The following is a 288,358-nucleotide window of genomic DNA, read 5'->3' as shown; positions in this document are numbered from 1 at the left end:
CAACATCTAAACGTCTTTTAAAGACCTCCAGGGGTGGTGACTCAACCACTTCCCTGGGCAGCCCATTCCAATGCCTAGCAACCCTTTCAGTAAAGAAGTTCTTCCTAATATCCAACCTAAACCTCCCCTGGCACAACTTTAGCCCATTCCCCCTCGTCCTGTCAGCAGGCACGTGGGAAAATAGACCAATACCCACCTTGCTACAGCCTCCTTTAAGGTACCTGTAGAGTGCGATAAGGTCACCCCTGAGCCTTCTCTTCTCCAGGCTGAACAACCCCAGCTCTTTCAGCCACTTCTCATAAGACTTGTTCTCCAGACCCCTCACCAGCTTCGTTGCCCTTCTCTGGACTTGCTGGAGCACCTCCATGTCCTTCTTGTAGTGAGGGGCTGAAAACTGAACACAGTACTCGAGATGCGGCCTCACCAGAACCGAGTACAGGGGGACAATCACCTCCCTAGACCTGCTGGCCACACTGCTTCTTATGCCAGCCAGGATGCTGTTGGCTCTCTTGGCCACCTGAGCACACTGCTGGCTCATATTCAGCCAACTATCAACCAATACTCCCAGGTCTTTCTCTGCCAGGCAGCTTTCCAACCACTCATCTCCCAGCCTTTAGCTCTGCTTGGGGTTGTTGCGCCCCTGGTGCAGGACCCGGTGCTTGGCCTTGTTGAACTTCATACAGTTGGCCTCAGCCCATCGGTCCAGCCTATCCAGATCCTTCTGCAGAGACTTCTTACCCTCGAGCAGATCGACACATGCACCTAACTTGGTGTCATCTGCAAAATTACTGTGTGTGCACTTGATCCCCTCATCCAGATCATCAGTAAAGATATTAAAGAGGACTGGCCCCAGTACTGAGCCCTGGGGGATGCCACTAGTGACCGGCCTCCAACTGGATAAGACTCCATTCACCACAACTCTTTGGGCCCGGCTATCCAGCCAGTTTTTAACCCAACAAAACGTACGCCAGTCCAAGCCATGAGCAGCCAGTTTCTCGAGGAGAATGCTGTGGGAAACGGTGTCAAAAGCCTTGCTGAAGTAGAGGTAGACCACATCCACAGCCTTTCCCTCATCCACTAAGCATGTCACTTTATCACAGAAGGAGATCAGGTTCGTCAGGCAGGACCTGCCTTTCATAAACCCATGCTGACTGGGCCTGATCGCCTGGTTGCCCTGCAAGTGCCGTGTGATGACACTCAAGATAATCTGCTCCATGAGCTTCCCTGGCACTGAGGTCAAACTAACAGGCCTATAGTTCCCCGGGTCTACCCTCCGGCCCTTCTTGTAGATGGGTGTCACGTTTGCTAGCCAGTCGACTGGGACCTCCCCTGATAGCCAGGACTGCCGATAAATGATGGAAAGCGGCTTGGCCAGCTCCTCTGCCAGTTCTCTCAGTACCCTCGGGTGGATCCCATCTGGCCCCATCGACTTGCATACATCCAAGTGCTGTAGCAGATCGCCAACCATTTCCTCGTGGATAGGATGTCCTGGTGCAAATCAGACAGTACTTCTGGAGACCCCTCCACCTGCAGCCCATGTTGAAGGACGTCTTTGGCAGAGGGTCCATGAAAAACAGACAGAGGACATTCATGATTTAGACCAGATATTTGCAGCCAGAAGCTGTGTAGCTGGAAGGATGCTGGCAGTTCTCCTGTGTGCTTAGTGACAACACAGAAAGTCTATGGAAACTTGTTAAAATAATGGCTTTCCCTGGTCTTCACTTCAGTGTTCAGCTTTGGAGCTCTCTCCTCTGAACTGCCCACAGGGACTGTTTCCAAGTGTGTATGAGTAAAAAAAGCAGTAAGAGCACAGATGTAGCTTCATTAATCACAGTCTAGTGGTGGAGTTACAACTGGCTAAGACCTAATCTGGGGAAATTTCAAAATTTAGGAGAAAAAATTACAATGCTCCATTTCAGAAGAAAAGTAAAAACCTATAAAATTTCCTAAGTGCAGAAAAATGAAAGAGAAGAAGAAGAAGAAAAAAGGCAGAAATAAGCAAATGTTTGACTATTTCCCACTATCAATCGTGGCTCCTAATGTTTCTCCATATCTTCATATAGAAATCCTATGATATTTGAAGGCCTGACCAAATCCAGATTTTTAGAGTTGGAAAAAGCAGCTGCTGACTTTTGAGACATGTGAAGAGAAGTCTGGAAGAGTCAGTGCCTCAGCATAGGCAGAGATGGTCAGATTTTCCAGAATCCCAGGAGCACACTGGTGTGATGAGCTCCGTGACCTGGTGGGATGCCAGCTCCGTTTCACTGTCTCTGTGGTGGTTTAGTATCAAAGAACCTAGAAACCATAGAAAACTTGGGTTTTGGACTTTCTCCTTGATATATGTGCTCTAGGACTATATTTTCTGGGAGTCTGAACTCCCCACTAGCATCCAGCAAGCAGAGAAGAGACTACATGGCTTTAACATACCTCCTTGGTCAACACCTGTGAATTGAATATCTAATTACTCCTTATAATTTTTCCTGCTTTTCTTCCTAATAAGCCTGTGGAGACCTGGAGAAAGCAAAGAGTCACACACTGTAAGCTTCTACTCCCCACAAATCCAAAGGAATACCCAGACTCAAGTGCTGTAATATTGGAGTCAAACCCCGTCTCCACTATAGGTTTGTTGTGTGGCTTTGGGGTGATGATAACACTGCCTTGCCTAAGATTCCTCAAAAACATGAAGATGTCTGATCTACCACCTGTAAAACACTCTGACAACATACACTACCGAGCCAGTGTAAAGAATTACTCCTACAAGTTAAGTTTTGCAACGTTGGACTTATAAGCAGTTCTTGCGAATTTCATTTGTAAGTGGGTTTCATGTGTATATTTTCCCACAGAAGTGTTTCTTTTGGTGGTTGTGTGTAACTCAAAACTGGCAGGTTTGTTTTCATGTGTTGTGCAGAAAGCAAGAGTAGATTGAGTGTTCTATAAATCTTAAAATAAATCTTTACAACAAATCTTTATTGACCAGACCATGAATTTGCATTACACTTGAGCAGGCATTTCTCCTGGTTTTCTGTAGAGAAAGTGAGACGAAAAATAACTTTTGTTCTCTGGTGATGTTTTAATTTATGTCCTAACATTCTTTGGGTTTCCTGTAAATGGGAAACCAAACATGAAGAGGAAAAAATAAATAAATAAATAAATAATCAAGCTGGCATTTAAAAGAAACACAAACTTAGATTTTTATCAAAGCATCTCACATTTCTGGTGCTTTTCAGCAGCACATATTTAATGTGATACGTCATCAGATGGGAGTGAAGAGGCAAATTACATAAATAAAGCAGTTCACAAAAATGTATTGCATCTGGAATAGGCCTGCAGGATGGATTAAGAAACAAAGTCTCTAGTATGAGCCTGAAGGTTCATAAGTATAAGGTTTCTCCGATGAAGAAAGGCTGAGAGAGCTGTGACTGTTCAGCCTAAAGAAGAGAAGTCTATGGGGTGACATTATAAAAGCTTTTCAGTACTTAAAGGGGGCTTATAAAAAAGATGGAGAGCAACTTTTTACTAAAATGGCATATAATGACAGAAAAAGGGGGAATGGTTTTAAATTCAATAGGGTAGATCTAGATTAGATATTTGGAGGAAATTCTTCGCTCAGAGTGGTGAGGCACTGGAACAGGTTCCCCAGAGAAGCTGTGGATGCCTCATCCCTGGAGGTGTTCAAGGCCAGGTTGGATGAGGCCCTAGGCAACCTGGTATAGTGGGTGGCATCACTGCCAGGGTTGGGGGGGGTAGAACTAGATGACCTTTAAGGTCTTTTCCAACCTAAGCCATTCTAATACTAATACTTCTAATAGAAAAGTAACTAATGTCAGTTCATTAAAAGGAGATACCTGAAAAGTCTTCACTTCCAAAATGTAGTAAATTCTCAGGGATTGCTGGAAGAGGAACCTCTTTCAAAGGCAGACGTGGAAAACAAAAAGTAAATTAAAGCCCGTGAGATTTAGGTACATAAGTAATTTTGAATATCTAAGTCTTAACTGCTCCAGGCTTCAAAGTCCCAATATTCTGGGGATAAAATCTAGGCCTGATTCCCAGAGAAAAAGCTTCTGGAAGTACAACCAGAAGGCACTGAAAACATCACATTACTCTTGCTACAGGAAGAGATATTTAGGACTCAATGGATGTCCCTTTCAATACTGAGACGATTAAAATAAAAAGAAAAAATCCAAGCTGTGCAGTGCTGATTAAAATTTCCTAGTTAATGAATGTCAGTAGATATTTGCTATATTTTCTGTCTGAGGAATGAAAAATATGAAATATGAAAAATAGAGCATGCTTTATTCACTTCATATAGTATTTCAGCATCATTTCTAGGATTTTGGTACTCTTTGGTAACCTTCTATTTCTTGTATCCTATCAAAATTAAAAGAAGCACCAAATTCAGGAGAAAGGGATGGTAAAAAAGTTAAATACCTGTAATCATAACATCCCATTGCACTTACCTCAATATCATAGCAGGCAGCCACCAAAAGTTGTCCAAGTTTAGCCTGCTCCCACCCCCAGCTACCTTGCGTCAGATCTAACAATCACCTTGAAGAATCTTGTCTGTTTGCTAAACCAGCAGAAAATAAATGGTTTTTTTTTTGTGTGTGTGTTTTTTTTTTCACTTGTGTGGTTAGTTTCCATGTCAACTCACCACATATTCGCATGATCACTAGACGCTACTTGAGGGAGGGGCAGGAATATGTGAGTGAGAGCAGAAAGAGGAAAGTAGGTTACATCAGATGAAATTGAACACAAAACTGCACCCCAAATCCCCAGTGACACATCTAAGTGTACCCATGCAGTCATCACAAGTCTGAATGGGATGCTGAATTACGTGATAATCCATGAAGGCTCATAGCAATATTAAATACTAAACAAAACCTGGAGGCTCTTGGAGTTTTAGCTAAAAGTTTCAGACTATAGGAGACACCAGAGAATTAACAGCACAAACACAAGAATAAAATTAATAAACCATTAATACTTAATGGTTTATTTTAACAGCAAAGATCATTTCATTCCAAGAATAATAGTAATCAACCTGCAGTATATAAATATTTAAAGATTGAAATGGTGTTAAATTAGAAAGTAAGAATGCTATATCATCAATAGACCCTGTAAGATATCCCCATGGTTAGGATTAAGTTTTAATTAAACTTGTAAAGTGAATGTTTGACAACTCTGTGATACTGTAGTAACGTACTATTTTTACCAGTTATATGAAAAGGACATAGTGTTACATGGACTACCTAGCCTATAGGCACAATTCATAAAGCACATGTAATTTGGATGATTTGGAGACTTTTTAAGAAAATTAATGTGTGTATTTGTTAGTTAGAGGAGACGGTAAAAAGATCTCTAATAACACTATAGATCTTGCTTTTCAGAGTCTGAGAACAAACTTAAAACCTCCAAGTGTTTCTGTGAAGGTTGCAATTAGGAGTAACAAGGGGTGTTTACCTTGTAATTTGTCATTTGTACTATATAAGCAAACAACAATTCTATAATCATCCAAAGACCTTCCACATGACAACAGAAAGTTGAACCTTACTAAAAAGTGGCCTATATTCATCTCTATCGTTATAAATATTATACAATATTAATTAGAGCTTAGAAAGCATTACAGTAATATACACAGCATTGCTGATAACTTTGCTAGAATATAAAGTTCAGTCATCATATACATTTTCAAAAAGGATTTTGATAAATGTCAGTTCAGAAAATAGCTAAGAGGATAATGTGCTTTATCAGATAGATTTGTCAGAATCATGGTATATGCAGAGAGTCTGAACTAGTTTTAGCAATTAGTTCAGGTATCGATTTTGAAGCCTACGCTGAAACATGGTAATTTCTGCCTGTGCCTATGCTAGCCCAATTACAGGCAGCTTGAGTGCCTCTGCAGATGTACACAGCTGCACTCTAGGCTAAGCCATAATGACTTCTTAAGCTAAAGCCAGCAACATGACCTTACTTCAACAAAGCACGTAAACCCTACAAACATTGAAGTCAATGGGACAGGAAAAAAGTGTATAATTAAAAATGTAGTTTGCAGAATCAGGGCTCATGAGATGCACTAGAACTATCAAATGCTCTGCAGATGACCAGAAGTCCATAGATATTTTGGAACTGACCCTCTGAGGGTCAGCCTGCATTCACAGCTCCGTAACTGAACAACACTTGGTCATGTAATGACTTTTTTGAATTTTTCATCTGTCAGAGGGGACTCATATTGGCCCAGACATTCACGTTGCAAAACTGCTTGCCCTTTTCCAGGCTCTCACACTTAGAGGTACGCCAAGCTTATGCTACTAGTCAGACAGGGCCTTGATGCCTGGACATGGTGTTCACTAATGAAAACTGGGCCATTCTGGCTGAATCTGATAGATAACATTTATGAAAGGTGTGAGGAACTCATTTGTTATGTCTGATATTAGTAGATTGCTTCTGACTGACATGAGTAATTAATTAAAAATCCACTAAATTGCTTCTCATGGACAGAATACAGATGGGGGGGGGGGGGGGGGGGGGGCGTTGTCCAAGGTAAATCCCTGTTTCTCCTACCAGCAGATGGTAGTGGAATGCTGCTGCTGGAGGATTGCATTCCCTCCCTGCTAATTCACACCTTTGTGAGTCTGCTTTGAAAAATGCAGAATCGCCACGATGCAAATAAGAAGGATTTGTCCTTTGGCAACGCACTCATTACAAAGTGCTGGTTCAGCACAGCAGAAGAAGAAACAGAGGACATGACTACTGCTAAGACAGTACTTCCTCCTCATTTTCCAGTAAAAGTTTGGCATTAAAAACCAGTTCCTCCATACAGTAGTTGTTTCATTTAACAGAATTATGCACGTGCAAAAGCTAAAACATTTGCTGAAGCTTCTAAAAGTGAAGCAATTCCATTGAGGACGAAAAGTTGCCCATAAACCATACAGTTGTTGAAAAAAGTCCTCTGTGTTTAGAACACAGATTAAGTCCGTGTTTAACCTTTGTGTCACAGTTGGATCTGGAGACCTTAAAAGTGTTATATCCTTTAATTTATGGTGTGCCAAAGGAACTGAGAGGTGAAGTGATTTGGTTAGAGGAAATAATGATTTGGTAGCACTGCTGACAGGTAGGTGAAGTCAACACAAGAGACTTGTGTTGCTCAGTGCTAACTAGCATTGCCAGACTTTGTTAGCAAGCCCATGTTCTGTATCAGCGTGAACACTCTTCTCCTACCCCAGTCTTTCCTTTTGACAAAACTTATTTCTTTGAGGTAAACAAAAGCATACTTCAAAACTTTTCTAGTGCATCTTCTGTGGGAGAAACTGTCACTGCATCCAGCCCATAAATCCTTTCCACTTTATAGAGACTATTTGCTGTGAATTTCAAAAAGTATTTATAATATTGACTTTATGTAGGCATTACTCCCACCAATTTCTGATGATTTAGTCCTATGAGTTTTATTTTTCCAAGGTAAAGCAGAAATGGTAGTCTTTAACTTCTTAATTTGAACACTATGATTTGTTACTTAGTGTGATATCACTAATTGTGTAGCACCAAGAACTCACTGAGATCCTTTAGGCATCATCTATGCCAATAAATTGAATAATGCTGGAGTAAGTCCCAGGCAAGGAAATTTGAATATCACCACTGTTGACAGTCCCTGGTGTAGTTTGGGTTCATATATTTTCTCAAAAAATAAAAAAGAAAAAAAAAAATCCCTAGGCACAATACAGAAGCTAGCATGGACCAAAGACCATTCCCAATATATGACTTGGATGCTGGGTCTGGAGCCAACCCATTTGGTATGATAAAACAGATTAGCTGTAAGAAAAGGGGCACAAGGACCCAGTGCTAGATAATTGTCCTGCATACAATTACTTGCCTGGACACATGTCCAAAGAGCTTTTCAAGCCCTGAGTAAGGGAAGAACAAGGCAATTGGTTAGTGGTTTTAAAACCATACTCATCAGTGCCCTACTCAGACTCATAAATAAAGGCACGGGATGTTGCTATCATTAAGTATCCTGATGCCAAGTCCCTATGAATATGTCTATACTAAGTAAAAAGGCCAGGGGCTGTCCCAGGATGGGATGACTGATGCCCAAACAGCTAGATGCCCCCTTTACTCTTAGAAGTACCTCTTGGTCAGCCTGCCTGTTGCAAAAACATTGGCATGATCTGTCTCTGAACCAAGCCAGAAAACTCTCCAGGAAGGCTATCCTGGGTAGGCTTTATGGACGATGGTGTGACTGGGCTTGACCTCAGGTGCTGACCCTTTACATTAGTGGTTCATACATAACTCTGTATTCTGGAGCCCTCTTAAAACACAGACAGTACAGCAGGATGAACACAGATTTTTATTGAATACTTGCAACACAGTAGATTTTCTTCCCCATTTTCTTCACCCTCAAACCAAAGCATCATCTCAGCAACTTGCCATGAGGTCTGTGCATCTCTGCCTTGTAATGAAACTCCCACCTAGTGAACGGTGTGGGTAGAAACAGTCTGGGGCTCCAACAGAAAAATACCTTCTATGGAAATCTGTAGGCAGAGGTGCCCAGCCATGGATCATTTTTATGTTGATTCAGCAATATGGAAACTATTTCTGTCTTAGTTCAAGGGATTCAGATATATATATTTTTTTAACATCTTTAAGTGCAGAGCTGAAAAGTAGGTCAGGTAGAATAAGTGTAGCAAGACAGGCTGCTCCTGGGGAGGTGGAAAGTTCAGCTATTATAAGTACAGTCATGACAAGTTTAGATTTGGCATTCACTGATCAGGATCTCTCAAACGTCTAATAACTTCAACCTTCTCCTTAAAGGACAGTATGGCTGTGTTTCTCCTTAAAACATTTTGTGAAATTAACAGTAGAAAGGGAAGGATGTATTTTTAAGGGCTGGATATTCCATTAAATAAGCAATTCCAAGGTACTTAGGACAGCATAATACAGTAGCTTCAGAAATTACACTTAACATTACATAGTCAGTTATAGGGTAATTCTTTTTTAACCACAGTGTGTTAATGAGAGGAATCTGATTAACAATGAACCTAACAACTGTGTGTGACATGATCCATGCCTATGAAGATGTATTAATGTAATGTAATGAAACATTTTCAAATCATAACCTTATTTATTATGTAAAAATGACCTAAATTTAATTTTCATTCAATAAAAAAAAAAAAGCAATAGTGCTGTTATTTGCTATTTTGCTAACAGCATAGCTACCATCATTCAGAGGGATCTCAATAAAAAAATAATTATAATAAAACCATAATTTTAAAGCTGGCTCTTTAATATTCATACCAATGAAGCTGGAAATCTTGTACAATTTATAATACAAGGATAGCTACAAAAGCCAATTCAAACTCCAAATTCTAACCATAACAATTACAAGCCTGACCAGTTAAAAGTTAATGGATGTTAACATAGAGTCTGCTCATATATTTCTGCAGTCTTCATACCAGACCCCCTTCCAACATGTAGAGAGACACATGCATCCAGCTCAGCTATCACTCACAGCACAGATCAACTCCAGCAAGGCAGACACAGCCTGATGTTCCCACTATAATATACCACTATAATATACCATTACCACCAAGATTAACAATAGGAGGAAAGTTGATTAGTGGGACACTAACACAAAATTTTGAAGATGTCAATTCTTTCCCCTCCTGAGTCACAAGCTCTGCATCATGGAACATCTGTATTTAAAACTTCATGTTCCCCTTCCCACTGGGGAAGGGAGGAGGAACAAACAAGATGCTCAGGTGCACCGGTGATGAGGGTCACACAAACACGCTCAGCGATTCAATTCTTTTTGTTACCACCATAAGTCTCTTTCAACTTTCGTGTACTTTTTACCAGAGTGCTAACTACAGTGTTGATCTACAAGTTTTGGGTGGCCTCAAAACAATCTAACAATTCATTTGAAACATATCAACCTGTCTACTATGTGTACTAAAAGTCTGTAAAATTCCTGGTGATTTTTTTTTCTCTCTTTTCCACAAATCCCAAAAGCCTGTCATGTTTAAAGGAGAGCCAAAGAGATTCTTCTTTAAACGGGTTTCAGCCTGTTGTGTGAACTCTCTGCTAGTGCCACCATGCTACTGAAAACCCTTGTCTGATGACCTACCACTAGATCCAGCTTACATGCCACCACTCACTTCCCTGAAGCACAAAGACAGCATAGTATTGGTAGCACTTCATTTTGGTTATGCTCAAGCCAGGTTAAGTTTCAGAGATAAAAAAAAACAAACTTTCAATCTCACTTACATGTCCGCATTATACACAGCTTGCTGTGATGCTCAGAGCCATGAGACTCCCTTGGGAACAGACTTTTCATGCAAATTTCCCCACACGTGCACTGCTTGCAAAGGAAGCATAGAAATATGATAAATTGTGCAGTTAGTAAAATTACCAAGGTTTTTTAGAATTATTTGGTCATTGCTTTGCACGTTCTGGGATCAATAGCTGGGTAAAGTGAGAGTAAAATACTTTTCCAATTAGATAGGCTACATTTTTCACTTCACAGTCACCCTGGCATCATTAACTGTTACACTTCATATTCTTCATATTTTCTAGTGTACATTAATAATAATCTGATATTTTGAGTTCCTTTTCACAAGGAAAATATGACACATCTCTCCTACAGCCATCAAAACTTTTGTGAGATACCATAATTTTTGGAATTTCCTAGTTTTTCAATGCTTCATCTCACACGCGTCAGACAGTGCAAATACTGGGGGATTTTAAGGGTGACACGAGGTGACAGGGTTCTGCTTTTGTTTTGGCCTCTTCTTTTGAGGTGAAGATTTGTTAATTCTTGTTTTGCATATAAGTTTGTAAGTATTTTTAAGCACAGAATAAGGAAACAAGAAAATCTAGCGCAGTGTCTACATTCTATTTCTTCTGAGTTTCTAAAAATGTTATTCTGTACTAACGCAGTGGGTAGGCTTCTCTCTGTGGGTTTCTCCAGCTCTCACCTGGAATCCTTCATACATGGAGAGTCTTACTTCCTTTCCTTTAAAGATTTTTTTTCCTTTAGCCTATGATGTCATTTGACTTTCCCGCTTTTTTGTTCCTCTTTGAAATGATCAGCATAGCAATAAGCCACGCACACAAGTCACCGCACACACATTTAGAGTTCAGTGGAGCTCTCGTGAAACAGCAGTGAAGCTCACATGCTATAAATGTGTGCTGTGCTCTAATTCAGTGGGGCATCACATGCACTAGCCCATATTTATCCATCTAAAGCTGTGTTAAAACAGCATGTAAAATCCAGTCCTTTCACAGAAAAGTGGAAGTGTTTACTGTCTTTGTGCCCTGTCCCTTAGTCGCCCCATCGTTTCATCTGCAAGCAGCATTTGAACGGGTCAGTTTTGTACAAGAGCAAAACCAAAGCTGAGCCAGGCCAAAGTAAATGTCCTTACAGAGACTTAGGAGATATCGAGGTTCTTCAGGGCTAGTATTCAGCTCACAAGATTTAATATCTAATGAAAACTTGGTCAGAATGATTTTATAGAAAAGCCTTCTATTCTTCACTTCATTTTGCTCATACACTAGGGATGTCCACTCCATGAGATCAACAATACAGACACACCTGAATCATTAGAAACATCATGCAGCATTTACCTGTTCATGGGTAAAATTAGTTCCCAAAACATATTAGGCTTGATATAGAAGACATTTACAACCAGATACAGTGTAATTAAGACATATACATTCACTCCATTCCTGGGGCAGTTGAGGTTGCCACTGAGTTGTACCCCACCAAGTAGATACGCTGGCTAAATCTTTACACATTCCTGTCTCACTCCAAGGGCAAAAATGTCCAGAAGTATCGAGCAGGAGTTTCCAAAATCAGTTTACAACTGGCGGGATGTGAGTTGCTCTGAGCTGCACTGCAGCATGGTCCAAAACCAGGAGATGCCACAACAATACCACCTGTGCCTGGCAGCAGAATTTGGAAACCTCTAGCTTACAGACACTGGAAATAGGCTTATCTTCTTGTCAAGTCCCATCTCAGCAAATCTGATGCCAAGACAGGAATGCCTCTAATAGCTGTAGGCTTAGGTACAAAAGAGGGTCTTTCTGAACAACGTCTCAGTACCGTCTTTCTTGGGGAACTGTAGGCTTCTTTTTTTTCAAGCAAGGTATTAGGATTTTTGGAGTAAAATTTGGTGTGGGATTTTTTTTGTTGTTGTTTTGCATGTGTGTGTGTGTGTGTGTGTGTGTGTGTGTTTAGGCCACTGGTAGCATGTGATTTCATTAGACATGTGAGTAAAATTGTGAGTTTTGTGTCTTCCTCCTGTGAACTCCCCTCCCACCTACCCCACTGCTTCCGAGAAAGAGAAGCTGAAAATGGCTACTCGAGATTTTCCTTTCTGTCGAACTGAAAATGAGAGAAAAGCTAAGACTTTCTGAGTGCAGCTGTACTTTCCCAATCAATAACAACTGATCAAGAGCCTGAAAAGCTCTGCACACAGCTACAGTCTTGCATTTCCTGTCAGTGCCTGAGATGAAACCTTCCATTGCCTAGTGCGATGATTCATTTCCAAAACTTCAGTTAAGTTATCACAACGGCAGGTGACCTCTGATTTTCACCCATGTCTTTTCCCCACCCTTGCTTTCTTTTATTCTGTTTCAATTAAAATGTGAGTCATTGTGACGGAATTTTGGCAGAGTCCATTAAACCTTGATCTTCTTCCTCCCCAAACCCTGTTCCTAATACATCTGTCACAAACAGGTGTTTTAAGTCTTGTTTGGTGTTGTGATTTTATTCGATATGCCTGTAGCTTCCACAAGCTGAATTCAGAAGGGCTCTGTGTGCCATGTGGTGTACAAATATAAAAAGACCTTCCCCCAAGAGCTATATTTTAAAAAATTCATCCAGGACCGTTACTCCTTCTCTCTTTATTTCTTTCTGTTTCTCAAGCTATTTCTGGGGATCTCATGAAAACAGTAACCTGGCTGCACATTTGCCTTTTGCTATCACTACAGAAAACTGGATTGTTTTATTGGAGATGTTAGAACTACTCTAGATTTACATTCTGGGCAACGGACAGCAGGACATCACCACCCCACCCAACCCCCTTCTTTCACTCTTCAAAAGTCAGTCATAATGAAATGCTGTGATAGGTGCAATAGAAAAGTCCTTTGAGGTTAGAGATCCAATAAACCTTTTTTTTTTTTTTTATTTCATGTGATATTACCTGCTCTAAGAGATTTTTAATTACTAATTATCTACGCTGCTCATTTGTTATGTTATATTCATTCCTGTTTTCTGCTGGGATTTCAGCATCTGTTAGAGAGGAAATCTTGGGAAAAGGCCAAAAAAAAATGCAGCAGGAGGTGTCAGCAATGTTCTTTTCATGTCAGAACTGGACTTCTGCCCCCATTTGATGGTAGCTACTCCAGCATCATACTGTCTTGGACCACATCCTGGGAATGTGCTCATCAGAGCCTGGAAGTCCTAACAGTGTACTGCAGTGCAGTACGACAAAGGCAAAATTCAAGTGTCTAAGTGAAAAGGAAAATTTAAAGAAAAAAAAAAAAAGGAAAGAAAAAAGCATTTTCTTATAAATTGTCCTATCTAATGAAGACACTACCAGGAAACCCTTAACTCAAGCAGCACCCTTAGGTGGACTCATAAAAAGAACCTACCACTTTCCCTATCAAAAATTATCTTCACTTCAAGAGATAGTAGGCAACAACCTGGCGTACAGACAGCCACATTCTCATTGTGGAGCTAATTGATGCAAATGGCTCCAGGGTACTTTGCACCTGAAAATCTCAAGAGGATCTTCGCTGTCCTCATCCTCCTGGATATGCCTCTGTTAAAGAAATATGCTACCTTCATAAAACTTTCCCAGAAAGGAGAATCTAAACCACAATGAGAATTTAGCACCAAACACTAGTACTCAGTATTTGAAAATTGAAGGTAGGTAACTTTATCTTTAGTCTCTTAGACACCTAATAATAGGTTTTCCCGCATAAAAGGGTAAATGATCCTGTGTATCAGAGGTTATACCTCCACTTCAGAATTAACTCAGAAGAAGCTGTTGTCTCTTCCTTCTTCTGGTTCATAGAGAGACTCAAATCTGGGTGTGTGTTTTCCATTCACAGCAGGATTACTGACTGAAGCTCAGGATTTGTTTTCAGAAGGACTGTTAATCTCATTTCTGAGGAAGTCGTCACTGCATTTGAATGCTGAGTTCCCCAACACTTTCCCACAGCTCTGTGAACCCAAAAAAATCACTGCAGTTTGCATACATTGACCTGGCTGGGATATAGCTGCACTATCATCTCACTCTCGGTCTCACCCTTGGTCTTGATTCCCTGATCCTCTTTTTTGCATAAACATGAATTCATACCCATGATATTTTTGGAGTGTACTAGGTAGCTACTCTGAAACAAACCCAAAGTGTTTTGTCTTAGATATTCTACTCTGGAAATATCTCCCAGCAGAGAGTATGGACAAGAATGTACCAGGATTGTTTTGTTCTGTTCTGCAGAGTCCTCCAGCATCTTCCCTTCAGGCTTTGAATACCCAGGTACCTCAGTTTTTTCATGACTTTTATAAAGGACCAAAATATAGAATCTCAGCTTCATGATAAAAAACCAGTCAGCACAGCTACACTGCTGTCACGGAGACTAGCCTGCCTAGTGGGGATGCAACCACTGCTGGATACATTCATCAGGGTAGATGTAACCAGAGTAGCCCTGTTTAGTGCAGTAAAAAGAATTATAGGACATTGCATTGATGGGTTCAATGACACACACAAACTCATGCAATCCCATTGTAAAAATGATGAGTGTGGAATATGGCCAAGGTTTGCTAATTTGAGGTTAGATCCATGATGAATTCACCCACATTTTTGCAACAAAGGTCTGTGATTGGTAATGGTCCTACTAAAGTATTCATTGGCCCCCAAATTGAAACTCTGTCATGAGTAAAAGTATGACAGATTCCTCAGATTATGATTTTGCTGAAGAGAAAGGCCAGTGGTACACCCTCATGAATCAGAGTTTTTATGACACTGTTCTTCACCTGTGAAGTTTTGTCTGGTGAGTTATATAGACCGTGAACTTTGCAAACAGCAGCAGCCAGGGAGGTCTATTACATGGATAATTGAACCTAGTCTTGGTTTGAATGTGGATTTCCTTCCTGGATGCTCTTACACTCAAGGAGTGTATGCATTGTGGCTTGATTAACACTTGGAGACTAACCTTAATTGAAGACCTCCTACCTGCAATGAAAACAAAAACATCAACAGCTGTCAATCTATACTACTTGAAAAATAAGCTACCTGCTAGGCTGTGTCAAAGACCATGCCATAACTGGTTCCCACAGCCAGGAGCTCCCCAACCAATGTTGAGATCCTTATTCAAGAAGAGCCAAGAGGTCCAAATCTAGGGAAAATCTGAGTAATTAGCTGTGGTGTTCTGTATCGTGACAGAAGGAGACACTTTGCAAGTGTGGACAAAGGCTGTCATCACTGCCCTAGTCTAAAAGTATAAAGTAGTCTTGTGTATGTCTACACAGGTGGGAAGGGGTGGAAGATCTCTATCCTCACTCTAACTGAGGATCCTGTAGGCAAAGATGTGTGCCTTTAGTGCAAGACAATTACACTAACTGCACTATTTCTAAGGACTTTCTACAGACATGATATTATCTGTGGATGCACTGGAGGGATAAATTGGGAAATTTGCTCCAGTTTAGAGACACAGAATTCACTGTGCTTTTATCTGCTTTATTCAAAAACCTTGTGTCTGCACATTTGTCTTGGAAGTCTCAGAAGCACAAATATTTGCATAAGATTTCTTCTGATTTTTACTTCCAGAAAAGCCAGAAATAGTATAAGAATATCAAGAATGACCTCCTTACTTCTGTTTTGGGTTCCCTGTAGAAGGAGGAAGTACAAATCTCCCAATGTGCTCTGTTCAACATCAGTTTTTCTGGGTTTATTTGTCAAAGTATTTCCTCGAGCTCTAGCTGTGGAGAAACTACAAAACCCTGGAATGAAAGAGCAAAGATACACAGCAAAGTTGGGTGGAAGAGTAATCACCTGTCCTGTGATTACGCAGAGGGAGCATGATATTGATGGAAGACTCGAGACCTTCTTTTATTCTGGACTCACTGCATTGCACTGACTCACAGACCTATTTATTACATGGTATATATTTTTGCAGGCAAAAGGGAGAGATGAAAAAATCTCTTCCCAAGTCTGCCAAAAGCCTTGTTTCAATAGCAAAATGTTGACAGATTTTAGATCTATGCAATCATCTTGTTTAAATACAAGTTCTCCCAGACCACTTCAAGCAATCTGGAAGAAAACATCGCAGTAATTGGCAGCACTGTGCCTCCCCTGTGCCTGAGCACACACGAGAAGGGCCAGGCAGCTTCATTTAGGACAAAGAAACATTTACAGCTGTTTTCCTCAGTGGTTTGTGTCTGCTCTCTCATGCGATGTCAGTGACTCTTTTTCCTTTTCACCAGAAAAGCAGTTCAATCTGCTTGATGCAGCATTACTGGAATGTGACTTTTAGTGTTGACGGTATTGTGCCATGGGTAGCTGGAAATCTGCACTGCAAATAAGGCAGGAGATAAGGAACTTCTTCACATCTGGGGTGGCCTGCATATCTCTTTTACACTGGCAAAGTAAGCAAACGTCTTTGCTAAATGACAGCTGTTGAATTCGACAAACTATTGGCTCCATCCCTTTTCGCATACTGTAAATATCCATATCAGAAAACCCACAAACACCTATCTGTATTGAAACCTGGGAAGATAAAAATCAAAGGAGAGATACTGAAGTCTGATGTCTTCATCCAAAGCTGACTGAAGTCAATCTCTCAAATGGTTTGGCATTTATAGCTATCCCTAAATTACCTTTCATTCTTGGGGAGGGTAGCAGAGGTCAAAATCTCCCCAAAACAGGCTTAAGAAACGTTAATGTGGTACTATAAAAAGTTTGTTGCTTTTCTCACACTATGCCCATAAAACCCATAGGACAAGCTGGAGCCTGCACATGTATTGTCAATTTTAAAAATACAAGCTTATTATAAAATAAATAAATAAATAAAAATAAAAGCCTTCCTAGTTAAACTGCCCCTTTCGAATCCACACTGGCGACAGAAACCCTATTACCAATCACGTATTAAGTGTGCTGATGTGAGCACTGTACATCATTTCTAACATGAGTTACTGCCCATTTTCTGTGGCTTGTGCAATCAGTGGGTTTTCTAACTGCTTTGGGGATTAATAACGCAATAGGAGGCCATTTCACATTGGTTGACAATTATTTTATCCAACTGTATAAAGAACAGGTGATAAATTAATAAATTATAATCAGTCAGTTATTAAAGCTTAATGGCAGATGGCTGTAACATGAATAAAGAGAGCCTGAGCTTCACAAAATGGTATTTTGATAGTATTTTTCAATGCATTTTTAATGAGAGACATATAAAATGCATAAAAATTATAAATCATTTATAGAAGAACAAACTACAGAGTTGAATGGTCCAGTTATAATGCTGTCATTATATTATTAATATCACAAGATCACACGGCAGCCTGCAAATCTGACTGGCAGCTCATCGTGTCAGGTGCTGCACAAACAGACAGTGCTGCCCCGGCGCCCAGGGGCCGTACAGCTGGGCCTGGAAGGATGCACAGATGGAGAATGACCTGCCAATGTTGTGGGAAGGTCCTGGGACTAAAGCTCACCCATCTGCAGAAGTTTTGCATTCAAGGCCTTAGCAACTGTTAGACCAAGTCTAGGCCTCCAGAATTTTAACCCAAACGTGCATGTATTTCTAATGTGTTTTGGGGTGCAGACCATGCTGAGCTGTGAGATCAGAAGACATCCCACATGCAGGTGGAGGAGTGGAAGTGCAACACCTTGTTTGTTTCTTTGTTTGTAGACATATGTTTTTTCACAACACAAATTCACATACTTGCACCCTTTTTGGTATAACAGTCTGAAAACATGGTCAATGGTCAGTGCTTTCCTGCACTGCCTTCTCTCACTTTCTTGGAGGCAATAACTAACACGCATATGCATTTTATCATTTCTGTATATTTGGATTAAATTGTGGCCTATTGTAGGCTGGTAGTAAAACACTTTTTGACTATAGTTGAGCCAGGATTTTAAAGATTGGCTCTATTTTCTGGGTTAGAGGCCTACAGAGTATGATTTCTTCCACTGTATTCACACAACTCCTGGCTAAATTGCACCTTGGAGTCCTAGTCCAATACATATGTTAAGTGATAATAGTCTCTGAACCTTTTTGGCTTGTAAGTGGCTGGCTCAATCACTTATAATTTAGGGTTTTCTCCATGGGCAGTTTGATGCTAGGAGGACACTGCTTAAGGGGCACTGATGCACATCTGTAGATGCATACAAGAGTTCAAGCTCCTCCAGCTCAAAGATCACTTGACATGCAATTTGCCCTAATTCCTCCCTGATGAAGGTTAGCTGCTGATTTAGGCAAAATTAATTTAATATTCCAGCTCCCCAAAGCCAGATGTGTTCCTCACAGAACAGAAATCATGGGTAATATTCCCAGTGGTCACATTAAGCCAGAGATCAAGAACTAAATAACCTCTGGAGATTAAATTATGCTTCTTGTCCTGGAGGTAAAAGCTTGGCTCCATAAGAGTCTAAAAATGTGATTGACAGCCAAGTAGTCATCCCAGAACATGGCCTGTCATGGTCACCAGCTCTGTCTTGTGGTTCTCCACGGTTCTTTCCCTCCCTTTTCTGGCCAGCATTGCTGTTTCTTGCTCCTGTCTCAAGCCCACATCCGAGGCTCTGCAGGAGGTGTCTCTCTGTGTTTTCAGAGTTTGTACAGCCCTTGGAGTCATGGGGAGAGTCTGGTCCTTGAAAAGGGCCCTTTCCATGGCACAAATTAGAAACCAAAGACAAACCTTCAAGAAGTCACTTGGCTACGTTTCCCTTACACTGCACTTGCTATAACCAGCCCACAGCTGAGAACAGGAGCACCAGTCTGGCACCTTTTGCAAGCAATGACATTCATGCTGCTTTGGTGGTTTTATGCGCAGACAAGGGAGAAAAAGGAGAGGAAAAAAAAAAAAAAGTGGCTTTTCTAAACCTGTGCTGGCAGATGGTTTGAGGGAGCAGAAGGGCAGCAAGAGACCCTTGCCAGACCTTGAGGGGCAGGGGCAGCCCTAGGGATGGCCTGGGTCCAGGCTGGGAGCTGTCTCTGCATGGCTAAGGAGATGGGAAGATGCTCAAGGTGGGTTTGACCCAGCTCTCATCCATGATCAGCCCACATGCAGCACAGCTATGTTGCTTCTCCTGGCTTCTGCCTGGTGCTTCACAGGCATGTTTTCACCTCCAAGTGCCCATCCTCTTTTGACTGAAGAGTGATGTGTGCCCAGCCTCAAGCCAAACTGTAAAGAGGTGGTGTTGAAAGAGAGATACTAGTGAGATACCTTCAAAGCTCATCAAATTTCATACATATTAATAGAAAAGCAAGGATTTCCCTACTTTCTTCTGCTCTGGTACCTGCTTTCCTCTTCTAATACATATCTCTTTGCTCAGAAGGGAGCAAAACCTCCTGTGAGTCACAAGACTGTTTCTCAGCCCCCTCATATGAGCTCTCAGTGTCCAGATTGTTTCTTGTAACTGCAGGGACATACCTGGTTTTACCAAGCAAGCAACATGGAATTACTGGTCATGTAGAAAATAAAAGGACTAATATTTTTGCAAGCTCTGAAGAGCACATATAGGTCAAAACCATGCAGTTTTGCTGGCTGTGAAGGAATCTCCAGGTGGCTGAGAGCTTGTAAGAACAACACCCTTCCTCCCAGCAGATGGGCATGCAGTGTGGTTCCCAGGGATTGCAGGTGGAGAGCACCGCACTCAGCTGGTCCTGCAGCCCTTTGGATGGCCAAGCAGCCAGGTGAGCAGCCAAACTGGTCTTGTGCCATCCCCTGGGCCAAAAAAAAAAAAAAAAGTGTTCAGAAAACCTCTTTGGTTCCACATCCCCACCAACGCCAGTCCCACACCCCAGCCCTGCCTCCACCACAAGCTCTCCCTATCCCTTTGCTACAAGCCCTGCTCCTGCTGCACTGAGAAGCTTTCACTTGAAACTCTACTCTTCCCTAGACAAAATATACGTGTTTCTCCTTTTTCAAGTCACTTTTCTCTCCCAAGGATAATTAAGCATTTTAGACTCAGTTTCTGTAGAGACCAGGGAACTACATCTCCCACAACTCCCACAATAAAGCTGTCGATTCAGAGGAACTCTCCACCCACCCTGCCTTTTCCCTCTCCTGGTTCTAGGGTCGTTGGCTTATTGTAGTGATGTTACATTTATCTGACCTTTATTGGATATGCCATCTGCCATGCTAGAAACTTTAAAAAACATCTAACTCCATCTGTACCTAATTGCAATTTTCCTCATTGCCCTCCAAACTTAGCACAGTATCATCTGCAAATGATGTGGCTTTGGATTCAGATGAATCACAAAAGCCAATTATATCAATAATAATATATTTTTTATTTTTTTTTAAAGAAAAGATTAAAAAACAAGAATGCACCCAGGATTTCAAGAGCTAAGGAACAGCTACACTCCCTGAAGGTTTAACTAACAGGTAATTCCATCTTATTTTTTTACCCACTCCAAAATGTAGATATCAAACCCAGACTTTCCTAACTGGTTTATTCTCCCCCAGCCCACCGAGGTGCACAATGCTCACAGTGAGCTGCCTTTTTTTTCAGTCTCCCTCAGCAGCAATATCCTCAAAGTGTTCCAGCCAGTTAATGAGGCATGCCCTTCCCTTCCTGAAACCATATTAGATATCCTTAATTAGGCCATGCTTTTCTAACTGTTCCTCCCTTAGTATCTCAAAAGAGGAGCTGAAGACTTTCAACTGCACAGATCTACAGCTTCCCGGTGCATCCCCAGGCCCTTTATAAAAATAGAAAAAGAGATCACATTACCTCCCCCTCCACCCTAAGATATCTCTCCCCTGAAGGAAGCAAACTTGTAAAAATAGCAACTACGGCTTCTCCAGTTTCCCATCAAGAGCAATAGCAGCCTCAATAGATGTGTATTTTTCTTTCCTTGGCAAGGATGAACCTCAGAAAGGTTGGAAATGTGTTTCAGATGAGCATGGGAAAGCAAGGGAGCACATTCCCCTGCTTGTCCCGAGCTCGTGTTTCTGTTGTTTATTCTGTTCACCTGAAACTTTACAAGATAATTTTATGATGTTCTAAGACTGAAGTTTCTTCTGGTTTTCTTGTTTAGGGTTCTCATTGCTAACCAGAACTGAAACATACCTCTTCAGACATGTAAAAAATTTGGTCTTGCAGTGAAAATACCAGAAGCTTCTGGAATTTCTTCATTTTTTATTTTTATAAAGATGGGCCCAACACAGACACGTGAAATTATCTTGATTTGGAGAAGCTGAGTTAGAAATAAAGTTTGCAGACTGTAACCTAATTGACAAATTCTACCAAAACAAATAATCATAGTTCATTCTCCTCCTCCTCTTCTGGAGTTGCTGACAGAAATCAGTCATTTTGGGATTGGTTTTGAAAAATAAGCCCAAATCTGACCCTTTTCTGTTTACAATTACAGCACCACCCAGCCCTTCCCCTTCACTTTTGAAAAATCTGTTTTTCTTGTTTAACTAACAGGGAAAATAATTTCTTGTAAAGATCCTTTTCTTGTCTCCTCCACACCCATCCCCTAACTATACATTTTAATGTGTATATAATGAGAGGGCATCTTTTTCAATAAATATGGCTTGATGTTTTTTGTTTGTTTGTTTTGGGGTTTTGGTTTTGTTTTCTTGCTTGGTACGACTAAGGATGAATGTAAGATTAATCCCATACAGACCAACCCAAAACCCAGAAGAGACGGAGGTTCACCATCAGGCAGATGATGCAGCACCCAAGCAGAGCCCAGGTCTAAGGTGCACAAGCTAGCTCGTCTGACTTCAAAACTGAATGGGCTCCACTGCAGTTGTGGAAATGAACATCTGGTGCCCAGAGAAGACCACACAGACCTATAGGACTGGGGATTAGATGGTATGAAAGACAGTACTAGCAACTCAAATGTGATGCTGCAGAGGAGAAAGCTGAGCTCAGCACTGAGGTTGTGACACTTGGAGCAGCGGTGGAAACAGGACAGCTGCCTCAGGGGCAGGGTAGAGTTTCTGTCAAAAGAAGCGTCCTCTTTACTGAAGCCTAACACTGTTTTATGCAAATTACACCAATACGACTAAAAGAGTAATTTCTGCAATCAATATCTGTACCATAAAAATTATTGTCCCAAAGGGCTCCAGATTCTGCTGTCGCTCAGGAGGTGGGTGATGATATCTGTCTGGGGAAAGTCTTGGACATAACTCAGGAATTTTTTGATCACATGGAGAGGAGTTACTTCCAGTACTGTGAAAACTTTAAGAAATTATTTACTTTTTAAAAATAAACTCACAATTAACCTTGATCACTTTTAATATTAGTGACTGTCCAAGTGAGAGAAGAGATGAGAAACATCCAGAGGTCACAGCTTTCCAGCATTTTTACGGGCCTCTGAAGTACAAGCTGATATCTCAAATCCCATAGAAAAACATGGTTTACTGGGTTAACCCTTAAGACACCAAAAACCTCTAGCTAGCAATTAATTGCGTAATGATGGTCTACTAAAAAAGAAAAATAAACAAACAAACAAAAACAGATATTATTTGTGACCTTTGAGAAATAACCAGTGTGTTTGAAGCCTGTGAATACATACCACAATTAAAGGCAGTCACAGATATGTCTGTTCCTATGTGGGAGACATTCATGTTTACTTCTACTTGTTACAATCACGATCATCAAAAATATCTCTCAATTGTGTTCCTACATCAAGAAAAATGTTCTTTCCCCCACCCGTTTTCATTTCTTGTGATCAGCGTGAGAGAAATGTAAAAACTTTCTGTAAACTAAACATGTATCTTATCTCCAACACGCTCGCTTCTCTGTTTCTTCTTTTGTTGAGGACAATACTGGGCTTATCTTCATATCTCTGTGGCTAATAACAATTTGTGCGTTTCTTTAGGGAAACACATACAAGGCACCATGATGTAAAAACACGGCGCAGTCAAAGTATTTCAGTTTTACCTCAAGGTAAATTCATAAAGGTCAATAACAAATGTGTGTATGAACCTGACCCTGGGTAAGTCAGTCTTACATTTAAGCTGAAGTGCCTTCTGTTTCTTTTGTGTGCATACATCCTATGTGCCTGAGAGGTGCTGAGTGCCCATCTCTATGTGCCAGAGAAGTGCTGGGTACCCAGCTCTACAGGACTGCTTGCTCTCTAGCCTGCTATCCATTCAATCCAATGAAATTCAGCCTTTTGCAGAGGACATTCCCTGAGTTTGCATGTCAGACAAAGCCCAATATTCAGAATTTTTAAATCGGTGTGCATACAGGAGTCTGACATGAGGTGCAAAACTGAATGTTGTCCCTACAGTTGTATCCCCACATCCCTTGCTGATCATGGTTCTACTGTTTCTGGATCAATGAGTGCACACGGAGAGCCCTCACCCTGCTGCTTGTGTTTGGCCACGGTCTGGGGGAGCTTTTTAGTTCCCATTTCCCGTGCTGCACCCTAACTCTTGCCATTGTTCATTCCTCTTTCTTTGCTGTGGAAGGACGCTTTTTCACTGCAGATCTGGCCATACCAGAGGCAGATAACACCATGGGAAGCAGCTGGAGGTGTGACTCCTCCTTGGAGGTCACCCTGCTTTGCAGAGAGGGGGCATTATTGTCTCACCTTCCTCCTTGATTGAGCTTCCCCACTGTGCCAAGCAGTGCTGCCTGTCAGTCTTGCCTGCCCTCCCTGCCACCACTGCCTCTGCTCCTTGCTTTCATCACCCCAAGGAGAACATCAGAGGTCAAAGAGACCTTCAAGACCAAAATCAAAGCAGGGCTCACTTTGGTGTGCTGCTGGTCAGCCAGCTGGCTACCCAGTCATCAGACATAAGTCCGATGGCCCTATCCCTTCACTTTTTAAATCTAAGCATTTGCAGCACCCTCATCATCTCACTACCAATGGATTTACCATCACAAGACTTCACAACATTAGAGAAGCCTCTCTTTTTATAGATGAAAACTGAGAGTCTATTAATTCAAACCTCCTAAATCCCACCAAGAATTTTGGATCTACTATATCCTACTGACTTGTCCTATACTACAAAGACAGCCGTCGAATGGGAAGCCCCAAACACACACACAGAATAAACACCATCAGAATACATCCCTGGTCAAATTTGCCAAACTATAAATTAATTCATAGAAGAGCACAGATGGGACTCAAGCGTCCACACCACTTCCTTCCCACCCCATTCTTCCTCTCTACCTCAACTGTTAAAAGTGTTGCAATAGCAGAAGTAGTAAAAATTAACCAATTTAGAAGAACCACTGTGGCACATAACAGGCACTCTGTGTTGGATCCCTCAAAAGCCCATAAGCCATTCATCAAGAAAGAGTGCCGTTATCTCAGTGATAAGCACTTATGAAAATTCCACTGTAAAATCAAATTAGAAAAAGCATTATGCTTTCCCTTTCTGCTGTATTCTGGAAATAAAACTATTTCCTTTGATATGTCACAAGCAATTCCTTGGGGAAAAAAAAAAATTGTGGGATACTCCACTTCAGACTGAAAATGTATAGTAATAAATAGTCTTCTGAGGACAATTTACATCATGAAAAAAAAACACAGTGCCATGTGAACATTGGATGAAATCTGGCTCTTTTCCCTGAGTATATCCGTGATTTGGAAACTCAGACAAGTATGTTGAAAAAGAGTTTGAATAAAAAAATGTTAAGTTCTTACATGTAATATTATCAATATTAGAAGTAAAACTAGGTGCAGAATATTAAAACTGCAATGCATCCTTCTAAGAAATTGCCCAACAGAAGAAGTTCCATGGTAATTCAAATACTGAGTGCTGGAAGTTAGGTTGGGGATGAGATAGAGGTTTTTAAATCACTGTTGTTAAATCTTTTGTGTTGTGAAGACATTTTGAGATATCTAAACACATGAAGACCTCATAAGAGTTTAAACTGTAATATCCAGCCATGGTTTAGCATGAATGTAAAGGCCTAAGGATGTAGGATGTTTGTGCAACAACCTGAGCCTAACTGCAGAGATGAGGATGTGTCATTTATGTCACACCTGGTCTTATTACGTCACTGCTGTTGTAAAACTGGCCCTTATACCTGTGCAAAATACCCTTCAAGGGGAATAGCTACACAAAATAAAACAAAAACTGCACCAAAGTAGACAACCTCTCCCCCAAAATAATGTTATGCCTGCAGATAAAGTGGACTGTAGAGCCCATTTGCGCCTGCTGGGGTTTGGTTACAGCTGGGGTTGCATTTGCTTTTGCAGCCTAAGACTCACTGTGGTTATGGAGACACAGAAAACAACAAGAGCCACTAAAGCAAATGGCAACTGTCTCCCTTATGAATTGACAGCATCGTGCTTTATACAGATTTTATAGCCTTGGGTTTGCTGCAAAGGGTCCTGACCCCTTTATATGAGTTCTTACTCCTTTTCATGATTTTTAGGCCACAATAAAGCCACAATCACTAGATGGGATCACAAAGATGTACAATCACAGTAACAAAACCGTAAAACCAGACCCTGCAGTTTTTTTGTTTGTTGGTTTTGTTTTTTGTTTGTTTGTTTTGTTTTGTTTTTGACTAACATAAGAAAAGGGGAAAAATTTCCTTTTCTGTAGAGGATGAAATTCCTTTAAAGTCATTGGGAATTCACATGCAAAAATAAGACAAAAAGATAATTCTGTAGATTAATTAAAAATAAACTTTCTGAAATTCTCCTGTTTCCTGTTTAACTTTAGAACTTTCCATGCAGAGAACATCCAGCCGTGGTATAGCTAAGACCATGATGTTATTTTAATTACCAAAACACAACTTCAACAGTTACCCTTTGTCTCCCTTGGTATGAAATCCAGAGTGCAAAAGAAACAATCCAGTGAAGTAACCCTTTTTCCTGTTTTGTGTTTCAAATGTCCTGTAGTTGCACACATTACAGCCAAAGGAATTGCTTCTCATTTACACTTTTTTTTTTCCTTGCAAACCATAAACAGCCCTTTAATTGATTCAAAAGTTGTACAGATGGGTAGGGATTAGCAGAATCAAAGTCAGATAGGAGTGGAAGATTTTTTTTAAGACTTCCAGTGGCAAATACAGGCAAAGGGGTAATGCAAACACAATTAAACTCTTCTGATGCAAAGGAAGTAAATGCTCGTATTGTGACTTGCAACAGAATGAGTCAAGAAAATAAGACAATCAGGCTATGTCATGTTTTAGCTCACAGTCACTATAAAGTCTGGGGTTATAAACTCTTTCCTTTCAGACAGGCAAACAGTGAGAGCTCTGTTCTGTTTTCAAGGGATGGATGTTATCACTCAGACAAGATCCTAACTCCCAGTGGGTGATAAAAGCTTATCACCCCCATGAACAACACAGCCCAGTAACTGGTGGGCGCCTCTATCTCACAGCTCCAGCTGCTGGCTTCCTCTGCCTTGAAGTGAGGGAAACATAAATAAAACAGTCACCATATGGGTATTGCATTATGTAAATGACAGTGGCTGTAAGAAATGCAGCTTCGTACAGTATTAGCAAAGGACTGAATTCATCACTGGCGGTTCGGGGTATGTCGAGCTGAGAGAAACATTTCTTGGGCAAGTTCCTCCAGCAGCAAGGCACAGCTGAGCATTATCTTCAGGACACAGTCTTCCTGGCTAGCTGACACGGGGACAGCATCTGTAATTAATAGGAGGTGGCTAGGATGAATGACTCATATGAATGGCTTGAAATGAACAGGACTTGGTACCAGTGAATGAAAGGGCTGCTTCTTGCTTCTAGTTGCACAAGTTGTTACCACGTAGCATCAGTTTCCAGTGTGCTCATGCAGCAAAGGGTGGTTTGGAACAAAGAGCTTCAGGAAACTTCATCCTGGGCCTGATTCTCTCTCCTAGTTAAAATCAATGATAATAACACAGAAGGATGTAAGACAATCATGCACTGTGACTCCCAGACTGCAGCAAAAAGGGTCTTTATATTGTGCTTTAGCATGAAAAAAGGCCTTCCTAAGCCTTCCTCCATCTCAGTTTTCATTTTGTTGGGGCTGATTTGCTGCTGTTCACATCCATTTCCAGCCAAAGTCTGTTATTCAGTTAAACCAATGCAAATCAGGAGCAGCCTAAGATGAAGCTTGTGAGGTTTCTCCTGACTTACATGGGTGTATGAGCCAGCAGATTTCAGTCTTCTGTGGTCAGTGTTTATTACCGTAAGCAGGGAGTTGCTCAGCTCTGGACAAAGAGCCAAGACCATGCTGTTAGTCCCCAAAACACGCCAAGAGCAACCCCTCAGAAGGATAGCCAAGGACAGAAGCTTAAACCTCACATGTTTTTTAATGATTTCAGCACCAGCTTTGAATCATCACTGGCAAGCTAGAAGCAGTTCAGGATTTAGGAATCTAGAATGGGACTGAAGCTGAGCTTAGGTACTGAGATGTCAAAAGGAGAGCAGCACCATCCATATGTGAAATTTCTTCAAAAGATCTGTGGGTACTCAACACTGTCCCAGGCTTGACTCATGCCCTGCAGGGTCAGGGCTGTCCTCTAGCCACAGCCCGGGGCTTGGATCTGTGGGTACATTCAAAGCATACACAACACGTCCTGAGAGGTAAATGGCTGAACAATTTTAAGTTCTATTCCAAGGGCTAAAAACAGGGAATTGCAGAGCTCTGCACCTGCTATCAGACCCGGCCCTTCATCAGGGCTAAAAACAGGGAATTGCAGAGCTCTGCACCTGCTATCAGACCCGGCCCTTCATCAGGGCTAAAAACAGGGAATTGCAGAGCTCTGCACCTGCTATCAGACCCGGCCCTTCATCTCTGTGCCTGGCCGCCAGCACAGGTGTGAATTTCAGCCTAAAACAACTTGAGCAACTTCATTTAAATAAGCGGCCAGCCTGAGTTCCCTTTAATCTCTGTGATAGGGGTTTTTTTTGCTTGTATGTTCTGTGGTTGTAAGAATGAAAAATGAGTGGTCAGACCGGTAGTTTGCAGTTATATTGGCTGTTTCCTTTTCTAAAGATAATTTTTTTTTTTTTTACTCAATGAGTTGGTTTTCTTAATGACTTGCAGTGAGGTTGTTTTTTTTTTAACTTTCATTGTTAATAATAACTTTGAAGTAGTCTACACACATTTTTGCAGAAGAATGAATGCTCTGCTATGAACCCCAAGCAAACAGATTACAGCCCCTAAAAGAGATATTCATGTCTTAGAAGTGATAGAGCAAAATGAGTAAACCTGCTAACACAAACACCACATGGACTAAGAGGCAGCAATTGCTCACTGTGCTTTTGTTGTACTTAAGCAGAAGAACCTAATACAAAGCAATAGACTCCTAAAAGCTCCTACCAGTTATGAGACTTGAAGAAAGCCATCCCCCTTGTTCAGTGCAGGAAATTCATTCCACAGCCAAGGGAAGTTATCTTGTGATAAAGTTAGGAAGTACACAGTAATAGCAGTGACCATCCAGGGTATTTAGAAGCAAACAAATTTCTGGGGTCCTTCCCATCTGTTACAAGTGCTACTGAAAATAGTCATTTTGCCCATTATGAGTGATTTATGAATATTCACCTTCCTTTCTTCTCCAACAAAGTCAACACTAATAAATTTGAGATCAGAGGCAGCAGGGCCTCAGCTATAAATGTGATCCTAATGCCTATTGTTCTCTGTAGAGGATATGTTGTCTTGAAGACTGGGAATAGGAGGGGAAAAAATCCTGTGATCCTCAGGTTACACCTAGCAGCAGTATGTATGTATATGTATGTATGTATATATATATATACTTCTTTTAATAAACCTACAGAAGATATGAAGCTTCCCCCATCTAGGTCCTGACAGGGTGCCACAATGTAGGGCATAGAGACAAGCCTCTGAGATCAGTTTATTGAATTGTACCTGTCCAAAGACATTAAGGATGGGATTTCTGCAAGTCAAAGGATGAACAGAAATAAACATTTCACACTTCAGAGTATTTTCTGATTATCAGTACTTATCATTCCAGTGTTTACAGTTTATATTTTCAACATTTTTCTTTTTATTAACAGAAGATAAAAACAACTTTTGGAGAGGAGATCTGATCCTTCCTGTCAACAGAGTCTGATGGGGTCTACAAGTCTGCAGATGACTAGAGGTGTGGGGCCACTTGACTGTGCAAATAGACCACCTTTATAGACATTATCACATCACTCTCTCTCCTGTCTCTGTTTTCAACCCTATCACACTTTGCTTTGCTTGCCTCCGGTCCTTGCACAAGTTATTAGCTTGGAACATCACCCTGTCCTTTAGATGAAAAGTCACAAGATGCATATAGCTTAGATCATTTTTTGCATTACCCATAGGCCCTTTGAGGTGATGCCTATCCAGGGACTTACAATTTAGCATTTGTCAGACACACCCACAAAAAGAACCACCTTCTTCCTCCACAGGCCTTTTTTCTCTTGCCAGCACTTACACTTTCTCTTCCATAAGTAAGAATGTGGTTCCTGGATTACTCACGAAGTATGTCTAATCTGTAGTCATTACTGGTAGTTCAGATGCACAGCATGGGATTCATTTAAGGATTCAGACTGGCCTGAGCAAAGTAAATAACCATGCAATTAGTCCGCACAAAGATGCTTGTTGCAATACTGACTTAACTTAGAACACATGAGCTAGCTTTGTTCAAGCTAACTCAGAGATGCCAACAAGATACAGCTGAGAAACAAGTAGTTTCCTAGAGTGTTCGTATTAAATTCTTTCTTACTAATGAGATCCCTTTATTTTTCCCCCCACTGGAGAGTAAGTGCTCTTGAGTTAAACACAACAAGCTCAGCAGAATTTTAGTCTCGGTTTTCACAGCACAGGGGAGAGCAATGTGGCCTTAAGAGGTGTGGATTTAACCACCAAGCCTTCTGGAAGGATTTGCATCTCTTTGTGTTGCTGCTTTGCTTGATTTCAAGTTTTGAAGCCTCTAGCAGTTGCAGTGCTTTTGCGTGCATATCAACAGCAAGGAGGATTTCCAGAAAACGTCATAAGCTGCCTGTCTTCGTTATTGCTACATGCTGCTGAGCATACAAAACTATGTAGTTACTCTTTTCAGAGTCTGATAAGGGATTTCTTACTTTCATCCTTCAGCAGAAGAATGAATTAAAATAACCAGTAAAATTTCTTCCCATATATAGATCTCCTAGGCTGGCTGAATGTTTTTAGTTCTCTATATGATTAGGTCAGTGTATGAAACCATGAGTGGCAAAGAGTAGATGATTAGGAAACAATTATTCATTCTTTCCCCTAAAACCAGAACTAGAAGGGTAGCAATGAACTGTCAAGGTAGAAGATCTAAACCAAAGAAAGTACCTTTTCACGCAATGCATACTTAAACAAATGGAACCCATTGCTGCAGGAAGTTGTAGGTGCCAGGAGTTTAGATGAATTCAAAAAACACTTAAATTTGTGGAGTGAAAAACTATGAGTGATGATGAAAAATAAATATGCACCTCCTTCCTTTACCAGAAGCTGCTGGGAAGAGATGCTGGGGGAAGTGAAACTGGAGGCTTGGCTTGTTTTTATACCTTGTCCTTGAACATCACAGCAAAGCCATGCCAGAAACAGAAATCCTGTGGTACCTGGATCTTAAATATAGATCTGTTCTTCCACTTCTGTGCTTAAACGGTATTACCATTCCTCAACTGCTGGCAACCCAGTTTCTTCTTGAGCCAATTCTTCCAGCACCTTGTCTTTACAACTAGCAAGTTCCCACTGTCATAATTACTAGGCTAGGGTTACTATTTGTTTCTTACATGCTGTAACTTCAGTTGCTAGCAATCTCCTAATTGCCAGAAGTGGCTGACATTTCATGTTTAGTTTAGATATCAATAGACATCTTACAGAGCTGTTGGGAACGCTTGCCCTATACAATTTCTTATAGTGACACTTTCACCTGAGTTAAAAATTTTGACTGAAAATGTGTGATCGTGACAGTGTGGCCTTCCAGTGTCTATGGAACATAGCTAACTATATACAATATTAGTGAAGTTACTTGGTTTTCCACTTCCATAGTCATGTCAAGGTAGTTTCAGGGAAATTCAAATAAACAGCTGCATCAACGTTCCAGGAGATAGAAAGAGTCTGGATTTCCTTTATGGTGTAACATACCTTACAAAAAGCACCTTTAAAAGTCATTTCTATAATATTGCTCTGCCTGTGTTCTTCTGGTGTTAAGATGCTGTTTTTTTGTGGTTTTCTTTTGTTGTTTTTTTTTTTTTTTTTTTTTTTTGCACTACGTAAAGGATACCAAAGTATCCACCCTTGCAGTTGCTCCTAATTGTCTCACACAAATACCTCATGATATGACTTTCTGAAAAAGACCGATGGCAAATCCTTCAAGCAGTCTTGTGAATTTTATCATTTATTGTTGCATCGGAATATGGCCCAGGAGTAAAATCTGCCCCTGATATGAAGCTTCTTACACTTGAAATCTGTCCTCAGAGTGGATTGGCTTTTCCTTTTGTTTTCCAAAACTGTTCCAGCAACACCTGGGACTGACAGGAAGACGCACTGGTAGAGAGATGTGATAATTGCAGCCACAAACACTCACCTCCCAACCCCTGACAAAGATAAAGTTGCACATTCCTCTTGGGATGTCCCCAGGAACTCTGCTCTTCATTTAGGGAACAGACTGGAAAAATCTTCTCCGAGCTTTTCATTTGTTCAAAAAGAAATAGCAATTTGAGGGTAAGCATCAACTTCACATGTCTACCTAATGAAAGCACAAACATCTAAAGAATAAATCAGAAGAGGGGATTAACTGCAGAGGTATCGAGCATAGTTGCTTTTTGGCTGCCAGTGAAGGTAATTAATTTTTCCTCTTCAAGGAGAAAATATAATTACAAAGGTCCACACAATACTGTGGACTAAAGGCTTCAGCCTGCAGTCACATCCCTCTCCCAGGCAGTGCAATCTTTCTGTAGGTTATTCTCTGGAGAGCTGGGTACAAGTCAACAGTGCCCAAAGTCCCTGGGAATGGCCCATAAATGCTGATTTAACTCTGGAGCTGGCTGTTCTGCACAGGTGCAAAATTTGCCCTTGACAAATACAAACAACATAACAGAGACAGAAGCAATGACTTTGGTGACCCCTCTCAGATGATTTGCATCTGAAAAGAGACATTTTTGGAAACAGAACAGTTTTGTCTCAATGTCTTGAAAATAAAATGATTTGACTTTTAGATTCAAATTGACTTTTAATTCTGAAACTTCATTCAATGTTCAGGTATTAAAGTCCTGGGCTTTTTTAAAAGGTTAAACTCCAGAAGGATTTTTTTTTTCTTTTGATTTTTCAACCAGCTCTGACTTAAGAGCAAATTGCCAGAAGGGAATCAATCAAACTGAGTTATGAACAGTTGTGTCAAAGTGAAATAACGGTGAGCTTATCACAAAAGGTGTTGCCCACAAAATTTCTAGAGCTTTGCTCAAATCACAGGGTCATTTTTGCACATTTTGAAACTATTCTTTAAATGTGTGGACAGCAATACTGACATATTAAGAATTAGCAGCTGAGCCTACAAAGAAAGCTGTGTCCCTGCAGAATTCTGTCCCAGCAAACTCACTGTAGCACTGGGCCTTTGATATCCATGGAAATGTGGATTCCCAGGAATTGTAAGTAACCCTGTGGGCACATTTATCTTACAACACTTGGGAAAAATAAAAGGCATCTAGCATGAGGTCATCACTTCCTACTGGGGAAACAATTGGCAAGATGTAGTTTAAAGAGGCAGAATTCACTTGAAATCCCTCTACATCTGGAGCTTACTTCTCATGTTACAGAAGTCACAAATGTTCAACCATTAGTGGCTGAAGGAGCAGCAAAACATCTGTATAATGCATGAAATGTCTGGAAGTGTCTGACTCTCTGGGAATCAGCTGAAGTTTTCAATTGATGCTTTAATGGTGGTAATTGAAGTTTGCAGCACTGGCACATCCTAGCTCAGTAATTAGATGGATTACAATCTTTCTAGTTTGGCAGCATTCTTTAAACAAGCTTCAACTTTTCATATAGTCAACACTCTAGCAGAGATAAATGTCACATCAGTTCAGAGTGAAAAGTAATTTAAGGAAAGACTCAAATTTATCTTCACTGAGTACCAAACAGGAGATATTTCAAAGACAGGACAATGGCCCTTTCTATCTTAAAAGAATGGCCCATTTCTCACATATAAAAGCTGGCTTGTGAGTGGGAATCTATGGGTGTGCCTTCCCTGAAATCACCGAAGTTAAACCTGCTTATAATATTTCAGAATCCAGTCTATATATTAATGAATGGGTGAAATTCTGATAAATAAAAGTGTGTAGGAGAAAAGGGAGAATCCCAAGGGAGAAAAATATATTGCCTATCACGTAGCAAGATAGAATTCATCACTGTGATTGGTAACTGTATGACCAAAGGGGGGGAAAAAAAGAAAAAAAACGATGAAAAAAGCTCTGTGTTGGAATTTTTTGAAGTAAAATTATATAAAGGCAGGAGCCATCAGAAACTATCCTCCACCCATAGAGGAACGGAAGACATGCTCTTCAGTCACTTATATCCAAACCCTGCTTCTATAAATAATTTTCATTCTTAGCCTTAAAATAGCAGTATCTAGATTGTGCTTGTTTTACAACTACTAGCACGTTTCATTTACCCATCATTCTATCAGCATCCTTTGCAATTTCAGAAACAAGGTTTTGAAACCAGCTCCATTCCTAGTGCTCGTATAGATTTTCTTCTACCTGTATGTTTTAGTTGGATGATATGAAAGCTTAGAAACATCAGTAGATTTGTTTGTCTAAAGAACTGAGCAGCTTTAGGATTTCACTTAACGAATCCATGTAGCTATGTCCTCGGAACTGTCCTTGTGTCACCACCTTGACAGAAGCAGACCTCCAAAGCAGAACAGATAGGCATGGATGATCTTATTGTGGTCACATTATCACCTAAGTTTGCTTTACTGCATCTTTCACCCCTTTCCTTGGGCTTAAACAAAACCAATCACACAAATTTCATCTGGAGATAGTTTAGAATCTGCCGCAGTCATTACTCCTTTATTACAGATTTAACATCATGTTTGGTACCCCCACAACTGGACATGGTTTTGCAGTACGTCTCCCCAGTCTTTTGCAGTAATAGCTTGAAACAAGACCTTGCTACATGAAGTAGTGGGGTCTATTTGGGGGAAATTCATTAAGTACATACAGACTGAAATCTGAATCATTGAAACCTCTACCTTGTACTCACTTTTATTCACAAAGGACCCCACTCACTGACAGTAACAGCCAGGCCCTCACTCAGGGGCAAAAAAAAAATAAAAAATGTGCGAGAAGAAAAAAAGGGAGAATTTAAAAAAAAAAAAAAGCATCCTGCAGGACATGCTTCATTTTCTCTATAATTTCCAAGGTACACAGATAATTTGGTGATCAACCCAGAACAAATAAACAGAAAAAGAGTGAGCAAAACAGAGACATAACAGAGACATAAGGAGATGACTGACAGAGATTTTCTCTTGCTGCAGCAAATCACTCAAAGTCTGGGTTAAATTTCCAGCTTTGCCACAAGCTGATGTCTGATCTTTGGAAAGTCCCTTGAAGGCCATTTTCATTCTGAAAACTGTCTACCTGAAAATAACACCACCTTACTCAGCAGATCTACTTTCTTGAGTACTGCCTTAATTTCATGAAATAATAATAAAAATAAAAGATTTTGTTTTTTCTTCTGTTAAGACCTGAAAAGGCAACACAGTTTGAAGAGCTGAACTCAGATTCGGGTCGTCTTGTGCTTGCTCAACAGGAAAAAAAAAAATATATCCCTGCAACCTCAACATCACAAGATGTTCAAGCCTGGTCCCTGTGGACCCATTGGCTTGCACAATGTCCAGTCAAAATATGCTTTCAAAATACGCTTGTATTTCCAATAAAAAATTAGTCTAAACTCATGTTGATGTGCAGCACCTATAAACACCAGGGCAGTAGTTCATCAGAAAACGCTTCAAGACCATTTGGGTATAAGACGTATTAACTACAAGACTGAGTTTAATCAGTTCATAAAAGGGATTATATAATGCGATTGCCTGCACACAAGAGACCCCTTCCAGGCCTGCACTCCTTAACCACAGAATATATCTTAAGGATAAGAGATCAATCGATGGTAAGGACCCTTCAGAGATTTGTCCATGTATGGGAGGCATATTTTAAATGTAAGTGCTTCAGCTGTGCATCCATTCCCATCTTACAACATATTCAGTAATATAACATTTAGGCGGATTATGATAAATTGGCAGTGTAATGATGGGGCTGGGATGTCCTGGGGAAAAGGAAACCCTGGATAATGCTGGTGGCAGAAATGGTTTGAGTAGGGTTAAATCCTTAAACATTTTGGAGTTCTCCAATGCAAATTGGTGCAAAAGAACAGCATCACCTGGACTGGAGATACAACAAAGAGCACAGAGCCAAAACCAGCTACTTTGGGACCCAGTGGAGATGATGGACAAAGCCCCCACAATGACCTTGCAGGAGCGACCCCACCTTCAGAGGCATATAAATCCTCTGACCAACACACGATGGTTTCCACATACCTCAGCTACTTCTGAACCCGCACAACAGAAGAACCTCAAGAGCTGACTTAAACTAATTGGGCTTATAAACTTGAACTCAGTGCTACATAAGTATAGCTCCACTCCTTTGAGACTGGCTGTGAGAGCAGCACACATACATATACTTGGCACTGGGCCTACACCAATAAATGATGACATGAGTGGTTCAGGGCTGGATCTCTCAGCACCTACTGCACAGTTTATGGGCAAAACCTATCCATGGATAATGGTGAATTGACTGCTTTGCTAAATAACTTCTGCTCCCACGCTCACGGTATCAAACAAATGGCCACACATACAGAAACTGAAATCTCCACACGGAGGCGAGATAGAATTGCGGCTGCAATCACTGCTGCCCAATGCAGAAAAATCACAAGTAGCTGCCATTCACCTGTCCACAGTCAGCTGCTGTTAAGCTTTACAAAGATGATCTTTATGCCCGTATCAACAGCTTGGCACTATAGTTCATAGTCACACTTTCCTCATGCTCCAGGCTAGAACTTTGATCAATGAAATTTGTGAAAAAGCATTTCAAAGTTATTCCTCAAAGCACGGGATCCCACCATACATGAACATGTTAGGGGATTATTCAGGGTGACAGTGACTACCTGCAGAATATAGCAGGTGTAAAGAATTACGATGACTCCTTCATCAAGTGTAGAGCATAGACTGGATGCTGAATAGTTACCATTACCCCTTGATTCAGGGGATTTGGAAAAGGTGACATATATAGGCTGATATTTTTGATTTACTGAAGTTTTCTGTGGAAAAAATATTATAGAGCATATTCACCAAAACATTCAACTTCCCATGTCTCACTCCAGTGGCACAAAAACTATACAGACTTGCAATACCCTGGAGGTCAGACTGCAACTTTTGGAGATCTGCAAACAGCACAGACTGGATACAGCAGGATCGCACCAACAGGTGATGCTCCTTGTGAGACAACTACTAATTGGGTCCTCTAATCTGAGGAAGGGTGGCTAGAGACTTGCTGTAACCCCTGTACAACATTATACTTTCTTTATATTCTACAGAAATGTACTGCAGCATTTTCTTTCTTCTTTGGGGTTTGCCTTGTGCCATCACACAAATAACAGGTTTGCTACTTACATATATGTCTATATCCTTCATATATAAATTTGAATATGTTTGTTGTATTTCTTTGTGAATACTTAATATCCATGTACCTCACACATGCTTGTGTGGCACAGATATAAGTCTGATTAAGGCAGGAAAGAAAATATACATATTTCAATTTTAGCTCAAAGAAATACAAGAAAATAAAAAATAATAATTTAGAGAGCGTTTTCAAATTGACACAGTTTTATTCATTGCTGTCCACAGAATTCAAGTGGAGAAGAGAAGGTCAGTCACATAGCAGAAAAACTAATCACTGTGAGTAGAAGTAATTTTATCTGAGATTAGCCATCTAAAAGCCTACCATCTAATCTAAGACAGTTTTATAAGCTCTATGCTCAACAAAGATTGAAGGCAACGCCTAGTATTGGCAGGATCAGCAACCCTCTGAGGCAGCTCTTTCTTCTGATGACATAGAGAGTTTGGACTTCTGGGTTGCTTAAAATTCCTGGGTTTTATGCAGCTGAGGTTCTGAGACTCAAAACCTCCTCTAAGCATTTTGTACCTGCAGTATTCAGAAATAACACACAGCATGCCATTTTGCTTGGGTTATTGCTCCAATTTCATATGTTTTCTGCCAAGTTTAGAATATACCAGATCACACAGGAGTAAAGAGGGTGTTACCTTTGTGTTTCTCTAAATAATGTACATATATAACAGGGCTATTCCGTTAATCTATAAGAAATTCATTAGTTTTTAACACATTCAAGAGGGGAAAAAATCCTTAGTTCAAAGGGATGTTCCCCAATGACTGAATCTGCAATAGTCAAGAAATGTGTATTTTTTGGTAAAAGCCTTGCTTAAGAGACTAGGAATAAGAACCGTAAAGCAAGCAGACGCTCTTGGACTTTTGTATCCTTAGACGCATGACTGAAAAGCAGTGACTGGTTCAGTGCACTATTGTTCAAAGATTAAGGCAAACAGAACAAAGAAGCAGCAAGGTCATCCAGTCCATCAGAGAAGACATGCTTTCCACAGTGTCTTTTGAGCATTTTGTCCAGTCTCTTTTTAAAAGTCTCATGCTGTGGGGGTTATGCCAGCTCTTTTGGGAACTTTTCTAATAATAGACCTTCCTCTAAGAAAGAATTCCTTGGTATTTGCCCTGTTATTCTTTGCACAGTATTATGTTGCTACAATCACCTCTTTGATAACTGAACAATCTCTCCTTCATTTTAGGGCCTTCATGCACTTATATATGAGCCTCACTTAATTGTTATAGATAACAGTGCTTAGACCTTCAGTGCTTGGAAGACTGTGAAGGCAATGAACTTACAGTGTCTTGATGCAAAACTGGAGATGTGAATTCAAGCTCAAGTGAATATAATAGATGCATAGATTTCTGCTCTGGATGAGTATCAATGTCTTCTTCCCATCCACAGAGCTACACATGAACAGTATCCAGGGCAGCCTGAGGTACCTCCAGCTATGGAAACCTCACATGATTTATTTGATCAAGTTAATCCACTGTACTCAGGATCTTCTCTACATCTTGACTCATACAATCTTTCCTGAATATCTTTCTGTTGGCAACATTGTTTTGGTATAACGCATGTCCAACTTTGAATATTTTATCATATATTTATGGGAAACCAAAGACCCTGTTCCCATGAATATCATTAATGTTGTTGTAGAACCTAGAAGCTTTGGTATCATCAAACAAATTGCTGTAAATGAGAACAGGGTCCCTGTCTCATAATTAAAAATGATACAGTTGCATATGGGACTGTAAGACAACACATCACACTGATTTTGATTAACTTGTTGATGACTCCCTCATTTTGGCTTCATGTTCTCATCAGACATCAATTATTGCAATGTTTTCAGTTGAAAAGGGTCCAAGTATTGAAAACCAAATCAAATCTAATTTAAACAAAATAGGAAAACACTTTCTATCTCAAAACAACAACAAAAAATGTTACAGGAGTGACAAAAGTTTGTTGTGTTTTTTTGTTTTTGTTGTTAATATTATATTTACAGTCAAAAACAGAAGCAATATTTCAGATGAAGAATAAAATAACACTGGTTTTCATTAAAAATAATATTTTCTCTAAGTGGAAGCAATGGAAAGCAAACTTGAAAAGCAGTCTGAGAGAGGTTTTAAATACCAGGTACAATGAAAGAGAAATAGAAATTCAAGTAGGGAAACAAAACCAGAACACTTTTCATTTGAAGCTTGTATTCATATGAATGCATTTAACACAATACTTTGCACCGTAAGAGACTACTTACAAAAAAGTTGCCACCAGCAGGGAAAATAATCATAGGAGGAAGTATATGGTAGGTTTAGAAATTCACACACCCACATGTTCTTCCTCTGTCCCTCCACCCTAGTTGTGTTTGTCATTTTTCTCATATAACTTATTTTGCTTTCTTGACCTATATCTTGTCATGATCTTGGCTGGGGTAAATCTCAGTCTAGCTTTGTTTTGGTGCATTCACTATGCTGGGAGCAGATGTGTCCCACTCAGGAGCTTGCCAGCATGAAGGAATTGATCAGTGCTTAACTCATTCTAAATTCATCCGCCTTCCTAATCTTAGACTTTTTTTTTTAATTCCACAATCCACCATGTCCTGCTTTCCTTTTCCATCACAGGACTTTTTTCTCCTCTTCCTTATTCTCGTATTTGAGAACAGGCTCTCATGTGCTCAGAGCGGCTATGTCTTGTGTATGGCCTTGTATATGTCTTTTATTGACAATTTGTCCTGGTGCCACTCTTCTTGTGATATGGGGGGAGATAAGGCTCTTGGTGCCAATCAGTTACTCTACAAACGAGATGCAACATTCCTCTGGCAAATATTTGACTAGCCTTTCTCTTGGTTTACTCCCAGCCATATATCTCAGAGAACCACAATAAAATCCTGTGGCCTACCAGACCCACGTGGGATTTCAGGGAGAGGACTTACCGGAAATTTTAAAGAGGGAGGGAGAGGGGGGGAGAGAGAAGAAAAGAAAACCAAATTATGAGCTAGAATTTCAGCTGGTATGTATTAACAAAGCTTCACTGAAATCAAGTGCTATATCATTTTCCTTTGGGTAAGAATTAGGTCACAGAAGTGAATCTCTCCTGGTATAAAGTTTTACTATTGGAAATTATTTCAGTCAGGCAATGATTTGTCATCAAGTTCAGCCACTTAATGGGTTCAGTATAGAAAAAGTTATATGTAAAAGGTCAGATGAAGCCAATGCACACCAATGTTTCCCAAGGATGTAATGCAATTCCTTCATCTTTGGCAAAGACCCGAGTTTTTGACCAAAGATGCAAAGACCAGCTCTTCACTCAATTCTCATGAATATCATAGTGTCTGTTTAATCAGTAATCTTTTGTAAAGAGAACACTCTTGGAGGATGAAAGAAAAGGAAACTTTTTTTTTTTTCCTCAAACCAAAAGAGGTGGGCAGGGAACCAGCTGATGGGATGACCTGAACAGATGAATGAAATGGATATGCCTTCACTAAGAACCACCAAACAGCCCACAGCGACCAGTGTCTAGAGCAGCATATAAACTGGGATAGTGCTGCTTGATAGCCACACAGCTGAAACTCTGGTGACAGCCAACATTTTTGGCACATTCCTAGAACATTAACACTGTGATGGTAAGCAAGACTTAGGATTTAGGCAATGAGGCACCAAGGTATGCAAGGTGTGGGGAAGGGCTTGAATGCAGAGAACAGCCAGAAAGCACTGAACACACACAAGTCTGGCTCAAAAATCAGCTGCCCTCACCGTACTTTGGCTGTGACAAGTGCCTGTGGCTGGGATGCAGTGACAATGCAGATCTGAAGCGAGAGGAACTGGCCAAAGCTGCAGAGAAGGAACTGACTAACAGGGAGATGACAGCAGCCACTGCACAAAGGGGAACTGATGGGCTGCGGAGAGTATTTTTGGAGTTCCTCAAGGATTGGTCTCAGGACTGATGTGACTTAATAATTTCATTAATAACCTTACCACACCAAAAAAAAAAAAAAAAGGACTGCTGTAAAAGGAATTTGCTGATGAGAAGCTTAAAATATCCGGTATTACTGAGGAGGAGAAGGATGAGGAAGTCATACAGAAAGCACCAGATAGTGTCAGTGATGGGAGTAAGGGAAAGGGAATGACTTTCAACAGGGAGAGCAAATTTAGCACTTCCCTTACTAGTCAAAAAAAAAAAAGTGTGGATCAGTGGTGTGATTATACTAACACAAACCTGCAATAACATGAATCCTGTAAAATTGCTTGCTCTCCAGTCCAAAGAAATGGATCAGAAGAGCTAGCCTCAGCACTGGCATCTCTCTTAAGGGCTGACTCTGACTTGTAAAATCATTGTTAGGAAAAAGAATTTGGGATGAGTACCCTATGTCTATCCAAGCATTTCTGAACATTTCTGAGCGTTTCAGAGATGTTGTAAGGAACATTTTATATGAAGAAGCACTCTCAGTGACATGAAGCATGTCATTACTGGGGCTCGTCCCTCCTGTGCTGATGACCTTTTGGCCTTAAACAATTCATGTAATACTTCATTCCTTTTTCAGTATTGTTTTAGTGAAATATAGGCAATAGGCACAGGGCAGGGCCTGCTGGGGAAGTTTCTGTCGTCCAGGCGCTTGAGAAGGACACTGCAACTGGAGGCTTCCACTCCTCAGACAGCCTGGGACAAGTTCACAGGTACGGGGGAAGGAACAAGACACCTGGGGACAGACAGACAAATTTCCCTGACCCACACTGTCTGATGCCCCAGCAAGGTAACACAGCACAGCCAATGAGTCAGAATGGAAAAAAACAATGCTCCAGAGATAGGGATGTGAATCAGACTGTGTGAGCCTGCCTCCAAAAAACACAGCTAAGGCTGTAAAGAGGCTAAACCCCAGAAATATCACATAGGTTCCCACTGCAAGTCCCCTCTGACTAAACTGCTATATACCCAACGGCAGCCTCACAGGGGTCAAAAATCAGGAATTTGGCCTAGAAGCAGGCACAGCCCAGGGCACCCACCTGAACCACATGTGCTGCAGTGATGGACATCTTGGAAATGCCTGTCATACCACCCAGAATATTCGTTTGAGGTGCAAGAGCCACACACATGAAGGCACTGCCTGGGAGAAATGCAGTTCTGCGAGGTGTACAGGAGCCTCTGCCCCAGGTCAGAGACACAGTGCCATGCTTGCAGTTTCCCATCAGGCAGAAAACATCGCAGCTTTGCAGCATAGCCCTTGGGCATTAGTACAAGCTAGCAGATTCAGTCCTAGAATAATTCCCCCTGAAGGTTATAAAACACAGAGGGGTTGCTTTCTGCTCTACAAGCTGTTTTTTTGGCACCAGCATTGGAACCCTCCTTGCTCAAATCATTTAAAATGTGATTTTTGAGGGGTGACTCACATCAGGCTTTTCAGAGACTTTGTGCCAATACCTCTTCAGTAAGAAATTGGAGGCATTATGATCTACAGGCTGAATTTTGCAGAATGAAGTGGGGGGAAATCACGACTATCATTTAGACTCGAGGGAAATTAAGCCAAGGTCCATAGATTTCCCACTCTCCACTGCTTCTCATGAAGAAAAATACGCCTGAGCAGTTAACATCTCACTACTTGAATAAGTGAAATCACACCTTAAAAGCCTAAAGGTTCCATTAAGAGACAGAAAGTGTTAAAAAGGAGAAAAAAAATAAAACTACTGCTGACACAAATACTGAGACTTACTTGGCTCAGGATTTTCAGTCAATCAATTAAATCAATACAGACACACTTGCAAGTTCCTATTTAGCCACACAGCCTCAATCTTAAGATATTCAAACATAGAAGTTTGGTTCAGACCATTCCCAGTAAAGATGTTATCAAAACTAAAAATGTCTTACTCTGCTGGTAAATTCATTACTCAGAGAGACTACTTGTCTGGTTTCTTGTCAGCCTACAGAGGCTTTTTTTTTTTGACAGCATAGTAACATTTTCTTTCTTCAATGCTTCATTACCTCATCTTACTCATACAATTTTCCCCATTTTATTTCATGTAAATCAAATTACTCATCAGCTCGGCAATGCCATCAGTGTACAAAGAGCCTTCTATAAAAAAAAAATAATAATAAAAGAACCTACCTATTATATCCCCAAAACAGTACTTATGCAGGTAGCATAATTTGTTGGAGAAATTTTCATAAAAGGTATATAAACTTCAATGCTCTTATAAGGGTAGAAGGACGTGGGAGAAATTATAACACAATTAGACTCTCCAGTACGTGGCTGATGTAAGGTGGTCGGGAAATATTTTCCCAAACCAGGGGATTTTTGCCTTACTACATTTTTTTTTTTTTTTTTTTTTTACAAGTATGTTTAATGGTACTCATACTTCACAGCCTTGATTCATCTGCTAAGCATTCCCCTCTTACAAAGACAGGTCATAAGCAGAACATGCTCTTTATTCATCAAAATAGGTAAGTACACTGCAAGCAGCTTACAACTTCGCATGCAAGCGTTTTCTCATCCCCTGCAAGATCAAAAATAACAGCAGAAGCAGGCAGCAGACTTGTATTTGACTGTGAGAGGGAGGTTTTGCTGAGAGGTTTGCTCTTGCTCACAGCTATAGGCAATGAGTACACACAGGTTGGGTGAGGAGGTGGCAAAGGCCCAGAAGCAGGGTGCTAGGACAGGGCTTGGGGCAACCAAGCTGTGCCCTCTCAGAGGTTCCCCTTGTGGCCTGGGTATGCAGCCACATCTCCCTACAGAGGACAAGCTCTTCTGCAGGGGAATGTTGCAGGGAAAAGGGGTGGAATGCAGGAACAGGTGAGGATTGGTGCACTGAAGGTGCTGACCCACTTGTAAATGGCCATCACAGTGTCAGTAAAAAACTATTCATTTAGAAAAACATTTTTTCAGTTCTTAATCCTCTGATCTCCACTCCTTATATGTCAAGCGACTGATGTTCAGGTGCAGGAGCACTTCTGCATATGCACACAATTCATTATTTTAAAGTGTCTCATTTTACCAAAGCTTTTTGTCCTGTCATTAAGGTACAACCAAAGATTTACATGCAAACAGCCCCCTGCAACTGACAGCATCAAAGCAGCATGAAAGCAAATGGCTGAATGCTGAGTGAGCAGGCAAGAGAAAACTGTAAATTGTAGCTAGCAAACTGCCCTAGGGGTCTTACCCAAGCACGATCAATAACAGGCTCCTGATCACAAGGAATTTCTTCTGGCGCAGACAGACAGCATCTGACATTTGTCTCTCAGTCTCTCATAGATGGAACATATAGAAAAAGCTTTCCAAATATCACTAGATTTCCAGCAAAAATGACTGCTTAGAGGACTGTCTCATATATACTGAAAGTGATGAGAGAGGGGTCTTGTCATGAGCAGGCCAACCCAAGGAGTGAACGTTGAGGAGGTATCAGTATGATGAGACACAAGGAGGCACATCTGTGAGAATCTTTCACCTGCAACTAATGCCAATGCTTGCAAAAGCCTTTTGGTTTGTCGCAGAGAAAGCAAGCTGGACTTTGAAAAGATCACTGCTCATGGCAGGGAAAGCACTAATTAGCCAGGTAATTACCCTGGGGAGTAGATCTGTGTATAGTTGCGAAGCTCAACATTTATTTATTTATTTATTTGTTTGTTTGTTTGTCAGGCTGAAGCAAGGCAGGATACATAGCCAGAAGCATTCTCTTTGCACAGTGTCACTGCTTTCAGCTCTGGTTGGAGTTGAGATGGAAAACGAGTTAAAAATTACCTTCCTTTTTTTTTTTTACCACAAAGTTTAATTTTCCCTCTCAATCTGTGTTGCATTTCCAGCAATTTAGCCAGTAATGAAACCAGCTGGAGATAGAGCACTATCTAGGGCTAGCAAGCCTTCAGCATGGTTCATTTCTCCAGCCTTTGCTCCCAAAGACTTCACTGAAGGAAGAAGAATGGGGAGATTTCAACTTCTTCTACCCTGTTTTTTTGCCTGTGATTGCTCCTTGAAATGCACACACCAGCATAATGCTAATCCGGAGCCAAGCACACGACACATCTCTAATTAGCATTGTTCTTGCTGTTTTACTTGGGATTTTTTCCCCTGTGAAATCCTTCTTTTTGAGTCAGAACACACTTTGCATCTTAAAACGGTTTCTGCGGCATTTGTTCAGGATTGTTCCTACCTGATCGCATCTGAAAACGTTTGCAATGGATGGCAGTGTATGTTCTTTCAACCCAGAGGAAACCTCCAGAAAAACAGGAATTTACTGAAAAATGTTACCCTTTGCTCCTCTTACTCATCCTTTTACATGATTGCAGCTGACTAGGGTGGAAATTCACAGAAGGTAAATGCTGAGCAAAGCTGTCTCCTTGCACTAAATTCATTTTCACAAGAGAAATATTTCTGCACCTTTAGCAGACACTTTATGATTTGATGGTGTGCTTTCAGCTTCTTGTACCCTGTCAGGCCAGAACCTCCCCTGTAACAACCTGATCCTACACCAATATCAGCCCCTAGGAACCATACCTACCCCTGAGGCCCTACACAATGGAGCTGTTGTTTCCAACAGCTCTGTGAAATATGAGTACCTTACAAGCACAAGACATGGATTAACCCTGTGAACAAGTATTTTGGAGCTCTGGGAGGGGTCTCCATGCACAGGGAACCTTGGAGAAAGCCCTGGTTTCAGCATCGCTACCAGACTGGGAAGAAAGTGGGGACATGGCAAGGGATGAAGACAAGACCAAATTGCTATAAAAAGCCAAGCTTGGCTATAAAAAAGGTTGGGGTCTCTCCATACCAACATGCTGATGCTAGGCCTTTCTTTGCTCCTGGAACAGAGACTTCTCCACTAGCCTCCACTGAGATGGTTTGGAGCTATCTCACCACAGCTGGGGCCTGGCTCTGGAAATGAAGATCCTCCTGTCCAGAGCTGCACAGAAGCAGGCCGTTTGCTACCTGTTGCTACCAACCCCTTTTGCTCCATCAGCTGGGAACAGAGTAGCAACCTCAACAGAGCGGCAAGAGAGGGCTCTGCTGCAGCACCTTGTAGAGTGAGAAGGCACCTGGATTAATGGGGAGTCAGAAAGCAGCACAGGCTCAAGAGAAGCCGTTGAGGAAGAATGGCCTTTTAACCACTCAAACCCCAATTAAAGAAGTTTTTTGTTGTTGTTTTGTTTTTTCTTGTCTCCAACAGTATGTATCTGTCTGCAAGCAGAGCGGGGAAGAGTATGAGTGCTTTTGCTGAGCGATGGAGCTTGCATTAAGACTGAGAGCACCTTGCTGGGGCCTTGATGGTGAGTGATGTTCAAAATCCATTTTAGAAGAGGGAGAACAGGAGCTTGCAGCACAGGCTGCCTTCCTGCTTCACACACATCGGTGATTTTGGGTCAGTAACCCTGGGAGTGCTGAGGTTGTATTAGGTTTCTAAGATTTCTAAGAAGTTGGTAGAAGAAACTAGAGGAAAACAAGCCCATTTCCTCTAGACTTTAACTTCCTACACAGGGATCCTCACTCTGATGGAAAAGTAAGAGGAATCACTGCATGGAAATGGACTGAAAGCTGCAATGACACCCTGCAGCATGAGATACAGGGCAGGGAATTTGCTGAGTTTTCAATGCCTACTCTACAGAAGGGAGAGAGTATTTTTACAGTGTGTTACTGAGTCTCAGCTAGAGTTTCACCCTTGGTTTCCCCTTGTGATTTCTTTCCTCCCCCTTGACATCACCTCCAGCTGTGTCTGCTACACTTCCCTCAGCACCATGCTCTGCATTGTCTTCACAAAGAGCCACCAGACGAAGGCAGCCCGAGGGCCAAACCCAGCACCTCTTTCTGCATATAGATTACGTGGCTGAAGGCACAGGGAGAGGTTTACGCAGGCAGCCCTCCTGCGTCAGGAGGCTCGGGAGGCTGTATGTGGTGCCATGCAGTACAGAGGTCACTGACACTTCTCCCGAGACAGTGCCAATTTGGCTTTGTGCAGGAGTGGCTAATGAAGGTCTTGGAACAGATCAGTGCAGGGCTATTGCACAAGGACCGACAGTTCCTTCTTGTCAGAGCTGTTTGCTTCCTCCTATCTCTCCTCTTTCTTCTGGGTTGCATTAACAGGAATCAGGCTCCAGAATGTTGTAGGTGACATTTTGTGCTTTTGCTGCTACTGTGGGGCAAGCTTTGAGATTTCTGCGCAGCAGGAGGACAGCCAGCATTGCACCATCCCAAATAATCCCTGGCTCCAGCAGTGCACTGGGAATGTGCCCTGACCATCCCCTGATGCAGCAACAGCTCCAAGAGGGTCACTGAGGTGAGATTGCTCTGGTTTGCTTCAGCAAGTCAAATTATCCAACTAGTGCAGAGATCTGGAAGATGCAGGCATGTGAGCTTCCCTAAACTAGCCAGTCTTCACAGGTATTGGCTATAGTGGGATAACTGAATCCTGAAGTCTACAATACCTATAGGTATTGTAAAGAATATTTCAGACTGCTTTTGAACTCAATGCAAGAGTAAGTTTTGAAGACAAAAATGCTGAGATATGCTCTTTTTTTTTCTTTTTTTCTTTTTTTTCTTTTTTTCTTTCTTTTTTTTTTTTTTTCTGGAACTCTGCAGGTTAACCTTAGGTCCTTGGGTGACTAAGGAGGGCAGGAAAGCTCCCCTCCAAGAGCTGAGAAATCAGAGGTGCTCTTCCTCCTGACCTCTCTCACCTCCCTGTCTCCTCATCACATTTCTCAGCACTGCTCCTTATTCAAATGTGCCTTCGTACTGACTCACCCAGGAGGGCAAAGATTGGGCTCCCCAGCAAAGGTTGGGCTCCCTATAAGGATTCAGTGAGATATACAACTGAGGCCACAAGAAAAGAGGACATGCTGCTTTTTCTTCTTGACTCCAGTGGCGTCCAGACCAGTATACGAGCACCACAAGAGAGCTTTGACACTAGTTGCAAGTCCTTTTCCCCTGATAGATCCCTGTACCCATGGTGTGATTCCTCAGTTATTTTAAATCTGATCAGTGGGCTTCATGAAGATTTGATGAAAGATTAAATTGCCATCTATAATGCAGAAATTTAAATTAAATAAGACGTATTAGATCAGACTGTACATTTTCTTTTTACAGAAGAAGTCTTCCCAACCAGGCACGGTGCAGTGTTTTTTTTTCAGCTGATTTTTAAATAGAAAATAAAACATGAATCTGTTGATTCATAGAATCATAGAATTGTTTGGGTAGGAAAGGATCTTAAAGCCCATCTAATTCCAACCCCCCTGCCATGGGCAGGGACACGTCCCCCCAGCCCAGGTTACCCAAAGCCGCATCCAGCCTGGCCTTGAGCACTTCCAGGGATGGGGCAGCCACAGCTTCTCTGGGCAACCTGTTCCAGTGCCTCACCACCCTCAGAGTACAGAATTTCTTCCTGATGTCTAATCTAAATCAACCCATTTTTAGTTTAAAGCCATTCCCCCTTGTCCTGTCACTATACCCCCTGACAAAGAGTCCCTCCCCAGCTTTTCTGTAGGCCCCCTTTAGGTACTGGAAGGCCGCTGTAAGGTCTGCCTGGAGCCTTCTCTTCTCCAGGCTGAACAACTCCAAATCCCTCAACCTCTCTTCATAGAAGAAAGTGACAGTTTGGGGGCTATCCTAGATCAGCCCACATTTCTGTTAAATCTCCATCACTGCCCCATATCCCAACTCACTTCCCCTTCATTCATCTTGAGCCCCTATAATTTTTTTTCATAAGTGTTTACCACCTTCATATGTATGTAGATGGCTCTGGTTTTATCACTACCTTTGTTATCTTTGTGCCAAGTCTGTTTCTCCCCTCATTTACCCCTACTTGATATGTGGGTAAGATACCCCATTTCACACCTCCTCCTTTAGCATGAATCTCCTATTTGATACTTTGAAAGGCTGATGAAGTGATTGTACGTAGAAAGAAAGGATAACTCCAGTACCCACCAAGTCTATAATATTCAAATCTGTGAATTTTAATTATCCACATTTCCTTGACTCAGATAACATCTTTTAGGTATCAGGAGGCTCAGAACAGCATGAAGCTCACTCAGTTCAGGCTCACCTTTGCAAGGCAGGGGTGATTTGTCAAGTCTATAACCTCTACCGAAGTGGACTCTGAGTCACAATGTCATTAATGAGAGTTTGGTAGCACGACACACAGCAAGTAACTTTTAATAGCCCATCTGTTGCCACACTTCATAAAATATTTTCTCTTTATTTCTCCTTCCTGTTCTACACCTAAGAAGCAAGACAACCCTTGGTGGATGTGTAACTGCCAGAATCATATTTGCAAATAAAGGAGAAGAAATATAGTTGTTGCCTTTCCCTCTACCCCCAAATGTCTGCTATCTCTTATCATTCCTGCTGACATTTTAACAATGCCTGCTGATGTGGGGGATCAGCACTGAGATTCTTAGTCACAAGCCAGGGCCTTATTTTACCAGGCACTGTAAAGACATAGCACAAAGACTGCACCCCAAATGGTTGCAGGCTAAGTACATTGACTCAGCAATTCCCTTCTCACTCAACATGGATTACCTCATGGGACCAACCTCCCAGTTCTTGCCACTGCCTTTAACTAGCCTTTATGGTGACCTGCTCTTTCTGAATTCCTATTTCCTCATTCTTTTTCTTTATCTGCATACCCAAAACTAAGTTAAAAACATTTCAGTAGATGTGTTATTTTATGGCTGTCCCTTCCCTTCCCTTCCCTTCCCTTCCCTTCCCTTCCCTTCCCTTCCCTTCCCTTCCCTTCCCTTCCCTTCCCTTCCCTTCCCTTCCCTTCCCTTCCCTTCCCTTCCCTTCCCTTCCCTTCCCTTCCCTTCCCTTCCCTTCCCTTCCCTTCCCTTCCCTTCCCTTCCCTTCCCTTCCCTTCCCTTCCCTTCCCTTCCCTTCCCTTCCCTTCCCTTCCCTTCCCTTCCCTTCCCTTCCCTTCCCTTCCCTTCCCTTCCCTTCCCTTCCCTTCCCTTCCCTTCCCTTCCCTTCCCTTCCCTTCCCTTCCCTTCCCTTCCCTTCCCTTCCCTTCCCTTCCCTTCCCTTCCCTTCCCTTCATCTTTCATAAATGTCTTGCATTTCTAAACTGAAACATCCTTTAATAAACTCTCTTTATCTTGCCCTTTTTGTGTGATGTGAGTCACACAAATCATTTTGAAATTTAGTATCTCCATTTTTTATTTTATTTTATTTTTTTTTCCCTAGAGGATCTGGAAGGCGACAGGCAGAAGAGGTTATTATGAATGAACAGATCATTTTTTGAACTCATTAAATATGCCAGCAGTTATTAATAATTAATGGCAACTGGGGTACATTCCCCCCTCCCCAAGAAGCCAAGAATGCTTTCTAATAGCTGTAAAACAATCCTTTGAAAATAGACAATGAATCTGTTCCTTGGGGGTAACAGTAAATGACCTGGATTGATGCCTTCCATTCCTTTTCCTCTGTAGCTTGCATTTAACAAGAACTTTAAAGAGAAGGGATTTGCTTTCTAGTCAGTTAATATTATGCTTACTTCATCTCCGCAAATGCCTTGAAGTCTAAGCAACAGATGTCACACACAACATCCTCTGCAGAAACCTTTTTGCCCACTTCAGCACCACGATGAAGCTGTATTGCAAATGCCAAGAGCTTTCCACTGAAGAAGTCTTCAGAGACACCAACCCTTGAAACCTCCTCGCAGCTAGAAAACATCCTTTCCCTCCTATAGAAGAGAAAGATGAAGCAGAAAGAGCAGCCTGCAGGAAACTGCAGGAGCTTCAGTGTCACAGGATGAGAAGGAAGACGAAGGCAACCAGATTCCTGACATCTCAGACTTCCTCCCAATGGTTGGACAGCACCGATCTTGGTGGCAATGGTCATGTACTCCACACCTCCTTCTTCATCTCCGGACCAAATCAGTCCATCTTGGCACACCGCTGAGAGAAACACATTCAATTTTTGATCACTGTTGAGTGACACAGCCACAGCAAAGGAGGAATCTGAAGTACAGGATGGAGCAATCTCACTTTGAGCACATGAGACTTGGAAGGTCTGTTATACATTCATTGCAATCAATACTGCTTGTTTCGATCTTATACAACTAAGCTGTTTACACACAGGCATGCGTTAAAGCTCTCTGGTCATGAAAATAAAAGCAAAACAAGTGAGAGAAGAAAACAAAAAGAAAAAAATAGCTAACGATTGGTACATTTTTACAGAAAGTCAGAGATTTGTGTGAGAACTAGTTACTCTTTATGTCAGATGAAGTATTTAGACTGCAGGTTAATAACATTAATGAATTTTAACAGATTTTTAATTCAGTGCAGATAGAGGCTGCTCATCCTTTCAGTTCCAGTAACAGAGGATGTGTTTATGCAAAAAATTAAGGATATGGACCTTAGCCTATGACCGGAACAATGTCAGATCAGGTCTTGCATGTATAAGCCAGTTCTTCTGTCCTTGGCTTCTTGTACTGCAGTTTATACCTTTTAAAAAACAATACATAAATAGATTTATCTTTCCTTTCTTTATTCCTGTGCAAAACAAACGCAAAACTGGACCATTATAGTGATATAGAAAAAAAAAGAAAGAAAAAAAATTAAGGACAAAATAATATTCGTTGTATTTGTTTGACAAACAAAGTTATGGCTTCACCTGTAAGTAAAGAGGAAGAAGAGGATGATTTACTTTAACTGAAAATATTTCCAGCTAAAATATCAAATAATTTCTGGTCAGTGGTGCAAATAGGACTTACATATTCATTTATTTATTATTTTATTTTATTTTTAAGAGACAGACTTAGTGGAATTACCTAAATGTGTCCTCCAAAAGAGGCAATGTTGATTCTAAAAGCAACTTTACCCCATTGAATAAACTGACAAAGAGGAAGGAAATGTTCATCTAGAGAAGTAACAGCAAAAAATGATGAAGATTTTGACTTGAGGTATGGAGAAATAAAAACATGCTGTTGTAAAAAGAGAAGGTGAAGGCAGTTGTGATCCTCTATACCTCAGCTTTGCAGGAACAAAATAAAACCACGTCTTTCTAAAGGACAATCAAAAGGGAGAAGCACTCAGCAATGTCTGGTGCCCATGTTCCAGACTGAGGGGAGCAGATTGGGAAGGCCTCAGGTTAACACTAGTGGACCTGAGGTCTGGGTGTCCTGCTGCTCATGTTGAGCAGTTGGAGAATGTTGAAATTAACAGCAAATCAGCCCAATCCCCACCTTGTGACAATTGTACAAAGCAGAGGATATGAGCCCTGTGGCAGCTCTGTGGGAAATGCTCTTCCCAAACCACTTCCACTTTTAAGATTTCTCCTGTTTCACATCAGGACAAATCTGTGACCTCTAGAAGATTCTCTCAGGCCTCTGGGAGCCACCCATCCCAGATGGGTCAATAATCTAGTGGGCAGGACTTCTACGATGGACAAAGATTACCAAAGTTCAAGTCCCTTGTTGATCTAGGTTCTGGGCTGGATCTCGGGTTTTCCATGTGCCAAGCATGTCCTATAAATACCAATCTGTTGGCTGTTCTGGGCAAGGAAAGATTAGTTAATTAAAGAATATGACCTCAAATTTAGTCTTCATGTGAAAAGCACAGAAGATTAAAACCTTGGGGAGCTAGTAGAAAAATTAGTGCAGCTAGGAGAGATTCTAGTCTGGGGAGACTTTCTTTTATGGACTGATGAAACAAATTGCATTTGTACAACCCACATGAGCTTCGTGGGGAAGTAAGTTATGTGTGAACAAAAAATCACATGAAACGGTCTGAGAGAAAAGGAGGCAGCTCCAGGAAAATGGGAAGAAAGGAAAATAATATGAGATATATACTGGAAAACTCCAGAGTGAAGGGAAGTAATATGAAAAGAAATCAAAAAGAGATAGAATATGCAGCTTTGGAATTAATGGGAAAAAAAATTAAAATTATGAAAGATGTCTCCAAATGCAAATGGGCAGAGGAGGTGACTTAGGGGAAGTTCAGAGGATTTAATCTGTAAACAAATGTAAGAGATTTCAGAAAGCAAATACGGAACTAATAGTAGCAGCAGGAGGTACACAGAGAGGAGTGTTTCAACACCATGGACATAACCAAATCAGAGCAAGGAAGTGAAAGTCAGGGAGGATGGGTGATGAGGGAGGGGACGATGCAGTAGCTAATGAAACAAGCATTGAGTTTTGAGCCTGAAAAAAATGAGAGATTGGGCCCCTGAAGAAAAATTTAAGTTCATTTTCATGACAGATCTGTCCATGGCAAGCACCACTCTCGTTGTTACCCCAAACTTACACCAGAGCAAACACAACAATTCATGGTAACCAAAAACCTGCCCCCAGGATCCCAGGGCTTGTCTCCACATACCCTGCCTGGGAAAACTGTTGTCAACTTATAAAAACAGCTAATTACCAAAAACAAAGTTAGAAGGAGTCTTAGGAAGTTATCTAGTTCATTCTCCTGCACAAGACAAAGGTTTTTGCACCATAATTCTTTACAGAAGTTCATCTGGTCCATATAAGTTTCCTTACATATTTGCATCCAAATTAAAGCAGTGCAGTCATGAGACTGCATCAAATTTTAATAAATATATCTGTTCTAAACCTACATCTAGCTCTGCCCAGAAAGTTGTCATCTCTACTGGCTGAGTGAGAAGTCAAGTCCCCCTCTGGGCTGCAGGTGACTGACACCTACTTTGTGGATGAAGGTAAAGCTGTATTTATTAAACTGTGTTAAATACAGTTTGGTTCCTTGCAGCATACATGTAAATCACATACACACACATGCAGCATGCAAAGGAAAAATTGAAGGTCTCTGTGCTTTTTAAAATAAATAAATAAAAATTAAAAATGTAAATATTGGCTTAAATGTATTCCAATTAAATCTGAATGTGAGTGTCAACGGTGCTACACCATGCAGTTTCTCCTCCAACCTCCAACGGATGCACTGTCCGCACCTCTCCTGCTTTGACCCACTGGCACTTTCAAGTCCCTCCAAACCCTCTGCTTATCCCCTTACAAGGGTTGTGGGACATATTTCCATGGGATGCCACAGCTGACGTGGGCCTGGACAGTGTCAGCATGGAGTCAGGCAAGGCTCCGTAGCATGAGTCAGCCCCGCTGGTGTGGCTACCCCAGCTCACCGCACTTTCACCAGTACTGTCCCACAGCAGCAGCTCTTCAACTGATCCGGTGCTAGGGCTTGTGTAACCAGCCACAGAACAAAAAGTTCACACTGAGCAACACCACACCGCCAGTTTCCAAATGTTTATCGTACAAGCCTGGGCTAACCATAAAGGGAACCCAGCTCGGCCGAAGCTGAAACAAAAAGATGCTAGGTTTTGGATGGAAGTCAAGTTGATTATTTTGTAAACAAGCTTGGTATTCATCCTAAAATAGATCCTCATTTGATGTAAATCAGTATGGTTTAAACTGTTCTCAAAGAGCAGGTCAGGGGAAGCAGCCAAGCTCTGAAAGTCACATTATAATGGCTGCTCTGGTTGTCAAGTCCTGTTCAGAAGAGACAACCTCCCTAGTGTCTTTGCCTTTCCTGACTGCAGGACAAGTCCTGTACTGGGATACCAGCATTCCCATTCCTGCCGCTGACTTTAACAGCAAGCTATCAATTGCGATGCATTAGCAAAATGTTTAAAAAGGCTCAAGACTTCTGTCGTGGGAGGAATGCCCCAACAGGCGATTAACAGCCTTCTGTGAGGTTTGCTGCTTTACTCACAGCAGCAGAAAAAACAAGATAGGAAGGCGAACATCAGAGGAGATGGCCCTCCTCAAGCTGCTCCTGAAGGCCACCAGGGAGGTGGCAGGAGCTGGAAAGGGCCTCAGATGCCCGGTGGGGTGGCAGGCAGGAGAAGGAGGCAGGGGAGCCAAGCTGTTGTTCTGACGTGACTCATTTGTTTTCCACTTGAGTTTGTGATTGTTCTTAGAGGAAAAAAATAAATGGAAAAAAAAAAAAAAAGCAGGACAAGCAGGACTGTTTTTTATTTTAAAAATCTCTGGCACAAACAGAGGTTTTCTTCATCTTTTCTGGTTCTTCACCTGATGTTTCATGTCTTAGCATGGGAGAGATGGTATTTCTTTTCTGTTTTTATTTTTATTTTTTTTAATTTCTTTTCTAATAGCTACAGAGAATTCAGCAACACTGGTTCGCGTTTATGCAAAAAATAGTGACAAAAAACAGTGATTTTTATTCCTATTATGTTACAAATGTGGAATTTGAACTAAACCACACTGTGGGAGGAAGACATCGTCTCAAAGTCTTGCCCTTCTAATTCACATTTAGGGCATTTGAGTGCATTTACTTGAGTTCAAGTAGTTTGTTTTAAGTCTTTTACTTTTTTTTTTTTTTTAATAATATCACTGAGATAGGAAGTTATGCATTATGTTAAGAAAAATAAACAAATACTCTAGTAATCTGCTTTAACTGTGGTCTTTTACATTTCTTTAGACTTTTATTTAGTTATCAGAAGAAATGTTATACCAGAGCCCATTTTTTCCTTTTCTGTATAAACCAATATTTTATATACCTTTATTACATCCATTTATCTTCACCTCCTCTTTAAGCCAAGCAGCCCTGCTCTGCTGACTCTCTCCTCTCCTTCAGGTCTTGCCTGGCTTTCAGACTTGCCCATTTCTCTCTATGGAGCTGTTCTGCTTCTGCAGCATTTGAGAGAGTCCCTGGCAAATGCCTGTTACTTTTATTAAATTCTCACCCCTTCCTGACTAAAGATTGATATGGCTTTTTACCTCTTCCATACAAAACTGCCTTTTATACGTGTTTTTCTCAGACACATGGCAAAAGGCTGTGTTTATTTCTGTAAATGGGGATCTGAACTTCTGTCAAAAGGAAAAAATAGCAAAGAAACACACACACATACATATGCACACACACACAACCAAAGGATTAATTTCTGCAAGAGCAGAGGGAAAACCTGGCAGATGGAGTTTTCCTCCCTCTGAGGCATTTTAGCTAATTTACATCCTTATTTCAGAGCTAAAGGCTCCCACTGAAAGGCAGCCATGTGTTCCTTTTAAACAGGTAGATTTGATTAAAGGCTGGACTTCTGGGGCATGATCCTGCCACCTCCGTGCAATTAGCCCTACCAAGGATAATGAGATTACTTGCAGGAGTAAAGCACTGCAGAACCGAACCCTGGAGTCTCAACGATTAATAGGGGAACATTCTCCTCTTTTCCCTTCCGCCCCTTTCTTCATTGCCATTAAAATGCCAGGGGAGCTTCAGAGTTATAGCAATTATTGTTATGGAGAACAGGGCATAAAATGAACTGTTATTGCCTTTAAAAGAGCTGGAATCTCTTTACCTTTCAAGAGTAGGGCATAAAAATCTGTATGCAAATGAATAAATATAAATGCAAATATAATCTACACCAGGAAAAGCTGTTTTTCCCTGAGCTAAGGAAGCAGAACGATAATCATGCTCCCAACTGTAAACGGTGCTCAGCGTTTTGCAGGGATTGTGGAACAATGAGATGAGGGCTTAATCCACTTTCTCCTCTAGTTGGAGGAAACAGGTGTGGCTTCATTTGTAGGTAGCTTGTTACTTTTCTTGAATATATTACAGGCACTCTTTATGTGTTTCAAGAGGTGGCAGATTTTGCTGTTTCTGCTAACAGCAGGAGTACTCGCTGGCTACAGAACAGCACAGACTGACTAAGAGGCTTAACTCTGCTGCTCTGCCCAATTTTGATGGCTTCCGTAGATTCTGAAGAGTCAGTAAAACATCCTTTGGTAAACAAAGGCCTCCAAATGGTTGGAAGATAACAGCATCCTTTGTCTGCCAAAAGACAAACAAGAGGGGGGCTAAAAGACAAGATTTCTTATCAAAGGCCCCAGGGTGCAACAAGTTCCAGTGTGGAGAGCTTCCAGATGCTTGTCCCCATCCCACATGAGACAAGTGGGGTTCACATGGTCGGACTCACAGCTGGGACCTTCTCAGCAGTGGAGCTCCCTGAAAGAACATTTGCAACAATTTGCAGTTCAGCACTGAATTCACAGAGACAGCATCCACTGTGTGGCTGGGCTGAGGCACATGGGCAGAAGTACAGGCACTGGGGTGAGTGCTGGATCAAGAACCACGTTAGTCCAGGAAAAATGGAGAAAAGTTATTAGGATGAGTGCTACAATTTTACATGTTCTTGGTTCCCATGGCCCAGAATAACTGTGCTGTAACAAAAATACTAAATACCACTGATAACCGTGACCTCAACTTGGGGAGAAAAAGAAATGAAGTACAATATACTCGTATCTGGGACAGAAAGGGGGAATGTGGAACAACCTGGAGAAAAGCTGATGACCCCATGGGAAACAGAGACAGGGGAGGGAAGTGTTAAATGACTCCAAGTGTGTGTTTTGTCCCAGAGTTCAGCTTGGTACCTGTGGCATGTTGATGGGCATGAAGTCAGCTTAATGAGCAAGAAAGTGAGGAAAGCAAGAGACATGAAAAATAAAGACAGTAGGTCACATGGAGAGAAAGGGAATCAAAATGACTCAGAGGACACCAAACTTCTTAAAATGCTAAACGAAAAGACCAGTAAAATTCAGTTTTAGACAACAGTCTGGGAGAAAACAAGAGTTCAGTGAAGGAGACAGGTTGAAATCCTCCCAGGATGTGACACAGTTTATTGGCAGAACAGAGAAGACATTAAAAAGTCCCTGGTGGAACTAAAATTAAAGGGGATTATTTTGCTGCAACGTTCACAAAAAGACAACAGGGAAACAAATACACATTTCCCATGGGTTGCAAAGGTCAGAAAAGAGACATGAACAGATGAACAAGAAATAGAAACTGCTAGAGACTTGATTGTAGTGATGGGATTGTTGCCAGCCTTGAGAAGAATGGCAAACTTGTAAGAAGAAAAAAACTGACAATAAATTAATGAGTCATGAGAGAGTAACGAAAGTAGGACACAATGATGACCTTGACTTCAATATCAGGTGGGGGAAAGGCAAGGCACAAGATATTTTAATCTGGCACAGAGTATTGTACCATCAGGCCAACGTTTAATTTGGAAATAGGTGAAAACATTAAACATAACTGAAAGCCAAGAAAGAAACACAAAAAAATTCTTCAAATCTAATGGACATGTTAGCAAAGATATATAATGGGGAAGAGAGATGGATGAATGAAGGCAAATGGTCCTGACATTTACTAGTTCTACCAAATCTCAGCTAGAAGTGTGTCAGGGAACCAAGAGGGAGGACAGCCAGAAAAGAAAAAAAAAAAAAAGGAAAAGATTGCCAGGAGACTGAAGAAAAAATAAATAAATAAAATGGAGGGATACAAGTGGCCTGAAAAAGAGCAACTGTAAAGAAAGTTTTGAGAGCATGTGTAAGAGGGAAACGTCCTGGGAACTGAAAAGTCTCAGCATGGCTCTGTGCACATGTCGATAAGCCTCTTGTGGCTGAAGCAGGTGGAGAATGGTGCATGTCCACAGCAAGGGAACCAGCTGAGACACCACAGGCAGGGTGCATTGGCAACGGGAACCGTTCCAAGGCACACAGGAAACCACTGCAAAGAGATGTGCAGCTGGCAAACAGATCTCATACGAAATTGCCTAGAAGCCTGGAAGAAACAATCAATAAATTGGGGTAAGCAAGACCAAGATCGTTATCGAGTGTGACATATGAAAAGAGGCCCTAATGTTTTGAATTGTTCTGCCTGGGCAGGCCCCTAGACACACTCAAAACACTTCTGATTTCACTGATGCTCCATATCTCTGCTGGCATCAGTCACAAACAAGCAGGATGAGCCGGAAGGTGCTTACACACTTCAGTACCCTACTGTTCCCTGCAGTGGGCCAGGATCCAAAACAAAAAGAGCAGCTCTCCATGGGCTCTCATTTAAAATCCTGACCAGGGTACAGATGAGTGGTTGGGTATGGGGGAAATCAGAATGAAAACCCCAAAATTATCAGAAGAGTTTTCAAGAGTAGTTGGAGAAATTACTCACTGGTGATTCACAAATTCTATGGTCAGAAGGGACCATAGATCATCCCATCTGACTTCCTGCAAGACAGGCAACTAAAGCTTCACTTTGCATCAGGCTCATCAGCTCTGGTTGCTCTGCAGCATGTCAACGGGGTTGAGTTCAAAACCTTCAGGGACAGAAATAATCTACCTGCATGGGGCTGTCTGCGGTGTCACCCGATGGTCCCTTTACAGTCATTGGGGATAATGTGGTCAATATAGTCAAAGGAATTTTGGAGCTTCCTACACTCCTTAAATTTGGTGCCTGACTTTGGGTGAATCATGCCCTAAATGACATTTGCTCTGCGGACTGGAATGTTCGTCACATGGAAAACAGACACAGAGCTGAGACGTAAATGCATTGTAGGCACCAAAAGCCGGGTGAGATAAATCCTGGCCAAGGATCCAAGGGTCCAAAACATCCTTAAATTTGTTCCAGTCGGGTAATGCCCTTCAATCTGTGTAGATAAATCACACTAGAAATGAGGTATAATTCTTCTGTTTTCAGCTTCCAATCATTGACTTTTGTAACGTCATTGCCTACTTAACTGAAGAGCTGTTCACAATTAAATTCCTCTGCTCTCCTTTTTTCTGGATCAACAGAGCTCATTACAGGCTAGATATTATCACTAAAGTCTAGGTGATGAATGATGCTGGATCAGATCAAATGTTTCTATTAAACAGGAAAGAAGGATCTAAAAGAATCTGTGAATCAAATGCTATAGCAGGGCTTGATTTGGCACTTCTCTACCTTTTACACTCCCTTAAAGAAAAATAAATAAATAAATTCCTAGCTTCTACTTCCAAAACAATTATAAAAATAGATAAATGTTGATACTGGTACATAAAGCAACAGTTTCAGTCACAGGGGAAGAAAAGTGTAAGAAGCAAGGACCATGACGGAAGAATTTCCATTACTTGTTTACCCTCGTGGACTTCCTAGTGGACGGCATAAAAGGTGTCCTGATCATAGCGCAATGGAGTGCAAACACATCTCAAAGGGGACAGGCATCAGGTGCCATTTTTCTCCCAACCTCAGAGCACATTTGTTTTCCCAACGATGAGCCTTAAATGAGCCAGACCCATTGCATCTTGATCACAGAAAAAAATTCTGAGGAATAAATTGTGAAACCTACCCCTGAAAGTTCAAGTTCTACTGTCACACAAACCTACTGCACATTCGAGGAGAAAACTGCCATTCTGAATGTTGTATTCATGCATAACTCATCTGGAAATGTGCAGCTTTCTGTTTTATTCATGTGCAACCTTCCTTTTCCACTAAAACTGTTTTTATTCCAGAAATATTTTTTTCTCATTTCTGTTTCACAAGCAGAACCCTAAGCCAGAAGGGGGGGGGGGGGGGGGGGGGGGTGGAACATATGTTGCAAGAAAAGTGATACATCGTGTTTCACCCTGGTGAAGGATAAAATGAGCAGTTCAGAAAACACAAGGTTAGCCTTGGTGCATCTGCACAGTTTGCTTTATAAAACTGATGTCTACTTTGCAGTTTCTCTTCCCCATTTCAGCTAGCTGGAACGTAGGCCCACATTTCTCAGAGCAGGCTCCTGTTGTTAATGATAACCTCTGAAATACAGCGCTGGCAGAAACTTCAGGAGAACATCCAGCTCATTCCCTGGGAAGATCAGCGACACCTAAACCATCTCTGATGAATTCTGAGAGCAGATGCCTCAACAGAATTTTGATGCTGAAGGCTGTGCCAGAATCAGGAGACTGGGTCACGCAAGTGTTTGTAGGACACAGTTCCTGCCAGCCCTGAGGACACCGGGAACTAAATATTATCCTTACAGCCTAAGGGCTTCCCTTACTGCCACCAGCTGATCCACTCCAGGAGCTCTAAAGGGAAAGGGAAACTAACTACATCTCCCCACAGGGTTTTCCCAGCATGTACAAAGCTTTCAAGGTAGAGAGGAAAGCCAAGCTCCCCCTCTGACCCTCACAGACCTAGAGCTGGGGGATAGTTAGGATGGAGGGAAGGGAACATGCCTAAGGGTTGGCTGGTAAATATTCGTCTTGAGCTCTTTTGAGTTGTTTCCACCGTGTTTGCTGTTCCTCCTTTACTGTTTTAGGCCCTGGGGGTGAACCTAGTCATTATAAAATCAAAGCAAGAATCCAGAACATTCAAAGCATGGCTGCATCCTGGAGGCAAGACATATCCCTGAAGCCTCCTTTCCCTTCTCACTGGCAAATCCCTTCTCCATAAAGCTCATATTTTAAGGCATGCCCGGGATGTTTATGTGAGTCTGTCAGGCAGGAGCAGGTTAACTCTGCTCGAGACTTCCTTCTAGCTTTATGCCCCCATGTCCCTATAATGATTGGGATCTACACCAGGGGTACACAGAACTTCTGGGATGAAGGGTACATCATGCATAAATCTTTTCAAATCCAAGTTACGTGGGCAGCCACCCTGAGCTTTAATACTCCATGCAGGCAGATATATGACAGACTGTGGAAAAGATAGAATAAGTAGAAAACATTTGAGTTCCATTGAAAATACCACAGAGATAAAGATTGAAAATTGAATGTCATGAGGAAAAAATATATATATATATATATATTTTCTGTTAATAATAGTATAGGATGGCTTCATTGCATTTTGATGACATTTTCATCAAAATTGCTCCCATGAGAAAAAGACACACTGATGCTTTTGATCTGATACTTTGGATCTGAATTCCGCCAGCCACATAAAAAAAATCTCCCTCCCAATAAATAATGACAGAAATAAACTCAAGGGCAAAAATCTGGACAAAAATAGATTTTAACTAATGACTGTGGACAATTTGGATGAATTTAAATGTAAGACCACAATAAGCTATCTCTTCCAGTATTTTTTTTTTTTTAATTAATCATCAACATGGAGAGGTGAACTCTCTTCTTCTTTGTGTATGTCACTTTTGTGGTCCCTTCTCTTGGAAGAACAATCTATTCGACTGTCTCTGAAAGCTGCTGTCACCCACATCTCTCCCCATTTCCCTGCAAGAACCAAACTAGTTTCCTGAACTGCAAGACTGGAATGACCATTTTTGTAGCGAGCTTCCACTAAATAACCTTTTAGATACAATCTATAAGTAATTCCTGCCCTACTTTCATTTCAACAGTTCAAGTGCCTCTACTCAAGCTCAGGCATTCTGTGAGTTATTCTTCTGCCTCTGAAAAATGCTCTTACCCGACTGCAGTTTCTTCTTGTCTCAATAAAGTATTCTAATTGTAATCACCTGCCTTTAGTCCACTGCAAAGCTTACTATGAGGAGCGATGTTGCAGATATGCAAGCATGGAGGCTGGTTTGGAAAGCAGAAAGGCATACAATTTGCATGTGAGCAGGTAGAATTACCTTTCCGTTTAGTGATATCTCAAGCTTCCTAAGCAACACCAGGCCCTTCTCTGATTTTAAGCCAACATTATTTTAATTCGGTTATTTGTATTCAGTTATAGCCTTTGTTCTGGGAACACAGCCAACTGGAGTGCTGAATGCTTAGTGAGTATAATTAGAGAGGTAAGAAGTTCTAAAAAGGAAAGAAATCAACAAACACACACACAGATACAGAGCCATTATACGGGATGCATGAGGAGAAAGTTGAGGAGTAGAGGCCAAAGACTTGGACACACACAATAAAGCCCCCACACCCTAAGCAATCCATCTCTACAAAACTGACATCTCTGTCAAATGAACTCCATTCCCCTGATAATTTGGAGAAATGTTTGTTTGTGGAGTGGGTGGGTTGGACTCATGACCTGTTTGCTGAAGCAACAAAAGCTCTTGAAAAAGAGCCTTCCTAAGATCTGACAGGCTTTGGCCTTCAGCAAACAACACATTCAAAATAAGCAAATAACGAGCAACCTTCATCGATGAACTGCCAGCACAGAATACCTTCAGATCTTGCAGAGCAGTTCTTGCTTGGCTGTTCTTCAGGTCTTTTTTCAGAGCTCCAAATAATTTTGTGGCTTTTTTTTTTTTTTCACCTTCTAGCATTCCCTTCAGCATTTGAGTCATTGCTACTCTTAACATTCCTTCATAAGGAAACAAGCTTATCCCTGACCAAATTATTCCAGGTATTTACTTCCTGCCTGGATCATGACAAAATAGGATTCCGGTACTTAAATATCTTTATGGATATGGACCACTTTTCCTCCTGAAATGTCTGTCCATCTTCTGTTCCTCCAGCAGAGTAAAAATGCTACTTTTCTACTAGTTTTATGACACAGACTTTCTGTTCACCCACAAACAAAGTTCTCCTCTGAGGAGCAGAGGTCTTACACCTAACTGGAATAGGCTGCAGTGACTAAAACTGGGATAGCATGGTCAAAGTCATAAGTGGCTGCAAGCACTCTACTTCTGGGTGTTTTACGTAAAAGGGCTTACTCAGATTGGCCTTTTGGAGCAGCTGTTAGGCTCTGCCTGAGTGCATCGGTCCAGTTCCTAAACCAAGGTGTCATCCACAGAGCTACACACCAGCTAACAGAAAGAAATTCAGTTTAGGTCTGCTGCAGAACCCACTGGAGGCTTTACAAAGATTTGCACTAACTTTGGTAAATTTTTCAATTAGCTGCTAACTGATCATTTTGTTGCCTGTCTAAATGGGGATTTCAAGCAGTGACAAAGTATGATGTATTAAAAGCAAACAAACAAGCAGAAAAACCCTTTCCCTCCAAAAGCAGGGTTGAAACCTTCTGGGTAAGGATTATTAAATGAAGATATTTGCATTATTACTTCCCACACTTTAGCACAAAAGTGACCCAAGAGTGTAGTCTCCAAGCCCCATCAGTGCAAGACATAAACCCACGAGCCAGCTTGGGTCTGCCTTTGTGCCTAGAGCTGTGAAAAGCCATTTTACAGTGCACACAACAAGCCCTCTCACAGCAACAGAATGTGCATGTCAGCGAGGAAATTCTGGGACCAGCCCATGTTCTCATTTGAAATCTCGCATTTGATTTTACAACCAAGAGATTTCAGCCTCCTAGAAAGCAAAGAGGATGAGGGGGTGTAATCTGAGCTCAGGTTAATGTTACTAATTTTTGCATGCCCAGCTTTACTAAATTTGGACTGACATAGCTGTCCTAACTCCAACAGAACAAAAGATGCACCACTATAACAGTGTTCTTTTAAATAGAATTTATGTTGTTAATGATCAGAGGATGGAGAAAAAAGGGCTAAATCACCAGCTAAAGCAGAGCTTCACCATGATAAACTGTGTTCACAATAGGAGATGTCTGTCATAAGCACCATACCTGGTAACATCTTCCACTGCTGATCTGGCCTGAGTGTTTTAAATGAATTCAGGTGTTGGCTTTACCTGAGCTGTAGGGTTTGTTTTTTCTGCCCCAGAGCTTACTCCCTAGAATTATCTCTCCATGGCTTCAAGTGCTCTTAAACTGCTGTGTGTGTCACAGCCTCCCAGTTGCTTTTCTAGTTTCACTCCATTTCCTTTGTTTGCTTTCACCTCCATCCATAAATAGTTTTGAACAAACCGAAATTCCCCCACCTAGTTTTAGCTTTTAGTTTTGCTCCTACCTATGAGAGCCCGTTATCCTGGGCCTGAAACGAAGCATTAAAGCTGGGCCAAATTCCAGCAAGCCCATGGCAGCCTCATTCAGCTTGGTGACCTTTCCGCTGGCTGAGGATCAGATCCAGGAATGACTCCTTCAAAACTATCACTAAGCTCAAGCTACTCCCCAAAAATCATACATTTTCAATGCGTGCCTTCGTACCAGCCTCCCCTTCAAATCCACAGTGTGTAAAGAGGGAGATGTGTTTGACCTTCCTAAGTGGTTGCAGTACAGGTACAATAAGTGCCAGCAGCATTTTCAGGATAAAGATCTCCATACAAGTACATAATCAATACACCTGTAACATTTTAAGCCCCATAGAAACCATTTTCACCCTCAACCTTTCCATTTGGTCAATATGGACCGGCGGATGCTGGAAAAGGCAGTTTTGTTATGTCAGTCTCCTGGCTAATATTTTAATCACTTAACCATCCCATTGCCTTTCAGTTGGAAGGGGAAGTTTATTCTTACTGTCCTGGTATTTCTGCACATTTCTACTTGATGCTGCATTTTTGTTATTCTAAGAGAGGGTTGTTGACAAATTTACCTTTGAACATCTGTCTATGAAGAGATTTGGGATCTTTCTGGCTGAAAGTGATTGTGTGTATCTGCCATCACTACCAATACTCTGATTTAAGACAAGATTTAACTTTATTACCAAGATCAAAAAAAAAAAAAAAAAAAAAAAAAAAAAAGAGAGAGAGAGAACAATTCTTGAGTTTACTTAGAGTACATGTGGATACTGTGCCTAGATTATAGAAAACAACACACCAAAACTCAGTGCACCTTTGTCACACTCTGTCATCACTTCTTTATTGTCATTGAGTTCTCCTCCACATCTTTCTGGTTAATTGTAATTTTGTATGGTATTTTTCTACTTATGAAGATGCTTTTTCTTGAACTAAGGTTAGTAATCATCTCTTTCAGCAAATTGGTTTTGATCAAACAGGCAGTTAGTGTTAGCCTCCTTATGTAGGTGACATCTCCCTGATATAAAGAAACTCATCAAGCTGTAGATCCGAATAACTTGCCCTCAGTTTTGTTCTTCTCTGTTAACTTCCTCACAGTTTTGGTCTTCTCTGTGTTGACTACAAAATATGTTTTTTTCACACAGGAACTAATTAAGGCACATTAGTCATCTCTTAAAAGCTAGGGACAGGGCAATACACTGCTATCACAATAGGTCTTCTCAACTGCATGACAAAGTTGTACTTAGAACTGTGGCAAGCCATGTTAGAGAAAGACCTGCCTAAAATTTGCTGCCTATAGAATCCCATGGGATCTCACTGCCCATTTAATTTCTTCTTCATAAAAGCTCCATAAAAACTTCATAAAAGCAATGAAGATATATTTTTTTCTTTTTCTTTTCTTTTTTTTATTCTTTTTTTCCAATAAGTGGGTGTGAAGGTGATGAAACATGAGTGTACAGTGAAGTCATTGTAGTTTTCTACTGCATTAGTGTTATATGTGATGTGATGTGATGTGATGCTAAGGCGCTAATTCCACCACAGATGATGCAGCAGCCCTGCTGGTGGGCAGATGGCTTCTGGTCTCAGCCATTATGATTGCTGTCTCAAACTTGGCCCTGTTTTTACCCCTTGTTAACAAATGACAGTGAAGACCTGCAAATCTGAAATATTAGAATTTCTACTACACTTCTGGAGACACAGCCTTCATGAATAAAAAGTCAATAAACAACACTTTCTCCCTTGTAAAAGACATGACCAGAGAGAAACTAATAGATGCTTGACTACCACTGAAATCTAGATTTCAGCAGGATTTATGTTGCTAGTGCTTATTTTGACACTGAGCATTCCATACTATTAAAGTTTGTGTGTATGCAAGTAGATGGATATGAAACAGCTTCATAGGACAACTTGGGACAGCTGATGATTTTAGTTTGTTATACACCACTGAAAGTTTCTGAAATGCTCAATGCAGGGCAATTCCATTGACTACAGGGCCTTGAGGACACATTGTCTAGAAGTTACACAAACAAGGGAGTCATTTCTTTATGACAAGGCTCTTCCTGAATGATAGACAAGAAAAGAAAGTCCACGAATAGGAAAAGACAACTTATACAGACAGTCTAAAAGAAGGAAGAGCTGAAAAGTGGAAAAGTCCCTGAGCAGAAAAACACAAACTTGAACTGGTGAAGGAAGAGTATTCAGCAACAAAGGAAGTTTGGGAGGTAGAGAGGAACCAGATGACTCAGTAGCTTAGCAGAAGTTAGCCTGTGAGACCAGGCAGGAAAGAAAAAAGTCTGCTTGGTAAAAAGAGAGGTTTTGATTTGGATCCATGTGCAGGAAAAGAGGATGTTTTCCTTAGAGGGCTCTAACTGCTAAATTTCAGGGGGAAAAGTGGAAATAAATATCTACAGAACACTGGAAAATGTGAAGAGTTTATGTTATTTTCTGTATGGCCTGGTGGGAAATAAAACCCACAGCTTAATGCAAAATCATTTTGCTATCTATAGACCTTTTAAAGGGCCAAATTCACTACTTTTTGCTATCTTGGGGTGCTCTTCCAATATTGGATGAGGCCTGGAAGAAGGAAAAACTGAGTTTTCTGCATGCACAGAGGAACAGAGGACATGGAATGGCACAAGAAAGAGGCAAACTAGCTGGTGTAAAGAAACTAAAACCAAACGCATTAAGTCAAAAAAAAAAAAAAAAAAGCCCTGGCTCTATCTACTTGAAATATGTTTCCAACTTCTACCTCCAGCTTCTTCCTCTAAACAGTATGTTCTGTGGATTTTACAAAAGTGCCTGTTTGTCTTGGAAAGTCCTTGGAACCTGATCGACTTGCCATCTCAAATGTGTAACGCTCACTAGCTTATAAATATGCAAAACTAATATAACACAGGCATGGTGCTCTGTTGCTGGCTGAAAACTTAGCCATACTCAAGGGTCATTCAATCTGCATTCATTGCTTCTGCAGGAACAATCCATTTGTCGGACGTTGTCCATGCTCACAATAACCTCTTAGAAACTGAAAATGAATTGCCATTGAACAGAGATGACTTCTTGGGAAGGTTTGCCAGTGTAGCTGTAATCATATAAGCAAAGCAGAACTATTGACCCTCCAAGAATCAATGCAGCTATAATAGAGCAAAATTATTTTTAATACTGCTGTTTAAGCCGTATCTACATCAAAGAGTTTGGAAAGCATCAGTTATGGGTGTGCTAGGCTGCAATGTGTGACAGACATAACTGAGTTGGCAAGTGTACCCAGCCTAAATTGGTTTCCAGATGGCTGTGATTTAACCTGCACAGCATACTCCACTAAGTTGCATAGATGAAAGAGGAGTTTTGCCCATATAATCTGCACCCCCTTTTCCATGTCAGCAATATGTCCTTGAAAAGACCTGACCCTATTCTGGTGTAAAACAATTTTTGACTAGTATAGGCCACGTTTGTCCTCCACTGCTGACATAAAAAAAAAAAAAATCATACAGGGTTGTGGAGGCATATTCTTTTGATCCCTGTGTGCAGGGCGATGACTTGTGTCTTCAGTTCCTTCCCTTCACCTTCTCAGGTCAGACAGAAGTGAGCTTAGGTGGCAGGTCTGCAGGCTCGAGGCCTTCAAACAGGGCTGAGTCTCAAGCAGGAACTGCTAGCATTCTGCAGGCACTTCTGCGTCAGGATAGATATATTGTGTGCTGATTTGAGACCCTACACCATTGTAAGTGGTAGATAAACCGGAGAGAATCCAAGCAAGGAGCACTAAGATGGTGAGCACACCAAAACTCATAATGTACAAGGGGAGCCTGGGTCAGCTAGATTTGTTCAGCTTGGAGAGGAGAAAGCCAAGGGCAGGAAGATCAAGTTGCTGTTTCCTACTGACTGATAAAAGGAAAATAGGGAAAATGCAGTCAGCCCCTTCTGAGAGATGGACAGCAAAAGGACAAGCTGCAACAATTGTAAAGCCTGACAGGGGCTAATCCTGCTGGACAAAAGAAAATGATTTCAGTGGGGTTCAGTGATGGAATAAGTCCTGAGAAGCTGGGGATTGTCTGTCTTTAAAGATTTACGAACTTGGCTGGATGAGGTCCCAAGGAACCTGATCTAAATCTAGAATTAGTCCATCTCTGATCAAGATGTTAGACTAGAAACCTCCAGAGAACTCTTCCCACCTAAACCATCCTAGAAGTCAGCTGTCATTAGACACCAGAGAATCCACACAAAAATTCAACCTCAAGATAAAAATCTAAAGGAAATGAAACTTCCTTGGCTTTGCTACTCATGGAACTATCTGAGCTTTTCTGTAGCGGTTTTCTCTTGGTTTGCCTTTATTAAGAGGAAGTTATATTAAAACAGTAGTGTGGAAAATAAAGAATGGAAATATGTGTTCAGATTTCTCTTCAATAGACAGAAAAAGAAAATGTATTTATCATACTGGGATCTGGTGGTTGTGGTTGACAGCAAGTTGAATATCAGCCAGCAGTGTGCCCTGGCAGCCAGGAGGGCCAACCGTATCCTGGGGTGCATCAAGCACGGCATTGCTAGTCGGTCGAGGGAGGTGATTGTCCTGCTCTACTCTGCGCTGGTGCGGCCTCACCTCGAGTACTGTGTGCAGTTCTGGGCACCACAGTACAAAAAGGACATTAAACTGTTGGAGAGTGTCCAGAGGAGGGCGACGAAGATGGTGAAGGGCCTAGAGGGGAAGATATATGAGGAGTGGCTGAGGTCACTGGGCCTGTTCAGCCTGGAGAAAAGGAGGCTGAGGGGGGACCTCATCGCAGTCTACAACTTCCTCGCGAGAGGGAGTGGAAAGGCAGGTGACCTGTTCTCCGTTATCACCAGTGACAGGACCCGTGGGAACGGTGTTAAGCTGAGGCATGGGAAATTTAGGCTGGACATCAGGAAGAGGTTCTTCACCGAGAGGGTGGTCGCACACTGGAACAGGCTCCCCAGTGAAGTAGTCACTGCACCAAGCCTGCCTGAATTTAAGAAGCAATTGGACTGTGCACTTAGTCACATGGTCTGAACTTTTGGGCAGACCTGTGCGGTGCCAGGAGTTGGACTTGATGATCCTTATGGGTCCCTTCCAACTCGGGATATTCTATGATTCTGTGATTCTATGATACTGAAAATCTGTTGCTTAAAAAATTAAAGGACCTTTATTCTACAGCTTTGAGTCCTGGGGACACTAGGCAAGCCTATGGAAAACTAAGTGTGTGTGACTCCACTTCCAGTGGAGGAAAGGAAACACCATAACAGCAAGGTATCAGACATTGCCAGGAATCCATGCCATATTTTTCCTCTTTCTGTCTCATCAGGTGGGCCCACTGCCTCAGTTACCCCTCTGAAAACATTGTCCTTAGATTTAGGTAATCTGAAATGTGATGCTGTAACTGGCTGTGGACAAACTATTATATTTCTTTTGCTCCAGTAAAGTTTGCACCAGTTTTGAATAAAAACCCTAAGCAAAATGCCTGACTTTACTTTTCCCCTGTTAGATAGACCTTTACTTACAGCAGGATGTCAGGTCCTAACCCATGATGGCACAGTGGGGCAAACCTGCATCCCTCCCTTTGCACTTCCAAATGAAAACAATGGCACTTAGCAGCTTGTGGGCTCTGTTGGAGTATCCAAAATCTCATAAGTCTAGAAAGAACAGGGTCACAATTTTAGGGAGCTTTCAAAAGCTAACTCAATAAAGTTCCAAGAAACCCCGTTTGACCTCAGCGTTCCCACTGCTTTCAGCAAGAGTCTGGACCTGAGACCTCCTGAGGTCCCTTCCAACCTGAACTGTCTTATGATCATTCAGATATTTATTTGAGATCCTTAAAAATACTCATCTTATGACAATCTATTCATCCTGCAGGTCTCCCTGCATTTACCAGCCTCAAAGGGAAAAAAATAATTAAAAAATCAAGGGTTTTTTTTGTTTTTCATTTATTTATTTTTTTAACAACTAAAAATATAACTTTGGATTGGGAACTTTTTTTTTTTTTTTTTTTAAAAGCTTTAAAGCTGTTACACTGAATCTGTTTAGTTTAAAAAAAGGATCCCCACTCTGGAACCATTTAATTTAGGCATTTTTATTGAGAAAAGACTTCATATTTAGACAAAATTTTCAACAGCCTTTAATTATTTTTAATTGAGAATGATTCAAAATTACTTTGTTTCATTTGTTTGGACCTAACAAGATGTTTTTAGCCTTCTCCCAAAGTTTGTTTATATTGCAAGGAGGATTACAGTCTTAAGGTGTTTGTTGGAGGTTGCTTGTCAGTTCACAAAAAATGCAGATGAACATAATTTTAGTCAGTTTGAAACAAATGTTGGTCCCAAAATTTGGAAAAGCCATCAAACCATGAAGTGGTTCTTCCTGTGCCCTGGGGAGCTTGTGCTTCCCCTGTGCCTCTTGACCTCCAACTTTCCAGAGGTCCTTCTCCCCACCTTGGTCATTTCGCCAGGGAAACTGCTCCTAGGCTGTGTCATCACAGTTTTCTGACAAAGCTCACCCAGGTAATTCACCTGGAGCAACTCAACAGCCTCTCCTAAGCCTCCAGATTTCCTCTCCCAGAAAGTCTCCTCATCAGGGAGGAAAAAAGTGTCTGCTGCTACTGCACACCATAACCCAGATCCTGACCAGGGCTAACGGCAGGACCACAACATACTGGGTTTATTACTGCTCTGAAAGAGACAAACCCTGAAATCCTGGTATAATCCCGTGGGGATGGCTAAACAAGGATGGTTACACAACATGCTGCAAAAATGTCAGCAGACTTCTAGGACACTGTCTGCACTAACTGTACTTCCATTGCCTCCCAAAGATATCAGCATCTGTCAGTCTGGGATAGGGAGAGGCCAAGTGTCTACAGGCCAAGAAGACCAAGTTTGTGTTGTTAGATAAGACTGGAACTTGCTCAAAGAAAGTCCCTCATATTGTTTTTCCTGCCCTGAGTAAGATGTTTTCATTAGGTGAGAGATTGGCCATAGCTATGCAGTTTGCAAAGGACAACAACTCCTAGGCAAGCAATCTGACTCCTTAAAATCTTGCTGAAAAAGCCACATATTTAAACCCAGTCAGCTGGTGTGCCTTCCCACCTAGAAAATAAACGTGAGCAATCTTATATAATTATAATAATTAGCATTTGCAGCATGATGATGCTTTGAGGCAACCCATTTTATGTGGCTTTTTATCATTGTTCTTTAATTAAAAAGATCTCCAGCTATTGAGATCAGCACAACTGCGTCACACCCAAATGAGTGAGAAAGCAACTTTACCCCAGATTCTAAAAATAAGGGTTATTCAGAATTTGGATACCCCTGAAGGTGGCAGTGCCTGTAGCTGGAATTTTAGTTCACTCTCATCTCTCTAGGTACTAGCCTCTGGCAGGTAAGGAAAAAAACAGAGAAGATTTCCTAAAGCCACAGCTGTATCTGGGATCCCCGGTGCTGGCCCCCAGATCCAACAGACCATGCACATTTCCTACTGTAGTACTTGCAGATGTAAAAGACTATGAAACAAGACAAATTTTTATTTTATTTTATTGTTGTTTTATTTTTGCCTTAACCTGATTTAAAAAAGAAAATCTATTAAAAGTATTGCTGTGTGGTGTATTCCAAAATGCATGGATTTTACAGCAGCTAGTGAGGTATGGTCATGGGACTGGAGAACGCAACAAGTGTTTGAAGGTGCTTAACATTCATTCCATCTTTGTTCTAATTTAATTAGTAAACATCTTCAAAGGGAACTGGCTGACTGCTCAGGCAAAGGGCACAAGCAGTCCGGCACCGCAACAAGCAAATAAATGTTTAAAGGAAGATATTTGGAACATATAAGAGCCTGGGGTTTGTCCATGCAGAAATGAGAAACAAAACCTCTCTGTGACTCACAACCCTAGTTAAAGACGAGGCAAATCTGTGCCTTATTCTGAAAGGAGCATTCTATGGAAATAGGGTTTTCATTTACAAAGAATTGTGTCTATATGCAGATTTGTGCTGAAATGCACTTGGGATTTGCAACTGCATTAACTACTGTCAATACTATTTTCCATGTAAACAGGTTTTTTGTTATCACTTATCATAACAATCTAAGAAATATTGACCCATTGGAAAATAGTGCCCTGAGGCTCACCAAAAGCAGTGAGCTGTTTCCAGGCTTCTGCAGAATACTTATGTGCACATCTAGTCATTAGCCCGGGTGAAGAAAGGGACAGAGAAAGCCATGACTCTGTACACCAGAGATGTCCTGAAACTGAAGTTTCTAAATAGGTAGAGATATCTGCTTACAGGACTACAGTGTCAGGCATCTGTAGAGTTAACTGCAGACTGCTTCTCTTCTCTTTGCCCAGATGTCCTGAGAAGACTGGTTTGCAGGCTTGCTGACTTGGCCCCAAATGCTCAGAGATCAGTGGAAGTCAGGCACGTAAATGTCCTTGTGGATCCCATCCTTGGCCTTTCCAAGTGTGCAACAAGGATATGGTCCAGCTCCTGCTCAGGGCTGGAGCAGGGTACTGATGGAGAAGCTGTTGTGAAGCCAGTCTGGAGAAAAGGAATCTGGACTGGGAAATGGACCAGCAGAAATGCTGGTACCTATTCGCCTGTGCCCACTCTGCTGGGGGCGGGCTGGGACTGGGTGACTATTGCTTAAATCATCCCAGAAACACTCAGCAGGGTCTTTTTAATCACTGCACCAAAAGAGACCAGAGGGCATTGCCCATAGTCATTGCCCAAATGAGGTAAAATCCTTTCCTCCAAATGTTATAGTTTGGCAAAACGTATCAAGACAAAATACTGAAGTAGAGAGAAAAAGGAGTATTGTTATTATGTCATCTGAATGTCATGGTAAATTCAGGTTTTGATGACCACAAACTTTCCCTAGGCACTTCAGTCCTTTCAATGCAATCTGGATTCACTCTGCAATTCATATTCTATAATTATTCCTCTTTGCCACCTGTCATTCACATCTGTTTTGAATATGAGCTCTTTTTTTGCAAAGACAAATTTACTACATAGGAAAGTGTAGACCTGCCACAACAGAATTACTGCCCCAACTGGAATGCCTATTTAGACTGAAATGCAGTTTTAAAAATAAATGGGTTTGTAAATGCTGTAAAAAGAACACTTAAGCAACCACAAGACTTTCTAGGATTCTTAGACACTGATGACTCAAGAATTAATCATCACTGATGAAGAACATTTTAGAAGACAAAATAATGGAGTAATAAAAATCCATTTTTTTTTCCTTTAAAATTATTATCATGTAGTCCTATTTCATGATCATATTAACATGGAGCACATAACCAGTATAGAATCTGAAAGCAGGGCTTATATCTGTAATTAAGTAACGTGAGTAAAACTGAGCCAGTAAATTTTGTGTCTCAAATGAAAAAGGCACAAATAGTTGTAGGGGATTTTTCAGTACCTCCTCCCCTGATGTAGACCTATGGCAAAACAAAAATTTTCAAATATTAAAAATGTGAAAAAGATGGGGATTTTTTTTTTTTTGGTGAGCTTTGTTCGTTTAATGGAACTTTCCCAAGATTAAAGGAAAAACAGAACAGTTACAAAGGTTTTCATAGGAAGTACTTATCATTTTCCAAATAGCCCTCATCTTCTTTGTCTTGATTCATACTTTAGATTGAAGTTGACTAAACTCTAAGTTCCCAAAATGTACGTAAGCATCAGGACAATACAGAAGCTAATAAAGTAGTGCTTGGTGGAGTATATGTAACGCTATGTGATTTACCGGCTAATACCTGTCCTGTTATTATTTTGTTTCTGTGGTTAAGCTGGTGACCTCAGGATGGCAGGGAATTCACTGAAATAATATTTTCCTCTCCGTGAGTTAAAAACCCTCTTCTTGAACATATGAACCAGAAATCTATTCAGCCTTTGTAGCCTTCTCTTTGCCATAAAAGGACTCCTCGCTCAGCAGCCACTGGAGTCCATTAGCTGGGAAAGCAGGCAGGTGTAAATGAAGTTCATGTTTAACCTCACTGGGTTTGAAAGCCAACACTGAAGTTTATCAGCTCACAGGCCCGTGAAGGGAGGAGGAAAGGCAGAGAATGGGATTTAGTCAAAGACTTACTCAGAGTTAACACAGGCCACTGGCGCTAATAAACAAACATTGCCAGACATCAAAAGGAAGTAAGTAAATCTGGGAAGGTTTAGTCCAAACAATGGCAGGGCAAGCTAAGCCTGTTGCAGGGTGGGCAGTGGGGTGGGTGACATTGAGATGTTAACCCTTGCCTGGGCCACAGAACTATCATAAAGGCGAGGGTCAGCCCCAAATTTGTTTTGGAGAAGCAAGAAATAATTCTCTCAAAAATTAGGAAAAACAACAACAACAACAAAAAACAACTCCAGTCTGAACTTCAAATTTCTCTGGTTCTCTGTTGTAAATTAATTGTCTTATATAAGCTCAGGAGTCAGCCCAGTGCATCCAAGAAGTTATTCAAACAGTGATTTGCCAAAATATTTGCAAAGATTGATGAATTCAACCTGATTTCCAAAGCTGAAACCTGTCAGGTTTCACACAGCAAATGGTCATCAAGAGGTGGGTGATGGCCTCACAGCAGAAGCCATGCTGCTCAGCACACCAGAGCATTGATGTGGTTTTCTGTATTTGAGAGACAACCTCTACTGCTTTCAGGCAGCGTGAAAGCACATGGAGCTTGGGGATGGAGAAATCCTGAAGATGCAGTAGTACTGCCTTGTGCAAGCATGGCCCTGAAGTTTCCAACAGTTCTTTGTGAAGCCCACAGACTGGCGTGGTTGCCAAATCTTCCTTGTTCAAATCTCTCTGCCCTAGGGGGGGTTGATTCAATACAACAAATCACATACCTCCACGCACAATTCAGAGGAGAGGCAAAAGTGTAATTTGATCATCTAAGGCTTCCTGATCTTCATTACTCCCTTACTATCTTTTTCTTCTTTCAGTTTCTATTCAAGTATCATTTTTGCTCTGCCCGTTGCATAGCGCCTCACGAACACAAATCCAAAGGCGGCTCCATGGGGGAGGACATATTCACACCAACCCTCAGAAACAGGCACTTCCTGAAGGGAAAGGCTTTGAGGAAGCAGATGGGAGCTGGACAAAAGGAAATCTCTTCTCCTCAGGTGACAGTGCTCGAACAATTTGGAGAGAGACAGCTCAAATCTGCGGGTGGCCATTAACCCATCCATTTTCTGCAGCGTCTCCTGAACCACCAGAGTTCAGGATGGGTTCTACCACACTCAGCCAAGGATATTCTTCCAAGCCTGAGGAGCAGGAGCTGCCACCTTGCACAGGATGCCCTAAGACTGGCTGTCTCTCTTCAAAGACATACCTCCTTCTGAGAACTCTGCAAAGCTGGGACCTTCTGCTTCTCACCGAGGCACAATCTTGCTTTTTCTGGAGGCATCATCTCCTGCTGAGAGGGACCAGAAGGCACACCGGCACAACAGTGAGTAGAGTATATGGCAGGCATTGCTGCTCCTTGCAACAGTCAGAGCTCACCTCCTTGGACTCTGGGTTCAGACGCTTCATCTGAAGTAGATCTCTCATCAGGTCCCGCTATGCATGTCCCCAACGTGACAAAACTCCCCAAAACAGATGATATTTGGAAAAAAAAAAAAAAAAAGACAAAAAAAAGACAAAAAATGAAAAAACAAACAAACCAAAAAAAGCCTCATGGCAGCTATGATCAAAATAGAGGTTTAAATAACATCATGCATAATACATTGCAAACTCCCACTTCCAAGTGAAGGAGGGATGGCTGAAAATAAGTATAAAAAGAGCCAAAAACAAAGCAAGGCTTTTTCCAAAAGCTGGCAAATCTGTAAAAGAGTGCAATCTGCTGTAGTGCAGGTTCTGTGAAGGCCAGGACGAAGCATGGCAAGCCAGAAAGGCCCCACTGCCTGAGGAATATCAACCTTTTATTTTTATTGTTATTCCTGCTTAATCAAGGCTCAGCTTGGCACCTCACGAACTCCCACCTGGTCCTGGGAGTGCAGGCACGGGCTATCCGACACAAAAAAGCCCCAGAATGTCACACAAGGGCCCTGTGCTGCTTTGGCCTGGCTCCTGCCTCCCCCTTGAGCTGCCATGCTGCGGTGCCAGGCCTTGTGTCACCTCAGCTCTCTCCTGCAGCCCTTCCTCTGTCAGGCAAGGGGACAAGATGACAGGGTGATGGGGAACGTGTCGATGTTGCTTGCACTGCCATCATACACCTGCTGTCACTTCAGATAAGGACTATCCGTTTCAAGTGGTTTTCTGCGAAGTCAACAGGGCCGTGTTTCTCCAAGAGGTCAAGAGATTTATCTGGAAGCTCCGAGTGTGTCTACGCAGACTTCTATCCTCTATCATAGCATGACTGGTTTCAATGCTTTATTTCAAGATCATGTTAGGTAAAAAAGAATCTAAAGCAGCCACAAGCTTCAGATCCAAAGTGCACAAGCACATATTTAACTTTGATTGAAAGGATTCCTCTAGACTCCAGTTTTATTACCCCTGTGCTTAAAGCTAAGCACTTGTCTTTTGTGGATCCTAACAGCATCAATAATTTACATCCTCGAAGCAGCTAGAGGCCCCATTTAAGCTGAGGCTGTTGTGCAAACAAAATAATTGACAGCCCCTGCCCTAAAAATCTTTCAGTCTGGAAAGTGAATCTGCAATTCTCTTTGTAGCTTGTTCTTCCCTGATTTATTTCTCCCTCATATTTAATCCAACTTAAACATTTCTGTGCAGCCACATCAGCATGTTATTTTTAAATTCAGCTTTTATTGACTAATGAGAAGAATTGACCCTTGTCTTTATTGTTCAAAGGGGGCAGCGGCAGCTGGGCTCAAACGCTGAAAGATTTACTGTAGAGTGACCAGTTCTGCTGAGACACCAACTGAGATATGAGCCTTGGATTAAGATGCTTCTGAAATATTTTTGTGAGCTTTCAGCACTAGCACAGCCTTCTTGTCAGATCAGTTGTTGGCCAGTCAAGACAATAAAAATCCTCCCTCTGGATTAATTCTTCCCTAAGGAGTTTGGTCTTAAACCACCCATGATGTTTTCTGTCTGTATTTGGCTACATATGAATCAGTATCAGCCCTCTTGTAATTTGGATCAGAAACAAAACCAAGATAATGAATGGAACCAAGCAGCTGGGACTCTATTTCTTGATGGATACCGCCTTGTATATTCAATGTAGTTTAGCAGTTCTCATCCAACACAGGGCAGGGCCCTGGAGACAGAGCATCTCTGATGATCAGGTGCCTTGTTGCAGAGTCTGAGTGTTTCTGTGTGTAATTGTCATGAGCTGTCCTTACTCACTTCTCTTCCTATCAGTCCAGTACCTCTCCTCTGCAAAAACAGATTCTCATTTTCCACATGCTGCTGTGGTCTCCTCTCCAGACAGTCACTCCATAACACGAAGCCCCAGTCTGAACCCTGTGGTCCAGCCACTGCTGAGGAAAGCAGAAAATTAAGTGTCTAGGTACTTTTTATTTTTATTTTTATTTTAGTTTTTGAAATAAACCCTGCACTGCCTGTAGCCCAGTGGAGCAGCTTCCTTTAGCACTGTGGTGTCTCACTGACTCATAGTCAATTTGACATCCTCTAAAATCCCCCAATACAATTCCATGATAGGAAAATAGTGGTTAGAAAACAGCCCATTTCCTCTTTCATAAGGAGACTGATGGAACTATTTAAAGTCTTTTACAGTAGTCATTGTTTTTTATAACACTTTTAGTGTGGATAAAGTTGATCACGTTCAATATTCTTCTTACTTAATAACTCTGTAGGTGTAACATAATAAGGGCTAAGAGAGTGAGCCAAAATAAAACAATAAATAAACAAATATTTTGAATAGATTTCAAGGTTTGTTTGGTTTTTTGGTTTTTTTTTTTGTTTTTTTGTTTTTTTTTTTTCCCCTGGGAAAAGGACAGGAGCCTGCAAAGCTTTATTCCAGATTCGCCAAAAACTCCTCCATGCTAGACCCATTGCTCTCCAGTAAGACACAGATGCCATCCCCAAAACTAACATCTTACTCAGCAGAAGAAAATGAAAAGAAATCTCTGTTCTTATTCATCAGCACTTCAGTAGCATCTGGAGGTTCCACTCAGAAGTCAGTGGCTTTGAGAGCTTGACACAGGTAACTCCTCTGCCATGTCTTGAAAAGGCCAGATTTATTCTCCAAAGGCCAGTCCCAGCAAAGATGCCTAGAATAACAGCCAAGATTTTCCCTAGCACAAGCAATATTCATTTTAGCAAATACTGAATTAAAAACATGAAGTCCTTGCTTTGGGGAGAAGAGGGAAATAACATACAGCCACACTCCTTCTCACAGTGCTACCACTCAAACCTCTTGTCCCCTCCTTATAGTAGCCCCTCTATACATTTTTTCACCCCAAGCAGAAGCTGAGTTTGCAGCTTTCCCAGCTTTCCCTCATCCACAGGAGTTCCTGTGTGCCCAGGATGCTCCAGAATTTCCAGCTAATCCTTGGCTCAGAACCACCCTCTATCCAAGACCCATCTGGCACCAAGAGGTACAGCTTGGACAGAGAACAGCTGAAGTTCAAGCTATCCCTCAGCAGCTGAGCCCATCCTCCTGGATCAACTGGAAGTGGCTGCCACTTCTACTGGCCACCCTTGGCCAGCAGTTCTCACAAGCTCTCCTCTTCATTAGTTGCTCCAGCAATGCTTTGCTCCATAGTGGATAGATCACACATAGTGTGATCTGTAGTGGAACATGTGATCTGTACATAAACCTTGACACAGAGGAGGCACCATGGAGCTTGGTATTCAGTCACCCACAAGCTTCGTCTCTTATTCCCTGCTCCCCATAAAGCCAACAAGGACCCTCTGCCTTTATCCTTTTTCATGCCTTTGGGAATTCTCAAGAGCAGCTGCTCTTTTAATTCATACCAGTGGCCTGCAGGCCAGAAATAATAAAAAGTTCTTTTTCCATAAAAAGACTTTTTTTCCAATAAAAATGAAAATAAAATCAGTCATTGCTGCTTCTAGAGAAAGATCTGAAACCTTTTTCCTTAGCTAGCAATGTCAGGATTCCTACAGATATTTGCTAATACTCATTCAGACTCTTGGCCCATATAGCCTTCCTAACATATATTAAGTAGTGAGGCCTGACTAGTTTTTTAGGTCTTTTATTGCAGCAAAGATGGCTAAAGTAAGGGTATAAGAAGGCAGCCCACCGTCATTCTGGAATCTGACCATGGAGCAAAGAGAGCAAGTTGCATGAAAAAGACTGCTTTATTTTCTGTGCTTTTATATTGAAACGTATTTAATAGAAAAGACTAGAAATCATACTATATCCCAGAGAAAATCTTTCCTTTGTTATCTCTTTCTTCCAGGATCAGCAACCCTCTAACAAATCTGTTTCAAGCAGAGCATCCAGGTGATACACTGAACTTATTTGATTTCTAACTTCCTGACACCAGCCTTCTAGGAATAACTTAAACCTGTGCCTTCTCATTTCAGAAAGGTGTGTGAGTCAGGGAGACAATCCAAAGCTGGCTGACAGCATTAAAAAGACTCCCCTCAAACTGAAGAGAACTTGGATCAGACCCAAAGCTAGCTGGTCTGAAAAATAGAAGGGCAGAATTAGAGTATTTCCCAAGTGTCAGAGACATAAGCAAGGCTGTATGTAATGGAAATAAGGAAAGGCTGGCTGATAAAGATAGCACAGCAGAAATTCCTTTCAAGCTTTTCTTTGTTCCTGTGATTTAGGATATGGTGGTTTCTGGCAGATTAGCAAGTATCCATTTTCCTTCTAACATTTCTAACATTCTAGAGAAGCTGCGGTGAGCATCAGCAAAGGCTGAATACACCACACTGCAGAGCAATGCTGCTGTCTGAGGTAATAGCATTTATGTAGCAAGGAGACCAGCCAGCTGGTCGTGAACAAGAGGTAGGCACACAGGCAACACACTGCGAGACACGCAGTTTTATTTGCAGTACACAGTTATCTGCAGTACCAAACAAGAGGTGCAATGAAATTTCTCTTGCCGTAATGCTGAGCAAAGGACACTGAGATATTCCAGACCCAGTGATAATCCAGTTGGCAATACATTCCCACTATTGGTACACAGGCAATAACCCCACCACAATCCACAGGTGACCTTACTGCTGGTGCTCTACAGCCCAACCTGTACAAACCCTTGAAAAATCCCATAATCCTGTTACAAGTATGAACACAGTATTCAGACAAAATTCCAGTTTTGATAATTATACGCTGCCTACCTACATCTTCCCCATTGCTATCCCCTGCAAAAACAAGACAGACCTCATCCTTGGTGGTGGTTGCATTTGTGTGCAAGGGAGGAATGAATCAATTACTGTTTATAAAATGCTTTCGGCTCCTAAAAGACTAGAAGTCCCTCTATAAACATACCACACTATCATAAGCTTTCCATTGGGCTCCAATGATTGATGAACTTTCAGGCCAGAAATGCCGTTTCAATCAACTAAGTCAACCCTGGGCACAACAGAGGCCAGAGTATTTCCTGTAGCAGTTCTCATAATCAGATTAAAACACCTGGTTATAGCCTGTGGCAACAGAGGTAGCAAACAAACAAGAGTGTTTCTGTTTTTCCCAGAGAAAGAACAGTGTATCTGCAAACAGGGAGTTATAGCATCAATAGCTCAGTGATTTTAATTGTGGAAAACATCATAAGTGTTTTACACTAAGTTTTCATTTGGGGAATATAGGTCTGCACTGCACGTTGTAACTGCTTCTGTGTAGGGTAGAAAGTTTTATTCCTTCTTCCCTTGCCCAAGAACCACAAAATATCTTTTCCTGGAATGGCTTGATTGAGTATAACTATAAATTAAAGATGAACTGTCCCTATATTGAAGTCCTGTTCAAGATCCACATCAAAATATGTTTATATCCCACATTTACAAAATGCATATTTGCCTCATGCTAAGAAAAACTGACATTTGCGAGTGGCTGTGTACTTTGTGTTTCACTGAAAAAACAGGTTTTAGCTGTGGTTTCTGAAAGGTGGGCTTCACTAACCAGAGGCACATACTTTCCCAGGAAGGAATACTGGTCTCATTAACTTCCAGTTGAAGATGAATTGCCCTGCTAAGAAGAATGTTTTGCAAGTTCGATATCTAAATTAATAACAATAATTACAACAACAACAACAACAGAAGTCCAAAATAACAAGACCTGTCCTTCGTGCACAAGTTTAACCTGGAAAGCTGAAGCAGGGTAGGTAGAAAGAATGAAAAAGAAAGGTGCCAGACAAAACTCTAAATGGGTTTTCCCACAGTGGCATCTGTCCACCTCTCACTACAATGGTGAGAGTGTCTTGATCATATCAATATTTTTCACAGGTTCTCCATGCCTACATAGCAAAAGTAATAGGAAAAAGTACAGGAAAAAAGTAATGCAGAAAAAAACTACCAGGGATGAAATTCAGATGTCTTAAAATCAATGGCAATTTTGCCACTGGTTTCAGCAGAGCAAGATTTCACATATAGCTAACAAAGCAGATCACCAATTTTCACTTCCAGATTTCGTGCATGGTAGATGCTCTTTATAAAGGGAGCTTTCACTTACCTTTCTAAAGTCCTAATTCAACCTGGTACTTAAATCCCTTGAGAGAGAGATTATTCACAGCTTTACTCTAAGTGCTTATCTTGTCCAACTGTGGCATAAGATTACTGTCTTCAGGGAAAATACACAAATGGAAAGGAAAGAATGTGTCCTCACCAGAAAGATGACAGGTCTGAGTTCTCCCTAACCCTTGCTCTCAAATGTATGTTTCTTTGAGGTATATGAGTGACTGAGTGACATTTTTAGTTTCTCCTCATTTCAGGAAAAAATAGTGTTTGTGGATCCTAGATAATGGTGGAACTCATGGAGGAAATATTTCCAAGTTCTCTGCTCTGTGTTGCATTTCTATTAGCTGTGATACCTATAGGGCCTGGCAGCAGACCTCATGCTTTAGGAGTCCCAAAGGTTTTTGAAATTCTTTGAAACCAGAGGCTAGCAGGTATGATCAGAGGCTGAAGTGAGCTTCAGAGTGGCCTTTTCCAGTCTTGCCAACTCTTTCCATTCTGAAGCAGCTGTCACTGGCAGATTAGTCTCTGAGGACACCTGACTTTACTCTCCATAGAGGCTCGAAAGACCTGAAACCTACCCTTTCCCCTCTAATCCCCTTCCTTCAAAAGAAAAAAAAATCCACAAACACACTCTTTTGAGTTAAAACACCTTGCTACATAAGACAGCATGTGCTCCACTTCCCGAGCTGAGGTGGTGTAGAAAAGGTCAGTCAACACCCGACAGAAGAGTAAGCTGTTCTTTTTCGGTATTTCCAGTTTTAGAAAGACCCAGCAAGTTCTCTGGACAGAGCACATGTTTAAGAAATTGGGCCAGAGAGTCCTCTACAGATGAGTCACAATGAGTGAATATCAGAGCGGAACAATGGAGCTGTTGTCCTATCAGGGCTGAGCCAAAAATAGTTGTTTTCATAAGCCTTTTACCTGATTCTCATTCTCATCCTCTCTGAACTCCAGTGGGGATGGGAGAACCAGTTTTACATCAACTCTAAACCTTTCAAGGTTTGCAGCAGATGTTATGTTACAGAAAAAGTATGTAGTAAATGGGATTGTTTGCAAATGACTGAAAAGTTGGCAGAAGAGTTGTCCTTAGAAGATGGTAAGCAGGACATTGCATAATTCTGGGTTTCTGCCTACCTAATAAGATGTTTTGATATTCATCATAAGTATTCTTCTTTCCATGTAAAAATCCCAGCACTTGGTTATTATCAGAAATGAAAAGCAGGCCCACTCCAGCCTGTCTTTTTATTTCATGCTTACACAGTCCTTTCATAAAGAGCAAAACCCACTGTCTTGGAGGAACAGATGAGAGTGTTATAACTATAGCACAAAACTTTCTTATATCCTTGCAGCCAAGATAGACAACATCCTATCTTGTTATTACTCTCACCTCCACACTGATCTGTGCTGAGTTAGGTTATGTGCCCAACCAAGACAAAACTGTGTCATGCCATGGCAGGGGTATTTGGCCTAAATTCAAAATGGGCCATGGTCTTAGGTTCCTGAATTGAGACACATTAAAAGAGTAGATTTTTGGAAGTTAAAAACATGTGCCCATAAAGAGAGAGAAGAAAAAAAAAAAAGAAAGAAAAAAAAAACAGTTTTCAATTTGAATAACAAAAAACCAAAACAAAACAAAACACTGATCTAAATTAAGTCTCTGACACAAAGAGTCCTTAAATAAGCCACACAACACTCAAAAATGTCAGAGAGACAGTAAAGCATTACAGATCAACTGGCTGGCATAGAGAAATCAAATAATTTCTTCAAAACTGCTGTGGAGGTGAGGGCAGAGCCCAGAAGTTAGATATTTCTAGCAGTGACCACACATCCCTCCCCTGAAAGTTGGCAGCTCATTCTCTGTGCATTTTTTAAAAACCATTATGGAAGTTGTCACGTTCTGTGACATGTTGATCAAGGTTCCCCATCCAAGCAAGGGGCTTTGCTCAAACTCAGACCTGCTTTTGAGTTGTGCACATTTCCAACAACAAACACACACAAGTCAACAGACCCACACTGTCATGGAGCCAAATGATATTCTTTCAAAGCTTCAGGCTGGGAGAGGGGGCCAAAAGCCTTTGGCAGTGCTCAGACCTCCCAGCCTGTGAAGACAGGCTCCCAGGTTGCTCTGTGGCTGCATACATTTTGTGAACTGATGTTCAGAGCACGGAAACATGACAAAGAGGTTTATAACCTCCTCCATCCTTTTCCCCTTTTTGGAGTCAGTAGTCAAAAGAAGGGATGTAGGAGGATGCAGGGCAAGGAGAGGGGACATTTTTCCCTACCTCCACAGTTGATCCTGAAGTGTGCTACCTGGGTGCTTTAGAGCTACCAATGTTTGTTTTTGTTTTTGTTTTTGTTTTTTTGCTTTAGCTTAAGCATGTTGTAAACCCTGGGGCAGATGCACTACCTAGAGAAGTTCAGCTACAGCTAGATGTCTGAGCCAAGTCTCATGTCCCTTCCTTCAAGGCTATTTTTGTTAAAAAGCACAAGATGCAAAAGACTGGATCAATACAGAATAATGTGCGAAGAACATTCAGGACCATCCTATGCCCTAAGCCCTCTGAAATACCAGACAAATCCCAACTGCCTTTAGATCTTGTCAGGCTCTCTCTTGACTAGGTGACCTATACTCATAGGACCCCATTTTAACAAGTCATGAAGGTGCACCAACATAAACAAACAGGACTCAGGCCCACTATCAAATTTTCAAGTGAGACACATTTCTAGCCTTAATGCCTTAGACAAAGACATGCTAACCCTTCTGAAGGTACCGTGTTATAGCTTAGGCAGAGTACTGTTGATATCATAGCTGACCAAGCCATCTACCTTCTACGGAGAGACAACTGTGGAACTTGAAAGTTACTCCCATTTATCTGACATTTGTGAGATTGCATTCAGAGCAATTTGTCCAGTCTTGGGTTCCCAGAATAAGCAGTGCATTGATGTACTGGACCAAAAATGCATTTCATCTATAATTCAGGTGTGCTGGATTCCAGGACTAATGGTTTATAGGGAATAAGCTTAGCAGCACTGATTCAGATCACAATACAGGCTTTTCCCCAGAAACATCAGGCAAGGCTACTTTTTTAGTTGTATAAAATCCAGCTGGGATTTTAAGAGCAGAAAAATGAGTGCTTTTTCAGCAGAAACTGTAAGTATGACCAGTTTGACTACAGTTGATGCCTTTTATGATGAGGTTATGCCTAATAAAATGTAGACACTATTTATCTACAGATAAAGCCTACACACTATTATGTGGAACAGTAAGCCCCTGTATGTTGGATTATCTGCCATTTCTGTTTGGGATATCAATGCTTTTCAGCTGTCTTACCTTCTATTTCTCCTCTCCTCAAATAGGAAGAGACCAATTTTTCTTGTAACTTTATTAGCACCAAGCTATGAATCATCTATGATTTCTCTGTAGACGAGAGCAAAACCTCTCCCCAGTCACTTCAGCTTTTTTCACATTATTGCATGTCTGCTATCTGAAGGTGAGGGTTTTTTACCTTCCCGTATTGCTGTATGGGAACAATAATAGAAATACAATAAGCACAGGGTTCTCAAGACAATATGAAAAGCAGTACTTGAAAATCCAACAGAAATGTGTATTTCAAAAATACACACAGAATTGCAAAATTCATATATGTTTTACCTCACTGCTGAGGCTCCTGTAACCCCAAACCTTCATCTTGTCCATTCAAGTAAATAAAACAAGTCGGGGACTGTGCCTTGGCACTGGAGCCAACCGCCCAGCAGCCCGTATCCAGACAGCTAAGCTCTTTCACCTCCCCAGAACAAGGTGCCTGTGGCCAAATTACCTACTGGGGATGGCCACTGGCCAGCATGAGTCCCCAGACGGTGCCCAGGCGCTGTCTGGAGAAGCGCTAGCTGATGTGGGCTGGAGCTGTGCTAACAGTTTTACAGTATGGACAGGTACACACCAGTGCTCAGGGCTATGCCTTGTCCCTGTTTAACCTGTTCGGATAGATGCGTCCTTAACATCCTAAGGCTCTTGTTTTTGTGGGTATTTCCTCTCTCTCTCTGTCATTGTCGAAGAATGGCCTCTGTTAAGCTCAACTGCAGTTGAAGAATCATGTCAACAAGGGACAGAAAATAGAGTCACAGTACAGAAATTCTTATATTTTATCATTATTACATATGAGAATTGACTGCTTAAGGTATCCTTAAAGGGCTGTGACAACTATTGCTTTTCTGGAAGCAGGATGGTGGTAGTCACATTGGCTAGAACTGGGGTTAAAACCGAAAGTATCTGTCAGTTTCTGGAAGCACCAATATTAACAAGAACAGACAGATCAAATACTGCATGTCTGCCACTTACAACCTGGCCTCTAAAACTCCAAAAGACACAGCTCTTATTTTAAGGTCATGTTTCCACACCCTTCTACAGTATCTTTGCACAACTTGATGGAGACACATCCCTGAGGGGCCACCATATACGCGCTGGCTCTGCCTGCCATTTATCATCACTCTGGAAGTGTTCATGAATTACTCTCCACATATACTGGTTTATTTAGAGATAATTCGAGTTGCCACAAGCGTGAAAAGGGCCTTTCATTGAAAACATGTAAGCAGCCAGACTGAGGGAGGGCTTGTGGGGAGCTGTGATAAAGTGTTTGAAGCAAATGACACCCCAAACAGTTCTACCTCTGCAATGCCAGCAAGCAGCCCACAAATGAGGGAAACACCATAGCAAACAGCTGTCACTTTTTTGCTCAGCCAAAAACAGAAGTTCTACATATTTATTTAAACTCAGCTGACTTGAAGTATACACATGTAATACTGACCATGGGTGCAGCAATGACATGTTTCTGTGGGATCTTGTTTTCCATTAACCTTCCCAGGTTAAAAAAAAAAAAAAAAAGTGAAATAGGGAGGTAAAAAGACCACCTTCCTTCTCTCCATCTAGGAATAACTTAGGGTTTGTATTAACAGAGCCTGGGTGGATGCCAGGTTTCCACCTCCTAGAGGGTGGAAGGCTTGAGGATATGCTTCATTAGAAGAGATTTAAGAAGCCTAACACAGCTTCCCACTCCGTGAATATTAATAACTGTGTTAAGCGATGTCATGTGAATCGCCTTAAAATTACAATTGTAATTGTAATTACAATTACTCCTCACAGTTTGAATCCATAGGTGTAGAAAAAGAGCACCCATGTGCAGTTGTGCATTGGCAAATCACTTGCCTAGGAGGGTAGAACCGTTCAGAGGTCTCATGTGAACCTCCCTGGTATTCCGATAATTGATAATTTCCCATTCAGGCCTTGCTATTTTCCTCCTGCTCTTTTCAGAAGCCATAATGAGCTCATAATGAGCCACCAACAGCTGATATATAAAGGACATGGTCACCTGTTGAATTGGAGCATAAAAAAACACCCTTTGGCATTAGAGAGCACAGGCTACTTCCTGGTCTTAGTCAATGTGATGGTTATTAAAATATTCGTAAAAAGAACATTCCAATGCAATTATAATGGTATCACTGGATAATCCCTGCTCTTTCAAAGCTTGAAAATCTAGACTACAGATGTTTAGCTTGATTTGCAAGGTGAAAGAAACACACGTGTTTGAGAGTGAGCATTGCTGTATAGCTGATGTAATTGTCCTAACTGCATCGACTAACCACATATTGATACCTATAGTTACTGATACCAACTTAAGTCCAAAACTAGGCCATTTTCTACACTGGTCTGTGCAAACAGACCATTCAGTTAACAGGGACCTTTACATGAACTCCATCTGCCTCTCAGGAACTGATAACACCATCTAATGACACCCACCTTGTTTCCAGACACCAGCATTCAATATCACAGCAGGCAAGCATCCCACAAAACCAAGATCATCCTTCTTGTAGAGATTTGGCTTACATGTACTGGCAAAGAGGCCAAAATCTTGACCATTGAATGCATCCCAGACCAGAAAGTTGTCCCTGATAAAGAAATTCGAGAAGAACAATATTAATGATATTCCATGCTACACAGAACTGGATTTTACTTAACCTAGATCTGCAGACAGGATTATTACCATGAACAGGAGCATCTCTAGAATTTAGGTTATGACTAGATGTCGCTATGGACCATTGTTACTTCCAGACCTGAACTTGTCCTGTTTAACTAATTTGGGCCAGTATCAACACATACAAGGACCTTTTGCTCTTTGCATGTTGTCACCCACACTGTTTTAAGCAATTTGTCTGGTGTTCTTCAAATTATTTCTCCCTTGCAGGGGAACTGAAAAACAAAGAGTGAACCATTTTACCTGGAGAAGAGTATTCCAGGCTAAAGACTGGAACAAGTGCTAATACCATCTACACAATTGCTCTTTTTGTAGATGGAAGGAAAGAATGATGGAAAAGGAAGAAAAGATGGATGGAAAAAGGGAAGATCCATGGAACTGCAAACTAGTCAGCCTCATTTCAGTCCCTGGGAACACGTCATTGCAAAAGCAATTTCCAGGCACACAAATGACAAAAAAACTGACTGTGAAAAGCCAACATGAATTTACTGAAGGGCAAATCATGCCTGACCAAACAATTTCCTCAGTGGATAAGGGGAATACCGTGGGTATCATCTACCTTGATTTTAGCAAGGTGTTTGACACAGTCTCCTACAAAATCCTCTTTGACAAGCTGCTGAGACTGGACTGAAAAATTCATAATTGTTGAAAAACTGACTAAACAGTTTAGCTCAGAAGCTTGTGGTTAAATGTTTGACATCAGTCTGGAAGCTGGTCACAAATGAAGTTCCTCAGGTCAATGTGACCCAGCTTTATAGATGATCTGTGCGGTGAGAAATGCACCCTCCCCACGTTTGAGCATGTGCCCAAACTGGGAGCGTAGGTAGATATTCTGGAAGGAAAATCCACCATGGAGGCAGATTTCAACAGGCTGTTGAGATCTGGCCAACAAGAACGAGGTTTAACGCGAGGTTCAGCAAAGACAAATGTCAAGTCCTGAACCTGGGATGCAATAATCCCAAACAGCAGTGCCAGCTGGGCAGTGGCTGACTGGGTAATAGCTCAGCTGAAAAGACCCTGGGTGTCTTGGCAGACAGCAAAAGGAACATGAGCCAGCCATGTGTCCTGGCCAGCAGCTTCCTGGGCTGGATTAGTAAGACTGTAGCTGGCAGATCAAGGGATATGATTTTCCTACTCTGTTTGGCATTTGTCAGGTCACACCTGGAACACACTACCCAGTTTTTCTTCCCCGAGACAAAGAAAGGCATTGAAGATATCCCATGGAGATACTGAGATGATCCAGAAGGGACCATCAACACCGGAGAATTTCACAGCTGAGGAAATGCTGAATGAACTGTGCTTGTTCAGCCTCTGGAAGTGAAGGCTCAGGTTGGGGGAATCTAATCACTGCCTCCTGATACCTAAGGGGTACTTGTGAAGTGTTCTCATGTATTCTTAAGACACAGTAGAAAGGTATTCTCTCTACTGTGACAGGACAAGAAACAACAGGAACAAGTGGCTCCAAGGGAAATTCCACCCAGATATTTAAAAAAACAACAGCTTGTTGCTGTGAGAACAATTAAAGAGCAGGATCAGTTGCTTGGAGAAGGGTGGAATCTCCCTCACTAGAAATATTAAAGGCTTGGCTTGACTGGGCCTTGGATAATCTAATCTGCGGCTCTGCTTTCAACAGAAAGTTGGACCAGATGATCCTGGGAGGTCCCTTCCAACCTAGACTTTGTGTTTCTGTGTTGCCTTTTCATTTCTTCTTAATATAAACTTTGCTATGTATTTATGAGGCTGGGGGAATATTTTCCTGAGCTTTTGAATTTGCAGCAGAAAGCAGCAAGGATGCAACGGGACTTGTTTCCCATGAGTGTCCAACATGGAAAGAGTTAAAGACTTCTCGCTAGCTCAGACAGCATCTCCAGCTCACACATACCCAGACTTTTAACGTCCTGGGCTGCACCCTCACCTGGACACCTGGCAGACGCCCTCCGTGCCAGGTTTCTGCCCAGTCTAACCCTGCCTGGAGGGGCGGTGAGTCTCCCGCTCACCGCTGTCCATGTTTCTCCCAACTGCTGACTTGTTAATGCTCCACACCATGCGCCAGTACAGAGCACAAGCCCTGCCCTTCCATCTCCTTGACGTGAGTGGGCATGCAGGGCCTGGCCTCCAAGCGGGTGCAGCAATCTCCCACAGAAGCAAGGAAAAGGCGATTGACTGGTAGAGGCAAAAATTTCTACAGCCAAAGGTTTTAGCCCATCAGAAGCCCCCCTCATGGTATGAGCTACAAGCCTAAGTGATGAACAGACCCTCATATATAAAATACCCCAGGTCAGCAGCTGCAGGGTTAACCGTGCTAGCAATAATGCCTGCACGAAGCAAACAGATCGCACTGTGAGATTTTTGGCTGGGTGCCTTAAAACTCACAAGCCCACCTGGCAACAAGGAGCTGTTTCCCTGTTGGGATCCACACCGAGATGGACAAGATAAGGAGGGTGGATTTATCAATCGCCCTGAAGCTTTCCTGCCCTGTGCATGGAGGCAGGAGAAAACAAGAGCAGGAGGTGGCTGGGAAGGGAAGCCACAAGCAGGATGGCCTGGAGAGGCATCGGGGGCCACCGAGCATCATGGCACACCTTTGAGGTGACTTCTACCACATCTGCTGCAGAAGCCACACCTGAAATACCTCTCCAAAATTGCTTCAGATAAGCAGAGATTCCTACCCTGAGGAGCTGGAGAGGTGTCCAATCCCACACTCCTCCCTTCCCTGGCCCCGGCTCCTGACTTGCCATACGTGAGAGCGATGCAGACACCTCCGTAGCTATTAAAACACAATGAGATGTCTGAGACAATGGGAATCCACTGGCTGCAGCAGTCGTCGAGGTGCTTGGGGTGATGCCTGGTTGTGTTTTGCTTGGCCCCGTTCGCAGGCTGCCGGCAGACCGTACGTCACTGCTCCCTGTCCCAACAGCACACCTCGCCAGCCGGGGAGGGAAACAGGAGCGCTCGTAGCGGGTCAGGCAGCAGCCAAGCAGCCGCCATGGAGCCATTTGGGAGTGAGAAAGTGAGCAGAGTAAGCACCTATTTTTTTTGCAGAAATGATCTGCAATTAAATTGATATTAGCTGTTCCAGGCCACCCACAGGAAGAGGACTTAAGGCTTGGGAACAGGCATGAAGCACAGCTTCACAAAGGCAGGAAACTGATGTACACGTGGATTTATACCAATTTCCCACATAACAAGGTCTAGGAGATCACTGTCTGTCTGTCTTCCCTCTGTCGAGCGCAGTGACTGAAAGCAATTAAACGTGTCAGAGAACTGGAAGATAATGAGATTTCTCTCCATTGTGTGAAAGCAGCTGAGCGGATGAGAGAAACCCTAAAACTGCCTGCCCAGCTTGGGGATGCGTTCACACGCTGCTGGAGATCGGAGGCGTTGGATGGGGACCAGCTGCAGCCCGGGGCTGTGAGTGCCAGGAAGGCACAGACTGTGCCTGGGGGTGTGGAGCAGTGGTCGGCAGGTGACCGGAGTGGGAAGTGGGACGTGGACCTCCCATGTCCATGTTAAAATCACCCAGTGCTGCTGGGAAAAACTGATGTACACAAAGTGACAACAAAGGCAGAAATGGCACTTCCATTTCCTCCTTATACATGTTTACACACCCAGTGGGATTCACTGGACAGCATTTTTGCATTTACTGGTTTCTCAACCTCTGAAAACTTCTGATATTTAAAACATTTTCCCCTGTTCCATAAAATCAGGAGTCTTCAAGCCAAACACAAGCAATGAGAAATGTGGGATGACCAACACATCCAGTGCTCACTCCATGAGCTCATCCAGTGCTCCTCACCTCAAGAGCACTGAGGTGGCCATGAGCAGCGCAGAAAAGCTTGGGCTGCCCAAGGAAGGAGCAGCCCCAGCTTCTGCCTCCTCCCTTCCCTGAACAAAAGCAGCTGTATCTGCTGAACCACTCGGGTTTGCAGCAAAAGCATTCTGAGATAAACTGTTAAAGATTCTGAGGCTCTCTTAAAATGCCTTCTCTATCCTCCTTGGATGTGGGAATTTGGAATTATCTCCTTGCTACATGCAGACATTTGAGGGTCTTCACCATTCATTTTCCGGAGCCCTTTTGGGTGCTCATTTACCATTTGTTAACTGGTAGTGGGCAACACAGTCACGTTCATGGCCTCTCAGCTGGTTCAAGGCTCAGCCATAATGACCAGCTCATGACAGAGACATAAAGTAATGAAGACAGACAGTGGGAATGATGAGTGGTTGGATTGTTCTTATGCAAGCAATCTTCCTGTGTCTTGTCTTAGGAAACTATTTCAACTATCCCTCCCGTGATAAAAGGAGCATACCCTAATTGAGGGTTAAAAAGGGGAAATCCAGCAGCTGAAAGAGGAATATCCATCACAAGGAGGTATGCAGGAGACGGCACCTCCACACTGAGAGAAACATCAACAGTTTCGCAAGAGCTACAGACTGCTCAGAAAGGGTTGCATTTTAAAGTTTTTCTCTAACCTGGGATGCTTTCTTCCTAACTTAGCAGACCCCGAGGAACTAATCAGTAGCGCATGTTTAGGTGACTTGGCAATCTTCCTGAACATTTTCTTTAAAATGAATAAACCTGACAAGCACAAAGCAAGTTACAAACTGCCTTGACTTCCAGGAATAAGACGATGGTTCAGAGAATGCAACCCTGGAGTCCCCGACGGAAAAGCAGCATATCTCATGGCAGAGCCTTCCCATCCCCACCCTCCTCTTTTCATTCAATTTTCTACCCCATGCACTTTTGCTACAAGGCAGTCGGGATGTCTCTGTGCAGCCAGGCTCATTCCAACTGGCAGCTCTGGATCAAAGAGCACTGGAAACATTAATCACCAGTGTGCCTAATCATTTCCAATCACAAGAAACTTTTCTCTGTGACCTGGCATATAAACACGGAGTCATTTCATTCACTGGTTGACAGACCAGAAACCAAACAATCCTTATCGTACCTAATTCATCTTACTCCTCCGGGTTATAGATGGATCAACCTGCAATTCTCCCACAGCCGTAGCAAACTTTAGGTGCTTTACTTAATCAAACTGATTAGCAACATGTCTGTAGTGCCTTTTATCTGTTGGTTCCAAAGTCGTTTACAAGCATTAAGTGCATCTAATTTTGTGATAGCAGAGCAAGATGTGGTTAATACATTTTTGAAAGCACCTCCAGTAACGAGGGAGAGCTCTTGTTCTAGAAGTATTTGTGGGGGGGGTTCAAGGTGGCGAATTTAGCTGATGCATGAAAACCGCTTTGAAAATTAAATAAGCAAATGGCAAAGTCGGGGAGGGAGCCCAGGAATTTTGATTGCCAGCTATCTGTGCTGCCCGCACTGCCATATGGTTTGTAGCAAAAGGCAAGGAATAATCAAAGCAGACATCTGTGCCCACAGCTTTATCTATTTGGGCACCATCCTCCGGACAGCCGCGCTCTGAGCACAAACAAAGCACGATGAGATCTCCTCTCCCATCAGTGGGTCCGAGGGGGACGTTGTACCTCCTGCTCCAGTCCAGGTTAATGTGTGCGTGATTGCCACCTGTTTGGGAGCTTGCTCCCACGGTAACATTGATTTCTCTCTTATGCCAGGAGGAGAACAACAGCCTTGTCACAGCTGCAAGGAGAGCTGACGAAAAGCTAAGATTGCTGTAGCTTTTCTTGGTTTTCACTCGAGTGCCCCTGACTCAGGGAAAAAAAGAGAATTACACCAAAGGTCAGCTTGTTCCAGGGCAGCTCGTTCCTGCTTTGAAGGAGGGAGAAGTGAGGGGCGGCACAGAAACCTTCTGCTACACCTGACAGGCTCTCACAGATCAGAGCCAGCCATGGAGCTGTGTAGGGGCAGTTTGCAAATTTGCATGACCTGCCTTGAACCTTATCTGAAACTGTCCCGTGCATGTTTAATACCTCCTTTTCTTCACTGCATGGTATCAGAAGTAACACGGCACTGAGCACTATTTCAGTGTCTCTTCCTTGGGAGCAGGTGCCTTTGGGAAGGGTGAGGGAGGCAAGGAAGAGCTGGAAGGGGGGCACAGGCACAGAGGGACTTCCCTCCTACCTCATTCGCTGCGGTGGGTTTGCTTTCAGTTCAATGAAGGGTTTCCTGCTGGAAAAGCTGCCAACCCAAAGTTGGATTTCAACAGCTGCTCAGCCACAGGCTTTCTGCTCAGAAGCCACACGTGTAATGGCACTGACATATCAGGCTCCTGGGAGGCAGACCGTGACACCGAGCCAGTTGGATGCAGGGGATTAGGTGTCTAGGAATAGGTTTGGCAAGAAGCAGTGCATCCAGTGATGGCTGCCAACCGGGGCAGGACGAGGTGCCAAAAGGCAGGAGCAAATCTCCCCCAGGTCTCTGCCGGCTGTTGGGTGGGCAGTAAGGGGCTGTGTCACCCTCCCCTGACCCAGCACCTGCACTGGCTTAGCCTCTCATCCCTCCTCGCTCCCATCTTCCAGCCCCAGGTTTCTGCAACCCTGCACAGACCTCAAACTGTGTTTTATCCCTTTGATTCCCAGTCCCAATCTGCTGCAGAACCTAAAAGCCCAACTGGGAGGAAGGGACTGACCACAGGTGCCTGCTCCCTTCTGTTGCCTTGCTTTGGGAGCAGGAACCAGGCAGGACAGCTGGAGGCAGTACCACCTGCACCAGCTTCAGGGAGCGGTGCCACGGCCAGTCCCTGGGCGCCTCCTCTCTATCTGCACACGTCTGGGGACAGGGATTTTGTACCTCTGCCTGTCACCTGGTGGTTGGCACTGGGAGGAGGCAGAGGAGGCTTTGGTTATGGAGTCAGGCACAAACTCTAGGCAAAGCAGAGCAAAGTGCTCGTAACTCTTTGGGTTGCAGAGCTGGCTGAGGCAGCATTTCAGAAGCATCTCAGTGCCTCAGGGCTGCAGGGTCCCAGGCATGGAGAAGACAGGCAGCCTGCGGTGTCGCTGCCATGCTGGCCCCAGGCTGGCACTGCCAGCAGCATTGCTCTGGGCACCGGGGCAGTGGTACCTGCGTCCTCCATGCCTCTTGGGTCTGCCAGCCAAGACCTTTTCTGAGGCTGCTCAGCTGGCCTCTTTCCTACCATCAAAATGCAAACAAGGACAGAACACTACCAAGTGTCTTGATCTCATGGGGAGAAGAGGCAGAGGCTGGGACATTCCCACTTACCAAACAGCCAAAAAACCTTTCCTTTCTCATGGGTGACAGGGCAGAGTTGAGGCTGTCCTAAGCACTGGCTATGGGTGCTTGTGAGGGAGGTCTCAGGGGATGCACCACCAGGTTAACCTTTCCCCATGCCTGAAAATAAAATAAAATAAAATAAAATAAAATAAAATAAAATAAAATAAAATAAAATAAAATAAAATAAAATAAAATAAAATAAAATAAAATAAAATAAAATAAAATAATAAAGAAAAGAAATAAAGGAAAAAAGAAAAGAAGAAAAGAAAACAAGAAAAAGAAAAGAAGAAAAGAAAAAAGAAAAGAAAAGAAAGAAAAGAAAAGAAAAGAAAAGAAAAGAAAAGAAAAGAAAAGAAAAGAAAAGAAAAGAAAAGAAAAGAAAAGAAAAGAAAAGAAAAGAAAAGAAAAGAAAAGAAAAGAAAAGAAAAGAAAAGAAAAGAAAAGAAAAGAAAAGAAAAGAAAAGAAAAGAAAAGAGAAAAGAAAAGAAAAGAAAAGAAAAGAAAAGAAAAGAAAAGAAAAGAAAAGAAAAGAAAAGAAAAGAAAAGAAAAAAGAAAAGAAAAGAAAAAAGAAAAAGAAAAGAAGGAAAAGCACTGCTGCTTCTGCTGTAGGAGCAAAACTGTGAATGCCAAAGTCAACAGAAAGCGAACTGTTCTAACAATGATGCAAAAGGCCACTAAGCCCTCCTAAAGCACACTTGGACAAAACATGAACCAAACAGCCTGTGCGAGATTTGAACGAACTGCAGGAGAGCTCCTCAGAGCAGGGGAGTTCATCTTTGTTTCTATAAGAAGACCCTGTCAAATACTAAGCTTATCATAAACACTAATGAAATAATTACACTGTAAATATATAAAAGCAACAATATTCTGGTTGAAAATTCAAATGCTCAAGAAAGTCTCTGGTCCCTCGTCTGGAAAACCTCACTTCAAACAGTTAAGGCTTCCCAAGCTCCAAGCAGCTGAAAACAAGGTCTTCTAGCAAGATGCATCAGGCAGCCAGTGCCCAGCTGCCTCTAACACACACTCAGGGTCAGCTTCTTGGCTGGCATAAATCAACCCAGGTCCATCATGGTCAACAGAGTTATATCTATTTCTTTAGGTAAATAAAACATGGCTCTCCTGCTGCTTCTTCAAGAGGACAGCAGCTGTGGGGGTGACTTTCTCAAACCTGTCCAAAGCTGCTGACATGCCTTCCCTGCCAGCAGAAAGGCAGAGCTGCTGTGGAGAAGAGTGGCCTAGCAAAATCTTGAATGAATCACAGGCAGCCAGAGGTTCATCTTTCCACAGGCCAAGAAAGCTGTTGGTAACCTTGCTCTTCCCTGGAAGCTTTGCAACCATGCTACCACGCTGCTAACTGGAGTTGAACTTGAGTCCCCTGAGCATGGCTGTTTAGTTCAGCCTTGGCACTAAATGGAGGCTCCAGAGCTCAGGGACCACAGCAAGCACCTGTCTGCCCATCCCCACTTATCTACGTGGATGTACCCTGCATAAAAAAAAAAAAAAGCACTTGATGCAACCACGATGACTGTGAGATGCACACTGCCATCTGTGTGAAAGGGAGCCAAGGAAAATGGGGAAAGGAGCTCTACTGGGTCCTTTTTTATCCTCCTCTTCCACTTGCTGGAAATTTGTTACTGCTAATACAGAAGAATGGTAGGATGCACCAAAATGCCCAAGCCTGGGCATACCATCAGAGCAGGAGTGCTGCTGGTTTCTCCTGTCTTGACCTGCTGCATTTTTGAAGTTCAAATGATCACAGCTCCCACTCTCTGCTCATTTGCTGATGAGATTTGAAAGTGGGTCAAAGTGAAACCCTTGTCATTTTGTTTAAATTTAAATAAAAGGAAACAAAACCAAAATCAGCAAAAAACAAAACCCAGCTCTTGGGTTCTGCTCACACTCTCCTTCCATTTGCCATCAACTGGTTTATCCAAAAATGTTCACCAATTTGAAAATCTCCATGTGTGAATGAGCACTGGGGGAAAATCCCATCTTTGTCAGTCCCATGAAATATATCTGATTTGTTCAAAAATGATAACAAAATTAAGGGATAAAAAAATTCTCCCACAACCCCCACCATTTTCATGTTTTTCACAATGACTCAAGCTTTTCAGAGGGTTTGAATATATACTCTGTGACTGTTAGTTTTATAATCACATTGTTACCCTGTAAGTGAGAGAGGAAAAAAAAAAAAAAAAGAAACTTTGGCCACCCATCAGTGAATGAATGACAAATAGGTGAAAGAGGATCATGCTTCTGTTAATCAGACAAAAGAAAAGAAAAAAAAAGAAAAAAAAAAAGAAGAAAAAAAAAAACAGAAAGTCAAGGTGTGTTGTGCATAGGGAGAAGCAACGATTAGAGTTTGCTCTCTCTTTGCTGAAACCCTGGAATATCACCTTCGCAATAAAATCTCCAGTAAGGGGTTTTTGCCTATGGTTTTCTGTAAATAATCCACTGCCATCATCTTCCCAAAGCCCAGAGATTTTGGACTTGATTCTTACCCACCGTAAGCCAGTGTTGCTTCGTCAACTTTGATGTCCCAATCTGAAGACATTGCAAAGTGGGCGCATCTCCTTCAAGGGGCGTAGGGATGGCTTCATTGGGAACCTCCGCTATTTGCAAACGGGGACATTTCGCAGAAGAGTTGTGCTGCTGCTTGCTGGTGGCAAGAGCCCTCCCTCCATCACCAGAAAGGCAGGCAACAGCCTGGGATGGGAGCAGCGCCTTGACACCAGGCCAGGAAAGATGTTGGAGCCCAACCACAAGGATGCCCACTCCCAGCAGCTTCCCAGCACAGCGTGGATAGAGAGACTGAGATGCAGGGAGGAAGCTTGGAATCAGGGCTCATCACAGAAACTCAGTCAAACTGATCCATTCAAAAAGGCTTGCAAAAGTCACAGCCCGACAGCTTGGCTGTGTTTGCCCTCTCTTAAAGCCACTCCATCAGGCTGAAATCAAATCTCTCTAAACATGTCACTCTGAACAGCCGCCAAAAGAAAAAGAGAAGCTGCAGAAGGTGGGTGTGCATTTAATGGTGATCAAAATGCCCCAAATTGTTCTTAACATAACTCCTGTTGCTCATTGCCTTCCCCTGTGCTTGTCTACTTTTAGAATGCTGTTATTTATTGTCTCCACAAGGCAAGTGGAGCGCCACTGAGGCCCAGCAAATGGGTCAGGCTCAGTACAGGACCTCCAGGGACTGCCCAGCTTGTAAGAGCTGATTGAAGTTTCTGTATTATTCTCAACTGGACAGCGACAGACAGATCTTCACGAGGTGCTTTGTTCTGGTAGCGCCTTCTGACTCACACGGGCAGATGCAGCGGTGAGGTGGATTCAACTCATTCAACTTCAGACATCCAAAGTGTAGGAGTTGACGTCTCAAGCAGCTGTCTGGCCTCCCCTTGTAGTCACTGGAGGGAAACGGCCATTAGCAGAGGGTAACTTACCCATCTGAGATGACTGCCTTAAGACGAGATGGCTCCAAAACCTCTTGACCTGATAGTTTAGTACTGTGGGAGAACTTCCCTACCTCTAGGATAGATGGAGGAAGGAGCTTGGCATTATCAGGGCTCTGAGTGTAAAGGCAAAATGACCCAAATGGTCCACACTGCCTTTAGTATCCTGCAGGTCACTCCTCTTCACCTCTACATAATAAGCCCAATCTTTAGACTGAAGCTAAAATGCACACAGATGACCCTAAAAAGATATCAGGATTTCCTCCAAAATCTGGAAAGGCATAAAACTTCCAAGGGTTCCTTCTGCACCCCAAACTGCTGATCAAAGCTTTCTTCCATCAGACATGGAAGTCAAGTCACCCCCTTCCCAGCCGTCTTCCCAATTAGCCAAATAAACCGAGCTCCTTAAGTCTCACATCAGGGAGTTCTGGTTTTGCAATCCCAAGTTATTTTGTGGCTCTCCTTGGAATTATTCCTAGCTTTTCCCCATCCCTCTTCAAGCACAGACACCCATAACCATGTCCCCAAAGGGACATCACTTCCCTGCTTCTCCTTGCTCTCCAGATTTGCAGAGATCCTTCCTGTCACATTGCTCCATCGAGAGCTCACATGCAGTCAATTATCCATGACGACCTATTAAACTTCTCAGACACTGGGTTCCCAAGATAGCCTCAGGCTTGAGAAAGAACCTGATTTTTTCATTTCCGACTACACCACTATCTATTTAACTGCTGTAAATGTGTGGTTCTTGTTTGTCTTGGCTCATGACAACTAGCACCTTCCTGAACGTAGAGCAGCAAAGACAAACCATTTCTAATAACCAGCTGGCTGCAGTCACCCGATACAGAAACCTGGAGAGTTCATGCTGTATGGATACAGGCTATCCTCTGTCATTTGGCAAAGTGACAGAATCACAGAATGGATGAGGTTGGAAGGGACCTCTGGAGGTCATCTGGCCAAGAAAGCAGCCTTGGGTGCACCAGAGTGACCCATCATGCATCCCATGGCCTCACTACAAAACAATTGTTTCTGCCACATTATTATTTTTTCTTTACTCCAGTTAGTGCATTGCTTTGGGCTTTCCCAAATTTCCCTGTTGCAACAAGGTATGGTGCAGGACTGGAGTCCAGGGACTCTTACTTTCCTGCTGGTTCCTGCAGGCCCGGGTTTGGCAGCTTGCAGATGGAGCGTGTGGCCACTAACAGGAGCACATATGCTGCCTTTTGAGCTCTCTTTGCCTCGCTGCAGGATCACACGGTGCGCAATTCCCAAGGGGAACACAGAAGAGACAGTTGTTAGTTATGTTGCCATAATCGGCTGGTCCTCAGATGTTTCTTAAATCAGGGCTGCCATTAGGCATCACCTACTCCCGTGGGCATGGGAGGCCCATAACAATCAAGGCAGAGTTAATTTTGCCACCCATACTGAAATATAAATAACAGGCCCGATTCCATCCTTCTTCTAGGACAATTCAAAAGCAACATAGGATGATGAAAAGATGACAGAACAGATCAGTTTTGTTGCCTGCATGCCATGAAGGCAAACTTCATGGAAAATAAAATAAAATAAAATAAAATAAAATAAAATAAAATAAAATAAAATAAAATAAAATAAAATAAAATAAAATAATAAAATAAAATAAAATAAAATAAAATAAAATAAAATAAAATAAAATAAATAAAATAAAATAAAATAAAAATAAAACAAATAAAATAAAAACCACCCTGACTATATGATTCATAAATTCCAAAAGCATAGAGAAACCAGTAAAATGATTTTGTCTGACCTCCTACCTAATAAAGACCACAGAATTTCATCCAGTGATTTCTGCCTGAAGCCCAGTAATTTGTGGTTCAAACAGAACATCTCGACCAGCCTACTGACCAGCTTTGATGTGAGGATGCCGAATGAGGTGCTAACCACTTCCCTGCCGTAAAAAGCTGGCTCTTCTACAGGTTGTCAGCATCTCCTCATCACTGCGTAACTTGCCATAGCCTTCTTGACGACACCAAAATTTTAGGTGGTTTTGCCCTCTCTACCAAAATTCTCAAATCATCGAAAAGAGGTAAAATGGGGATTCTGAAGCACAAAATATTGGGTAAGGACACGCTGAGGGAAAGAGAACAGAGCATCTCAAAGTAACCTTTTTCAGCAGTTAAACGGACAAAATTTACATTAAGATGCAACTGAAGGTTCACTCATTTTCCCACTCTAGGTAACACAGTGGAAAAGATATTTTGGTTAGGAACATAAATTTTCCAAACATACACCTATCTGTCTGTGTGACTTACTAGGAAAACACATTTACACATTTATTTGGTTATAAAAGTATTTTTCTACCACTTGTAAAGCTTGCTATAGTTTCACAATGATAGAAAATTTCCACAGCAGAGACCTTGAATGGCCAGAGCAAAATCCACTTCAAAACCATTTACCATAAGATAGGCTCAGTAAAAACACAGCTCACTGCTAACTGCACCTTCCTATTTTTTGTTTCCAAATTTTTGTGGTTGGAAGCACTGAAGCACTGATAAGATAAAGAAGAATTTTTTTTTTTTTTTTTTAAGGAAACAAACCCAAAATGTCAAGAAGGCTGCAACACCAGACCCCTCTCAGGGGGAAAATATTTACACTGAGCACCAAGCTAATAATTCAAGTAATTCCTTGTGTCTTGTAAGTGCAGCATTTGATGACTACCCTGGTGATGGAAGTTCCACCAGCCACAGACCCACAAGAGCCTGGGCGACAGCCTCAAGATGCCCCCAGTCCCCGTAACACCAGTGGGTGTCTGAAGGAGGGAAGGGAGTTCAGGCACCACTTCTGCTCTGTTCAGGCATCTCTCTGTTCAGGCATCTGCTCCTGCAAGGAGACGTTCATCACTAAATAACCATATTCATGTTTAATAAAATCCAGCCAGATAGCTCATTCCAACAGTGTCTCTTTCATTACCACTTTCAAAGAGACACTTTCTCACCCTCCGCATCTCACCCTCTGCCTGCGTTTGTGCTATGGCCAAACCTGGGCTGCAAAGCAAATTCCTGGGATGGTCATCTTTGGGGTGATGGCTCAGCCTCTGCCGGGATGAGCCCTACTGTTTTCTGCTCCATTTCGGAGGGGTCAGCTCCATCTGCAGAGCAGGTAAAAGTTCAGCTCCGGCTCGCAGAGGTGCTGCATTTAAGGCGTGTATTTAAGGCATGCTTTAAGGCACAGTCATATTGAGTGTGGGAACTCTTAAATCGGTTTAAATCCCATTTGTGTCAAAGAGTACAGGTGCAAGCCAACCTGATGAAGCCTTTCCAAAGCCAAAATAACTGAAACATTTCTCTGCTCACAGATCTGTGGACATGAAGGCTGCTGTCACAGCGTAAAGGTGCTGCATGCCCACATAACTGCACTGGCACTACCGGGATTCATACTGAACTACGGTTCAGCTGAAAAGGTATTGCTTCTGTACACAGAAAAAAGCCTACAACACCCTGTCTGTCGAGGTTCTGGGTATTCAACAGTTACAGATCTTCTTTTAAATCATCCGTCTTGAAGCAGTCATAACGGGCAAAATACTGCTGTGATCCCAACAGCAGCACAGACAGGGTGAAACTCCACCACCGGCGTAAGTATAAGCCTCACAGTTTCCACTACTAATACTATAATGATTTTGTAACTCTCATTCATTTTTCACTATTTAAGCTGCTAGCTTGCGACAAATATTTTGCACAAGAAAAAAAAAATAAGAAAAAGAACCCCAAGCTCCAGAGACTGACCATCCTTGACAGGAACAGTCCTGGCATGTCTGGAATGTGCAAAACCTCAAAAGAGCCATTTCTGTTCATATTGCTCCTTATGAAAATCCTTTCTAAGGAAGGCTCAGCACCCGCAGTTCCAGAGCCCCCTCAGGATTGTCTTTCGCTTTGAGATGCGACTTATCAGCCAAAGCCCAGGCGGGTTTGCCTATCTGGCTGCTGTGTCCTTTGCTTTGAACTCCCGTACCGTTACAGGCACGGCCGCCCAACTGGCCAAGCCATTTTCCTCCCCTCCTTTGTCCCCAGGTTCTGGGCAGATAAAAGCCACACCAGGCTCGCTGCCCTACCAACGCAATTTGACTGTTAATTTTACATGGAAGAAAAACCAAACAACAAAACCCACTGCCACACAAAACGATTATCACCATTACCCACACAAATTCCAGAGCAACCACAGTGTGATTCAACCAGACCTGGGCTGCACTGCATATCTCTGGACATGGACTGGAGAAGTTTCCAGTTCTGCAGTTATTTGGTACTCTGACTTGTCCTTTTCTTTTTTTTTTGCATTGCTTCTGTGAGTATATTTATTTGTTTATTTATTTCCCCCCCCTTAACTTGCTGTAGCATCACACTGCTACTGGCAGCAGGGTGGGAGCCTGGTACGAGCAGGGCTCTGAGCAGCCCCTTGGACTTATGGGGATACCTACAGGGCTTTACCGCACTGGAGCAAGGAGGTGAGCAACTCATGCTACCGCATTAGTGCAGTGCTGAGCATCTCTTGAGGTGTCTCAGGAAGGTCAAATCCTACTCCTGTTTAAGTTACTTGCCAAACTCTTCCTGGCTTCTTCTTGTTTTCCATCTCTCTTTCCTTTCCTGAGCTTTCTGAAGGTTTCTGCATACACCTTCCCGGACAGAGCATCACTACAGGCACATAACAATTTGTAGAGTGACGTTCAGATCTAGCCTGAACACCAGAAAGCAACAAAGAAATGCAGGGCAAAGATGAAACATGGGGATGGTCACTCCCAGTTTCCAGCACTTTCTGCCTTTTATTCACATACATTGACATGGAGCTATACAGAACGCAAGAAGACGAGAAGTCTGGTGGGACAAATATTAAAGGCTGTAAGAAATAGCAAAAAAGTAAGTATCTTGGACAGAACTTAAAAAAAAAAAAAGGAAACATGAAAAAACATAAGCAGGAATTCCCCAGTTTATCTGTGCGATTGCTTTCAGGACTTTTTTTTTTTTTTCTTGTGGTGCCACCTTGGTTTGTATGCAAAGCATCTCTGACCGGAAATATCAGCTGTCTTGGAAGAAAAAAAAAAGCACAAGAAGGATAAGGATTTTTCCTGTGAAAGGTGAGATGGCTTTTGGCACCCTATGACATGCCAGAAAGCTTCTCTCCTTGCTAAAGCAACTCCCAACAGCACACTGCAGCTCCTCCTCACTCCCAACCCTGCCCTCCATCCCAAGGTCAGCAGCGCATGGTGCAGCTCCTCAGGAGAGCTTCCATAGTTAGAAAACCTGAAAATGAAAGAAAAACAAGCAGGTGAGTGTATTTGCATTCCAGATTCACAATTAACACAGCACCAAATTAGCTGGTAGGAAGCGGAAGAGTAAAAAGGAAAACCGCCAACTTTAAAATGCAAATCTTCACCCTACTACAATTGCAAGCCACAGCCAGGATTCCTATGGGTGAGGAAGGCGCTAGCAAGAACGCGTTTTCTCACTACTTTTTCAATGTGGTCATTTCATGAACTTAACAGTGGCTTGTGATATGTGGTTTCATTCCTATCCCATATATAGTCAAGTCTCATTTCTTGAAAAGAGCACTAACAGAAAGGCAGAAAACCTTCAAAACGATCGTACAGATCTGTCTTTCCTTTCTCCTCTTTGTCTAATTTTTTTTTTTTACCATGCTGTACTAAAACCCAGCAGTTTTTTAAATTAGTACAGTGTAAAAAATGGATCTTTTCCCAGGGCTCCTGTATCTTAAAGAATGTAGGTTGCCAGTGTCCTTTCAAGCTCTCACACACTAACTGTTGGCAGCACAAAATGAAACAGCAGTGTATTCTGTTTTAACATGGTAAATGTACATAAATACATACAATTTTTTTATAAATTGCTACCAGGAATGGCTCTTCCTCCAGAGCAGTGAGCACAGCAAGTGAGGTTTGTTTGATCATGCTTTGCATTTGTAGCACAGGACCTCAGCACTCTGTGACCATCACCAGTTGCAGCCCCACGGAAAGCACGGAGGCGAGTAAAAACTTGCTTTACAGATGAATAAGTGAGACAGTGGTAATTATAACGCTGCACCTCTTTGCGTTTTTCCGCAGAACTCAGTTCATTGCTTTCTTTGCCAGGGTTCGATTCCTGTCCCTGGGGCAGCTCACAGTATTAGAAGCGAGAAGACACTTGTCAAGCAGGGCTCCTCCATGGCCCTCTTCCCTCCAAAATACTCAAGATTTGCAGGTACAATGACAGGTTCTATTTAAGAGATCACCTTGGCACAGCCCAGCATCCCAGCCGAGCAGCTCTGCCAACCAACGTGCCATTGCTCCAAAGCTGGGATGAGACCTTAGGGGGCAACAGGGACCTTAGGAGGGGACCTGGGGCCAACAGGGACCTTAGGAGACAAGCTGCAGCAAAGAGCTGGGCTGCAGGAGCAAAGCCAGTAAGTCAAGGCAAGAGCTCTCGGCACTCATTAGACCACATCTAGATACTGAATCTAGTTTTGTCCCTCCCAAGAAGAAACATCAACAAACTAGAGTGAGTTCAGTGGAGAAGAACCATGCTGGAAAAGGTTTGGAGGCCTTGACCGGAGAGGAGAGGCCAAGGGAGATGGGCTTGTTGAGATGGGGGAAGAGATGGCTTTGAGGGATTCAGCAGCAACTCTCAGTGCTTCTGGGGAGGTCGCTGAGAAGACAGTGTGAGGGTCTTCATAGTGGTGTCTGGCAGAAGAATGAGAGTCAATGGGCATTATTTTAAATAAAAGAGGTTTGGACTGGACGTCAGGAAAAGCTTTTTCATGTGACAACAAAGAGTGAAGCTGGCTATGGACTCCCCATCCCTGAAAGTCTTCAACACTTAACTGAATGAAGTCACGAGCAACTTGGTCTCATCTCACAGCTGGCCCTGCTCTGAGCTGGTTGGGTCTCCTGAGGTCCTTTCCAGCCTAAATTATCATACAGTCCTATGCTCCATCTTCGAAATGCCACCTGTGCAGAGACTTTGGAAGAAAGGATGGGAATCACTCAGTGTTCGAATACTATGATATCACCCACGCAAAACAGTTGAGAAAAACAATAGCATCTCAAGTCCATGTGAGGCCCATCACGAAGACATCCCAGCCACACTAGACTGAATCAAAGGGCATGACAATTGCTTTGACTTTTCCTCACCCTTTCTCTGGACCTAAACTCTAAGGTCTTCAGGACCAATCAAGTTCCCTTCTTGAAGGCCCAAAAGGCACATCCTAAGCACCATAACCTATGTTCCTCTTTGGACATAATAAACCCACTTCTGCCTCCAGTTCCACCATGACCCACACTCAAACTGTCCATCTCTATTTGGAAGGGGCAGTTTGGTGGTGGCCAAGGAACCTCAAGTTCCATTAGCGGGGTACACAAGAGCAGTGCTGGAGGGCCATCACAGCTCCTCCCTCCCCCAAACACACATATTTACAGAACAAACAGGATTTCCTAAGTCCAGCCTAGAGAACCAACAGTTAAAAGGCTCTCTGTAGTGCCCAAGGCTGCAACCTCTGTTCCACACAATTGAGATCCCTCAAAAACGCTTCTCTCTGCTCTGTAAGCTCGAATGCTCTGGTGTGGGATGAGCAAGCTACACCACAAGCATGGCCTTCCCCCGTCCTCTAGCCCTTGTGTTGTAAAAAGTGTTGGAGCAACACTTTGGTTCCAGTCAAAATAACGTACGTGGCTAAGAGACAGGAAGTGTCACAACCAAAGGGACCGTACAGACAGAGATGCTCGGCTCTCACTTCCTAGAAGAATCCATACAAACAATGAGGCAACCTTCACAAGCGACGGGTGGGCAGGAGAGGAAGAGGTGGAAGAGCAGAGGTTCGTCTGCTTGCCAGAGGTCACCCAGGGGGTCACTGGCAAAGCCATGCACCTTCTTCCTCTTTCTCCCAGTGTCTTGATGTTCCCTGCCCTCTTCATGTCCCCTGTGTCAGGGGATAAAGCTGCCCTAATTGCACATAACCACACTTCTTGTTGGAGATCAAAGCCTAACGGATGGCGGCTTCCCACCAGAAGTCAATCATGACCAAATAACATCTTTTAAATATGCAAAACTGCATCCACATTAAGAAACTGGTCTAACTTTGAAAAGACACTTGCTAGTATGTTTTGAGATGTGGTCTATTCTCACAAGGCCCTAGAGGACTCTAAGGGTTTATCCACATATGGGTTTCTTATATTTGGAAGTGAGACCAGTAAGCATTTTTACACATATCTGTTCATAGATTTTTATTTTTAGTACAGGCAAGGGTATCAGATAACTCAGTTTCAACTTCTGCTGAAACTCCTGTGTAACCCAGGCTAGCTAATTTAAAGCAGTTTCTGACACATTGAGCCCCCGTAGCGACTTGTGCTGGCCTAAATTGCTGCAACTACGCCCATATTGAGGTCTGTATAAATCAGTAAGAGAAACCACAGCTTAAGTCAAAATTAGGACCTTGGTACAGAAATAAGATTAAAACCCCTACCTACTCCTCCTCCTGGATAGGTGAGGTCTTGGAGCCAGACATGCCTTTGAAAACAGCCTCCCGCTCCTCCTTCCACCCTCCCATTCCTCCTTCCTTCAAGCAAGGTCTCAGGGCAATACTTAGCAGCCTTGTTTGATGAAGGAGAAGGATGCTTTCTGTCTGGGAAGCTGGGAAGACTGTGTCGGAACAGAGCAGACCCTGGGCATGCAATTACCCAGGCAGCAGCAACACTATGCTAATTCACTGGATCCCTCTGAAACGAAGCACAGTGCGAGTCCCTGGAAAAAGTGAAAAGAAGCCTGTTAAGGAAACTCTGTGAAGGCCTTGTGCACAGCAGCCCCGTGGAGTCCAGACAAGGATGGACTTTGCACAGCCATCGTTTTTAGAGCGTAATTAGCAGCCAGCACGCCTCCTCTTCCCGCCACGGTGCATCCATGCCCGGCCGGCAGGAGCAAGGGGATTCTCCCTCGATGCTGACAGCTCCTGCTGTTGTCCTCCGTGATGGTGGTACATCAGCAGATGCCATCATATATACTGAAAGAGGAAAGCTACGCAACGCAGAGGGTCAGGGCTCTGGCAGACAAAGGGTGCGAGGCACCAAATTTTGTACTTCTCAGACTGGAAACCACTTGCTTGAATGATGTTCATTGGTCAGGTCCTCCTCTGTATTTTTATCATTTTGACTAACATTTTCAAAGGCTCTCAAGGAATGCAAGAGAGTATTACTCTGGTAAAGGAGTGATTTTTGTAGGCTGTGGCTATCCGAGGAGGTTAAACCACTGCAAGCTGACACATCCTTATTTTAAAATACTACAGCCCCTGCAAGGGGTGCCTCATCTGTGGCAAACTCACCCTAGACATATCATGGTCATAAGGCCATAACGACCTGCACTCTCTCACTGTGTCCAGAGCTTTCTCACACTTCCAGAAGTGCAGCATCCCTATTTGTGTGTTCAGCTGCCACAGCACGGTCTGCACAAGGTTCGCATCCCGAGCTCTGCCCCTCTGCTCAGGTGCCCAGAGCCTAAACCTCTTTAGGTGACTTCCATCCTCTAGGCATAAATAACAAAGCCAGCGTAACAAGGAGAGGAGGAGAAAACTGAAATTGTCCTTTGGATTCTTTACCATTGGAAATCAACACCCTCAGAAGGTCTGCACTGACCAACCACCTCCTGGGGCAACACCTTGCAGGCTTCTGACTTCTCCTGACTAATTCTTCAAACACCAAACTAGAAACTACAGCCCCGCAGCAGCATTGTAATGGGAGCAGTCTTGTGCTCCTAAATCAGAGGGGGGGCATTGCTGCGGGCAAGAAAACCTGCCTTCCCACCTTGGGGAAAAGGGGTTGAGAAAATCTCTACTACCTTGGTATGTGCGATGGACTGCCCACTTCCCAGTGCAGCTTTCAGATGACTCCAAACCTTCTTGAGGAGCAAGCAATGATCTCCATCAAAGACAACATGGCTCTAAATCTGCGTAGTCCCTTGAACAGAGCTTTTTTTTTTTTTTAATCTATATATTAACTCTGCCAAGTGGAAGAGTTGTAATCACCAAGTCCCTAGCTGCATACGGATGCTGACCACTGAGATGATTATCTTGAGGTCAGCTGCACATCTGTGCCAACACACTTCTTAGGGGACATAAAAATGGCTTTCATGCACAGATACAAGTGTTACTCCAAGGAGCATGGGGCAACCAGTTAACTATGAAAGGTTTATATGCAGCCCTTAGGTTGCATCAAACCCCCTGGGTTCCTAAAGGAACAGGATCTAACAGCAGCAGACATCTAGAGAATTTAACAACGTGCTTACCATGTGCTGGCATTTTTGGAGATTTTTTTTTGAGCAAAAGACTAAGAGAAATCAAAGTTTGCTCTTGTTTAAAAAATGTATGTATTTTGGATGGGTGGACTTATGGTCTCCAAGGAGAAGACAGGGAAAGCAGAGCACACTACTCTGAAACACTGAGAGGCAAAGCCACCAGAAGCAAATCCTGCCAGTGTCTAGACTTGATCCCTGGCCTTTCACAGAGCTCCTGGTGGCTCTCTATGAACCAGAGCACTTCACTGCCCAGTGACGTGTCTCGGACGAGGCAGTTTCCTGAAAAGCACCGACAACACATGGTTAAAAGCTCGGGTTCAGACAAGCAGTAAAACAAGTCTGCTTCTGGTTTTTGAGTGTCTCACGCTGGGCTGAATATTCAACGCTTCCCATGTTTGCTCACTCACAGGTTATCTGGGCTGCACAATCAGCAAAACTCCTGCAAAAACACTTGCTGGGGCTCCGCTACCAGGCGGTCTGTAATTGAGCTGTTCTAGAGAAAAACAGAACTGTTATCGCACCTACGGCTGTCCCAATACAATTAGTCATACCCGATGGAGAGATACGAGTCCTCTCAGGGCTCTTACCATCTTGTCAACACATGAAGTCAGAATGAAAACATCCTAACTATCAACAACCAACCTGAAAGCTGAATCATGAATCCTGAAAGCAGCCTCAAAACTACGAAGAGATGTCCTCTGCAGAAGCAGACAGATGGTTTCCTTCTGTCTGTCATGTGTTTCTCCTTCCCATATAATTTCCTGATGTTGCTCAGTGAAATAACATTTCTTCCTTCACCTCCCCACTTGAGCAACACTTCTCTGTACCAGCTGAGGCGTGTGCTGGGGTCAGGAGAAGCAGAAACCATGCTCAGGGCAGGAAGAGGAAAAGGCCAGAGGTTCAGTGGTGGAAAACAACGTCCCAGTTGTCTCCTCTGCATGACTTCAGAAAAGTTCCCCAACGCTGCTTTGCCTCATTTTCCCACTGAAATAGCAAGTTCCCCACCCCACTGAGTGACTACCACTGGGATCTGTGTGGTAGCACTGGCATTACCATCCTCGGTTAAACACTAATAATGTGAAAATTAGAGGAGACTGTTGGTACATCACCACCTCGTTTGGTCACAGGGAGATCTCCAGCACAACCTAGACCACAGTTTCATGCAGCACTTTTATACCCTAGGACTTACAAACAACTCTCCTGGTCTCTTCTAGCTCCAAAGGTCTCAACAAACAATCCCTACATGAAGACCACCAGACTGGTGGCTCAGGGGACCCATGAGGGAAGATCCTCTTCTACACTTGGCAGACAGCTCTGATACCACTGGGCATTTTTTGGCACTGATGCTATGAGTGAAGGAGATGACTACTAACCAAACGGAAGGAGTTTGGCTCGTGGCTGCTGCCAGAGGCAGAACATCTGGATGTGGTTCAGCTGTTGAACTTCTCTCGCTCGGAGGTCACCCGACCGGGAGGTACCGCCTGAGTCTCACAGGGATCCTGTGGTTGTTATCTGCAGGGAGAACCCCGTGCTTGGCAGGAATGCACACAAGAGTGTGCCGTGGTGGGGCAGGCAGCAGAAACCCAGGGGTCCCTCTTCATAACCATCATGAAATTCATTTGGCAACCAATTTATTTTTCAGAGGTCCCCTCCCCAGTGATGGTAATTCTTCCTTGAGGCGATCTCTACTACCAACAGCGTGCAGCGAGGTGCAAGGGGGAGCACTCCTGGCATGGCCAGGAGCTGCAGAGCAATGTAACCACACGTCCACCCCGTTCCGAAGCACCAAATCTCCCAGACCCGGTCGCCCTGCCGAAATGGGTAATTCCAAGGCAAGTCCCTGCCAAAACCACACAGCCGTGCACACCCCAAAGAGCAGAGGACAGACATCTAGAGCACAGAGCAACTGCCGTAGGTTGCCATGGCAGTGTGCATGGGCGATTTTATCACCCTTATCAGCTGCAGCAGCATTTAGGCCTATTATCAGAGATTACTCGAGTATTTTCAGCGTGCAGTAGGTGGGAGAAGCAGAAAATCAGCATCAGCCAGAAGCCAGCGGTCAGCACACAAAGCCAGAGCCCTCACTCCCCACGGGCATGCAGACGTTTCCCCAGCCCCGTGTTTGTGCTGGAGTCCACGGGTGACGCAGGGCGCCCTGGCAGCTCCCAGCAAAGGAGGCGAGTGCTGCTCTTCGCAGAGGGATGCACCCAGAGCAGGCAGACGGAAAGGAGGCCCGGCGCCGGTGAGAGGAGGGCACTCATCGGCGCTCCCCGTGGAGCTGATGAAAGTAGGTCAATCTTTCTGCTTTGCTGAGCCTTTTGGCAGGCTGGTGCTGCGCTGCCGTCACTGCTCACAACCGATAATTTGTGCTGTGCAGCAGACACATCGTTCAGAAGTTAACGCATTCAATACATCTAATTAAATCAACCTTGGCATCCGTTCAAAACTCTTCTCACCGCTTTTTTTTCCCTTCTTTGTTGGTTGGTTGTTGTGCGTGTTTTGTTTTTTGTTCGCTGTTCTTGGTGGCAGAGACACACAAGAGGAGGTGAGCGAGGGTTGCTAAGGGGTGAGCTGGGTTTCATCTCTCGGCTGTTTCCCTGCTGCTCTCCTGTCATCGCGGAGATGCTTTGTCTTCCTCACAGGAATGCGACAAGCCCATGTGGCGTCTGTGCTTATTCCCCCTTCCTGCCCACCTTCCCCTGGACAAAGCTACCTTCTCTGTCTTCTCACGGGCTTTTCAAACAGAGCCACACACCCACCGGTGAGCTTTTGGCTCTGCTGCTGACACTCACCACCCTGAATGCGTGCTTGGTGCCTTTGCTGCCCACCTTGTCCCCCTGTCCAGCACTGCTGTTCCCTGGGGACAGCCCTGGTCACACATGCTCGGTGGCAGGACCAGCTCATACTGTATGTATTACTTTTAAGCTGGATTTTATTCCCCAGTTCAGGTCCTGTGAAGCGCCTGAGCATGGGACAGAAGCGAGCAAGCCAAGGATACGGCTGGTGTCAGGCAGCACACCAAAGGCCACCCTTCACACTGTGGCTTCACCCTGGACTGTGATGGACACTCTGAGATATGAGCAGCATCTTCCAGTACCTTTTGCTTCCAGTACCTCCTGGAGCAAAAGCACCAGGGAGACACTGGGGGTGCCTCGCCTGGCCAGGGTCTCCTCTGGCTGCTCTCGTGTGCAGTTCCTCTGCACACCAGCTCAAGTTGTGCCAGGGGAGGTTCAGGTTGGAAATGAGGAGGCATTTCTTCTCAGAAAGAGCAGTCAGGCATTGGGACGGGTTGCCCAGGGAGGCGGTGGAGTCACCGTCCCTGGGGGTGTTCAAGGAAAGGCTGGACGTGGTGCTTAGGGAAATGGTTTAGTGGGTGACATTGGTGGTAGGGGGATGGTTGGACCAGATGATCTTGGAGGTCTTTTCCAACCTTAATGATTCTGTGATTCTATGTGGGCATAAACACAGACGGTCCTACCTCTTCCACCAGCTCATCCGCATGCATGGCTGTGGGAATTTAATGAAAGGCACTTGGATTGTTCCAGAAGAACACACTTGTCATATCCTCTGATTCTTGTACCAAATTTGTTATCTTTTCCAAATCCTTTAGGTTTTCTTTGTCCTTCCTGGGCTGGGGAACCAGGACTAGAGAGTATTCCAGGTGCCACCAGACCAAGGCTATGTTTGAAATGTTAATTTTTCCTTAGTTTGATGTGAAAGACCTCTCTGGCACTGACAGAAGAGCGTTACATCCAGATGACGGCACTCTGCACATCTGCAGCCTGTTCTCTGCTACCACCTTGAAGACATCCTTGGCCTCCCTGACTGAAAAGCAGCTGTTTACCTTTCCCTATCTGCGCTATTTCCTCTCTCGTAACCCAACACCCCCCAGAAACCATTCCTAAAACCCTCAGGACGACCCTGGGCAGTTCTCCCTTCAGGCTCCCCAGAGCCTGGTGGGCTGTGTTGCTGCTGACTCTGCCAGCCAGCAGAGGTGGGAGCATCTGAGGAGCACCGGGAGTGACTGCTCCTGCTCCCTGTGCCATAGCAGCAGCGGTGGCTGGCAGGGAAGGGCGCTTCGTTCATGCAAAACCTCTTGCTCATCCCTTTCTCAGCAATATGAAAGCAGCCTGAAAAGCACTTTGAACTCCTCTGGGACGAAAGGCGCCGGCAGAGTGTTGGGTATCACTCTCCCTTATGGCAGCAGATGTTACGTGACTCTCTCGGCGAAGGCAGAAAGTCATTTCTCCATGAGCAGGCTGCCCTCACCTCACGTGCTGATGACAACGTGGCACCAGGCTCGGGGCCATCGCTCCCTTCTGCCCCCAATCCTTCTGCATGCACACCTCGGGCTGCACGCCGGTACAGGAATCAGGATCAGAGGGAAGACAAGGGAGTAGAGGGCACCAATTTAGGGCAATTACCATGGCTGCTGTGAACCAGCACGTCTTCCTTGACAACACCACTGCCAGAGCTTTTCCCATTAGATGACCCACTCCGTGAAAAAATCATTTACATTTTTATTTACGTTTCCTTAAAAACCACTGATCAAATAGGACCAGGCATTTGTGTGCCATCCATACTACACCAGCCTGTCCCAGCAGTGCTGGGTGCCACCTGAACACAGCCTTGGAGGTGCCACTGGTGACCCCAAGAGCTGAGAGAGGCCAAAAAGACCCAGCACCACGTGGCACTGAGTTTCACATGCAGGTGCCTTGCACGGCTGAATTAAGCGGTAAGTGTCCTTTGCATGGCAAAGGATAGTGAGAGAATCTGGTGGTTTTAGCACTGGGGTTGATGGGGAGCTGCTGTGGCTTTCAAACTCAGAAAGAAATAGGAGGTGGTTTGCCGAGGGGTATGAAAGTTCATGCCAGATCATCAGGGTTGTCAGAAAAGGTGGACAAACCTGACACCACCTTCAGCACCGCCAGGCTCATTCAGCTGCACTGTTGCTGAGACATCAGGCCGGTCACCGTGAAGTGCACAGCAAAGGCAGACGGGCTTCTGGCCTCTGCAGACACGCAGAGGGTTTTGCAATAGGCTTTCTCCGAGGGACGAGGTAGCGTAGGGAAGTCCCGTCTCCAAGTTGCGTGTCGTTGCTCCCTTAGCTGTCAGAAAGGACACCGTTTATGCTGCTGTGATCTGGATTTATGAAACACGAGGTTCAGACCTCTGCAGAACAGACCCAGGAGTCATTTCAGCACACACAGCAGGGCAGTGATTTGCACTTTCAGGGTGAGGAAAGAAACATGAAGCTGCCTCTTGCACTGCCGAAAAACGTTCTCAGAGGAACAGCCATCAGCTCAGCATCTCCTCTGCACCCAGCTGTTTTCTCCATGAACCTCTGGTGCCAGCAAGCCAAAAAAGATAAACTAATTCTGATGCTTTTGCTCTTTTCTACCAACTACATGCACAAGGTGCCAAGCTGTAGGACAGATAAACAAAGCACGCATCAGCTAGGGAGTTCCACCATCCCTTCAGCAGCAATTTCTCTCCCATCCCTTTTCCCAGTCCTAGCTGAAGATGGAAGAACATCCAAAAGCCCAAACTCCCCAAATCCTGTGCACTATTTCTTCTCTTCTGGATATACAACAAACACCAAACACCAGCCTGTCCTAGGGCTGCCATGGGCTTCACCATGCCTGCTGCCAGCCCCACGTGGCCTCTCCTCCCTTCCAGCCTTTGGATCTGGGACTGCTCCTCAGTCCCCGAGCGTGGCACAGCATGCTCACCAGTGCCCCCAGGGACCCAAGTATCTGCACAGAGCAGGACAGCCCACCAGCAATTCAGCCAGCCCAAGGAGAGCAGCGAGGACCGTTTCACACCACTGCTGTCGACGCCACCAACGTCTCTGCAGCCAGCGGGAGCCATGCGAGGCTGCGACAGGAAATCGGTCTTAATCACCGTCTCACTTTTCATTCCCCACTTCAGTTCTGCTATTAACAGCTGCTGAGAGCTGGCTCCACGCTTTCAGATGAGCAGCCGTTACAACATGGGGTTTAGCTCGAGCGTTTTCAAGCTGCAGCTCCAAAAGCAAAAAAATATATATGAGGCTGTGCAAGAGAGGGGAGAAATCTGGTGATCACGGCTTGGTGACCAGGCTGACTTGGCACACCCATCTTTGCCCACAGATGGCTTTTCTGAAGCCCCACCACAACAGCTTGTGAACCCCAGCAGGAAACCCTAGGGTATTGATTGATTTGTCATTTCCCTGCTCTCCAGGAGAGCACCGCTGCAGTGCTCAGAGGCAGGAGGGAGCAGACCGAGGGCCATTCGGAAGCAGCCCCGTCCCTGCCATTTCCGACCCCAAATCTCAGCTGGCAGGTGCACATGAGGACAACACCAGCACTGCATGAACTTGCTGCCTCGGGCTGGTGCCCGCTCGGGACAGTAGTGCAGCAGGGTCTGAGGCAGATGTGTGTCCAGGTGCTTCCCCTCCTCCTCGCCCCTGATACATCTATAGACCTGTTGCGATACCAAGGCCAGGCAACTGCTCAGCCTCTGCGGCAGCCCAGCAAAATTCCCCTTGCACAGGGGAAGTCTGCTGCCACCATAACCCGTGCAGATGGCAGAGCTGACTCCCGGACACCTGCAGCAGGGACCATCAAAAAAAAAAAGGGACAGTGGGTTCTGGGACCCAGAAGGGAACACGGCCAGAGCTGGTTGGCAAAACCATCCCTGTGCACCAAAGTGGGAACACTCACAAGTGCCCATCAGCACCCTCAGGATGTTTTGTGACACACGAAGATGGCAAGGAGGTGTTTGTGGCCTCCCTGCAACAAAGGGAACTGGACAAGGAATTAAGGGTGTTCTCCTCCTTTTCCAGGGTCCAGCAGCAGAACCCTGTTCGTGCTCAGCTCAGTGTTCAGGTGCTTGCTGGTGCTCCTGGCATGGAGCAGGGTTGGCAATGCCTGGTCAGGAATACAGAAATACCCCTACCCAGCTCAAACCAAAGGGCATATTCACCCAAATAAACCAGGCAGCTCCCTGCCCCTTTCCCTGAGCTAGGGGGGAACTGATGGTGTCCTTCCCCCCATCACTGCACACATTTATGCTTCCCTCCTGTTCACACGAGCAGGGAAGCTCGTGACCTTGCTCAAGACGAAACCTCACAGCACCCTCTCAATGTTCTCCTTCATTGCAAGGAGCATCCTGAAGTCCACAAGGACCCTTCCATGGTGAGTGATGTAGGCAACAAACATTTCTATGCCACGGTGATAGCAGCACACCAAAACATTGGATGGACTGTAAGGAGAGGGAGCAGAAGTGAGCAGACACAATTCAGATATACTGAGATCTGCTTCTCAACCTAGAGGGCCACCAGCCATGGAAGCCTTACCCACCAGCCATGGAAACCTTGAGCCAAGACCCAAAGCAACCTTTACCACAAAACTAATGCAGTCTCAGGAAAAGAGGATGGTACTTATCTCCTGCCTCCCCCAAGCAACATCCATCCTTGGAAGCCTCCCCACAATCCTTGTGCATGCCCTCCTTTGCCTCCCCATCACCTCCAAATACTACAGCTGCAGCGGGTGCACAGGCTGCAGGTGACACAGCCACTGCCAAACTGCTGCTAACCCATAAGAGATTTCCCTTCCCAAAGCTGGGCTTGATCTGATGACCTTTTTCTCCAGAAATTGATGGAAATAAAGTTGTGCTGCCAGGGAGCCTCACAAAATTTGCTATAAAAACACCCCCAGACAGCCCTCCACAGCCCGTGGCATGATCATTGCTGTAGCAGGTGTAGGACCCACCCCACCTATCCTACAGCCATCCAAAGCCTCTGTATCTAGCCTAAGCTAGCTGGCTACAGGCACGCCACATCTGATTAAACAAAGGTGGCTGCAAAATTGTGATCTGCATCTGAACAAGTCAGCATAGGCTCCTTTTGCAGCTGGGGAAGAGCGTGCCAATGCAGCCAGAAAAGCTGAGGGTGCAATCCATCTCATCAATCACCCGATCAATTGCTCCTTAACCCCGCTGAAAATGTTGATGAGGGACCCCCAGAAGCTCTCCAGAGCAGTGAGCTGATGGCAGCCTGAACCCACCACCAGCCTCTCCTTAATCCAGGATTTTAGTCCAGTACCTGGCGCAGTGCCGTGCATCCAGCATACTGAGATGTCACTGTCCTCACCCACCGTGTTTCCAGAGGTTAATCCCCCATCCCTGCAGCAAGGGGAGGCAGAGTAGACGTGCCACGTTTCAGCATCCCCTCCTCATGCTCTAGCTCTCCCAGCAGCTGAAGATGGCTTTGTGCTAATACAAAATGATGAATAAGGTGCAAATGCCCCTGCCTCTGAGGGTAGCAGCCTTGGGCAGCAGGGTGGGTTGGAAATAGGAGCAGAGACATCTTACAGCACTCCACGGAGATTCTTTTCACCAAGGAGGGTTATCAGAGCGTACAAGTCGGCATGGTCCATTCGGCATAGCTGTACGAGCAGATCGCAGTAAAACACCCTGAGACTCCAAGAAAGAAGATGCTGCACGGACAGCTAATTTGCTCCTAATAGTGCGTTCACCACCGGCAGAAGTTAGAGACTGCGAGTGCTTCATGAGCCATTTGCAGTAACATTTGTAGGCATTATTGAGTCACTCAGGAACTTAATTATCTTTGGTAAAATGACCTGTGCAATTTAAAAACCTATTTGGACTCTGGGTGCCATGGGAGATTCAGACTCTGATCTAGCTGCACAGTAGTCAGGATCTGGAAGTTACCACACAAGTCATTCACATCGCTCAAATCACCCTTTCTACCTACCCACCAAAACCACAGAAACACACCCCAAAATCTACCTTCCCAAGCAGAGGGAGAGAAGCAAAACTCTCCCAGCAACCTCCTTATCCATCTCTTGCTTGAGCTTCCCAAACAAGAGCAAGGGCACGCATCCTCTACCAGGCTCAGCAAACTCTCAGCACACACACACGTCTGAGCATCTAGAGATGTAAAACACACATATATTTAGGGAAGTTATTACGCTTCTCGGAAACTTTGTGCAAGTGTATTATTTACGAGGCTGAGCAGCAGTTTTTAGAGCCCGTAGGCAGTTCAGAGCTTGAACCAAGAGGCACATGCACGAACCGACTTACTAATAATGGCCTGTGTGGCTGGAAAGCCCCTGTGTACCTCCCGGCCCCGCACTTCGGCACGGCGACACGCCTGGGTGCTCAATTTGAATACGCACGGTCAGGGGGGATGCACCAAATCCTGCCTCCGAGCTGCAATCCTCACCCCAGGGAGTGCAAGGTGAGCAGGGCAGGGGCTGCCACTTTTGTTTCTCTGCTTCAGAAATATTTCCAATGAGCCCTGGTTAAAAGCATTCATCGGGGTGGATTTTTTTTTCTTTTTTTCGTAGATTTTTTTAAGCACAGCATACAGCATAGTAGGAGGACATGCCTACAGCAAAAGACCGTGCCAGTAAAACTCCCAGTGACCTTACCCTTGCTGGCAGATGACACACAATCCCTGGGAGCCAAATTCCCATCCCATCCCCAAAGAGCAATGCCAGGTTACCACTCAGGACAATTTTGTCATGAGATCAGTTCACACCACGTGAGTATCTGATACAGAGTCTAAAGGGAGAAGGTCTTCTGGGCATTTTCTGTTTTACTGGCAAGGAACCTAACTGACTCTGTGAGATAAGCTGTCATCCAGGGGCTTCTGCTACACCAGTTGTTCCTAGAGCCAGCTGCAAGGCTGTTTAATTTTGCTGCACACGCAGGACACAGCTCGCTACTGCAACATGCTTAAAAGCCTCAAGGATGAAAGTTTCCATAAAGACCTCAGCAGAAAGCACTGCTTAAAGTGGATCCTGCATCTGTGCTTGCAATGACTGTAGGAAAGCATCAGAGACGCAAATCACAGCATCAGGATGCAGGCAAAGATCCTCAAGCCTGATTTCTCTCCTGTATTAAGGCACTGGGCTTTACCTCATGCTCACAGATCCTGAAGTCTGATTTCTCTCCTGTATTAATGATCTGGGCTCTACTTAATGCTTACTGCAAAAACAACCGCAGCACCCGACGTGCTACCACAACCCTGCGGGCAGCTCCTGCCCCAGGATGGTGCTGGCAAAATGTGCACGAAGCTTGTGTCGGGTTGTGTAGGATCACTGTCCAGCATCTTCATGGAAAATGAGCTTCTTCAGCAGTTTGAGCCATGAACTGCAGGAGCTGACGCACATCCAGGTGGCTTTTGAAGATCTCCAAGGATGCAGACCCCACAGCTTCTTTGGGCAACCTGTGTCAGCACTCAGCATAGCACAGAAGTGCTCCTGGTGTTCGGAGGGAGGCTGCTGTCTGCCAGTTTGTGCCCAGTGCCTTTTGTCCTGGCACTGGGCACCACTGGAAAGAGCCTGGCTCTGTTGTCATTGCACCCTGCCTTCAGGTATTTACAGACATTGATAAGCTCCCACCCAAGCGTCCTCGTCTCAGCCCAGATCCTTCTGCATCTCCCCCAGGTTTTCCCCTTGCTTGTTACTCCTCTGGTCTCCTTGCCTGCTGCCTGGAGGCCTCCCCGTGCCAAGTGCTGCGCTGAGCAGACTAGAAGTGGAAAAGCCCTCGGTGTAACAGGCAGTGACTGCAGGGGGAGGATGCTGGAGGGTGATGCCAGGTGTTTCTGGAGGCAGGGCTATGCTCAGGGGTGTAGCTCCAGCAAACCTGCTCATTCTGCCCCAAACACATTTACTCCCCTTACTTTGATGGGTCTGAGTGTGTTGGGTGCAATTCGCGCTGCAATGGGATTTTTATGCTTGCCTGCATTGGAGTCTGCATTTCACCCTTAATGAATCAAATCAACCCACCCTTAATGAATTAAATCAACCACACTGAAGCAGCAGTTGTCTTACCTGTTCTGGACTTTTGCGGCTGTCGTGCTGGAAAAGGGGGTAATGGCTCTGGAAAGAAAACAAAAACAAAACCCACAAAGAATCGAGGAAAGCCACTAACCACATCTGTTAAAAAGACAAAAACTGTGTGTTGTCCTGGAGAATAGCTACACCACTGTGGCCTTCTGATGCCAGCTTTCGTTTTAAAATGGCATCTTGCAATGCGGCTTGAAGTGACATGAGCTGCCCCATTGCCTGTATCCCCTCAAGGGAGGCAAAATCTACTCTGTGAGCTGATTTAGGTGAGCAAACCAAGGGGTAAAAGGTCTCAGAGAACCAAAGAGTGTCAGTGGGAAAGCACGGGGGGATTACAGTTCCTGGCTCTTGGTAGAGAAGTCAGGCTATTAGAAAACAACACGCTCCTCTCAGCTGCTCAGCCATCAGTATTCTAGCATGAGTCATCTGTAATACTTATCTAATGGTGAGTAAGCTGCTCCTGCCGCTCATATTTTCCAGATATATCTGCAAGAAAACAAATGGGAAGAAAATATCAGAACGTGAGAGCAAAGAAGTAAAAGAAAGGGCACTGGGAGCATACCTGGGATGGAACCCGTGCAGCGAGACAGCACACAAAGCAGAAGAGAGGGATGCAGCTCGGGTTGGTCTGAAGAAACACAGATACCACAAGGAGCAAGAGAACTCTAAGAGTCCATATGGGTACCAGTGACGTACCACCAACAGTCCACATCATGCCCCTTCTTGTTGGCGAATGCTACAGCCAACGTGGATGGCAGAGCTTGTACGTGATGCAGCATTGTTTGGGGATCGGGACTCGAATTTAACACAACCTATGGCATCTGGTGGATGATGCCCATTGCTTCCGTGCCACAGGTGGTGCTGGGCAAGGAGTCCTGGAGCATCAGCCACAGGATGGACAGAGTCTGGTGAAAAGGCTCTGCAGCAATCTGGGAGCAGTGCCTATAAAATCCCCATCCAGCCCCGTGGAAGGTGTGGAGAGATCCCAAACAACAGCCATGCTTCCCTTCTAACCCTGTTCTCAGGAAACCTCGGATAGCAGCTAAATTGCAAACATTTTCATCGTGCAGATAATGAAAGAAAAAGACAAGTCATCTTGTTTCAGGTCTCCGCTTGATCAAAACAATCCTGAACAAGCACGCCTGCTCGATCGCACCCAGCAGGACGTGACCTTTGCGCTCTGGTGAGCCACAAGAGCCAGGGCAAAGCCTTGGAGGACTTTCTCACCGGGGAAATTGCTGGTGGGGAGGCGGGGGAAATACCCCACGGGTCTCCTGAGGGGGCTGAGTCATCACACGGGCCTCGCACAGCAATTTCGGAGGGGTAGCTGGCGATGGGGTGGGGGGTGGGGGGGCACAGGGGAGAAAACTCCCAACACCTCCGCAGCTTCACATGACAGAAAGGAAGAGAAAACCCTGCCTATGAATCACTCGCGCCGCGCTGTCTTCGCGCCCTGCCCTGACATCTCTCGCTAAGAGCCACCAAAGTGTGTCACACGGGCTGCCACCAGGTCTCCTGGCTTGCTGGTCTCACAGCTCGCTGTGCCGGCATGGTTTTGCAGGGTGACGAGCTTCAAAGGTGGGCAAAACACATTTCTACCAAGCTGAGCTCTGCATGTGCAAACAGTCACAAATCTTCCACCCACCGAGCACGGGAGGCAATGCAGGTTAGGGTCTCCCTTTTCCCATGACCGAAGCTTGCTGACAGCCTGCATCGCCCCTGCCTATGGCATGGGGACCGATCCAGCACTCAGCACCAAGCCCTGAGACCTTCACGCCCAAGCATGAAGTCTGAAATGGCCACCTCCATCTCCTCCTACCTGCTGGGACTTGAACACAAAAGCTCTGCCATGGCTAAGACTTACAAGATGGCATTTCCCTGACCCACCTCCTGCACAATCATAGAATCATAGAATCATTAAGGTTGGAAAAGACCTCCAAGATCATCTGATCCACCCATCCCCCTACTACCAATGTCACCCACTAAACCATGTCCCTAAGCACCACGTCCAACCTTTCTTTGAACATCCTTCCACCATCTCCCTGGGCAACCCATCCCAATGCCTGACTGCTCTTTTTGAGAAGAAATGTCTCCTCATTTCCAACCTGAATGTTCCAATAAAATATAATGGGCAGCAATGTCAACACAATGTAGGTTTGCTTTCACCAGGAGATAATCTTGATGGGACGAACTTCATATTCTTGGATCCAGAGATCTTCCTTTCTATAAGGACCTACACATGCTTTAGGAGGGCCTATTGCTACAACCCAGACTCCAACCATCACCATGTGATGCCAGGTCAGACCCACGTACAGTAGGAGCTGGGTCATGCTGGTAACACCTGCATCCAGCCAGGCTGACCTGCTCATTTACAGCTCTCCTGACAATGAGAGATTTTCATTTCTACACCTAATTCAGAAAATGGGCTCAGGCTTTGCTTTCAAATTATATATATTTATTTGTTTATTTGCTGGAAAGGATGGTCTGGAATGTTCTTGCCTCCTTCTGTCTCCCAGCTCACATCACCATGGCAGGGGCTTACAGCCCAGCCAGTCTCTGTGGTTGATCCAATTCTTCCCAGACACACGGAACTAAGACAACCCCACTGTCTGCAGGGCTGAAGGAAATGCAGGGCTAGGAGGGGGCTATTAGGGGTGTTAGTGGGGGGCCCTGATGTTGAGCAGAGTGGTGACAACCTGCACTGGGACCAGTTACGGCCACTGGGCTACTCTGCATGCAGCCAGGGGAGCCAGTATCACACTGCCCCCCCAGCTGGGCAACCCCCTTTTCCTTACCTGTCCCCATGCTGGGGGCTCTCATAAGCCAGGCACATGAACTAACCCAGCTGGGAACAAGCTTGGATGACTTTTTTCCTTCTGTTACATTTCGTTTGAGTCAGTGTTTTGATCCGGGTCACCACAGGGCCACGTGAACCAGGACAAGGGATGGGCTGGAAACAAATCTGGGAGAGGCAGGCAAGTGGGACCTGCCTCTTTGGCATCAGCACCCTCATGCCAGGTGACAACGGCCACTCACCCAAAGAGTCAGACAGTCATCTCATCACTTAACCAGCAACCCTGAATTAAAACCAATTCCGCTGTTTGACTGCAGGCTCTGTATGCGGACAGCCATCTAGAAATAAAACCAGGCCAAGTTATTCTCTCCTGAATCCTCAAACTCATTTTCATTATATACATTTCCTTCCTTCCTTCCTTCCTTTTTTTTTTTTTTTTTTTGGCTTCCCTGGGGCACCAACTCCATCTGCAACTACATCAAGCAAACACATAGCCCCGCACAGAAGCAAAGCGAACACCTTGCTCCCACCACTTTTATTAGAAAGTTTCTCCAAAACCTCTCTCCAGTTAAAATTAGAAATTTTCTTCTGATTTCCAGCCTAAGCATAGTCACAGCAGGTGATACCCCCTACTCCTGAGCCAACGGTGTCCTTCTCTGTGAACAGGTCACCCCCTTTCCAACACACTTAGACAGCAAGCATCTTCCTGGCCATCCTCTGCTTGCCATGCAAGAGTGGCTCTCCCCTCCCAGCCCGTCCCTTCTGCCTTTTCCCATCTGAGTTGATCATCGTGGACATGCTTAGGGATGTGGTTTGGTGGAGGACTTGGTTGTGTCAGTTGATGGTTGGGCTTGATGATCTGAACCTCCTTTTCCAACCTAAATGATCCTATGATCATCCTATGATGCTATGATCCTGTTCTACCGGGACATCACAAGAAGTGGACACAGTCAACAGCCTGTCTCGGTAGCGTGATCTGTACCCCCCATCCTCAAGGAAAGCTCCCCAGCTTTCCTAAATACACATCTGCTACTCTGAGATCTTTCTAGCAAAGTCTTTTGCTCTAGTTTTTGGACTTGGGGATTTTTTTACGCTTTTTTTTTCTTTTCTGAGAACGCAAAATTGCATATGCTTTTTAAATGGCTAAATACACAATTCATAGGAAGTCAGTATAGACAGGGAGAGAGGAAAAGCCACCACATTCTACTGTCAAGATGCAAATAAAGCACTGAGTGGGAATCAAACTGACCACAGCTGCAATCTAGCCACAACCATGCTTTTGCAGCACGTGTGATACAAAATTAGACACAGATTAGGAGACTCCTGAAAAATAAAATAGGACCATCTTGTCAGCTATAAAATATGTTTAATTAAAACAAAAAGATGAGAGGACTTTCAGACCCAAATCAATTGAAAACTTGGTCTAATATAGCATTTATCCCAGTCCGCTTTTCAGGGAAAAAAAAAAATCGATTATCTATGTAGCAGCCTATCACACCTCCATACAACTCTACTGGCAAATAAACTCAGTCTTATTACAAGATTACCCATCCGTATTACAATACAAAGGCAAACAAATGTGCACGACCAGCTTCAGACTGTGGCTTTGGAATTTACAGAAGTAAGGAAAAATCAACAGGAGCCTGAATAAAGACCATGGGTCTAAGCATACATGGCTCGTGCTGATTTTCAGTGAACCAGCTTGCCTTGCAGGCGTGTGTGCACAGTTAAAGATAACTATCTTGATGTATTTATATCAAAGATATGTATTTATATCAAAGAGGGAGAGAAAAAATCTTGCATGCAAAGCACGGTGACGTTTGTGTCGATCTCGAAGATCGGGAGGAAAACGCATGGTGCTCTCACCAGAGGTCAGGGCTCTGGTGCCGATAACCTCCCTGACGTAGGCATCTGCTGAACGGTGAGCTCACTTGGCTGCTCCTGCTACTTCTGCTTTATACACCCTGCGTGCCAAAGTCACATAGCAAGCACGCCGTGAGGTGACACAGCATTGCAGTCACTTAGCTCCTCGGTTCCTACAAGCCAGAGAATATTTTTGGGCCTTTAATTTTGAAGTCTGGAGTCTGGATTCTCAAGAAGAAAAAGTGCAAAATTCGTTCGTTCCTCTAAAGCCCTAATGTGGCCATTTGTTTAGATAGCACGTTTACCCTGGAATTGCTGAAGTGTCTGTGTTTTTTTTATGGAGAAAAATGATAGTCACCAGTGGCATATGAGTTAACTACTGCTTGGCATCACCTCCACGGTTAATCTACTCCTGGCATCTGGTCTGGCTGCCCAGCTTCATTCAGGTGCTCCACGCACACCACCCAACCTCTACAGCAGCTACTAATTCTCGTGTGCACTAGGGGCGTAAATACAGCCGTCATCCAAGATGTCTGTAGCCACTAATTAAATTTCCGGCTCTAAGTAATGAGAGATGCTATCTGTCTTCGAAAGCAGCAGTCTTGACTCAGCATATGATGGAGAGGGAGGGATGGTGCTCGTTCACTTTCTTCAAAGGTCAGCAAGGTAACGCCCCGGAAACCCTGCAGTAACACCTCGTTCCTAACGAAGGTACAGGAGCTATATTTATGCAGCTGCCTGAACACAAGAGCTACAAGGACACGTCTGCTCAACAACAACCAACTTGAAACACGGATGTCTTTTATTAGCTCGACTTTTGTTTTGTACGGCTTGTTTCGGAAGAGCGTACTCCTCCACGGGAGAAAGCCGAATACTATGGAAGAGAGGTTATTAGGAAAGCAAATTACAACGATGTGTCTACTCAAGAGGGTTAAAAATGGAGCTGATGTATTAATAGATGGAGTACAAAACTGGGACGCTGAAGAAGAAGATTTTCATCTCAGGGGCAGCAATATCCTACACGATCTTGGGTAAACCTCTTAATCTGCGTGTTTCGGTTTTACAGGTTACAAAGCAGTCAGAAAAATTACTTATTTGAAAGGCTGCAAGGCTGGATTCCTCAAGGTCTGGGAGCACTGAGAAAGCCCCTGCGGTATCTCCACGCAAGTGCAAAATACCACAGTGGTGGTTGCACTGGTGCCGTGTCAATAATTTCATGCCGTTTGTGTGGCAACTCAGGTGACGGTTCCCAGAAAGCGGTAACATTTACCCCAGCTAGCTAAGTTCAGTAATCGACAATCAAAGAAGCAGAGGCTTTGGAGCTGGTTTTCATCTGACCAGTCATTGCTGGAGCAGAGCAGCAGGCAAGCCCTTTGTGTACCAGCTCTCACACCGCTATGATCTGCAGGAAGGAAGACCACTGCGAAGGGGTAAACGTCTGAGTCATTCACCCCATGCAAACCCCAGTCCATTTAAAAATCTTACGATTTGCATCTAGCTAATGACCAAAGACACTGAGACTTTTAAAGACATAACAAAACATTCTGCCTTCCGACCAGACAAGCGTGGTCTCAGCCCCGCACCTGAGAGAAGATAGAGAAATCAAGCCCATTCTTCTCCTAGTTTGCAACCTCTCAGTCAAAGCACAAAGGCAAACAGGTCCCTGACTACTCTTCCAAGCTCACAAATGCCACTGCCGTGCTAGAGAACTTCTCCTGAACGCAGGTCTGGCAGCAGGAGACGACACCAACTGCCAGAAGAGAGCAAGAACATCACAGAATCACATAACCACAGAAGTGCTGAGGCTGGCAGGGCCCTCTGGAGGCCACCTAGTCCCACCCTGCTCAGGCAGGGACACCCAGAGCAGGGTGTCCAGGAAACATGAGGACCTGCAGTTTCTGTCTCAAATTCCTGATGTCCCAGAGAAGCTCTGATGGCCAATCCTTGATCAGACTTGCAGAGGTACTACCGCACCCTTGCACTACACTGCCTGCCCTGCCACCTCCCCAGCTTCCAAACTAGCTTTGGATTTTTTCCAAAATCCACACCACTGGTGGCTTCATGAAGGGTAGCCAGCCATGCACAACATCGTGCCCACCCATGCAAGCAGCAGTTGCATGGCCACAACCCCGGCACTGCCCCAGGACGCCCAGGAGCAACCTTGCTTTCTCCTTCCTGATGTGAATGCTGCACAACAGCATTTAAAAATTGTCTTTAATGACAACACAACTGCTGCATTAGGAGACTTGTCTCTTAACACCCTTAGTGCAATATGCCTTTGTGAGTGAGAAAAGGGGCAGAAAATTCGTGCGCTCCATCATCTGCAGAGCATGTTGTTTATTTATCTTAAAAATAGAGGGGTTGTGTCTGAAAACGAGATGATGCAAAGCCACAGTAAATGAGGGAAGTTATCCTACCTTTGCACTGATATAAAAGAGATAAGAATCTGCCCTTGAGTGTTTTGTTACCTTCTTCTCAAGAGTTCAAGATACTAGAAAAAAAAAAAAAAAAGGCAAGAAAACATAGAAGCCATGAAAGCCACAAACCATACCAGTTTCAATACAAACAAACAGGGATGTTTTCTTTAGCCATTTTTACCATGACAGGAGTGAGATAAGCGGACCATTCATATGAGTATTTGTGAAAATAGCTGCAGGAAGATAAAAAAAATTGAAGTTATTTGTTAGATGTAACTGTCAGCTATCATCATCTCAGGCTGTGACTGTTCACATTTCACCTCTCAGAGGAGCAAACCGAAACACCAAGCAGCTCTTCAAAAATTTGACACATGTTGGCCACACAAGCGGCTTTCTAACCCAGAGCGGTGGTGAAATCCTCCCCAGCTGGGAGGATGAGAATGGGATGGGTAGGAATGAAGGCAGGAGGGAGAGATGGATGGGACACGAAAAGAGCAGCCTCTTTCTTGCACTGTGCTTCCCCTCCTTGCCCCTCTCATAGTGCCAGGGCACCAAATACTCCTGATGCCTGTGGTGTTTTCTAGCATATGAGCAAAATGCCATGTCCCAGGATGTCAGTGTGCAGGTGGGGGTTTGCAGACATGAATCCAGTGCATGGCTCAGCAGGTTTCCAAATTCCCATCCAGCATCACTGACACAACCAGGGATGCAGTGCTGAGGCCCCACAAAGAGTCTTTAACAGCGGCTGGGAGCAGGACCAGCCATCAGCTGCCCGTTACATTGTTCAGCTGCATGACTGGAGGCGCTAGTGCTTGCAGAAGGAGGCCTTTGTAATAACCAAAACATGTCTTTCCTTATGTCAAAACTTATAAAATAAAATAAAAGACTGGAAAAAGCAGAGAAGAGCTCATTAGTAAGGTTCCTAGGACCACAGCCATGCTGCTAAAGAAAACATTATGTCCAGCTGGAGCTTCCCTCCTTCGAGACCTTTAAAAGCCACCTGGATGTGGTGCTGGGCACCCTGCTCTGGGTGTCCCTGCTTGAGCAAGGTGGGACCAGATGGGCCCCAGAGAGACCTGCCAGCCTCCAACAACTGGCAATTCTGTGATTATAACTCTGTCCATCATCAACTCCGAGAAACCCAAAGGGTATAAGAGCCCTGGGTGGCCAGAGGCAGCCCCAGCTCCCAGCTGAGCCCCAGGTCCTGGAGAAGACCCAGCTCGCAGCTGAGGAGCTGGGACATGGATACAATACCCAGCTTGGCTGTGCAGTCATCTTCCTGGATTTTGGGTGGGCTGTTTAACTTCTCTTAGGGCTCTACAGCAGAAAGGGAGGTATTTCCTCTCTGCATCTTGTTGATTGCAATTCAGCTCTGGGGTGCATGGGGACTGCACAGCGAAGCGCTCAGGTCTTTGCTATTGATCAAGGCTTAGGGGTTGTACTCTGCACAACAGAAATGGGAATGCAGAAAGAAAGCAGAACCGAGTTACGGCCCTGGAAGGAGCAGGAACACACCTGATGCATGATTTTTTCTTCTTTTTTGATCACATGGAACATCTTCAAACCCATGCCCTAAATTTTTCTACAATATCCCCAAGTTCCTTTATGTCAGCCTAAAGCAATTCATTGCGATGGAAGTGTTCTCTGAGGCTGATGCCCACTGCATCTGATGGACCAAAGGACTTTTATGTGTTTGAAGGTAGATCAAGGCCCTTCAAAGCAAATCACTCATGAAAAACACACTGAAACTATAAAAAAAAAAGGTAATTTAAAAATAATAATAACCACCTAACTCATAAACAAAGTAAAATTTAATTAAGAATAGGGAAACCCAGTGCTATGAAGCATTTAACAACCTTCTGCTGCCAGGAGCAGCTTACAGGGGTGGTGGGCAGTGGGGGGCTCAGATGCTCCCAGGTCCCTTGCAGTAAGGGACAACGCAATTGGGAAGCACCTCGGGCTCCAAGGACCTGGGAAGGAAAGGCCACAGCTCCAGTCACTTGCTAAAATGGATGGTTTACTACAAAATAAAGAGTGGTTTACATGATTCTCAAAGAGAAGCAAAAAGGAGAAGTACTGTAGAGTCTGAGGAAATAGTGAGCATCTTGCTCTTATGAGTAAGACTCGAGTCTACAACGAGATTATTACAATATTTTGAAACAGTGCCATAGAGGATAAATTTGAGACAGCACAAAAAGGAGACTGTGCCACTGTATCTGATGCACTGAAAGTCCTGAGTTTAATAATAAATATCTTTGTGATTTATTTCCATGAGTGACACCAGGAGAGCTGAAGACCAGCCGCCCAGGCACAAGGACGAACTACCACCTATTTAAATGAGCTCTGAGCAAACACAGCGACAGGCGCCAAGAGAAAGCCCACGGAAAGATAAGCCAGCAAACGTCACCTTCCTACGTAATGATTCTCGAGTCCCATCTCATTTCGCAGGCAGAGCTGTTTCCCAGGGGCCTGGGAAATATCCCAGGGATATTCCAAGGGAGCATTTCTGTAGGTTCACAGACACTTGTACACGCCTTAGCATTGTGCACTGATCCTGCAGTTTGTCCCCCAAGTTGAAGGCAGACCTGTGCAGAGGTGAGAGCCCCCACTGCTGGGTTCTTACATGGCCAAAATAGCTGTGGCTCACGTTACAGCTGAGCTGGCAAATAGAGCTGATTTTTTTTTTTCATGGGCAGTGACAAACATGGAGAAAGGGTGAAAACAGAAGAAAAGGGGTGGGGGGAGAAAGGAAAAAAGATGAAAAAGGAAAAGAAGGGGAGGAAAAAAGAAGACACTGACCAAGGATGGAAAGAACAAAAAGATGGGGTGGGGTGACATTATAGCAAGGCTGAGGCACCAGTCCAGCCCACTGGCGCTGGTCACCTGGCGCACTGCCTGGTGAGGGACAGGTATCGCATCAGGTGCCAGCTCCCTGGCACCTCCAGCAGCCGGGCTCTAGTCTGCCTGCTGCACAGACAGCCTGTGATCGTGTTTCAATCTTATAAATTATTTAAGTCAGATATGAGGAATCGGAGACATTAGGGATGGAAAAGATGTACTACTCCTTCCCCTGGGGAAGGGAGCTGGATCCATCCCTGTGTCACACTAGCAAGGCAGTGATGCTCTGTCTCTCCTTGGGAAGCTGTTTTGCTGCCCAATGCTCCTGACAGGCTGAATTTCTTTATGATAATTTTGCATAAATTGCATTTGTTTTAACCTCTAATTCCTTCTGCCTGCCATTACCACCTTCTGCCTGCATCCTCTGGAGTCGCAGAGCACTGCTGTCATGCTTCCCTCTTCACAATTCTGGTCTAAGGTTTTCAAAAGAAATGAATCATTCTGCAAACCCCAATGAAAGACGCCTTAAAGAATAATCCAAAGATCCAGTATTAAAAAACAATTCAAGATGATTTTGAAAATCGAAGACCTTTCGCTAGAAGCTCAGTCTTCCTGCCTTTGCCTCCCAGAAGGGGAGGGCAATAGCTGGCTGGTGATGTGGTCAGCACACAAATATTTCCTGAGCTAGGGTCTGACTGCTCTGCAAAGCTACTCCTGTGGCACGAAAGGAAACGAGTGACTTCAGCGCAGCTCCGTCCTGCATCCTGCGATGCTCTACCAGCTGCAGCTCGTGGCACCAGGCAGCTCTGAACTCCAGAGCACATGGAAGAGCTTAGAGGCACAAAACAAGCCCTCCGACCCTGGCATCTTATTTTAAGAGCCCACTCCCTCCTGGCACCTGAGATAGAGTATGTAAAGTGTGTCAGGCTTTGAACTCCACTGTAACTCACCTCCTCGCCAGAACTGACATGGTCTTTCTGTTGGCTGCTGGAGTTGTCAATAATTCCCTCGGTTACACAGCTTCATGCAGATGAAAGGCTGATGCTGAGAGCCATCAAGACTTTCTGTCATTTTGGTTCAGATTAGGCAAGCACTTACACATGTGTGCTTAAATGACTGCTGAAGTCACTGACGCACAGTTGCATGTGGTGCGTCACTGAAGCAATCAAAATTCAACTTTTTTTTTTTTAGGATGAAAAGGCATTGAGATTCTTAATTAAAACTGAGCAGCAATTACCTAAATTAGCTGCTCATCACTGCTCGCCTGACTTGTAACGAATCAGGTGGGAAGGTGATCAGGTACAGACTGATGTGAGGAGAGGAACTCACCATTAACCCTGGAACCCAGGGTGTCCCAGCCAGCACCAAGTGCCCAGCAAAACATCGCCTTTTACTGATATTCCCCTCTGACAGGCACCATTTCCTGACCTGCTCAAAATAAGAGGGACCGAGCTGTCTGGTTCTGCCCTGGGGAGTAACACAGTTCTTCTGGCTTGTCCTTCTTGTGCTGGTAACGCCCCGGCCACAGGCTGGAAGCACTTCCATCAGCCCCCTGGGAGCGTGTGAGTTGAGCCCAGCCAAGGGCAACGCAAGAGCACCGCAGGTCCCAGGTTGACTGTGCCTTAGTGACTTCTAGAGAAAAAACACCTCAGCTGACAAATATGAGGACGGTTTTGTTGTTTCTTTTCAAACTGTCAGGCCTGCAGACTCAGGCTGGGACATGAAGCAAAGAGGGGAGCTCTGCTCATCACCTCCAGCACCGCTTCCAGAAACTCACACTGAAAGTCACAGAATCACTAAGGTTGGAAAAGACCTCCAAGATCATCTGGTCCAACCATCCCCCTACCACCACTGTCATCCACTAAACCATGTCCCTAAGCACCATGTCCAACCTTTCCTTGAACACCCCCAGGGATGGTGACGCCACCACCTCCCTGGGCAACCCATTAATTTAATTAATTTAATGCTTGAGATGCGCAAATTACGGGTACACTGGATGCATGCTGTGAGTATGTGAGGTGATTACTGTGGGCACGGGGGCTGCATGCCATGGGTGTGGGGTGTGCATGCTGTGGGTATTGCTTGTAACAAACCCAATTTGATCACCAGAGTGACTGAGCAGCGGGTGAGGTGGCCATGCTGGTGGGTTGCCCCAGCCAGGATCCCCATGGGGCGTGCTGCTTCCCCATGACAGCCCCACCACCTCCATCTGAGGGAACTGATACTCACCACAGGAGGTGAGGAGACGGGTAATGGGGCAAAACCTGATGGCAGCACATCGGGTGGAGCTGGCCAGGAGCAAAGTCCAAGGGCCGGCTGGTCATCCACCGCTGCGGAGCCCTCCATCCTGCCGCGACCTCAGGGGACGGGCAGCGGTTGCTCAATCAGTGGCACAAGGCCAAGGGGTGACAGGCCCGGTCGAGGTCACTGCGGTGGGGCCGGGTGACTCAGCGTGATTCGGGGAGGAAAATGGGGAAGAGAGGCACTGTAGGGAGGGTGACCCAGCCAGAGGGTGGTGGCAAAGGGGAGCTGGGAGCCCGGGCTGTTTGCTGTGGCTGGAGTCCCGGTCTGATCCCCAGTGCTCTCACACAGACGAGCCCACCCTGCTCTCAGGGAGGCCCAGGCTCCATCCACCACAGCGCAGGTTGGAAAAAGGCAGGCTGGTGCCAATGGCAGAAGAACCTCTTTGTGGAGGCCTCCATGATGCAGTGCTGGCCCAACACCACACCATGGAGGGCTGGTATCTCCACACATCTCACAGGGTGCTGCAGAAGTTGTGGTGGTGGATTCAGCCTTCAAAACGAAGTGATCCTCTCACCAGTGCCAGGCACAGACCCACCTCACATGCTGAAGACCCACCCTGAGGGCTGAAGCATGGAGGATGCTCACGCTGGGGTCTTCGGCCTCAGTGCCCTCACCAAACACTGCGTGGTTTTCAGTCTTGTATCAACCCAAAGATTGTCTTGTCCTGGACTCGTGGGATTTGACTTCCTGCTGTGCATTGTTAGATGGTCGCCACAGGCCAGCTTAAAGATGGTTGTAATTGCAAGGTGAGCAAAACAACTTTTTATGGTCAGAGAAAATGCAAAAAACATTGTTGCTGATTCAGAGCTGCCTCTCCCTGAAACCCATCACAGGGAGCTTGGCCACACTTGTGTGGATGGTTTCACATACTGCCCAGGGAAGCTCCTAGGGATAAAGTTGCCTCCCTGGGCAGAGCACAGCTTGAGGAAAGGCCAACCCATTGACAGGTACCCCCGTCAGAGCTTTGTACAGACACACTGCAGAAGCTGAATGCCCCATGCTGCCAGTCCCACACTACAACACCTTGGGACAGGCAAAGAGAAGGTGAAGAGAAGATGTTATAAGGGAAGAAGCTGCAGGGAAGAGCAGCTGTTTCTCCCTGTCTCTCCCCTACCTGCTATATACCTGGCGAAGAACTTGAATCACAGAAAACTACCAGATGAACTCGGAATAACACAAGAGAGAAAGGGATGATAAGGATGAGGAGCCAGGTGGATGGAGAAATGAAGCTGTATGCAAGCTGCAAGTATGGAGAAAAACTTCTCCTGCTGGTAGAAGGGGATGATTATCCACAATCCCTGAGGCAAACAGACAATCCTCGGAGCATCCATTTGCAACCAAACCTTGACGCAAGCTCCTCTGACCTACAGACACAAATCCATTTATCGCCGGCCAGGAGGCTGGACACAGAGGAGCGGTGTCTCTGAGCTGGGTGCCAGGGCCACTCTCTGATTCAGCAAAGCCCTTGATAAGAAATGTCATCATCCATTGAGTAATTTTAGCCTGAGAGATAAGAATCTCTATCAGGCTCAAACATATGGCTGGCTGCAGAGCACGCAGCAAAATGAGACGGGTAATTTATTTGCTTGTGCTAAGAGCACTTCCAGGCTCAGAAAAGCTGATGCAATGAAATAATAAGTGCCAAATTACACTCTATTCTTCTTTAGAGACCTGAAAGAGGCTCCTGAGAGATACAAGGAGCTCATCTACGCTGCCCAACAGCAGCATCCCTTCTGAACATCAAGCTACCAGAGAGACACCACCACCATACAACCAATGAACATTGGGCTGCATGGGATTTTCTAAGGTCTGTTCCTCTCATTAAATCCTACTCATTACACAGGAACTTACACCCACGGACATGGCAGCTGCTCGTATGAAGTGTCAGTGAATACTACACAGGGGAGGAAGCTGAGGGGTTAAGTGACAGAATTACGCAGCACTGGCAGACCAGGGGCTGAACTCCAGTCTCTGGAGACCAGCCCCGGTTGTTAGAGCAGTTTAAAATTAATGGCCTGCAGCACTATCGATGCAGTCGGTGCTGCGATCCTCCAGTGCCAAGTTCAACTTAGCACCTATGATTTAGGCGACTTGGGCTAATCCACAGAAACACGATATTGGGCCAGGCATTGCCAGCCTTGGCAATCAGCTGCTGGGAGAGCAACAAACTGCCTACCCTGAGCTGCAGCCACTGCGCCTGAGCCATAGGGGCAAAGCGAGGACACTCCTCAGAAGCACTTAATGTATTTGCTGATTGTGGGCAGGATGTGCTGGAGAAGGCTCATCCTTCAAGTGCCTCGGTTCTTACACTCTTTCCTCAAATACTCTCTGTTGGTTACCATCAAGGAGATAGTGAACAATACTCTGCACAGCCACTTCTGTTCCCTCTCATCTTCATCGGCATGGCTGTTACTCAACATGTATCACACACTCCTTCACCGTCACCTTCGAAAGGAGGAATTTCACTCTCAGACTGAAGATTAATACATGAACTTCCATTCCAAATCAGAAATTCAGCATTAACCTGCAAACATTTTGAGTCGGTGCTTCCAAGAAACTGAGCAGCCCTAGACTCTGAAAGCGTCCTTCCTCTCTCTGATTCAAATCCACTGCAGAAATGCAGTGGCTACACACTTGGTCACGGACAGTCTATTCATTGATGTGAAATCAGTGGTGCATCCTGACCAGCAGTATCTTTCCATCACCAGATCTACCAATGTCATCGACATTTTCACTAGAAATATCAGCAGTTAAACCAGAGACTGAATGAGTCACGGAGATTAGAAATTTCTCACTAATACTAAAAGATGGGCCTTCCAGCTCAGTGCTGAGGCGCAGGGGTGAGGGTGAGCAGGAAAACTCTGATCTGCAAAGAACGAGGGGATTTTCATCTTAGGGGTGTTCAATCCAGCATCCTTCATTACTGTCAAATTTATCAGACAACGTTAACATGACAATACAGGTCTAGACGTGTGTGCTGACAGGGCTTTCACTACAACATCATACACTGCAACCTCAAAGGATGAATCTGATGAAAAGCACGATTCACCTTTTTATTATTTGGTTACACTGTCACTTTGAGCCTTATTGTCTTTCCACCCTTACTGCCATGCAGCCTTCATGTGAACCAGCTGGACCACACAATGCCCATCAGAGGAGAGCCAAGTACCCACCACAACCATTGAGCAGGACAGAGCAAGCCCAAGTCGCCCCCCTGCAGACTCAGGCACCTTTCCCCTACAAAGAACCCTTCCAACACACAAGCCCATGACAAAAACAAGGAGCCATGTCTGTTTACAAGGAACAATGTTTGCAGCAGGAGGGAATTAAAAAATAAATCAAGATTCAACTTTCTTTTCTGCAATCAACATTTTTCGATTCTCCAACGGTGATAAATCGAAACCAGGCAATTTTGCTCTATTTTTCCCAGCTCCCACATTTCTCCTTTTGTGTCTTTGGAAGAGGCAATGAGTTAAGCCCAGTCATTTCAGCTCTCACTGTATCGCATCAGTTTGGAAAAGACATCACTGCCGTGCTCTGGAGTTGGAGCTGCAAGCAGTGCAGCTGAGTGTGAGGGACTTGTCATCCTCACTTCCAAAAATAAAGCAGCTAGTTCCTCTGGCATAAAATAAAGGTACAAAGCTTCTTCCAGTAGTGATATATTTTATTGTGTGTGTGTAAGCAGAGACGCTTGAAGAATTAAGTTTTGGATATGTGGACAAGTCAGACTGTGGATTTGGTGATCATTTTTACATAAGGCCTGCTGAAGGGCCTGCTGGCCTTTGCGATGGGTTCTGCAGAGGCAGGCACAGATGACACAAAGTCTGGGAAGTGGGCAAGGGAACAGGGGGTAGGCTGGAGGCAGTAGGACAAACACTCAACTAGAAACCAATGCCTGCACTCATCCCCTTCTTGCCTGGTGGATATTGGAGTGAGGCTGAAAGGAGGGAAAACATTTGGCTGGTTTGGGATTTTTTTACCTTTGTTGTAAAGCATCAGTCCCACTCTGGAGGTCAGGAAGCTGGTCTGTGGGATCACCTCTCCTCTTTCCTCCTGTATCATCTCTTGCGCACTCCTCTCCTGGGCAAAATCCATTTCTTCAAAATAAGAGCTGCACTCCAGGCTTTTCTCCCTTCAAGAGCTTCTGACGGCAACACAGCACGGATTTTAGTTGCTTGTGTGTAGCAGTCAGCTCCATCCTTTCTCCTCGTGTGGTATTGGCGATACAAACTTACCACCCCTTTCCCAAGGTCTGTGGTGGGGTTTATGTGGAGAGTTCAGAATGTCTTTCCAAATACTGTAATCCAAGCCAAATCTCAGCTTGTCAGACTTCGTCATCTGAACAGTGGATGAACCTATAAAGAAAACACAATTATGATATCTGGATTGGGACAGACTGACAAACTTTCAGATTTCATATATTATTTTTGCTAGTGTTAAAAGAGCTGGGATGTTTACCACCATGGGAGAGTAATGTCTGGTTCACCCTTCAAGGGATGCCATGACCTTACAGTAGCCAACAGAAGGTACTAGTCAAACTGAGATGAACACAGGATGTCAAATGAAGCTGGGGGAATAAACAAAAACAACTCTATCATCCTGGGAGGGTTTCAAGATCTTTATTTTTTTCCCACTCTAAATAAGTGAAAAAAAAGATGAAAATGTTGACATTTCGAATGTTGCTAAAATTCAGACTCATTTTGATTGGAAGCGCTTTATTTCAATAGCTAGAAATTTTGCCTTCAGTGTCATGAACTTCTACATTTTTCATTTCAACTTGCAAAGAGTCAGTTCAAATTTAAAACAAAATACACAGTCCAAAAATTTAGATGGACAAATCACTAACCAAACCTCTCCGAAAGATTACTATCCTTTTCCCCAAAAGGAGTGTTTATTGAAACCAACTCTCTTGAGGGTGCATTCAGTTTGAACGTGGTGGCACATACATTAATGAAAAATTTCCAGTCAGCTCAAATGTTGTCAAAGGAAATATTTAGCTACTTTAATCAAATTAAATGTTTTAATATACAATGCAGTAGAATTAGTTTTCCATGGAAATTTTACCCTAAGAGAATTTCTGTGCTAAACTACACATTCATATAGACTAGCAAAAAGACATCACTGTATGTTGGTTAATACTAAGGCGAAATTGTTCCACTGGGTATAATAAAATTGTCCCATGAGAAGGCAGAAAAATCTCCCCAAATCAGATCTAGATTAAATTCTAAGTTTTATCAAGAATAGCAGTTGCTTGTCTGCGTACAGAGCACAGGCCAGACAGAAACAGAACTACAACATCTAGGTTCTTCAATGGGAATTTTAAGGAACTCCAGGAACTCCTCCTGCTGACAGTAGCCAGACAGATGTAAGAAACACAGTCCTGAGAAAGAAACAACAAACCTTCATCTGCTTTAAGAGGACATTTGAAACGGATGGAGAATCAACGCAATGGAGAGGCTGCTTTGGATGGCAAGAGGTACAGAAGAAGGAACAGGCAGCCCCATCTCACTGGGAATGGCAGTAAACAAACTCCTATCCAACAAGGAGGACTACCGGGGTGAGAGACACAGAAGTCAGATCTATGAGGCAGTTGAGAATAACCCATAATTTATCCTCATAAAAGATCTCTTTCATAGAATCTTTTAGGTTGGAAAAGACCTTTGAGATCAAGTCCAACCACTACCCTGACCTACTGAGTCTCATCACTAAACCATGTCTCTTACTACATCAATAGGAGCAAGTAAAGAGCAGCACCACACAACTAGGTTTTGTGCACAGTAGACCTTGGAGGAGCACCTGGGGTGACTTGAAACAACTCCCCCTGCCACACTGCTGCAGCAGCATTGGCACCAGCACAGCAGAAATCAAACCACGCAGGAAAGCTCCAAGCCATCACCAAGTCCATCTTGCCTGGTGCCAGTAGTCGTGGCTGGGAGCTCCTGAGAAGAGCAACATCTCTACATTCTTGCTTTCCATAGCTTGAAAGGGAGGCTCCTGGGATGGGCATGCCTTTTATCCACAGTTATCTTACTGTCTGCCCTCATATTTGTGGCACAGAGCCCCTTAACATCACCCTTCTCTTGGCAGATGGTTTCTTTCCTTCTCTTGTGTGCTTAAGGGCCTTCCCCAAGGTGAAGCCTGCTGTGAAACACTAACACCTTGATGAGTTCAAAGTGCTCTGACCCTCACCTAATTTTCCAGACTTGAGACGTGACATTGAGGGAACACGAGCCTCTGCTGCCACATCGCAGGGGGAACAAGCATGCTGCAGCTAACTCCTTCTCTCTCACAGCAACATAGGCATGTCCTCATCTAGTGCCTCCACAAAGCTACTAAAGGAAACACCTTGCAAAAAAAACGTCAAAAGCAAGTCACGGGAAGGGTATTTCTGTAGCTGTGATTTTGATTTCTGCTTACAGGGAGACCCACAGTGAGATGACAGGCTAGCAGGAGAAGGTAGAGCGCTGTTTTATGTTGGCAACGATCTCTCTCGCTTGGGTGCAGAATGTGGCGAAGGAGGTACAAAGACACCAAGGCTCACACTCTTTTTTTGCTAGAGAAGTGAGAAGAGGACCAGTGAAGCTCAGAGAGGCGGATGGCCTCACTGCCAAATGAAACGAGGTCATGAGTGGTGTGGTGGAAGCAAATGGCTCTAGCACTCACTGGGAGCACAGGGAAGACAGCTAGGAAGATAGGAGCTGGAAAAAGGGCCCAAGCCTCAAGGGGGGCAATACAACCAACAGCTCTGGAGGGATATGCCTCTCTGACCATCTCTTGCTGATGTCTGTGTTTACGTGTAAAGCATTTTCATGCCACACTGTCTCATCTGCTCCAAGATCTGCTGGGCTGTTTGGGGGCCTGTCTCTCTAATGGCCCCTGCCGTCACCTGCCATGCCACGGCAGGCTCCTCTTGGGTTGGACAAAGCCATTCATCGTGTCTGTCTCCATCCTGTGAATCACTGGGCCAGACCTGCTCCTGCCATGCAACCAAACCCACCAGATGGCCCATCCTTGGCCAGGTCACGATGCTGTGTCATGCATTATAAAGAAAGGAACATGAACAGGGTGAGATCTACACCTTCAGGCCATCCATCTCACATGCATCTGCCACATGAACGTCTCCTCCCCACTGAAGTGTTTCATTATGCCCCAACCACAAGCTTCTACATTCTTCCCCCATTTTAACCTGGACAACCTCCAATGTCACCTTGCCACCCCTGGAAGGACATGACACATTAGCTTAATTTGGGGTGATGGAGATTCATTGTTTATTCAAACACTTGTGGCTGCCAAGCACCTTTCAAGATTGGGCGTCCACATCAGTGCTTTCCGATGAGCTCCACAAACTGGTCTGCTCTGAAGATGTGCTGTGACATTGAAAATTTGCTACCAGTAAAGTCATTTAGAAAGACAGAGAAAGGACAGCTGCGGCCGGGTGTATGTCAGAAGAAACGTGACCGTAAACCAAGGGTTTGCAACGTGCAGCCTATAAAGAGACCACGTGGCTCAGGGCATCTGGGATTACGGAGCGTTGTTCTCTGTCTGCCAGAACTATTTCTGCTGGCAGGGCACGGCACTGACACAGTGACATGAAAAGCACAGCTTCCAGCAGTACCCCTGCACGAGCCCCTGCCAGGGGGCAGCCGAGCTGTCCTGAAGCCGACCCTCCCCGGGAGGAACGTCGCAGGCTGACAATCCTGGCAAGGGGCTGAGCAATGCAGTGTGGAAGTGCTAAACACAGATACAACTGGGGAGTGAAACAGTTTTCCATAGATAAACGGATAGACGGGAATATCTGTGTAAGTGGAGCTTGGCCTGTTCTCAGCTGAAGTTAAATAACTACCACCAGTTGAGACAGACAAACACCTTGTCCACACCGCTGAGCTGCAGGAGCGCAGGTACACAGCCACTGCCACCAGCCAAACCCACCGGGCACAGAACTTACGACGGGGGACAATCACATTCAAGACTGCCTCCAAACATGCAACCGGAATGGTGAAAGCAAGAATAATTTGGGTTACAATCTGTATTGCCTTCCTGTGCTTTCTCAGCAGCTGGCTGTCCCCACTTCTGTCTCAATTGCCTCCTCCTCCATTCCTGCATTACTAATAAATTAGTGTTACACACAGCAGCAGGCAGTAAAAGGCACTGGCAGGGCTGCTGAATGCACTGACTTCAACCAACTTAGCAGATGTGCTAAGGAAGCATCTGGATATTATTATCAAAAGGCTTTCTAAGCTCCCCATCAGCTCAACACCCTTATTTCCTCTGAGTCAATATATGTAAGAAACAACATAAAAGTGAAAATAAAAGTACCCTAATTAGAAATATAGTCAGTCCTCTATGTCTAATGTCTAGAAATCTGCTAGCACTGACCCTACACCCTCAATGGGGGCAGTCAACCCATGACTCCCAGGTGAGGATCTTGGTGCTACAATGACAGGTTCTGCTGGCACAGGGCTTGCAGGTTAACCCTTTCTACAGTGAATCCTCATGGGAGAAAGTGGCCCATCAAGAGCTGATGAAGTAAAAAAAAATTGCTGGACTCTGGGGCCCAGTGGTATGTGGTCTGCACTGTCCCACCATGCATCAGCATGATCTGGTGATGTAACTAGTGTTAAATCGCCCCGTGAACCACCTTCCTTCCCTCAGTTCTGTAAAATATATACCTAGCTGCTCTCGGCCATATACTTTTTTTTTTTTTTACGTGTGGCTAGTACAGCAAGAATGGCTGGACTAAACCTCCTTTCAGAATACTAATCGAGGGGAAAAAAAAAAAAAACATCAAAAAGACTAATGAGATGCTTAATGTATTAAAGAAATGGCCATATGGAAACTTTTCAAACGTGTGAGACCTACAGGACTGGCTGAGGCAAGAGGCATAATTAGCCCAATGTGAGCTCGCAAGGCAGGTCCATAATGCTTGGATGCACAAATGAGGGATGTCACGTACCAGCAGAGAGGCCCTGCTATCTTTGGGCCATGGGTTGGCACAGCTGATGGAGTGCAGTGTTTCATACTTGTACCCACACTTTGAGAATAATGCTGGAAAAACTGGAGAGAGTTCAGAGAAAAGTTGCAGGAACAAAACCAGGCTTGTACCAAAGAGCTCAAGGAAGTCAATCAAAGGGAAAGTTAAAAGGTGCCTGGCAGCCTGTAAGTACCTGTCAGTAAGAGTGCTCTCCAGCCTACCAGACAAAGGCAGAACGAGAGCAAAGGTTGAAAGTTGAAGCCCGACAGAAAACAAACCAGAAACAACGATACAGATTTTCAATACTGTTGTGAATTAACAGAGGGAAAAGTCCTCCAATCATGGCTCCAGCACCAGCAATTCCTAAATTAAGATAGGATTCCACCTTCACCTCTCTTCCTCCCCTAAAAATGTATTTCTGGGTCCATCTACACCCACTGAACCCAGAGTGGAAATTAATCCAGGCAAACGCTACCATCTCTGTTGTAGAGGAGGTTAGACCAGACAAGCACAATGATCTTAAAACCTAGAAGGGATACAAAGAACAAGAAGCCCAGTTATCAACAGGTTGGACCCCACCAGCCCCCAGGAATCCCCACCCCACTTTTAGGTCCTCTGCGTCCCCTCCGGCACCAAGGCGTGGATTTCACCAAGGAGCAGCAGAAGTGCCAGATCCTCAACACAAGTGACAAAGTGAGCTGCGGTTAAACCAAGAAAACCACAGTGATTTTTTCCAACTCTAAATTTCCCAAAGAATTGGGAAAAACCACAGTCAGACAAAATGTAGTCAAAAAAATTGCACTGACCAAGCAGAAACAAAGCGCAGTGAAAGGCACACAAAACAAACACCTTATTTTTATTTTTTAAGCTGTGACAGAAGGGCATTTGGAGGTGAATACAGGAAGAAAATTGTCTCTCACAGTGGGATTTTTCTTGAGTGGTTTCCCAGCAGGCAAATTCTCTCCACCTCCTGGGAGGTGAGGTGATGGGACAAATGTGGCTTTCCAGCACTGGCTGTCCTTTGGAGGGCTGTCCCTGCAATTTCGTTTTTGGCAGAGTTGACTTCAGGTTTACCAGTGGATGTGGAAATGTAAAGAAAATCGAGCCAGGAATCACCCAACCCAGCTACTCACGTCACAACCCCCATCCCAGAGCCCAGCCCGGCCATCTTGGGTGGCAGAGTAAGCCAACTCTGCAGGTGTTACACCACAGTGGGGAAGGGGACAGACATTTAACAGCTTGTTGGGCTTTCTGAGCTTCTCAGAGAAGCATTTAAAACCAGTGGAGACCGGCTGTGTTTTGACACCATTGTTTAATTCCTCATTTTGAAATGTCACTGACAATTGTTGTATTGTTAACCTGGAGAAGAGAAGGCTCTGGGGAGACCTTATAGCAGCCACTTGATACTTTAAGGGGCTTATAGGTAAGATGGGGAGAGACTTTGTATTAGGACCTGTAGTGATAGGACAAGGGGGTGATGGTTTTAAATAAAAGAGGGTAGATTTAGATTAGATATTAGGAAGAAATTCTTTACTCTGAGGGTGGTGAGACACTGGCACAGGTTGCCCAGCATGGGTGCCCCATCCCTGGAGGTGTTCAAGGCCAGGCTGGATGGGGCTTTGGGCAACCTGGGCTGGTGGATGGGACAGGGAGGTTGGAACTTGGTGATCTTTAAAGTCCCTTCCAACCCGAACCATTCTATGAGTCAATGATTGTTAGTTTTTCAGGACAAGCTACCTGAGTGCTGCTGGGTTTTTCTGCTCGGGGCACAGCTGAGTGTTTTTCCAGTCACAGCTGGGGTTCAGTCCCAAGCTGCAATGCCTGCAGACTAGCTATGTACCTCATGTACAGCAAACTGGACCAGAAGCCCTCTTCTCACCTTCCTTGTGGTCCAGCTCATGGCAACAGCAATTCAAGAAGCCCATGCCCCAGTGCCCCATCTGCGAATGGCTTGCTCTCTGACACAGCAGACACGAGGATAAATATCAAGTCATGCCTCCAAGACAGAGATGATGTTTGGCAGGGTCATGCAGAAGAGCACAGCCCACACTGTGCACAGAGGAGCAAACTGCCCATCGCTCAAAAGCTGCTTAGCAGAACATGTGCTCAGCAAATGTGTGGCTCCCTAAAACTCAGGGATGTCAACAGGAAGTTTGCAGGTACGCACTGTTCCCCAGGTGCTATCGGACAACCCGATGGCTCCCAAGCAGCCATCTCTGATGCCTGCACACTCTCCAGCCTTTTTCTGCTTTCAGTTGCAGGGATGTGGCCACGGGGTCCACGTGGTGAGTCAAGGGAGCAGTGCCAGCCACGATCAAGACACGAATCAGAGCTGGGTGCATTTCTCACAGCAGGTGGCAAAGGAAACCTATTAATTCCTGCTGATCCATGCTCCTCAAAGCTAGTTCTACCTTACGCTAATACAGGTGTTTTGAAGTCATTGAGCTCAAATGATGTGAGGCCTACAGGATTACAGGAACTGTCTCTCTTGCATCTGGCATTAGAAAGGCTCCAAATATTTTAATACGAAGGATTACTTCTGACCACACTTGGTCTTAATGGCTTAGGAAGACGGTAGGGAAGAAAAGGTGGAAGTGGGAGGGCTAATTAGCCAATACGAGGAATGGAGGCCTGCCAAAACTTTCTCCAGTAGCAGCAATAACGAAACACCACCAGCAAAAGGCAAATCATCACAACCCCCGTCAGTGTTATGATAAGGCTGGCGGGAGGCCAATTCGGGATCCAAACAACGCAGACAATCGTGCTGACCTGATCCCCCACCACTGTTTTCAAAGAGAAGTACCCACTCTCCCCCTGAAGCAAGGACATGGCCATAAAAAAGTGTTTGTGAGCACAAGGCACAGCACACAGAGCTTCACCGTCTCCATGGAGGAAGAGGGCAGAACCCAAGAGGACAGCAGGCATCCGGAGGCAGTAACATTGCCCAGCATCACTGCGGCGTTAGGAGGAGCCAACTGCTGCCCAGCTCTGTGTCTGCGTTGTCTTGGCAAACAAACAAACAAACAAACAAACCCTCTGTGTTTCTGTCTTTCCAAATTACACAGGTCTAGACCATGCAGCTTCATCCAGTACACTCAGTCGCTCAAGATCAGACGTGCTTCTGAAAAGCTGCACCTTCTAGAGCTGTGTAAAAACAAAAACATCAAAATCTTGCCTTTCCTTCTAAATGGGGAGAGCTTATCTAAATTTTATAGATTGGGAAGTGCTTGTAGATCACAAAAAGCATTTGAAAGTCACAGATATATGAAAGGAGTCTTGAATATGCATGTGTGCATGAGCATATTATGCATGCACACTTTTTTTTTAATGTTGTCTTTTTATACCTTACTGATGATTTTGTTTTGCTTGTGTTATTGTTACACCTTAATTCTTCTGCCAGCACAGGCTGAGTGTGAAAAAGGATGCCCACATACATGGACTACAGACACTCAGAGCTCAGAGTATGAAGTTCTCAACCCTGATGCACCAGAATACCCCTTGACATTAACTACAACTGGGTTTCCAGGTTCCCTTTGTGCCTTTGGACTCCAGGATTTTCACATCTCCCAGGTTTCTCAAAGCCTCCAAAGACTGTGTCCCAGGACAAGGTCCCTCCCTGGATCCTTGCTTAGACAGGGCTGAAGAGCCCTAAGGAAGCAAATGCCCCACCGAGTCCTTCCTGCCAATGAAAAGCAAATGAGTTTTTCATCACCATTTGTATCAGGCGTTGCTTTGCAGCTACAGCAAACCTTGGCAGGGCACAGTGGTGGACGCCCCACTCAGCAGAGCAGGACAAAGTGGTACAGCTGTGGGCACCCAGCTGCTCTCAAGGAAGCAGGACAGCAAGAGACAAGAGCTAGGGAAGACCAAAGACCCGGGCAAGCCTTGTGGCTTCCTAAAGCACCTGAAGGGACCATCGGGTTAGCAGGTCTGACTCTTGCATAACAGGTCTCAAGCTTCACTCCTTCACCTTTGATTTGAGCCCCATAGTTGGTGTTTGCCCAAGCCCCACCTTCCAGAGAGGCATGCAGGCTCCATGCAGAGATTTCCAGATAGGGAGAAGGTAACACACCTTTTTGATGGCTGGCTCAAATACTTAAAAGCCTTTGGTATTTAAAAAAGGCACTTTAACTCTGATTTATCTCTATTTCATTTGCAGATAGGGGTTCCTGTGATACAGCTGCTGGCTGTGGGAGGTACTTTGCCTGGTGATTTCCTTGCTGGTCACAAAACACATCTCCAGGAGAAACCGTGGGGCCCCCCAGTTCTCCTCCCATGGAGACAGCCTGTCTTCTGCCCCCACCCTTTTTATTTGTTTCTAATTGCAGAAGGAGAAGAGGAGCTTTCAAAGGGTTTAACACAAGTGTCTGAGAGGGAAGGGCTGCTCCAAGATGACACTGCCATAAAAAGGAGCAGGGAGGGACCGAAAGAAAGGGCAGCGCAAACACTTTCATCCCCATTTTTTCCATCCCAAGGTGAATCCACCCATTTCTCTACTCCACCTTTCTTTCCCATTTCCAAACACAAGCTCTGCATCAGCTCCTCCAGATGCATAAAGACGCCCTTCCCCAAACATCCTCCATAGGTGCCTCATGACTACAAGCTCTCATGACCCCGTGCCGTTCGTCCTCCCTTGGCCTCTCGTTAACAATAATTACCCAAGTTACGAAACCTTCCCCTTGGTGCTCACATCTCAAAGGGCAATTTTAACCGGGATAGCTAAGCCGCGCTCACCACAAAGTGGGGAAACCTGGGCTAAAGTAGATGCTCGTGGTCACACAACGTACTTCCAACAGAAACAGGGATCTCATTCAAGTGCCCCAAGTACAGCGAGCTCCTCCTGCCTGCAGCATCCTCATCCCACTTGCAAGGGCACATGTTTTTAAGGCATCATACTGACATTTCAGCATTTCCACAGAAAACAATCCTTGGTATTCAAAAGAATTTATCTAAGAAATGTGTTTGTTTATATCTAAGCACAGATTAATTTCCAATTTCTGTCAGCAAAATAAAAACAAAAACACAAAACAAACAAAGAAAAAAGAGCCCGCTTGGTGGGGAAGCCTAAAAATAGACCTGCATATTGTAAATAGTGAACTGTCAGGTAAGGGCTCTGGATTGAAGGTTCAGATGAATAATGTGTTTGCTTTTCCTGCTTCAATACTTTCCTGCTATTATCACTGTACAAATAAGTCAGTGCAGGCTAATTAGTCCAATGGCAATTTCCTGGGAGCTTGTACTTAAGCAGCAGGCCAGATTTATTCCCCAGTATCAGCGAGGAGGAGTCCCCAAGCACTCCCAAAAGACCAAAGAGAGCGGCTGCCAACCCACCCTGCTCCAAGCCACCCATCCGTCGGTCCTGGGATGCACCAAGACAGTCTGGAAGAGTCTACACCTGTGCTTATCTCCTTCTGTATGGAAACCCCCAATGTAAGAGCCGAGGGACTTGCTGTGCATGCAAATGACAGATCTCCAGCAGGATTGGTGCAACAAGAGTGGATTTAATTTTGGGAGCCATGAGTGAAAGTGCTTTATGTTCATGGCCCCATACATGCACGCACGAAGAGACAAAAGATGGGAAGGGAAAGTTCTGTGAAGTGTTTTTATAGGCCACCCAACAAAGCAGTCTCCAGCTCCTGTTCAGAATTCTAGCCCAAAACCATCCCACAAGGCTCACAGAGTTTTTATTTATGGGTGAACTACATCAAAGAACCACCTAAACAATGCCTGTGGTTTCGATCATTTTTTTTTCCCACTTGGTATTTATACAGCCACGGATTTGCACTGTAATTGAGTCAAACACTAGAACAAAGATGAAGGAGGAGAGGAAAGGAGAAGGAAAAAAAAAAAAAAGTGCTGTTACCTGTGTTATATCCAAAGCAGCACTGAATTTCTGCACAATCTTTGGTGCAATCCACACTGAGCTGCAGGCTGGCCACTATTGCATTGCTTTTGCAGCACAAAGTCAGCATCCTCCCTCTTTCAGCCTTTCAGGGTCTTTTTTCTAGGCGGTTGGCTTGCCCTGGATTTATTGTATTATCATTCCTTTCTGCTTTCAGTGCACAGCAAAGGGTTAAGCGACCTTTCAGATCCTCCCTGGATGCAACTCAGTGCCTAACAAGAAAGTTTCCAGCCTAGAGAAAACAACTTGAAAGAAGGGCAGTGACCCAGCCACAGGCTTAAGTTTCGGGTCACAAAATCCCTGCTCAGAACCATCCGTCTTTCTCCAGCCACAAGTTTGCAGCAAGTCATCTCCCATTAGGATAATTCATCCCCGGGGCTTACAGGGAAACACCTTTTGGGGACCTAACTGTTGTTACTGTCGTGTTTTTAACCAGAGATGAGAGCTGTGAACTAGCGAGGGACACAGCAGGTACACACTGGCACAGGATCCCACTGCATCCGTTAGGAAGTGTTAAAAATATATGTGCTATTAGGGGAAAAAAATAAAAAATCTGCAATAGCAAACTGTGAATTTATTCTCAACTTCTGCAATACCAGACCGGGGAAAGTTTGCGAGGAAATGGGAGCTCATAACCCCTGTCAGCTTGGACACATGCACACCACATTGCGGGGCAGAATCAAAGCCATTTGGCCAGCTCAGGAGCTCCTTGCTGTGCTGCTAAAAGCCATGGATCAAAGAAAGAGAGGAGGTTTGGTGTTACCACACACTGAGCCTGGGGGCCGGCACATCGCAGAAATGCCACACGCTGCGGGAGGCTGCAGAGGATGAGTGGCTCCATCTCCACACTGCAGAGATGATGACCCACGGCTGAGCATCAGCAGAAAGCACGGTACCCAGCTCCTTCATGGCATCATCTGTGGGGACACTTGGTGAGCACGGACCTGCCATGTGAGCCATACAGAAAAGTCGTTGCTTGGGAGCAAGACCTGGGTTAATCTGGGACAAGATGAGCCAAGGGTCAATGTTTGGTCAAGCATTGGAATGGGCTGCCCGGGGACATGGTGGTGTCCCCAGCCCTGGAGGTATTTAGGAGAGACACCTCTTAATGTGGCACTAAGGGCTGTGGGTTAGTGATGGGACTTGGTACATCAGGTTGATGGCTGGACTTGGTGATCCTGAAGGTCTCTTCCAACCTGGGTGGTTCTGTGATTCTAAGAAGGACAAGAAAGGCCAGTGAGGGCACCCTGCTGTGATGCTGGCACTTGGTGTTCTGACAGCTCTCCCTGACCTCATACCTCTGTGGTCTGATCTTGCCTTGGACTGGTGCTGATGAAGGGCACCATATGGGAAGCAAATAAGGCAAAACATGAGGATGTGAACCCATCATCAAAAATTCTCCCAAGAAACAGGCTGCACAGGAAGGTACTTGGGTGCAGAGACTTCCCCTTCACCCTCACCAACAAACCAGAGCGGAGAGGCAGAAAGCCTGAGGGAGGTTCATGGTTCAGCTGCAGCTCCCGAGCTTTCCATGAGGTTGTACCCATGACTCTCCCCCAAAAAAGCTTTTTGGCATCAGATCCAGCCCGTGATACTGTTCCCACCCATCTTTCCCATTCAGTCATGCAAGCCAGTTGGTGACGTAAAACCATGCACTGCATTGGGGAACCAATTCTACAGAACAATAACCCAGGGAAGAAAAAAAATAGAGTTGTGTGAGCTGTAGAGGTGCCTGGTGAGCTCCCCACCATGTGCTTGCAGAAGATCCGCCTGCAGGAGAAGGCTGGGGGAGCCCCTGTCCCCCCTGGGATGCCTCGGGGACATTCTTGGCTCTCAGGAGCCTGAGGTCATTTGCAGGTTGTGTGTCAATGCTGCTCGGCCACCCAAGGTAAAAGTGAGTGAATGTGGCCATGAGCTCTTATTTTCAGTGAGCAACTGCATTTATTTGGACTATCCAAAAGCTGTGCTGAATTCAGCTCCACAACTGAGTGATGGCGTTTTTCAGCTGACTGCCTTTCTGTGCGATCCCATAGCACCCAAGAAACCAACCACAACCACAGGCTGCAAACCCAAGAGCAGTTACCTCTGACCAGATGCTAAGGAGTGAAACACCTGGCTGTGAAGGTCAGCGTGCAGTGGAGACAACACATGTGCAAGGTCCAGCATCATCCACAGGCAGGACAGCCCCACCACTTTCCCAGACCAACAAGCAGTGGATGAATCCCAGAAGAGCTGAGGTTGGCAGGGCCCTCTGGGGTCCATCTGGTCCAACGCCAATGGGAGTTGGACTCCAGTCTTCAATAGGAGAGGTGCTGTCATCCCTTCATCATCTTGGGAGCCCTCCATCAGACTCTTCCCAGTATGCCTGTGTCTCTCTGGTACTGGGGGGACAAGAACTGGTCACTTTACTCCAAGTGTGGCCTGAACAACAGGACACCGACCTCTTCAGGTGAAGCTACCTTGTATAGCCTTGCCTATACTCATGTGGAACAGATATCCCTATTTATGTTATTATTTGCTGAAAGCATTTATGCTACGTCTCAGAAAATGCAAAGATGTCCTCTGCTGCCCAGAAAGGAGCTTCCCATGGAAAGATGCCCAAAAAAAATTGGTTTTATGAGACTGATGCGTGTCGCTAGCAAAAACCATCCAAGCAGGCACAGGATGGATCTGAATCAGATAGTGATGGCCTTTAGAAAGGGTCCTGGAGACATCCGTCTGGGGAGTAACCTGTTCATAATTGAGCGTAGGAGTAATCGAGTAAGTGCTCTACCTCCCCTCCACACACACAAACACCCCTTGCTGCCCAGCAAGCTGCTCTCCATATATATATATATACACATGAAATATATAATATATATATATTTCTCCTTTAGAGATTCATGAGGATAACAAAGGGAAGGGCGCAGGCTCCCTGCCCCACTGCCTCAGCCCTCCAAGCAGTGAGAACAGCATGGAGCTCCTGGAGGTGGGACCCCCCGAAAACCATCCTGGTTCAGCCCCCACCCCGATCCATGCTATTTCTCTCCAGCAGCTCCTGATGCTCTGTGCCAAGGTCACCAGAGGGAAGCAGCACCAGAAAGGGGAGTCTTAACTCCTGCCCTGTCGTTGTCATTCACCAAAGCAGAGCAGAATTAAATATTTATTGACAAGAACTCAAAAGAGGGAATCAGGGAATGCTCAGGGTGCTGTTAGGTGACCTCTGCAGCCCAAGCATCCCGAGCTGACTGCACCAAGCTGGGAGATGGTGCTGATGGGAGCATGTATAAATAAATAACCCCAGCCTCTGCACCTCTTAAAATGGGACTGTTAACAAGAAGCACAGGGAGGAGGCTGAAATCTCAGTCCCAACCCACAGGAAGGTTCCAGCAAGGAACTCGCCCCAGCAGTTGGGCTGAGTCACCCCGCACGGGGAGGAAAGGTTTCACCATCCGTCGTGCCCTGACACGCGGCAGCCGTAACGGGTTCCTCGCCGCTAGGCACGACCCGGGGCTGCCAGCCAGGGCGAGACCCGGTGAGAACAAGCCCCGGGGAAGAAACCCAGCTCTGCCCTGGGTTTGCAGCCTGCTTGCTGCATGGCAAACCATGGGGAGAGTCGGAGCTCAGCCCCTGCTCCGTGCATGCCCTGCCAGATGAGAGCTGATGCACAGGGTGGGCGGGCACGCAGCAATTGTACCCGTTGCCAGGCAGGCTCAATGCCACCGAGAGCCAGCACCAGACCCTGCGAGAGAAGAGGAGCAAATTGGAAATTTTTGCTTTGATGCTCTGCTGCTCCGGCTGCTCTGGGCATGCAGCAAAGCCCAGCAGCGTGGAGGAGGAGGAGGAAGAAGAATAGGAAGGAAAGGCTGCCAGCGCTCGCCCCCATGCCTCCGTGCGGGCACCTGCCTGTGCAGACACGCGGGGCTGAGCTCAGCGGCAGGTGAAGATGACGGGAGGGAGCGGCAGCACCTGCAGCGTCACTGCTGAGCAAGTGCCCAGCCATTTCGGCAGCCCCAGCTGAAGCCATGCCTTGCGTAACCCAGCTCCTCCACTCCCCGCAGCCCCATCGTGCCTGGCACGGATGCTGTGAAGGGCCAGGGCTCCGAAACGGCAGCCAGCGAGGAGGGCTGGCACCAGCAGCTGCCAACAGACTGCATCTCATTGCCGTGCATCACCCTAAAATGTCCATATGAAAGCCACTTTCCGTCTGTTTGTTTTTTAACTCGGCAGAATCTGTACCTCAACTGTCACATCGTCAAATTCAGGATCTGGAGAAAGAGGTTTTTCCAGGCACACGGTCTCAAGCTGTGTTTTATTTCCTGGCAAGCTCCTCCTCGCACCGCGGTGCTGCACAGAGGCAAGTTGTTCTGAAGGGTTACTTGGGTGCAGGGCTTATTACAAAAGAAAACAAAAGACACATGCGCAGGAAACTAAAAACCATTATTGGCAGCTAAATCCGGGCAGAGTGCAGTGCCAGGACATAGAGGGTGCCCTTCTCGTCCTGAAGAAGTTATGTTCTGGGAGACACTAATATTTTTTATCGGTATTGTCACTGCTGTTAGCACAGTAATGATGTCAGGCATCAGCCAGCAGCAACAGCAAGGGTCAGGGCCTTGCATTAACCGCAGTCTTGATCTAGCTCTAGGAAGCCGGCAGTAGAAATGGAATCAGAATACATATAAAGGTGATAGGATGAAAAAAGATTTCCCGGTTACACTCCTGACACCTGCATCCCCTCCCTTCCTTTACCCCTTTCCTGTGCCTCTTTAAGTCTCCTCCAGAGACCTCACAGCACTTTAAAAGCTGAATTCATCCCTGTCAGCCATCACCTTCCTGATGGAGAAGCTGCAATTCGGGGAGGTTGGGAACCTGTCCAGCACTGCCCAGCTACCTGCTGGGAGCTGAGGAGACAGGACTGGCTGCACATGAGTCTAGCACATGGATCCACCACCTCCATCCACCAGACCACGCTGCCTTCCTGCAGGAGATGGCAGATGGTTGCACTGCACGGCACTGCCATCGCTGCCCCATGGGCTGAAAGCTGTGGCCACTGTCCCTGCTAAGACGACAGATCGAATAATATGACTTTTTTTTTTTCTTTTCTTTTGGCTCCATTGTTCTGTTAGCACTGTCCAGCCCTTGGATTATCATCAAAGCCACTAAGGATGACATGTCCAAAATCACAGCAACCAAGGATAACATGTCCAAAGATCACATCTCTAGAGAAGTCCATCAACTTAACCAAGAAGAAACCGGACAGGAGCGAGCTCCCAGTGACACCCATGACCAAAAACGAATGTGTGGCTGATACAAGAGCATGGAGGACCACCTCTGCCCCAACTCTCGTTGTATGGACATGAAGCATGGGCACGAAGCAGCAAAATCCAGACACTGCATACAGAAGCACTGAGCATCCCAAATCCAGGGCCGGTATACAACCTCTATTTCCCGTCATGCTGGGAAAGAGTTTAACTAAAATTTCCTAGTAGAAATAAGAAGTGTAATTGCTGTGTTGTGGCTGCCCCCAGCTATGGGGGCACACACCACTCATTTAATGCTATCCTTCAGGCACAACTGTCCCCTCGGCACTGTGCAGCACCGGGGACCTTGATGTCCCCCGCTAGTGGTTGGTTACTCGACTGACTTCCAAGACCCTTCAAAGCAGTGTCCTTTAAACACAGACCTTAAATAAAAATCTCTCCATGTCTCGGGCTCAAATCCAGCTGCTGCTGTTACACTGACAGCATGACTGTGCCCAGGGCAGTTCACTTCTGGCAGCGAGATCCCCAGCCTGCGCACGCAGCTGACGCGCAGCATCCACCTTCGCAGCACGGACCCGGCATTACCGGTTTCCCAAACTTCCCAAGCCCTTTGGCTTCACCAGAAACTTCAGCAGCGTGGCTGGAAGCGGCGACGGCAGCAGCTGCCGTGAGCAGGCGGGTGGTGCAGAGCATCGCATTCCTGCCCTGGGAACGGGCAGCGCGAATAAACCGAAAAGCCGATTTTATGGCATCTTTCGAATTCTTAACAAGCCAACAAAAATGACTGCTTTTTTTATTTTTTTTCTCTTCCTCCCCTTTCATTTTTAAAGTGACAAGGCTTTGGGGATCGATATTGAATTTTTAAATGCCAGGATATCGTTAGATGCATCTGGGGGTGGTTAATCAGAAGCACTGAATAAATAAGTAAAAGCAAGACAAGTTCCCCAGCAGGATACAGAGGGGCTAGGGGATGGCTGTCCACCTCCTCCCGGCCCTGACTCCACCCAGGCACTGGGGCAGTGCTGTAAAAGCAGGGTGGCCACGGGCTTGCAGGACGGGCTTTTTGGCAAGGAGGGCTCCATCACCCCGTGCTCAGCAGGAGACATCCGAACCCGAGCTGAGGGCATTTGTAGGGCTGCAGGGGAGGCGGATTTCCCCTCCCTGGAAAAACACAGAAGGCGTCTTGGAGGCAGGAGGTGGCTCCCCAAGGAGAGGAGCCAGGGATGGGGGTGAGCAGGGGGAGGAGCGGGGTGAAGGAGAGCCCCACAGTGATACAACCACCTCCTCTCCCTCCAAGCCCCAGCGGTGCCACACGCATCAGCACGGGCAGGGCAGGCGGCAGCGAGCCAGCTCAGCCAGCCAGGAGGTGCAATTATCATGAAAGCTCAGCAGGCTGGAGCAGGGGAGAGGAGATGCCTCCCCAGCCAAATGAATAGGTTTAACGCTACTCGCATTCCTGCATTCCTCTGCCGCTTTGCAGTGAATAAACCCTCACAACTGCTAAAAAACGAGGCGGTTTTGGTTAAGCTGCGTGAGTGTGTGTGTTTTGTAACCTTACACCTTTGCAGACAGAGCCCTGCTATGTTTGTAATCTAGGAGCTGAGGTTTTCCAGAGCCAGCTCGTGTAACCAGGCGGAGACGTCAGCACATGCCTATTTTATGGGAATAGGATCCCACCGCAAGTGTGCAGGGATGGGACAGAAAATGCGTGGCAGCACCTCGCTGGGCACGGGTGCAGCACGGGTCCCTGACACACACAGAGCCGATGCTGATCGTATTACACCCGAACCTTTTCACCTTTCACCTGTGCGGGTCTATCTGCAGAGGATCCTGTCTGGGTCTGGAAGCAATAATAGTATTTGTTCATTCATGGTTTTGCTGAAAAACTCGGTGGTTCCTTAGCCAAAGGTGAAATTCCCCACGTTGCTCTGCCCAACCTTGGCTCTTCAAATCTGCTTCTGACACCACCACCTCTCATCTCTTCAGAATCTCTCCCTCCCTGCCTTGCTCCCATCCTACCTCTTTATCATTCCCCCAGTCCCATGTCAGGCTTCCCTCCTGTGGGCTTCAGCCATGGTCCCATTTTTCTTCACCTCTCCTTCACCTCCATTAAAACACACACCCAGCTCTTCTCCTCACACATGACTCAGACTTTTCTCTTTACTCCAGACTGGTCTCCTTATGTTCAAAATAGTCTTGGGACATCCTCCCACTCATCCAGCATCCACATCTCCCACTGCAATCAAAACTCTTATTTCTCACATTGCAGCCAACACAACTACCCTTCCTTGAGCAATGTAACTTCTGACCAAGGAGTACATTGACCACAAAGGTCATTTTCTCTACCCCACTTCACCTGCTCAAGGTTCCCCTCTTTTCTTACCTCATCACTCAAGAGTTTCCTAAATTTCAAGACATAACCCATGCCCTGCATTACCCACAACCTGCTGCTCACTCTTACAAAACTGACTTCTACTTTGGTGCCCTGTGGTTGCATCTGGGTACAAAAAAAGTCATATTTGTTCTCAATTAAATCACATCACACAGATTCCTACCTGTTGCTATAAGCATCTCTTGACACATCGCTCTTGGAAGCGCAGAAGGCATCCCATGCCGATTTTCTGTACATGTGGAAGAACAAAATATTACCCTTTCTATCACACCCTGGAAAAGCAGGAGCTCAGACGTGACCCAGCGCAGAGGGAAACAAGCAAACAGAGATACATATTCACCAACGAGGAGAGAGCGTGCTGCATGAGCATGCCGAGCTGCAGCATCTGCAAACACATCAGGGTTTTTATCCAAACACAGCATTTGCTCCTCTCTGCATTCACATGGCAGAACAGTTAAAATGCCCCTGAACAGTCATGTCAGGAGCCCTGACCAGCAAGTGACACTGTTTGGCAGGCATCTGCCAAACCTGCAGAGCGAGACGTGGCTGGAGGAGTCTGGCCAAGAGCAGGGAGAGGAGGAGATACCCAGCTGGCCAGGAACATACGCCGGGCAGCTCTCACATTGGCATTCATAGCAAACCAGCTTTGCAAGTCTCTGAAGATGCTACTCAGCAGATATGTAGACGTTTAAAACAAAAAAATAGTCCACGTGGACATGACTTTCCCTTGGCTGTGGCTTTCCAGAAGAGGCTTGCATGGCCAGTTCATTCACAAGACCATTGAGGCAGATCCTGCCCCACACCACAGACAGTGCTGGAGCCCTGAATGCTGCACCTGGTGCCACCAGATCACTGCCTCGTGACAGTCTGATAGCCACATGAGACCAGTGTCCTATAGCACAAAAAGAAGATGCGCAAGCCGCAGGGTTGGGGTTTTTGTTTGTTTGTTTGTTTTGTTTTTTTCTCCTTTTCCTCCTTCTCACTCATCCTTCATTTGAACTTGGCCTGAACCGACACTGTAACAAGAGAAGCCAGGCACAAACCACAGACACAGTAGACCTTAGAAATGAAGTGAGAGCTCTCTCATCACTTTTTGTGCTCATTTCTGTGACTCAGCCCCATCTCTGTAGATTTGGGATCAACCTGAGCCATGCAGAGGTTGCTCTGCCTTCCCCCAAGCCCACATTGCAGCCGACAACAGCCACCAGCAGGAAGCATTTCTCCTGGATCATACCAGAAGGTTTACAAACATGCACGTGAAAATGTTTCTTGGGCAAGAGCCTGTGCTTTTCACCTGTTAAGTCAGCTACCAGAGCTTTTGGTCAGGATTTCTCCAAAGATGAAAACACTGGCTCCTGAGAAACAGCAAGATTCTGCTCACTTAAATAAAAACGATTCCATTTGTTTTATTAATACTGAAAATTGGCATTAAAGGCATCTTCAGGCTCACTTTGATTACAGCCATGCAGGTTCCGTGTATCCAGTGCTAGATAGTCCACAGGTGAAGCCAAAGGCAAATAGGTCCCTCTATGGCTCCGATGAGCAGCTGAAGCAGGGATTTCACAGGATCCTAGTGGAACATGTCTACCTAGACATGTGCAAACAGACCTGGGCTTGCTCCACTCATACTAAGGTCAACTGGACTCAGTCCAGCTTAAGACAAAAGCCATGGAGACACAGTGCTCTGCCCAAGCTCATATGGCCGAGTGGATGCCCAGCAGACCTTTGATTCTGTCCTCCACAACTGTTACGTGAGAATGGAAGGGTTACAAATTCACTATGATCCAGAAAATTCCTAATAACCACAGATAACTTCTAGAAAGAATAGATTTAAGTGAACAAGTGTACAACACTACCTTGTTTGAATGGTGGCTTTCAAGCCAATTGCTTTGGGAATAATTTGGGGACCTGTGTACCATATTGTTTGGGTTCATGGAAAAATAATTAAGAAGCACAAGCCTATTGTCAGAAGACTTAAAGTTCCTCGAAAGGATCCCACACCTCCACAAAATAAACAAAAATATTTAGGAATCCACAAGGCGAGAATGGTGGAAAACCAGTTAGAAGGTGTATAATGAAGGGAAATCCACCCTTGGGTGGCAACAGCTGCTAAAAACCCAACCCAACCCAACCCAAACAAAACCCCCACAACAGCAATGACCTCACTGCTATGGTTTGCGAGGAACGGTTTATTCAACAGAATAGAACTTGTTCACAGGGAAGAAAGTGAGTTGAAATGCAGCCAACACAAAGATAAATGTGAATGTACAAAGGCTTTACGATCCTAAGTGATCATCAAAAGGCAAGTCCAACAGCCCTGTGAAAACAGCCATTTGCTGCATCACCAACGTCCTTGTGTACAGATGGCACCTGGAAGTGCCTGTTGAACCATCCCAGCAACCACCAGGCTCGATCATGTTGAGCTCGAATGCCTCTGTAAACACAGGAGAAGAAAGCATATTTCTAGATGTAGGTGGGTGACAAGACAACCACGTGCTGAAATAGAAGGAGCTGATGGTGTACTGGACTTTTCCCTTCTGTTGAAATAAAATTTTGCCCTATGCTGTATTTATTTATGGAGGCCTGGAATTAGTTTCAATACAGTTTGAGGGAGAAAAGAAGAAAATCAATGACCTTCTATACCTCGGAACTCTTGAAGCAGTTGGGGGGGGGGGGGGGGGGAGGCACATTTTTTCATCCTATAAATCACATGGATGCAATCCCAATAGGTGAAGCGGAATGGGCTGAAACTCACAGTTCAGTTCCACAACATGGCATGAGTCTAGCAACTCAACACAGCCAAAAATCAGGTAGACTCGCCCCATCTCCCCTTTCTAACAGCACAGTGAGCTGTGGCTGGATGAGTGCTGTAGCCAGCGCAACGACCAGAGGAGGGCTGGGGACACCAGTGGTGCTGTCCCTGTTGGTGGCAGAAGGGTGAAAGCCCAGCACACAGGTGATGAGCCGCAGAAGGAGGAGAAGGAGGAGGAAGGGAAGGCAATAACATATGTATAAAAGGCTCATTTTGTTTTTCTGGGAAACTGCTTATAACCAAAACTCCAAATCAGATGCAAATTTCGTAGCTGGAAAGAATGGTGCTTGCTTCTGTTTTGGTTTTGTTCGGGGCTTCTTGGCCTGTTCAGCAAGATGCTTGCAAGCAGCTTGCCCTAATGGAACAATTCTGATTTTCCTTAAGAATTTCAAGCTGCCTCAGACAACTAGCAAAAACTGTTCTCACTACCAAACATATTTACCTCTTTTCAGAAGAAAAAAAATAATAATATTTCACTATTCCCTACTTCTGCATGAATGAACCAGCTAAGGAAAAAAAAGAGAAGACAACCACTTAGTCTAGGAGAAGAGGAAAAGAACACGCAAAATGCTTTCAAAATTGCACAAGTGGGAAAGAAAAGCGAGTGAACAGACAGGAAAGCTGCTCTCATCCCCTCCGTGTCACAGGTGAAGAGCAGCCAGGAGCACCCATCACTCCTACATGCACAGCAGGAGACTCCTTCTCTGCTCCACGTTCCCCTTCCTCTCCTGTTTGTTAAAACACTGAAACACCCTTTAAAGAGGTTCACCAGAAAGGGCTCCGACAATGCCCAAATTATGACCAAAATTACAGATTCCACTCTCCCAGCTCCCCTTTTGTGCCATGCTTCACTAGCACCAGTGCCCAACTCATCTCTCTGTGCCACACATCCTGCCCTAGCCGAGCTGCTGTGGACCACAGCTCAAAGGGACGATGTGGTGTCTGCAGCTGTGGGGCACAAACACGGGGATGTGGGGCGCAAGAAAAAATTGGAGGAAAGACTTCACCAGGAATCAGCAATGGCCCCAAACAAGCACCCAGAAAAGCAGAGCCCCGGGGCAGGGAGTGGGGCAGTTTCAGCAGGGATGAGTCAGGGCACGCTGCTACGCGGGGGACTTGGTAGGTCAGGTTGATGGTTGGGTTTGATGGGCACCCATCCCACGGAGAAGCCCACGTCTGATCTGGATCAAAGGCACGCTGCTGGGCCATCCTGTGGGCAGGAACTGGTTGAAATGGTCGTGAAAGGCACATCTGTGAAGGAGGTGGAAGGGGGAAGTGTCGCAGCTCCCGGCTGGCTCCCTGGAAACAGGTTCACACGGAGGAAAGACGAGACAGTCAGCAGCTGCTGAGGTTGGTTTCCAATCCAGAGCGCTGGGAAATGGTGGGTGTAAAGAAATTACTGAGGCTCCAGTTTTGTGGCTTTCTGCTGTCTTCTGCATAAATCAAGTTTGAGTATTGAGAAAGAAAAGACCAACAAACAAACAAACAAACAAACAAAAAAAAAAACAGCAAAAGTGATAAATGCCTTGTGTTTCACAGAAACAATTCTCCCAAAATAAACCACGTATACTCTTGCTGCTAACTCTTGCAGCAAAAATACATTTTTGCAGAGGTCTTGCAGAGAAATACATTCACCAGCCCCATATTAAATAAATTATTCCCCACACCTCTTTTGCTCTTTACTTCTCAATGAGATGCTGACTTCAAAGACCAGCTGGAGCCATTTGGATGCTAATAACATTAAGCATCTGCAATCTAAGAAATAAACCCTTTCCTGGAATCCACGCCCTCACCTAATCCACCTCCTCCTCTCAGCTCTTTCACCGAATGCCTGCAGATCCACCTTTCCCAAGGATAACTCTTGTAATTCAGCATCCCTCTCTGGAATTTAACCCACCCTAACTCCTCCTCTCCCCAGCTCCCTGCCCTGTAAGCACTGCGACCTGCCCGAGGCCAGTCCCCAAGCAGGGACTGAGGCAGCTGTAAAGACCTCAAAACACTCCAACCTTTGATATTTTTTTTTAACACTGTTTTCTTTGGAAATTGTTTTGGTGGGGTCACAGCTTCATCCATTTGAAAAAGTACACGAGTACTCTGCAAGGCTATGGAGGTGCCCCACCGTGCTCTGCAGCACTCAGCTCCTGATGTGTAGGAATATCTTTCTACCTGAGTTTCAGCCTCTGCTCCATCACACAAGTCCTCTACATTGCTGCCAAGCAGCTCTTGCTCGCTCCCAGCCTTAATTTCCAGCTATTAGATGGGAGCAGCCAGCCTGGTGCCTGCCCAGCCGGCAGCGACGGGGCGAAGGCTGCGCCTGCAGGATGCACGGGCACTGATGCAATGGAAGTGCCTGCGGTGCCCAGCAAAACCACGTCTCCTCTCCAACTGGATGCTGCCAGTAACTCCATTCACCGAATTCCACAAGGAAAGCAAGTGAAGGAGGGAGTTTATTGTCAGCCAGCTCTACCAGACTCAGGACTGCTCCCGCTGTCAGCTTTTGGCCCTTGCCCACCAAAGCAGCCTTTGAGCTTTCCCCCAGCACTCGTCACTCCCTGCAGCCTCCACGAAGCAGGCATGCTCCTGCAGCACAATGTGGAAAAGCTTCAGACTTCACCTCCACCAGCCTTCATCTACTAATTCATGTCCAAAAAAGGTTCCTGCTCCCCCACATGGAAGAGGTGATGCTGAGGCTTTGAAGCAGCCTGTTTGCCACCTCTGTGCATTGAGGGCAACACAGGCAGCAGGCGAGGGTTGGGCTGAGATCGGGCACTGCTGATGGAATCCCTGCAGAAGCTGAGTGGCAGTCTGAGGTTGTGGTGTGCTGATGTGCTGCACGGATGCTTCCACACCAGTTGCAGGGCTGGGAAATGGAAAGAAATATGGGTGGGGCAAGGAGAGCACTGAAGAACAGGTGCAGCCTCCTGGGAAAGACCTAGGAGGGTGCAGGAGCACCTGAAGTGGGTGGGAAGTTCTCCATCCAGGCACCCACAGAGAGGGGATGCACAGCCTCAACTGGAAAGTGAGCTGCCCGAGTGTAAGGAAGGAGAGAAGGGGGAAAATGCTGAGGCAGAAGTGACACCCAATGCTGAGGACCACACAACAGCCAAAGACATCGGGGGGGTCCCAGCACCTTTCTCATACCCACCTCATCCCCAGGAGGACCCCATCGGATGCACTTCACCCCCAGGGTAAAAGTAACCAGAGGAAAAGTGAGGATTTAAGTAAGTCCCTTTACCAAATGTTCTCTAAGAGCTTAGAGAAAACCCAGTGGTAAATTTGGATCAATTCTCCATTTACAAAGGAGGAAGCTCTGCCACATTAAGCACACACTTTCCCTGCAGAGCACACCCAAAAGTAGCGCACACCCAAATTCACACGCATGCAGCAGAAATAAATGAAATTAGGTTTCCTGCTCCTTTAATGAGCCTCCAACTCCAGCTGCTCAGTAAAACGGGACAGCTGCTCAACAGGGACAGCTGCTCAACAGGAACCCCGTGTGAAAGAGTCAGAGGTGCGACGAGCATTTTTGTGGAAATCTTCCTTTTTTCAACAAATGTACCTTTGAAATCAAAAGCAGCCATCCAGAAGGCACAGGGAAACTGAGATAACAGCAATCATTCAAACGACTTGTGATTCTCAACAAAGCAAAGGCAAAGCATTTAAACTCAGTCAAGTTAACACGCACCTTGAAAGGTTTAGGTGAACAAAAAGTTAAAGAAGCATGAAGCAGAAAAACTTAACATTATTAATAGAAACAGAAAAGGAAACGGAAGGAGAAGTGGAGAAGGAAATGGAAAAGGGGACGGTAGCTCTTCACCCAACACACCAGCTGTTTGTAACGGGCTATGGGACCTTTCAACGCCTTCCTTTAAAAGACAACAACATTTATTTTACTAACACAATACATGAGCTGGCATGGTCTTGCAGTACCTAAGCCCTTTTACAAACCTGTGCTTTGCCACACTAAATAAAAGCAGTTTGTGGGCAGACTCCTTGCAGGAAGAGGCTGTGGGGACCGGCATGACTGGGATTTCACCCCACAAAGGGCATTGTAGGATGCCATTGTGCAGTCCTGGAAAGACACTAACCCATACAAGTAGGAGGTTGCAGGAAGCTGAGATCATCACGGGAGGGTGAAGATCACCTTGGCCCGGGGAGGCTCCCACTCCATCCGCTGTGGTGTTTGCTGCAGCATCCCCATGCTTGTGCCCCCGCGTCCTAGTTTAAGCTCCATGGAGATGAGCACCAGCAGCCTGCCCCACGACACCAGGCTGTTTATGCCCTTAGAAAAGTAATATGCTGAAAGCAGAGGGAGAGGAAAAACTTTGCTGAAAAATAGCAAAACCATGATTAGAGCTGAAAGCCTTCTGCACATCACCAATTTGAAAAGTGTCAAAATATGAAGTCTGCAAGGTGATGGGTGCTGAGATGAGGTGGGAATACAGTGCTGCTCACTTCACCCCTTCCTAGACACCTGACAAGATAAATTCTGTCTCCTCAGTCGCATGAGCACTGCTGTACAGACCCCAGCTGCCGCATTTTGCATTGGCTGTGCCATAAACCAGGAGTGAGCAACCAGGGGAGATGTGTACAGTAGCTGCCTCATCCACCCCAAGCAGTGACCCCTGTACCCAGCCAAACCCATGTGGTTTGGATTAGCAATGCCTCATCCTCTGCAGAAGGCCAGGGTGCTTCATTTAACCGCCGTGCATCAACCCTTGAGGCAGATCCTTAAAACACAGGATACACAGCATTTCAACATCAATAAAGGGAGGAAAAGGTGCCCACAGTCTCTCTTTTTTTTTTTTTCCAAAACTGATCCTCCACCCTGCCAAAGTAAAACACCATCAATGGTACACCCAATCCCATCCCGTCCTGTCCCATCCCATCCCATCCCATCCCATCCCATCCCATCCCATCCCATCCCATCCCATCCCATCCCATCCACTCTCACAGCATGGATTCGACCTCAGCACCTCGTCCCAAAACTCCCTCTACTCTTTTCAACTCCCTTACCCACCCATCGCAATAAAGCTCCGAGTGGTTTTCAGCACAGATTCAGAGGCCCATGAGATATTTCCAGATGATTCTTTTTTCTTTTTTTTTTTTTTTTTTACTGGCTGCATATTTCTGGCTAAGTCAACAGCTACAGTCACTGTTATTACACATTGTCCTCAGTCTGAGGGCTAGTTCTGCACATGGTAAAAGGAACTGCAGTTCTTTCTGATTAATTCCACAGAAATGTCCATTGCTCACACAGGATTGTGTAAAGCCAACTTGAACTAATCACTGAATTAGCTTAAAACAATTAAGTTCTGTGGATGAGCATCCTCTGGCATCCAAAATATCCTTCCGGGTTTTTTGTTCACTTTTAATGATATTTTTTTGTTCTGCTCTTATTGTCACTATTGGGTTAATCACAGACAGAGCAGAAACCTCACTACCAGTCAGCCCGTCGTGGTGTAGCCCAAAATAACGCAGTTCATTTCCGTAACCGGCTTCCCGCAGAAGGACGTCCCCACTTCCAGTCATGGCTCAGCACACGCCTCGGGATTCAGTTTGGAGGGGCAGACGTCCACCACGGAGCTGCATGGCGGTGCAAACCACGAAGCTGCACTGTGCAGAAGGCAATAAACACAGATACGAGCCAACCTCGAGGCATTTTGGTGGCACGTGCCCTGCTGCAAGCAAGCTTGCCGGGCACCGGAGCCCACCTGGCACAAAAAGACCCTAAATCGGACCCGTGATGTATAGTAAAAAGCAACGCTGCAAAGCAAAGTTGGCAGTGCTCCTTCACACACCTTTCCCCCAAGTTTTACGATGAAAGAAAACGAGGCTGCAGGTATTTCTACCATCAGCTGGGCTTTTAGAGGAACAAAATGCTTATTCTGATGCTTCAGAGTCGATCCGGGATCAGCACAACCTCCAGTTGGGCAGCGGCCCCGCAGGACTCCCCACACAACTTTCTCCTCTCCTTTCCCTTTTGTTGAAGCATCATTTGAAGCAAAAGCCTTGCAATGCAGTAACCACAGAAAAGCAAGCAACCAAATTATGAAGAAAGCACACAAAGCACATGATGACATTTAAAAGTGAGGTTGCTCTTACTCATTTGAATTTCAAAGGCCAGGTTGACACAAGACATTTTTCCTGTTATAGCTTTGTCTGCTAAGGGAATAATACCCATTTTTGACAGCTGTTGCCACACAGCGTTAGCCAAAGCCTTCCTGTAGAGGCAGCTGCAATGACATTGAACTCTTGACTGGAGAGCTTCAGGTCTAACCTGGGAAACCCCCACTCTGGCTGATACAGCCCACGCTGAACTCTGAAGGCTTACTCATGTCCACACACACACCGACCCTTCCAGAACGAGCTATGGCTTGAGTGACTATTAAGCTGAAACTTCTGAGTGTTTTCTTTCCTTCAGCAATTTCACACTGCTGAAACCTTTTTATCATCAGCAGAGCTCTCACTGAAGAAGGTGACAGTAAGTGACAAAACTCAGGCTCAATGTTTTAACGCCTTTGTGGCCTGTATCAAACTGTAACGTCTCTTTTTTTTTTTTTTGTAGAAAAATGGTATTTTCATCAAATCAAGAAAGAATAACAGCCCCAGTACTGAGGATGGAGGTCCACCAATGCTATTAATGCAATTAACTGGCGGCAAGCTGCAGTACTCCTCAAAGCAAGAGCTGCATCCTTCTGCAGTCCAGAAATTTTATGTAAAATCCAGCTAAAATTGAAGCCCACCAAGACCCCTATGTTGGGCATAACACCTGCCTCAGATGACAACCTCAAAACTGACCGTCAAAGTACATGGTAGATTTACTGTAATAAATAATAACTTCACCTTCTTATCTTCTTCCCAAAACTGAACTGTCACAAAGAAACAAACCCTCCTCCACACTCTACACCACACACATTTTAAGTGTCTGTTTTCACGTTATCGATCTAGAAACTCCAGAGCTTCTTGTAAACCTCTATTTGCCTATTACAAAGACACCTGTCACTATTCAGCTTGACTGGGGTTTACATTATGCAAATATGTAAAACTGACATGGTCACGGCAGACGATGTCTCCATCTCCTTTGCAGACATGATGCTGACAGTGCAGAGACCATAAAGTTCATTAATGTTCAAGCAATGAGAAAATCCTCTTCCAAACAGGACCAAAAGATAGGTCAATTAAGTGGCCATCTTGCTCCATGGGTTCCTTCAGGTTGGAGCTGAACATTAGGGTCCAGTTTTCTCCCACAACTTGACCCCATGGTTAAATCTGATTCCTTTTCTGCCCCAAAAGCACATTGGTTTGTTGTGTTCCTCATCCTTTGTTATTAAGCTTGTGCATGTGACCCTAGCACATATACCATCAAAATACATTCTTACCCCTTCCCTCAGGAGGAAATATTTGTTATTCAATTGTTTCCAACCCAAAGCAAGGCAAAATTCCTTCTCTATACAAACCCATTCAAAATTCCCCATCCTAAAAGACCTGGGGATGGAGGACAAGAGGGAAGGGAAGATGGTTGCACACAATTTCAGACTGTCACAACTTAACTCTTTTTATTGGGCTGCAGATCCCTGGTTTTACCCACAGTGTGAATAATGAGAATGTAGTAAAAGTAAGGACTGTAAGAAGCCACAGGGGGATCCACTTACCACCATTAACCATCTCAATATCCAAATCAGGATTTTCCTTTCAAGTCTCACATCCGATGTAGAGTTCCTCCCTGAAGATCTTCTCCTCCACCCACCACCACTGCCTTCAGCCTTCACCCACACCTGTGCTACAGCAGGCACTCCAGGCACGGTCCAGCACGTTTCCCCTCATCTTTCAGGGCAGTTTTATCCCAGTTTTTAAAGGCATTTTCCCCATTTCTGCTTTGACTACAGGAAGGCATTTGTGGACCCAAGTCTGTACACACCTGTAACTTGGAGATTTAGGGGCTTCCACCTTGCAGCTACAAAGCCCACGCACCCCTCACGTGCACATAGCTAAAGCAGCAGATGGGTCTTGTCTTCTCTTGCCCAGGAGGAGCAGCGGTCTCATTTGGGGTTGAAGGGAAGCAAACTGGGACAGTTCACAGAGAGGTCTGGCAATGGCCCTGACACATCTGACCCAAGACCCCCACCACAAAAGTGAGAATGATTTCTCTGTGACAATACAGGCAAGGCAGGCTGTATATAAATCACATATAGTGATGCATGCATGCACAGAGCTATACATAAGATATATATAAAGTACACACCAAAATAACATCAAGGAGTACAGATGCCAAAGCAGGGATAAAATTACCTTATTAGAGAAGTGGTAAAATCTTATAAGATCGTGGAAAAAAGCCTATTTTGAACAGTAATAATCATGTTTCAAAAATAATGGATATTCTTGGCTTGAAGCCCCACATACCACAACAGACGATGATCATGTTAGATCTCATGAGAGAAAAATCAGCCAGAAGGTCCATGGGAGATATCCCAGGAAAAACAAGGATTGCAGCACTGGGGCTCTGCAGCAAATGATTTCCTTGGCATCACACAGTGCTCTGGCGTGTTGTTGAAGGCAGCCTTCTGCTGAAGTGTGATTTTCTTAAAAACACGCAGTTCTGACATGGCAAAAACAAGCAAAAGGTCAGAAATAACTTTTCAAAATCCACTCCTTTAAGGCTAATTCTATATTAACTAGACAAAAAGCAATGTTGGCAGAGCGAGACGGAATGTCATCCTTGAGACTTAACCCAGATAAAGCAAGAAAGTCAATAATGTCAAATGCGTATAAATTAGACTAAAATAATACTGTACTTAGTTCAATTATTTCATAAAAATCAAGTTAAGGTGCAAAATGAGGTTGCAACCAAAAGAAAATGGGTCAGAGGGTTGTCAGCACCTGTAATCTGCACTTGGATAACATGCCCAAGGACGTCAAAGGAGGCACATGTGCATCCCAGGGCTAGGAAGCATTTAGCAACTTTACTAGAGAAGTGAGGCTAATAAATATAAGGTAGTAGTAGCTGTTATAAAAGATATTCTAATATTAAACATTAATTAATCAAATTTAATGACAATAATTATATTGAGCAGTAATAAATGCAAACCATAATCAGAATCAGTGTGCCCAAAACACTAAGAGCAATGAGACCCAGATCAACATGACCCCATGTGACGAGACATGCTCTGTTCCACACCTCACGGGCACTGTGACTTTTCTTGCAAAACTTTGGATAAAAAAATCTCTCCAGCACTTTCTGAAGAGAATGCTTCACTTGATACCCAAACACAGCTCTGAGTGCAGTTTTGTCAGCTCAGTTTACAGCAAAAAATTTTCATAATTTTCCCATCCTTTTTGCTGCCAGTTTACTGGATTATTTGGTCAGCAGCACAATGGATAAATTACACACACATGGTAACTCAATACCTCTTCCCCAGGAGGAGCCCAACTGGCAGCTTGAAGTGAGGTGCTGACCTTGGTTATCTTACCTTCTTCATTTCTCCTGCAAGAAACCACAACAAAAACCTCAAGTGAAATTGTCCTAATCTCTCCTGGAGATTTCGATTTCAGTCCGACGTGGGTGCTATTTGAAGCTTCATGAAAGGAACATCTTAAATAAAAAGTTTTGTGGTGGTGTGCAGCAGTAGAATTGCTTTCAAAGCCTGAACTCCCCAGTTCATCATGAGACATGCAAGTGTGTGCATTAACCCTTGGCATGCTGGCATTTGTAAAATGCTGCCCATGGCAATGATCAGCACAGCCTGTAATCTGAAACAGTCACTCACCCATTGCTGTATTCAGGCAGAAGCTCCACATTTTGTATTTATCCTCCATTTCAAAGAAGCAAGGACCTATCATTAAACTCATTTGACATACAAGCAACACTAAGGAATTAACAGGAGAGACTGCTCTCTCCCTAACTTTATCTATCAAGAAATTAGGCGCCTCATCTAGGAACATCGAATCTCTAAGGTTGGAAGAGACCATCAAATCCAACCATCAACTTAATATTGTAAAGTCCATCACTAAACCATGTCCCTAAGTGCTTATATTTACATGTCTCTGAAATACACCTAGTGATGGGGACTCCACCGCTTCCCTGGGCACCCTGTTCCCATATTCAGTCATCCTCTCCATCTAGAAATTCTTCCTGATATCCAATCTAAACCTTCCCTGGCACAACTTGAGACCATTTTCTTGAGTATACTAGGTATACTAAGTAAGTTTGTGGATGACAGTAGATTGGGAGGAGCTGTTGACTCCCTTCTGGGTAGAGAGGCCTTGCACAGAGATCTGAGCAAATTACAGAGCTGGGCTATCACCAACAATTTGAATTTTAACATGACCTAGTGCCAGATTCTGCACCTGGGATGGGGCAGCCCTGGCTGTACATACAAACTAGGGGACGAGAGACTGGAGATCAGCCCCACAGGAAGGGATCTGGGGGTTTTGGTCCATGGCAGGTTGAAGATGAGCCAGCAGTGTGCCCTGGCAGCCCAAAGGGCCAACCCTACCCTGGGTGCCTCAGGCCCAGCACTGCCAGCCGGGCGAGGGGAGGGATTGTCCTGCTCTGCTCTGCGCTGTACGGCCTCACCTCGAGCACTGTGTGCAGTTTGGGGTACCACAGTGTGAGAAGGGCATAAAGCTGTTAGGGAGTGTCCAAAGGAGGGCAACAAAGATGATGAAGGGAATAAGACAAGATGTATGAGGAGTGGCTGGGGTCCCATGGTTTGTTCAGCCCAGAGCAGAGCAGGCCGAGGGGAGGCCTCATGGCGGCCTGCAGCTCCCTCACGAGGGGAGCGGAGGGGCAGGCGCTGAGCTCTGCTCCCTGGGGACAGCGACAGGACCCGAGGGAACGGCATGGAGCTGGGACAGGGGAGGGTCAGGCTGGGGGTTAGGGAAAGGTTCTGCACCCAGAGGTGGTCGGGCACTGGGACAGGCTCCCCAGGGCAGTGGTCACAGCACTGAGCCTGCTGGAGTTCAAGAAGTGTTTGGACAATGCTCTCAGACACATGGTCTGATTTTTGGGTGATTCTGTGTAGAGCCAGAGGTTGAACTTTATGATCCTTGTGGGTCCCTTCCAACTCAGGATATTCTATGACTCTGTAAGTCACTTGTCTGTAAGACACTTGTCACCTGAGAAAAGAGACCAACACCTTCCTCAATACAACCTCCTTTCAGGTAGTTGTACTGAGCGATGAGGTCTCCCTTCAGCCTCCTTTTCTGCAGTCTAAAGCATTTGATTGCCCTCAGCTGTTCCTCATCTAAGCCAACTGTCTGGAAGCTTTCCACAGTCCACGGAGGAAAAGGCTGCTATAGAGCATCGCTTGTTCCCCCTCTTGCCAATGAATTAGATTAGAAATCAGTTTTTTGTTGTTGTTTTTTTTTTTTTTTTAATTTCTCACCTAACCCCTACCCCTCAGTCATTTAGAGTAATGAAGTCCACCAAGCGTTGGCTCTAACTGGCACACACAGGTCAAACATGTCCAAGTGGGCCAGAGTTCAGGCTGCCAAGTCACACTTGTGAACGTGTCCAGCTGTGTCACCTTCCCGAGGTCACACAGGAAGTTTGTGGCAACAAAAGAACCAAGGCCCACCATCTCAAGCTTGGGCTCCTGCCCACTTTTGGAAAATGAAATGCTTTAAAAGCCTACAATTAGACAACAGAAGATTAAAGCATGGACAACCACTAGTCCCTTAAGAAAACTAGGTCCTATATCTTCTTGTGCTCTCAAAGAACACACAAAAAATGAATCCCAACAAGCATTAAGATTTATTTTTATTTTTATTTTTTTAGCACAACCACTAAAGAAATATGAAAATTTGATTCAACAAGATAACCCATTCTTCCACATCACCAAGACATCTCCTTCCAAGATAACCTGCAAGGTAAGTGATTCTCCAGCTACTGGATGTGATGAAAGCCCATTCCATCTGGTTTTGCTGAACCACATGGCAGCCCTGCCCGCACCAGGGGCATCCCCACTGGCAAGCTCACAAGGAAGGGGTTGCAACTATACCTGTTTATCCAAAATACCAAACACACATTCAGGCTTTTGGGAGTAATATATAATAGCCCAAATCATCAGCTTTATGTTCTTTGGGCCTATATTTGGATAGGAAATCTTTCCAGGAAAAGATCATCTGGAAAGCATTATCTTTATGGTATGGCCTAAGGAATTAATCCCCATCACAATGTGTATCTGACGTCTTCCCACAGAAGGACACAACCCAATAAACAGGTATTTTTGGTATGTCATTATGCATGGCCAATCTGCAGGAACATCAGCTCTCCCTGTCGTGACCCCAGGGAATGACAAGTTACAAAATCCCCATTCATCTCATTCCAAGCCAACAGCTCCCATCAGGCCCACTCAGAGCAGAAAAACCCTGGTCACAAGGGTGACCCTCTCCTCCACAGTTGAACTCCACCTATTGTTGTTGAAGGCCTCTCAGATCCTCTTGTTTTAGGAATCCAGTTGATAAATTCAGGCAAAAGAAACAAAATCTGAAGCCAAAACCAACACACACAGCCACTTGGCAGTGCTGCTGGTTCATATGTTTTGCCACCTGTTTGTTATTCCCCTCTTCAATGAAAGTGCACTGTGTCCGAGTGATTTTGGTATGACTTGCCTGTGAGCCACGTCACATGGAGCCCTGTTGGTTCAAGTGAGCTGATTCTGATCTGGCCACAGGCTCCAATAGAGTTGCAGGTATGAATCAGTGCGAAGGTTACAAAACATCACCCCCAGAACACTCGAATATTAGCCCAATACACCACAGATTTAATAATGAATCCTTCTTGACCTCCACCTCCTTGCTCTAGCTCCACACTGGTTTTCAATACACAGATTCATAATTCGGAAAATGTATGTGGTTCTCTGGAAAAGGGTCAAATTTACGAGGGGACATTATCCCCACAAAGAGTTGCTATCAGAGCCTCGTACAAGGTTGCACAGTCTTGAGGAGACGTCTGCAGATGAATTCAGTGTCCACTGGTGCCATCACTTGATTCCCACAGGTGGCCCAGAGAAGACATCTCTCTGCCTCCACCCAAACTCTTGAACATCCCATCTCAGCCAAGTCAACAGACAATATAAAAAAGTGCAACATTCACAAACTGGCCTGGAAAGATTGTATAGGACACCAGGGAAAGCCTTCTTGTGAGCAGGACAGTGTAGTGCTGGAAGTGGTCACTTGGAGAGATGATAACATCTCCATCCCTGAAGGTTCTCAAGACTTGGCCCTGGTTGCTCCCCTCTAGTGCTGGCAGCACAAGAGACCTCCTGAGGTCCCTTCTGGGCGGTGTTTCAGGAGCCTCCTCTGGCTCCTGTTTGGCTGTAGCAGACCCTGACAGTTCAGCTGATACCTTACAACTTCCCCACCTCATCCCCAGCTCCATTTCCCTCCATGGACAAGGTCTGGATGATCTCATTCACCTCCCCAACAAGTCCTTCCTGGTCCTGCCCCCAGGCTTTCCAGGAAAAGGCAGTGAAGATCACAGGGAGATGCAAAGGTCAGGGGGGCAGCTCTGTGAATGGCGAGGAAGGCAAAGGCACGGGGGGATAAGCTCATGCAGGAAAGACACACAGTCTGATACATACCACCTGTGAGAGCAGCTTTTTGTACACATATGATTTAAGGAGACATAGACACTGTTAATTTTAATAAGACACTGTTAATTTTAATAAGGCACTGTTAACTTTAATAGGAAGCAGCAATATTGAACAAACTACTGATGAAAAAAAATAAATAAAAGACCAGAAAACATCTGGCTCCTTCATAGTCAGCATCTTGACACTACCATAAGCAGCTTCCACCTTACAATCAGACGCCTGCCCTCCACTATCCTTGTGCATAGACATGATCCATGTATACGCACATCCAGCGCCTTCCCCTGGATGTTATCATCATAAATATACTAGGCTGTGGTCATGAGGTGGGTCAGGTTTACGATTGCAGTATTGTAATGTTTAACTGCTATGTCTGGTTAGAAGACATGGTCAAAATGCTTGAATGGCCATGAAACACATAAACATGACATTCCTGTGATGCTACATAAGCAATATGCAGTTAGCCCTGACCATAAATGCACATAAAATACACACACATTTCAGTACTTCACATTCTGCCTTTGAAAAATAACATATACTTAGCATCAACTAAAAATACAAATCACCCACCTATCAGGAAAACAATACCTACACCAGGCATTCCCATAGCCCGCTGCCAGACCCCACACACGAGACCCACATGGGTCACACACGATCCAGTTCACAAAGAAGACTGGACCAGTTTGTTTTGAATCCGTGCTTCCAAGCACCACCACGTGTAACCAGTGAGCATGGCGAGTCACTGCCTGGCCCAGATGATGGTGGGAGCCACCGATGAGGAGCAGCTGAATGTGAGCAGGAAAATTCAATGAGCTGAGCGAACACAAGACAGAACACCACCACCATTTATTTTTTCCAGATTTATAGCAACTGTTCTAAGAGGTCTTGAATCTTTGATCAAAAGACTTGGTGGTGCCCACATGCACAGGGATGAAGTGGTGTGGTTGTAGGGCTGTGTAACCTGCTGCTTCCTTCTCAGGGTCAGATCTGGACATCCACACACGTTTATAACCCCACATGGCTACTCTAGAGAAGTAAAAATGTCTGAAATAGGAGACAGCCCAAATGTTTTTTTTGTTTGTTTTTCTTTTTTTTTTTTTTTCATTACGTCCTGCACATATGCAATGAAATCAGAAAGGGGGAGGACTAACCTACAAAGTAAATAAACATTTAAATGTTGCTGTGAAGAGGCAGTGTCTTGGCTTACGAGGGGGCTGGGGAAGTACCTGGTAACAGGGGAAAAACAAGACTGCAGCACAATAAAACCATAACCAAGCTGAGGTGGGACACGTCACACCGCTGGACAGCACGCACAACTGCAGAGTGCAATGCAATAAAAATACAGCAGGGAGAGCGAGTGAGAGGGAGAATCTGTGGGTGAGGGATTAACCAAAAATATTTTCCAGAAGAGACACAAGCCCAAATCACAGCAAAAACATCAACTTCATTAAATGAACAGGGACCGGACTTGGGTGTAAAATCTGGCAAGTGCAGAATAAGGGCAGCATGGGAAGAGCTCAGCTCCACTCCGTACTGTGCTCAGCATCACTGTGCTGTCCAAGAGAGCTCCCAGCCATGCTATAGTTTAGACCCTGGGGACACCGGTGGAATGCCACCCCTTAATGAGTTACCACTTTGCTGGGTCACAGTAACATACTAGATTTGTGTCGTGCTACTGCATCAAACAGAGAATCACAAAGTCATCTAGGTTGTAAAGACCTTCAAGATCACCAAGTCCAACCATCAACCTGGCCTACCAAGTCCCCTTAGTGTCATGTCCACGTGGTTCTTAAATACCTCCAAGGATGGGGAACTCCATCATTTCCCCAGGCAGCCTTTTCCAATGAAGAAAATGGAACTGGGTCCACCCTCTCCATGAAGAAATTCTTCCTAATGTCCAATTTAAACCTTCCCCGGTGCATCTTGAGACCATTTCCGACATCCTACCACTTGTCACCTGAAAAAAAGAGACCAACACTTTCTTTGGTACAACCTCCTTTCAGGTAGTTGTAGAGAGCGATGAGGTCTCCCCTTAGCCTCCTCTTCTCCAGTCTAAAACCCCAATTTCCTCAGGACTGAGGAAAGCACAGCCTAAAATCTCGTGCAGGTAGGTTTAAACTATCTGGTGTTTTTGTGTTCACAGCAGTGTGCTACAAGGAGCTCCGGGAACCCAGCACCGGACCTTCAGTCCTCAGACTGCACTGACAAGGTTTTAAGCTGGTATGCGCATCAGGGATTGGCACTGATTTATCTGAACTATTGCAAAACCTGAGGGAGGCTTCATCCAGGGACCTCCAAGGGCCAGACAGCTATCATTAGCAGTTACTCAGCGCCGAAAACACCCAAAGCTGAGCACCCAGCCTCTTCAGGGACCCAGCTCCCAGCCAGGAACACACAGACGCAGCCCACCCTGTTGTGCAAGACCTATCTCTGGTCTACCTCTGCAAATGCCCTGGCCTCTGGGCTTAGCCCGTTTTTGTCTCTTGGAAAGATCTTCAGGTTTGAAAGAGTCTCCTCCGGCTGGACTCACCCACCTTTTCTCGGGGCTGCCAATGAACAACTTACACCATGCAAATCACTCAGGGTGGAGGCAAACTTTGTGGCAGAACAGGGCATTCGGATGGTTCCTTTTATGCTTCAGAGGTCATTTGCATCCTTCTTCTCTGCCTTCAGGGCAACTCCCAGTCAATTGAACACCTGTTTTTAGCTGCCGGAAAGCAGATAAAAAACCTCCTTCTCCACCCAGCCCAATTCACAGCCCTTCCTAATGTTTAGCCGGTGTCACTTGCAAAATCCTCCCCACCCCACCACTGCAGGCAGGCTGCTCATTTTATCAAGGAGGAGACACATTTTATCAAGGAGTACATTCTCCCTCTTAAGTGCCTAAAGAATCCTAAAGGCTCATCAAACCCTGGCTCCCACCCACCTCAGCACACAAGACCCAAGGAGAGCACGAAGCCTTGCACAAGGCCAAGGGCTTGGTGGCTCCACAGCAAGGAGAGGGCAAGAGACCAAAGAGGCCTCAGTCTTAAACTTTGAGCCCCAAGATGCTGATATTGGAGGTGTCAGCCCAGCACAAGCATGCTTCCAAAAAAGGAGGGAAAAAGGAGGGAAAGCAGCTGTTGTGCTGGATGAATTTTATCTGGGAAAAGCCAGCCAGACTCAGAGAAGCCAAGTGAAAATGAGTTTTTTTGACTGGGAACCACTGATACTGCAGAACTCATCCAGCTCTGCCTAGACACGCAACCAGGACCTGCTGTTGCATCCCTCTTCCTTAACGTAATTATCACAGCTCCAAAGATTCAATTTATCCCTATCTCTGGATGGAGAATCAAGGCGCAGCTTGAGAGCAAAGAGACCAGTGGCAGAAGCAAGCACCCGACCCAAGGACACCATGAGCCCCTGCAATGTCATCTGGTCCCCAGGGCAGATGGATGGAAGAAGATGTACATATCCCCCGTTTGGACATGGTCAGAGCTCAGCCGACGGGCAGCGACCATACAGCGTCACTGTGCCTGTGTTTCCCTCACTATATAAGGAAGCATTTTGCCTCTCCAGTGCTGCAGTGAAAATACTGGAATGACCAGTAACGCAGAAGAGCTAACAGCAAATTGCAAAATAAACTATATATGCACACATGCACATACACACACACTCTGTCTCTCTTTGCCCGCTTAATACTCAACAACAGTGATGTACTGCAGCAACCTGTATTTCTTCCTTCACCTAAGGTAACAATCTCAAGAATACATCAACATCAACTCCACTTTCTCAACACAGGGCAATGGGCTGCACCGCTGAGAGCACACCTAGGGCATCAGTGGAGACAGAAGCATACAAAAGATCTTCCAGAGCTGCAGCTGTTCAGATAAAACAGCTTGTGCAGCTGAATTTTAACCTTTACTACAAAATATGTAGTCACACTGCAACACAGACTGGCCAGCACATGCTGAGCATTCTGCAAACACATGCAGAAAACAAAGTTCCTGTCCCAAAAAAAGCTTATGGTGAGGAGGCGCAGGGGAGGAGGCAGCTCAGCAAAGGCAGATGGATATCTGGAGGGAATTCCCTGTGCATGGGAGATGCAGCAAAGTGCACAAAAGCTCTCAAGGGAGATACCAACCAAGAGAGCCCTGACATGTAGGACTCATTTCTTCACATTTTCACACCTGCAGGCTGTTTCTGAGTTACTGGGATGCCGCTTATTTCAGCGCTACCCTCCCACTACTGGTGTCAGTCTTCCATAGGCTTCAATCCAACCCTTGCTGCCGCTGCAAAGCCACAAGACACACTACTCAAGGAGCACAAGGACCGCAGGGAGCTACTGCAAGGCTGGGTCCCACAAGGGAAGTGCCACAGGGCCATGCTCTCCGTGCCACCGCAGGAGGTGCCTTGCTGGTCCCTAGTGGGACCGCTGCAGCCGGCGTGAGGTGACCCAGTTGGACTGCAGCTGCCTTGGTGATGCTTCAGGAAGGTGCTTACGCTGTCAGTCGGGGTGTATAAACACGGAGAGCAGGCTCAGACAAGCTCACAGATTTAGGCTGTGTCCAAACTGCTCTCAAAAGAAGAAAATTCAAGGGCGCTTGGTAGTTTAGCAGAGGCCCAAGCTCTCATCAGCCAGTGGGTTCGGATATCCAAAGCTACTGCAAACAGCCTCATCTCAGGTCATCCTGTGCATGGTGCAGACACTGCACTTGCAATTCCTCCAGCCAAATGCAGACCTTTCATCCAGACAAGGCATCCCCGCTGTGCCTGCAGTACAGAGCAGCAGGCGTTGTAGGGAATGATTCATTCCACAGACATCTACACCAGATCAGGGGCAGGCGCTTCCTAAAATCATCCATTTCCCTCCACTGACTGTTAAAGAAGGCTGGGGGAGACTTGTTCAGCTGCAGGTAATTGCAGCATCGATCCAGAGGAGCACAGCCCATGCTGTGAATCCCAAATGCAGTCAGGCCACAGCCAGAAACAAGGTTTGTGTGAGCCACAGACCTCAGCATGCTCGTGTTAGTCTCCAGTCCTCTGCAACCCCAAGCACTTCAGCAGTCTAAAGTCCTCCCATCAGCCGTGTCCCTGTGAAGGCACATACACCCAGAAACCCGTAACAAAAAGAAGTCTGGAGGCTCGACAGAAGAGCTCTCACCCAAGGGCTGCAGGGGAGCCCCGGAGGGTTTGTACCTCTGAGCTCACCAGCGCTGAAAGCTGTCACCACTCACCTCATTTCCCAGGAAGCCCTGGCAGGACCTGACCTCCCTGCACACGCTCCTCCTTTCTCCTTTTCGCAGTCAAGCGAGACCTATACAACATCACAACAAAAGAAATGTCAGCAAGCCAAACCCTGTTCCCTCCCTCCAACCAAAAATGCTTCATTTCTTCTCTTCTTCAAAATAATGTTGCAAAGTAAAGCAATTACGTACAAAAGCAATCGCTCCGGCCCCCAAGGTTGCAATCAAAGAGGCAGGGAGTGAAAATCCCCCAGCTATATGAGTGTAATTGTATGCAGGGTGTGACATGCCCCTCACAGGGTGGGGACGGAGCCCCCCACGAGCAGCCTGGGGATAGAGCCCTGCGGTGCTGTGCCCACCCCGTGGCGAACACCCGGAGAGATCCAGCAACGGGGCACCAAAACGAGCCTGAAGGTCCTCCGGAGACATTGAGGTCAGCTTTTGGGGAAGCAATCCCCCAAACACTCCTGAGGAAGCTCAGCCAAGAGCTCTGGATGGTGAAGAGATGGAGAGCTGCAAGAAGAAGGGCTGGGGGCAGACGATCCCTGCTGTGTGATCCCAAAGCATTGCCAAGAGGGCACAGGCTTTCCCTAGCAGCCATCTCTACATTTTATGGATGTCCCCCACAACACCCTGTATTGCAAGGGACACCCAGAGGATACTGGGCTGTTGCTCTGGCAGCCGGCACTGCTGGGCAGTGGTGCTGGGGGTCTGCTTTCTCCCACAAACCAGGGCTCCCTCCTCTTCTTCCTCCCAAGCCATGGGACCACTTGTCAGGGCAGCCATATATCACACGGCTTCTTTGGTAGCCCAAGCTTGAACCAAGGCAGGGCAGTGGGACTCTGTTAAGATCAGAATAGCTTCGTCATTCAGCGTACTTAACCGAGTGACATTTGCACTGCTAAATTTGGGCGAGTATGAGAAGCATTCCCGCAGAATGGGATGTGGGGAAGGGACAGGCAGTCTCTGGCCTCCTTTAATTCCCTGCCAAGCATTCTGCAATTCAGAGCCCCCGCTCCCCCTGCAAGGCAGAGGTGCCACCCCAAGCTGCCTTAGTGGGGATGCCAGCAAACCTGGAGATGCTCTGCGTTAACCCATTCGATTCAGCATCTGGGCTTGGCTATTCTAAGCAAATGATCCAGTCAGGCTTTCTGAAGCAGAGAAATACCTACAGCTCCCACTGAAATAAGAGGTTTCCAGGAGGTACCCCTATCTCAATGCAGGGAAGGAGTCAGACAGCCCAGTTTGAAGGTACTGTCCGAAGGGGACACACTGCTTAGCTCAGTAACAGCCAGCAAGAGTTCTTACATTCAAGCTGCTCTGAGAAGTTGCGAACGACTGTTTTAGGGTGCAAATATAGGAACCAGTTGGGAAAAACAACATTAATACCTGCAGCAAGAATGGGCTACCAGCACAAGCAGCATGTAGCAAAATCACCTGGACCTGAAACGCAGGTACTGAAAAACAAGTGATCACCAGGCTTTGCTTTGGAGATAGCAGAACGAAAATAAATCCCTATCTTGCTCTTGTTGATGATGGGTAAGGGAAGGAAACACGGGTTGCAGTAACCTTTCTAGGCCTGTTTTCTACAAACACGATCAACACCTGCATCTTCAGTTAGCTCCATGGAAGTCCAGAGAAATCTGCCTCTGGAAAACCAAGCCATAAGACATATTTGGAGGGGTTGCTGCCCACATCCAACAAATACTTTAATTAATCCCAGAGCGTGCCAAGTCTGCTGGCATACAAAGTGAGCCAGAAACCTTCCCCAGCACCCACACTGAGAGGTCTGAGCGAGCTTTTGAGGAATCCAGGAGGGAGCCCGTGCAACCAGCTGCAGCACCTCAGCTACTGCTGCTCTCCTGGATCACTTCCCAAATGATTCGCACACACACCAAATCCAGGCTTACTTTCTGTAAAAGTGGGCATCAAACACTCTGACATCAAGAACGATGATTAAAGACACTGAGTTACGAGGAAAGATTAAAAGAGCTAAATACGTCTAACTTGGCTAAGCAATGAGTAAGAGGAGACATGATAAAAGACTCCAGGCATCCGAATGAAGGGAGTGGCGCTGAATTAAAGAACTGAATAGTTCGAATGAATAAAATATCTTTCTGAGAAATGGATCCATCAATGATCTCCCAAGAGATAAAGTACAAGCCTCATTTTTTAGGCATTTAAAACTAGTCACTAGAATCTGCTTTTTTGAGAAGAAATCCACATTGCCCCGAAGGGAGTATGCACAAAACCTTTTCATCTCCCATACAGGATGCTACGAACAAAGTGTGCAATGCCACAGGGAAGCACAATAAACTTGGGAAGAGGTAAATATTTAACTCCACCTCACCCAAAAAGCAGAGATATGTTTTTTACTGCATAATAATAATAATATATTTTTAAAATAACAATCAAAGAGGTCTGTAGCCAAGATTTTCAGTATCCTCTCTGGCACGCTCAGGCTCTTTGCTGGGCGTTTCCAGTTCACAAAAGCAGGCAGGTATAAACAAAATGGGTTTTATTCCTTTTGTCTTCAGCAGACCCTAATCCTTACTACCTTGGCTAACAAATAATAATGCTAATAAAAAGGGAAAACAACCACCAGCCCATTCCACACTAACAGGTCTGGGCACCCTACAAGTACTTGACTGACTCTCCCAAGTGAAGGTGCCAGCTGGGAACCCAGGGTTCATCAGCTGGGGGAAAAGACAATGGGGACAGCATGTGATGGAGGCTGCAGTTACAACCTCCACCCCCAAAAAGACCCATGACATGGCAAGGTGACAAAATCCTGGAAATCAGTTCAATACCTGGCTCTGCTGAGGCTGTACCCCTCAGAGGAAGCACCCTCTGAAACCAGGGATCTGCTGAGCTTTGTAAAATTAGAAACAAGCCCTGAGAAAACTGCCTGGGATGAGAGCTAAACCAGTTGCACTGGGTTTGCCCCCAAAACCCATGTGTAATGCATGCAACACACATACATACCTAAATACCAACTCTGAAGCCAAAGACTTCGTGTGTGTTCACACAACCTCTGATCTCCAGCCTTAGGAGGGTCTCCTGAACATCTCCCTCAGCATGGACCATGCAATGTGCCCAGGGCAAGGAGCTTGACCTGAGTGGTGTTTACTGAACACAGAGCATTGGCTCAGGACAGGAGGGCTGCCAGTTTCCAGCACCACCAGCTTACTGATACCTTTCATATACCTGGGGGTTGCAATTCACCTCCAGAAGGTCTTGCAGGAGTTTCTGCTCCTGATATCCTTGATGCAACTTAGCCACCGAGAATCGCCGGGTATGATTTACACAGCTCCTTGGCAGGCTCCTTCACCTTCAGCAGGGAAAAAGCCAAAACCCCTTTGCTGGGGGTGCAATTTAAATCACAGTCAAGTTCACTCGGTGGCCACAAGTCATCGAGGAGGTGGCTCCATCCCCGGTGCCCCGGGCCCCTGCCTTCCCCATAGCAGCAGGGCAGGTAAGCCAACCCAGGGCCATTGGGTCTACGAGAAAACCAGCGAGGGAAAAAAAAAAAAAAAGAGTTTCCCTCTAATTAAGTCCCTAAACCAGTTCAGTGGGGTTCAGGCAAGTACTGGAAATCTTTCCCCTTTTGGCATGAGGCAGATCAGCTGAACTGCAACATGTGACCACAATCCAAGGCAACCTTTGTTTGCAAGACCAAGAGTGGATCTTTTTGATTTATTTTTTTTTTCTTTCCCACAGCAAGGCTGCTGCAGACCTAAAAGCTTTCTCCATGGGAACAGGAGATCCACCGTTTACTGACTGGTGAGTTTTATGGCAAAGCTGAAACTGGACATTCACAGAGGAGTGTTTTTTTTTGTTTTGGTTTTGTTTTGTTTTTTGATTGTTTTGGTTTTTAATACGTGGAGCGTTTTAGCACACAGTGAATCTTCTTGCTTTATTTTTGCATGTCTCTTTGGAAGGTTGAAGCAGAGACACTTTGCTTCACCAGGCATCGAGATTTATTGTATATATTGAAGAAACATGACTACCCCACCTGAGAGGAAGGCTCACGTAAAAAAAAATCAGCTGTTTCCATCGCTGCAGCAACACCGATGCTCAAGATAACAGGCTCAGGCCATCACGGTCATAAAGAACTAAAGGCTTGCAGGTTGTATTTAGACACCCACTTCCCGTCCTTTTGAAGTCAATTTTGGGTATCCCCGCTCAGGCCACTTCTGCAGTTTTACTCTGCTCTCATTCAAAGAGATAGACCTCTAGCCCCTGAGCTCCTGCAGCTCATGGGGCAGGAGCACAAAGTCCCCCTGCCCCACAGCTCGCCCCCACATGAACAACTTTGGGAAGCTGAGCAATGAAATGTGCAATTTTGGCACTGTAGGGAGGTAATGGTTATTATTATCCATTTTTAATTTTTTCCCATTCAGCTAGCTCGCAAGAAACAATTGTCTCCCATGTGGCCAACACACAGACAAGTTTCTACTATTCAAAACACCAGACTGGGGTAATTCATGTGTAAAAAAAAACTGGAGATCAGCCCAAAACAGGAGCAGGTCTGGGTGTAGGGGTACATCCCCTGCATCACTAACCCAATGTGCCATGCTGCAGCGAGGGGCAATGGCAAGAGGTGAGCTCCGATACAGTCCACGCACCCCACTGTGGGTGAGGGAGGGTGGGAGGGAAGCCGTAACCCAGAAAACCCAAAAGCTGACCCCTACAGCTCTGTCTGGAGCCAGTGTGGGTGCTCCTGTGCCCAGCGTGCCCACAGCTTGCCCTGCTAGGGAAGGGCTCTCATGGCTCCAACCCAGTGACATAGCCAGGGCAGAGCTGGCTGGACAATTAATGACCTATACAGAAACCCACGTCCTATTACTCTTTTGACTTGCAAAGATGCCAATAGCACAGGCAGCAGCAGGACCTGATCCTCGCTGCTCTACCTGCCCGCACGGTATGAACTCCCCACCACGGGCACCGTGCCATCCCTGCCACCTCTGGCAGAAACGACCGCCGGTCCCAGCCAGAAGAGCGATTCCTGCGTTCCTCTCCTGCTAGAAGAATGTAGCGGGGTGCCTTTTGGTGCTTATGAGAGGTGATGGCCAGCACAGTCCTGAGAGCATCTTGCTTTCCAACAAACCAAGCCCCAGGATATCTTCGCAGCTGCCTGGGAAAGACACGCTGACATGTTCTGCATGCGGGCAGCAGAGATACAGGCACAACACCCAGAAGAATAGGCATACGCTGGCAGTGAAGCATCTTCTGAGAGATGACAAATAATAAAACACAGGAACTGGCAAAGCCATTCAGCAGCAAGGCACAGAAGCTAACCAGCCCCAGCACCGCCGCCTCCCCTCCAGCCCCACGCTGCATCCCCGGGTCCTCCAGGAAAGCTCTGGGAGGGACACGCTTGCTAGGAAGAGACCCAGGAAGGATGAGAAGTGCACTTTCTCACACTGACACACAAATTTTGGTATCTAAGTCAATCCCTCTTCCTGCTCGGCACAGCCTTTGCTGGCAGCCGTTCGCAGCAGACATTTCCCAAATGCTTCCCGCAGCGCTCCCCGCTCTCTCACACTATGATAATTGTTATGCTATTTCTGCTCGAGATCTGAAAAGGCGCCAGAGAGAAAGAAGCGAGTCCTTTTCGGGTGGCTGCTGGCAGAGATTGGGCACGGTAAGGCCCGGCACCATCGCCCGCTGCAGAGCGAGCCCCCACGCTCTCCAGGTGCCTTGGGCCAGAGCAGAGCAGCACCGAGCAACCCTGGGCACTGCTAAAAGGAGCCTGGAAAGAGTTACTGCTGGTTTTGGAGGGTTCCTCCTTCCCAACAAGGCGGTAGGGGTGAAGAATGCAAGTGACGCAGCAGCATCCTGGCGGGAGAAAGGAAAAAAAAAAAAGTAGAAAATTTTTAAAAAAAAAAACTAAGGCTGTTTGGATGAGGTTCAGGATGACTACACTTTTACTGTAAGTGTTTAGTAACTCGCAGTCTCATAACCCTTCTCTGCCCACTTGGGGCCACGGCACAGAAATTATGAGCTACAAGAAACACTCTGCACACACACACACACACACAATTCCCTGTCCGAGGGAGGACAAAAAAATCTAACAAATTAAGCCGCGTTTCCCATTTAACAGAGACCAATCGCTATTTATTTAACAATTTTAAAGTGTTATTTTAGCCTTCCCGGTTTGTGTGTGTTCAGAGGTTGTTTCTGGGATGCCAGCCAAAGTCTGTCGGAGCCACTCGGCACCAGGAGCGGGAGGAAAAAGGCGAGGGGATGAGCGCAGGGAGGCGATGGGCAACGCTTCTCGTGCTGACAATCTCTTGAGCTGCAGAGCTGGACAGAGCCAGAGGAAAAATGGGGATGGCAAAGGGGAAAGCTGCTGGCAGATATTCCCTGCTCTCCAGTGTGAGCATGCCAGGAGATAAGGGTAAATCCCCACGGGCACCAGCCTTGCTGGGCTTGTCAGCCAGCTGTCCCTACCACAGGTGGCAGCTTGGCACAGGTCCCCTGCAAGGTGACCTCCTTCTCCTTCTCCTCCTCCCCTGCTCACCTGGATGCTCCCCCCAGCACCCAAATCAGATGCTCTGCTGAGGCAGCTCTGAGCAGAAATGACATCCCCAGGGAGGAAGGCACAGAGGTCCCAACCACAGGGATGCCCCACGTGGGTACCACCCCGGCAAGGCACTGGACCCGCCCGGGAGATGCTTTCCCGGCAGAAATGGCCAGATGATGGATTACCCACTTGGGTAGAAACGCTGTTTGGTATCCACCTGCTCAGGATAAGCACACTGAGGGAAGAACGAGGACATCAAATATCTCCCGGCAGGTACCCTCAAGGTCCCACCCCAGGGTCCTGCACCCCACTTCCCACCTCCAGCACCTCCACACATCCCTGTGCTGGCAGCTCCTGGCCATCAAATCCATCATCCCTCCCTAATGGGGGGGGGCTCCCTCCTGCTGCCCCCACTCTGCCTCTAGACCAGCCTTTGGGATCGACATGGAGCAGACAGGCAGAGGCATGACGCTGTGTTGCAAAGGCTGCTGCCCCAAACGACAGCTCTCGAACATCAGGAACAAACCAAAATCCCATAAAGTCAAGTGCCCGGTTGCAGCAGCCAAGCAAACACTGCTGCTTATCCCTGTATCTCACTAAAGCAACGAACAACGTAACAGGAACCAACCTGGTTGCCAGTGCTGGAGGCTGCGATACACACGGCTCAGACAACAGCCAGCCCCTTTCACTCACAAAATACATGCTTTACCAGTCAAAAAAAGATCTCCTCTTTGGCTGTATTGAAGCATCAAACGCTGCCTTCACCAGCAACTTTCTCCACCTCCCACTCTGCAGCACACAAGCTGCTGCGCAGCAGCTGGCTCGTGGGGTTGGGAAACGTTTGCATGCAAGCACAAAGAGAAGCTCTCACCGGTTGCTTAATAAAGGCCTGATTCAGAGCCTCCTGAAGCGGACGGGAGAGTCCAGCTTTCTCAGATTTGGGCCAGTGGGATCATGGCTAAGTCAAGGCTGCCAAGCCCTGCCTCTGAGGAGCCGGGATGCTCCGAGGGCTCTCTGCCACAGCGCCCCGCTGCTGGTGCTCCCAGCACACACGCTTTCTCAATGCTCCCATGCCAAATTGCCATGTTTGCTGCCAATCTGAGGCTGAAGGCAGCAAAATGTTACAGGCTCTTCTCCTTCTGCTGCAGATGTGCTGCATACCAGGAGACCTGCTGCAGCGACTCGCTCCAGGTGCCTGCAGAGCTGCACCTCCAGCCCTGCTCTGGCAGCCTGCAAACAGAGATAAAGAGCGTGCACATCAGTGGAGCCCTGCTAAGGCATGCCAGCCTCGAGAGCACCTTCTTACAAATGATTTTGTGGCGAAAAGGTACAGAAGGAGGGAGTCAAACCACAGGGAGGAGACAGAAGTCACCAACAGGTTTGGGAGAGGCAGCAATAACCCGGATACTTGCAAGAGCCAGGCAAAAGAGCTGTGTGGCAAAGTATTTGAGTAGCCACAGCCACTTGGACTATCCCAATAAACTCATTAGTACAAGCACGAATGCACCCCAAGGGCAGAACAACCCCATCCACCAGTGATGTGTCCAAATGAGGTCCCTGCACGAGCATCTGCAGCAGGACTCGGGGCTGCAATGATGCAAAGTAAGACAAGGGCACGGGGCAGCAGTGGCACCATGCAGGTGCTTCTCTGTGCCACCCTGCAAAGCTGGCACCAGCACAGTGACCCTGGACCAGGCAGGTGGAAACTACATTGAATTTCCTGACCCTAAGAGCTGCAGCTTCCCCCGGGACGAGTTTGCTGTTGCAAAACTTGGAGCTGGTGCTGCCCCGAGGGCTCGGTGGAGGTCTCCTCGCTGGCTCTTTGCAGGTCTCCATCGCTGCAGGAGGAGTTTCATCTCCCCTTGCTGGACAGGACAGGATGGTCAGGCAGATGCAGTGACCTGACCCAACCTGGAAGCCTCACAGCTCCTCCCATTCCCATTTTTTTTAATGACGCATGTGTTACTGTACAGAGAGACACCTCGAAAATGCAGGGCAAGGGTGATGCCGGCAAACAATCATGCCTGGGCATGAACAAGTGACCAAGGGGACACGCGCTCCCCAGAGCAGCCTCCAAGCCGGTCTCAGTGCCATCAGGGGAAGGCAACACACGCTTCCCATGCCCACTTTGCTGCTGTCGGGGCTGGGTGGCACAGCGCTACCCCAACACCTCACTCATCCAACCTATGCACCTGTGAGACAGGCTGGGGTCTCACCCTGCCCCTACCAAGCACTTGAGAAATAAAAACCCTCAGTGTTGCCCAAACCACCCACCATGGTTTGCAAAATCGGGGTGGGTTTGGGCTACTCTGGGCGTTTTTTGCATGCCCCAAGAAGCATTCCCGTGATGCTGCTCCACTTACACTGCTCTCAGCAGCCCTGCCACAAGCTCACTTCCCAGCAAAAGTCACTTGGTGGCCATTTCCTCCGCTACAACGTCGTGTGGAGGAACTGCCTGGGGAGCCTTCAGCTTTTCTGCTGGGAAAAAAAAATAAAAATAAATCATTCCTCCTTAGATCATGTTCATGCCCAACAAAGCTCACACATGCTGTAACACAGTCCCCTGCCCCATGGGAGCTCTTTGCCCCATGCTTTGTGCTTGAAATCCTCTTGTTTCTTTATTTACACACAGTGTAAGTTTCTTGCAGCCTGTCCAACTCGATTGCCAGTCGCTCACCTCTCCGCAGTGTGGGTTTACAATTGCATTTGACATCTTTCCAGTGTAAGCCCCAGCCTGTGAGCTGTGAGGAGGCACCGAACAGCAAATTGCTTATTTTCTTCTTCACCTTCTCAGTAACCTTTTTAAGACAAATTACCATTATTTTTTGAACAACCTAGATCAACACAAGTCAGAATCAGTGCCAGCATGTCACGTGTTGCCTGTGTGTCATGATCAAGCTCTTTTTTCTTTCCCTTTTCAAGGGAAATTTTAGCAGTGTCTGAGCTAGAACTGAAACCCAGGGCTGGGTAGCAAGGCTCAGATCTACATCCCCCGAGACACTGCACTCGGCGCAGCACGGGGTCGCAGCATGGCAAGGGAGCCCTGCACACCGCAGGGAAACTGCTGCAGCCTCTGAAAAAGAGCAGGCGTACCCAGTAGCTCTGCCTATCTATCATCTTCCTCGTCGAGGCACTTTTATGTCCTACTGTGATTTTAAAAGCCAGTGCACGCTGTTTTAGCTTTGATGCTACGCTTTCTCAATACCAACCAACCAATACCAGAAAACTCTTTCTTCATATGGTAAAACCCCTCTCTTCCCTCGGGGGTACAGCTGGGAGGGCAGAAGAGACAAGGCATTTAGCATTTAATCATAAGCATAAGTATCAGCTTGAATCATCTGGGCTCGGGGGGCCGGAGAGCATTCCCAGCGGCTGCGAACACCAGGCGAGACGGCAGTCGCAGGGGTATTTGGTTTAGCATTCACAGGAGAGGAAATCATCAGCTTGCATCACGGCACAGGGTGACCAATTTGTGGTCAATGGAACGGCTCCCAGGAGCCAAAAATGCAGTCATGTCGGAAATCTGGACTCGGACTGCCAGGAGACGACTCCTCGGCGCTGGGACACGCAGGCTCAGCAGGACCGAAGGGCAGCAGCCAGAAGCATGCCAAAATCTGGATGCAAGGACTGCAGAAACGCTGGGCCAGGAGGGACGTCCAGCAGCCATCCAACCCTGAAGCCCTCTTGGCTCGTTTGTCTCCGTGCTGCTCTCCAAGGCAACACCGGCTCCGCTCCTGCCAAGAAGGAAGCCAGACTCAGCTGCAGCTCCCAGCCACCAGCAGCATTCACCCCGCCATCCAGGAAGGGCTGCTGGGATGCTAACAAAGCGTTTTCTAATCCCTTTTGGGCCAGCTCCAGAATCGTTCGCTCGTCCCTCACTGCCACCACCAGGAGCTGGAACCTGTACCTTGAGAAACACCAGCCGGTCCCATCGCCATTGGGCACGTCCGAGCTGAGACACTGCAAGGCAGCATTCAGGAAAGCACTGCTTTATGGACAACCTTCCTCTGGTCCTGTCCTCAGCTGGGGAGAGCTGCTGCGCTCCTCGCACCACCTTCCTGGGCATCCCAAATCTGCGACCTTCCATTCGAGTCTCATTTCAAAAGAGATGTTCAACCACCTCTCCTCTCCTTGCCCTTCTTCCTAAAGCTTATCCATTGGCCAAGCAAAACCGTGCAGCCACATTGTGAAATAACTTTAGGGACACTCTGGGGCTTTGTTTCTCTATACAAATCTAAGTTCCTTGGTCCAGCTCACAGGGTCAGCATATAGACCATCGTGGCTACACCATTACCCAGATGATGAGCTGCAGGTCAGGGAACGCCAGGAGAGCAGATACACCTGGCTCCAAAATCACTGCTAAAGAGAGCATCCCATCAAACCATGCCTGACACCTGTGGTTGTTTTTTTCCTAGGTTTAGCATATGCAAATCTTCTCGCTATTCCTCGTAAGTGAAGTTTCCCAAATGGCAGCTCCATCTTCCCAAGCGGCTTGCTTTCATATTAAAAATAGAGAGGCTGAGACTGAATGCTGTGTTTTCAAGCGAGGTTTCATGAGACAACAGAGACGGAATTGTTACCTTTGCCATTTTCCCATGGACTATTCAGGATTTGCCTTTCTTGTAACAGCATCTGACTCCTAATACACAACCAGGCTGTGATTCACTGCGGCTCCCAGACCCCATTCTGCAGTTAACCTGTTATTGTTCATCCTGGGTACTTGCGTCCCATTTCCAACTGCACTAATTTGCACTTGTCTTTACTGAATTTATTTTTCTTGTCTTCAAACCATCCCTGTAGCTTCAAAAAACTGCAAGCGAGGATACTATCACCTGAAGCACCTGCAATGACTCTGGTTGCTATTCATCTTCTGTATCCTTTGCAGTCTACCATATGACCTACTACAGAAACTAGACCCTAGGCAGACTCCTCAAAATGCCTTCCTGATCCAACAGCAACCTTTTTTTTTTCCTTTTTTTTTTTTTTTTTTTTAAGTATAGCTTCTTAAGTACCCAATTATGACTATTTCATCTGGGTCGTATTTCCCAAGTTTGTTTATCAAACTGTCAGTGTTTCCGAGAGCTACTCAACAGCTTTCAGCACCTTTTTTTTTTTTTGGTACAGTCACTAAAATGCCAGCACTGGCATGAGTTTTCCTCGTAGCTCTGGACGCCCTCCATCCCTCCAGAGCTGGTAATTCAGACAATATGAGCGAAAATGGAAGAGCTCTGCAGTTACTTCCAGTTTTCTTAGAAGTCAGATCAAGCAGATTATCGAGACTAGGTGAAGGATCACCGTATTTCTTCAAGTCTTACCTTCCGAGCTGGGTTTCACTGATCTCCTCGCTGTTATTTCCCATGGCTGAGCTCCAGTGCTGCAGGAGCTCGCGAAGAAAAGCTCACATCCAAAGGGTTAACAATGTTTTTTCCCAATCTTTAACTCACAAAAACGATTTCCACTTGAAAAAGGAATACTTCATTTAAAAGGAACAGTGGTTGGAAAGGGTAATGAAGCACTCAGAAGGAAATAAAAAAATAATAATAAAAAGGAAGCAAGGGGAGAAAGCAAAATAACACTTCCAGAAAGTTTTCCAAAGGAAAATGAGTAACCACTTGTTATTAAATGATAAATCACAGTCCTCAGGAAGTGGCATTGTCTGTGGTCTATTTTTAATGAGCAAACACCCATGTCACTGGCATGAGGGCTGAGCATGCTGATGGGGTGAGTCTGTGGACAGCGGGAGCGCTCGCCGGTGACTATCACCTCATTCCTGTCAGTCCCACTGCGTATCAGAGACCGCAAGCTCATGGAAAACAAGCGGCTTGGAGAAAAAAAAAAAAGAAAAAAAAAAGCGCATCCAGGACAACAAACAAGGCTGCTACTTTCCAGGGAGGGAGAACAGGAAGAAACACTACAGGCCAAGAGAAGGAACCAGGCCATGAGTTCTATCAGCCAAGGTGCTACCAGGAAGCAAACCCGTGACAATCTCGGTGACCCCAAGGGGATATGCAGGGCAGCATCTCCCACACATGTGAGCATCCTCTGAATCCACAAAATGAGGAATCTGGGCATGCAACAACCTCTCAGCCTCTCTTCCCCGGGGTCTGCCACTGAGATTTTCTGGGGCAGCTGAGGAGTGTGATGGGACCAGTACCTCACGCTGCAGCTCCATCAAGATTGACGCTGAACACTTCAAAGGTCTAACGAGCCGCATTTGATGTCGATAATGAGTCTCAGATTCCTGTGGTGAATGACTCAGGCCCTCGGGCTGACTGGGAGTAGCACACTGTGTCCATGGGAGGGAAAGCAAAAGTCAGCAGAGCTAGCTGGAGGCACAACCCCAGAACCAGATCACTTCCAGTTCAAGAACTGGGGAGCCTGTGGGCCGGAGAGGGACTGGTGCACACGGATGGATCCTGATGGATCCAGCAGCACTGAACGAAGGTGGTGGTGGAAGATTTGGGCTGGGGTGGCATTCCTGGGATGGAAAAGGGCCAGGTGCTGCCATCAGTCCTGCACAGCACAGCACGTGCCCCTAGGGGCTTCCTGATCCCAAGGCAGATCCCAGGAGGGACAAGCAGGAGGCAACCAGCAACCTCTGCATGGGGCCATCTGCTGCTGCTTCTTGCGTGATTCAGAGCCCCCAGAGGGACCACAAGCTGTCAGGCAGCCTGCCTTCACACGGCAAGCCTTGCACAGCAGTGCGGAGACCGTTTCTGGCACTGTGCACCAAGCGTGACTGGCTCCAAAGCCCGAACCAAGCACCTTGCCCCATTGCTCCCGCTGCCGAGCTCAGCTGCATGTCAGGCACCTCTTCCACGCAGCCACACCTACAAACGTCCCAAGGAAAAGGACTGGGAATGAGCAGGAACCTACAAATGGCTCACGGACCTGAGACGAAATACAGTACTCCTCACCTTATTTCAAAATGTGTTACATTGCAATTCTGCACCTTAACTCAGCTTTCACTGACCTGGTGCAAAAAGACCGTAATTACTCAATTCCTCAACTATTTCTGACATTCTTTCCGTAGACGAGGTTTAAGCCTTTTTTTTCCCCTTCCTTTTAACAGGAACAAAACCTCACAGTTTGCAAGAGATTATACAACACACACACACACATCACTGTTCTAAAACAGTGTCTGAAAGCATTTGTTTGATTTCCCCCCCACACCCCTGTAAAACACCACCCTGCTGGTCTCATTTATTGTGCGGCATTTTGCAACGAAGCGTAAAAACGGTATTAATCATAGCTCCGAAAAACACAAACTTCTGCTCTGAGGTTAGAAGTAACCATTTGGAAGGAAAACTTCCAGGAGCCAGAGGGACTGACAGGACTGGAGACTGAAGTCCCTCTTTCAAAGGCCAAGTGTATCCCAATATATCCCTTGGACAGCTGCCCCGAGCCAAAGTTATACTACTTTATTCTTTCTGCTTGTCTGCGGATCAGTTCAAGTAGCGAGAAGGAGATTTGGTACAAAATCAGGATAAATACCCAAAGTGAATGGGGAGGTTCAGCGGGCAAATGCATCGTAAATCTAATGGGAGGCTCTGGCTCTAACTGCAGCTTTTGCACAGATCGATGCCTGCAGCCTCAGCTCTGCTCCCTGTCTCCCTTGCCAGGATGCTGCAGGAATGGGGCACACACCCCTTGGGTGTCCCAGACCGAGCACTGACACCCCTGATAGAAAGCGTGGTCTCAGCAATGATCAGAAACACAGAAATCTGGAAAGGCTATGCCAAATATCCATATATACATATATGGATATATATATATTTATATATATTCATATATATATATATATCGTTATTTATATATATATTACATATACCACTATATATATGATATATATATATCATTATCATCTTTATGCTTTCTGGCCAAATACCATTTGAGAAAATTACCTTCCAGAGAAATCAACCTCCACTTTCTCCACTTCTGCAGATTTTGCGTGAAGACAAGGAGTGGCTTCTGTTGAGGATGAAGCTGGGAAAAAACCATGAGGCTATTTTCTAGGTGAGATGCTTTAGCAGAGCTTTGCAAAGGGCTTTGGAATCCCTTCGCTTAGGAGGTAGAATATTAATAATTTTAAACCTTCCTTTTAAATTAGGAAGAGCATTAAAAGAAACTATTGAAAGAGAAAAACCATCAAGTCCGCCACCGCATCCAACTCAAACACTGGCATTTTCTCTCAAGCCCCAGAAGTGGTTTCAATGAGCTGGCACCCAAGGAATTTACCTTTTCCTCACTCCTCCTTCCCCCATGTCGTCTCCTCAGCCGCTCTCCCTTCATATCGTGCTCCCAGCATCCCAACAGGAGGGTGCTGCACGCTGAGCACCCCGGCATCGCTCGCCCTTGTGCTGAATCCTCCCCACACCTTCAGCTCTCCAGAAAGCCGAGCAGAGCTGGGGGCAGAGGCGGTGCAAACAAGCACAGAACGTCTTGCAGGGCATGCAAAATATTTGACTGTACTCGCTCTCCTCCTCGAGCAAGTCACCAGGGGTTGTGTTTTCTGTTGGTTCTTTTTTTAACTTTGCAAAGTAAGATAAGGTCAATCAAATGCTTCAGGATGAACACTTATTGCAAAGAGGTTCAGTTAACCAATTAAGAATCTGTCTATGGTTTTCCACCACACTGTCCAGCTGTCGGTGTTTATCTATGGGATCCTCATCTTCACAGAATCCCAGAATGAGTGAGGCTGGCAGGGCCCTCTGGGGTCCATCTGGTCCCACCCTGCCCAAGCAGGGACACCCAGAGCAGGGTGCCCAGCACCACATCCAGGCAGCTTCTGAAGATCTCCAAGGAGGAGACTCCACAGCCTCTCTGGGCAGCCTGTGCCACTGCTACCTCCAGTTCTCCAAAGGATCAGGTAGCAGCACGTGGAGCCACTCCACAAGGTGACTCCTATGCCCCCCTGCACTCTGAATGTTTTTTTTTCCCCATGACATTTGGGAATTTTCATCATCAAGAAAAGTCATTTTGGGCACAGGGCAGCAGCATGCTGGGTGGTGGGGCGACTGGTGGCAAAGACAGCTCCAGTACAAAGCAGCACTGCAGGCACTGAGCAGAAAGTTAATAAAAAAGTGTTTTTGTTTTTTGTTTTTATAAAACCATACTTCATATTAGAATAGCAAGAGAAGAAAGAAAATAATCAATAATTGATCTTTTTCCTTCTTTTTAATCAACAACCCCAGACTTTTGTGTGTGGCGAAGTTCTCTCCTTACACAAAGCATGTGTGCATCTGCCTGTCTCAGCTGCTGATATGGCTTCTTATCAGCACATTTCATTCTTTCCCTTTCTTGCAAGAGCCCTGCAAGGTAGAAGGATATTATCTTCATATTTAAGAGGCAAACAAAGGCTGGCAGGGATAGGCCCACCTTGCTATCGAGGTTTTTGCAAGAGCAGGAACAATGTGGCAGCCCAAGATTTAGCACAGGCCCCGCGGTCAGCAGCCGTGCTGGTCCCAAGGCAGCAACCAAAAGCTCAGAGACATCTCCATACACCACAGCTCCATCCTCGACTTCCACGCAGATGCACATTTGCAGAGAAAGCTGTGTAGGGCCATCCTTTTCCTCCATCCGTCAGCAAGGAGCCCCAGTTCTTGGACACTGAGCTGGAGATCTTTGCCTCGCGTTGAACTTCTGCTGCAGCACAACCGTGCACTGAAACCCCACAAACCTCAGTGAACCTCAGAGGACATGGCCCCTGAGGTTGCCTCTGCCCATTGCAGTGAAAACAAAGACAAAATTAGTTATCCGCCAGACAAGTGGCAACTGTTCTGAGGCAAGCCCTGCTGTCAGTGACTTGCAGGGCAGGCTTAATTGCAGCAGGGGTCAAGGAACTCAGCCTTACCCTTGCTCTTCCCACTGCTGTATTTTTGGAAAAACAATACGTGCGAACACTGGCAGAGCGCAGTCTCATTTCTCTGCAAAGGATGCTTAAATATGCCCTTTCCTTCAGGAAAAATAGAGGAAGAGCTACTCAAAACCTACATGCCAGCCGGTCCAGCGACCAAGTGCCATCCTCCAATAGCTTTTTCAGACAGTCATGAACTTCAAATTTATTTTGTCTCCTGCTCCCAGCAGTTCCTAAACAGTGAGAGCTAAATATTTATAGAAGAGTCACTGTTTGTTTAAGTTTCAATCTGTACTTGCTGAGCTCCACTATGCCCAGACCCTAAAATGACAGCTGATTACAAAAGAGCCTGAAAACAAGGCAGAGGAGACCCTGACACTTACCAGACCTTTCATCTGGACACTTTCTCTTGTTGTTGTTTTGGGTTGCCTCTCACAGCTGGCAGCGCTCCTCCTGCCGGGATCCTGCTTCAGCACAGCTACATAAAAGTGCTCATTTAATAAGAAAGCCTGTAAAATCTGGCTTGAAGAACATGACGGGCGCAGAGTGAGGATGCTTCAAAGGAAAGCCAAGCACCAAATGCTTTGGCACAGCTGTGCTTGATGCAGCTTGGTTTTGGGGAGCCCTTGGCGCACTTCAGAGCCTGGCCCTCTGTGACTCGCAGTGAAACATCTGAATTGCTCCTGAAAATGCAATTTAAGCACCTGAGCTGCTTTACAGCACGCGGCAAGGCACAAACACCTCAGAACACCTGAGCCTGTGCAAGCAGCCCACCACAAGTGGTTTGCATCCCACCATGGATTTAAGTGCAGGTCAGCAAGTCCTACCCTGAACTGTCCCTTGTCTCTTTACTGGATCAAGGATCAGCTTTTCCAATTAACCACAGTGTCCACTCCGATGCCAAAAAGTTCTCCAATAGCTTACATGGATGCCCAAAGCTTCGGGTAACTGACAATCTGCCACAGATGCCTGCCAAGTCACACTGCTGAGCCTTACAGCACCTCCTTGCACGCAGTGCTGCAGTGTTACAAATGAGCCCAAAGAAGTTAACTACTCTTTAGACAAAGCAATTTCAACTTATTCAGCCCATAAAGTTGTGTGTGGGTACAGGAAAAGGCTCAGGATACAAGTGACTTACATGCTTGGGACTCACCTCTGCTCTGACACAGCCGGGACGAAGGTGCAGACAAAGCGTGAGGCTATCAAGCAACACTACATGGGTCTGCTGCGAGCCTGGGTACCTGGACAGAGCGTTTCATCCTGCAGATGCTCAGCTTCAGGTTTGCCAGTTCCCAGGACGACAGCAGAGGCAGGACAGGACTGCCAGCAACATCCAAGCATCTTCTCAGCATCTTCTGATGGCAGCCCAAGGCTGGTATTTCCCTGTATTTTCCTTCAGAAAGTTCACACGTGAGAACCTGAGCAGAAGGTGGCATATGCACCTCAGACAGGTGGCAGACTGGGACATCTTTGCCCAAAATCAAACTACTTTTAGCGCAGCTCCTGATTTGAGCAGCCCCTCAGAGGAGCGCGTGCTGCTGAAGAACTCAAAACCACCACCAGCAGCTCTTCGGCTGCGCTCAAGACCAAGATAAAAATCTTTCTCAACACTGCAACAAGGGGGGACTCAGCACCATCTCCCCATTCTGGGCTTCCCTGGCTCAAGACACCTCTCCCCAACAAAATAATAGCAAGATGCTTGTGATCAGGCACCGCAGTGACATCAAAATCAGGTTTGCATGCTGCCATCACCACTGGGATTCTCGAGACCCAGAGCGAAAGCTCTGGTACGGATGAATAACCCAATCACGCAAACAACCGTGCCACTGCGCTACACGCCCTTCTCCTTGCAGACAATTTCCATCCCTGCATGTGTATGCACACGCAGACAGGAAAGCACCTTAATGAGCTTTATGTGTGTGCTCCTATGTGCATTCCTGAATCACAGCTCCGCACATGAATATGCATGGGTATGCAGGCACACTGCGAGCAAGGCTGATAGAAGAGATTAAAGAGAACACCGAAACATGTAGGAGGTTGGAAATAATGACAAGCACTTTCATCAGTAAAACCCAAATTACCCCGTCTGCACACAGCCTCTCATCTCCTACCGAGCAAGCAAAGCTGCTTATTACAGAGATGCCTTTACCGTAATCTGACTTGTACAGAAACGAGAGGAGCTGCCCTCGCTTTCAAACGCTTTATTTTTCTGCTTCTCGGGGGAGAGATCGATTGTGGGAAATGTGGGGCTGGGAACATGGGAAAAACATCACCCCTGCATCCTATGGCTGCTCGCGCTGGGTGCCGGCCCCGCGGTCAGTGGGCATCGAGCCACTCCTCCAGCACCAGCCGTGCCACTAACTCTGCCACTTCAGCTCCACCGTACACAGGAACTCCAAGTTTTACTGGGATACAAAACGGAGACTTTGCTGTTTTATTTGAGACGGTCCTAAAAATGAAAAATAAAAAAAAAATGCAGCCCCCCTTTTGCATTTACATAAATATTGGATCTGAGCGCTTTGTGCTCTTAAGAAGTTAAAAATAGGATACAATATCGAGTCTATGTGCTGCATCATTTATCAAAGTCTTTTATGAACATCAAACCAGCTCCTCTGCTCTCTTTTATACTTCCCCGCCATCACTCACAATTCATAAAAGGAGACTACAGAGATACAAAGGGTAAGGCACTTCCCAGCACTGTCATAGGAAGCTAGGGACAAAAACAGCTTTTGCTCAAAGCTCTGAAATCTAAGAGCAATTTTGTGATATATTGTCAGTTTTAGAACAAGGAGATGAATAATAGATATTCAAAGCATAATAATACTTTCACAAATAAACAACGCTTTGCAGTGTCAAACCTTTTCAGAAGCCCTGTCTGCCTTTTCAGAAGGATCAACAGGGAAATCACAGCAACACCGCTGGGAAGCAAATGCTGCTAGAATAAACACATGTTTAGCCAACAGGCAAGGCTCCTCAGAGGTGCTGGTATGTCCAAACCCCAGCTGTGTCCTCCAGATATACACATCCAGATCCCCTCTATAAAACGAGAAGGTATGGAGATTAACAAGATGGACCAGAAACTCGTCAGACATAAACTTGATTTTGACCCTGTCATCTCTCAGGGACCTGTGATAAATCAGAAGCACCTATCTGTACAACAAGCAGACTTGTGCTCACCTATATTCAAGATATGAGCATTAATTAATTTAAACAAGAAAAAAAAAAAAGACATTTCAAAGATGAGAGCTGCTAGAATATTTAGGACTCATTCCCAGCCTGTTTATTTGTTACAAAAATATCTGGATAAGGAGCAAGTTCTCCATGTGAAGCAGAGCAAACCTGGGAAAAGCCTTTTAGCTATCTGCATCCTTTCCATGGAAGACAAATGCCATAACTTGCAGTCACCATCATATTTTTCTGCCTCACACTGTAACAGTTACGAATTTCAAGGGAGGAAGTGATAAACCTGTGATAAAAAAAATTCCAGCGAACTCTCAGCATTGCCCTAACCAAAAAAGAATTTCCTCCTTAGTCATCCAAAAGGCAGAGTAAGCTGGCTCCCACGTGAATTACAGAAAGAATAGGAAAAAAATGCTTGTAAGGGAGATTATTTATTTTCCTAGTACTTTCTTATTTAATTTTTAAGCAGGGCAAAGGTCATACAAAACCCACCTGATGCTGATGCGAACACAGCACTGCTCAGCACCAGATAAAAACAGCGCAGGGAGCACAGCTGAAGGAGTTTCTCTCTGCAAAAGGCTGAGTGGAAAACAAGGGACGGTGCCAGCAGTGATGGCACTTGAGCATCGATTCGCCACCGGGAAAGAAAAAGCCAGTGGAGGCTGGGATTTGACCTGACGGCTTTGAGATTGCCAATGTAAAAAGGAGGCAGTGCAACGACTGCTTCCTGCAAAGCAGAATTGGTGAAGCTGCAGGATCTTCAAAACACTGCTGGGATAACCAGAAGGATGGGTGTGAGGTTTGTGTCCTGCTAGGGAAGGACCAGTCAAGTTCATTTATGTTTTAGAAGAATAAAAAACTGACAAAACAGTACATTGTGTTTCTGAACTGGGTTTCACGCTGCAGGACCAGGAGTCCTGGCAGATCCTGCTGGGATGTCCCTCTTTTTTTGGGGTAACCCCAGCTCCAGGGTGAGGGTCCCAGACCCCACAAGCAGGTATCTCCCTTCTGGTCCCTGGGGCAGGACATGTGGCCTCCCCTTGTATCCCAAAGCCCAACCAGTTGACTTCTCCCAGCCTTTAGGAAGCCTCAGCTCACATCCTCCTAGATAACCAAATAAAATGGCAGAGGTCGAAGGACTCTCCCCTGGAACTGGCCACGGCCCACGAGCAACACCAGCGCTGCCAATCCAGCCGTCACCCCTCCCATTCAGCGCCTCGTGCCAAGGCACTGCAGTTAGGTTTTTGCAATAAACCATGACTTCCACTTGGCCCCAAATGCCAACACCACGTGGGTGCTGCTTCCTAGAGCAGGAGGCTCATCCCCGCTGCGACTTCCACAGAACACTTCCAGAAGCCCTCACCTGCCAGCACAACTTGACACCTCCGCAGCAATCTGACCGCATGGCAGGTGTTTTCTGGGTTGCAGGGCTCTTCTGTAGCCTGAAATCAGCAAGCAGGCTGCTTTGGAGATGATTTAAACTTAATTACAAACCCTTCCTGCTCTCATACAGGGGGGTTTGGTGTGTTGCAAGTCCTGACACCTTCAGTGAAAGGCCCCCTCCCAGGGCCTCTCGCAGCCTCGGGATGCCAGCCAGCTTCGGAGGTTTTACATTTTAGTGGCATGAGGCAAATTTCACTACAAGTTCCTCAATATTAATCCACATCACACTGCTCAGCAGATGGGAGCCCACGAAAACAGCCTGTCGACACCTCCGCAGAGCCCTGCAATGTAGTACGAGGGATTCCGTAGCCAAGCTGACATCCTTGCCTTGCTGGTTGTAGCAATATTGCATCTGGTGGTATTTCACTGTTTCTTCCTAAGGACAATCTGGAGCAGCACGGTGAGTTTGTGGATAGGCAGCCAGTACTTACTGGGCATCCTAAATCAGCAACTGCAAATAGTCATTCACAGCAAAAGCAAAGGTCACGTTAAGGACGAGTTATACCCCAAAAGTAATCACTGCGATGCTTTTGTCAATGGAAAGCACCAAGAAACATCTTGAAGTAATAAACAGAGGACCATTCAACACATGCTAGCACGATTATTCCAGACCTTAAAAAAAAAAAAAAAGAGTGAAGGGGCCACGAGCACCACTCGCCCCCAGCTTGTTCTCCTTGAAATCCACCAGCAAGGACAGGGAAGGAAAGATCGAAGCAAAATTTCAGCATTAGCAGCACTTCCACTTTCCCCAAGTGGTGTCCTGGAGCAAGAAGTGAATTCAAGGATTTAAGTTGTATTTTTTATAGTGGCAAATCGACTTTTGGCACCTGAGATAAGAAACTTCTAACAGCACATTTGCTCCCCCACACCCTTGAAAATCCAGTTTGCTGAAGTGGTAAGGTAGGCACCCACAAACCGAAAGCTGCAAATAGTTTCAGCCCCAATTCCACAGAACTGGGAGACATTTTTAGAAGCAGGAAACTATCAAGCAAGAGACAGAGTTTGTAGATTAAATCCTCTTCCTTTGCTGAGCTTCAATACATTCAGCTCACAGAGCCATAAAGAAAGTAAGACTCCACACAAAAAAAATGTGCATTGTCAAATTTATTTTATAGCTTTGAGGGTTTTTTTTTCCCCTTTAACCAACAAATACTTGCAATTCCTGTATTTGCTGCCAGCTGTGAAAGATGTGAAAACTTCTGCAAACCTGCAATTTCAGTGTTTGTCTGTGCTGGGCACTGACAAATTCCTCTCCAGTGAGAGTGCGGGGTTAGTCATGGCAGGAGCATCTCTGCAATGTGCCAGGGCTGCTTTTCACTCTCACGTAACCGCGGGTAACGCCAACTTAGCGCAGCCACGATTTTTACATTGCTGTTGCAATCCCCAAATCAGCTATGTGCTTTTGAGACACACCAACTTGCACACCCATATACACTACCCTCATAAGGGGACAAATTTAAGTTTTTTTTTTTTATTTATTAATTAATAACATACTTCTGTCCATAGACACACACAGGATGGATGCAGAGCAACACAACACAGCGTGAGCAGTGCGCCCAGTGAAATGCACCGAGTAGCAGCTGTATCCCAGCTCTGCCAAGCTCCCTTACCTGCACCACCTGCACGCACAGCCGGGCTTGGGTGTGCGCAGTCCCACAGCTCCCACGGGACAGGCAGGACTGTGTTTGCCACAGGCAATACAGAACGAAAGGTATGGGGCACGTCCACTGCAGATTTTCTCCACACCCAGTGCCAGTGAAGCCTCACCCAGCGTGAAGTGACACTGGGGCAGCTCTAAATGACGTGGGGGTGCGCAGCTTTTGGCTGGTCTCCAAACATGCATCTGCAAAAGCACCAAGGTGACTGCACCACAGGAGCAGAGCAGCCGAAAACCTGTTTCATGGGGAACACTTGAGCACCACTGGCACTCCAGAATCAAAGCCTACGCCCTGTCTTACACTGCAGATCCACAAAGAATCCAGTACAGGAGCAGCGATCACGCTTACTTTGCTCTTTCAACAAAGAGGAAACCCAGGGAACTCCCTCACGTCAAATTATAGAGATGCTGTTCCTGAAAGGCTGAGCAACAGGGCTGGGAGGAGACCAATAAACACATTTTCCACATACACTCTAAGACTTCTGCAGGTGTTCCAGGCTCTAATTAGGTCTTTTTTTTTTGGCTCCAAGCTCCTCGTTATGTACAAAAGATAAAGCTCATGCTGCTCCAGCACGCTGCTGACAAAGAATCTTTTCACATCCTACAGTAACAAGTGGAGAACTGGTTTGCAACTTCACTATCAAACAGCTCACCGCAGAAGTAAAAAAGGAAAGGACTTCAGATATCGACCGTGTTTACTTAAACTGTAGTTAGAAAGCCCACACTTCCAGTGATCTCTCTATCTTGGGTGCCTTAGAAGTTTTTAGGAGCTGGTTAATAAAACACCAGGAATTTCTGTGATCGGGAAATAACCAACAGGAATGGGCCAAACATCTTTCTGGACTTTTACACAGCAGGCACTGCCAACCCTTTAAAGTTAGTTTAGGTTAAGGAAGGGAAATTATCAGCCCTGAATGAACGGCTGAGATCCAAGTAATGGAGGAGCCCAACCTTGGGTTTTCAGTTGTTTATGAAGCCGGAGCAGAGGATGAGGAGGCTCTGAGCAAAGCCCTTGTGGGGATGGAGGAGCAGCTCTCAAGCCCAGGCACCAGAGCCGGGACTGCTGGGCGGTGGCACCCACAGCACGCCAAGCACTAGGCACAGGTCAGAGCCGCAGCGAGAGCGGAACGAGGCTCTGCAAGGCCCCATGGACTTCACCAGCATTTAATTAGGTTTGGTAATTTGCTTCCATGTGCTGAAGGACCTAAAGCTTGGGGAGGAGAGGAAGCCTAAATGCTACCCTACACAGCGATATCACCCTGCGCATGTGGAATGAAACAAGGAAATACATTATTTGGTGACTTTACCAGAGGCACAGATTTGGGGTCACTGGAGGAGTCAGCTGCAGAAAACAGACTTCCTAATTCCCTTTCTTCCCTCTCAGCTATCAGAGAAAGCTGCCTTCAGACGTACGGAAGAAGCACTTCACTATGCAAAAGAAATGCGATTATTTTCCCGCATATTTTCTAAGCCATTTGAGCCGGATTGCAACATGCCAAGTGAGTAATGGGAATTCAGCAGCTCAAGTCAAACACTGAGCATCCTGGCACGTGGGGATGCCTCTGCCCCAAAGCCTGCAGGCCACCAGATCGACACAGAGCCCCCCAGAGAGCACGAAGCACAAGCAACACATGCAACCTTCTGCAGTTTACTGGTGTCATGATGCTTTCACCTCCCCGCAGTTAAACAATGGCCTCTATGAGAGGTACAGCAAGCACTCGACTTTCCTGCTAGCTAAGGCAAAGAACCTTTTTATTCTCAATCTCCGTCTGCCATCTCAGTCTGGCCTACAGGTCTCACCAAATTCAAGAGCTTGTCAACCAATTTTGTTTCCCCGCACACACTCTACCCCCAGCTCCATTTCCTTCCTTTAATCTGATATAAAATTGTGCTTGCAAAGCACTAAGATTAAACTTCTAATGCCTCACACATGCTGATGGGAATGCACGAAAAAATGTACAGTGCAGCATTTTCAGCACTTTCCCTTTAGCACCTCTTCTTTGTATAGTAGAAATAAATAAACCCAGAAGCTAGATTCAAAGAGCTGTTTCCCCTATTCTCTATCCATTTATAAAAGCATTCTTTGCATCAGCACACATGAGCAGATTCTTCCCAAAACTGCCAGTGCAATTGTCAAAATTAGGATTTTCACAGCAAACTGACACCCCCAGAGACCAACAGAATGATCCAGTTCTGGTGTTAAAGAAAATTTAAAAAAAGATCGTCGCCTTCAGAAAAACATCTAAGTCACTGTGATTATAAAAATGTAAATTTTGTAATTATCACTGCAATTACTAAGTTATCTATCTCTATATTGAATAGGAATCATTTTAATTTTGAAATTTAAAGCCATCTCCTTTTTATAGGATAAATCATCCTCTAAATGATGCTATTCTTCAGCAGAAATACTGTTAAATTAAGATGAGAAAAAAATGGATTAAACACTCATACCATCTCCTTTGAAATTACAGGACAAAGCCTGATAAGCAGGTTCACACATAGCTGGTGTTTGCTCCAAGTTATAAATACGCCAAGTAATTGGCTGAGTGTCCAGGGGCGGGCCAGGAGGAGGAATAACGAGTCATAATAATGAGCTGCTAAAGCCACCCCTTTCCTCAGATGCAAGGATCAGGGGAGGCATCAAAACTTTCAAACATTTTCCCCAAACCCCCCACAGCCACACCTGGTAGCTACCGCATGCCCCAAGCATGCAGCACCAGGTTGGGATCCACACGAACCTCAAATATTCAAATATTTGAAAAAACTTTCAAATACAGCCTGCGTCCTAAAGAGGAAAAGTCATCTCCAGAGCACGGTGCCAAACAGTGGAAAGGCCTTACCTTTTAGCTGAGGCTAACAAGGAAACAAAATGATTCACTTCCTAAACATCAGGAAACCCAAGCGGCTGGTAAATGAGAGAAACATCTACATACCTGCTGGACATGACGACTGCCGCACCAGAACAGCTCTGCAAAAGGGAAAAAATATCCTGCCTTGTGCAATAATCGCTCCGTCTTGAGAAACCGTATTCCAGTAAGGGCGGCAAGTAACTGCTCTGCTATAATCCTCAGGACAGAGATGCTTCCTTCCCAAATTCAGTGACCCGGGAGAAAACAAAGGGCAAAAAGACAGTAGGAATTTCCCAATACTTTTGTCCGCAGCTGATGTTCTCCAGAGGGTTTTGTGGGTCCATAAATCCCATGATCCTAAAAATCCTTGGAAGCTACGGAAAGGACCATGCTGCTGGGCTCTTTCAGATGTTATTCCAGAGTGGTGGAAAGCGTGGGGCTGGAACCTTTGGAGAGAGGAAAGGGAACAGTTATTACACAACAGCAGCCGTGGGGCCGCAGAAAGCACAGGCTTTTCCTGTGGTGGACCACCTGCCTTCCTAATTTCAAAGAAAAAATGTCCACTCACAGCTGGTAGCAGCACACTGTTAGGGTTTAGGCCAAGGTGGAGGGAACATCCCAACGTCAGGATCAGCTGGATCCTAACTCTGACATCTCAGCTCTCAAGTAAAATAACCGTATTTGCACCTCCTACCAGCTACAGCACACTGCCTGCCTCCACATCCAAATAAAATACAAACCTCTCGGCAAAGTGTCTCAAAATACCAAGGAATTAGTCCTAAAGATTCTAGTCATTTGATTGTATAAAACCCTTGGAATTCTTTTCTTTTGTTGTTTTCCTTTTAAAATATGATATTATTAATTGTGCTGGGAATAAAGTTGCTGGGATTTTTGTTTGTTATTGTGAGATAGGAAAACTGTCACACAAACACAGCCAAAATTGCCAGGCCCGGAAATAATGCCTAGCCAGCAGTGAAAAGAAACTCAAATAACTCTCTGCCCAACATTGCTTTCTAGTTCATTTGTAATAAAAACAGCAGAGAGCAGCTCAGAGCCAAAAGATTTTTTTTTTTTTGCTTTGTTTCAGCTCTAGCAGCACAGGAAAGGTGATATCATTGTGTAACGCAACCAAGCAAATGAGTAATGAAAGTGCAAGCAAATAGATTAAATAGCACAGGGTTAAAAAAAAAGGTGTGATAATAATTTGTTTTGCTAATTGTGTCAAAAAAGTCCTATCTCTCCTCAAACAGCTGAAACGTCACCAGATATAAAAAATAAGAAATAGTGAAGTGAATAATTAAATGAACAAAAGACATCATTTTTCCCCTCTTTAAAGCGTTGAAGAAACCCATGCTTATTTTAAATAAAATTCCACTCACTTTGATCATATTTTCATCACCTTGAATATGACACCTGCCTTTAATCAATACTTCGTCTTACTAGGGAATACAAAAAAAAATGCCTTCTTTGCAGGAAAGATGCAGTCTTAACACAACCCAAGCTAACTTGAGTTGCAATTGCCACCAGTAGGACTGATAATGCCATAACTCACCAAAATCTGGTGTCTTCCCAACATATTTAGGTTGCAAACTACAAGACTCAACACACGTTGCCCACTTCTCCCAGGAGATGAGCCTAACGGTTCTCACTGCCAAATGAACAAAATCATCACTTTCCCATTTTCTTCCTTTTACTTCTCTACCTCCTACAAAGGCAGATGGGTAGCAGCAGGACCCGAGGCTATGGAGGAGCAATGGGCAGGTGGCCGCGTGCTCTGTGCTTTTACAAAAAAGTCCATCCCGTTCTAGTTAGGCTGTGAGGGTTGGGACAACTGATAAACCAATGACACAGTTGATTAATGCTCATTTTAAGCATCTGTCTTCATGGGATGGCAGATAGCACTAGAGGGAATGGCCTCAAATTGTTCCAGGGAAGGTTCAGGTTGGAAATGAGGAGACATTTCTTCTCAGAAAGAGCAGTCAGGCATTGGGACGGGTTGCCCAGGGAGGTGGTGGAGTCACCGTCCCTGGGGGTGTTCAAGGAAAGGTTGGACGTGGTGCTTAGGGACATGGTTTAGTGGGTGACAGTGGTGGTAGGGGGATGGTTGGACCAGATGACCTTGGAGGTCTTTTCCAACCTTAATGATTCCACGGTGTGCTCACCACCTTCCACTCCAGGCTGTGAGGACAAGACATGGGATGTCCCAGCCTGGGATGCAGATGGAAGTCAAACACTCCTGTGGCCAGAGAAAAACCTGGAAAGGCAACTTTCCAATTCATTCCACTTGCCCTTAAAATCCACCGGGTCATTATGGCTATCAGCACTCTGCCTGCTCTGAAGACCCAACCTCCACCTCCAGCTCTCTGCACTCCAGGCTTTCAGCAGCCTTTTGCTGCTCTCTCAAGTCAGGGAGCCTTGCAGTTTGCTTCCAAGCATTGCCTAACACCAGCAGGTCTCGACCTAAATAACTGACTGAAGGTCATGCAGTCGGCTGGTAGCAAAGCCCTGCAGTACGTCTACATACTGCAAGTCACGGTCCAGCACTTGAGAAACACATTCATCCTTCTCATCCGCTGATGAAGAATAACTCCACTTTTCACAGACAAGGGCACAGTTCAATCACCCACACGGAGGAACATGACGCGCTGAGCGCGCGTTCGGCTCCAAACAAGTAAGGCTTCGGCCGCAAAACAGACAGCAGTGCTCGGAGCCCACGGCTCCTTCTCAAGGACAGCAAGGAGGAGTCACATGAGTTGAAGGAAAACAGCAGCAAGCAAAGCACTACGAAGAGTGCCCAAGGAGAGCCCCTGATGATTAATAGCCCAATGAAAAACAAGTTAGAAAGACTCGTTGCTAATTAAGAAATGCAGGGGAAAAGAGAAAGGAATGAGGAGTTCCACCTGTTAAATATTTACCATTAGGGTCCCAAGTGCAATGGCTCGTTTCGAAAAACAAAGGGTGTTTTTTGTTTTAAGGAAAGGGCTGTTTTCCACTTCAGCATGCTCAGTACAAACCAGCCACGTGAGTTAAGTGCAGTGAGGGACCTGTTAAGCCTCACTATCTGATGTAGTAGTAATTGCAGTGGTAACTTTATTATGGACATAAAAACAAGCAGGGGTGTTTGTCTCCACTTCTCCCATCCACCAGGCAACTCAGCCAACATGCGCCAAGCTCACCCCTCCAAAACACAGCATCAACATCCCCAAATGGTTTTACTACATTCCTGTGCAGAAACACATGTCCACCTCCAGAGTCTCCTCCTCAAAGTCAACATTACCCAGCAGAGAAAAAGGGGAAAAGAAGGAAAAAAAAACTTCTATATTTTTCTAGATATTCTCCATCCCGTTTTAAGCAAATGGTTGCAGGAATTACAATTGCAGGAAATACAATTGCTGGAAGTCAGCAATGCTTGGGATGAGACAGCAAGAGCTGTCACCACAGGACACAGTTCCATCCCCTCTCTCTCCTCCCTTTGCCCCTGCCCTTGCTGAGGTCAGCTCATGCCCTGGCTGGCTCCTTCAAGGAGCAGATACAGTTCACCACTGTGTGCAGCCCAGCCACCAAGGGGGAATGGTTTCTTCCCAATTTAGTAAGCTGAAGAAGGCTCAGCACCAGAGCAGCTAGAAAGAAGAGGGCAGGATCGAGTCCAGGCTGTCCCTTGCAACAGCATCCAGCTGGTGAATCAGTTCAGGTCATCCCTGAAAAGTCTCCTCAGCTGTTACCACCCTGCTCTCAAACTCAAGAGTCCGAAAAGAACTACAGACTGAACCTGGCAGAGCATTCAGTTACAATATCAGGGGTTTCCAGGTCAACAGGGCTTGTGTTTTTCATCAGCGAGGAGGCATGCAGTCTGAACTTGTTTACTTCATGGAGTCATGGAAGGACACCAGTAACAGTGTGCTTGTCTACCCCTCGTATTTATGTCCTTATAACAGGGCAACCAACACAACCCTTAAACCAAAACACTTCAAATATTCTGTTGTGCTTCTCCCTACCACCAACAAAATTGTAAAGGCTACTTTTCCCACCTCACTTAGTAATGTCAAGTTCTTGGAGTAACCTGACTCATTTTGATGGCTTCACAAGCTTGGCCAAGAGCCACCTCCAGGAGATCTCTAGAGAGAGGGCTTTTGCTCCTTGGTCAGAAAATGCGGCCATGGCTGGGCTGTGATTCATGAGGGGAGGGCACTTTGCTGATGCTCCAGTAGCCTGCTCCCAGGGGAAGGCACATGCACACCCAACTAGCAGTGCCAGGCAGGAGGAGATGGCTTCACTCTGCTCATTAGCCCCAAAAGTCATTAATCTTGCCTCTGTGCATCACATTGAAATACCCTCATACGGACTGCAAAAGCCACTGTTTATATTATATAGAATCATATAATCATTAAGGTTGGAAAAGACCTTCAAGATCATCTGATCCAACCATCATCCTACTACCAACACCACCCACTAGTGTCACAGGAAAACAAGGTAAAGGCCACAACCGTTTATCATGTCCCACCCTACCATTTTTCATTCAAATTGACTTTTTAAGTCAATTCCTTTCTGTGAACACCAACCAAAAGAGGCTCGAAGGTGAAAGACAAGCACATCCCGGATCACCCGGCAAGACTGGGATCCCCATCCAACACTCTGCCCAGTGACAAATCATTCGATAAAACAAAACAGTAAAACACTTCCAAGAACTACTGTTTCTTGTAATAGTTCCATGTGGAAGTGCACTTTTTAAAACATACACTTAAATGTTCCATTTCAGGTATTATTACACAAATCCTTCCCTTTCACACCCATTCAGGACTCTTCACCCCCCACTCAGTACGGATCTGCCAACCAACCTGAACCAACACCCAAGAAGAGACCGAGGACACTGGTTTTAGAGCCCAAGTTTCCACACAAAATGCATGTCAGTATTATATGATTTTAAAAAGATTCCAGATGATTATCATGAGCATGGACATTATTTAAAAACACTGCTGAGTAGCACTGTTCTTCTAAGCCTGAAGGGTTTTTAACACAAAAAGCATAATTTTATGTAAATGCCCCATAATCTAACATTCTAAGTATCTAATGTCATCTTGATCATTTTTAGGGTAAGATTTAATAAGCTTCTGCTCCATCTGCACCAGCTGACATAGCTGAATCAAGAGAAAAATGTTAGTGTTCCCTAATGGGGACTGGGAGGAGATATTCCCCTAATAAAAGGAAGACCGTTGCATAGGAAAGACCAAAGGAAGAAATTGTAAGGGAAATATTAATTAGCCTTTTTTGCAATATTCAAGACAAGAATGTTTCCCCAACCTAGTAGATGACAGCAGCAAGAAAAATCATTTTATTCCATGTTATGAAAATCACCTCTAATAAGAAAAATAGCATTCCACATTTCCTCCTCTCTGCAAAAGGTGCTTTGCAATACATTAGAGTGTCATTCTCAAGAGATACTGAACTGCTTGACCCAGAAAAAAATAAAAGACCATTGAAAAATACAAAATCTATCAAAAATGACCATTTCAGGCTGAGTTCTGTCTGAGACGCAATCAGGCTCCCTGGGTAGTAAGAACCTGACTGCTCAGTGATGCACCAAAAGCACAGGGCAGCCAATGAACAAACTAACTCATTAAAAACCTTTTTTTTTCTTTTTCCCCCCCTTTGTTTCAGAACAGCTGTGCAAGAGCCCAGCACAAACCACCCCTCTCCTGCACTTACAGCTGTAGCTGGGTGTGGATGATGAGAGGGGAGCTGCAATCCACTTGCCCTCCCTCTAGCTGCCCACTCCCATTACACAGAAGCAAGGACGTCTCAGTTCCCAAATGCTGCTGGCGTAGGATATATGTGAGGGTAAAATCAGTCTCGTACACCTGATGCACAAGAATACAAAGCAAGGGACAGCAATTTGTTTCTTCTGCTCTCTCAGGACTGTGGATTCTGGCTTTAAAGCTCTTTTATAGAAATGCTGATCCTCAGGCTGAGCTTGCACAGATAAGGTGTGCCTCTTCAAGTGGAAGAGGAAATGGATATTTTTTTTTGCTTGTTTGCTTTAAATAGTCTCTGATCTAAATCAATAATCTCTACCCATCAACTACTAAGTGAAAAGTCGAGATCTGTGCATCTACATGAACAGCAACTGGGAGGAGGAAGGGCCTTCCTCTGCCAGCTTGGTTGAGTGAAGCACAGCAGCTCCAGGGGAACATCTCCCAGCACTCCCCTACATACTACTGGCCATGTTGTAAGAGCAATTGCAGACTTTTCAGCTTTTTCTTCAGCAGAAGAGGGGAAGGACCCAAGGTCCAAGTCCTGCAGGAGGAGCAGAGCACAGCCACACCAGTCCCAGCTACACCTCATCTCCTGTGTTTTATGGGGGCCTCGAGAGCTACAGGAGGGCACGGCACCTGTTGCAGGTTGTGCAGCGCTATGGAATGAAGTCAGTGGAAAAGGACATGTGAGGGTGTTGCACTGCTTGCTGTCAGTACATCGCACAACTCAAGCCATCACACTGTTTTAGAAGTGAGCAAACGCTTGTCTTAACACCTCTCTGAAAACCCACCAAGGAAAGCAGAGCCTGCTGCAGCTGAGCAAGGACAAGGAGTGCAATACTTCGCAGGATGTCAGTCCTTATCCTCATTGTAATGCTTCGTATCTACCTTTTCTTTTGCTCTTCAGACTCATTTTGGTCCTGCGCACACATCTTAGGACAACTACATCTGATGACTGGGTCTGTATCTCAATCCAGCTCAAACTAGTGACTGACATGGGTGGACTTATCGCAGGCTTGCACTAGTCTGAAGTGCGATGAAGTGTCTGTAGGTTCATCCTATTGTGAACATCACAGACTCTTCACAGGGAGGCTGCTGTACACAGTTCAACAAGCAAAACATGCAACAGTGGCAAAAGCACTTCCACGTTAGCACCACTGGGGCTTACGCTTCTGCTTTCTTTGGCCCACTCTTCCTTTTGGGACATTTTTCCAAACTTAGTGGGGCAAAAGCAGTGTTTTCCTCAATGCAAACCACACCTCCAGAAGTCTTTGCCAGTACAGCTCTGTGAGCAACGTCCTTCTGACAGGAAGACCCTGGGCTGGCAGAGGTGCCAGGAGCCACAAATATTGTTGCTGATTTGGCTTACGGAGTGGGACTTCAGCTGTGTCTTACAGGAGGGGTCTCCCATGGCTTTACACTGAGATAAAGAAGTTATGCGATGGGTGTAAAATGACTGAATTTGGTTTTGCCTTGGTAGCCTCACAACAACTGAGCCAGGAGATGCTCGACAGCAGATACAGATCGTTGCTACCTGGCCATCAACATACGGGGATCATACAGCAGTGCTCCTCCTCCCCACTAAAAGGAATTGGAAGGGTTCGTGTTTGTAAAGATTTTACAGTGTTACCAGCACTTTCTTCTATTTCTACCATTAAATGTATCCAGAAAGAGAAGAATGTCCACTTATAACAGTTTAAGCTACCGAAACACATTATCTACCTACACATCTGAAGCAGCAGCCCCATTGGGACAAGGCTGCCTAGGGCAATAGCCCGAGCTAAGTGTCACATCACCCCTTACAGAGAAGAAAGGGGCTGGGAATTCATTATTCTGAAAAGGCCTGGGTGACTCTCCAGCTCTGCGCATGTTACAAGCCAGCGGGAGGCAATCACTAGCCGTGACAAAGACCCAAATCACAGATCGGGCATGATAAAGAGTTCAGCCGCACAGAAAAGCCCTTTTACGTGAACACGGCTGGAGGACAGCCCTCCCAAACAGCTGACTTCCCCACTTGCAAAAGAAACAAAAGGCACTTTCTGTATCTCGCGCAGATGCAATTACTTTGGAGTTTCACTTATGCCCAGCGGAGTGTGCAACAGCTATAATAAAGGCGCAAGGACCGGGCGGTGATCACGGTCCCCATCTGACGGAGAAAATAAGCTAAAGATAACCCTGAGCGGGAGCCTAATTAGCACACAGCCTCAGCCTTTTTGGCTTTTGAATTCCGTAATTCTTTTAACTCCTTACGACAGAATAGACATTTGGTATTTACCCGTCCGCTGGCACTCGCCCAGGTTTCCATCCCTGCCCCTCTGTTCACACCCAGGCGGGCACCACTTCGCCTCCCGCGCTGCCGGCGGGCTCCAACAAGAGCCTCTTTCTTTCCTTGGGTCCCTTACGCAGAGGCACGTGGCAATAAGGAAACCATCATCTCTCCTGCCAGCCCGTGTCTAGCCCCAAAGGCCTGAAAGAGCTCTCACAGGTACGAGAGGGAGTTGCTGCTCCATCTCCAGGGCTGCTGGGCTGCATCTCGCGCAGCCTGGTGCGGGGGTCCCCCACCGGGCACTGCTGCGGGTACAAAAATTATCCTTCCGATCACTCTGTTTTGGTTCTTTACATTAGACCTATTCTTAAAGCCTTCAGGATTTGCTTTGTTAACATAAAGGCTCAAACCATGCTTTATAGTTGAACAAACGCTGAAATTCTCATTTGACTATATCTCTTCAGGAGCAAAGGAGTTGTGCTAAACTTATAAAAGTGGCTAACAGTGAGATTAATTAGATCCCACCTAAAAAAAAAAAAAAAAAAAAAAAAAACAGCAGACACCAACTCCTTATTTTCACCAAATGTAAAACCAACCAACACAAGGCATTTCCTTCACAGTTAACGTTGGCTTTCATCAACCCCCCATGACTGCAACCTCCTGAAATGCCTCCATTAACTTGGGTTTGCAATTCACACCATCAAATCCTCCACTGATGCTGCTTTAAAAGCATACATGCAACCCCAGAAGGTACAGACGTGCCGGCTCCTGCAGCCACAATGGCAGGGCTGAGGGCACTGGTACAGCCCATGGGCACAGGTGGGACCAAGACTGAGCAGAAGACCCCAGTGCTGGCCAAGCCTTATTGCTGCAGAAGCCACACCAGACTGACACGTCTTCAGGTGCAGCAAATTGATTTGTTGGTCCACAAAGGCAAGAAGGGAACATTTCCTACCATGCTGCTCCTTTCCATCACCCTCCAGGCACTACATCTGGCGATTCATGGGCCCTTCTCCGAACTGGTTCAGCTCACCAACCCGCAGGGAAACCAAACACTGCTGTTTGCTGAGAGTGTTTGTAGTGGGTGTGCGAGTAAAGCAAAGAGAAGCAACGGGTTGAGGGCCAAGAAGGAAAAAGACATTATTAAATCACTGTAAATCACCCCTTCTACGGCGGGCGGATTTCAAGTATAGTATTAGGCTCCTTTTAAAGCTTAAATCTCAGCAGCTGCCTCCTCCTCCAAGACCTGGATGGGAGCTGAGCGATAGTTGCTTTCTCTGAGCATTGTCATGCTTGGCTTGAGGTCTGCACTGCAGCCTGGGCACTCACCCGCACCCCCACGGAGCCCAGGAGAAGCCCCACATGCTGCGGGCTGGCACACGGCGCAGCGAAGGCAGCCGAGGTGAAGACTTCAAAACATCTCTGGGAACAGCAGTCCAGAGACGTTTTGGCAGATCAGGCCCCATTTTCCTGTTACTTTTTTTAAACTCCCATTTATTAAGGGCACATGTTCAATATTCCGTAAATAATAACAGAAAGTGTTTTCAGTCAAACCAAAGCCCATGGAATAATTTGACTCATTTCAGCAGCTGGTGGCAAAGCCAAATAAATGCCTACCCGCTGTTACGGGCAGCTCTAATGTGCAGTGCAGTGAAGTCAATGGGCACTAGCTCAGGACCCTCTTGAGGTGAAAGAAAATATTATTACTGGGAAAGATTTCATAACTGTAGGATTAAGCTTCATCCAAACATAGATGTGGAGTTGGTTTAACTAAATCCAGCATGGAAACGTTTTATTTATTGCAGCAGTACAGCTGCATTACGAAGTTCCAGCCCAGTGCTCATCCTTCTGCCAAGGAGAGTCCCTCTTCTGCTTGGAGGAAGAGATACAAAGATTCCTGTCAGGCACTGGTCTCCATCTCTACTTGCCCTTTCCCTTCCTATTTGTGAAAAGAGGTTTTGCTCAACGTCTCATACATGCAAAGCCCCCCTTCTCCTGCTAAAATCACTCCCCGTCAAGGTTTTAATACTCTTGACCAAACCAAGTCCGCTCAGCCTGTTTCCACCACTCTTGCTTTCCTCCTGCTTCGCATCTGTCCTTGGTCAAGTTTACTGTAGCCACGCCAAGGGGAGAAAAAAACAAACACACAAAACCCAAAATTGCCTGCAAGCGTGTCTGACTTCTGTGCAACCCTCTCTGAGTTTGCTGAATTAATACAAAGCCTAACAATGGCAGGGAGATCCAGAGAACTGTCCTTGTCCCCTAAGCTGCCTCCCCTTGCTCCTGCCCCATGCTCCAGCTCACCTGGAGGGATGCATGGCCTGCCTTGGGATTGAGATGCCTGAACATGCTCACCAAACCAACCCCATTTCCTGCAATTCAGATTTTTTTATTTTTTATTTTACTTTTTTTTACATTTTAAGACTGGTGATGTCCTGCACCTCTTCTCACACATTTATCCACCGCTAGTATTTTTATATTGTCGTGTCACGCAGTCCAGGCTTTTAAAACCTTAACGCTCAAGTTTTCTGAAGAGCTTGCATGCTGCTTCTGAAAGGAATTCCACCTGTTGGTGTTCAAGCTAGAATGGCCAGAAAAATAAATAAAACCTGGTAGGATTACTTTGCTACTACATTAGCATCTAAAGGCATCAGAGGAATTCCCAGCCACATACCTTTTGTTCCACGTGAATGCAGCTAGATCCTGTATTCGCCTAGAAGGACTGCCCCGTGAATCTCAGCATATTTTATGAGTCCAAAAGGTCTCTTTTCTTTTACAGATGGCAATGCCCTGCCAGGTGCAAGGTTCGCTCTGAACACGCCTCATGTGAAGCATTGCTGTCCACCTGCACCTTGCCGTGGCCCTGTTACTGGAAGCACTGCCCCTGCAGCCTTGCCAAGAAAGTGATTCAGGTGAGTGCTCCTTGATTTGCTCCCGCCAAAAAGGAATCAGTAGGGTCATAAAAAGCTGTTTAATGGCGATTTGAGCTCACTGGACCAGAGGGAAAACGCCTGAAGTCTATATAACTAGTGTGGCGCTGACCATCCACCGCTTCCACGGCTCCCCTGCCTCAGCCTCAGCCAAAATGTGCATACGGGCTTCTAGCCTCAGGGTGAAGAAAGGCACACCAGCTTGTCTGCCCAAACACCTACGTGTCAAATCCCAACTGTGTCCTACCTACTGTGCAAGGACATTAACATCAAAAGCAGGTCCGTCTGTCACCCCTGCTGAACGGCTGGCCAAGGGGTGGCTGTTAAAAGCTGCTGCCTTGGACCTCGGCTGCTCTCCCTCCTCCCCAGGACCTGTGTAAGAAGGTAAACCTGATGCTTAAGAAAGGCTGAATTCTTGTTGCTCGCCCTTGCCAGGACTGAGAGTCCTTTTTTAGGTTTCTCCACTAATTTCAGTGGAATCAGCACTTCTCTCTCATGGTCACAACCTGCTCTAGGGGTATGGCAGGCAAACAGATCTGTTTTCATGTAGATGGCCATCCTTTATCCCAGGAATGGAGAGAGATTACTGCAGGCAGATATAATCTTAAGTGAAGCTACAGCAGCTCCAATCCCTAGGTGCAATCCAGCCTGGACTGTTTGAAATTTCTTCCCTCTAAAAGCCACTTGCTCAAGAAACCTTTTTGCCAACCTCCTTCCTCCTTTGAACGCCCTCCTCTCAGGGACTACGCAGGAGCAAACGTTAGTGGTCTTTCTAGACAGGTTTCCCTGTTTACATAAGATAGCCAACGTAAAACTGATAAAGGGAGATATTTTTCCACACGGTACCTAATCGAACCGTGGGATTTATTTGGTGAGAGGAGGTCCCAAGGTTAAAGAAAGAGAGAAGGAAGGAGGGGAGATTTTCATGCAGATCAGGAGTATCATAATTAAGTGGCATTGTAACAACGGAATTTCATCATTCAGGGTTCACAAGAAGTGAAAAATAAAAACAAAAGTGAATAGAGCAGAGTAAACTTATTCAGCCTCTTCTGAAGGAGATGGCACCTCCTGCCTTCCCCTGACCCAGCCGGTGGGGCTCATTCGGCGGTGAGGATATCAACTCAGACACCTTTGCCACCCAACAAACCTCACACTCCCGCACACTCAGACACCACCTTGTGCTTCTCCAGTCCCCAAAAATCTGTCCTACGACCCCAGGGCAGCCCAAGCCCATGGGGAGGGGGGGAGCAGCCCGGGAGCTGCAGCGTGACGCTGCGAGGTTATAAAAAGCCGAGGACGCAGCCGGGAACACGGCAGTGCTGTGCTCGTATCACCTTTCACCTACATCCGCGGAGCTGCTTTCCCAATCAAACATTACCTCGGAAAAACAAGCCCATCACGGCTGCTTGCCCCGGCAAGTCCCGGGACCTGCCTCACTATGTCCTCGTAGGACCCGGCAAGCTGAACGATGGCAGGGGGGAAAACCCTATAGCCAAAGCCATCCCCCAGAGCAGCGGGGGAAAAATAGGCTGTCCAGGGGGCTCCGGAGAGAGGGAGATCATGGGGAAACAGCATAGCAAGGGCAGCACCAGGGATGCGTGTTGGAAAGCCCCAGTTCCATCTGGGAAAGCGTGAGGGACTTGGGACCTGGGAGCTGGGAGACTGGACTTTGGCAATCCACACATGAAGAACGTATGGGAGACACATCAACCAGAGGGGAAGCTGCCAGGAGCTACCATCAGGAGGATGTTTAGACCCGATGTCGAGTCTGTCAAAGCGCTCTCCCTGCCTCCCTCACTGGTCGAGGCTGTTCGTGCGAACCACAGGATCGCAGAAGGGTTTGGGCTGGAAAGGATCTTAAAGATCATCCAAATCCAATACCCCTGCCAAGGTCAGGGACTGTTTTTTGGTGTGGTGATGTGTATGTAGTGGCAGTTAGTAGTCACTGACCACTTCTCCTCCACTTCTCCCCCAGTGCCCAAGCTCCAGCTCCCACTGCAGCACCCTGGGCACTGCCTGCACCACCAGCGATTCCGGCCACGCAGACACGTCCTTCTCTTCCTGGGCAGGATGATGTGCTCAGTTGAGCTCTGCCACCCATCAGGATGGACCTCTGATGCATCAGAAGTGGTGGAGGCAGCCTGAGAGATGTCAGAAAACCCAATAAACTACCTTAGGTGTTATTTGCTAAATTTTTGGTCCGCCTATCTGGGTTTAGATTGACGGTTTGGGATTATATTTTTTGCTGTCTTTTAAAAGTGCTTCAGTGTCCCTTTGAAGTCCTCCATGCACTGTCACTACATACACATCACCACCCTCAAAAAAAAAAAAAAAAGTTAAAACAGTCTTGATCATACAAAATGCACCATAACTATTTTTTTCTTTCCCCGATGGGTAAATTGATGTATCAAAGGAAAAGAGCACCAGACAACGTAGGCCTGCAATCACAAGACTGGCAGAAGATTCAGGACTCCTTGAAAACATGCTTTCAGGAAGAGAGTGTAAAGATCCTCGCAGATTATTAGCATTTTTTCCTACCTCAAAAGCAGCACAGATGAACAAAGCCAATGAAAATGACCTGGAAACCCATACTGAGAGTTAGAGTGCTGTGGCCTTGATTTTGATCTTGAAATAACCTGGCCCGAGCTCAAAAATCATTTTTAATTTTTATTTTTAGAATGCATTACCTTCAAACCTTCAGACTTGTCCTTTAAATAGCTTGACACATTTGATACCTTTTCCATTTTTTTCCATGAGGCTGAAAACACGATCTGTGAAGTCACATTTATCAAGAGATGTGTCCATCATCAATATCTCAGTGAGAACTTTTCCAAGGAAAGATTTGTTCGTTTTACAGCAGATGCAGGCTTTCCCAACACCTACCACCAGGAAATGCATCATGTTCATATCCCAATATGCCAAAGCCATCCTGCTCTTTCCACAGCTACACCAAGCTTTGGCCTTGAGTTGACAAAGCCTAATTTAGCTTGTAACTCTTATTCTCAATGACGTGGACAAAAGTCAATTTTGAGCAAGAATTCACTCTCTCAGAACTACCCTTTCTCAGAGCTGCCAACCTTAGTTCATTTGACTACTCAAGCTGGACACAAATAACTTGTTGCAAACAAGAAATAATTTTTTACAACTACTCTGAGCACATTTTTATTTTATCTGTGGAGGTCTGACTGCTCTCCGGCAGATTTGGGAACATGCACAGCCTGTACATGTTCCATACACTACTCCTGTGCCAGCACTACCATCACTCAGCACCGGGCAAAAAGGGAGATTTCTGGTTTTCTTTTAAGCAAAACCATCACATTGATAGAGATCTGCATGACTGCAGCAGAGCCGATGTGACGGCATCCTATCTTCCTTTCTTTTTAGTGTTCATGACGGTGTATAGCCGCTGAAGGCAGCACGTTGGACTGGAAGGGGATGGCAGGAGTCCATTCTCCTCTGACCCTAATGCAGTGGAACGGAGAGGCATAAATAGCCCCGCCCGTGGGGCACTGGGGGATTAGAGACCTTGTGATCCTCAACTGCCTTAACATCATCACTTCCTGCTGCCCTCTGCCTTGTTAGGCCCCTGCAGCAATGGACCTCTGGAAACCCATGAAATTGTCTTCTAAATCCAAGCCCTCGAGTATCCCCGTGGACATGCACAACCTGGAAGCCTGCAGGAGTTTACTGTCCATCACTTTAAATGCCCCAGTTGCATCAATGAAGTCCTATTCATTAGGATGCCCCGAGGCACGCTAGGCAGTATACGCAAGCATCACAGCTCTGCGTATCTGAAGGAACCAGGAATAACTCCACAGAATTTGAACCCTGCATGTGATGTGTGTGACGAGCCCGGCAGTGAAACGGATGGTTTTTAAACATAGTAACACAGGAATCACCAGACAGGATCAAAACCAACCACTGCTCTTGCTCAGCATCCGGCCTCCAACCTCAGATGTTCTGGCGAGCAGACCTGCACCCAGCTCCCCCCATCACCCACCAAGCGTACACAGAGGACCTGCTGCGTTCTCCAGCTTATATCAACAGTTTAAACTCATTCATCAGCTGCAACCCGTAGCAGTTCCCCTTCTGCCACCAATGGCAAGCCTGGCGGCCTCCAGGAAGCAGAACAGACAGCTGACAGAGATGACAACCCCTACCACGGCGGTTGCAGTGCCCCGAGACCACCTGCCACAGCCCTTACAGGTCCACATAACCACAGGGCCACTGATGAAACCAACTATGTATTTTTATGCAGCTATATATTATTTTTTATGCAGATAAATTATCTCACAGGTAGCTTTCTTACTGTGTTTCTGCCCCATCAGACCTACTCAGACTCTCACACCAGGGTGAAATTTCACGTCTTGCAGTAGAGGAGGGTGCTGGCTCCCTGCCACAGGTGAATCCCAGTGATACAGCTCAGGTATTTGCTACCCACCGCTCTCCACTTCGTTCCTCTTCCTAGAAAAGAGCAGACTGCTGCCAGTAACCCATTTCAGGTGACTTCAATACGCCAAGTTGCAAGGCATGGCAAGCTCTGAGCTGCTTCACGTGATGTTCTCCCTTCCCACGTGTCCCAGAGCAAACTCCAGGAGAAGGGCAGCACAGGTGGCTGGGTCTGCAAGCACTTCAGCCACCCCAGGCGAACCTCCCGTGAGTCAAAACCTTGTGTATTATGTCACTGCGGTTACGTAGCAGGCTGACCTCGACTGCACTGCAGGCTCCCTTATTCAGTAGCTCAGGTGCTGGCTCTGCAGAGGGAAGTTCCCGTGACCATCCCGGATGGATAACCCCGAACAAAGGGAAAGGCACGCAGCGCGGGGGGAAGCAGCGAGGCACGGGCAGGTTCTGCACTCTAGTAAACAGAGTACATCTGGCTGCAGTGAGTCACTGAGGCAAAGCACCGAGTCTCAAGAAGGGTCCTTCCCTCTGCCAAGACTGAGAAATAATAAAGTTGGATGAGGAAATGAGAAATAAAAAATAAAAATAATAAAAAAAAAACCACCCCACAACATCCCATCGTGGTTCATTTATTGTTTCGAACAGCTGCAGCAGAAATTCTGCTTTTGTTTTTGCTGGCTTTTCTCTTTCTTTTTCCTCCCTTCCACACAAATGAAACGAAGCATGGAAAGCAAGGGCCCTGTCAGCATCCGTTCTGCGCTGCTTGTTCATTTCTAATGGCAAGCCAGAGAGACGGACCTCAAATTACAGCCACCAAAAGTACAACTTGGATAGATAAACTTCTCCCAGAGATAAAGCCCTTATCTACAGCAGAGTATACCCCTATTTCAAACCGTGCTGCTGCAAAAGGCAATTTTAACCACCTACAGCAGGGGCTGGTCCCGACTTCACTGCATGGGTAGCTGGAGTTGCTGTAAACCCACGGTGCAGAGGGGGCCCCTTGAAAGCCAGGTGAACCGTGGCACTGCCTGAAAGCTTCAGTGCTTCACTTCAGCTCCTGTCATCCCCATTAAAAAGATGCAAATGCTTTAAACAAATAACCGAAGCACCTGCTGGTCTGCAGAAAATTGGAAGTAAAATTTTAATCTTAGCGGCAGAAAGTCTATTATGAATGAAAAGATCACAAGGACTGGATCTTCTTAGTCATCGATACCACAATTAAAACAAACAAAAAAATATGCCATCAAATTAAATGTACTTTTTTATATGCTGTGTTGCCAAACAATCCCAGAAAAGAAGACTCAAACACAAAAAAATAAAGTTTTGATAGCAGCTCCTTCTAGGAACTGTATGCTTTTTCTTTCATACAGACAACAAGCCTGGGGCTTGGCTCCAGTGCTGGGGGAAGGTCAGTTTTAGACCATTTCCACTAGAAATTTTGTCATGCTCTGCGGGTGGACTGGGATCAACACCCCCATTTCTCCAAGCATTAGGCTTTAGCAATTAGAAGACCCAACTCTGCACCCCTACCACCGAGTGCCCTGGCCACTGCCAGATGCCAGGGATGTCAGCACTGTAGGGCTTCAAGGGCAACGCGACTGGCAAATGTCAGAGGGCAAAGTATTTCTGGCAGATTTAAAGAAGATACAAGGCTATACCAGTAACAGCAGAATACCCTGCCTCCAAGATGCCCCATTTGGGAGCTTACGTTCAAGAATGATGCATTTAAACAGAGCCCACCAGAAGAGCGAGCTGCCAGGAGCAGAAGGGGAACGAGGAGTCACCCTTACGAGGGAGGGCAGAGAGCTGGCTGTATTTAACCTGCCTGGCTCTGAGGGGATAAGATTAGCTTAAATCACTCTGATAAAAAGAGCAAAGGACAATATTGCCACAAGAACAAATGAGGATAAGCCGTCTATGAACAACTTCAGGCTGGAGCAAAGAGGTCCCTAACTGTGCCCAGCTCTGGATGCACTTCAGCCGCAGCGGGGCAGGCGGCCCCATCAGCCTCAAGATGCAGCTTGATAAATTTATTAATGAGATTATACCCCTTGGCTGCTCGTGAGGATAAGAAAGAAGCCTTCATGGTCCCAGCAGAATTGTGCGCTCGTGTTCTTCTGCTCATCAGCTGCATCTCTTCGTTGTTTTTTTCCTATCCTCTCTCACCTACATGCCATGACTGTTACAGCCATCCACTGAGCTGGGAACTCATTCTGGGCATGGGACAGGAAACTCCAGCAAGCCAGAAGTTTAAAAGGCTGCTGAAGAGAAAAGAAGTATTATACACCTGATTTTGCAGGCACAGCAATGAGGACAGAAGCAATCTGTTTCCACAGAAAAGGGACTCACCTCTCACCACTGTGCTGTGTATGTAGGACTGACACGAATTACACACCAAGCTCAAACTGCCACCAGGGACAAAAACACACAGTGACAGAGACATTGGCATGTTACCCACTCCTCTACGCACTGCCCCCACGACAAGAACAGAAGCTTTCAGCTGAGCCTGACTTTTGTTAGCCTTTGCCATCACTTAAATGACAAGCAAAGCTCCACCACTCTCACCCGTCACCAAATGTTCTTCCTGTACATGCTACAACAAATCCCATACAATCTTCATCTATTTAAGACAGAGGTCCCTACCACCACCCAGCATGTCTCCATGTCTCACGCTGTCCAGCAGCCCCCTGCAGATGCTCCAATTTCCTATCCCCCAAATACTTCCATCTCTTTTGGGGATGTTTTTGGAGATTACCACTCAGTGTTCTTCCAAGCCATTTGTTTTCAAAGGCATGCAGATAATTTGCCTGCACCTCCGATAGGTTTCCAGCTTCCAGCTCTGTGTGTTTAGATAAAAACAACATTCAGAGTTTAGCCTTTCAGCTGCAGATTTTCAATGAACAGATCTCGATTAAGGCAGTAAATGCGGCTGCTGCCTTGCCAATGTGTGACACCATTTCCTACTGGACAACCCCGTGGCTGCTACACAACAGTATGAGCAAATTGATTCATTCCTTGTACTCCACTGCCTTCTAATGCAATGCCTGATTTGGGGACTGAGAGGGTTTTCATGGGATCAGTGGGTTTATACCAGATAGGACACCCTCACCTCTCTGCAGCCTGAACTTGCCTGTTTGCTGAGCCCATCTGAGGTGCCTGGTAAAGCTGGGACCCTGGCTTTGCCTTCAGGCTCTCAGCCAAGCAAGCAGGAAAACCTGGCTGTATACATGCATGGCTGCAGCACAGGCTTTACCCAGGCTGAAATAAATCCCACTGGCACTTTTACATGGGTAAAAGACTGAGCACAGGCAGTCCCCCAGCAACCATAACCCACAGGGGCAACTATCTGGGGACAAATCATGAGCCATCCCACCACAAACAGAAAAAAAGCTGGGTAAATCCCCTAAAATGTTCCAGCCACAGCTGTTCAGGAATAACCAGGAGTTATCTTTTGATCTTTTAATCCAAATTAAGGCAGCACCTGAATTTACTCTCAAATGTAACAAGCCTGAGCTTAGGCAGATCTTGCTGTGCACGGCCAGGTTGTCCCAGGCGCTGGCAGCCGGGTACCAGTCTCTCGGAAGAGCAAAACCCCATCCAAAAGCCTCCCCATCCTCCCCAGCAGAAATTACAGCCACCGATAGCCCCAGGTTCCCGAGGATTACTTAATGTTTGGACAAACATTTGGAAGCGAGGAGCCCTGTGAAGGCATTGAGAATTATGCAAATGCGGAGCGAACAGGAAGCGTTGGCATCTTATACGAGTTTGCCCTCATTCTATCAAAGCCTCACAGCAATAATGCACTTCCCCCCAAGTAAAGCTGCTGGAATCATTTCACCTGCTTTAATGCACTCGTATTTAAGACATTTCTACATGCCAGGAATGCATGAATTAAATCAGCATCTCCATTTCATGTAGATTTAGTGTAATGGGTGGGGGAGAGATCTTTGCAAAGATCTCATTGCACTTCTCATTTCAGACCCTTGGCCAGGCCCAACTGGATGGATATTTATTATTTACTCACTGTCCCTGCCTGCTCATATGCCAGGGGTTGCTATCATCGTATCATCACGGGTGAGATCACTTCAGAAGCAGGGTTGGCCTAAACAGGCTGTCTGAGATAGAGACTGAAGGCAGAAATCAAGCAGGTTATTACAGAGATCCTATGTCAAAGTGCTTTATTTGACTTGGAAAAGGTTGGTCTGCATTCCAGATCAGCAAAATGTCTGTATCACTACAGGTGGCTAAAAAATTAAAGAATTAAATGTCAAATTAGTGAAGATTTTCCCTACAAGGAAATGGTTTAGTATTTACAAAATATATATTCCAATTTACTTTCCAAAGACTTCCTTTCCCCCTTAAATCTCAAACACACAGGGGGAGGGGGGATCCATATCCAGGACTTGCAAATTCCCCATCCTCACAGCCACAGGCATACTAGCTCCTTTCCACAGGCAAGAAACCAAGACATCTCACATTTGCCTTGGCTTGATCTATACTTAAGATTTGCTTGCAGCCTGTAAAATTATGAAAAAGAAAATTAAAATGAATATATATAAATATCTCCAAAATACACCCACAGCCCCAGCTATGCTGACAAAATGCAACTGATTTAGAACTAGCTCTGTAGAGGCTGGGGAGGGGAGAGACGAAGGAAAGAGAGAAAGATAATTTTTTGCTGCAGAAGCTTCTTTCCTCCTGGGAACAGGTTTCGGGTGCCCCAGCAGAAGGGATATAGCAGCAGGTAAACCCCCCTGCCAGGTACCTCAGCCTGCAGAGCCACAGGTGATGTCTAGCACCCAAAGCAGCAGCAGACCAATTCCACGAGCCCACACTCACACTTCTCAGCTCCCCATATATGTTGCTTCAACAACAAATTATACCCCCCAGAAAATGCTGCTTCCTCCTTTCCTAAAGTTAGGCAGCAATCTTGATAAGGAAACTGATCTGGATGAAAAATGATGATACAAAACAAACAAAAAAATCTAAACAACCTATAAGCTTCATACTGTGTATTATAGATCTATCAGAGCATTTTTTGGTGTACAAAGGGCAGTGAAACTTGGATCTGGTACCAGCAACTCCCGCCTACCATGACTGAACTGAGATGCTGCCGGCTTTTCTCTGGGGATAACATTTATCCTATCACCAATTCCTGTATAATGAAAAACTAATTAAGAACACTCTAAGGCAAAAAGAACAGCCTCATATTCCAATGAAACATGAAATTTATATCACCCACACCTCTTTTCTCGCTGTGTGCATGTCTGTGCCCAAGTTTTCAATACTGTGCACTAACCTTCAAGCAAAGGAAATTATCTAAAATATTTTTAAATGCATGCTGGGCCTAAAACAGCAGCTCATATTGGTAATATAACATAATTAATGTCACTTACTTACTTCATCCAGGAAATTAATCTAATCAGCTAAAATAACACAAGAGCCAAAACTTGGCTCCAAAGGAAAAGCTGCCCATGTGGGGCAGACCAGCTCCGCCACCCACCATGACACAATTTAACCCCCTGTGACCACCACGCTTTCTTGGCCACATCCTTGGGGATGTCCACTGCGTCTCATGTCGTCAACAGTGTTGGTCCCTGGGTCTTGGTTCAGTGCTCTATTCCTGATCCTATTCTAATGGAAGCAAAGGGTCAGGTATATATTTTTTAATTACTTTTAATTTTCTGTACATCTTTTGGGGAGGGAGGTCTAACCAAAATGAGTTCAACAGAGTAGGACTCACTGCTCATTCTGAACCTAGAAGCACAATGAGAATTGGTTTAGAGAATAAAATCCCAAAAGTAAGCTATCCTATAAAAATATGAGTATGTAAAGATTTTTTGGGTCTTAGACGCAGGCAGCTGTAGGAACATCTCTGGGGAAGTGATAGCTAGTTTACGTCAGCGCATTTATATCGCTGAGCTGTGGGTGCAGGGTGGCCATCACTGCACCAAGCCTTTGTAAATCACTGTGAGAAGCTCCGGGAACAGGTGCTGGTTGCAAAACCAGGGTATTTTAAGGCTCCCCTCCCAGTGCCCAGCAGTGACAGGGCCACAAGGCTGCTGCCCCCTGTGCGTGGGGGTGTGGGTTTGTGGCTGGGGGCAGCCCTGCCCAGCGGGGTGGGTCACCCAGACGGAGAGCGTGGGTCCTGCTGTGCTCCGACCAGCCATGGGGACCAGGGCTGCATTTTTCAGCGATGAAACAGCAGAGAAAGGGCTCTCGCTGCGTCTCCACACATCGGTTCAGCACGCAGGAACAAAATAACAAAGCAAATCCGCTCTGTAGTATTAGGGATTATGACTCAGACTTTTATTCCTCCTCCCCATGATTCATTCGGCGCAGCCTCACAGCTCAGAGCCAGAGCACAGACTCAGAGCAGCCTCATCATTTCAGTCTCCCCTCCAAAACAGGGGGGGGCTTTCTGTCATCTCACTCATTAACTCCCCTTTGCAGTCAAGGGTTATGAATTCAGATTTTTCCCTTTCCTCTCTGCTCAGCCAAGCACTGCACGCCCGAGCCACGTGCCCTCGGATGCTCAGCGCCTGGGAACCCGTCACAGCCCCGTGACCGCCGTAAACACGCACGGCCCCACAGCCGGCCCCTCTGGCAAGCGGGGGGGCACATTAAACAGGAGACAAACAGGAGGTTATTTGAGGCCAAAGGGAAGGCTGGCTGCAAAACGCTACACAGGAGGCACGGGGGAAAACACAGTGATGGGGCGCAGCTTTAGAGAGGTGGTAGCTGTTGGGCAGTGATGAGCAATGTCCCATGAAACAGGGGGGACCTTGCCAGCTGGGGACAACCCCGGGGTGCCTCTTGTACCAAGCCCATGATGTATCCCTGCACTTTTTATGATACACCCCACCACTCCCATTTCTTTCAACAGCACATTTTTGAGGCAAAAAATGTGTTTGTTTTTTTTTTTGTTTTGTTTCCACCCCCCACAGTTCACCTGGAAGGTGAATTGTGTCCCACAGCACCCAGCATCTCCACGCAGCACCATCTTGGTAGACTATGAGCTGAAGATCAGCATCTAAGCATCTACATTTCTTCACCTGTCTGGAACTGACCCAGTGTGCCCCCAGGACACGTTCAAGTTCAGTGGAATGCAATTCAGCAGCAGGACAGTGGGGTCACACGGGATTTCTAGCTAGAGAGACTGCGCTCTGCATCCCCACTCGGTGCTTTCAGCATTGCAGGTGATGAAGGATACTTTGCCTGGGGGAATGAGACCTCCAGAAACATCCTACCTCAGCCTGCCACCCGGCTTGCATTTTTTAAGCAAAAAGGAATTACAGCTGCAGGACAGACTGCTGGGGCTATGGGGAGAAACACTGTTTTGTGTATTCCATAGCCTGGGCAGCCCCATCCCGCACCCAGCCATGCTGGTGCTGCACAAACACCGAGCACAAAGTGATCCCTGCTGGACTGAACAAAACAAAAAGCCTAGCAGCCTCTCTGCATTTGGATAATAATAGCAGCAGATGAATTCCACATTTCAAACAAGGCTAAGACATTAAACAGAGCCTCTGTAGGAAGATTAGGTAGAATATATAAAAAAAAAATCCTTATGTTCTTGGCAATGAGCTCATTGGCAGCAAAAGCCAATTGGCAGCAAACAGCCTCTTGGTGCCCTGCGAAACCAAGTGTATTAGAGTTCAACAGCTTGCCCAAAGGCTAGGGGCTGCAACACACGGAGTACAGAAATATCTGTGACACCTTCCTCAGGCTCCACTCAGAAACTCACTACGTCACCAGGTTCATACGCATCTGTGAGCTTGTTACCCCACTCTTCCCAGAAAGACGGTGTAAGGGCACTTCAGCAAGCCTGAGATGCCACGTGAAGAGCACCTCACCTTCTTCAGCACAAGAGGCTAGGCAAGCAGGGCAGGAATAAAACAAAGTGAAGCAGCAGCAAATTGTTTTCCCTGGTACAGCTGCACAGGGAGAAGCTACAAAAACATTAACCCTTTTTCAGGCTCCTACAGGTGTTTTTGAGGCTGAAAGTCAGGAACAAACATTAGTCAAGGCAGGCAGAGATAGAAGAAGAGTGAAGGGGGTGGTGAGGAATCTCTTACATCCATCCTTTTTTTTTTTTTTTTTTTTGACTTAATGGTTATTTCTGTTCTGCATACTATAGAGGAAGCACTGCAGAGAGGGACCTGGGAGTCCTGGTGGCCAGCAGGCTGACCACGAGCCAGCAATGTGCCCTTGTGGCCAAGAAGGCCAACGGTATCCTGGGGTGCATTTAGAAGAGTGTTACCAGCAGGACAAGGGAGGTGATCCTGTCTCTCTACTCAGCCCTGGTGAGGCCACACCTGGAGCACTGTGTCCAGTTCTGGGCGCCCCAGTACCAGAGGGATATAGAGCTACTGGAGCAATTTCACAGGAGGGTCACTAAGATGATTAGGGGACCTGTCATACAGGGACAGGCTAAGAGAGCTGGGCCTGTTTACCTTGCATAAGAGAAGACTGAGGGGAGACCTCATCAATGTGTATAAATATCTGAGGGGAGGGTGTCGAGAGGATGGAGCCAGTCTCTTTTCAGCTGTGCCCAGCGACAGGATGAGACACAATGGGAACAAACTGAAGCACGGGAGGTTCTGGTTGAATATGAGAGGGCACTTCTTTACTGTGAGGTGACAGAGCACTGGGACAGGTTGCCCAGGGAGGTTGTGGAGTCTCCTTCTCTGGAGATACTCAAAACCCACCTGGATGCCACCTGTGCAACATGCTCTGGGTGATCTGGCTCAGCAGGGGGGTTGGACTAGATGATCTTCCAACCTCAGCCATTCTGTGATGCCACTGACTCAAAGTGCAGTTTTCACCCTTTCAACACGGCCCTTCGACATCAATGTTCCTAGCACCCCATCACACCTGGAGGCACCTCCTCTTGTCCACCACACTGTCTTCCAGGGCCAGACTCTGCACTGCTGCTACATGAGGCGGGCATAAAATAGAGAGACCTTCTACTGAAGGCTTCAGACAGAAATCCCAAATCCAAAACACTACAAACGTCAGTGAAGCAAGTCTGCATGTTAGCGGGAGACATCATTCCTCTGTCCTTGCTATCCAACTTCAGAAAAAAAAAAAATCCCATCCATGTTCCAGTTTCAATCAAAATAATTCATGTCAACAATTAAGATTCAATTTAAACACCCTGTTTTCCTTTAAGAAACAGTTTTTAGACTGATGATTTAAGAAAACTAACATCAAAGTCTTAATTTATTAAAATCTATTAGAATCTGTTTAAAGACATAAGAAGCATGAAACTTCAACAAGCTGTTAGGTTTGCAGCTGATATTAAATTAGGAGGAGCTGTTGACTCCCTTAAGGGTAGAAAGGCTTTGCAGAGAGATCTTGACATATTAGAGGGCTAAGCAATCACCAACAATATGAGGTTTAACAGGAGCAAGTGCTGGATTCTGTACCTGGGACAGGGCAACCATGTCTGTATGTACAAACTGGGAAATGAGAGACTGAAGATCAGCCCCACAGAAAAGGATTTGGGGTTTTGGTCCATGGCAAGTTGAAGATGAGCCAGCAGTGTGCCCTGGCAGCCCAAAGGGCCAACCCTGCCCTGGGTGCCTCAGGCCCAGCACTGCCAGCCGGGCGAGGGGAAGGATTGTCCTGCTCTGCTCTGCGCTGTGCGGCCTCACCTCGAGCACTGTGTGCAGGTTGGGGTACCACAGTGTGAGAAGGGCATAAAACTGTTAGTGTCCAAAGGAGGGCAAAGATGATGAAAGGTCTAAGGGCAAGATGTATGAGGAGTGACTGGGGTCCCTTGGTTTGTCTGACCCAGAGCAGAGCAGGCCGAGGGGAGGCCTCATGGCGGCCTGCAGCTCCCTCACAGGGAGTGGAGGGGCAGGCGCTGAGCTCTGCTCTCTGGGGACAGTGACAGGACCCGAGGGGACGGCATGGAGCTGGGACAGGGGAGGGTCAGGCTGGGGGTTAGGGGAAGGTTCTGCACCCAGAGGTGGTTGGGCACTGGGACAGGCTCCCCAGAACTGAGCCTGCCAGAGTTCAAGAAGCATTTGGACAACGCTCTCAGACACATGGTCTGATTTTGGGGTGGTCATGTGTGGAGCCAGGAGTTGGACTCGATGATCCTTGTGGGTCCCTTCCAACTTAGGATATTCTATTTTGCTCTCTTCAGGGAGTTAAAAGGTGCTGTTTTTCAGTATGCATGAAACATGGGGGCTTGGGAAAACAACCCACGTTTTACCAACATATTTTGATGTCCTGACCAGCAGGTAAGCTTACACACAGATCTCATCATTAAAACACACCGTTTCTGCTGTGTGGGAAAAAAAAAAAGTGTTTTAATGACATGGATCCAAATAACTAGTGCAGAGGGACTCTCCATTTCCACAAGAAAAAGCAAAAAAAAAAAAAAAAAAAGCAAGAGCAAGGCTGTTCATTTTTCTCTTCTCACAGATGAACAGACACCTGTGTAAGGACAAGAATTGCTCACTCTGAAGAGTCAAGAGAGATAAGGTGCAGATTTTCAGAGACATTAAGGAACCTGAGGACAGCATTAGCAAGCTTTTCATGTGACATCAGACATATCCAATATCTAAATAACATTTTTCACGGACAGAATCACCGCAACATACTGAACCTGACTCATGTCTTCATGCACTCGGGGAAGCCTACTCTATCATAACCAAATTATCATTTAATATTGTCCTATTCTGCAATAAAACTCAGCTGAAATATTGCACCATATTGTGGGAAGATAAACACACATAACAGTGGGATTTTTCACACTTCCAGTATCGCTGACAGTAAAATAAAGAACATTAATCTGAATAATATTTGCTAGAAAGAGCTCTCATATGTAATTAGGTTTTCTAAACATTATTTCCTTACTTGAATTGGCATGTCTCTTACGTAAGTGTTATCTTATATAAGTTAGTGACCTGTCTAGAGAAACACCTCACCCTGTAACAGCCACAGGTTAATTACACCAACAGAGGAGGCAGCAGAAAGCATTTACAGAAGGATGAACACTTACTCCAAAAGGACAAGCAAGAGCTGGGAGAAGACAGGAAGGAAATAATGAGAGAAGGTACTTATGAGTATGAATCACGCAAATCCCTAGACAGAAATCCTTCCATTAATGATGAATATCCTAATTCCCCTAAATAATGCAAGGAAAAAATGTTTAATCATTTAAAGGTATCATCAATAATAAATACGTCAGCTCCATATGCTACCATCACTGTTCTTCCCTGCTCAGGAACTGTTTTAAGGAAAAGACTAAAACCACCTTTCAGTTTTGGAAAGATGCTTCAATATCACAGCCACAAGAACTAAGGAAGTACCTGAGACAGAGAAATGGGAGGGAGAGCATGCTCACACCCTGTGCAGAGTAAAACCTCTTTATACCATGACTGCCATTCCCATGTGATAGAGAAGCAATGGAAGCGTAGTTCTCGTCTGCTCAGGGTAAGCACGCACAAGCCCAGGTATGCACTGAGGGTTTGGCTCACGTCCAGCCAGTTCCCAGGGCTACCCCAGCAGCTTCTCCACAGCGGACCTCACTGAGAGCAAACTAAGTGGATGCTCTCAGTCCTTTGGCCACCCTGCCATGAGCAAGAAAGCAAGTGGGACGTGGGAGGACTGAGGGCAGGACCAGGACACAAGGTGACAGGTGCTCAAGCACAGGGCATGGAAAACAGCAAGAAGAGATGTGCAGGGCAGCTGCACTCCAAGTTTCCAGAGTCAGCTCAGAGAGCTGCCACATGCCAGCTGTGCCAGCAAGGGACAAGGCCAGGGGAAGGCACCCAGCTGAGGACAAGCACGGATCCTGGGACAAAAGGAAGGGACCACAGGGGAGGCAGCGTACCCACTGCCTGCAGCACCATAGGTGCAAGAGTGACTGCACAGGGCTCCAGAAGCAAGACCATACACGAGGGGTACAGAGATGCTATGTGTGCACTAAGACCTGTGTCTGCATGGGGAGAAGTAGGAAACGATGCCTTTTCAATACTGCATTTCTAAGGAAGAGCAAAATGTGCTTTAAGAGCCCTAAGCCCCGTTGCTGCAAAGCTGCCAGCAAAACATACCGTGCTCAGGGCAGAGCCCCTCCACATCCCCAGAAAATCCTGCAGGTTTCCCAGCTCACCTCAGCACGAGCTCCTCTCAGCCAGCTGCCATCTCGTCAGTGCTCCAGTCGCACCCTCCCCTTGGTGTGGGCTGTCCCGACATAATGTTCTGTCCTGATGAAATCACAATCCCAAGGGCTGCTGCTGCCATGGCAATCCCAGTGACTGAAAGCAAATGCAATAGATAAGCTGTGCAGAACTGGTGTGAAGAGTTACAGGTCTGTTTTGGGCAGTCTTACTTGCCTAAGCAGTATGGGAGAAGGGCAAGGAAATAAGAGGTCAAAACCCTGAAAAGACGCCATATTTCCAAACTGCAGGTACATTTTCCAGAAAAGCCTTTTCCCTCCAAATACAGGAAGGGTGTAGGAAGCAAGGGAATCAGGTTTCATAGAAGAAAACCAGTGCAAACTATGCCAAAGTACTTTACTGGAATCCCTAAAATAAAGGAGAGTAACCACCCTCAGGGAAGATCTAAATCCAGTCCCTTAGACCCATCTGAAGCATGCAGTGTCTCACAGCAAGGAAACCAGCCTGCTGTCTCTGCCAAATTTCTATCAGGGTTTGGGGTGGAACAAAAGGTCTGTGCCACCAAACCTTGATATGTATTGTTTCAACTTTTTCTCTTTTCCCTTGGAGTCACTCTTCCGATTCAGTATCTGTACTATTTTAAGCAACTCTGCTAAAAAACATGATTTAATGCTTGTTTGGGCTGACCATAAAAATCCTTTCCACTGGAACAAAGATTTAAACCTGTGACTCAAAAAGGCTTTACAATGGGGGGCTGATTATCAAGAGGACCAGAATATCCTCTTATTAGAAAAATGTTCACTGGTCTTTCCTGAACCTCATGCAGTGGTATTAACTCAATGGCTTGTTCAGTTGCATACAGGCAAAAAAGGCTGTTTTCAAATCAGGGAAAAATGTGTGCTGTAATAAAGCAAAAAGAGTACTTCTGATTACTGTCAGCAAAAGAGATACATAGAAAAACATGAAATCAGAGAAAACAAGGTCGGAAGGGATCAAAGGACATACTCCACCTGCTTGCCTGAAGAAAAACAAGCCTAATTAAGACTTTTCTATAATTATTATTATTTGTCTATTACAGTAGCAGGTGTCATGGGGAAAATAAGGGCCCTACTTAAACAAGTTCTATGCAAATATTTAAGGCAGTTTTGAAGAGATCTAGAGGGGATTACTAGACTTCAGATAAAATAAAGGGTACTCTTAAAGGAATAAATCAGCTTATATTTTTTTAAAAAGTCTTATTTATATTGGTGCAGTATTCATATACAAATAAGCTATTAAAAAAGGGGCAGGGTGCACAGGTTGGGCAGCAGCCCAGGCAGAGAACCACAGCCCAGGGCTGAGGAAGCCCAGCACTGCTCATAGGAAATGTTTCCCAAGCACTGAGCACGCTGATGTGGTGTGAACCCCCCAGATCCACCACTAAATCTCCCTTCAGCCTCACCAACACAGGTAGCTGTTTCTGCTCTTTCCCACTATGCCTCCGCACCATGACAATTTCACCAATTTTTCTGCTGGTTTTTGGCTGGCTCTGTTTGCCACACCGGCTCACTGCACTGCCAGAGAAGCAGCAAGGATGGCCCAAAGTACCAACTCTTTGAGATGCATCTGTCACTACCACACGGCTCAGATACCCAAAATGGTCAGCACGAAGCCACTGAAGCCACGAAGATGACGGAAGTGAGGCAGGTCTTAGAAAGGGCCCCACAGCTCCAATGCCAAAGGTTGAGATAGATAAACCAGGGCAGCAGCACACAGCCTGAGAAACCCTGCCCTCTTTATCAAGCCTTGCTGACAAAACATCAAAGGAAAGTATGCATAAAATCCATGGTTTGCTGTTATGCAGAAGGGGAGATTAGATTTTAAGGCAGCAAGTAATCAGCAACGAGCCCAGGAACTCACTTTATAAATGTCAGAGCAGCATCGTGTAATAGAGACTTCTGTCACAATCACACCGACCTGGATCTGAGCTAGCACCCATAGAGGAAAAGTTCTGGAAGACTTCCTATCCCATTTCTTAAGTGTTAGAGTCAAAGTTTGGTCTCCTGGCAGGCAGAGAAAACATATATGCAGCATATGCAGCAACTGAATCCAAATTTAAAATAAAAAAAAATAAAAATAAAAATTACCATGGGGATCAGAACACAGTATGTAAAACTTTTATTTACAAGTTTTCTGGCTGCTCATTTATCAGCAGAATTCACTGGAAAACTCAAAGGCAATCAGGCAGTCATCCTTTCACAAGCTTGCTTTGCTCAGTGTGGCTCCTGCACAAAACTGTATGCTGAAAACATCAACAGGGTGACATGAGCCGATTGCCTCTCGAAGCAGCTGCAACATATGTTCCTCTTGCTATGTCAAAAAACATCTCTCAATTTCTACAGTATGCAATAATTATTTTGCTAATCACAGGGTGCTCTGCGCTTCTCAACCTGAATTATTATTATTACAGTTGGCTCAGCTGCAAACGCGTCTGCTTTCCAAACACACTGCACTCGGCTGAAAAAGAGGGGTGGGGGGCTCTAATCCTTCACTGGCTGCAGCATAAACCAGTGAATGGCATTCCAGCATGTAATTTCTTTTAACAGGAAAAATAACGTCTTTCAGGAGGTTTTCCATTTTAAGTCAGAACAGAATTACCACAAAAACAAGGAAAAAAAATACTGGGCAAGGCAACATAACACTTACTATGTCCTTCTTTCAATTCACCAGCTCAGAGCCATACTTATCTCTCAACTTCAGCCTAGAAACATATTTCATTTAGAAAAACTTTGTAGCTGCTTGAAAGAGACACTGAAGCAGCAAAGGCCACACACTTAGATACTGGGAAAAAAAAAAAAAGAGAGGAAAAAAAAAAAGATTTACCTGTTTAGATGCTGTAAGCTAGCTGAAATCTGCCACCTACAACTCATAAACAATCTCTCCAGTGGGCAGGCATGACTTGGGCACATGCCAGCCTGAGCTTGAAATGCTGTGGTAGAAAACAATCTGATGTGGCCAATTTCTAGCCATCTATTTCACTTTCACCCACTTTCTTCTAAAACATCTGGCTTTGACCAGGGCCAGCAACAGGATGCTGTATAAGAAAAACATGAGTATCTGCCCCAGTACTGCAGGTCTGTTGCACTCGAGCCCAAAATGTAGGAGTAGCAGGAGTGCAAGCATCACCATCAACGCTAACCTGGAACAACCCCGGATGGTGACAGCTCTGCATTCAGTAGATCTGGCTTTTAAAAACAATTCCTCTTGCCAGGCTACCTCAGACATGACTCGCTCCTTACCCGTTTCAAGGCAAGGTCTCTGCACCTCCCATGTCAAACAGCCCCATGCTGAAGGCTGCAGCTGGTAAAGTTCACGTGCTATTGCACGGGCATGTGGAACAGACAGCACCACCAAACTCTTCGTTAGATAAACAGTCTGCTGCCACTCTGAACTAAACCAGAGATAAAAAATCTCATTCGGGCACGCAAGGGAAACAGGATCAGGGCCCAGGGTCTTGAAAATAGAAATCCACCCTAACAATTGGCACTAGCTGGTCCTTGTGGGCAAGAGTCACCAGAAAGATCAAGTTATGGACGTGTCCTGAAATAGCCCCTCGCCCAACGGGGACAGAGGAGGGTGCACAGGACACATCACCGCTTGGAGAGGAGTCTGCACTGCAGAGACATTCAGAAAAAAAAAAATGAAGAGTCATCCTGAATGAAACACAACACTCAGTGTTTACATCTCGTTTAAGAAGTCTCACATATTATCAGCAACATGAACTGTTGGGTCTGGAGCTTGGCTTCTGGGCATTCACCCTGCTGATACCCCTTAAAATTTCTGTGATCGCGTTACATCTTCCTGAGAGGCGACTGCCACCCAAACGAAAGCCCCCTCCGCAGACACACTTGCATAAACCACGCTTGTTAGAGAGATCACCCGACCTGACCTCCGAGGAGCGCGGGCTGAGCACGTTCAGGAATTGCCACCCGTTGGAGAAATGCTCGGGCACAATTGCCAACGCCACAAACAGCGGCCTGGAAAGCGCTGGCTTCCCAGCACGGGAAATGCAGTGCTGAGTCCTGGGATTTTTTGGAAAAAAACAGCTGTGCAAGCAAAGCCATCCAACCGACTCGCTCGCTGCCCTGGGCCCACGGGGCTAACGCAGCCAAGAATAAAACGCCTGCCACAAAGTGATATTGAGCATGTTCTTCAAATTGCCAACATCAAAGCATTTCCTTATTTCAGATCCCTCTGCTTCTATAATCAGAAGCAGTCAAAACACTCGGCTTTATAGCCGACAAGTCAAACTAAAAGACGCTGAGCTTTACAGCTCTTGCTGCTTTCATGGAAATTGCAAGTGTTGTACAGGACGGTGCCTTGGCTCTGTTTAAAATTCCCTCTGCTCCCCATGCTGTGGGGCCGGCAATGCCACGTGCCATCCCCATGCAGCATTTTCTTACAGGGACAGGGTCTGATCAGACAGATCGAGCTGTGACCATCACACACCAACCAGCCTGCTCAGCTGCTGGCACCCCCAGGAGCCCTCTGTTCCCGCACCGCACCACACCAGCCCAAACAGGGGCCAAATCCCTCAGGAGGAGGGGAAACGGGTTCAAAACCAGGGTGGAAAGCCCCAGGCTTGCAGCAAGCCGGAATGCCATTAAAATTAGCAGCAGACAGATAAGGGAGCTAATTGCTGGAATGCAGGCCCAGAGCTCCGAGCACAGCCTGCAATCACCAGCGATATAGGGAAGCAGCACTATGGCCATTAACCACACTTATGCCCTGCTTCAATTCTTTCCATGGGGTCTGAGGTGCGTTATACTTGCCTACAAGCTGCAACCTGAAGTCAGTAAGAGAAGAAAAAACAGACAGGTTAACACTCATCTACAGAGAAGAGAAACGGGAGCAGCTCCAGCTCCCCTATTCCTTTTTTCTCTCCTCAGGCGGCAGCTGGCTCTCAGGGGCATGCAGGGATGCTACCAGGATGCTTGGCCGATCTGTCTCTGAGAATGTACCAGCCGCACAGAAGAGAAATTATAAAGAGGAATTATAAAACACCTTGGAGCAGAAGGAGGCAGAAACATGCAGAGCAAAAGGTAAGCAATGAATGGCCAGAATAGGAAAGAAAGAGGAAAGAAGGTAAGAAAAAAGGGAAATACTCATATGAAATACACCACAGGCATAAAATTCTAACATGAAGTGGAACAGAAAAAGAGAAGTGGATGGAAACTAAGAGGAGGAAGCAACTAGAAAGTTAAAGCAACAATGATTTCACAAGCGTTTGTCTATATAAACATACCTAAAACATATTTAGATATAGATATATACATACACACCCAAGCAGAGTTCTGCTGTGCTTTACCTGTGTTGCCCTGAATTGATGTGAACGCTTCACCACAGGCCTCTGACAGACAGGTCAGCACAGTTTCCACAGAGAGGTTTTTTCTTACAGCAAAAACAACACAGAAGCCATGTAAGAAAGATCACAGTAGGGCAGCATGTTTACAGCTTCCACATCATGCATGCACAGAGAGCCATGGAGGACTATCAGCGCTAATATTGGCATTACATACAGCACCACCGAGAGCTTGAGATACCAAATGTGTCTTTCTGTGCTCGACATTATATAAAAACAGAATAGAAAGGCCAGTCTCTGTCCCAGAGACCCAATGACCAAGGCAAAAAAGTAGACAGAAAGTAAAAGCAAATAAGGCAGACTGAGCAGAGTGGAATAAAGAGACATGCGAAAGGAGATAGCATAGCATCCCCTCAGCATACATGGCAATCCTGGATGGGCACATCCAAAAGTCTTGCTTTAAAAAGGCATCTGGGTAGGGGTGAACCACAACAGAGCACGAGCAAAGACCCACCCTTTCCCTCTTCTCCAAATTCCCACTTAAACCACTAATGGAAATGGTGCAAAGATCCCCCATTACTTAACCTTAACTACTAAGTACTAACCCATATCAGAATCACCACATCTATCAAACCACCCAGAGAACAACCTCAGCTAATGTGGCCACAATGTCCACCATGTTCCCGACTTCACAATTCCTTTTCTGCATGCTGGTTTGTTTAAACATCACATTTTAGGACATTCAAAACAGATGGGGACCAAGAGTCATATGTGAATTAACTTCTGTGAGTCCATCCACAGGGTGATAAATGAGGTAAAGTAATTAAATATAGTAATTTAACATTTAACACATCAGGTAGATAAAATGATTTGTTTTGACCATATTAACATGATAGGGTGTTACACCTCAATCTTGTCTGTGCAGAAAATTCCTGGTAATTAACGCTAGTTTGGAGAGGATGAAGAACGGAAAGGCAGGACAGAGTTAAGGATGTCTGGGCACTTACCTCAATCTTATTACTTCCTCTTTTATATATATATATATTCTGAAAAGGCACAAATCACTGCAGGTAATGGAAATTCCAGTCAAATATGTTTTCCTCAATGCTCAGGTTAAAGACTGAAGTCCTCACAAGATTATCTTTCAGCTAATGTACTAAGTAATGAACTCACATCTGATACATGTTATTTCTCCTCTTTCTTCCAACCCAGCAGTGGAGGGCCTGGTTTTGCTTGGGTGTTCCCTACTACCTTTAAACATTATATGAAACATGGCTGTGTATTTAGAAAAAGGACTGTCAGGGACAACATACCTTGCACTTGGAGCAGAATATGATGAGTTTTGTGGTGGTCCTTATCACCCTGGGTTGTCCAGTCCCTCCATGTGAAACTTGGGCCCTCAGAGAGCAGAGCTCCATTTCCTTGCAGAAAACTCCTGTAGTCTCTTGCACAAAGATTTAAGCAGTTTTTCTGCTACCTGAGGTTACCTAGGGAGCACCTTGAAAAGAGAACAGAAGACCTCGACTTTATCTGTATTTCCAACAGAAGCCTACATAGAAAGGCATCGCAAGCTGCCCACGCTGCAGAGATGGGCTGCAGCTTTCTGGTCTGGATGGAGTTTCCTTTGCTTGCAGGCTCCCTACTCAGGTCTATCATTGCTGCTGTCAAGACAAGACGCAATGAAGGTCAGCATAACCAAGACCAGTACTTTGCCTGGGAAGATGGTATTTAACATCTCAATCAGACAGAGATGTTGGAAACACAGGCACTGTTAGAGAAGAGTTTATCATCAGAAGGAGTTCAAGGGCACTCCTAATCTACCAACTTAAGTGACCAGCTGTGGATGTGCAATGGAGCCATCGGGGAAGCAGCAGAATCTTCAGCTCCTTCCTCATGCCTGTCAGCTCTTCTGCAGTGCTGGAGCTCAGCCTCAGAAAGCTGCTCTTCACCCTGAGCCAACAGTGTCCAACAGCTTGTCTCTCTGGCAGCAGCTAGGTGCAAAAGGCTAAACAGAGCTAAGGTTTATCGTCACCCTTGAGTGTCCCAAGCATGGAAACTGGCGGGAGAAGGCAGAACCATTGTTTCTCCCTGGGTACCAGCCACCCCAAAGGACGGGAACATGATTACAAGCTTCTTCTTTTGGACCCACTGTGGCCTGCCGTGGTGGAGGGAGGTTGGGAACCTCCCTGGGTAGACCTCCTCTGCCTGCCAAGCCTCCGGTGAAACCACAGCTGCATGAGCTCAACCTTAACGTTTGCCAGTTTTTAATAGGCATTGAAATGCTTTCATATCTTCCGAAGAAATATTGATGTTACAAGCAGTATTTCATGTGTCTACAGGCTTTGCCATGCCTCAAGGAGACCTAAAATAGATTTAGCCCACACTTCAAGACTTTCAAGAGAGCATGGCATAACAGAGAGGGTCCAGGCCTGCGAGCCAGATCCCACACACCAACCCTGTCCCTGTTGGTATCTTAGGCTGTTTCTGCTGCCACAGTGGGGACAACAGCATTTTAAATGCTCAGCATCCCTATATTCTAAGCAGGACAAGATACAGGTGTTCATTATTGTGGATATTAGCACTCCTAACACTATTATATTACCAAGACCAATTATAAGCTCTCCCAGTCATGGTGGATCAGCATAAGTGACAGAAGGTTGTTTAATCCCTCTGCCTTACTGTCCCCTTCTATACCACCTTGCTCCATGAGGTGCTGTTAGCAGTTACTTAAGGAAGAAATTTCTGACAATGAAGGTGATGAAATGCTGGAACAGGTTGTCCACAGAAGCTGAGGATGGGGCTTTGAGCAACCTACCTAGTGAAAGATGTCCCTGCCCATCTCAGGGGGGTTGTATGATCTTTAAAGGCCCCTCCCATCGCAAACCACGCTATGCTTTTATGAATAAAAAGAATTTAAATCCTATTCATTGTAATTTATCTCACAAAAGTATCCAAGAAAAATACTCACTAGAAGTTACTGAGAACATCCTGCAAAATAAGGTTTTTGCTAAAAACCTCTTAGGTCATCAAACTTTAAAAGGAACACAGGGACACAGGGCACCAAGAGTAGTGCACAGCGTACAACACAAAGCAATATGTTGTGCCTTATGCTAAGGTACAGCATCTTGGGCTCCAAATAGTCTGCAACCTGTCTGAAAGATGGTTGTACTCACATTACCCTTAGTAACCTGTAAATTGTACTTAATGCACTTAACTTTAAAGTTAAAATTATAAAATTATTGCAAACCTCCCTTCCCTTCCACTTCTCCTCCTGCTCCTACCTCCATAGGAAGAATGGGAGTAGACTGTGATATGGGTGATGAAAAGCTGGTACTCACATTTTCCTTCCACACTAAGCTAGGAGCTAAGGGAGATTTTATTTCCAGTCCTTCAACACTTGCATGACCTCACAGAGCTAATTGGTGAAAAGTTTTCAAGTTTTTTCCTTCCCAGTAGTGTCGGTTGCAGTCACCAGACCTCCCCCTCAAAGACAGCCTATCAAAGTCACGGCTGCCATCTCTAACGATGCCAAGCTTGGTACAGGACAAGCTTGTACAGGACCCCGACTATCTCAGCGAAGCTCTGAGGGTCAAGGTGACATCAGGGCCCTGCAGTCCTCCACTGTGAACAAACGTACAAACGCAGTATCTGCCCTGATGCATTCAAAGACAAAGAGCGGAAGAGGAAGGAGAAGAAATGGCTGCTGAGGGCAGAGCCCTCACACCCTGCCCACAGCTGAGCACGGGGAACCCCACCATCTATCCAAGCTGCCTGTGACAACCAGCTCTGGTGGGTCTTAACGCTAACTAATGAAGATATGGAAAACATTTCAAAACTAACTTCTCACTCCTTCAGCTTCCTGGACGGCAAAAAGCATCATCGTCTCCTCCTCTCACCGAGGTGCTGGGGCGTTTCCTTCAGTTGCACCCAAGCAGCAGTTCAGAAGACACCACACAAGTGCAAGTATGATCTACTTTAGCACCTTTACATACACATCAAATTCCCGATCTGACTCATGTTGTTGTGCTTGCACTGGTCCAAGGTATCAACCCCACCTTCACCAAAGCAGCACATTTCAAGTAGCAGCTTAGCCTTCACTCAACCTACCACATCGGGTGTGCTGGGTGCTTTTGGGGGGCTGCAGGTATAGGTATAGGACCTGGTACAGACTCTTCACCCCATCAGGGAGACACAGTTCTCCTTCTAATGTTCTTCCTTCTAATCTTAATTGTATTTATTTACTAATCATGTGCATTCCAGAAAGCTGGGCCTCCCTCCATTTCATTCCACAAACCAAGACCTGAAGCTTGTCTTTTCCATTTTTCCCTCAGTAACCACAGAAGCAGAGAACTGTTGGTAGGAAGAACCCCCCGGGGTCTCCAGTCCAACCTCCTATCTTGTAAACAAGACTGGTTATTTTCCTCTGTAAAATCAAGCACGTACTTTTTTGTTAGTATTATTATATCTACTAGCAGCCTTTTTAATGTTTAAGAAAAATTTGAAGCTTTACACACCGCATACCTAAAAGCAAGCTAATATAAGAACCAGAGGCAGTTGTGAGATACCTGTAAATGAAATTATCCAGCAACTCACAAAGCAAACACATCACCATCTGAAAGCCTCAGAGCGGCGTTTCAAGTCATCTGTGGCACAGCCCCAAGCTCTTGGCCTTTGCTCCCCTCATGATCATGTCTGGGAAAGTGTATTTCACACCCTCCTACCCTTATGTAGGAGGAAAAAAAAAATAAACAAGCTGTTATTATTTAAATGAGGCTGGAAATGTTACTAAATATTTCCAAAAGGATGTACAGTAGCTGTTTGCTCTGTGTGATAAATTACGGATCACTTCGTTGATACGTGTGACTACCTGTTTATATAATCGACTGAAACAAGGGGCTTTTAGTCTGTCACGTCTAGGGTCTGCTATAGCAGGGCTACATTGATGTATCATAGATGTTAGGGTCTCTATCACGTCTAGGGAATGCAGCAGGGCTACGTCCATAAACATTATGTCTGTAACACAGTTAATATTAAAAATATATTTACTTCTATCATTGCGAAACTTTAACATTAGCAAAGAGGGACCCATGCTAGATATGTTTCCACATGGAAGAGACAAAATACAAAGGGTTCGAGGGCAGCCTGGGCTTTGGCCGCTGCTCCACGTCCCACACGCTCTGACGCAGGCCAGGCACGAGCCCACGGCTGCTGTTTCCACCACGTTAACCAGCGCACAGCAGCACGTTTCTACATCAGCAGCTCACCGGTTGCCAGAGGACAGTGATATAGGATCGAACACCAAGCTGTGAGGACACAGCACCTGGCAGAAAGCTCTCCAGGAGAAGCTACCTTCCCTAAGCAGCTTTCACAGTCCTGAGATACCCGTGTTTCACTCCTTGCCTTACAGCACTCACTCACATCTTTACTGTATCATATCCAAACACCCCAGTAAATCAGCAGCACACCCCAAGGGGTCTACGTGCTGATGACCTGCAGGCACACAAAGGGAGCAGTCCCTACACAGGCGGTAAGGCTCCAAATTCTTGAGCCACGCTCTCCTCGCACAGCTGGCAAGCCCTTTCCAGCTGCTCACTGAGTCCTGCCCCACAGGGCTCGCCCCTACCTGGGCAGGGCACTGCACAAGGCAATACAATGCATTTTATTTTGGCACAGATTTTGCTCAGCCACCGTTTTCAAGAGGAGATGCTTACAGTATGATCAAACCTATGGCTCAAAATTCAAAGCGTTGAGTCGGTCAGAAGTTGTTGGTTGTTGCATTTTCTTTTACATGCTGTTAAGTTGGATTCTTCTTCTTCTAAGTTACTGACAACCGTCCCCCAGCCCCAGCTGAGATTTATACAGGACCACACAGGGCACTTCCCCTACAGCATCAGTGAAAAGATCAAAACTTTCAGTCCTCCTAACTGTAAGAAAAAAGCAAGGCAAGCAATCTTTGAAGTCCAGCTACTGAGAATTAAGGAAAGACACAAAATGTTCTGAAAACAAAATCAAGCAGAACACAGGCGGGTAACAACGGGGCTGGTCTGGATACTTGCTTTCAGATGACTTTGAACCTGTAGGGTTTCCAAACCCATGCAGCGTATAAGCCTCATCTACCCAACACATCTTTCAAAAATGCTCGCCTGAGGAAATCCACCTAACCAAGAAGGAAAGTTACTGGGGCAGAGACACTGCCACTAAGCATGAAATGCTAAATGAGTATTTTCCAGCCCAACACCACTTGGATCCCCACGGGATCAAAGGAAACAACCTGGGATGTGGAGACATCTCCATTTCCCTTTCTCAGACCAAGGTTTCATCCATACGAAGAGGCCTGCCAATCCAAACACAGCGATCCCACTACCTTGCAAAAATCCCCTTTTAACAGAACTTGTAACAGTACTAATGTGATGGCTTCTATCACCGCAGAGAATTGCGATGCTCTATCCACACTGAAGGTGTTACTGGCATGACATACCCTTAACCAGCTCAACTCCACCGGTAACGCTAAAATGTGTCCCTGGCATGAAACCAGCAGTTATCCAGGGAAGCCAAGCAGCAGGGAAAAGGTTTTCAGAAGAAGCCAGGGAGAAGTGGACTGGACAGTGCTGGCTGGATGAAGGGAAGATGATGGTGGCTGGTTAGGTGTGCTGGAAATGGGACTGGATCCCTGCAGTGGCCTGCTTCAGAGCCTGGGGGCTCCCAACACAATCCAGATCATGCCAAGGGTCTCCACAGGCTGCTCCACACAGTGTGTAATGGGATGTCATCTTGCCTCTTCCACCCACCTCTGCTCTCCACCAATCCCTAAGGAAGCAGCCTACAGCTCTGGGCACTGTTCTTGAGGTAGAAAACTCTGCTCCCAAAACAGAGGATAGCTTTGGGGGGCTCCTCTGCACTCCTTCCCAGGAGTGGGGCTGGGACCAGCACCTGGACAAGCCCCCAGCTTGCAGGTAAAGACCCAGGCAATGTCATTTTCTCCCCCAGGGAAGCACTCCATCTCCTGCAGCTCTTGGCCACGTGCAGGATCTGGAGCACAAGCACCAGGCTATGCCTGGCACAGCAAGGGCCCCACCACAGGTCTGACTGGGAATATAATAAAGGGTTTCTAAGCAGAAGGGCAGTTGCGCCAGGTTTTCCTGACCAAGGCATTCAAAGAGATGACTCTCAAAGAAAACGCTGTCTTCCAAAACATCTTGTAGCAACGACACTCCCGTGTGCAAATACACAGTCCTTCCAGGGCTTTGGGCTGCTCTTTCTCACCAGGCTGCTCTGCAAGTCCCATCTTAGCTCGGCCCACTCTCTGGCAGCACAGACCAGCTCCCACCACCCACACAACCCTGATGCAGGGGGAGCCGTGGCCAAACCTCCCTTTTCCTGGCAAGGGAGCCAATTTGCAGGAACCCATCCACTAGTCTACATACAAAAAAAAAACTTCTGTTGCTTTTTCCAACCCAGGTTTTAAGGCAGAAATGACCAAGAGAGAGAACCCATCCCTCCTCTTGGTCATTTCTTCTAGTGGCTAACCCCCCTGCAATTAAAGACCTGTGCCATAACTTCAGATCCCAGTTGCCTACTGACTCGTCTGGCTCCCCAGCCACTGATTCCAGACACGCCTCCCGCTGCTGCGTTACGCAGCCCTTCGCTGCCTGATGTATTTCCACTGGCAGAAATTCACACACGGATCATTTTTCCTTCAAGATGATGGGAGGTGCAACTGCAGGATCTGCCGACAAATCTGAGACATCAATAGCCCTGGAGATGTGACAGCAGAGGCTTCAGCACGGGCAGGACAAACCTGCTGGGAAACGCTAAGCGATACGCAGCCAGCCCCTGATTTGCAAGACCCAGCTCCACACCAATGCTCACACCTGTATCTAAAGAATACGGCACCCCCTCGGGATGCGTTGAAAGGCATTTCATTCATACAGCTCTGGCTTGCAAACAACTGAGGATGCTCTGCACACCTGGCTGATGCCTTGTGGCTGCTCCCTTCGGCTTGGCGGAGCTGAGGCACCAGGTAACCACCTCGCTGCTTGTCATCCGTCTCACGTACAGCGACAGGCAGCCACGATCCTCTCCCAGATGTCCCCCGCCACTTCCCAGAGATAGAATTCAGGAAACACTCGGGAATGCTGCCTTAGCACAACACTGCTAACTCCGAAAAACGCTGTCCTCCACCGAACTGTGGGAGCATGGCAAGCACAGGGCAGGCAGGCACTGCACCTGCATGTATATACGTATCAATAAACCTCGGGGAGCTGCACATGGACTGCCGTATGCCTTGCCAGGACCCCACGCACTACGCTACATAAGGCAGGCTGACTCAGAATAGAGGCAGCTGTGACAAGGGGAAACGTGACCCATACACCGGGGTGATGGGTCCAAGAGGCAGATTGTTTCTTTATTCTTCCTCTCACTTTCTCCATAAATCTAGCCAGGAGCTAAGCAGGTGTTTGGTGTTAAAGCCATCAGCCAGCAAGGAGACAGAAAATAATGCATCCTCCCGTGCTTCAAAGCAAGATCTGTATCACCTTGCTGCAAACAGTCAAAAGCTTCCTGAGCAGGTACGCATCTTCCTCTGTGCTATTTCTGTTTGCAGCTCTGCACCCTTCTCAGCTCGCAAAGCAGGACCTCACACCACGTGGCCACCCTACGCCGGGGCCAGCAGCAGAGGGTCGGGGCAGCAAGCCCCCCACCTCCAGCAGGAGCACAGAGACCAGCTGGGTGGCTCCCCCGAGGCGCAGAGAGGCCCCCCACGCACATTTCCTAACTGGTGCAAACACAAACCACTTTGTCCTCCTCCGTCGCTCTGGGCACCGACCCGCTGGACGTGACGTCCGCCCCGAAGCAGCAGTCACTTGCACCAGCGACAGCAGCCTCGGTGAACGCGTCCCCAAATCCCTGGCACCACTCCAAGCTGCAGTGCACCACGCCACAGGTGCTGGCATGAGCCTGCTCTAAATCCGCGTGCCAGGAGCAAAAGATGAGCCCCCAGAGCTCCTGCAAGGCACGGAAACACCTCCCAGGTCACAGAAACCCAGCATTTCCCCTTGTCATGGCCTGTCTGCGCTGTCACCTGCGCAGACCAATGGGGGAAATATATCTGTGCGTGTGCACACCTATAGATAAATATATCTGACATTTTTTTATGGAGATGTAACTCATGTAAGCCCTACCTTGCAATTCCTAGTACAGCTGCACCGGATAATTACAGAAAAACAGTGATACTGTAGTAAACCACTGAACATCTTCACCTGAAAGGTGACAAAAAACACAAGATATTCCAATATATTAAAAGTTTATAGAAATAAGATTTTTCCCTACCCTTGCTCCACAACCTCGGCACTATGGGTAGCTTCCCCCACCAGCAATTCTTGGTGTAAAAGTCAGTGAAATACATACAGCCGGGAACTGTAAGCCCTCTTTGCAAAGCATTCTGATTAAAAACAGGAAGATATGGTTCAGATCCTGCAAAGAATTAAGCACAAGCTCAAAGTTTAGCAGATAATTAAACCGAAATCTATGCTTTGGTTCGGCAGAGGCACAGGGAGAGACAAACACGACCGCACAAACGAGCTGCGCCATCAGCAGACACAGCTCCCGGCCGTTTCAGAAAGCAGTTAGCTCCCACAAAAGTTATATTCCACGCACGCAAGTTCACGCAGGGAGCCGATCTTCCATTTTAAGAACCACTTCATATACATAATCCATTTTTGCAACAGATGGGCTGTTCACCAGAGGCAGGCCTGAGCCTTCCCTTATTTTCACTATTGCTGAGCTGCTCCCACGCTGCTTGGCCATCAGCACCCAGACTGAGCAGGGGATGCAAAATCATTTCAGCCCTCTGGATGCAAAATCATGTCAGCCCTGTGGAGGCAGGAAGCTTGCGCTGCTCTCGCTGTGCCTGTGCAGGGATGCCGGAGGTGAAGATGCACGGCCTATTTCACACCTAAGAAGCACACAGACATTCCCAATGGCTGGCAAATTGCACCTGCACAGCTAAACTACCTTCATATAACTTAAAATACACGAAGGCACAGCCATATCTATCAGAATTATTACATTGCTAACCTAGGGGTAAGCTTATGACTTAATGCTGTGAGAGAGAAGGGAGAGAGAGGGGGGAAAAAAAACTAAAGTTGGAGGTTTGTTTCTAAAACGATGCAAAGTATGCATAAAAACACTCCAAAGTCCCTGGGGTGTGAACTGGCACTTATCAGAGATACACAGCACCTAGCACAAAAGAGCATCTGACCAGTCCACGTGCTAGGAAAATACACATGCTTATTACATAATTTTTAAAATCACAGTGGAAAGGAAATGGTGTTTGTAAGACGTTACAGAATATTGCACTGCAACATCATTTCTAAAGAGATGTCAACACTTCTGAGCTAGATTTTTTTTAAAATACTCATATTTTACAGCAATAGATACTAGCGCTGTTATGACAATCCAAACCAGGGGCACAAACCGATACTGACGAGCCTATCTCTGCCCGATGAAGACACAATCTCATTTTGTACATCCATAACACGTCCACAACACATTGGTTAATACGGTCTAACATACCCCCGGAAAAGCTCATCAGGCGCATGTTTCGTTCCAAATCAATGCCTTAAATAATGCCTGTTTTGGAACAAACACATTAGCAAAATGGAACTAGCACGGGGTTCGCGCCGCCCTGCCTCTGACCAGATACGTGGACAGGCCAACATGCCTAAACTTGTCAACACAAATGTGATTAAAAGAGATTGCTGCGCAGGCCTCCAGCATCTTTCAGGCAGGATTATCAGTTCTGCTGGCATTTCTCCGCAGGGTATTTTAAGATGCACTAACCAACAGTTCGCTAGTTTAAGACTCGAGTCCCGAAGTGCCTCGTCGATGGAAACATTTTAACGCCCCTTATCCATGACCAGGAGATGTGGCCTCTCCAAACTCACCCGGGCTTCCAAAACCAAGCAAACAAACAAACCGAAAAAAAAGGCTTTTTTTAAGGAAAAGGAGGCCTAAACCCTTCTCGCATCCTCCTCCTAAGGCCTCGGTGGCACCCAGCTGACATCAGGAGGGCTCGGGCCGGGTCCCGCAGCTCCCCGCAGCCCCCCGGCTGCGCGCATCGCGCAGCACCAACGCCCCCCGCAGCCGCCACCCCCGGACCCCCCCTGCCCACCCCGAGCTGCCCCGCTCCGAAACGGCTTGGCAGGGCCTCGGGGAGCACCCCCCGGCTGTAGGGCCGGGGTATGGAAGACAGGGGAAAGGGGGGGGAGACGCCGCCGGGGCATTCCCCAGCCTCCCGCACCCCGACCGCCGCCGACCTTTATGGCCGCGATGGGAGGCATCCCGACCCCTTCGCCTCCCCATCCGCAGGGATTTGGCTCCGCACGCTCTATTTTTAGCCCACCGTCGCCCCCAGCGCTTTAAAAAGACTTAAAAATACATAAAAAAAAATAAAAGGAAAACAAAAAAAAAACACGCACACACACAAACCCTCTCCCCACCTCCATCCGCGCCAACGCTGCAAAACTCCACCGCGACCTGCGAGCCCCACAGCGGGGGAGGGGGGGGGGGAATGATTAAAGCAAGGGGAAAATAATAATAATAATAATAATGATAATAAAAGAAGTAAAGAGCACACATGCAAACAACCTCCCCTCACCCCACCGCCGTTAACTGCAAGCCCCGGTACTCACCGCGCCCTTTCCCCCCCAAAAAAAAACCTCCCTCCCTTTCTTTTTCTCTCTCTCTCTCTCTGGGAAAGGGGTCCGGAGGGCCGGGAGCAAGAAAAAGAAAAGGAAAAAAATATATAAATAAAAAGAAGCCATAACGTGGTGCAAAGGAAAATAAATAATAATAAAAAAAAAAGGCAAGGCGGCGCGGAGCGCCCATGTGCTCGGCGGAGCACGCGCTCGCCTCAATGGAACGTTGTGCTGGCGAGCGGCTCGTGACGTCACCGCCCCCCCCCCCCCCCCCTTTTTGGGTTCGCGAAGTGCCCGGGGATGGATGGATGGAGGGGTGAAGGGTCGGGGGGGTCCCCACGCACCTCCCCGAAATCAGAGGAGGGGACAGGCAGCCCCCGTTAGGGCAAAGGGGAGAGTGTTGGGGTTGGGGGAGGAATAATAATCGAAAACGCGGATGCTGGTGGAGCAGTAAAAGCAGAGCAAAGCTCCACAATACGGGCAAAACAAGCGTTATTTTCGCTTTTAGTTATTTATTTACTTACTTTTGGCAAGTAAAAATGTGAGAAGTAAAAAAATTTCTGGAGCACATGTCCTGTGAGGAGCGGCTGAGGGAACTGGGGTTGTTTAGTCTGGAGAAGAGGAGGCTCAGGGGAGACCTCATTGCTCTGCGCAACTGCCTGAAAGGAAGGTGTGGGGGGCTGGGGGTCGGCCTCTTCTCACAGGGAACCAGTGATAGGACCAGAGGGAATGGCCTCAAGCTGTGCCAGGGGAGGTTCAGGTTGGAAATGAGGAGACATTTCTTCTCAGAAAGAGCAGTCAGGCATTGGGACGGGTTGCCCAGGGAGGTGGTGGAGTCACCGTCCCTGGGGGTGTTCAAGGAGAGGTTGGACGTGGTGCTTAGGGACGTGGTTTAGTGGGTGACATTGGTAGTAAGGGGATGATTGGACCAGATGGTCTTGAAGGTCTTTTCCAACCCTAATAATTCTGTGATTCTGTGAAATGAAAGGCATCCTCCTCAGTTCAGGGCTGGAACTGGAAGCTTCAATGCTAGGTGATTTTTATTTTTTTTTCAGCACAATATTTTCTCCATCCAGGAGCACCTTCATGAGGAGCAGGAGCTGCTGCATGTCCTCCCAGCTGCACACACACACCAACAGTACCCACCAGATGCAGTGCCTGGGCTAGGAGCCACACGAGGTTCACCTGCACAGCACAGGTCCATACCCAGCTCAGGTGAGATTTTCGATGTAATTCTGAAAATGTGAATAGCGAGAACCATTTCAATTAATCAGTGATTATGGTCCCAACTCCCTGACTGCGCTTTGAATGGTGCAATAAAAAGCTCATCTGCAGGAACAGCCCAGTCATTGCAAATGCAAAAGGTACAAAATGAGGGCACAAAATGAGGCTTTGTCCAAAGTGACTCTGTGGTCCAGTGGTTTGAGCCAGGCACAGAAAGATGGATTGGAAAAGAAACAGCTTTGTGTGCTCACGGTGAGAGCTGGGAGAGCCATCCTGAGAGGGGGGACCCGACCTACCTACAGGGAGCTGCTGTGCCCGAGCGGGACAAAGGAGGTGATATGAAGGTGGCTTTGGGCCACACTCCCCCAGCTGGCTGGAGCCCAGGCCCCAAATAAGTGACCTCCCGAGGTCAGTGAACCTGGGAGAAAGACCAAAATCTGGGGTTCCTGATGGGACCAAGGGATCGTTCTATCAGCTGAAAGGCCCCAAGTGCCAGAGCAGCCTCATACTTGGTTTCTCCAAGAGCGTTCCCATTTTGGGGGCTGGGAGAAGCAGCAGCATGGAGCTGGCCATGTGCCTCCATATGGATATTGCCCTTATCGAGGCCCTGATGGCAGCTTCACAGCTCCTGGATGCCAGAGAGGAAGAGAAATATGCATCAAACAGCCCCAAAAATTGAGTTTTCACTCCTTTCTCCCTAGGACTCCAATCCTTCTTCTGCAAAACACACACAGAGCTGCTGTTACGCATCACCTTGAAGGGAAACTGCGTTTGCCAGCACCCCAGACTCACCTGTGTGCTACATGGCACTAGCTCCGCATGCCGTGAGGAGACAGAGGCATCTCCACCCTCGGCTCCTGGCATGGCCAGGCCAGGAGAACGTCATCCAAAGGAGGCTGGAAGCGGCTGCCCGATTACCCAGAGAAGCCACCGGCATGTGTTGCTGCAGCCACCCCCGGTGAGGCAGCTCTGGTGCTTGGAAGTCAGGATGCAGACCCCGTGAGCACCCATTAACCACCCTTTGGGTCATAATCCTTTCAGGGGAGACTCAGGAGGCTGGAGGTGGGGTGGCGGCTGCCCACCAAGTGTTCCCCGCAGCCCTGGCATGAGAGATCTGCAAAGTCTTGAGTGTCTCATTGCAGGACGAAACCCCACAGCCCTCTTTCCACAGACATGTGTAATATCAGCTCAGTGCCTGCATTGTTTAGTTCTGCAGCCTGCGTGGTGGTCTTACTCTGCAAATTATCCAGCGTTACGGGCTGAATAAACTCAGCCTATGTCAATCAGTGTAATCACCTTTGTGACAGCCCCACACACCCACGCGAGGCGGTGGCACTGCTCTGATCTCAAACACAGCAAGGCCAAGGCCAAACAATGTGACGTGTTCTCACAAGGCCAAAGGAAGAGCAAGGGGCACGCTGAAAAAAAAATATATATATATATATACACATATGTGACAGCTGAAGGCTTCTGCCCTCCGGCAGCCTGCTGTTGCTTCCCTGTCTGTGCCCGTACCAGCCCTGCCGGCTGCAGGGATCACATGAGAGCTGCTTAATCCGTGTCAGGCGGAGCTGGCCAAGTGACGTGAGGTGCCAGCGGGGCAAGCAGGAGCCGTGCCGCCCGTGGTTAGCGTGTGGAGGTGGCAGCCTCCAGCTGGTAAGCATGGGCCTCTGGAGCAGGAAGGTGCAACGAGGCTGGGGTGAAAAGTGCCATCCCCCATCCCAGATGCAGGGCACGGGGAGACACAGAAGGAAAAACAGCTGAGAATGTGTCATCATCGCGGCAATACTTCATAGTTCCTATCATCCAGGGATTAATTCTGCTCCAGGTTGACTCTGGAGCCATCCCAAACTCTACGTGATCTCAAATGCTGGGAGGAAAGGGCTGGGTTGTTGCATCTGCTGCTGTCCTACTAGAAGCCATCATTTCCCACCAGCCTGCCCTAAAGCCTTCAAGGTGAGCATTGGTGTCCTGTCCTCACCTCACCTTCTGGGGTATTACCTTGGAACTTCACCTCTCCGAAGGTCAGAAAACACCTGATTTCCATCCTGCATGTATTCAAAGCGTGTGCCCGCCCATCTGCTCTGCAGCAGGTGTTAGGATTTGACAGAACCAGCTCTTCTCACTCTTACACATACCTCTCTGTTGTGTTGGCCCATCTCAAGTTCATTCTGTGATAAAATAAAGGTACCAGGTGATGCTGCTTCTCATAACTTATTTATACTCCCCTGCCTTTTAATTTAAGTACTCATATTCATCTACTGAAAATGCGTTCCCGTCTCCAAGTGGTGATCTGTCCCCAGGCAATGGTGACTCACCCGGGGCTTTTGGGGGTGCAAAGCTCCAAGAACGAGGAGCAGGTGGCAATAACAGGGCAGGAGCAAAGACTGGAAACTCTCTGAAGCTGGTAGAAAGGCTCCCACTGCTTGCCGTATACTCTCAGTGTTGAATGTAAGAGGAAGAGGACAGAAGAGGAAGGTGTCATGGTAGTACTATGGATACTCCAGCAATATCCCTGCCCAGAGCTGTGGCAACAGATTGCACCAACATAACCAGTCTCACCCCCCAGATCATACACAATTTTGTTCTGATGTAAATATGTCACTGGATTTCTGCCCGTCCGTTCCTTCCCATGAATTCTCCATAACCATAGGTTGGCACCTCTCTTGGAGTACATTGGGCACAGAGAAATATAACGCAGAAAGGAAGCAGAGAGAGGACTGATTTTGTAATACAGCTCCCTTAGGTGCGATGTTGCTCAGACCCCAGAAATGCATGCTGAATCCTCCTCTAAAAGACTGTAGGGAAGACGTTTGGCAAAGAAATGGGAACATGTTCCAAGGAGCAGGAGATTCCTTAAGACCCTAATTCAGAGCAGCTTAGCAGTGACACCAGAGCGAAAAAAGAGGGTTGATATGAAGCATTGAAATAACAGGCTTGCTTCAGATGGTCCAACTACAGGAGCATGTGATTCAGGTGCTCTGTATATTCTCCATGCCTGTGGAACTCAAATAAATAAATAAATAATAATAATAATAATAATAAGTGACATTTTAAATTGATGTCTTTCTGAGCCTGCAGAGTGAATGATCTAATAGGACAGAGAGGTGCAAAAACTCCACTTGAAATTATGGAGGGAATTTCAGGTGAATAGCATGGGTGTGATTTAATAAACAGGAAAGCAATAGAAAAAAAAACGAAAACAAATATCTGCCTTACTAAATTTGTGCTGGACTGATAGGGTTGAAAGTAGACCCAGAGATGAGCATGCCTGAGTTTTTGGGAGAGTTAATAAAACCATGAGCTGGAGGTTTGGCATCACAAGTGAAAAAACAAATGTGAGAGAAGGAAGACAGAATTGAGGAGAGAGAGGCAGCACCATTCAGGTCCCAGCCAGATTTCCCAAGGAAGTCCCTGAAAAAGACACTGACTGAGTCCTTGGGGAGAAGGAGCTGAGTTTGTTTGTTTTGTGTGAAGGGCGAAAGATCAGGCCAGAAGCTGCAAGCCTGGGAGAGGAAGTGGAAAGTGGTGCTGTCAGCAGGAACAGAAAGCCCAGGGCATGAAAACGTCATCAGATGGGTGGTAAGAGTTGTGGGTCTGGTTGCAGGAGATGGCACAAGTCCACTGAAGACAATGGTGTGCTGTTAGGTGGATGTCCCACACGGACATGGACCCAACAGAATGGCATGGAGCTGGGACAGGGGAGGGTCAGGCTGGGCGTTAGGAAAAGGTTCTTCACACAAAGGTGGTCGGGCACTGGGACAGGCTCCCCAGGGCAGTGGTCACAGCACCAAGCCTGTTGGAGTTCAAGAAGCGTTTGGACAATACTCTCAGACACATGGTCTGATTTTTGGGTGGTCCTGTGTGGATGATCCTTGGGGGGTCCTTTCCAACTCAAGATTTTCTGTGATTCTGTGATTCTGTGACTCTATGACTCTCGGCATGCCAAGGGGATGTCCACCAGGAGATGCTCAGTTTGAGAAGCTTGAGATAGGGACTGTGTGTCTCGGCAGCAGCAGAAGACTGAAGCAGCAGGTGAGGAACCACCAGGCTCCGGAGAAGAGCCTCGTGCCTGCTTTCCCGCGGGGGAAACGCTCAGCTCCTGGGAGAGCAGCAGGGCCCTGCCCTCCTCACACCGGGCTCCTGTTGCTAAATCAGAGAGGAAACTGTTTAACTTGTCGGTTATTCTTTGGCACCTGCAATTGTGTTAGACACTAGAAACAGGTCAGACCAGCCAAGCTGGTGTAAACGACTGTGGTATCCCCAGGGTCGTTCCCTTTCTGTTTACTTTTTTAGCCTTTACACTAATCTCTCCCTCTATAACAAACATACAACGTTCATAGAAGCCATTTTCAAGCAAGAATGACACCGGCAGTCCCTGGAGTGTCACAGCAGGCTTCTTGGCACAGCAGAGACCTGACTCGACTTCGGGAGCGGTGCTTGATGTCCCTCCAGCAGCAGGATGGGTGCAGAGGGCAAAGAGCCAAAACACGCACTGGACCCTCTCCTCTCAAGCCCAGTTTCTGTCTACGCATCCACTCTTAGAGCTGAACCTTCCCAAAGACCTTGTTTATGGATGTGCCCCAAGCCCACCGAGCGTGTCTGGAGCAGGAGCTGGGGCTCGGCCGGGTCCTTTGGGGCCTTGTGCTGGCTGGTTTGTGGCTGCAGCGCTGTGATCTTCCTCAAGAGCAATTTAGGGACTTTCTTACTTTTTAGCATAGCTGGTGACAATGGCACCACTGCCCGCTTCTCGTACAACACCCCAGCACCTCCCTAAGAAGCGGGAGACCTGGTTCGACACCCTTCTTTGCATCTGCTCCCAGGCTGCAGCAAGCCTTTGGCCTCCACGGGGCCCTTTCTTCCCACGTCCCAAGGAAGAGGTCACGGTGTGGGCAGGATGCTCTCTTGAGAGCCACAAGCCCATTCCATAGCCATGACGATGATGATGCTCCTACATTACAAGGCATAACATTTCTCCCTGGGACAGAAATATGAATACGGGTGAATGGTTAACAACTACTAAGTAAAATCCACAAGCACTGGACTGCAGGAAGGAAGGAGAAGTACCAGGTTTGGGCACTTCTCGTAAGCTGCTCACCAGTTTAGTCCCGAAGAGTGACCCATTTTGAGTCCTGAGCCTCAGGCCAGACAACCATGCAGCTTGTATCCCACAAAAAGATTTAAGCAATTGTATAGGACATGAAAAAAATGAAAGCAGGACAGCCACAGCACTCACACAAGCAGCTAAGTACCAGGCTGTGCCCCTTCCACATCGCAAGCCATGATAGTTAATTTTGCGCTGTGCTGGGGAAGCAGAGGAAATGGAAGCAATTCAGAAGCAGTAATGATCAATGAAGTCAGACAATTCCCCTGAGATGCATATATATGCCGTACCCAAGCTCACAGATACGTAAACTGAGGCGCAGATATGCAAAATGCCTTGCCTGCGGCCACACAGGGCACACACATTGCCTGCTGGCTGCCGTAACCGAGAGGGACCGACTCCGGGCTGCAGTCTCAGCGCTGGGTGACAGACTGGGCTGGCTATGTGAGTGGGATAACCGCGGCTGGCATCTCTGCTGTGTCATGATTCACAGCCCTTAATCACTGTTAAACAAATCCAAATGAAATTACACGTAAAGAGCCGGGAACTAGAGAGTCTGAAAAAATGCAAACATGTTCTTCCCCATCAAATCTAATTAGATTTGCCAAAATCAGTGTGCATTGATCTGTGATTCAAACAGTATGCTGATAACAAATTTTCATGATAGACGTGGTTATGAAGCTACTTGACTAGACTATGAATTAGCCCCTTCAGCAGGAGCTCTCAGCACATTTTCTCAGCGTGCTCTTCCACAGGCAGCTTTTAATCCAAAAATCAACACACAATCCCATTGTTTAAGGTTTGCTGGGCTTTCTGCTGAGCGTCCAGCAGAGAAGTTAGGCAGGCAGTGTATTCATGTTGACGATCAATCTCCGTTAAAATCAACACACCATTTTTAGCCACCCAGCTAAGCACGCTGCGGTACGTGCTGGGAAAAGACCTTTCCACCACTGGGCAGAGAAGCCCATTTTGTTGTCACGCTTTGTAACTTCACCTTGGCGATGATGGGTAGAAAAAGCAGAGCTTTGTATAAAGAGCATCCCATAAATAATCATGGGCTATCACTTCATAAGGTCAGCACTGCACAGATACAGCTTGCTGTTATTTGCCTTTGTCCAGTCTCTTTCCTGAGCCTTCAGGGATGTCTGATGTGTTTTTTTTTTCTCAGCCCGTGATGGTGAAGTCATGCTGATCTTCTGCTCGCGATGGTTTGTCCCAGTGCCAAGTGGTCACAGCAGGTACCAGCGAATGGAGATGAGAATATCAGAGAGGAGCAGGTAAGTCTTAAAGAGATCAAAGCAAATCCTGAAGCGTCAGGAGAGACCAGGGGAGAGGATTTTCCATTTGTGCTCGGTTTCAGCTGAGCTTTGCATCCACTGACATCTGAGAGCTTCTGAAAATTTGACTCCCCCGAGAGCCGGAGTGCATCAGAGTGTAAAGTTACCCAGAAAGAATGGCAGAGGGCAGGCAGTGCACTTGTATCTGTCTGTACCCCAGATTTATCCCGTCCCTGGTATCTTTTCATCCAGAAGTCGTTATTTCTTCGGGAGAGTAAAACTGCAGTGGTTTTTTGGCCTGATCTTTAAAAGCGATGAGCACCCCCAACTGCAGCCCGAGGCAATGGGACCTACAAACTCTTGGCACCTCTGAAAATTGACTTACCCTGTGTTAAACCACATGCAACAGCCTTGTGTGACCTCATCTCTGGACACAACCAAGACATTGAGCACTGAGCACTGGCACATGTTGCCCAGGGAGGTTGTGGGGTCTGCATCCTTGGAGATGATCACAAGCTGCCTGGATGTGGTGCTGGGCACCCTGCTCTGGGTGTCCCTGCTAGAGCAGGATGGGACCAGGTGGCCTCCAGATGACCAGATGCTCCCTCCCTACCTCAGCCTCCTGTGGCTGAGAGGGAAGGGCATGGGGACGCCCAGCATGCCAGCTATTTCATGGTGGCCCTCTGTAAGCAGGAGGTTTATCCCAGCATAGAGATAAACCACCAAGTGTTTACTACAGGGACTGACAGGCTGGATAGTGTCATTCCCAGCACAGTGGAAATTATTGTGCAACTTCACAGCATTACTAGCCTCCGTGTATTCATGAGCTCATTAGCTCAAATTTCAAAAATCCCGAGAATTACAGCAATGCAGTATGGCATAGTCATGCCAGTATAAGTGTTCCTACCTAGGAAGAGATTACACCAGCACACTGCCTAAGCCAGTGTGGCTGTTTGTCCTGCCCATCTGCACCCTGGCACCCTGACCCATTTCTCCCCCTGAGGCTGTGCTGGGTTTCTGCTTCACCCCAGCAAGCCACAACCATGCCAAGGGCAAGGAGAAGAGGGCACAGCTTGTCCACACATAGGTGGACAACTAGGGTCAACTGCCTGTGTGGCAGCAGCCTGGTATCTTTGTGTAGCTAAACGAAATAAAAAAGAGGTATCGGTTTAGCTCATTTCATAAAGCCAAGTAAATGGAGCAGCAGCACACCATGGATGATAACTGCTTTCCAACCTAAGCTGCAGATAAGCCATGGATTACGAAGCCTCCCCACCCACGCGTGAATTGTCCACCAGAGGCCCTGCAGAAGGAAAATCCCCAGCAGAGACAAGGCAGGTGTCGCTACACAGTCCTGAAATTCCTTAAAACCAGAACGGGCTGCCCTGAAAAACTTTGTGAAACCCTGTGTGCCTTCAGTTTTAAACTCGGTTTGGCTGAACCAGTTTTAAAACTGGCTGGAGAGCCAGAAGGGGCCAGCAGGATCACCCAGGAGAAGCAGGCGTAGAAGCTGAGCTCCTGGTGCCTACGTTCATCAGAGCAGTGTCCCCTCAACCAGGTTGGGCGGAGTGCCTCGCCTGATAAAAGGCTGAGCTCAGCAGACATGAAAGGAAGGTCGTTAGCAAAGATCAAAAGGTATGGATGGGAGATAGAGCTGCAGCATTTGCAAAGTTACCAAAGCCTTCCAGTGAGGACGAAGAGAAGGATGCTGTGATGCTAAATGAATGGGGCAATCTAGATAATGATATCAGAATTAAATTAATTAAGGGAAGATTAAAGAAAGATTGCAAAATGAGGGTTGTAATCCCAGCGCGGCTGGAGTCAATGGGTGTTTTGTGGGTGACTGTGAAGAGGCTGAGAGTTTGCTCCAAATGCATACCAAGACAAAGGAAGTTATGAACTGTGGGCTAATTTACACAAATCCAATTATACTAGGGAATAAATTAATAGTGATGTCCCCACAGTTACAAAATCGAAGCCAGGCATGGCTGGAGCATCCAGCAGGATAAAAATGAGATGGGTGAACATCATCACTGACCTGCACGCACTGGGGTGTTCAGAACACACTGACAGCAGCAGGACAGACTATACCTGGCTTGCTGTAATGTCTCGCAGGACAGAGCTTTCTATTCAAAGCATTTTAAACAGATTTAAACCGGCAAAGTGAGTTTGCACCAGATTGGCACTTTGCATCATGTGGACGCAACGTTTCTGCTCCAGGAGCTGGCACTCCTTGGGGGGATTTACTGTTCCTCCGAGCAAGCTCCCTGAGTGCCAGCAAGAGGCACATGTGCAGAGCAATCTCCAGGAAACATCAGCGGAGCTTAAAATCTTCCAGCACGCAGAGTTCCCACCCAGCAGTTCATTGACATTAACCTGAAGGTTCATTAAGGAATTTACCTACTGATTTCAAGGCTTGAAAAATTATAGGAATGGCATGAAGCCCTGTACCAAGGCAGCATAGTGCATCTGTGCAGACCTTGGTGGCAGTCACCAAGCTGTCTAGATATTTTCCTCTAGCTGCTGAGCTGGTCATAAATACGTGGCAATTGTTCTGGAGCCCCTTTAATGTCAATGCTTTTGTGGCTCCTGTTCATTGCTCTGGGTCTTTCTCAGCTCTCGGTTTTAGGGCAGCAAACTGAAATGAATGGGGAAGGGGTGAATTCATTTTTTATTAAGCACCCAAGTCCAAAAATTAAATTCTGAATGCAAGCACAGATGCTGATAAATACTTTTGCCCTTGTAAAACATGGAAAAATGCTGGTTTGTTCCATAAGGGCAGGAGATTCATTTTTCTCTCTTTCACAAATGTAAAAGGAGGAAAGTGCTTTTCAGTAAGAATCCAATTTTACAGGGAGGGAGTAATATGTTACATAGTTGAATCACTTTGATGTCAATTTTATTTTGCAATCACTTCATAAGATATTCATATAGCCTTTTACATTCTTTCAAAATGTGGAAGTCTAGGCACAATGCAATATTATCTTACTCTTTACCACAATGATGAACGATAATGAGAACGCATAATAAGATTTTACTTGCGCCCAAAGAAAAATCTGCTTTATCCCAGATGAGAGGAATTTTGCAGATCAAATTAATATTATAAAACAGTACAATTTATCAAAATAATATGGCTTTTCTTCTCTGAATTCACTGCAAATCACAATGTCTGCAGCCATGGTGAACTGTTAGAGTCTGATGGATTTTTTTAAAGACTCTCTGTCTGTGAAAAACACTTGGTTGATAAAAGTAAAAAAAATAAGAAAAATCTGATATTTGAAAGCTAGGTTATAGCTGTCATACAGCAATTCTGCTTCCTGTCCAAAATCTGGTCTCTTGCAAGGGAGAAGGGTCTTTGCTCAGATTCCTCAGGAACCAATGGATCACATTTGATATCCTTCTGAAATTTGTATGTGTATGGAACATGGGTGTAGCATAATGCTTGCAATGTGTCTTGTTGCATCCTTTTAATTTAGATTCTGGTTACTCCTCTATTCCCAATTTTAACATACAGCCTAAAGGCCAGTTAGTGAAGTGTGAAATAGATACAAAACCCTGATAGTCACTGGGGATAGAAACATCTTGGCTGTCTCATCCAGCCTCCTCACCATGTCTCTTAGTGCATTTTTGCTTGTTTTTACACAGGTTAACAGCAGTTTTCCAGAAGCACTCTTGCTGGAAAGCCTTGCTGTGCAGCAGTTATTACTGAGTACAGTTATTATTTCTTGTGACGTATATGATAGGAATGACAACAAATTATTTAAGGTGTGGTTATAGGGCAGTCAAATGAAATCCCAAAGAGTTCTAGGGACCAGCACTGCCCGTATTGGACTGAACCAACCTCAGGTGTGGAAGCTCAGCAATGCGGGGGCTTGATAAGAGCCCACCACATTTCAGCAGGGGAGGGAGAGCAGAGAGGTTTCATGCTCTTGATCATGGAAACCACCTGCACTGAGAGGCTTCACTTGGTTCTGCCATCATCTGGGAGCAGACTAATGGAAGAAAAAGAGTGGGAAGGAGCTCTCGCTCCACTAGCTGCATCCCTGTGAGCAGCCCCTTGCAGGGAAGGAAGATGCGTGCTGCGAACAGGAGCGCTGCTTTCGGGGGGGGAAAGTGGCCACGGGCTCAGGGCTCTGCGCTGGGTCGTGCTTCAGCCTGCAGGATTTTGTGGGTTTGCCTGCTCGCAGCACTTGTACAGAAAGCACAGTTCCTGGCTTATTTTTTTCCTTCTATTTCTGTCCTCTTTCATCATGGATAAATTAACACGCAAGAAGCTGATGGGGCTAATTAGTTCCAAGCAGGGAATTGCTCTGTGTTAATTTCTCTGTTTGGAACTCTCTTAGCAGGTCAGATTGTTCCATTTTTGCAGCTTAATTTTCTTTATTTCTTATTTCTTAGCACCTAATCCTTTATTTCTTCTTGTTTTTCTTTTTGATCCTGTAGGGAAAACATAATTCTGCATAACTGGGACCTGGAAGAATGCAGTAGAAATTACAAGAGAGTTTTGCTTTGAATGGAAATATATTCAACAAACAGTAGCTGTGGCAAGACCTGTAGAGAGATATATGAAAAGTGAATTTAGGAACAAAGCAAAATCAGCTGGACATAATGCCAGGAACTAGCTGACCCAGCTGCTTTCTCCCAGACTTGTTTAGAACAGGGAACAGCTCCGTAATTCATACATCAAGCTGGAAACTGGAAACAGTTCTTGTGGGAACAAGATGCTCTGCCATCCAAGTCGGCTGGAGCCATGCTGCTGAGCTCTCAGCCAGGGGCTTCTCCCTCCTGTCCCACAGCTTCAAGCAGTTGTGCCTTCATAGGTGGGGATTTGAAGCAAGGTTCGCTCAGTAACTAAGGACACTAAACAGTTTGGGCAAGCAGCAGATGAAACTTTTTAATATGCATTATTACTCAGCATCAACGGCCGTACCTTTACCCTCTCAGAATTAACCTATCTTGTTTCCTAGGAAGATGGAGCGTGGACATATTTGGAGACAGGGTGCTTGGCTTCTGCAGAGATGTAAAAAAATACCTTGTCGTACAGTCAAGAACTGACTAATAGGTGGGATTGTCACCTCCAGGCCAGCTCCTCACCCAGCCCATGAGCCCACCAGGGTGTGTGGGACCTCTGGCCCTTCCACTAGCTCCTTACTCACACCACTGGGCCCAGAGCTGGCAGCAGGATTCTCGAGATCTCTGTAGAAGGCAAATGGCAGAATTAGGAAAAACAAACAAACGAACAAACAGATTTTGACTTCCTCACTGTTATTCTGAATCTTGGATGACGTCCTCTCGGTTGCATATTCCCAATGACTGTACGAGCATGTCCGAGATGAGTAAATGGCACTAACGTAACTAAAAGCTGGTGAATGTAAAACGTTGGTACTGGAAATGAAATCCGGCTTCTGTGGCTCATTTGTCTCATTTCTTGATCTTTTTTTGCTAGGCAGGTTTAGGCTCAGTCCACGTGGAAACCTCAAGGGGAAGCCAGGGTTAGTTTTCAGTCAGCGGAGGTCTTTTTCAGAAGCTCCCATAGATAGCCTTTTAAAACGAGGAAATAGCAAAACTGTCAGCTGGGAAGTAAATCTTTGGTCTTTTCCCAAGCAGTCTGTCTGTGTTAGGATGCCCTAGCCTTCAGTTTTGTTCTTCTGATAATTCATTGGCAGATGACTCTAACACAGATCAATCCAAAAATGAGTTTTTATATATAAAAAAAAAGTACAGTGTATTGAGAGATTGTTCATCTCTGTAGGCAAAACAACCACGTCTACCTTCCGTTTTGAATAAATTCAGATGTTAACTGAAGTGGCCTGGCTTATTTCCAGTTTACAGTAATTCTATTCTGCTTGCCTCAAATTCTCCTTTTAATACAACTCTGATGAAGTGGTTGTCATCTCTCAACTGCCTGCAGTGGTTGCAAAGTGCTGCAGGAGCAATAGTGGTTATGGCAGTGGCAAGGAAAGGGATTTCTTTAGAGGCAGTGATAAAACTTCAAAAGGTATCCTCCTTCTCTGGCACAAGTCTGTTTCCCTTGAAGAAACCGGGAATTCCCACAGACATCCTATCGATGGGAGCGAAAGGAAGCCAGCACAGGTGGCTTTGAACATCCCGGTGCTACTCCAGCACATTCTGCATGGATATGCTGAAGCCATTTAGACTGCTAGCTGGCTGGAAAGACGTAAGTTATGCACAGGAAAAAAACAAAGCTGGAACTCTAAAAATCAATGCCGTTAAGTATGAACAATGAGGGTAGATGACAAAGGCAATTTTATTCCCTACATGATGGCTTGTTTCTAGTTTCCTTCAACATTTTATTTTGCCTAATGTTTTTCTGGAAGAGAAGTGGCTTGAAATCTCCCGTGAAAGTGGAGGAGCAGAGAGATGGGGTTGAAAATGTTCCTTGTATTTCAAGTAGTGTTTTGGTATAGCTGTTTGGCAAGCAAAATGCTTATTGCATTTTATTTTGAGACTCAGAGGTTTCTTTTATAAGCTTATTCTCTTTATTGCTCCAAAACAGTAGCAAAAACCAACACTTCCTCATCCATATACTATTTGTTACTAACTGAATCCAGCCCAGGAACTCCTGTGGGTTAGCAGTGTCTTCCGAACACCCTGATCTCTCACGCAGAGTTGGAAAGTGGAAGTTCCCTTCCTCTTCATTGTAGCACCAGCTTAATGACAAGGAGGGGGTTCCTACCCCTGCCCTCATGGGCTGTTTTAACTTTTTTTTTTTTAATTTCTTTCACTACATTATTTAGTTAACCTATCATTCTTCGACAAATTAAAACATGTCATTAAATGTGAAGCTTCATCCCATAAATTCATAATCTTTTTTGGAGTGACAATTTGGGATCGTGTTCATGATCTAGTGTACTCTTCCCACAAGACTGTGGCAAGTGAAACGGATGCTCAAATAAAAGATGAGCATAAGAAATTAAATAACTGCAAGCATCCTATTCATAAAAAGACTGATGAGAAGCTTCTGCGGATAGAAGAAATAAAGAAAAAACAAAACAAAACAAAACAAAAAAACCTGTTCTCCAAATGATTTAAGAGGCCGACAAATAAGGAGAGGTTTAATCGCTGTGGTCTAACCGCATTTAACGGGAAGAAGTGAGGGAGTTTTGTTAACACGTGAAACTGGGACCCAAAGGTGACAGGGTTTTTTCAAAGTTTGTGGCTGGATCTACACCTCTCTGTTTCTGAGGATGGGGATGCACTTAGAAACTCTTGGACAACAGCTTGCTTCTCTTCCTAACCAGTACATAGAATAGATACAGAATTGATGCTAAAATAAGCTAACTTGTCTAATAAAAGTTGAAGCTTTTATTCTGGAAGATGCAGAGCTGGAAGATGTCCTGATTTACAGTTCAGATACAATTAATACTTTCAGTTCACATCATTCTGTTTCTTCATAAATGAATATCTGAATCACACACTGAAAAAGGCAACTACATCGCCTCTATAAACCCATTTACATGCAGGTGGTGCAGAAAAATCGAAGAAAAAACTTTGCTTTCTCCTGGGTTTCTGACAGGATGGTCTTCTCCCAAGAAATCTTCCACCCAGCACCTAAAGCACCTCATTAAATGGGATGTAAGCACTTATCTCTTTTTGGAAGTCCCATATGCAAAATTATTGGGACTTTTACCGTGTCCTTTCCAGGGCGGAGACCTTTGGCATTCATCCTGTCCATAAACCGCCACCTGCTCCCCCTCCCCCATGTACACCCCTGCTCAACCCTTCCTCTCCCCACTCCGAGCTCAAAAGCAACAGAAAACCCAAATCTTCTGTTCCAGTTCGGTTGCTGGCACTGGTGTTATCTGGCAGCAATGCTGCTCAGCTGGTTAGAAGCCAAGCAAATACGTATTTAGTGGGAATTATGAAAGTTGACAAGTACAAAGTTCTACTTCTTTAAAAGCAGTTCCTTACCCCAAATCCAAGGGCTAATAGATTTCTTGCTCAAGTTCTAACAGAAGTTGAGCTAAACGTGTGAAAGATGGGGAGGAAAAGATCAAATCTGGTCTTTGGACCTATGTCAAGAAAGTGCTTTATGGCCCATCTGAAGCTGATCATGAGACAATTCCTGAATGCAAATGTCATTTAATAGGGACAGACAAATGCTAGGAAACTCTCAGAGCATATTCTCCAGGTAAGAAATAGTTCTTCTTTGCCTCTGCTATAATTGTGTGGTTCTGTGTGCTCCTTGACTTTGATCTTTGCATTCCCTGAAATCCCAAGTAACTATTCAAGTTAATAAAGTGTTAAGGTGTTTGCCTAGGAAGGTTGACTCTGCTGATTTCAGCTCTTAAAAGGGGAAACAGCGCTGTTGTTTTAACCACGTCAGCACTTACCGCCTCGGTTTATTTTGTTATCCCATTTAACTTCTGTTCAAAATCAAACAGGAAGCAATTAAGGTGAGTCTACTACAAAGCAGTCCTCAAAATACATAGCCGACAAAGGTCATGCCCCTAAAACATAATTAAACTTATTTCGAAAGAATGCGGAGCCGATACACTGGGGCTGCTGGTGTAAAAATACAATGGCTCCGCTTCACTTTCGGCAGGCAGAGATGATGGATTGCCAGGATGGACAGTACTGCCAGCCCCCTTGTTAGGGCACTGGTGGCAACAGCAGCTGGACTGGCAAAACTCTAAGAGCACTGGTTTTGTCTACTTGGATTAATAGGAAGGGAGAGGGAAAGAGAAGGAACCAAACTCCCTGCTGAACTGCAAAATTTTCCTCTTGCCTAAACCCACTTTGACTTTGGTCAGGTCACTGCTGTGATGACAGAGAGAAGGATGTCATAGAAATAAGCATCTAATGACAACACTGGAAAACAAAGCAAAGTCTTTACACAGGATTTAGCTAATTATATTTTGGGCAAATATTTATTTATCTAAAAACAAAATAAAAATCATTTCTTTAAAAGAAAAATGTATTTAAATAAAAAAAAAAACTGTGAAATGTTATGGCACAGAAGTTCAAGACAAGTATAAATCCAGTTGCCACAACTGTTGCGTATTAATGTTGCACATTTTTCTATAAAGACTTTATTAAAGGTATTTACATGGCAAGAAGATGTGTAAATATATACAGCAATCTGGGGACAACTTTTTTTTGGAATTCTCATAAGAAAAAAATGCCTTAAATACAAAATTTTAAAAGAAAAAAAAGTTGAAGAGTTCATCCCCAAGCATGAAGAATGTCCCATCATCCCTTATGCCCAAAGTATCAATTATGAGGCAGTTTTGAGGTTCTGGCCAAACCGTTTGGAGATTCAGCCAAGGTTGTGTAGTCTCAAGTTAATTCGCACAGCATGCACTTGCAATAGTTCCATACTTGATGGACTGGTGTAGTTCATGAATGATATTAGAAACATTAATATTTTATCATCGTTTCAGTCTAGTTTGGGTTACCCTAAGCGATGCCCAAGAGTTCCTATGCACGAGAGTTCCTTAGCTGCTCAAGTTTGTGTTTCAACTGTTCTCTCCTCCGCCTCAACAGCTCTTTCTCTGCGATCAGTCTGTGTTCGTCCGACTGGATGGAGAGAACATACTCTGTTGCTTTTTTCAGGATGACAACCTTGGGTGCCTTCTCATTGTTGGCCACCTCGGGTATCTGGTCACGCAACGCAAAGAAACTCAGCTTCAGCTCGTTTCTCCTCTGGCGCTCCAAGACGTTGTGCGTTCGCCTCTTGTCGTTCTCCTCCGAGTCTGACGTGCGGGGACTTGAGCATTTTCGGTTATTACTTATCTGTTTGAGGACTCTGCCACTGTCCAACTTTAGCCTTTTTGCAGCTGGGTACTCCACCTTGGTGGAGGGAGGAGCGGCGTAGTTGTGCTGATGGATGTTGACATGACACCGTTTGAGAACCAGCGGGCTGTGGTGGGGCTTACTGTGCTCTTCTGATGCTTCTGTGCTGGACTCTGTGCTGGATTCGGACTCGTTCGCTTCAGCTAATGTAACAACATCAATTTCCTCATCTTCCTCTTGTTCTTCTTCTGCACAGGAAAAGAAAAAAAGAAGAATTGTAAGCCGATCTGTGCAAAAACTCCCAGGACTGCTGTATTTATGACAGAGGGGTTACTCCGAGCTGCAGTGCGAGGAACCCATTGGCAAACCCATATTAAACCCACTCGACGCTGCGAGACTCCACTTGCCCTCCTCAAGAGCCTTTCCTTTAAGCAGCAATGTTTCAAGAGCAATAGGACGCACCGAGTGCACTCAGAGCCCTGACTCCCTGGTTTCAAAATTTGCAAAGATCTTGCGTAATCCCGAGGCGCGTATGAAAGATAGCAGGAAAATTTAACCTCGGTTGTCAGCAGCAAAGCACAACGAAGCTCCTAGACTCAAGCTGTCCTTAATTAAGGATTTAGCAGGCTTTGGCCACGCCTCAAGAGAGCTTACTTAACACACGTGTATTCAGAGACATTTTCAGAATCTCTCTTGATCTGTTAATTTGTGGAAAATCCAAGGAAAAAAAAAAATGAAGGCTGTAGTGCTTTGAGTAGAAACTCGCTTTCAAACCAGATTTACGAGCGGACGGAACACGCTGTCAAATACCTAAGGAAGCATTTCTAAAACTTTCCCAGCCCCATTCACTCCTCGCAGTCACTTTCACTAGCACCTCCCTGCTTGCACATTCTCCCTGCGGCTCTCGGGCTGGGGTTAACTCCTTGCCGGCCCCCAGATGTTACTGGGAAGCAGCTCCACTTGGACGCTGCTCCGGCTCCGAAGTCCGACTCTGACCCTGTTATGAAAGTTTCTCCCTCCTTTTTTTTTTTTTTTTTCCTTTCCATTTTTTTTCCTCCTCCCTCCACCCCTGAAGGGAAAACCGGGCTGTTTTTTCCAGGAACTAAACTCGCAGGGAGCCTCGCTAACGTGGCATTTAAAACACCCGTGCGCGGTGGGAGGGAGAGAGAAGAGAAGAAGTGGGTCGGGGTGCGCGTCCGCCCGCTTGCCCCCCAAAAAAACACGCGTGGACCCCACTCACCCGAGTCGCTGCTGGTGGTGGGCGGCGTATCGTCGCCCAGCAGTGCCGGGGGGCTGGCACCGGGCTGCCCGGCCCTGGGGGCTCTCTCGCTGAGAGGGTAGGGGAAGACCACCGAGGGGTCGATGCAGTCGGCGGCGGCGGCGCCCAGGTCGTGCAGGTAGAGGCCGGCCGATGCCGCGGAGCCGGGGGGAGGCGGAGGCGGCGGTCCCCCCGTGGGGGGTCCCGTGGGGCCGGGCCGGGCTGTGGGACCCCCCTCCCGTCGGGCCGCCTGGTAGGACGCCAGCTTCTCGGAGACCACCTTCTCCAGCTTGGCGGCGGCGGAAAAACCGCTCCACATGCAGTCCTGGATGATGATGGATTTGACGAAGGTCTCGTCGTCGGGGTCGCAGATGAAGCTTTGGTTCACCATGTCCCCCCCGAGGAGCTCCGTCACCATCTCCAGCTGGTCGGCGGTGGAGGGGAAGCAGGAGGCGGCGGCCAGGCTGGAGCGGCGGCTGGGCGACAGGGGCGGCGTGGGCAGGAGCTCAAACTTCTTCCAGATGTCCTCGGACGGGGCTGGGGGTTGCAGCTCGCTGCCCCTCTGCTGCGCCGCCAGGTAGAAGTTCTCCTCCTCCTCCTCGAAGTAGAAGTAGGGCTGCACCGAGTCGTAGTCGTAATCGTAGTTCTTGCTGGGGAAGCTGGCGCTGAGAGGCATCGCGGCGGCTGGTGCCTGCGGGAGGGGGGAAACAAGGGGGAGCCGGGGTGAGCCTCGGGGGTCGGCTCCCCCCTCCCCGCGACCCTAAAGGGGCGACCGCCCCCCAGCACGCAGCGCTCCCTCCCGGCTCCCCGCGCCGTGCCGACGGGCAAAAAAACCCCACGCAGTCGGTTTCAAAACAATGTTAAAAAATCATAATAAAATCCACGCTAATAATAATAAAAAAAGGTACGACCTCCCCTCACCCTCTCCCAAGTCGGAGGCGCGACTTGATCTACCGAGGGGGGCAGCTCCCGGTGCCGCCCCGACCACCCTCCCCGCGGCTCTCCCGGAGGGGGCTCCGGCAGCTCGGCAGCTCCGTGCAGCCCTGCTCGGCTCGGCACGGCACGGCACGGCTCGGCGCGGCTCCCTCCCGCCGTCCCTCCGCAGCCGCCGCGTTCACACGGGGCACGGCTCCGGCACGAAGCCCCCTTCCTTCCCTCCCGGAGCCGCTCCGCCAGCCCGGGATCGGGGATCCGGGATCGGGGATCGAGCCGGGAAGGGAAGGAAGGGAAGGGCGAGCTGCGGGGAGCTCCCAGCACCCAGAGGGGCTGCTCCCCTGCCACGCACCTGGGCGTGCGGGCAACGCGCGGGGACGGGCAGGAACCTCGGCAAAGTTTGCCAGGTCTTGTCATATACACGCATATATATATATATATGAATATAAATATATATATACGCACACATACACACGCATATATATATACATATATATATATATGCCCATATATCCACGTATGTATACCCATATATATGGATATAGGCAGAATGTGCAATAAGCATAACCTGCCCGTGCATACGCGGGAGAAGCAAATACTTCCCCTCCCCCGAAAAAAAAAATAAATATATAGATATTTGAAGAGCCGAGAGCAAGCGAAAGGATGGGGACGGCCGGTGCCCCAGCGCAGGGGAGCGTCCCCCGGGGGGGCACCGTCGGTGTCCCCGTCCTCGGAGCGCAGCCCCGGCGGTGCCGGGTGTCAGCAGCCCTGTCAGTCCAAGCCACGACCGCGGCGGATCGAGTGATGGGAAAAGCGGAGCCCCGCGACTCACCGGCTTCTCCAAGGCGCCAGCTGCGAAACGGAGCGAGGCAATTATTGCGGGCGGTGCGGGGACCAACAAAATAAGGAAAAAATAATAATATATATATATATATATAAAAAATTATAAAAAGAACCGCCGGATAGGACGGGGAAAAAAAAAAAAAAGACGAAACGCCGGGAGAACGTAGATCTCTTCCTCCCACCAAGGTTTAGAAAAAAAAAAAAATAATAATTAAAAAAAAAAATCAAGGAGCAGCGGAGAGAAGGGGAATCAGATTGTACGGTCCAAGGCGGCGCGGCGCGCTCTGTCTGGTACAATAGAAGTTTAGTTGCTTTCCTCCTTTAAAGCGCCGGCGAGGGGCGGGCGACAGAGGTGCCGCGGGGCGGGGGCAGCACCGCGGGGCCCCGCTCACTCCCGCCGTGCGCGCCGCCGCCGCCCGCGCCCCCCTTCGGCAGCGGCCGCGCAGGGCTCCGCGCCTGGCCGCGGGGAGGGCGGAGCCGCGAGGGGGCGGCCGAGGAGCTCCGCGTATCCCCCCCCCCTTACCCCCAAGCCCCAACCCCCGGCCTTTAATTCCGCCGGGAGGTTTGGAAGGGCTGGGGGGGGGGGGGGGGGGGGGGGAGGCGATGCAGCGCTCCGCGGTGGTTTTTTTATTTTTTTATTTTTTTTTTAATTTTATTTTTAATTATTTTTTTTTCCACCCGTCTTACTACGAGCTGCGCAAGGAGAGGTCGGAAGTAAACATAGTAAAAAAAAAAATTACTAGGAGGGATTAAAAGGTTGCTCCTCTCCGTTTCCCTCCTTGCTCAGCGCACCCCGGCAGGGCACCGGGGGGGGGGGGGGTTCAGCCCCTTTTTCCAACACCCCCCCACCTTCATGTAGGGGGGCTCCGGTGCGCATCCAGCCTCGTCGGGGGGGCTCCGACTCGGGCAGCCCCCGCCCCGGGTCGCCGCTTTCTTATCCCGCCTTTGCGGGAGGATTAAATGGAAGAAGGAGGCTGCAGGGGGGGGATGTGGGGGTGTTGGGGGGGGGCACAGCCCCGCGGGGGTCACCTTGCAGCCCGTTTTGTCACACCCCGGCTGTCCCCTGCCCACTCTCAGTCCCTTCCCCTTCCCGGGGTCCACCCCCCAGCTCCCGGTGCCCACCCCCGACGGGACGCCCCCATCTCGCTGCCCGGCCCCCCGGGACCGTTAGCTGCTACCCCCATCCCTCCCCCCGCCGCACCTGCGGTTTCCCCGAGCCCCCCCCGTGCTGAGCCCTCACTGAGCCTCCCCAAATCCCCCCAACCCCCCTAAACCTCCCCGGCGAAGCCCCTCCGCTCTCTGCACCACGGGACGTCCCCCCCCCCCCCCCGCACCCCCGCACTTATCCCATCCCCGCTGGGATTTGTTTATTCCCATTTATTTATATATCCCCCTCCCCACTTTTAAAATTTTATTTCTTTATTTATTTATTTGTTTATTTTATTAAAGCACAACCCCCGGGGCAGGATGCAAAGCTCAGGGCCGCTCCACGGAGCGGGAGGACCGATGCTGGGGGGGGAGAGAAAGGACGGATGGGGAGGGGGGGCTCCACCCCACCCCCGGTGAGGCTCCCGCCGGCGCTGGGGGGCGGCCCCGCTTTCCCACGGCCGCCGCTGCTACCGTGGGGACATCGCGCCCCCTCCCGGCCGCTCCGCGCCCGCGGGAAGCAGCGCGAACCCCCCCCCTCCCCCCCCCCCCCCCCCCCCCCGGCACCTGCGGCTCCCTCCCACCCCCCCGCAGCACCCCCCTCCCGGAATGAAAAATTTTTTTAAAAAAGAAAAGAAAAGAATGAGAAAATATTATTTTTAATTTTTAATTATTTTTCAATTTTTAATTATTTTATTACTTTATTTTATTATTTTTTTAATTTTTATTCTTATTATTTCAATGGGAAGCGACCATTTTTGCCGAGCAGCCTTTCAGCAAAGCACGACATCTACAACCATCCAAGTCCCCACCAAGCAAAAAGCCCCGAGCGCACTTTGGGGGCGCGTTCTGCCGTCCCACCGCTGCTGTCGGGTAGCAAAGGAGGAGCGGATCCACGCAGAAAGGGTGAAGCAAGAGCCACTGCGTAGTCATAACGGGGATGCTTCACCTAGTGACATTTTAAGAATCGGGTTTACCCTTGCTCCGAGATGGCTTAAAATACATCGTGCTATTTTTAAAAGCATCACTCTCTATAGTAGAGCTCGCTGATGTGAATGGAAATAACGTGACTCAAGGCAGGCCTGAAGTCAGCCAGGAGGGTGCAAGATCCAAATTAATCTAGCTATTGGTGTAAAAGTTGGTATGGGTGCTTTTATCTAAGAACAGCAGCAGAAGAGTCTAAAACGCAGTGAATACCCTCAGAATTGTAAAAGCTGTCGAAATTCAGTCAGAGCTGGTAACAGCAGAAATATTTTGAAATGACTCCAGTACTGATAGGGTTGAAAATCATAATCCTGTTCGTGAAGCAATATAATCACACGCAGAGCAATTAACTGCAGTATCACAGAGGATTATGACTTGAAGTGAGGAATAAGTAACGTGAGCAGATGGACTCTTAAAATATCCCGTGCTCATATGAATGGGAAAACAGGAAAGGAGGACTGGAAGAAAAGTGCTATTGAAACAATACGGCCTTCAGAGGAAACGGTCTTTAAAATATTCTATAGGGTTTCTTCAGGTCTCACGCAGACCCCAAGTTCGTTTTTTCTTGGGGAGCCAATGCCAGGACATCCCACAGCTGTTCTTACGTGGTGGTTTGCCCTGGTTTCTTACATCCAGCCCCATCTGTGAAAGAACACAGGGCAACGTATGAAAACAATAAGTATAAATCTCCAGTGAAAAGGCCATTTTTGACAAAATAGCTGTTATATGGGAAGAAGAAATAAGCGAGAATTACATTAAGGAGACGACAGAATCAAAGGGAGCGTTTTGACACGGGTGGGGGGTCTGGTGATAAATAGAAGGGGGCAGGGGAAGCCTGGGTGGAATTTACGTGTGATGGCAGAGGGGGAACCTGTGAGAACCAGAAACGAAAGCAGAAACTGAGAGTGAAGTGGAGATGGTGGAAAAAACTCTCGCACCTCTCTGTCGCTGGAAACCCCTGAGACAATTCGTAATGTCACACGTGCCCGCGTCACCTGCTGCGTGCTGTATTTCCAGGGGACACCTGCAATCTACTTTACACTGGCCAAAAAGCCGTCTGAAAACTGGAGCTACCTCCAGAAGTCTCTGCTGAAATCTTCACTCGACATCTCCACGGCTTCGCAGGTTGCTGGTCTTCCACCGGAGAGTCTAACTAATACCTAACTAGGTATTAGTTGGTCAGAAAATCCTAACTCCTTGCGGAGAGGTTTACCCAAACAAGTGGTGCTTGCACTCCGAGCCATTAAGGCTGAGCATCCCCGCAGGGATCCTGGCTCCACAGCTGCCCTGAAGGACCAGTGCAAAAACCAGACCCACATTTCAGAGGCCAAAATAAATGGATTTGACTTATTAATAGAAAATGTTACTTTTTCATCTCTTTCAGCGGCTGTAATTTCTTTAACAATGGGAGGTGAGATGTGTGTAGGCAGAAGCTGACAGTGTTTCTGCAAGCTGTGCAGCATTGACTAAATTAATAACATCTTCCTAGCCCCCCTCTTCCAGGCCCAGAAAAACTCGTGCTGGGCGCTGATGAGCACCTTCTCAGTGGATTTCCCCATCACGAAGGAGAAATGAGGGCATCTGGGGGGCCACTGTCACTTATCTGTGTACCGTGGTGAAATATGGAGTGCTGCATACACCTCCTATCTTAGCCGCAGAGTGAACAACAGCACTGTGGGTCCCAGCATTGCCACCCCATCACTGTACCCCAGCCATGGGCTGCAGGTCTTGAGAACGACAATACCATCACAGCTCTGTGTCCGAGAGGGCTGGCAGCAAACGACGCAGCTCCTTCCCCTGCGCCAGGCTCCTTGTGATGTGCTGGCCGGAGAGCCTCGACACGGGATAGTGCTGCCCGCTTATTGCCGTGCATAGATGGGAAGAGCAGAAAACTGAATGATGAAAAGGGCTGCAGAAAGACGGTGCTACGCTGATGTTAAGTTACTCCCTCAGAACTGAAATGAGGACCGTAGCCCTCACAGAAACCCACTGAAACCCCAGAAAATAAGTTTTGTCACCAAGAGAATTAGCACAGAACCTGAACTGCTCTTCTGACTTGGGCTGAGTACAGCAGGCTTCAACTCAGACCAAAGGAGATTTGAAACTGCCCTGCCCAGGATCTAGCATTAGGAGGTTCCTTTTCCTTTCCCTTTTCCTTTTCTTTTTCCCTTTCCCTTTCCTTTTCATTTTCCCTTTCCCTTTTCTCTTTTCCTCTTCCTTCTTCTCTTTTCCTTTTCCTTTTTTCATTTTCCATTTCTCTTTCTTTCTTTCTTTGTCTTTCTTAAAACCAAGCCCTTTAGATGCTTCATAGTTGTCTTTTTTTTTTTTTAATTGACAGTGCGTATGAAATCAAGTCGTTAGTGAAACCAGAATATTAACTGGTTTTAAAGGAGGTCTGGCATACATGCATGTATTTGTATATATTTTTTCTGCTTTATCTTTACTCTGTGTAATTGTAAAATTGAAAGTCGCATCAGGAGCAAAACACGGGAAAACATCTTCAACTAATTTTGAATACAGAGAGAACAAAATCATTTTCACCAGCTTTGGTCTTTCCACCACATGAAGTCTTTTACCTCTTTTTGCTTCAGGATAAAATTACCACAGCTGTTAATTTAACTTTGTTTACAGACAGTTTCCCTTTGCAGTCCTTTCAAACCATCGCAGTTAGTTGGATACCAAATATTAGGCTGTTTTCAAACAGGGCAGCCCTTAATTAGTTTATTCTTAACTACACAAAACTATTCAGATGTGTACACAACTATTCACAATTCCAATACCAGCTATGTAACGCTAAATATTTTTGGTGTTTGAATACTGTACCTGTAAATGAATTTAAGTCCCATTGAAACAACCCCCAAAATATGAGTAGGGTTTGAATTAGCCCTTCCTACACAGACGAACATTTTTGACAGGAATGGCTGGGAGGAACCAAGTCGACACCAGCAGTTTTGGCATTCCTTGATAAGAGATTTTTGCCTAGCTGTGGATTAAGGGCGAATTACAGGAAATCTGCGCTGATTTAAGTGTATGATAAATGAAAAGATCTTCAAGGCTCTTGTGAAAGATAAACAGTTATTTTTGAAAGCCTGGTTAATTTAAATTTCTCTCCTAACAGAAAAAGAAAAGCTATTTACGAACAATTGGCCCCGAAAGCCCCTCCGTGGCCTCTGCATTCTCTGAATTTTCTGTTGCAATTATCAGATTGTCAAGACATCACAGCTCTGCTTGATTAAGCCCTCTTTAAAGCATTAGGGCTATTTGCAACTCCTTAGTGATCCTTTCAGGTACCCACACTGTCAAGACTTTCTTCAATTTTTAAAGCCTTGATCGTTAGAGCTGGATGTGATCCCAGCCTCCCCCCTAGGGGAGCACCAGCCCTTCCACCTAACTGGCCAAGGAAGCGTTCCCTTCAAGGAAATTTTCTTGAATGAAGTCCCCGATCAGGGCTGAATGCCATCTGGGAGGCAGCAGGAGTGAATCTTTCTCCGTCCCCATGTTTGTAGATGCTGGGGCATCTGCAGAGCCTGCAGATCCATGCAGACCTGCAGTGGGAAGGAGCTCTAGAGCACAGCTGGAAGGCAGGAAAGGTTTGAACGCTATTAGGCAGCTTTTGTACTAATGTCCAAGAAAAATAAACAGCCCCTCCTCTAGCAACTTCCTTGCAGATTTGGTATGAGAGCAGAGGAGCGCCAACCTCACTGCAGTTCTCATGGCATGTCCTGTGGAGGCACAGCTTCAGAAATATCTGACTGTATCAGATATTATCTGGAGGAAGGAATGTGTCAGCTGACAGTGAGGCTGGAAACTATTGAAACTATTGTCAGCTGGGCCATTATTATAATTATCTCGTCTCTTCGAGAATTAATATCCAACTAGCTTGTCCCTTCTACAAACAGGTGAGAGTATATAACCCTTCCAGGAATAATGTAGCTCATTGCAAAATACCTGCTTTAGAGATGAGGCATCTGATTGCCACCAAATTAACAGGTTCAGCCACAGAGAAACATTCTGGGAAAGAAAGTAGGCCTGTGGAGAGAGAATCAGTAGAAAATGCAGATACGTATGTGCTGTGGAAAACATTGGGCACTGAAGATGTTACTGGTCTTGTTCCAGCTCTTAGCTGGTGGTGTTTTATTCTTGAGGGAGGTGGAAAGACCCATGCAGTCTGCTCACCTGAGTCGATGCAGAGTGCACAGCTCTGGTCCAAGCTGCTGGTGAAGGTGGGCTGGGTTGGTGCTGAGGTTGGCTGGCCCTGTGCTGAGCAAGCTTGAGAGCACTCATGAGTTTTGCCCATCTTGCTCAGCAGGTGAAATGATGATGGTCTTGTCTTCAACCAATTCATTAATCATAGAGCTCCTGTTTGCCCATGTCTTTATGGGAGGGAGGAAGGCGAGCTTGTCGCAGGAGTTGTAGGTATTTGGAAGAAACATTTCTGGCTTAAGTGTGGTGTCTGTGCTCCGTGAGTTTTCGCTATTGTGCCATCTTTGGCCTGGTTTATGGAAGAGATCAATCACATTCAAAAAAGATGTGAACTGGGACAGAGCACAGTTACCCTGTAAGTGCAGTCAAGCACAAATCCTTTCCCCTGATATCCCATTGAAGTCAACTTTCCCACCATACTCAACCAAACTGATGCTGACTCCAACACTGAGAAGTACACGCTAACAATTACATGCATTCACCCTCTGCTCAAGGTAGGGCAATGCTGACACCTTCCTCATGGGCACCCTCCTGCACAAAGCCTTTCAGACTGGCTGCTCACGCTGGTGGGGAGCATCCTGTCAAACTGATTCCTACAAAGGCACCAGGTGGTTTCTAACTCTCCAAGACTAAAAGCTTGTATGTGCATTTAGCTGCTACAGTCTCCTGATGATGTCGGGTGGTCAACAACCCTAACTTCTCTCTGACTTTGTTGTGAAGTCAATTCTGAATCTGCTTGGGAACATGGGCCAGGTATAGCAAAAGTACTGCCTTGCCTAGATAAGGGATTGCACTTTCCAAGGTTTCTGGGACTCAGCTCTCCCAGGCAGGCATCCTGAATTAAGGGACAGCACTGCAAAGTGTGTCCCAAGAAATTAGGGGTAGTCATGTCAGCAGGCCTGGGCTTTGCACTGGCACAGCCCTGTGGTCCTCCAAGCTCTTTGTATGACTGTCTTGGCATCACTTTTGTTTCTTTCCATGTAGCTTAGTTTACCAGCAATCGGAGCAAATTCAGAACTGTCTAGCAGCACTTAGACTAGACGTCTTGGGGAGATGAAGCCTCCTTATCTATGGCTGCGGCTGCGTTTTGAAATGAGCATAAGAGAGGGAAATACATCCATGAACATTTGCTGTCAGTATGGATTTAAAAGCAAAACACAGTCAGAAAGGCTACCAAAAACTACTTCACTTGGCTGATAACTCAATTTGTTGATAAGAAAGAGGGAGTGTTTTGTCTCTCTGTATCAGATAAGGGACTTATCACTCCCTGCACTGTTGATGATGAACATGTTCATCTGGCAGATAGTGGCAATAATGCTGCATCTCCCCTTTGCGCTGCAAGACATATGCTGCATCAAATGAAATTAAGGGAAATGGATTTAAAGCACTTCTTGGTAAATGCTTTTTAAACCAATTTATAATTAACCTGTGGAACCTCATGCTGCATTTTATTAGAAAGGGAAATACCACGCTTGAAAATGGATGTTTCCTGTGAGTAATAATATAAGGAGGTAAAATGTATAAAAAGAGGGGAGAAATGAAATCATTGCTATGGGCTAGGGTTGCTTAATATAAGAGGTGGCCTGTAATCAAAAGTGTGAGGTTATGTTTTCTTCCTACACTATTTAAATGTAGGATATTGCTAGATATAGAAGTATTTCTGGTCTGGTTGGCATTTTTTTTCTCATATTTTGCAGCTAAACCCACACAACATTGGGACCCACCATTGCCTGGAGAGCAAGGCAAGATACCTTCTGCCCCAGCTGTTTTCTGAGATGTTTAAAGCACAGTTTGATCCTGCAGAGCAGAGAAGGCCTTAATGGGCATGTGCATATATCTGTTTTGTCACCCAGGTTGGGGAGACCTCATCAAGAAGATGGCAGGAGCATCGCAGCACTACCCAGGCTAACTAACCATCCCAGGTCTGGCTGCAGTGCTGCTGTCAACACACAGGATCTCAGCATGAGTGCAGAGTCACACGAATACCTTTTGCTTCCATTGCTGCATGTGGTGAGGATGGAGAGCACCTAGATCTATCGATACTCACCAATGCAAATCGATGCAGTGGGTTGTACCTGCAGGTCTGCATTGATCTGCTCCTCAGGGTTAAGCTTGAGCTTCAGCAAGCCTGTGTGGTAGTGCAGGCTTTGACCTTGTAGGAGCTGTGTTGCTTCACTGTGCCTGGTCCTCCTTGTCTTAATTAAGTTTGTGCATGGCAGAAACTCGGCTAAATCTCCAGAAGTGGCTGTGCATTGATGGGTGAGTGCTGAGACCCAGCTTATCAAACACAGTTAGCAGGGAATTAGGACAACAGCCCTCTACCTGGAAACTCCTCAAATGGTTGGACCTATATTAGCCTTCCTACTAATTGGTCCCTCTGTAGGTTTTTTATTTTCATTTGTTTGTTTATTTTTGTTTTGTTCTTACTTCAGAAGACTCTTGGTGTTGCCCAAGTCCAGTCCCTCCTCCTCCTGACGTTCACACTATGTCCCTTTCTCAAACTGGGGAGGGTTACAGAGCGTTGCAATTATGTCTGCAGTGGTAAGAAAGGCTTTGATCAGAAATTGGCCTGACAAGCAGTGTGCTGAGGGATTAATGCAGAACTGACTTCATCAGCAGTTGAGAGCTCTGTGGAGGAGGAATTTAGGTGCTCCTTACACCCTCAACAATGCAAAGCAGCTGTCATCAACAAGGTGTTCCCCAGAGGATGCTAATCACTCTCCTCCCTCTTGATCAGCAGTTAAGAGTGTCTCTCTACTTATCACCTAGTCAGGGATGGAAGAGGTATTTCTTAGAAGATAAGAACTTTATTTACACCCAGCTTTAGAAAGGAAAAAAGACGTCGTGAGTGAGCTGCAACCATTGTTGTCACTGTTATCATTTGTATTGCAAAGGCACTTAACCATGCCCAGACCCCAAGGTGCAGGGCCAAGTATGCTCTTCTGACAGTACTGCATGTCTTTGCTCTAAAAAGGCTTGTGATATGTGCAATAGGGAGTGGGGAGGGAGATTTAGGGGGACAAGGTAAATTGTCCCACACTGCATGCAGCAATAGTGCGGGAACTGGAGAAGCCCCAACTTTTCTCTGCCCTGTTGTGGTCTGTGCGACTGGGAGCAGGAGACATTTCTGCTTCCTATTCACCTCTATTGGGGCTTATCTGCAAATCCAAACCATACCTAAAGGACTGAGGGTAACCCTCTTGTACCAGTGCAGCTCTGATCTGGGTCTTCTCAATGTAGCTGTAGTCTCCTGTGAGTGTCATGAGAAGAAAAGGGAATGAGGTGGATCTCACAGTTGGTGAGACCAGAAACAAAAAAACAGAATATGCTACATCCAGGACCATCTATCTCTGCTCCCTATTAAGGACTGTGTTGTCTTTTTTCAAAATATATTTATTTTTTAGTATACTACCACAACAAGTGTATGAGTTAATGCTTCAGAAAATCAAGTTGTATCAACACGTGATTAGAAGTTTAGGTAGGAAAGTATGCCAGTCCCCACAAATAATGTGCTAATACAGTTAACGTCTCATTAGTGCTCTGAAGTTTAACCAGAAAGTATCTCTGCCTTCCCTTTATGCTTATCTCAACTTCTCTTATTATTTTCAAAAACAAACAAACAAACAAACAAACAAAAACTACCAGAGGATGATCCCTGATGATATTACATCTATGAAGCCAAAGGCTCTGTGTGTGTGCATGCAATGGAATTTAGTAATGATGTTTCTAATTGGGAGGTGCAAGGTCATCCTTACATCTGCATGCTTGGTCATTTTCTCCTGCACTGCTGTTGTACATTTTTCTCAGAGTCCCTGAAGCTGCTGTTTGTTAAACACTGAGTATATGACGTTCTTCGGGAGCCCAGGAATGGGAAATCTCCTGGATTACTTTGCATGATAGCGATTCCCAACTGCCCCTAGCTTTTCTGTGCTTGGAAAATCAGAGAACCCATTTGTAGGTCACTCAATTAAAATGTCAGAGACTAAAGGGTGTAGGTGTGTTACATGCTTGCAATATTATGGTCGAGACAGATACTGAGCAGGTCTAAACCATCAGACCTCAGTACCTGGAGCACTGGGGCAGTTCAGAGCTTAGCCAAAGTTCACTTGCCTTGCTTTGCTCACACAGGTTTTACAGCCTCTCCTGAGGCCAGCATTTGGTGAAGGAAGGCCTGCTACCAAAGGCTGGATAGCTCCGAGATGCCTCAGATACATTTCTCAGTGTCCCCTTCAACTGCCTCGGGACCCCTTTGCACCTTCAGTACTGCAGATACTAATGAACATGTCTGTCTCCCAAATAGCAGTGTGTAGGAGAGACTGCACCACTGAAGCTGACACACTGGAAATTCAGACCTCGGCTTGCTTTGCTGGTGAGATGGGCCACCTGAAGAAGAGCAGAGGAGGTCATCTAGTCCCCTCTGCCACCTCTCTTTCACCTTGCAGCTATTTCAGGGCCTGCAGTATACTATCTTGCTGCAAACTTGCACCTTGTCTATCTATCACACGTACACATAAAACCTTGTGATAACTAGCTCATATATTCATTCCTAAAGTGGCTATAGAGAGATTTAATGTTGTTTAACTCCTCCACTCTCACTGCTCCCTTTGTGTTACATCATCGCCTGTAGGCAAAGACTTTGGTTGAGCTAGAAATGCTGGTAGTTTCTGCACAGCTTCATCATCTCGACCAAGCAACTGTTTAGTAGCTTAGAGTGGGAAAAAGCGAGGGAAAAAAAATCACAGTGACTCCGTCCATTTAGGCAGAAGGAGGGAATTCTGCGAGGGGGTCACTGCCACACACCAGTTTTGGGTGCTACGTAAGGAGGGGGTGACTGTGCACCAGGTGCTGCTGCTGGCTCAGCTCCTCCGAACATGACAAAAGCCCAGATGCAAACTCTGTGGCCTAGCCCCACATTAATACATTCCCAAACACTGATTAAGAACGGTGAATGAAGAGAGAAATGCAGGTTAATGTAGCAAGCTGGCATTTTCCAGACTGCTTGCCAGATGAATGCTTTGGAGGTGGCGTGTAAATAGAGGCCGGCAGCCTGCGCACAAGTGAGCTGGAAGGCTTGGGCTGGTAGAAACGCTGCTTCCTGCAGAGGGAAGACAAAAACAGGCTGCAGGGTGAACGGCTGCGGCCTGGAGAAGCGTCCAAAGGGGAGTGGGAAGGGAAGTCTGGGAGATGGGGATGGTTCAGTACTATTCCTGAGGGCTGACTTTGGTGCCCCTGGTTGCCGTAGGCAGAGTCTGCTGGGAAAAAGATAGAAGTGTGGGTAGCTGGGAGCTCGGAGGCATGCCTCAGGGTGCTTGTCAGCTCTGCAACATCAGTGATGCTCTGTGGGTCCAACCAGCTGATCCCACTCTTGATGGGGAGCTAAAGAGGGGTTCTTACATTCCCAATCTCTGTGCTGGATTTCCACTCCCTAAGTAATCCCTTTTTTACAGCAAACCCCGTGGGCAAGGCTGCATTCCATTTCCACCTACAGATCTCCTGATCTGGAGACCAAATAGGTAGTTGGGAAGAGCTTTCACTTGGTAATGGGCCATTTGTGTGATTCCTGCAGCTGGAGTGACGCAGGATTGACTTCAGCAAGCAGGTGAGGGATTTATGCTCAGCAGTGAGTCAAGAGCTTTGTGAGCTAAAAGCCAGCATAGTTTTCCTCTTCGGTCCAGCAGTTCTGCCCTGTCATTACTGAGAAATCATCAGCTTCATGACACCGAAATGTATTGCTTGGCGATTACACGCCATGGGGCTGCCCACCTCCTCTGCTCCCAAACATCCATACTTCTTTTACTGGTTTGACATTTTGGAGTGGAAGGGTGTAGGGGAACAAAGCAGTGCAAAGGACAGGCTTTTGGAAAAGGAGAGGGTACAATGCAATGTTACAGTAAAAGGGGGAAGCAAACAGATCGACTCCAGCATAAAATATCTACAGTAAAGCTGTTGACTTGGAATTCTGTCACAAATTCCTGATTCAGACTAGGCTTCTTGAAGGATTTGCTGAAGCTCACAAGCCTTTTGGGTGGGTCTGTCATATTCAGTAAGTTTCTACAGGCTTCTTTTCAGTGGCTCTGGTGCAATTTTCAGATCGTTTCAACTCTTTCTGGTCTTTCAAAGGCCTCAGTGTCCCACCAAGCACCTGTCTGCTTTCTCTCTCACAGCATCAATGTCTGAAATTGCTTGCATAGGTTGGAGAAGGGATTCTATACTTTGCAAAGGGACCAGATTGATTTCCTCATCTCTCACCGTGAAGGGTATATATATTTTTTCTCCATCCTATTTTCATGACTTGAATCATAGAAACGTTTAGGTCAGAAGGGGTTTCCAGAAGCTAGCCCTCGTTGAGGTTCTGCATGTTGTCTTTCAGCATAGGTACTCCTTTCTTGCCATTGTGCACACTTGAGTGGGTGTGAAAATTCCCAGTATGTTGCATCACTTGCTTTCTTTCCCCTATTTTTGTCCTCCTCCATAGTTTCCTATGTCTACCTTCAGGGAAACAGCATAAGATGAAGTTTGTCACCAGGTGATGGGACAGTTTTTCCTGTGAGATTTAGTACCAACGCCAGTTTCAGTTTGTTCTGAAGTCATAGTGTTCTTATATTATTTTTTCTTTTACATTCCCTACCATCTCTCCTTCTCTCCTCCCAGGGCACATGGATCCTGGAGGCTCCTCTAGGCATTTATGGTATCATAAAATATATGTAATCACTAAGTGAACACAGGCAATGTGCTGTTTCATGTATATAGAGTTGAAATCATGAATGTTTCCTTGCCCGATCAGAGCTGGGACAAATGCAGTAGGAGGGCAATTTAAGTTCAGAAGGAGATGAAGCAGCAGTGAATTTAGGAGTAGCTCAGCTTTATGGCTAGCCCCAAGCTGGGTCTCTGCTGGTAGACAAGGACAACTGAGATTTGCATAAGTCTCGGTTTGCATAAGTTTCCTAACTGAAATAAGAATGAAAGCTATAGTAGAGTTTTTTGGACTGATTCCAGACAAGAAAATAGGCAAGGTCAGCAAGTGCTTGCTCATAGTTGTGAGGGTAGCTATGAGAGGGGAGGGGAGCCCATCTGTCTCTCTGCCTTGGGCTCTGCAGGCAGCCATCTGCCTTAATAGCCGAGCTGTGAAAAGCACAGTCTCTGCAGGACAAAAGCAGGAGCAGAGGAAGAGCTGGGACCGCCTCTCCCACCCACAGCAATTTATACAGGTGCCTGTCAAAGACAAGCTGGCGATGGGTGACATCTGGGTGCCACCAGGGCACAGCCACACTAATGGCACAGCGATCAGAGCCACCAGGGGGATTTAGTTTAGGTGATATTTGGGCCTGGCCTCCACTGCAAACCGTCACTGAGCGAAGAACAGCCTTGGCAGGATCATTTCTGTGTCACTTCAGGGGTAGGGAAAGTGTTTTCTTCTCAGCAGGGGACCTCCTCATGACTGCATTATCGCTAGGCTGCGCCACAGGGAGCATCAGCGTGGTCTGGGTGTCCCCAGGAGATGTGACCAAAGCACTTTATAAACACAGAAGGTTTCTCATGGGGTATGGACCACACGGGGCTGGTAAACTGTGGGGACACAGTGTGTCCGCGCACGGGGCTTATGTCCAACGCGTGCTTTCTGTAGGCTAGTGCAAATTGGAATAATTCTTGGAATATGGCTCCGTATCATGACCAAACCCCATTCATTAGGTGGCTAGTTTTGAGAAAAGCTTGTTAAAGGAAAACCTGCCTGTTCTGATCATTTTAACGTAGCATGCTCTTTACTTAGCTCAGATCTGGGATGTAATGAGCTGGTTTACAGTTCAGTTGTGTTTATATTAGAGCAATATTTGCAGCTTGCACATTAAAGCAGATGAAGATCTCTTTTAATATAGAGTAAATCTCTAGGAAGTCCAGTGCTATTAATAGCTTACTCCAATTTTGCATGAAATCGGGATGTAAGCTGTTATAGAAGATACAGGAATTAGATTCTTTTTTATATGGTGCATTATACCATTACCATTAATACCAATGCATTAGACTGTGTAGTATAACTGCAATCTATCTCACACCTTTTTTTTTATTTTTTCCAACAGAAATTGGACTGTCTTAACTGAACTTAAATCCCTTCCCAAACGACATAAATGAAACCAAGAAGAATAGAGAGTTATGCCTATATAATTTTATCCATTTGTGTTCTTAAGTTACAGGGAAAAAGCTTTCCCAAGTAGGTCGCTTAATTTTAGAAGAATTAGTAACAGCTATATCACTATTTATTTCTGGGTATTCACGGGGGCTTTGCAACACATCAAATAATAATAATAAAAAAGAAATATGTTTTAGTTAAAAATGGAATGCTTAAAAATGAAAACATATAAATCCTTGTCTCTCACACCCCAGTTGGGTGATTTAAAACAGTCCTTCACTGTACATAAAAAAAATAATTATATACATACATATATATATATATCCTTGCTGCCTAACCTGTGCTGCACCAGACTTGTCACTGGAGAAAACATGCTGTGTGAACCCAAGCTGCTGGAACGCAGCATTGCGACCCACAGCACAGATGATCGGAGCTGGTGGTGAGCAGGAGTGGCATCATCAGCACAGGCACAGAGGATGCTATCTCAGCACATTCCTTCCAGTCTCTGCTGGGAACTTTCTGCAGGTGCAACTGCATCTGCTGGGGCCTGAAGCGGTGGGCACTCTCCATGCCACATTTTTTTTCTGGCAGAAATCCTTCGCATTGTTGCAGTCTCCATAGACAAAATACCACTTTTATTAGATCTTTTCCCATGGGGAGCGGTTTCCCTGCAGCAATGCAGTAGTTCCAGAAGTGCTTTATTTACTGCTGAGAAGTACTGATATTCCTGGAGGCTCAAGCACAGTACACGCAGCCTTTGCATGGCACCTTATCACAAAATAAGGTAATTGTGATATCGCTGATTTTACCATTCCCGAACAAAATAATCCACCTAGGCAGCAGCCAGTGGAGCTGCCCCTGTGCTGAGGACATCTGCCAGCAGAGCTATCTCAGTCCCAGATCACACCTCACCACACCTCCCTCCAGCGTAGCTGTGGCTGCGCAGGTTTGCCGGGCAGGTTTCTAGTATATTGCTGTGTCACCAGTAATTGCCTGGATAATTTTTAACCTCACATGGGATTGGTTTATCAACAGCAGCTGGCTAAATAATAATATACACTGCTCTCTATGAAAACTGGGTCAACGGGATAGTACTCCTTTTTATGTACTGTCAGGCTTCTCCAATTTACACCTAGGGTCAGACTTCAGGGAGAAAGATATTTGAGCTAATGCGAGCAGCTGTCACATCTCCTCAGATGATGCCACCTTTCTAATGTATTTACTTGCCTCTAATTTTGCATCATAATATTGGCTATGATATAATCATTACTTTTGACAAAACAAGAAAGGAGAGCCCAGAGGAAAAAATATTGACATTTATTTAAAACAAAGCTTGATAGATAAATGCATGCTCTCATTATGTCAGGGCATGAAGGAGTGTGGACTTCCAGCATCGCAGCTTTCCAGGCAGGGATCCTAAGGGCCAATGTGGTTGCATTGGCAGCACTGCACATTTAGGAGCCTATCTTCCTTTGCTCATGGGTTGTGGTCTTCCCGCACTAGTCCAGTACTCACTATGTGTATGTCTGCTACATCTAGGAAAGCTGTAAGGTCACAGAGCTGGTAAGCTGGTGGGATTGTGATCATTTCCATCGGGATGGAATAGTTATAAGCTTCAATTTTGAAGTACCAAAAGCTGACAACTGCAGTCAGGCCAGCAGTTCATTATGTTGGGCTTACATGGCAAGGTTTTGGTAGTGGCGGGCTGGAAGTGTGGCCTTTGTGAGCAGAGCCCAGCAGCTGCTCTGTGTCAGATCAGAGCCAGCTCCAGACAGCTAAAAGGAACCCACTGCTGGCCAGAGCTGAGACAGTGAGTGATGCTGCTTGGGCCTTTGGGAGAGCTGATTTAAGAAATGGAAACAAACTGCTGCACAACAGCAGCTGAGAGAGAGGAGTGAGAACCATCCCTGCAGCCCCCAAGGTGAGTGCAGCAGGAGGGCAGGAGGTGCTCCAGGCACGCAGCAGCAGTTCCCCTGCGGCCTGTGGAGAGGCCCCTGGTGGAGCAGGCTGTCCCCCTGCAGCCCACGGGTCCCACACGGAGCAGATCTCCACGCTGCAGCCCGTGGAGGAGCCCCCGGTGGAGCAGGTGGATGTGGCCTGGAGGAGGCTGCGGCCCATGGAGAGCCCCCGCAGGAGCAGGCCCCGGGCCGGAGCTGCAGCCCGTGGAGAGGAGCCCACGCAGGAGCAGGGGGTCTGGGGGGAGCTGCCGCCCACCCGTGGGGGACCCGTGCTGGAGCAGTTTGCTCCTGGGGGATGGACCCCGTGGGACGGAGCCGTGTGGGAGCAGTTGTTGGAGAGCTGCTGCCTGTGGGCAGCCCCCGCAGGCTCAGTTCGGGAAGGACGGCATCCCGTGGGAGGGACCCCATGGAGCAGGGGCAGAGAGGGACCGTGAGGGAGCGGCGGAGACCGCAGCCCCCATTCCCCGTTCCCCTGCTCCGCTCGGGATGGGGAGGAGGTGGAAAAGGGTGGGTAGGGGGAAGGTGGTTTTAGTTTGGTTTTAGTTTCTCATTGCTCTAGTCTGTTAGTAATATGCAATAAATTTTATTAATCTCCCTGTGCTGAGTCTGTTTTGCCCATGACAATAATTGGTGAGAAATCTCCCTGTCCTTATCTCAACCCCTGAGCCCTTTTTCATTGTATTTTCTCCCCCTTCTTCTCTGAGGAACGGGAGTGAAAGAGCAGTTGTGGTGAAGTTCAGCAGCTCAGCAGGGTAAAAACACCACATCCACCTATCCAAGTCCCTATATTAGTGACTTTTGAAGAGGAGTAGGAAAGAGACAGGAAGAACATGTCCCTAGAGTTTATTTCTAATGTCCACCAACATATGGTTGGCTCCTGCCTTCCCATTCTCCTTCCCTGGTGAGCACAATGCTAGATCCTGATAAGGATCTCACACATTTGGATTCTGGCTCATTTCTCCATCTGACTGTCCGTGTCTGTGCCAGCGCAGAAAGCAGGCCAGGACCTGCTGCTGCCCAGAGCATGAGAGGCATGGCATAGCTCGTGCTCAGGGAATTGCACCTTCCTTCTCCCCAGAGCGTGGTCACCTCTTCTGTAAGGCTGACCAGGAAGGAGCCTGTGGCTGCGCTTCATTTTCTGGTGTCACCAGGGATGTGTTGGGAATGGGTTGTGTAGGTGTTTTTACTACTTTACTACTATCTGCTTAAGTGCAATTGCCTCTGGTTTGCTAGGAGCTATTGAGCTTGAGTGTTGGGAGACATGGTAGGCAGCCATAACTTCTCTGGATTATCATTTCTTTTATAGGTTTCCACTATGTCAATCTTTGTTGGCATAGTCTCTGAAGGAAACAGATGCAATCTCTTCTATCTCTCCCCATGCTGACGTCTTTCTGCATCACTCATCATCCTCATCAGCTGTTCCTTAACCACCTCTTACCCACAGTTGGAAATTCAAAGCTGGGCCCCTCCCCAGCTGCCTCTTTCACATCCCTTTCTCCCCTCCTCTCAACATCATTGGCACCACTCCCTTTGAAGGTGGACATTGTGATAAGGTTTAGGAGATTGCTTCCCGTTAGGAGGAGGTCACACGGACCCTGCATGTCTGAGGGCTATCTGCTGCCTCTGAAATGGACATGGGGCAGTAACTTCTAGCAGAAAGACAAGGTTAGGTTACTTCAGCATGGAGTTGCCACAGCTTATGAATCAGAGCCTGCAAATACATGCATAAACACTAATTAAACACAATTTAAAAGTGTCTGATATTTATCAAGCTTCATTTAGTTAGGGATCAAAATTATGTTATTGATTAACTACTGAGTTAAGCTACATTTGTGTCAACCTCTAAACCAAACTAAAGAATATCTACCTAAAGGAACTAAATCAATTCTTAGTCAACTTAAGAAAACATTTGATTTGGTTCCACTTATATGTATCCCAGAAAACACAAGTTTGCACTTAAATTATGTCTGAACTGAACTTTCAGAATTTGAATTCACTGCATAACTCAGTTCTTCTGAAAGTCAGAGTTTAGATACTTGGATCTGGCACTTTTCTTCCATCCCTTCAAGAAACAGGAGCCAGCAGTCTGCTTGCTCAGCAGTTTGCAGGGAGTTTTCCAAATCTGGCTAGATGAGGGGGGAGCATCAATGATATCATTGTCAGATTATGTTATAATAGTCATATGAAAATGCCTTCAGAGGAACAGAATACAATAGAAATGCTGGAGCAGAGTGGGAATTACAGACCTGGGACTGGGATCTATTGGAAGATACCCAGTATTAGCAGCTTCACGGGAAGGTTACAGCAGACCGTTAGGAGACAATCAATCTCTGTGCAAATGCTGCCTAAATCCCCATAAATTCAGGGATAATTTATACCAGCAAGCATAAGAGGGTTAACTGGGAGTATAAAGTATTTTCTAGAGAGGACAAAAAAATAATAACGGCATTTTTTTTTTTCCTCAATGACTCCATCTTGCTCTTTGGCACTGTTTCTGTTTTAAATAGGAAAATATTAGCTGTGGACCTGCTGCTACTGCTAATTTTAAAATTAATAGCTCTTTTTTTTTTTTTTTTTTCCAAGTAGGAACTTTTAACTTCTCAGTAGTCAGTGAGTTATGCGGACCTTGGAGCCAACTGGAGTCTCACTATTTATGCTATGGTAGAGGCTAGAGATCATAATCAGTCTTCCAGGTGCTGTATAGAGAGACAGTCTGCTCCAAATAGCCTCAAAATAGGTGAGGGGTGGAGGGGAGACAACAAAAAGATAGGGGAAAACAGTGTGAGTTCAGGCTGCCAAGCAGGTCGGAGCTGGGAGCGGAAGAACTGACTTCTCTCCTGCATCCTCCATTGCCCTGTGCTCCAGGAGGGGTTTTCCACTGTTTTCCTGGGTGTTGTCTTTGCGTAGTTCAAGCTGATTTCTAACTCATGGCTCTGACATGCCCAAAACTCAGCCGACAGCATCTTTTCTATGTGTATGTATCCATGTGTGTACGTGCATGTGTGTGTAGATCCCCTTGGAGATGCCGACCCCGTGAAACAGAAATGCTGCCAGGATTTTCTCTAATGGTACAAAGGACACTACTACAAAAAGTCCTGCTGCTATTTTTATCCTTCGTCCAGCTGCCCTCCGTATCTTTCTGTTTGTATTTTCCTCTTTTAGTAGACAAACCTTATCAGCAGGTGGAAGGTGGGGGCTGGAGCTGGGAATAAACACCTCAATAAAGCTGACTGCAGAGCTTTAGGTTGGCTGCGGGGGTGGCAGTGGGGAATTCTTCCTCCAGAGCCTAACTTTGACCATAAACTCTAGTTCCACTTAGTAACCTAAATTGCCTCAATTTTGTCCAGCTTCCCCACTTCACTCGTATAAAGAGCGATAAAGGAAGACAAGGGTGAAATAACCTCTAAATAAAAGATGAGGTAATTTTGAAGGCACATTAGACTTTTATGTGTATTATGGCTTTTTATATAAGCCCACTGAGGGCTGCAGCATCTCCAGTATGGAGCTGTCACCTGGTGTTTTCCTCTTTATGGCAGTTTGCATAAAATGGAAGCGCCTCTGATGCAAATTGCTCAGAATTCCTTGCTGACTTTCTGGGGTGGGGAGGGAGGTGCACTGAGGGAGACGGTTTTGTTGTTGTTGTCTTCCCTTTTCCTCCAACATTAGCCATCCTTCTCAAAGGAAACAGAAAGGAACCATCTGCATACATATCAAAGATCTCACTGAGCTGAAAGAAGGTGTTGCCCAAGCAATCTGCTGAACTGAATGTACTGGGATTGATGTGGGTGAAATTCTGGCTGAAATTCAGCAGTTGGTGTTATACTGCCTGGATGATCCGAAACATCTGAACCATTCATAGTGAGATTAGTGCCGGTATGGATGCTATAAAATTCCACAAGTGTAAAAGTCTGTTGGTCTGATATCTTACAAGTTTTAGAGTTTCATTTTACATTGGCTGAAAGAGAATATTTTTTGCAAGGATTGCTGACTAGGGAATCTCTAATTTGCCTCTTTTCTCCTTCCTTTTCTCTCTTGGTTGGAGAAGGAGCTGATGTGCTTGTGGCAAAGAAGAGTGTGAAGCTCTGGCATAGGGCAAAGAGGCCAAATGCAGTGAAAGCATGCTGCTAGCCGTGGTATGAACTACTCTGCAGGCCAGGCTATGCTTCTGCTCCTCTCCCCTTCCCTGAAGGGCACGGGGTAGAAGAGATTAGCTGTGTCACCTTTGATGGAAATCAACTTGCTTGAAGGGAATCCCTGGAAGGTCTAAAACCTACTTGGCTACATTCAGACTTGTCAAGTCTCATGTATTATGTGGGAGAGTTGCTCACTTGCTCACATCATGCCTCATCCCAGACACTGGCAGCAAGGTGACCTGACCTCATTCTTGCTGTGGGACCTCAGGGGCCTGTGTAGTTTACTGAGAAAAGCTACCACTCATATCAGGATTAGGAGAGAAGATACGATGCTTGAAAACCAGAGTATGTGCACTCAGGGGTGACCTCATGTCTGTAGGAGGTGAAAGACACTCTTCCAATGCTGCTTGTCAAATTATCTGACTGCTGAATTTTCACATGTATGTAGGGTCAGAAAAAAGAGAAATCCATAGGTCCTCCAGCACTCTCCTCACCTTATTTTTGAGGCAGTGTGTGCTGCAGAAAAGAATAACCATTTCTGATCTTGTTGCACCATAGCTGTCATTAGTTATGGTACGTACCTAGACAGATGTACTCCAGGTCAAGAAAAAGTCAGTGATGAGAAAACTTCACAACTGTCTCATGTCTAGCTTACTTAGAACGTAGAATTTCTCCCCAGAAATCGGATTAAGTCATAGGTTTGATAAACAGATCTAATCTTGTTGTAAAGGATCTAAGCAAAGTGAATCCTCCTCTCACTTGGCAAACTCTTCCAGTGTTTAATCATCCTTACCCCCAGGAAAATGCATCTTGCTTAAAGGCTGAATTTATCACATTTCCACTCCAGCTACTGGAACCCTTCATGACTTTCTAGGAGGCAGGGTGAAAATCCTGCTTGCTTCTCCACGTTCTTTGTCACTCAGGATAGATCTTTTCTTCAACATACCTGCATGCAGTAGTCAACTCACCCTACAGCCTTTTCTTCAACTGTGTAAGTCAAGCTTTTAAATCCTTACATTGTTAAGCTTCAGCCCAAACAATCTTCCTTACTCTGCTGGAAACATGAGCTCCTGAAGGGGATGTGGTGTTACCAAGGCGGATCCCCTCTGATGTTCATTCTCCCATTCAGCTAAAGACCATTTCAGCCCTTTTTTTCAGCACTGCTTGACAATGGGAGGTTATATGGAGGTGATTATCTGCCCTTGCTGCCCTTCTTCCTTGATTTCACTGCTTTCATTTTGCTGCACGGCATACAGGCCCCACCGATGCAATGACCGCCTGACAGCTTATTTCTGCTAAAAGAGGGACTTCTCTCTCTGTACCTATCCTTTCACTCATACCACTGTTTGGCTTGCCCTGGCACCAGCACCCCACAGACTCCCCTGAGAGCTGATATAACTCTG

The 288,358-nt window shown here is 45.8% G+C and overlaps 1 protein-coding gene and 1 long non-coding RNA gene across 3 annotated transcripts; one reads left to right on the top strand and one right to left on the bottom strand.

The window, feature by feature from the left end:
• The first annotated feature begins 112,043 nt into the window (after positions 1-112,043).
• Positions 112,044-217,447, top strand: LOC308189092. Its single transcript, XR_013946008.1, has 2 exons — positions 112,044-112,130; positions 203,565-217,447. It is a non-coding gene; the product is annotated as an uncharacterized lncRNA (long non-coding RNA).
• A 45,032-nt stretch (positions 217,448-262,479) lies between these two features.
• Positions 262,480-266,733, bottom strand: MYC (MYC proto-oncogene, bHLH transcription factor). Of its 2 annotated transcripts, none has more exons than XM_080578488.1 (3): positions 266,396-266,733; positions 264,613-265,321; positions 262,480-263,620 (listed from the first exon to the last, which is right to left on the bottom strand). In XM_080578488.1, exons 2-3 carry the CDS (start codon positions 265,304-265,306, stop codon positions 263,058-263,060), a joined length of 1,257 nt encoding a protein of 418 aa, XP_080434614.1. In that variant the 5' UTR covers positions 265,307-265,321; positions 266,396-266,733; the 3' UTR covers positions 262,480-263,057. The 2 variants fall into 2 exon arrangements, with proteins under 2 accessions (XP_080434614.1, XP_080434613.1); XM_080578487.1 differs by lacking the exon at positions 266,396-266,733 and adding an exon at positions 265,552-266,386.
• Between the last annotated feature and the right edge of the window lie 21,625 nt (positions 266,734-288,358).

The sequence above is a fragment of the Anser brachyrhynchus genome (genome assembly GCF_964034855.1).
Source record: "Anser brachyrhynchus genome assembly, chromosome: 2".
Lineage (NCBI taxonomy): Eukaryota > Metazoa > Chordata > Aves > Anseriformes > Anatidae > Anser > Anser brachyrhynchus.
The sequence above is the reverse complement of the archived record's forward strand: the minus strand, read 5'-3'. Positions and strand labels throughout refer to the sequence as shown.

What these genes read in the sequence shown, in the direction of transcription:
- MYC (XM_080578487.1), bottom strand. Translation starts at nt 266,094, where the DNA reads ATGGGTATACATACGTGGATATATGGGCATATATATATATATGTATAT. An exon ending in CGCCTCCGACTTGGGAGAGG is followed by an intron (nt 265,322 to 265,551) that starts GTGAGGGGAGGT and finishes CCCCTCCCGCAG; the next exon opens with GCACCAGCCGCCGCGATGCC. An exon ending in CACCACCAGCAGCGACTCGG is followed by an intron (nt 263,621 to 264,612) that starts GTGAGTGGGGTC and finishes TTTCCTGTGCAG; the next exon opens with AAGAAGAACAAGAGGAAGAT.